The following is a 228,056-nucleotide window of genomic DNA, read 5'->3' on the forward strand; positions in this document are numbered from 1 at the left end:
CTTGCTAAATTTTTCTTTTATTTTTTGCGTCACTTTCCTGTTTTCAGCGAATTTTGCATTTTCATTTTCACTGCTAGCTGCCTGACTGACGGTCCTCTTGTCATGACATTGTCTGCCGCTCGCGTCCGATTTTCACCACACACTGCCAGTTGCCACCGAGTGTTACCTTAATTTTGCTGGCCGTTTTCCACACAACTCATCACTCAACTCTTCGTTGCCGTCGTCGTCGTCGTCGTTATGGCTATGCTTCTCGCCTGCCTGCTGCCTAACTGGCTGACCCAGTGTTGGTGTGTGTATGTGTGTTACCAGTTCAAAAGCTTCTACCACACTTTACTGTTATTTAACCTGCCGTGAAAATGCCATGACTCGCTGCTAAGCAATCTTTGCCATCAGCTGAACCCCAAAATCAATCTCAGCGCAATGTGCGTGTTAAGCGTTCAATGCTCTCTCACAGCCATTCACGCTCTGCCTGAGCACTAGCTTTAACTGTTGTTATTGTCATTATTGTTTTTTTTTTTTTTGGAATATGCCAGTAGCTTTGTTGTTAGTTTTTTGTTGAGCGTTCGCAACATCTTGGAGCGCTGGCGGCTGGCGCACACTCAGTTGAGTTCTGTGCGTTGCGCTCTCTGCCATTCACTTGTCTTGTTATGTCATATACGCGCAGGTGACAGTTGATTGTTTATGTTTTTGTTTGTTTACTTGTCAGCACGTCTTGGGATATTTATCGTTCGTTGGGATTTTCTCGAGACGATTTATGTGTTCGAAATGTTTATGGTAGTGTACGAATGGAAAAATTGTGAAAAAAATAGATTTATGCAAGAAAATATAATTTTTTATTAAAAAAGTATTTGTAATAACTGTTAATATAAGAATGAAAAATTAAAAAAGATAACGATGTTGCCTTAGAAATATATTTGTATCAGATTTATACATTATATATACATATGTATATGGATTTATGGAAAGCAGGACTTCGCGCCCAAAAGTAGACTACATGGTTGCAAAGGCCTTGAAAACAGCGGCTTATGTGTCAATTGGATAAAAAAATGATCAGTACAACAAACTAATTTAATAAGAAACCATATTTCGGGCTACTATAATTTCCTTTCTTGAATCGAAGAAGTATTTTATTAGTGAATTTAGATTTGATGGTCTCTACTACTCTTCTAGTTTATATTTTTTTATTTCTGAATTGCGACTAACTGTTACTCGAGGCGTAACTCTGCCGGTGATTAGCATATTTTGAGATTTAAATGCCTTTAGAAATATTATATTCATTATCCGCCTAAAATTATGCAATAAATTTGAAATTCTTAATATATTATTTATTTTTAAGTCCTTGTTATTGTCATGAGTAGGATTTATCATGCTGAAATTTTAATTATATAATAATTATAATCTGCTCTTGGCTCTTAAAAGTGCACTTAAATCAAAAGTACCGAGAAAATTAAAAATATAGAGTCTACTTTTAGGCTGTGTGAGTCAATAGAAGCTTGGAGAATGATTGCTAATAAGTATTTTTTTTTAATCCATTATACATTCAGCGTGCGTAAAAAACTGTTTTTGAAAACTTATATCGGTAGAGAAAGTACTTGGAAACCCTTTCGTTGATATTTCATGCTCTAAGGATTAAAAAATTGTTAAAAATTCGTAACGTCATAAAAATTAATTAAGAAAAAAATTAATTAATTGTGTTAATTTTCAAATATTTTGACAATAGGTCACATTAATGTTATTTGCTTCAACATAACCTCTTTTCAACTGAATATAACCTAACCTACCATTTCCTATTCTCACACAACTTACGTTTCGTTATGTGTTTTGAAAATAATTACGTATGTACATGTTCAGAAAAAACAAAAAAAAAATCATGGAATATGGTACGGCTTGAGAAGTACATCTCTTTAGGATTCCTGTAATTTCTTTATAAATCATAAGATTCTTCCTTTCTTTGATTTTTTTTTTATAAATTCTGGATTAAAATTTATATTAAGATTCAAAAATTGCCTTTATTAAGTATAATCGCAGTCTAGACATTGCCTAAAGAAATTCCCCCACTTTGACAGTATAACTGTACTAAAAATCATGCGCACACCGATACACACCCACACAAGAGAAGAGACATATGCACATAATTACTTAAGAATGAAAACAAAACGCACACGAATGAAATGCCCCAAAGCCAACTTGGTGGAAAACTGGCCAACGCAGTGGAAAAGAGCGCGCGCACGCTCTCCGCCACAGACAATTGGAGTGCAAACAACACACACACACGTGCAGTGTATTGAGCACAATAGCGCCGCAGGCAACAAACAAACACGCGCAACTCGCTGCAGCAGTGACAATAGCCAAAGGCAGAGCCAAGCGGGAGTGTGCTTAACCAAGAGCGCCATACAAAAAACAAATGCGCTCTCGCCGCTTGCCAACCGCTGCCGTTGGGGCATGTGCCGCCAAGAGCGCCGACGAGTACTGCATGTTGTTGTTTTGGGGTAACAACAACAGTTTCATTCATGAGTCGGTGGGCCATGCGAGAGCGCGGCACGACAGCGCAGCGAGTACTAAAAAATCGTGCTTGCAGCGATTGCGGGAGCAACCAATGACAGCGTTGGCAGCGACGCAGCAGCAGCAACAGCGCCTTTTTATGAGGGTAGCGTGCAGAGTGCGAACAGTCTTCATTTTCAACTCGTCGTTAGCGTGTCTGAGCGCGGAAAACAGTAAAAAGCGCGCTGGCAACGCAACGGAAAAGCGTAAAGCATTTTTTTCAGCAGCACACAAGTGTAGTGCAGTGAGGTGAGGTGTGTGCGTGTGTATCGCTTGAGTTTGGAGGACTATGTGCTGCATACATACATACATAACTGTTGTGTACATGCAGGGAAAACGTAAAACGCCTGCTTAAACAAATGTTTGCGTTGAATTATTTTATTTAATATCTTTTCGATTTGAAAGAGTTCGTTTTTCCTTGATTTTGTTGTACTTCGTGCACTTCTACTTGCTGCTAATTCGTTGTTAAAGCCTTGCTGTGTTCTCCCTGCATTTTTTGTTGTTGTTTTTTGTGCTTTAATTCGGTTTTGGTGCTTCATTTTGGGTGTTCAAGTCCACAGCGAGTGACGTAGCCGTGTGCATGCGTGTGTGTGCGCCTGTATGGGTGTGCCTGCAAAGGTGTCCACAAATGTGTTGTATGCTTCAGCGCGGCGCTTCGTGTGCATTTGAGACGCGCAACTTGCACGAAAAAACGTCAAAACTGGTGATAACAATTCATTTTGCAACTATGACGAATATACAGTTACAAAAGAGTTGTTAGCTTATTCAAATGCGCATTGTTTAACATTTTGTGTTGAAAAGTGTGAAATGTGAAGGTGTCAAACAGCAAAAAAGTACATATAACACTTATGTGTTTGTGTGTGGCACACAGTGAAGAGTAAAAAACGCGCATGAAAATCGAAGAAACACAAATAATCTTAAAGCTAAATTAAGAAACAAACGAAAAAATCAATAGCAACACAAATAAAAGGCCGCAAATAAGCAAAACAGCTTGAAGCATTGGGTGTAGTGAAATACGGTATTGAATTTATTTGATTTGAAGAACGCAGTGTCTCCAGCTGAGCAGCGTGGAAATTGTTAGATAATCGCGTATAAATTTTGTGGGTGGCGAGCAGCTTACAAACAAATGTGTTAAAAAATGCAAAGCAAACAATAAAACAGAATAAAAATAAAATAAAAATTCTATGTAAAAAATGTCATGTGTACGTGTGTATGTGAAAAACAGTGAGTGCAAAAACTAAAAAAAATATAAAACGAAAATGCTATTGGAATTGTGTGAAAAAAAAACCTGAGCTAAACGTGAAAAACGCTTACAGCAATATACATATAAAGCGCATACTACATACATATGTATGTATGTATATACTAAGCGCACATAAATAAATGTAAAACAAGAAAAAACGTTGACTTCGGTTGCGCTTCTGTAATACCCTTCACAAATCAAAAGAAATTTCTATGCAGGCTCTCGATTTTATACGACCGATTTGTGCTATATGCTATAGTGGTCCAATCTGAACAATTTTTTCTGAGGTTGCAATACCGTTGCCTTGGACAATAATCTATGGAAAGTTTCGTAAAAATATATTCTCAAATGAAAAAGCTTTCCATACAAGCACTTGATTCCGATAATTCTGTTTATATGACAGCTATATGCTTAGTGTTCCAATCTAACAATATATTCCGGGATTGCACCGTTGCCTTGGTCAACTATTCGTGCCAAATTTTTTGAAGATATATTTTCAAATAAAAGAGTTCTCCCTACAAGTGCTTGATTCCGATAATTCTGTTTATATGACAGCTATATGCTATAGTGGTCTTAAGAAATTTGACGTTAATTTCTTTTAAAAAAAAATTTTATTTGTTGTTCGTTTCATTACAGAGCTAAGACTAAACTTAAGAATTAATTTACTTAAAACCTAAGCTACGTTGCACCGGCCAACTGCTGACTTTGTTGCCGATTCTCCGAATTGGCTTATTTCGGTTGCGCGTGTTGGATTTCCGCTTCACGCCGAAAAATGAGCTTTTGTGCTGATGAAAGCGTCTGGCTTTTACTGTGGGAAATGTTGTGCAATTAAAGATGCATTTCCGCTGTGATTTGCTAATTATTGCTGATTATGTGTTATTAATTGTTAACATTTGCCATGTTAACACTTCCCCTCTTAAAAGCGATCGTCCCGAGAGCCTATCAAAAATAGGGGAGGTTGTTAAAATTGATGTAAGTATTTTGATCATTGGAAAGATCTTTGATCTCCTTAAGATCAATATTCGCTGGGGCATCTGGTTAAGGTCCAGGCGAGAATTATAGTTGCAACGGCTCCAAGTGAAAGGGAGCTATTGGATATCGTTGCTGTCTTCAGAAGATTTATTCTTCGTATGTTATCAATGTGAAACTCCTTTAAGGCCTGGAGAGAAAGTAATTCAACTCGATTTCTTTCGATTGGTGCTGGTTGCAGGGCTGCTGGGATTGCCGGCAGTGGAACCAAATCGTAATTAATGTAAAATTGATGATTTATTTTTAACGTTGAGTTATGAAAATTAATAAGGTGTGTCCCTGATAAATTTTTCTGCATTCCGTCAGCATCTATTACCCCTTGAAAGCCATTAAGTAATATGGTGCCGGGTTTTACTTCTTCGATTTGTTGGATATGTTGGCCGTTTGTTAAAGTGCAAGATGAATTCAGGCTATTTACTACTCTAGGTATACAACTACTATTACTTATATTTACTAGTTGAGTTTGCTTACAAATCTCAATTTTCTTATAATTATTACATACTTCTTTAATTCCATAGGTATCTTTTGTACTCTTTAATATTTTATCAAATTCGACATTAATTATAATTTTGTTTTGCTTAACAACTGGTCTTATAATCATTTTTTGAAAATTTTCCTTAATAGTTAATGGTATTTTTACCAAGTAAAATATTGTCATATTTTGACTAATTACATTTATATTTGATATTTCTAGTGCTTCTTCAGCATTTTTGAAAGGTATTTCGTCATTTTCTAAATTTTCTAACGCAATTTCGATTTCATTTTTATTTAACAATAATGTATTTAAAATGTCTTTCTTTGCCCACTGTATGGCGTATTTAATGTTAATCAACTCTTCTTTTATTAATCGTATTCTATTTTGCAAATTTATAATAGTTTCGTTTTCTATATAAGTATCTTTCCTTATGTTATTAAGAAGATTATTTACTATCATGCTAATGTTATTAATTTTTTCGTTAAAAATATTGTTAATTAGTACTTGTTTATTATTATTATTATTGATATCATTAAGATTTTTGGTTATTACATCCAGATCTTCGTGATCGGGGCTTCCGGCTATGAATTTCCAAGCCGTTCCTAAACTATCTATGGATCTTTTCTGTCTTCTTTCGACAGGTTTTATTGTATCTAAAATTTGAAGAGATTGGGTTAATTCGTGTTTTAGGATGGGATAAAGGATTGTGTCCTTAGGTATGTCCGAAGAGGTGAATCTGTACATGTCCGTCAAAAATTGTTCGTACTTGCTGAGGTCGATTATGTGTATTAGTCTGAAGTCTCCATTCTGGATTTTTACTAGTCCGTCATTTATCGTAACTATTTGTGCCGTGGAGTATTCATAAATGTCTATTGATGCGAATATTGGGTAAATAAGGAGAAGTCTGGAAACAAAAATTTTAGTTTTGATTTTTTATATTGCGTTTATGAACTACTTTTCCTGATTCTGTCAAAACGGTGGAATTTTTGTCTTCCTTCACTATTTCTTTTCTAAATTTTGGAGATATTTTGGTTCCTAGTCGTTTGTTTATCCTAACGTAAATTGTTTCTCCAGGGTCATATGTTTTAATTGGATGTCGGGATTTATTATGGTAGGAAAGATCTTTTAGTTGTCTATTTTTTAGTTCCGAGATAATTTCTTCCCTAGCTTTTTCAAATTGGCTTGGGTCTGTGGAGATTCTTCTCCCGAAAAATACCTCTATTGGTTTTTTCTTTGTGGAGGAGTGGACTGAAAAATTGTACTCGTAGACGGAGTTATCGAGGAGTTCGGCGAATGAGGTGAAACTTCGCTCTGCTTTTAAACAGCGCATTATTTCTGTGAGGGTCGAGTGAAATCGCTCTACTTGACCATTTACGGAACTAGCATAAGGTGGTGTTCTAAAAATTTGTATATTTAGGGTATCTTCCAATAAAAATCGAATGGAAGCTGAATTTAAAGACGTTTCATTGTCTATAACTACCGTTTCTGGTACGCCAAATTGAAACAGTAGTTCGCGGAGAGGTTCCTTAACGTGTTCTACGGCTCTGGAGCGAAGGATTTTGGTTTGGGCATACTTTGAAAATTTGTCTATGGCTGTAAGGACGAAATTTCGTTCAGTTATGTAAATATCAATATGTAAGATTTGTCCTGGAAATTGTGGAATAGGGGTTTCTCCTAGTTTTGGTTTGGTAGGGTGGCGGTCGTACTTATTTTCTTTGCAAACTGAGCATTGCTGAATAATTCTTTTTATTGTTTTGGTCATGGAGGGAAAATAGTAGTTTTCTAAAATTTGAAGTTTGTTTTCACGAGAATTCCTATGTGCTCTTTTATGGGTATTTATGATTATTTCTTCTTGTTGTTGTTCGTCTGTCACATCCTGGACTTGGAGTTGAGAAAACCTGGTTTTATAGTTACTAAAGTGGATCGGGTATATTTCTTGAATTTTACCCATAGTTCTTTCGTCGGTTTTGATGCAATTTATTATGGAGGGGTTTAGGTACCTTTTTAGGAGATTTATTAATGTTTCTGAGTTATATTCCGGTTCTTCAATGACGTGTCTATGGTATGTGGGGAATACTATCTTGAATTGATAGGTAGAAATTGGGCCTGAATTTAGGAAGATTTGGTTTTTGAAAACGTTAATTGGGGATTCTACATGCCAAATTAAGTTATCGGATGAGCTCTCGTCACTATGCTGGGTTACTGACAAGGAGTTAATTGGTTCGGGAGGCGTTCTTGATAGTGCGTCGGCGACAACATTAGTTGTACCTGGTTTGTAGTGGAGTTCATGATTATATTCCTCTAGAATGGATTTCCAGCGTTTCATCTTCGAGTTGTTATTTTTATTGCTGAGGGCCTGTGTAAGGGGTTGGTGGTCTGTATAAATTTTTACTTTGGCTGAACCGTATAGATAATTCCTGAAATTGTTTAGAGCCCAGATGATTGCTAAAAACTCTTTTTCGTTCGTAGCATAGGCTTCTTCTGTTTTGGTTAGTGTTCGGGAGATGAAGGCGATGGGGTGTTTGTCCTGCGAAAGGACTGCACCAATTGCAAAGTTTGACGCATCGGTCGTTAGATGGAATTCTTTATTGAAGTCAGGATAGGAAAGTATGACGTCGTCAGACATGAGTGAATTTTTAATTTTGTTGAAGGCATCTTTTGCGTCTTCATCCAATTCGATATTGATTTTGCTGGACTTGTTTTTAGATATACGTCCTTCTTCCCCTCTTAAGAGTATGGTTAGAGGTTTAGCCAGCATGGCGTAATCTTTAATAAAGCGACGATAGTAGCCGGAAAGGCCTAAAAATGAGCGAAGTTGCTTAATATTTTTGGGGTAAGGTATTTTAGCTATTGCTTCTACCTTTGAGGGATTCTTTGTTATTCCTTTTGAGGAAATAATAAATCCTAGAAACTCTACTGAGTCCCTGAAAAAATGGCATTTGTCTAATTGTATTTTCATGTTTGCGTCTTCAAGGGTTTTGAAAATTTGGTTTAAGTGGAGGGTGTGCTCTTCTTCAGAGTTGCTGAAAACGACTATATCATCGATATAGACATAGCAAATTTTCCCAATGTGATGACGAAGAATGTCATCTAAGGCTCGCTGGAAAATTGAAGGGGCATTCTTGAGTCCGAATGGCAGTCTTGTGAATTCGTATTTGCCATTGTTTATTGAGAAAGCTGTTTTCTCAATATCGGATTCTTTGAGAGGGATTTGATGGAATCCACTCTTTAAATCCAAAACGGAAAAGTATTTGTTTTTCCCAAGCTGGGATAGTACCTCATTAATTTGGGGTATTGGGTAGCGGTCTGCTACAGTAATCGAGTTAAGCTTCCTATAGTCAATAACGATTCGGTATTGCTTATTGCCTTGGGAATCGGGTTTTTTAGCTACAACCCAAACGGGTGAATTATAAGGTGATCTTGATGGTCGAATGATGCCATCGTCTAACATTTTGTTGATTTGGGTTTCGACTTCACCTTTTAATGACATTGGGTAAGGGTAATACCTTGTATAAACGGGAGTGTCCTTGTGCGTTCTGATTTCTCCTATGACTTTAGTGGTATAGGTAAGTTTATCGTTTGGTTCCGTAAAGAGATTAGAAAAATTTTCGACTAAATTATTAATTTCCTTCTGATGTTTTTGTGACAAGTTATCTTCCTTAATATGTATTTTGTTAACAGATCTTGAAGCTAGCTGCTTGATTTTTATTTTGGTATTGCCTTCTAACTCCATGAAGTTATTCTTTACGTGGATGACTGCGTCAAGCTCCTTAAGGCTATCATTCCCAATAATACCATGGAATGATGTCAGAGTTGGGAGGAGGTAGAATTTCAGTTTTTTGTCTGAGTTAAATAGGTTTAGAAAGGTATGCTGTTTGATTTCGATGTCTCCTGCTATGGATTTCGCAAAAAAAATGCTTTCGTTATTTATTGGATTGGGCACGATAGAGGATCGTATATAGTTTTTCGTAGATCCTGTATCTACTAAAATTTTCACAATATCTCCACTCTTCAGCCTGCATTCAACATAGGGCAGCGAAGAGTGACTCATTCTAAAAAATGTAAATCAGTCGTGTCTATGTAGCTATCGTCCTGACCTTCATCATTTCTGTCTCTGTAACATTCGTCATCGTAATGGCTAGAGTTGTCGTTCGTCTGCTTGTCAATTGTTGTGGTAGGATAGTAAGCTTGGGGTTGTTCGGAATCTATATGGAAATTCCTTTGGATTTTATTAGGGGGCACAGGAGCTGGAGGGTTGCCAGGAGGAGGTCTTTTGTTAATAGGGTCATTATTACGTGGCCTATTCATATAATTAATATTCCTAGTTCGCAGTGATGGGTCAATGTCCATTGGTTCTGGACGTGGCTGTGGCTTATGCAAAGGACGTGGTGGTGGATTGTAATGCTGTTGTGCATATTGGGGCGCCTGTTGCTGGCGTTGAACTTGATAGTTCATTTGCGGTGGTCCATGTGGAGTGGCTGCGTACAACCTTGGTTGGGGCAAGTATGCCAATTCGGGGTAAAACTCATTGTTTATCCTTCTGGGAGGTAGTGGTGGACGAAACTCTTGTGGTTTCCTGCTGATATTGTTATTATTGCTCAAGGCATAATGTGACCTGAAGGTTTGATTCTCTAGTTTGAGACACAAGTGGAGTGCCTGAGGGAGATCTGCTGGTTCCCTCATTCCAAGGAGTCTCGGTAGATCTCCTTTGAGTCCGCGAACGAACGTGTCTAGGGCTTTATCCCTATACGTACGAGTTAGAAGGTGCATGGCTTCTGCGCCGACTTCCATGCATCCCAGTTTGTTCAGAATTAGTGAGAGATGAGAATATACCTTTTGGTAAAATTCTTGAATTGTATTGCTACCCTGTACGAGAGAGGTCATTTGGTACTCAAGGGTACCAAGGTCGCGTTTATCCGCGTAATGCAATGTTAGGCAACTGGAGATCGCCTTCCAATCCAGTGGAGTGTTATAGGACTCCAAGGCAATGTCGGCATTGCCCACGATTTTGTTTCTAATGACATTGAGGATGCCATAATATTTTGGGGTACCTCTTTGAGGCTCATATATCTGGAGGATCCTGTCCACGCTTTTCCTCCAAGATGTGAATTCTCCCGGATTTCCGGAGAACTCCCGAAGACATCGTACCACATCTGGTATTTTGTCTAATTCAGAGATATTTCCGGGTAGTCTTGAGTCTATGGTAATGTCCGTGAAATTTGAAAAGTTGGAATTTGGGTTAAGGGCGGCTTGAACCATGTTTCGCCCTTCAGTCCTTAAGACATTGTTCACAATTCCTGTGATTACGGAAGTTAACTCATCCATCGAGAATGAATTAGAAGAGGCAAGAGGCTGACCACAAGGTGCTGGTGGCCCTTGGGGTGCATTAAGTATTGGTGGCCGAACGAGGTTGGCAGGATTAACTGGCATGATTGATATATTTCTATTATTCACTTTTTTATTTTAAAAATTTAATTTATCCCTAGCTTATTTTGTTTTGAGTTAAAAGTTTCCTTTTTAAATTTTTCACTTTTAGTTAGCTTTTCGTTATAATATTATCTCGTCTAGTTCAATTATTTTTTCTGAATTGCGCTCTCTTTCTTAAATTATGTCACTATTCTTAAATTGTGTTCATCTTTGCATTAAAGATTTCTTAAACATAGTTTGTTTCACATTAAACAGTTTCACTTTTTATATTTTAAAAATTCTTTTACATATGTGAATATATTAATATTTATTCTTAAAATTAATTCTTACTCTAGTTGCAGGAACATTCTCCTGGGCAGGCGGCTAACGTCTTGCGTTTCCCGTTTGCTATTGGCGACTAGGGGGCCTCTTTTCCTGCACTTCTGTTGAGTCCTAGCCCAAGCCTTCGCCGTCTATGGGGTGGTAAGTATTATCCTTGTCTTCTAATGGTAGCCGCTGAGAATCACGACAGCACAAACTTTTTAACCAAGACTTGTGGATACACCCGCGAATTGTATTGATACGAAACGCGACTAGCGAAGGCCCCACGTTGGGCGCCAGTTAAGAAATTTGATGTAATTTCTTTTTAAAAAAAAATTTTATTTATTGCTCGTTTCATTACAGAGCTAAGACTAAGACTAAACTTAAGAATTAATTTACTTAAAACCTAAGCTACGTTGCACCGGCCAACTGCTGACTTTGTTGCCGATTCTCCGAATTGGCTTATTTCGGTTGCGCGTGTTGGATTTCCGCTTCACGCCGAAAAATGAGCTTTTGTGCTGATGAAAGCGTCTGGCTTTTACTGTGGGAAATGTTGTGCAATTAAAGATGCATTTCCGCTATGATTTGCTAATTATTGCTGATTATGTGTTATTACTTATTTAGTAATTGTTAACATTTGCCATGTTAACATGTATATGTAGTGGTCCGATCGAACAAATTCTTCAAAGATTGTACCGTTGCTTTGAACAGTTAACCGTATCACATATCCTGAAGATAACTCGTCAAATGAAAAAGTTTCCCACACAAGAACTTGATTCCGATCTTTCAGTTTGTATGGCAGCTATGTATATATAGTAGGGTACAACTAGAAAGGCAACTTCTTGGGAGAATAGGCTTGTGAAAGATTTCAGTTCAATATCTCAAAAACTGAGGTTTTATTTCACATATGTATATACAAACAGACGGACATGGCTAAATGTACTCAGCTCGTCACGGTCATCTTGTATATACTTATATTTTTTTCTGGAACCACCGATGTTTTCTTCTGGGTATTACAAATTTTGTGTTTACCATGTGAAGGGTATAACAAGCTAAATGTGGTAAATAACTATTATAAAAACACTAAAGTAAAAATGTACAAAAATGCACCGCCACTCGCGTCTACAACAAAAGTTGCACTAAAATAAAAATGCGAACAGAAAACATAAAAACAAACATAAAACACATTAAACAAACTACAAGCGTACGCTCAAAAATTAATTAAGCCGCTTATGCAGCAATGAAACAACACAACAACAAAAACCCATAACAATAAAATAGCTTTTATTTTTATTTTGTTTATTTCTGTGCATGTGGAGTTCTTGGAATCAGCGTAATCAAAAAAAGAAACATTCTAACAAAGTCGGTTTTTAGTTTACAAAAACGTGTATCTGCAGCTTGGCGCTTACAAAGACCCCGTGTAAGTGCGATACGTTTATTGTTTGTGTGTGCTCGCTCAATGCTCGTACGTGGCCATCGACATTTAGAACATTCCTGTTGTGGGCTTCTTCTTATGTCCCCACACACACAGCCACACACACGTTACGCTTTGCTCTTGAAGAGTAACCGCGTTTGTTTGTTTGCGTCGAAGCTCGCTGGAGACACAGAAGCAGCAGACAAACAGATAAACGATCAAACAAACAGATAGTCCATTTAAAAAGGCAGGGGGACCGTTTGCGAACTTTCGTAATGCATAGGCAAACAGTGCGACGGAATGCGGTTGGGGTGCAGTGAATGCATAAAATTCATGTGCTTCTGGTAGCCTGTTGTCAGAAACCATATATGTATGTATATTTGTTATGATTTTTCTAAATGTTCTCTTAGTTGTTGTAATTTTAGCGGTAGAATTCTGCCGAGTTGACAGTTCTTGAACAGATAAAAAATCCGGGTCTGTTCCGGTTACGTAGACCCGACTGTCGTGGAAACACACATTTATATGAAAGTCCTTAAAACAATAATTTTGGTTGTTCAAGTCGTTGTTATTTTGAGTTCTACTACCGCCTCTAACATTTCCACTTTCAGAACTTTGAATTCCGTCCTTTGCCTGTATTTCTTATCGACTTTACATTGGTTTTTTTCTTATTTGACTACCATGGCCAAGTATTCTCTTTATCCCATCAATATTTGAGTATAACTCTATAAAACTAAAGATTTTAAACTTTATTGTGTTTTTTTCGAGATGTCTCGTTTTTAAAGCACTTGTTTTGACGTTATCCTAAATTTCGATATTTGTAAGCGTTATTAGTGATCTGAAATGTTTTCTGAGATGGGTATTCTCCACTTCAGAGTTTGAGGAGCTGCCAAATAGTATAGGGTTATACAACTATGTACAAAATCTTTTTCGAATATTCAGTATACATATATTAAGAAGTAATAGTAGACTTAGCCGATTTTCTTCTCCTATTCATACATTTCATACGACTAGAGGAATCTACAAGTCTTCACCTATCTCTGAAAGACTAATTGATTCCATTAGAAGCTTTCTCATGACAGAAATTTATTCAGATGTTTTGTAATTGTCTGCCGAGGAATAAACCCTATTAGAAAACCTCGTTTTGTGTTACACGAAAACTGAGTTCTAACCAAGGTCGTGACAAAAAAACAAAAATACCCAAATTTAGCCACTACACCATTGGGTTAAAGGGCATGCAATTTTAAATTATTTTCTTTGTAAAGTAATTCTTTTAGTGATTTGAAGAACATTGTTATTGAGGGCGCTAAGGATAGTTCCCTCACATAATAGAAGTGCAAATTTAGGAAGTTTTTGCTATTTTCGTCTTAAAATTCGTAAGTCTACCCAAGTTCACTTGATCTTTGTCTATATAGGAATGACCTAACCTTAAAAAGAACGATCGATTGTTTTGACAACTTTTGCTTATGTCAGAAGCACAGTGAGTGCATCCGATATTATTTCCCAAAAGTTAATTTTATTAATAGCAAAAAATTTAAGTCAATTGTTTTGAAATGGAAATTTAAAAACAAAACTGTTTTCCAAGAAAACGACTTTTGAATATAGTTTAATTTGCTTATAGGCATAAAGCATTTGAAAAAATAAGCCTAAAAACAGAAGCAGTAATAACAAAAGTGATCGGCTGAAAACGTAGTATTTGTCGAATGAGCGAGTGTCATAATATAAAAACGAAGTACCAAAAAATTCCTGAAGTATAATTTTCAACGCTGGTGTATAATTTTAAGGAATTATAATTTTTAGAAATTATAATTTTTAGAAATTATAATTTTTAGAAATCATGAATATACATTTTTTTGCGAAGAAAACTCATGCAATTGACCCACAGTGCAATTGCTGCTCCTCATAACCAAATGTTACTCATCAAGCGAACATCTTCAACGGATTGTCGTGCTATATATTCTCCATTTACTTCCTTTTACTGCTGCTTATTGCTTTTGTTGTCGACTTTGTTTTGTTGTCATTCACACAATCGTCTGTATATACATATGTATATACTTATGTATGTATGAGATTGCCTGGCTTCTGCAAAGTTTTATTACGACGGTACAAGCAACTTAACCACATACATACATACATATAAATCTACTTACTTTGTACCTTTTACACAAAAAAACTTATTGACAGACATACATACATACATACATTTGTACAAATGTACCACCCCACGTATGTGCTCGAAAATATTTATTTATACTCGTATTTGTACAAATGCTGGTTGGTACCTTAGCGCGCTGCCTTTCTTGCTTTTTTGTGCCTTTTTGGCTTTTCGATGTTGCGCATTTCACGTTTTCTGCACTTGTGTGTATTTGAACTGCTCCACCTTACCCCTTGGCACAGCTGTTGCCATGAAGTTTTTTGTTTTCTGTGTTTTTTTGGCCATCAGCGGTAGTCCATTAGTTGTTGTTGTTGTTGTTGTAGTTGTCGTTGTCCGCTCTAAACGATTCGCTGGCTGGCTATTTATGGCTGATTGTAAGCTTGTCGGACTCTTGGCATGTTCTTCTTTCCACTATCTGCCACTTTATATACATATATATATATACATACATATGTACATCCACTCAATTATGCTTTCCGCTCAGCGCCATTTCCGACCTTTTCGCTATTACGTGAAATTTTACGCATTCTCACGGTTCCTTCCAGCCAAGCGAATATTCACGATTCCAATTTGTGTGTGTTTGTCCAAAGAGAAAAGGCTTGGCTCATACGAAGTCGCTTTGGTGGGCCTCAACGTGCTTGATGGTCGCAAGATAATAATAATAATAACCACTAAGTGACGCTTAAGTTCTTCATGTGAGTTTAACCAGGTTTCGTCTACAAATTCGGTGTTTCGTGACAGCTGTTGGTCTCTAAAAGCTTCAAGGTGACTAAAATGTGTGGAAACAGACAATCAAAGCGCGGGTTTTATTTGAAAAATCATCTTCTTCTTTACTGGCGTAGACACCGCTTACGCGATTATAGCCGAGTTAACAATAGCGCGCCATTCGATTCTTATTTTCGCTACGTGGCGCCAATTGGATATTCCAAGCGAAGCCAGGTCCTTCTCCACTTGGTCCTTCCAACGGAGTGGAGGTCTTCCTCTTCTTCCCCCGGCGAGTACTGCGTCGTATACTTTCAGAGCTGGCGTGTTTTCGTCCATTCGGACAACATGACCTAACCAGCGTAGCCCCTGTCTTTTAATTCGCTGAACTATGGCAATGCCGTCGTAAATCTCAAACAGCTCATCGTTCCATCGAATGCGATATTCGCCGTGACCAACGCGCAATGGACCATAAATCTTTCGCAGAACCTCTCTGTCGAAAACTCGCAACGTCGACTCATCAGTTGTTGACATCGTCCAAGCCTCTGCACCATATAGCAGGACGGGAATTATGAGTGACTTATAGAGTTTGGTTTTTGTTTGTCGAGAGAGGACTTTGCTTCTCAATTGCCTACTTAGTCCGAAGTAGCTTGAAAAATCATGCTCTACAGTTTTTTTCTTTGCCTAGCAGGTGATATGAATCTAGATCCAGCATTTCACAACAGTCTTTTGTTGCCATAACCTTAAAGTTCCTTAAAAAGTTTGCTAAAATTTATACGAAAAAGTCTAGGACCAACCATTCATAGCAGAAACCTTAATGTCTGCGTGAATCTTATTCGAAAAATCAAGTTCCACAATTTCGAAATATTGCTGACCTCGAATACGAACCAAAAACCAAAGATTTAGCAGTCACGCACCCACCTTACATCCGTACCACGTGCACCTGCCGCTCATACCGCCGAAAACGTCAAACTAGCATACAATTTTGACAATTCTAAGCGATTGCCAGTTGAGCATTTGCCCGACTCCCAAAGGTTAACGCCAAGTTGAGGCAATTCCCATAAAGCACATGCCCCAAACTGGCTGCGATTCTATCGACAGCAACTCCATGCTTGTTTGGTTGATTTATATTTGTTGTTGTTTTTCGGATTTTTCATATAAATGTGCGGAATATCTGCTTTGCAGCTGAAGAAAAGCGACAGCAACAACAACTCGAGCGTCTGTAATCGGCTTCCCAGACATATGCTCGCTGCTACTCGCTGCATACTGCTTAGCGGCCACATAACATACATATTTACATATAAATTTACATTTACCGGTATCCCAGCGTATCTTTTAGATACATCGCTGATGACATTTTAACAATTTACTTATGCTTTATTTGATTACTTTTTATTCACAATTTCAAACGTACGTTGCACACACACACATAAGCATATGTATGCATGTATGTGCGTTTGTATGTGTAAAATATATGTATGTATGTACATATGTAAAGCACGAAGTCAATTCGTCTTTTGCAAGCTCAACATTTTGTGCATGGCATATGTCTGTCCGTCGCTAATGTCTGCACGTTGCAAATACACATATACTATACACACATATTTACATATATGTATATGTACATAATATATAGAGTATATACTATATGTGTCTATGTCTCCGTATTTGTTATGTGTCTGCCATCTTTGCAGCTTCTCACGTTTTGTTTTCCTGTCGACAAACACACAAACATCTTTCTCGTACTTCTTCTTCTTCTTTTCATTTTTCTTTCTCACTCACTTTACAGCTCCACAAACGACTCTGTTGAAAGTGCAATCGTAAAATACTAGTAATAATAAGGAGCTTCACTTCTAGCAAAATATAGAAAAATAACGAAAATCGTCGATTTGTGTAAAAAAAATAGTATATACCAACATACACACATATGTATATGTATTTGTGTTAATAAAAAGTGTAAAAAAGTTGAGTAAATAAATCACAACAAAAAGTCTATGTAAATGAGTGATGTGAAGTAAACAAAATTAAAATTTACAACAACATACAACAAAACGAAAACAACAACAACATTAAATAATCGCAACAACAACATAAAAAATTCCAATAACAACACAAAGTAATCACAACAACATTTGAGTGCTTGAGAAAATTGATACAGAATTGTTGTCTGATAGTCGCAGTGCACATACATACATACAAACATCACAGCCCGACTGCGAGTTGCACTCGTTGCGCTGCTTCGTCTGCTACAAATTGAATTTTGTCTCCTCGGCGACGCTGTTGCATAGATTTCCGGCAGCGTTTTGTGAAAGGTAAGTGATAAAATAATCATAAATCTTTGCAAGTTTTTAGTGTCTCAAGCACCAACTAGCATAAACAGATGGGTCTATATATAGTGCACATACATATGTATAAGTATGTGTGTGAAAAATAAAGTGAATAGTGACTGATTGTCGTGTCGTTATCAAAAAGCTGCGCACTTGAGAGAGATTATTTTTATTCATAATAATATCAGTATACAAATGTGAAGTGAATTATATATGATTTTGAACGGCAAATCATAAATTACACGCTGCCAAAAAGTGTGGTTATTGTGTAGGGGGTGAAATAATCAATTTCGTTTTATTGCTTGCTATAAAAGTTAAACTTCGAAATCGAGCAAAACAAGAAAAAATGGTTACTTGGACGGGAACTACGCAAATTAAAATAGACAATAACTTTATTTTGCTGGATCAATTTGCATGGCAGCTGTATGCTATAGTGGTCCAATATTGGCGATTCCGACAAATGACCATTGCATTAAACAATAATTCGAGTTCAATTTCGTGAAGATAATTCGACGAATAAAAAAGTTTTTCATACAATAACTTGATGCCGATCGTTCAGTTTGTATGGCAGCTACTGCCGAAATCGGCAGTTCCGACAAATGAGTAGCTTGCTGAAGAGAAAATGACGTTTGCAAAATTTCAAAACGATATCTTAAAACCTAAGGGACTAATTCGTATATATGCAGACAGATGGACAGACAGACAGACGGACATGGTTAAATCGACTCAGCTCAACATACTGTTCAGGGTGTAATAATGTTGGCTCCTTGTTCGAATCTCATTTTCGCACCGATAACACAAACATACTGACACTTAAACCGGAATAACTTCACTTCCAAACGATGACATGTCATGAAACCAGGCGGAGCTAGATTCAAAAAGTCCTGTTTACTGTTGGAACATGCCTTGTATGCTACAGTGATCCAATATCAGCGGTTCCGACAAATGAACAGCTTCTTGGTGAGAAAAAAAATTTGCAAAATTTAAGATCGATATCTCAAAAATTGAGGGACTAGTTAGCGTATTGCCTTTAACAACCGTTACCGTTAGTTCTGCTTTCTCCATAATGGGTAAGGAACCGAAGCAAATGGGTCTGGGAGTGAACGAGGGCAAGACGAAATATCTCCTGTCATCAAACAAGCAGTTGTCGCACTCGCGATTTGGCTCCCACAGTCATAACTTCGAAGTTGTAGATAATTTCGTCTATCTTTGAACCACTTTTAACAGCAACAACAATGTCAGCCTCGAAATCCAACGCAGAATAATTTTTGCCAACAGTGATAGCTTCGGACTAAGTGGACAAATGAGAAGCAAAGTCCTATCTCGACGAACAAAGACGAAACTCTATAGTCATTCATTATTCACGTCCTGTTATATGACGCAAAGATCCATGACTCGCCACCTGTGATTACGTACGTTATTCAAAAATTCGAGTCACTTTCACATACATATGTTCAAATTTTCAATTTCTGGTCAGCAGTGTGCACTTTTGGGACCGTTTTCGCACACACCTTGCGCATGTTTAAGTGCTCCGTCACAATGTCTTGAACCACAACTTTTGATAAAAGTAACATCTCGGCACTAAAACGAATACTTAGTCGACGGTCTGAGTTCAAACCTCTGGCCGCTGGGGCAGTCACTGTTGACAGTCATTACTTCGAAGTCGTAGATAATTTCGTCTAACTTGGTATTAACACCAACAACAACGTCAGCCTCGAAATCCAACGCAGAATCACTCTTACCAACAGGTGCTCATTCGGACTTCGTAGACAATTGAGAAGTAAAGTCCTCTTTCGACGAACATAGACTAAACTATAAGGCACTCATTATTCCTGTCTCGCTTTGTGGTGCAGAAGCATGAACGATGACCACATCTGATGAGTTGATGATTTTAAAGTCTTCGTTTGAAAACAGCGTAAAAAATTCAGCAAGTGTTACAGCTTATCTTGTATCTGAGTTTTGTGCAAGATAAGAACGATCTTTTTCACAAAATTCATAAAAATAATGTATTAGTTGGAGAGTTATTCACACTCGTGTCTATTTACTCTCACTTCTCGGTATTAACTTCGCTATAAATGCATTCGCCTTTCGTCACTGGTAATACCTACTTATAATGAAACTTAGTGCATGATTTGGAACATAACTTATTCTGTAGTAATAAAGCATGAAAGGAAGGAAGACTTATAGTGTTTTCCGAAAAATGTTGAATTTTACACATTCATTATTCTCTGCTTAATCCTGTCAAAGAACTGCAACTTGTTTTCACTTGTCAAAACGTGCCATTAATTTCCAAAGAAAACTTCCAATAGTTCCTGTTGCTTCAGCAGTAACTCAATTTGATCCACCAAATGAGACCATAAAAGCGCCCGTTTAGCACACATAAATGAATTTCGATATGACGCAACCTTACGCAAAACGCAGCGACCCAAAGCCAATGCGAAACAAGAGCTCAGCTGTGACAGCGTGACTGGGGTAAAGTAACCCCAATGTGAATTCGACAAAAACAGCTGCGACTTCGCGAAAGTTCGTAGTAAAACGTAGTAAGCGTAATAGGCAGTCAACCACTTGCAAATCGTATTTAGATTATTGTGCACTTTTTTGCACAAGTTTGAGCTTGAAGGGTAACCAAAAACATGTTGAAGCCACTATGTAAGGTTAGTGGTTAGAAAAGTTTAAAAGCAACAGGGTAATTTGCTCATTAAGGGTGCACAAGCGCTTACCCTTATTTTTCGTGTGACTGCGAATTAGTTTTATGCTTTTGTTAAAAAGGGCCTGAGCAGTTTGTTGGTCTTTTGAGCAACCCTCTGTAGTTATCAGCAATGAAGGGTTGTTATGGGCTTGAAAAAAGTTCGTAAAACCTTCGGAAAAATCGAACAATTGTGCTTTTTTCGTGAGACCGATAGAGTTTTGATTAGCGTTTAAAATGCTATTAATTTCGTCTGAGTCAAAATAGGGAACTCTCAATTAGATATTTTGTTGTAAACAGTTATTTATTAAATGCATATATCTGTTTCGTAAATAGTTAGATTAGGTCAGGCAACTTGAGGATAGCGCTACCCTGAATATGAACAGCATAGTTGGGATAATAGTTAAAGTGTTAACGAATCATTCTGTTCTCTTAAGCAAGTGCATTTCATTTTAGCTACATTGCCTTGTCTTCTCGATAATTTTTATATGTATATCTCACAACTGAATCTGAAGACCATTGACGAGCCCTGTTGCAAGTTAAAAAGTTGATTTATTAGACTAAGCTAAATGTTCCCACTTTAAGCAAAAATTTGCGAAAATATTTTTCGTGAAATGATATGAGCGGATTTAACGTCTTCGTTAATCTTGGAACTGGCACTCAAGGTTAAGTGTGGTAATCAGTAATATAACGGTTTACTAGTGAGTTTTTGTTTGTTATTGTTGATTGATCTAAGAGACCACAAGTATTTCTGTTCATATAGGATGCAGTTCCAAAACTCTAAGTCGGGGTTTCAGGGAAGGTTTTCAAAAACGGAAACGAAAGGAAAATACTTAAGATGTTACATGGGTTTCCACAGGTAAAAAACCGCCTTTTCTCAAAAATTTTTTTCTCATATAAAAATGTAATATTTTATTAGAATTTTTTATTGTTGCAAACATACACTATTAAGAAAAAAAATTTTGAAATTTTTGAAAAAAATATTTTAAACTCGGCCATTGCAACGCCATTTCTGGGACCTCTCGGAAATAAAATAAAATGCACACGCGTTGGCAGGATTACTCCTTACGGGATCATCTGTAATGAAAAATACGTGTTTTAGTTAAAATCTTAACTTAGAACCTGGAAGAAGGGAAGAAGCAGAAAATTAGATTTTTACAAAAAAATTAAAACTTCAGTGAAAATTTCGCGTAGTTTTTTTTTCAAATAGTTGTAATCGAAAAAAACACTCCTTCTTTCAAGTCTTTAAGAATTGTATCTCAAATACGTGTGTAAAATTTTATGAAGATCGGTTGAGTAGTTCTCGAGAAATCTTGCCAACCGACTTCAAAAACTCTGTTTCGAGTAAAACGTGTTTAAAGACGGCGCACTTAGCTCAGCTAACCTCGAGCGCACAAGTTCTCAAGACTGTAGCTCCGAAACTATTAATCGGATCAACTTGGAAATTTTAAAGAATATTCTAGAAGTGTTGTAGAATTTAATAAGACAATAAAAAAAATCGATTTTTTGAACCCGTAAACCCATGTAACCCCTTAAGGTCTTGCTCTGTTATTTTATTGATTATGTTTTATAATATCCTCACGAAATTTGGGCAATGTCACAATCTCTGAATAAATTGTTCAGATCGAACCACTGTAATATATACATATGTACATAGCTGCCAAACTGAACGATCAAAATCAATATAAAGGTATTCTTATACCCTTTTATATAAGTATATAAAATATATAAAAAATGCACATGTAAAGGGTATTATGCCCTCGGTAGTCAAGGTTGTTGTTCTTCTTTTTTACAAAAATTTTCCTCCTTGAAAATTACACAAATTTTGAATAGTATATACTTCAAAAGGAGGTCTGAGAGTATGCAAGTGTACTCCTATATATTTATATACACTTTTTTATGCAAAATGTTCTCTTATATAAATATACATACACACTTACATAGGTACATATGAAAGTACGTACTGTGTACACTTAGATACATATGTAAATACCTACCTAAACATATGTTGTACATACTATATTTTACTGCCTTTCCTTCCTCCATTGCAAAGTTATGTTCCTTCCTGCCAATAATGCAGATTGTTTTATTGTTTTTTCTGTCCAAAACATGAAGGACTGGTAAAAAGTGCGCTCTTCACTAATATTTAAAAGGCAGCGGAAGTAACTAAAACCACAGCCATTTTGCCAGCACAACAAAAACAACAACGAGTGCCTTAGCCTACGCCATTTAGTAGTTTGCTAGTGTACCGTTTTTCCACACAATGCATCCTTTATTGTTTATTCAGGCCACTGGCAAAGTTGCGAACTTGAAAAATCTTCTGCCTCGGCCATTACCGTTCGTTATCGGCAGGCGCAAAAATCGATAAAACAGCAACAGCAGCCGGCTGGCTGGGCCATTCGGGAAACTATGAGTGCCTATGTACATAGCTCAGTACATACATATGTATGTATTACTCTGTATAAAGCCCCATATGTGCTCATGAAATATGCACAAATAATCACTTAACTTGATCGTTCGAAATATGCCTTATTTTTTATTTTATTTATAGTATTATTTGTGCTTTTTGTCAAAAAATCGCTGATAATTATTCTGCGATAGAGTTTCGGTTATAAAATAAAGCGGCTTTGTTATATTCAATTTCCTATTCGGAATAGCAGGAGGTAATGCTGTGAAATATGGGTCCCCATTTGGTTTATGTAATCATGGAAGAATGTTGTGTACTTTATATACAAATGCATTAAGCTCAGTGTTTATTGCCCTCAAATGTGGAGTCATTGACAGACTTTTATATTTATAGAGACTTGAAATGCTTGGATTTTGTTTATCTGTTAATACTGTCACTCGAAATTTATTTTAAAATTCTTACTTGACAGTAGATTCATAGCAAAGGTTATACTTGTTTGACAGTATAACTTCCTTATTTGCTAGAACGTTTTCATAAACGTCTTGGCAGTTTTCAAATAATTACATTTTAGTGTCTGTTCGATATTTCAGATTCCACGTCAGGAGTTATCTGAAAACAAAACAAAATATTAAAAATATTCTCGAATGGCTTTTTAGGGATTTTATGGAGTTGTCTGTCATTTTAATTATTTTTCAGTCGATTTCATATGCCCAATCTTTACGCTTATGTGACTACAAAAGATCGCTTAGAGGAATAACTATTATGAAATTATTTAGAAATCTGAAGATAAAGCGGACTTTTAACCTTTTGCTCGACCTATGTAACTCGCCTGCGTTTACTCAAAATGTCAAAATTCTGTGGAAGAAGGTGAAGTGGAAATACACAGACACTTGTTCCTTCATTGTACAGCTTTTGGAAAACTGAGTTTGAAACATCTTAGCAGTCATACCTTTAGGAAACCAGAAAACATAATCAAAACTGACATTAGATACCTCTACAAATTTGTGATCGGCTCCAAGAGGTTTGTCGATTTATGAGGGTGTTTATTATCAGTTTTGTAGTACTTTTAAATACCATAACGGACCAGCGATAGAAGCGATACAAGTGATCCGTTCCACGACAGTCGGGTCTACGTAATCGGAATGGACCCGGATTTTTATCCGGCTAAGGTCAAGCCGACAGAACTGTGCCGCTACAACAACAACATTAAAGTGAGATCCCTTTCAGAATCGGCTATTTAATCTAACCTAACCTAACCTACTTATAACCAAAAAGTGTTATTTTCTGCAGAAATACAACCCTGATAGACTTGCCATACGATGAACGTCTACTTCTGCCGCCAACTGTTTCTGAATTTTAGATTTTTTAACAATAAACATATGTCTGTAATATTTCCTTCTTAGTAAATACATATTTATGTATATTATATATTGCATATATACATGTATTTATTAATGTACAGATGTACGTATGGTACATGGTATTCATCTTGAAATCCCTCGAAGCTTTTGAACTTCAAACACAAACGTTGCCACTACTAAATAAACATTGTAAACTTATTCTTGTATAAATAAGACAGCTGCTTTGTCTTGGCTTTATCTTTAGTCGACGTAATCGCTGCCACTGCTGCAGTCTCAAATGCTGCCACAGTGGCTCCCCAGCGTCCTTGTTTGTTTATGCCGCTCCAAAACACTGCAAAGCGATTTGCATGTAGTGGATCGATATGAATATTCTTATGTGTAGATATGTACATACATAGAATCATATACATACATATGTACATATATACTTGTGTTCCAATCATCCTATAAGGGTATAGTGTTTCGGTAGGGTTTAACTGTTCAACGTACACATTTAATGTTGACATGGTCATATGATGCATTACATCTAATGCCTGAGTATGAGAACTGAAAATTTTAAATTTGAGAATTATGTGCGTCACAGCAGTCTAACTGGAAGCACTTTTAACATTGAAAATAATAAAATATAAATTTTATGGAGATGAAAAATAGGTTTTATGCATGATTTCGCTTATCAAATACTGAAGTTTATTATTGATATTCCATATACAAATTTTATTCAAAATATTTCCCTAAACACCAAAGATTTCTTTAAAACCTTTCATTTGGTATCAATAATTGATTTACTATATTATCAGTTTAACTTGGCAACCCTGCTCAAAACTATACTGGACCGAGGTTTTTCTAGTTTGAAATAATTTGTGATTCATATTGTAAGAAAAATGTTATAATTTTAGAAAAAAAAATTTAAAAAGGTGGCAATACTCTCAAAAATATTTTTAAATTAATTTTTTATTCCAATTTAGTTTTCTGCCTATATTGTTATATTTCAGTTATCGCTTTATTTTAATTTAATTAAATTTTTAAACATATGGCAACCTTGTTTTAAAACTTTTTTACCATATTAGATATTCAAACTGTAATATTGCAATATTTCATGAAATCATGCCATGTAATGTCATGTCATTTTAATAATCAATGTAAATAATAGGCAACCCTTCACCAAAACATTGTCAACAACGAGATTTTACTAGTTTGAAATAATTTGTGATTCATATTGTAAGAAAAATGTTATAATTTTAGAAAAAAAAATTTAAACGGGTGGCAATACTCTCAAAAATATTTTTGAATTAATTTTTTAATCCCGTTTAAATATATGCCCATATTGTTATAACTCATTTATCTCTTTTTTTAATTTTAGAAAATTTTAAAACATAAGGCAACCTTGTTTTAAAACTTGTTTACCGTTTTAGATATTTAAACTGTAATATTGTGATATTTCATGTAATCAAGTCATATAATGTCATGTCATTTTAATTAAAAAATTAAATAGTTGGCAACCCTTCTGCAAAATCTTTTCAACAATGAAGTTTTAATAGTTTGAAAGCATTTGTTGTTCATTTAATCAAATTTGTAAGCATACGGCACCTTTGTTTAAAACTGTGTCTGGCAGAAATTCTTTTAAAACTTATTTAACATTTTAGATATTCAACATAACTGTTATAATTTAAAAAAAATTCAACGGGTGGCAGCACTCTCAAAAATATTTTTAAATTAATTTTTCTATTCTGTTTGTGCCCACATTGTTATACCTCATTCCTCGCATAATTTTAATTTAATGAAAATTTTAAACATACGGCAACCTTGTTTAAAAAATATTACAACAGGAATTCTTTTAAAACTTATTTAACATTTTAGATATGCAAACTATAACAGTTTGTACAATATTTCATGTGAGTGAAAAATCAATTTAAATAGTTGGCAACCCTTCTCCAAAATATTTTCAACTATAAACTTTCTTAAACGAGTTTTGTTGTATGTCCATAATGATTATCTCATGTTGAACTCATTTATCACAATATTTTAATTTAACGAAAATTTTCAAGTATATGGCAACCCTGATCGAATGTATAGTATATACGACAGAAATTATTCTAAAAATTGCTTATTTTCATATTTATATTGAAATTATTAGTTTATTTTAATACTTCTAGCGAATCAAAAACAGATGGCAACCCGCCAGAAAAATATTTCAAACTATAATGTTTGAATCTGTTCAGTTTTCAATTTTTGTTTTAACTATTTTTAAAACTATTAACAATTTTTTAGTTACTTTTTTTTAAGTTAAAAAATATGGCAACCTTCTAACTGAATTGTATGGAACAATATCAAGTTTTGAAACAATTCAGACCCACTAATGTCTCGCTAAGTACTTTTTATACTGAAAAAAATACGAAATTTCCTTGCAGTCGATCAATTTACTAACGTGATTTAAAAATTTTAACTTAAAAATTGGGTTTTGGACCAAAAAACTAGGTGTACACTCCTTTCTTTAATACTTACATGTTTGTACATATGTATAGTGTGTATGTATCGAAACAAGTGTATCTACAAGATGTGCAATATTGCCGGTAATCTCTTGAATCTCCCTTGACGCGAAACTTCACACAGTTGCCTTATTTGTTTTCGTAAACAAATTCCCCAGAATTACGCATAAATGCCACTTATTGTTTATATTCTCGCTTTATTTTGTTTACAACGCCGCAGTACATCTATATTCATGTACATAACATCTCACACACATATGTATGTATGCATATGTATACATACATTTGGATTTATGTAAATTAACCGCAACAGCAGAGCGAATGAAATAAGGCACATTAAAGTCACTCTGACAACCGTTCACTTCAGTTTGGACGTCATTAAAGGGTGGCTCCCACTGATCCGTTGCTGATTGAGATTTACTTCATGAACTGATTATTCACAAATTTCATTTTGTTGTTATTGGTAAACAAAGTTGTTGTTTGTATTTTAATTTTATATTATTCACTAAAGATTGCTTTATTCACATCACGCTGGTTGCTAGAAATCTGCTTAAGCATATTATGACATCACGGCTTTGTTATTATTAATGAAAATCTTCTTATCACGAAGCCATGTAGTCTAATTAAAGGCAAATATTTACTTTACAATAAGTTAATAATAATATAAAAATTCAAAAAGGTGAATATACCGCAATAAAAGTGTCTTTAATTGTGATTGCTCTGGCGCAGAGCCAGCTTGTCTCTTGATAAGATAAATGTTCTGCAAGTGATTGTATTTGAATTGTTTACAAAAATTTATTGTTTGTAGATAGAAATTTGCGGTTGCCACAGGTTGGAAATAAAAACCTGATTTAGTACATAGTAGGAAATGGTAGATAATTTATATACATATGTACATACATACATATGTATGTATAAATACACCAGGTAGGTTGAAAAGTGTTTAAGTTATTCAGTTGTAGTGAATCAAATTTTTAATATCTGTGCCTGACTATAAAGGAAATATGGCTTTTACATTTTACACCGTAGTCCAATCGACCAACATTTTAGTAAGTTCCAAGTATTGAACCAAATCTATAGCGTAGGACCAGTCGACTATTATAGTTAGATGGAAGTATAAAAACGGGAAATTTTTAAGAAGTGGAAGCAGCTTTATCAACAACAACTGATTCTACACGTTTGTGTATACACTGTATTCTTCGAATTTGTCCACCAGCGACTTTTTTATGTTGTAAGATCTCAAGAGAAAGCTTGGAAAAATTAGCAATACTGACAAGATAGTGGTCTAAAGGGGTTATATACAGTTTGAAGGACAAGAAAAACGAATTTTCCAGATTTTTTTCTGAGAAATCTTTTAAATGTATTGATCCAAAACTTTGGACACATATTATGGTATCTTTTAACTGTATTTTAACACTAAGTATAGAAATATAAAAAATAGTAGAAATATTTCTTTGGAAAGGAAAAAGGAACTACAGCTGATCTCCGAGAGCTCCATTCAAAAAAGACGTTTTGCGAACCACTATATGTACATATGTCAGAACTGGGTCCACTGAAATAAAAAAACCAAATAGATTTCGTTAAAGTAATGTTAAATCTAGTAATTGCTCGAAGGAATAAGAAAAATAAAATTTTTTGACAAAATGGCGGTTTCTAAAAAAATCGATTTTTGACCAAAATGTCGGCCTTAAATTGTTTACAAAAAATATTTACTGAGAAAAAAAATTTCGATTACTTACTAAAAGATATTTTTAAGAAGCTCGTGGTAAAATTTTAGACTAATCGGTTTAGCCTTTTTCGAGTAATGTTGGTCACAGACTTTGAAAACATCATTCTGAGAAAAAAGTTTAAGGTTTGGCCCTGTACTTCTAGCCGCTCTGAAACACCTTTTCAAATTTGTAGATTCGAAAATATTCACCGGAACGTTGTGAAATGTTCTGTGTGTATTCTTAAATATACAAGGTCTGTCGCAAAAGAAACAGAACTTTTTAAATATAACTGTTTCTGGTGGCGCCACCTATTGGTGGGTATATGAAATAAAAAGTTTGATCTCTTGTTGACATTTCGTAAAAATTTTAAGACAATTGGATAACTCCAATCGATATTATCGATCAAAAAGTGACAGCAGCTTTAGGTCATCGGTCGTAATATTTGAACAAAGAGTAAATATTAAATTTTGTTTTAAACTTGGGAAAACGTTTACTGAAACATTTCAAATAATGAAAAAAGTTTATGGTGATCAGTGCCTATCCCGTAGTAATGTGCATGAGTGGTTTAAGCGATTCCAAGAAGGTCGTGAGGACCTCTGTGACGATTAGAAGTCGGTCGTCTTCAGAAGTCAAAAATAAAGACAATGCTGATTTGTTTTTACGATTCCGATGGTATTGTACACCGAGAGTTCGTCCCACCTGGCCAAACGATTAATGCTGTGTTTTACTTTGGTGTTATGAAGCGTTTTTTTTCACGCATTCGTCGTGGTCGACCACAATACCGTGAGGCAGGGTCCTGGCGCCTGTTGCACGATAATGCGCCGTGTCATTGGTCGACGCTTGTCACTGATTATTTGACAAAAAACTCCATATTAACCATTAATCACTCACCGTACTCACCTGATCTGGCACCCTGTCATTTTTACCTATTTGGAAAACTTCATTTGCCCATGAAAGGACACTCGTTTCAGGACATTTCAGCTATCCAAAAGGCGACGACCGATATTCTCAAGAGCATTCCGAAAAATGACCTTAAACACTCATTTGAAATGCTAATTGACCGGGCTAAATGCTGTATCGAAGCACAAGGAAACTACTTTGAATAAAAAAATATAACTTTTGAAAAATATTAATTTCTTGTTGTTTTTTTAACAGTCCTGCTTCTTTTGCGACAGACCTTGTATGTTAAGAAAATAGAATAAAAAAATCGATTTTTTGAAAATTCTAACTGAATATAACTAAAACTTTTACAGAAATATTGGTAGCGCTATTAGGTAACTACCAGTGACTTAAACGATATTTGGCTTCCAGAGTAGATATGGAATAGTACTATTATACAGTTGTCAAAAATGTTACAATAAAGGCTTCTGCTTTTGTGAGAGTCACAGAATTACTAAATAACGGTATTCAAATACTATTTATATTATTTATTTAAAAGTCAGCTGTTTCCTAGTGTGAATTCTATACTTAATTTATTGATGTACGTACATACTTACATATATTAAGAGCCGAATAAGCGAAATAGAAGTCTTAGGCTTAATTAAGTTAATCAGAGATGGTTGCTAACCAGTCATTGAGAAAACAGCCCTAAAAAGCATTACGCCTCCACTTATTTTCCGAAAATTTCATTTAAATAGAAAAATATACATACTTACATACATACATACTGAACCACGTTGAGTGTAAATTAAAATCTTTTATTTTTTTTTTGTTTCACATAGCAAAATTTATTGGAATCCCCCTTTGAGATTCTCTTGAAATGAAGCATGAAAATCCATGTTTAAAAAGCACGAAAGAGAGAAATTATGACCTTACTCCAATAAATTATTCAAGTTAGACCTTTTTTTGAAGACTTTAGATTAAGTTTGTTACGAAATAAGTATGTATGTAGCACAATACATGCAATTGCCTCTCTTCTCCTCCAAATATGAGAAGATTTAATTTCAAATGAGCAATAATAGTATTAAGTACCTTGATGAATATAACGGACCATTTAATACAAAGTAGATTATGTATTTAAATATTACATAACTAATACTAAAAATCCCTCAGTAAAAAGTTGTCGTATCACTAATTAACAAAGAGGTACACATAAAAATAAAAAGAAATAAAAGTATAAAATACAAGAGACTTAGGGAACCGCAAATTACAAATTGTGCGATAATCTTAGGTTATGTGACTCAATTTAATTGCGCAAATTTAAACACAAAGAAGAAGGATGAATATGAACAAATTTAAATGTTAAACATATTTACATACATATGTACATATATATGTATTTTTGAATGTCTATTCAAGCATGTATTTGGTATTTTTTGGGTTAATACGGATACTCATCTTCCGCCGCCACAAGTTTGACAGCCATAATTTATGAGCTTTCCTTAGAGAATATGATATTTATATGTATTTATGTATGTTTGTATATAGCTACCCCTCATATATTACTTTAAATATCTATATGTATGTATGTATGTATATCTTGGCTGTATGTTGTGCTGCTGACGCAATTTTTTATGTTTTTCTTAATTTTTCTTTGGCTTTTGTTTTCATTGGATCTTTCTTAGCGTGTTGAATTGCGATTCGACGCTCAGATGACATAATTTTCATTAGTCAACATGAAATTTGCAATTCGACACATTAAAGCTATTGGGCACAAATCCTTTTACGCCTTTAGTGTTTAATTTTTATGCCTTCAATCCCGAAGATCTCATGTTGCTTTCATAATATTTTTTTGTTTGTCAGCTTCGTGATTCATTATAGAGGATATTAAACTTCTCAGCCACACATTTGTATATTTACATATAAATATTATACATATACTTTTGTACATATCTTTATATACATAAGTATAAAAAGTACTTGTCAAGTTGTTTGCCCGCGATAGACTCCCAAACTACTGAACCGATTTCAGTAAAATTTAGCACACTGTGTTCACTTCGAATCAACTTAGATGATAGGATGGTTAAAAAAAATTCTTAAATAAAAAATACAGCGAAAGCACTCTTAAATGGACGCCCTATTAAGCGGACATCTCCATTAACCATGAACATTGTTGAAGTTTATTAAGTACAACCTATTAAGAGGACAACTCTATTAACTGGACAGAAACGTTGGCAAACAGACATTGAGAAATCAGCCTTAAATTCGTTATTTTTTCCAATGAAATTTATTTGTATGAACATATTCAAAATTTAACCTCAAGTACAGTCGCTTGTATTTTTATATAAACCAGTAGCTAATTTCATTCATAAGTATATATTTTTATTTCTTTACAGGTAAAAATCATCTTCTAATATCAACCCGTAAAAGAACAGTTCCTATTAAATTATCAAAATTGTGATATACGGAAATTACTTTCAACATTTAAGATGTAAGGTAATTGCAACAAAGTATAAAAATCTAGAATTTTAGCAAAGAACTTGAATATAAATTATTTATGGAAACATGGACATACATACATACTTATGTATCTATACAGATATGTAAAGCACCAAAATCATTGCATCTATTTCATATTCCTACCACATTTTAAACCATCATTCAAATACGTGCGTAAAGGACATGCATAGCTCATGTATTATGCAACATTCGCGACGGCAATTGTCTCCCCAATACAATAATTCTTAAAAATTCATACAGAAATCTACATGTTTCTGCTTCAAAAAGAAAGGACGTAATATACAAGTATAAATGTATTGCATAAAATTCACGAAAGGTAGAGAATTGTTACGCAGACTACATAAAAAATAGCGATGTTCTTTTCTTAGCAGGATTCTAAGGATTTGCATACATTTAATATCATATAATATGCAAATGTGAAAGTGATAAATACATTTGTATAGGCAATTGACTAGGACAAAACCAATCACGTGCCTCACACATGGTTACTCACAACAATGTTTCTTAAAAAATGTCTAACCCGCCTCTGAGTTAAACATTTCTCATACAACCTCTCTACATAAGTTTGTTCTGAGATAAACTTCTATACATTTATCAGATTCTAAAGTGAAGGTTGTTGTAAGATTGTCTCAAACAAGAATAAGCGATCATAGTTTAAAAAAAGGATCACTCATATCGAGAATCCCTACTTGTTTAATGAAAGAATACAGGAACTTCAAATTTAATGGGGAAGGTTTAATATCATTTGAAAGATCATTTTTTAGCATTTGTTTTTTAAAGATTATCCCTTTCAAATGCTGGCAACGGCTACGTTTCAGATGGTCTATCCATTGAGTTCAATTTTCGATGACACGAGCATTTCGACAGGTAATTGGCGAATAACACGCCTGAATCAAAGCGGGAATGTCCGCATAGACTTTAGACTTTATATATCCCCACAGGAAAAGTCTAACGGTGTGAGATCTCATGTTCTTGATGGTCAATCGACCGATATAAAACAAGAAATTATCTGTTCATCGAAGCATTCGCTCAATAAAACCATTGATTGATGCGATTTGTGGTAAGTGACGCCGTCTTGTTAAAACCAAATGTCGCCGAGATCACGAGCTTCAATTTCGAGCATCAAATAGTGGGCTATCATGGCTATGGTTGTAATTGACGGTTACGTTCTCACCGGCATCATTTTTGAAGAAATATGGGCCGATGAATCCACCGGGCCACAAACCACAACAAACTGCTTTTTTCTGGATTAAATGGCAGCTCTTGAATCTGTTTAGGTTGCTCTTCGTCCCAAATGCAGCAATTTTGTTTATTTAAATACCCATTGAGCCAGTAATGGACCTCATCGCTGAACAAAATTTGAATAAAAAACGTCGGATCTTCATAGAAATTTACAGCAGTTCATAGAGCCAAGCGTTTTCGCTGGGAAAGGTCGAGCGGCTTCAGTTCACAAGCTCTATTTTGTAAGCTTACAATTTAAGATCTCGACGTAAAATGCACTAAGTCGGTCCATAAGTCAGTCCGAGCTGCTGTGAACGGCGCCGAATCGACTCTCCACGATCTTCGTGTACACTCTCAGCTACGGCTACTATATTTTCTTCACTGCGTAATGTACGTGGTCTATTCGGTCGAATATTATACAATAATGAATGCTGGGTCTCAAGATGGGTAGTATGCGCAGTAGGCCGATTATGTTGACCATAATTTGCGCGAACCGCCCAAAACACATTCTTTACAGAACTTGAACTTTCATAATAAAGTTGAATGATTTGTAAACGATGGACTGCCCAACGTACCTCTACTTGGATCACCCATTAATATAAGAACTTGTCGCACCAAAGCTCGGTGAAGATCGCGTGACCTCGCCGAAGCGGTCACTAACTTGACGAAACGTGTTCTTAATTTTGCTTTTCGATACCCGAAAACAAATGCGATATGTGGGGGAAAATTATTCTTCGATGTTTTCCAAAATCGCATACAATAGTTTGCAGTCATTTTGCGACTATGATGTTAGATGGTGGTCTTGCAGATTTTCGGTTGCTAAAACCGAAAGTGAAAATTTACTATAAAATAGAATTTTTTGTATTATTGACAAGGGGTGTAGGGGTCAAACCATCATCATTTACTAAAATGAATAAAGTGGCTATACGTGAGCCAGTTGGTACATCATTCACAATATTTTTCTTCAGATTTGTTGAGTACTGATACTTGTATTAGAGTTAAAAAATGTTGGTTTTCGAAATATTTATGACTCCTCTCATGGAGATAATATACTGTCATTGCCAAAATAAATTCTAAACATAAGTTTCTCTTAAAATAAATATACTTCTTAAGTAAAGAAAACATTTTTTCCGTCCTCAGAAGAGGGGCCTCTCAGCCTAGGCTGTTTTCTTCCTTTCATTGGAGCTGTTTTTTACGTGGCGGGTTCCCATCCCAGCGCACAACCCTGGAAATTGATGTTTCGCCTTCTTATATGTTTCAGGCCATTTCCAAGTGAATGGCACTCAGAAACTACCCTCGCTTGCGTTAATTTCTACACATGTCTCCATTTCTTGATATTTAGACCATTTGAATTCCGAAATGTGTGGTATATACATGATATATGGTATAGTGTTCAGTTTTCTTCTGTTGGCCAAGTACCATTAACAACACCGCATGGGCCACCCTTTACATACATACATTCAAACATCTATATGTGTATGTGTTTTACAAGCATACTTAAAATCTTAAAATTGCGATGAAGCATCATCGCGGCTGGGCAACATTTGTTGCAATTCCCGCTGTGGCTGAGCGAGCGCAAAAAGTGCTGCCAGTTCATTGAACCGCGCCGACCCGGGAATTGCGCAAAAAGCAAAGAATGTGTGCATATAAAAACAACACAACCGAAAGAACCACAACCGCACATGTGAGTTGTCTCATTCAGCGGTGGCTGCCACTAAAATTGCCTCCAGCATACAGCGCGCTGCTTCAGCCAGTCGTCGCTCTTACAATACTTGCTGTTGTTGTTGTGCCCCAATCGTCTTTCGTTTGGTGGAATTTTACCGGCAACAAAGTGCTTCTATTGCTGATGTTGTCATTGTTGCCTCCGCTGCTGCTGGTTGCTGATAGTGTTGACAACAGTAATGTTGCTGCCCTTTTCTCTTCTCTTTTTGTCGTCAACTGACGACAACAATATCGTCGATTGCGGTGCGCTCACCAAGTGCCCGCCAAGCAACAATCGACAATAATTATGATTCTAATAGATATGCAACGGCACAAAACTCTGCCGGTGCTGCTGCAATAAACGAGCTGGCGACAGGCAGTTGTGCGCCTGCAGCTCGTGGAAACTCTAGTCACTGCAAAAAAAAAGATGAAAAAAGGAATGTCTATTCTGCCTTTCACTCGCTAGTTCGATGCATGCCGTGGGTTTGGTGGCCTCCACGTCTGCAAGTGGCTGCTGCGAAGGAAAATGCTGACACCAGACACCGGCAATTGTTGCCATGTGAGTGGGCTGTTTGGCTGCAACGTCAAAGGAAATCATAAATCGATCTCTCAAGTGTTGTTGTTTGTGCGTGATTTTTATTTTCGGAAAAATTCAAGGAATTTTTTTAATATTTCCTGTTTTCAGTTTCATGATTGTTTCATTGTTCAACGCCCGCATTGGTGAATTTCATTCGTTTGTTGGTTCGATTCTACGTGTTGTGTTGCCTGTAACGCTGCAGCTTGCTTGATGTTTGTTGGTGGCTTATTTTTGCTATGGTTATACACAAAAAAAAACGATTATAAGTAGCGTCCTACTCGTGTTCTGCTTTGAGGTACTCTGGTTCATTCTTTTTTCTTTATTAGCGTAGACTCTGATTCATTATCTGCTGTAGATTAGAGGAATCCAGCTTATGGTAAGACAAATACTTTCAGGAATTATAAATACTTTTTGAAACTCAACCCTGTTTCATTCCAGGAGCCTGCTGGGCGCGACTGAGGTGATGTGATCCTTGTCCACGTAGATGGAATCTAGGTCCTTGAGCCTGCTTTTGCCGAGCAATACCAGAGTATTTTGGGGTTTCATATCGCAGAACCGACATTTTGTGCAAAAGACAATGCCCATGTTAACCAAGTGCTTCCTGAGCCTGCAGTGCCCTGTATAGAGCGCGGCAAGCGGACGGAATTTGTCTCGGGGGATGGTGATCATTTCCTTAAACCTTGTAAAGTTGTACCCTCTCAGAAGCAGCTTGGCATGAAGCATTCCTGGTGCCTCCTGTCAATGCTGTTCCTCACTCTCTCCTCCTTAAAACTGTGGGTCCCCACTGCTGTCTCAGAACGGGCTAGTTCGTCGGCCTCTTTATTCGTCGGCACCCAGATTAGCTGTACCCGATTGCACACTGATAGGCGGTTCAGCATTCCAATGTACTCCTCCACTAAAGGCGTTTATAACCTCATATGCTGAATGCGCCTTTAGTGTCGCTTGACTATCGGTAAGCATAGCGATACGCTGGTTGCGATAGTTGCGGTGGAGATTGAGTTCATTGAGTTTATAACAAAGACTTCTGCTTGAGAGTTGCTCGGAAAACGTCCCACTGATATAGATAGTTTGATATTCAATCCCGCAAAGTAGCTCGAAACACGTCCCATTGATATGCATAGTTTGGTATGCGTTCCCGCAAAGCCTCCTCCAATATCTTCCGGTGTGTCCGCGTTGTCCCTGAAGCGCTGTTACAGGCGAGCCTTTGCAGCTTCGATAGTTGAAGGCCTACCGAAGACTGCGTTGCCTTAGATGCTCAAGTGCCCTCGATAAGTGTCAATAGGCCTTACGATTATGGTATACAGCCATCTTATGATACCTGGCTTACAGCCCCAGGATCTGCCGGCTAGGCGTCTGCATATCAAGAGTGCCTTGGTGTCTTTGGACAGTGTTTAATCCGCATACCTACTCATCGTACGGTTGAGTCTAACGTCAGGCCAATGAATTTGACCTCTTTAGACGGCACCAACTCCCTGCCACCGAGTGTTAGGGGCCTTAAGCCCGGCAGAGATCTTTGCCTAGTAAAAGGGACAGCGCTTATTTTTGTTAGGTAAAGGAAAAGTATGCTAATAAAATCTTAAATGTTAAGCAAAATTATAGTGTATTGAACCGCAGACCCGTTTAAGACAAAATTTAATTTCTATGAGCGGCAGACCCTCGATAAGCAGTCTTGAAAAGTATTAAAATATTTAAACTTTTATTTTACACATAATAAGGGACAAGATATTTCATTATTGAGGTAGGAACAGCTGAGTCGTATGCAGTCATTAACAGCGCGATCACAGCTGCGAATCACTGTATCCCATTCAAACGCAGCTATTTGTCGATAACCTCGCATTTTCCAGCAGTTTTAGCAAATTTTCTTCACATACGAGCACTCACATTTGCCCGCACTTCACTCGACTATTCAACGGCTCATTTCAATTGGGTGTGACTACCCCACACGCATGCTGGATCCCCATTGCTGCTGGTCTAGCTCCATCTGCGTAACGCAACAGCGCGCCGCATTTGAATTGATGGTGTTGCAGATACTATTTACTGCTGACGCCACGATGAGTTGTGTGAGCTGTTACTGCTGCTGGTGCTGGCTGATAGTGTGTTGATGGCGCGCCTTCAGCTGCCATAATTAGCCCTTGAACTTTTGTGTTCATTTTAATTGTTACTATCGCTGCCATTGTTGTTGTTAATGTTGTTGTTTGCTATTCATTATTGCTGCTGTTGCGCTTTTCTGTATTGGCATGCAATATTGCTGTTGTTGTTGTTGTTGGTGCTATGTGCTTGGTTTTTATTATGCACTTTTCCTTTCCTACTCGGTTCAGTGGCGTTTTTCTTCCATTTTTCTGTTGCTGCAGCGCATTCCGTTTCCATTTCGATGAGCGTAATTGTGCAAATAAAATGCAACAACAATTTTCGCATTTATTACTCGCTGATAGAGTTCCTGATTGGATGCCTACAAACGAGTGTGTTTCTAAGTGCATATATATGTATGTACCTACATACATATATGGTATATGTATATACATACATATGTATGGGTGCGTGTGGTTCCACGTGGCCTCGTGGCTCGGCGCTTGAAGTGTGAATGAACTTCAGCTATTTGCGATTCATATTTCCAATTTTTATTTGTATTCGAATTGAAATGCGAAAATGTTTTGCAAATATTTCTGAACTAAAATGTGTTTGCTAAAAAAAAGTACTGAAATATTGAGATTACATTGAAATATTTAAAAATATCAGAAATAAAAGCTTTATTGGAAACGCCAAAATAATTCTCAGGTTATTAAGAGTCATTCTGTTAATTTGCTTAGTTATTTTCCTTATAAAGGTTGACCCATTTCGATGTTCCCTATTTTTTTTAAGTTTTTCAAGAAAAACACAGAAACTTCAAATTTAATGGGGAATGTTTATTATCAATCGAAAGACCATTATTTGGAGATTATCTTTATAACAAAGCTCAACCCTAAAAATACAACAAAAACATATTTTTCAATTTCCCTCACCAAAGTACATCATCAGTCGCCAAAGTGTCTAAGTTAATCCGCATACTTTAGGAAGTTCCTTCAAACGTCGACAAAACTCGCTGAATAAAACTATTTTTTGTGACGGTCTTAGAAAGATTGGGACATATGTAAGTATATACTCCGACCTGCTGTCTACTATGCTCCTCCTTGTCTACAATACCGTCTGGATGAGACACGATTCGCAATTCTAAAACTGTGCTGAAGATGGGTGATAGGGTAGTACAAAGACTGCAGCTCCTTCTTCTCATAAAACCGTTTTATGCTACATACTTTACTACTGATGGTATTATCTTTTCCTTAGACAGATTAATTATCCACTTGAACCCCGCTAGATTAAACCCTTCGAGTAAGAATTTCATCCGATCAGCAATTTGCAACCAAGATCCTCTCTTCTCTCCGGACTTCATCCGAACTTAATTTACAAAGGTTGCTGTTTCTGCAGAAAACCTACCTAAAGTAATTTGGCAAGCTGACAGTCTTTGACCATATTAAATCCAAGTCCATTCCACGTAGACCCAAGCGATTGTTACTACAAAAGTTCTTCTTATTATTTTATGTGTCTGCTTGCTCAAAAACCCTTATAAAAAAGTCCAACGCATCTTTCAATTTGTAAACCAAATCTTAGTTTCCAAAGCAGAAAGTAAGCTTCTTGAACACATAGTGCCTTTGTTTGGTTGTTGTTGTTGGTGCCACGGGTACCTAATCTCCGATTGGATGGTAAGGATTAGATAAGTTGTCATCGACGTCATCCAACGGTATACCCAGGAAACGTGCTGTTTCGACAGAGACGGACCAAAGGAAGAAGTGTGTCAGATGTGTAGGGTTAGCTGCGCACGCCAAGAGGGAGTTAGTGTCACGCGGGGACTCGGAGTCGGAATCTATTCTGAATAAGCAGTAGTTTAACCTGCTATAGCTACGCAAGGGTCACTCTCGATCTTCGTGGCAACTCGAGCTCGTCGTCTGCAATAGGTGGTGGTTTGAGTCCAAGTATGCCATTCATTGAGAGGGAGCCGGTGAAGGTGTTTATGGCTGCACTGTGAATGGCGGTCAGTGCATGTCTGAAATTAGTTGTGTCCGAAGTCTTGTAGACACATTGTCTTATGTCGTCGACGCAGTTGAGGAAGGACCTCTTGTTGCTCCAAGGAAGCAGTTCCGCTTCAAGAAGGTGACTGCAGAGATGATTTTTATGAAAACACCCCAGCAAGAACTGGGACTTGGAGAGGCGTTCATTAGGAACCTTAACTGTGCAGATGTTCGATAGAAGTTATCAAGAGGCATCGCGTTAAAGTCCGGAGTGCAGTGTTCTGACAAGTCTGAAGCTGCATTTCACTGCATCCAGGTGACCATAATGGTTTGGCGTAGTTAAGGATCGGCCAGCCGATTCCCTTCTACGTTGCCAACAACGTTTCTTTGTCCTTTCCCTATGTGCTGCTGGCTAGCGACTTCATGATTTGGTTTTTTATTTTGGAGGTAATCGTGGTGGTGTGAGGAGTGAAGGAGCACAGGCTGTCGAAAGTCACACCTAAAATCTTAGGATTATTGACAGTCGGCAATATTAAGGTCAAGTCTGTACTCCTTCGTCCACTTTGTAAACATGATAGCTGTGGATTCAGTGGGAGAAATATTAGATTCCATGCAATGAGAAAGCGAGAAAGGTCGAACATATAGCCGTTTACTTTTGTGCACATGCCATAGATTCCATTGCCCCCATCGATTCCATTTCCCTTTGACTGGTATACCATAGTGTTGTTTTATCCGGCAATTTTTTTCAAAGAGAATTCGCCTCATACCGTTTTGTATCCTAGAATTATGATGAACACTTTCTTCAGATCCGCCAAATTTGTAACGTCGTCTCTAAGAAACAATACTAATGGGCTATTTTCATTCCTAAAGTTGTTATTATCTTGGTTTTACCATACTTTTTCTCTAGTTTTTCTCTTTTTAATAAGAATTTGTTATCCTCCTAGTGCTTCTACAGTATTCCATTATCGGTTAGTAGTTCTATGAGCTCATCTCCGACTCTTATATCTAGTAGTATAGTACGTAGAATTCTCTAAATGTCAGCTAGCACTAATTTTGAAAACCGTTATTTGTTTCTTTCTATGAAAAAGTACTAACTCAGTTAAGGGGGTATTCTGGTCTAGAAGCATGAATTTCAGGTAATTTTTAAAGTGTCGTAAAAAAGGCAATTAATATTTTTACCATCCATTTTTTATGAGTTATTTGTTAATTTTAGAAGAGTACAGAAAAAAATTAAAAACTAAAATACGTAAAAAATTTCAAAAATTATGAGCTGACGAAGTGGGGGTCTCTAAAAATTTCCACGTGACCATACCATGATTTCAACCCTCCTAGTTATCTGAAACCAAAAAAAAAAGATTATTAGTCTAGAATAATGTCGCAATGGCCGGAACTACGGAAAAGTGGGGAAAAAGTTTTTTCACAAAATGGCGACTGCCTGAAAAAAAAAATTTTTTGGATCACTTTTTCTGACTATTTTGAATTTTTTAAAAATAATAAAAATAAAAATTTGGGGTTTGGGCTAGTTCCAACCATAGACAAGCCTATAAAGAGACTCTATAAAAATTTCAAGTAAATCGGTCCAGTAGAACCTGAGAAATCGTGGGTATCGTTCCGAAAAAGTCAGTTTTCACACGTCACAAAATCAGCTGTATCTCCGAAAATAAGTCGAATTTTGAAAAAATCCTTCCAAGGTCATATTTTTGAAAGTCTAAACTTTCAATATATGCAAAAACAATTTTCAAAATCCTAGACAAGAATACCCCTTTAAGGCTATAACCAAATACATATATATCCACTTAGTTGCTCTTACTACCGCACTATTGCCTTTACGTTCTTTAATATTTGAAAGCTGAGGCTCGATTAAATAATAAATTATTGCAAAATGTTGACCATGTCAACACATTGAACATGTGGGGAGACGTAGCAACAACGATTATTGATTAAGATAGCTCTCAAAGTGCGAAAAGGCAACTTTTTAATTTTTTAACTAAAAGCTTTATAAAGAACTTGCGACCATTTAAGGTTTTAAAAAAGAAATAATTTAACACATATTTAAAAGTGCTCATGTCGCAAGTCAGCAATTGACAATTGACATTATTAGAGGTGTGGTGAGTTATTTGACATTGATACACTCGTACCTATAATAGTCTAAAGTGCTGAAAAGGTGCGAGCGCTGAGCGAAAAACTTAAAAAATCTGAACTTAATGCAATAAAGCAATTAATTATGTTTAAATGCGCTTAATATGTCTAGCTTTTCAAAAAAAAAGTGAAAAAATAAAAACTAGACACCGTGGTGAATAAATTAAATTTTTATTATAGAGCGGATCATCCTCACAAATTAAAACTACAAAGTCATAGACACGTATCCCATTACAAATGGCATTTTTTGCACTTATGTCAGCAAACTAACTGCATATACATATCTATGTATGTATATTTACAGTATGTAGCAACAACACAACTGTCAATATTTGCATGAACGTCAATCAATCACACAGCCAACAACAACAAAGGCACAGCACAGCCGGCAGGTGACAAACGTGAGCATAGCAAAACTGACATTTATAAAGCAACCAAACAAAACAAAAGCATAGACAACAGTTAGCTGCAACTGCAGGTGTGCAATGGCGGGGCTGGTGGAGTGTGAAGCGAGGAGGGAGATCAGGCGCATGCAACGACGACGTGCCGCAATAACCAGCAACGACGACTGCAAATTGCAGCAAATTTTGTTGGCGTTTGCCGATAATCAAAGCTGAAGCAAAAGACAGCAAAAAATAATTAAAATAATACTTGATAATGGCGCGCACTAAGCACAAAGCCACAATGTCTACAATAGCGGGGGAAGAAGTGCGAACAAAAGTGAACTGGAAAAAAGTCACAAACAGCAAAACAATTACTGTCAGACAATGCTATTGCTTGCGCTGTTGCTGTTGTTGTTGCTGGTGTTAAGTTGGTTATGGTCGGTAGCTGGCGAAGGTGCGAGCTGCGAGCTGCGAGCGCACACCTTCACCTTCGCACAGCCACGGCTGTCACATAAATAACTAAAGTGTCATTGCGCATGCGCAACAGCTATTGCTCGCATGAGGCCTTTCAATGCAAGTGGCATAAGAAATGCACAAACGGTGCGTATAAATTAATTTTAATTTAATTGCGCACACGTCCACACATACACTCTGTGTGGTTGTTTCTACTTTATTTCTTGCGTTTCTTTGTTTTTGTTGTATGTACGACATACTTATGCTTGCATATATACATACATATATGTATATTATAGTTGATTATAAGTAGTTTTAGTAATTGAGTTGCGTGCTCGCATGCGATCTTTGGTTATAACTACAAAGAAATATTTTGGTGGGTTTGACGGTGAGCTTTAGCGAATCAAAACCCTTAAATAATGCTAACCGGCGTTTATACTCGTAGCAATTATGATTTCAGCGTAGCAGAAACGACTGTGATACAATGATTTTAATTAGTGTTAAGTAGGTCTATTGTAATATTGTAAGATGTAGATATGGACTTATAGACGATGCACGTGATAGTGGATAAAACATTTATTTCTGCTCAAAACCATCTCTACCAATAGTATATAAAGTTTTCATGGAGGCCTATTATTTAGGAGAGATTAAGCAAGGCATCGGTTGCCCTATATTACTTTAGAAGAACTATAGTGAAAAGGTAGTTTTTTTGGCTCTACGAAACCGTAGACAAGCGAGTAATGTTCTAAGTTGTAGTCGTCTGGTGAAGGACGCTGGAAAAGCCTTCGCTAAAAAACTTAAACGTGTGCCAAAAGCGGCTCTCATCGGCATCTCTACTGCAGACTACACCAACAATAGCTTAATAATAACTTAATGTCATATTACATATAGTACGCTTGGACTTTGTCGGTAGGTGCATTGCTGCAAAGTGCGCTTTAAGTCTCACGGAGCTGGGTATGTGAAGGGGTCGGAACAAGAATACACTATAATTCTATCCTCCTTCAACTACTTCTCTGAAGACTTGGATCACTGAATTGCAATACTCGTAGTGGCTTCTCTGCTCACTGAGGCAGAGACGCTAGAGACAAAGCACGGTGAATTTTAGCACAAATGCGTCGAAGCTAGGTGCGAATATTTGAGTGGACGTTTCTCTAACTCTCAGTCAATTTTAGTTTTAAGCCACTGTAGTGTTTTTCAAGCAATACTAGCACTGACATCGCTAACAGTCTAACTAAGAAAAGAAGTGTTCTCACTAGAAATAACATAATAGATCATCAAACTCGCTTTGGTGCCCGATCACAGCGAGGTAGCTTGTAACTATAAAGCCGACGAGCTAAGCAAAGAAGGTACACTTGCTCTGCTTACCGCGAAAAGAAAGCGAGTTGGGTCACCATTGGCATCCGGTGTTATAGCATTGGATCGATAGCGTGCGCTTAACAGGCGTTGATTTGCGATTCTCTCCTAAGTGATTGCGACTTCCTTCCGACCTAGGGTAGAGGGGGCGATAGCATTTAACTGAGAATTAAGGTTAGCTTCTTGTGTGAATGGTGTGTGCGTGTAATGGGCGTATGGCGTCCAACCCCTGGTCAGCAGTCCGGAGCAGTATGGAAGCTCAACTGGAAGTAGTTTCGGCTACAAGGACCGTAGAGCTAATTCTGGTACCACGGAGATCAGGCACCTTTGGAGTTCATTTCAACCTGCTCATGCGGACACTATGTCAGTTAAATATAGAGTTGCATTCCAACCTGGTGCCGGACCCAAAGTACGGCAGAGATTTTAGATGGGTCTCGAATACCACCAAGGTGGATAGTGTGTCCATTCCACACAGCCAATTGGTACTGAAAATGCCTGGCATTTGAGCACCGTGAGATAAGGCTGTCATCAGGAGCTACCCACGATAAACACACCAGTTGTTGGCATGGAATAGAACGTAGGAGATCTACTGAACTACTTGTCCCTAGCTGAGTTCATCTAGCACTAACAATAGTGGAGAATATTGGACATTGTCCAATAGGCATATACGCGGTGTAAGGTTAAAAATTGTGTCGGCCGCACGTTGTCAAAGTGTATGGCGGAAGGTGTGATAGAATCCTCCAAGCACTCTTTCCTGCATAGTCCAGTCTTTGCGAGACTGAGATTAAAACATCTTGGCAGTCTTACCTTCGACGAAACTCATCTTAAGATCATTTTGCACACATCCTTTCCACTTCAAGCAGCCGCTCCCGAGCCGCTATAGCATATAGCTGTCATACAAAATGAATGATCAAAATCACGTTCTTGTATAGAAAACTTTTATTCTTCTGCTTGTTTTTTTATTTTAAGTGTTTTTTTTTTTTTTTTGAAACTCTGTCCCACCTACTGTCTGCATATCTCAGGCCAAGTGTAGTCAGGGCAATGCACCACCGTATTACATATTAAGTCAGGAATAAATAAAATAGATTTCAAAGTTTGCACTAATTTTACAACAGATAAGTAAAGCATTAGCAAAAATATTGAAACTAATCTAGAAACATACATATATTGTCCCTAATATGTAGCACCACTCTTCCAAAAATTTCCTCACATCTCTGCATATTAGTGCGGATCCATTTTCTATAAAATCACGTATGCAGGAAATGTTCGACGGATCATTCTGAGTAGCTTAGCCTAGGAGACTATGTGTCTAAAACCGGTTTCGCGCCAGCGATTTTTAAGTTGAAAAACTCGCCGCCGATAAAGTTGATTTTTTTCCAAAAAGAGTACGATTGTGCCGGTATTTAGAGCCAAAATCGCAATGAATACCATACATCAACCAACGCTGAAAAAATGTTTATGAAAAATGTTTCGAGGATTAGAAAAATCGTTGGTAAATGTGTATTGCAGCTGGTGGGAATAACTTTGAAGGCGACAAATTATTATTGTTGAATAATTAAATATTTTTTTACAATTTCCGAGTACCTTTTTTTACAATGTATAATACGTCTTGAAATTTGTATTCTTATCATATCGCGATTTGGCACCAAAAATATATCAAGAACTTACTTATATTGATTTCAACTTGTTTTGTTGATTTTTAGATAAATATCTCAAACAATAATTTAGATAACATCTTATCTCAATTGTGCCTGGCCAAATCACGGGTCTCAAATTTTGACATAATCAGCAAATAAGTTCATGACTCATAATGTTTTATGTTTAATTAAGAGCTCTTATTTATTTAATTTTTATTGTGCTATAAACTAATTAATTGTTTATATGCTGGTTCATAATCATTTCTATGAAACAATGCCGATTTGTTCTCACTCAAATAGCATTTCCTTTATTTTGTTTCATATGATTTTATTTAGTTTGTTTTGCGTCATCTTTTATCGGCACATCAACGTTTTCACGCACGCGCTGCGCCATTTAGAAGTTGTTTGCATCCGCCGGTTGCCGCTCGCCGCTCGTCACGTGCTACGCGAATTGCCGCCGTGCTTATTGTCATAAAGGTGTTAATGCTCGATACAAACACTTCGTTTTTGCATTGCAGTGATTTGTATTTATTTTTAAATTTTTTGATTTTTTGTGTACTTTGTGTATTTATTTGCATTGCAATTTAATTGTTGACGTTTGTTTCAGTTTGATAAATTGTTGGCGATTGCGAATCACCGCAACGTAAATCACTCACATTTGCTACAATATAGTAAAAATACATATGTATGTGTACATATCGGCTACTAGTGGTTGCCAGATCGTGATGTGCGTGTTGCTTGCGTCAGCCGCTATCGCTTCATTACTTTGGAGCAAACTAATTGTCGTTTAAATTTTATAGTCTAATCACAGGTGTCACACACGCCACACATTCAAAAATGAAAAAATTAAAAAAAAAACTCAAATGAAGTTGCATAAAAATCTGTAATAAAATTACAAATTAAATGCATAATGATTACACATATTTCATCGATTTTAGTTTCGTGTCTGCGTGCTAACACGCAGCTCTGTACAAATTGTCAGGCTTAAACGGTAGCTGTGATGTAATTTGTTGTCGCTATTCACTGTGGAATTTTCACAAACTACAAAATACGTAAATGCACTGGGGAATATTTCGTCTAGCTGCGAGTATTACTACATAGTATGTACATACAGATAACGGGTGAACCATTTCAAGAATCCCTACTTTTTTAAAGAAAAAACACAGACACTTAAAATTGTATGGGAAATATTTATAATCATTCGAAGAAACATTCTTTGGCATTTATTTTTTGAAGATTATCTCTTCGGTGGCGCTGTCTTGTTGTAACCACAAGTCGCCGAGATCACGAGCTTCCATATCAGGCTTCAAGTAGTCCGTAATGATGGCGCGATAATGATGGCCATTGACGGTTACGTTCTCAACGGCGTAATTTTTACAGAAATATGAACCGATTATTCCACCAGCTCACAAACCCCATCAAACCGTTGTTTTTTCAAGATGTAATGCCAGCTCTTGAACTTGTTCAGATTGCTATTCGTCCCAAATGTGGCAATTTCTGGTTTACATAACCATTGAGCCAGAAATGTACCTCATCGCTGAACGAAATTTGGCTCGAAAACATCGTATCTTCTTGGAACTTACCAAGAAGCCATTGAGCGAAGCGATGTTGCTTTGGAAGGTCGAGCAGTTCTCTTACAAGCTGTAGTTTATATGCAGTCCGAGTTGTTGCGAAAGACGTCGAACCGACTCTCCACGGTCTTTGTGTACACTCTCAGCTAAGTCTGCTATATTTTCTTCACTGCGTGGTGGACGTGGTCGAATATTAATCAATAATAAATGCTGGTTCTCAAGATGGGTGATGATGATGGTAAAGTTAAACGATCTGCAAACTTTGTTCAGCCGAAAGTCTTTCGTTGATGAAAGGCCAAACAATACTGAACAAGAATGACAATGAGAACTTATGTAACACGACTCACGCATGATCGCATGATCAGTAAAAACAGGCGCTTGAAATAAAAACCTCCACAAGGCTTACCCATTATATACAAATGTGCATCAGCGATTGTGATTTGTTTTTAATCAAATAAATAAGTCTTCAAAAAATTGCTTAAGTAAATCACGTTAGTCCAGACTAACAAAAAACTCAACTAAATTTCGAAAACAGAAAAAATCACTGGGAACCAAGTTTGACAAATACCGTGGCTAAACGATGACGCTCGTTTCGTGTTAGGCCAAAAAGACAATCCCAACCAGGCTAAAATATGACGGCGTATTTAAGTCTTTTGGTACGAATCTGGCATTTACACATTTCATACACAAAACATTAATCAAAATGTGTCGAGAAGATCCATAAACGATGCTGAGATTCTCTGCTATCTCTTCTACGGCGAGACGACGATTTCCAAGCACTGTTTCTTTAACTTTTTCGATATGATCATTATTAACAGAGGTGAATCGACGACACGGATGGTGCAAGTTTTGGATGATTTGACGAGTTTCACTGAATACTGCTTTTCTTCATCGTAAAAATTGTTAGACAAACTTTCAAGTTATTTAACTATGGAGATCAAGTTTCACATGAACACAAAAACAGGTTGTAACAATCTTGAAAAATGTATTGATGCGGTTTGGGCGCGCATTTTAAGTAGATAAGTCTGAGTAAAAATTGATTGGAAAACAGGTTGGAAGGGGTTTCGAAGAAATACATATATATTTTTTTTGTTAAAATTCGGTATTTTGTTTGCCATCGATGGTGATGTTTGAAACAGTTTTGTAGCTTCAAAACAAACATCAGTTTGGGCTATCACTTCTTCGTTGTATCTAAACTGTATTGCAGAGATCATTCTCTTGAGAAGTAATATGCAGAAAAGAGTTACTGTGAGATAATTTCGGGCATAAGAATGTTTATCTTTTAATCGCTTTTCAAGGCAGTCGACAAAAATTATTCCATGCGATCTCAAACTATAGACGTCATTGCTTTTCCAACTGACTGTTCTGTCTTTCCTTGTTTTGGATTTGGATTAACACGTGCAGTCAACTCGGTTGATTGTCGATCGTGCTTCGTTCATTGACACATATCATCGCTAATAATAGGGTTTATTACGATTAAACAGTTCAAAACACTTGCTGAGAATTATGGTTTCGGTGGACAAAGCCTTCCGTGCCATAATATTTCTTTGATGATTTTAGAATATCAGCTATATTAAATTAGATAGATGGACGAGGAATCAATCACGAGTTTAGGTCTATTGTGCCCTCTCCTAAATCACAAAGACTCAGCTAATTCAATCATCTTCATTTTGCACTCATCCAAAACCATTTTGTGTATTTTTCAATGTCATTATCATCATATCACTTACGATTGGTTGCTTCATCTAAGGCAGTGCTTATAAAACACTCTTGGAGCTACTTTTTGGTAGGTAGGTAGGTAGGAGTGCAGCCCTATCGGGCTCAATTAGCACTTGATGTGCCATTTTGATACACTATTCGTATAACCTCCTGTATCTGCTATTACGTTTCACCTTCTCTCTCAAACCATTTTGAGGTTTCGATGAAACTACTTATGTCCGATATGCTTTTGGTGGAAATCCATTCAAGGTTTGGTGCTTGGTGGATTCCGAGTGTTTTGTGTCGGATCTGTGCTAGAGCTGGGCATTCGCAGAGAAAGTGGAAGATTGTTTCCTTGTTCCCTGCTACTCCGCAGCCACGGCAGATGTCGTTGTAGGGCAATCCCATTTTGGACGCATGTTCCCTAAATGGCCAGTGCACTGTTGTGGTAGCTGTTATTCTGTAAATACTTTTTCTTGACCTATTTAATAAGTCATTGGTTCTTTACCTGTCATATGCCGTCCATAATTGTTTAGTTATGACGCATTTTGTAATGTTTTTCCACCTTTTGTTTGCAATTTGCTGAAATTGTCTATTGATCTCTCCTTTTATCGATCCTAGCGGGCTTGGTATTAGCTCCGCCTTGGATTCATTGAGGAAAGCTCATGCCTTTGCCAACTCGTCTGCTTTTTCGTTACCGAAAATGTTCCTGTGGCCGGGAACCCAGATCAAGTTTAGCTGGAGCTTGTCTTTTATTGAGCTTAGTGCCCTCTTGCAGTTGTGAACTGTACTGGAATTTGTCATGGGACTTTTTGGTAACATCTATACTTTTTTCTTTCAAAAATTAATATGTAAAGCAAGTTCCTTTTTAAACATTTTTATCTAAATATCGAAACTTGCCCACTTAAAAGACTATATCTCATGAAGCAATTGCCTGAGAGCTGTTATATTTGTACACACTTCTTTTGGAGGTTAAATCCAACTATAGAAAGTTTTTATTAAACTCTCTTGTCACCCGCTAATAGCAAAGAAACGAACTTTTCCGCCTGCCTCCTACATACATACATATAACTACTCTTCAGGTCATGATGACACTGAGTAACCTTCGCTGGGTTAAACACTCATAGCGTAATGCATACACAGGCGTAGATAAATTTACTTTTAATTAATTAATTTTTTTTTTGTTCATTTTGTGCAACATTTCTAGTCTAGAAAGATGTGTTTTTTATATGCACAGCAATGTGACGCTTTTTATCATCACTCTCCTGTCTGCGCATGCATACCATACATATGTGTGAAAAGAACATGCACATATGCATATCGTAAATAGATAAACCAATGTAAATAAAAATGTGTGAACATAAACAATTTATATTATTATACTTACTCATCACGCTGCTGGAAGTTGAATGTCGAACGCCCACAAGAGCTGGCGGCGGCCTGCCTTTGATGCACCAATGCCTTATACGTTCACATTTTATATATACATACTTACATATTTATATGCACTATATATAGTCTAGCATATACATACTAGATCATTTTATGTGGGCTATTATAAAAAAATTCTGGAAAAAAGTGATATTTCTTTTAAAAGGCCTCACATTTTGTCGAGCAAATGAGCATTTATCATACTTCATTGGCGCCGCATTTTGCTTGACTGCGCAGCGCGCAACTGAGACACACGTTGCACATATGTACATGCAGACGTACATACTGCATACATACATACATGTGTGAGTTATTTATATCTAATATATGTATGTATGTACGTGTTTGTTGGCTTTGGTGTCGCGTGTGCGCGCGGCTTAAGCCATATCGGGCCATAGGTAAGTGGGCGTTAAAATCGATTTCGTTGTATTTGGGGTGCGCGCTGTGGAAACACCGTTAGTCAACCAAGCAGCCAAATGAGTACTTGACCCACAAAGTGCGAAAGGGAGATAATTTCGTTGAGATTGCGCCAAAAACAAAGGCAAAATACAAACAATAGCACGCCCACCAGCCAGTAGCCGGCAAACGCGGATGAAACTGAAAGTAAGATAAAATCAAAACAAAATGAAAAAACAATAACAAAAACTACATATACCAAATTAAATTAAATTAGCGCTTAAATCGTGAAGCAACAACAAATCGAAACAAATAAAACGCGATAAACGAATTGCACAAACAAACAATAGATGCTGCCAAACACTACATATGAACATATGTAAGTATATGTATGTATGTATGTACATAAATATGTTTATATGTATGTGTGTATGTGCTTGCGTGTGTATGGATATAAAAGTAAGTAATTAGCATTTTGGTGCAAATTTCTGGCCATTAATCTCTTACATACATACAAATATAACTACAAATGCGCGCTGGCGTTGCCATATGTGCATAAAAAATTCAAATATTTACAAAAAAGAAGAAAATAAGTTGCTCTATAAACAACTATAATAAAAAGGCAACTACAACAAGTAATTTGTTTGCACTTCTTTTCACCATAAATCCACCGCACCATAAGCTCGCTGTTGCAACAAAGTGAGTTACGCCCACATCACCGTCCATCCGTTTTATCACATAAACAAAAGATAATAATTAACTTTGCTTAAATTTAGATTTTATTTCTATTTTCCGTTTCCAAATATTTGCCTTTAAATTAGTCAGAGATTGCGTTATAATCTTCGAGAAATATTTACCGAAGGCTTTCTCGCCTTAAACGCTTGCCAGCTTGTCTTTAGACGTGAGTAAAAGTCGCCTCAAGATTGCCTAATATATTGCATGTTTGCACATAAATACAAGCATATGTAGTATATATGTATGTATGTATGTATGTACATAAACATGCAGATGACGCCACATGCGATCGTTAAGACTAATGTTTGGCACATAAATTCTTCGCAGGCAATAAAACGGCAACAATTCAAAGTACAGGCGTTAAACAGAAAATAGCATAAGTACAAATTGCATCATTTTACATATGTACAAACATACATAAGTATGTACATATACATACATACATATATGCAATTAGGTGTAGAAATAATAAAAAGAAAAGATATATTAAGACATACATACTTATGTACTTGGAAATATTGGCTAAGACGACGGTTCATGGTTTCATACTTTTTGAACCAAAAGTAGGAAATCTCTCAAGCAAGAATGTATTTTGAGTAACCGTTAAATAATAAAGGGTTTATAGGTTTAAGTATAAAACTCAAATAAAAGGATTATATGGGTATACGTCTTCATCAGTGGCGCATTTGCCCTAAGGCCCAGTAGGCCCGGGCTTAGGGCGGCCAGATACTAAGGGCGGCAAATCGTGCCAAAAAAATCTCTGATAACAACAAGATTAATTAATATTTGTAAATATCTCACGCACACGTAAAAACTTTGTGTTACAAAGTTAAATATGGACGGAAAGAAAAGGGTAAGGTTAAGGGGGAGTGCAGAGTATCGCAAGCGAGCTAAAGAAAAAGATAATAAACAAAAGGATACGATTAAAAAAACGCGGAAATTAGACGATTTCTTTGGAAAACCGTCTACAGATATTCAAGATCCTATTATTGACCCAACACTCGACGTTCTAAGGAGTAGTGGCGTTCCGTCAACTGATAATTCTGCAGTGTCTAAAGTGTCTTCAAGTGAAAATACTTTGATCAATGTGGCAAGTATATCAAAAGAACAAGCCGAAGATATCCCACTCGTACCAGGAGTGCAGCCCAATCCTCCGGGCCAGGAGCTCTATGAAATCAACGACGATCCAGCTAAATGGACAATCGACGAGTTCACGCGTGATTACATTTGTAAGAACGGAGCCAATCAAAACATCCAAAATGATTTTCCCCTATAGTGAGCGAATTTACAAAGATAAAGCGCGACAGTTGTCGAGACATTTATTCGAACGTCAGCTTCTAAATGGTGAAAAAGTTCCGCGAAAGTGGGTAATTTATTCCAAAAGTACTGGATGTGATTTTTGTGGTCCTTGTTTGCTTTTAAATGGCGGGGAGAGTCAGTTCGACAAAAAAGAAGGTTTCAATGACTGGAAAAATTCATATCATCTAAAGAAATAGATTACTGGAAAAACATTCTGAAAAGAGTAGTTGCATGCGTAAAAGCACTTTCATCACGTTGCCTTTCAGAGGACACGACGAAAAATTTGGATCAATCCACAATGGAAATTATTTAATGTGCTTAGAGCTTCTCGCCGAGTTCGATCCGTTCTTAGCTAAACACATTACACGTTATGGAAATCCAGGCTCAGGTTTTATGAGTTATATTTCTTCAACAACATGCGAAGAGTTCATTCGACTTATGGGAAACAAAGTTTTGGAAACAATTGAAATGGAAATATGAACAGGAAAATATTTTTCCCTGATCATTGACTCGACACCGGATATATCTCACGTAGACCAGCTCACTTATGTAATCAGATATGTCCTGCCTAATGGATCACCTGTAGAACGGTTTCTCAAGTTTATTCCAAACACAGGCCACAAATCACAACAAATGACAGATGCTGTGACTTCAACTTTAACAGAATTGGGAGTTGACATTTCAAACTGCCGCGGGCAATCATATGACAACGCAGCTAACATTTCAGGCAATTATAACGGCCTGCAAGCTAAAATAAAGGAAATTTCACCCTTGCCGACTATGTTCCCTGTTCAGCACACTTGCTGAATTTAGTTGGTGAATGTGCAGCTGAAAGCAGCCAAGAGGCTTGTTCGTTCTACTACTCCAAGAGTTAAACAATTTCTTTGCAGCGACAACTCAGCGTTGGGAACTCCTTCAAACCCATTTCACCGTCAAAAGTCTATCAACGACTCGTTGGTCAGCTCGTGCAGACGCATGCAAAAGTTTACGCGAATCCTGGAATGAAATCCATAAAGCGCTAGTCCCCATCGAAAATGACACACAACAGCAGAGAACCGTTATATGCGAAGCAAGAGGTATTCTTTTGAAACTGGAACGTTTTGAAACGGCCTTCATGGCTGTTTTTTGGAGATGTTTATTAGATCGCATTAACGCCACAAGTAAAAAACTTCAGAGTGTGGAAATTGACATTACCTTTGTCATAGAACTGTACGAGGCTTTAATACATTTTGTTGGCAAAACAAGAGAGAATTTCGATGATTTCGAAAAACAAAGCGAAAAAACTATCCTTCGTACAGGAATGCGAAAAAGATTTTCGACGCAATCGAAAGCGTAAGCTGCTTCCTGGCGAGACAAATACAGGTGAAGAGATGCAACAAAAAATTGGCCGTGAAAATTTTATAATAAATACTTTTTTACATAGTAGTAATTGATACATTGTCAGAAGAACTGAAAAGACGTCGGGATGCTTATAAATTACTCTACAATAAATTTTACTTTATTAACAACCTGACGAATCTAAACATCTTAGAAGTCGAAGATAATACCATGTTCAGACCGACACTTAATCACACGATTTCGGCTGTTGAATGGATTATCCCACTAATCTTAAAAATTTATCAAGACTTCGCCATACAAAAATGACAGTTCCAAATCACTTCATTGAAATGATTTCAAACTGATCCACGCTAAATCTCTCTGTGCGACTCCGATTTTGCGCACTCTACTTGTCAGCACTGGAAATCTGTTACATTATCACAGCTGATTTAGACATTACAAGGGGGGAAAATGTAAACAAACATTTTTTTTGTAAAGCAATGAATCTAATTTCACCTGAAAATCCACTTAACAAATGAAAAAATTCATACATTATTTCTATTATATGGAAAATATTAAAAAAAGACGGCTTTTATTTGAAAATACTATATGACAATCTTTCCTTATGATAAATATTAAGCGATGTGAATTCTTGAGTGACAATAACAGCTGTTTTTTGATCTTTCTAACGGCAGTGAGAACACTGTTGGGTTATGAAATGCTTAAATGTAATCTAATCTTTTAAATTTTCGGTCTGAACATGGTATAAGGCCAAGGCATTGCAAATGATTTATTCTGAATACTGACTTAGAAGACGATTTTACAGAGAATGTCTGCATTTTCGTTTTCACTGCAGCATAAAAAATGAGGAGCGAAAGAGTGTAGTCAGTTTGTTGAAATGGTTACGAACCGAAGGTCTTCAAACGATTTACCCAGACGTGGATATTGCTCTTCGTATGTGTATGTGTGTACACCTGCCAGTAACTGTACTGGAGAAAGATCGGTGAGTGAAAAACTATTTACGCAAAACAATGACGAAGCAGAGGTTAAACGAACTTGCTTTGCTTAACATAGAAGCTGATTTTTTAAGCAAATTGAATTGCGAAGATTTGATTAATGGTTTTGCTGCGCTTAAGTGCTGACATTGTACGAGTAAAACATTTATTTTATTAAAAACAAAACCTAAAACCATTTTTAAATGTTTTATTTAAATGTCCAATCATCCCTGAAATCTCGGAAAATAATATAACCTTATTTATCCGCTAGCTTTTAGTTAAACAATTTTCTGAATCAATTAAAAGTGGGAATAAAGTAAATTCATGAATTATGTCTTTAGTCTATAATGATGGGTGCTGAGAAAGGGTCGGCACATGGCTTGGGGCCTAGAGCGGCTAGGACTGCAAATCCGCCCCTGGTCTTCATAAAACAATTATTGTTTTATTCAATTCTACAACATCTCTGGACTATTTTCAGAATACTCAAGTTGTACCGGAATAGTTCTGGAGATACAGCAAAAAGATGCACGCTCGCGGACAGCTTTACATATAGGTACTTCAAATTTTAAACGCGTTTTTCTCGAAACTGTGTTTTCAAAGACCGTTGTAAAGATTTCTTGCGAACTATTCAACCATCGGGATCGGTTAGTGAACTTTTACATAGGTTTTTAAGATGGAAGTTACATACATATGTAATTTCTTTCTTGAAAGAATAATTCTCTGTTGTTCAATTAAAACCATTAAAGAGAAAATTGTAATATTTGCATTTATTTTTGTAAAAACGTCACAATTTTCACTTTTTTCCCTTCATCCAATACCTAATTTATGGTCTTAACTAAAACACGTATCTTGTTTTCTTTTTACTTTTGATGATCCTGTAAGAAATTCTGCTGTCAACCCAAAGGCACCTCTTTTTCGAAGGTCTGCGGACATAGCGTCGTGGCCGAGTTTTGAATATATTTTTTTTTTTATTTTACAGAATCTTTGCGAAATGTGTAGATTTTTTATATGAAAAATAAATATTGAAAATAAGCCGTTTTTTTATCCACAAAACCGATGTTATATTCAGTTGTGAATTTCAAACAATTAATTTTTGTTTTACATATAATACATCGAATCTACTTGTATATATCAGGTTTTCCAAAAGGGATGATACAATAAGTGTCGTTTTGGCCATATTTTTTATATGTCATGATCTGTCACTTCTTTTCCTTGCATTCAGTAATGTTTACAATTTCATCAAAGAAGATATAAGAACTGTTTGAGAAAGGATTTGGGCTTGCATCCACATAAAATTGTTTTCAACCTAAGCCTGAAACCATTTTAGCACCGTAAACGTCGTGAATTTACTGATTTTGTCTTGGAAAAACTTGAAAACGATAACGATTTTTTTTTAAAGAAAATCGTCTTTTTCGTTGAAGCTCACTTTCATCTGAGTGGTGCGGTCAATAAAGAAAGCTGTCGATTCTGGGGCGAAGAAAATCCACAAATTATTTATGAAAAACCATTACGTTCACCTAAATTGACAATTTGGCCTGGTGGATACATCGGTCCGTACTTTTTCGATGCAAAACTGTTAAAACCGTTACTGTCAATGGAGAGCGGTATAGATTGATGCTAACCAACTTTTTGTGACCGCAATTGGAAGAAGTTTATCTTGACAACATCTGGTTCCGATAAGACGGGGCTACGTGCCACACATCACGTACAACAACCGAAATATTGCGAGAAAAGTTTGGAGTTTCGAATATTTCAAGAAATTATGACATTGAATGGCCTCAGAAAAGTTGTTATTTAATACCATTTGACTACTTCTTGTGGGGTTATTTGTTATTTGAAGTCTTTAGCAATAAACGAGACTCTCTTCAAACTTGAGAAGTGATTATTGAACGGGTTATTCATGACATACGACTTGATTTACTGGAGAAAGTACTCGCGAATTGGGTTCATCGTATTCGTTCCCGCAAAGGAAGTCGTGGATGTCACTTGAATGATGTTATATTCAGAACTCTATTGTAATGATGATTGTACTTCACACCAAATAAAAAACATTTGAAATCATATTACTCTTATTGGAGAATCCTGTATATTTATATAAAAATATTATGAACCGTCAAATAGTCTCGGAGATTTGAGTATAAATTCTTTAACTAGTGGTGGCCTAGTGTAATCGGGCCCCAAAACTTTGAACGAGTTTCTCGAAGTGCTGTTTTTAGATCCGTTGAAAAAATATATCCGAAATGGTTGACCTACATATCTAATTGAAATTTTCACACGACCTTCTTAGATATAATTTTTTGGTAATCATCAAAGAAATAAATTGAACTACTTTTTTGGCGAATCCGCCTTCGACCTGTATTCATCGATAGTTATACAAAATTTGTTTTGGTTTTTGGATTTGAAATAATTTTGAGTAGAAAGATCATCCTAACTGCGAGACACCTTTTTTCGGAGGCCCTCCTGCAATGAGGCCACATTATCAAGGGGATCCAAATATTTAAAATTAATTGGCGATTATTAAGTGCTTTAAATTCTTTAAATAATGACGTTTTAAAGACAAAAATATCGCTATTTTTGTTTATAAAATACGGCTTTAGTAATGTCGTATCAAAGACAAGTGCAAATCCAGGGAGTGCTTTCATTATCATTTTGACCGGGGATACCTATTCAATATGAGTGCCAATTTCAATCTTAATTATTTTGTATATTTTCTGAATAATTTAATCCGCATTTGAGTACTCAAGTACTTAAAAAAGACCACAAGTACTTTGAATTCATACGGAATAGAAGTACTTAGAATAGACAGTGAGTACTTTGATTTTATACGAAATAAATACTTTAAGAGAAGGCAAAAACTTTTCTAGCACTACTTGATTACTTTGTATTGCTTTATATTGAACTAAATTTAAAGTTTGAAAAAATGTCACACGTTAATTTTAAGTATATCTTAGGTACTCTAAAACGTTGTTCAGTATTTGCAATCTGACTGAATATTAAAAAACAACTACACGAGTACCATGAACTGTCATTATGGAGCCTTAAATCATAGTAAAGGCTGATTCATCGAACTACCTACATAAATTTTTGAAGAAAAAACAAGGAAACTTGAAATTTAATAGGGAATGTTTATTATCATTCAAAAGAACATTTTTTAGCATTTATTTTTTGAATATTATCTCTTTCAAATGTTGGCCGCGGCTACGTCTCAGATGGTCCATCTTTTGAGTTCAATTTTCGATGACTCGTTCAAACATTTCTATTGGTAACTGGCGTGACACGCGTGATGTTTTGCTCCAAAGCCTGAATCGAAGCGGGATTGTTCGCATAGATATAAGACAGGAAAAAAATGTTAATAAAATATCACTCGATCTTGGTATCCAAACGACCGGTCCAAAACATGAAATTATCTGCTCATCGAAGTTTTCTTTCAATAAATACATTGATTGAAGCGTTATGTGGGAAGTAGCATCGTAATGTTGAAACCAAAAGTCGCCGAGATCACGAAATTCAATTTCAGGCATCAAATAGTCGGTTAGCATGGTGCGATAACATTGACGGTTACGCTCTCACCGGCATAATTTTTGAAGAAATATGGACCAATGATTCCACCGTCCTACAAACCACACTAAACCGTTGTTTTTTCTGGATGAAATGACAGCTCTTCCCCCTTATCGCTGAATAAAATAAAGCTATTGAAAAAAGTACCTCCACTTGTATCACCAGTTACAGCACGTTTTTCTGATCCGACAAATACAGCGCATTAGCTTGGAGTAATAGATATTTGGATTTGCCGTTCACTTGGCTAGTTGCTTAGATTTCACATATGATTTTTTGCGTTTAGAGTTGTAGTAATGGATCCATTTTTCGTTCTCTGTTATAATGCAAAAGCTTTTAAGTAAAATTTCTATTAAGCAAAAACGCCTTTCTACTTCACTTGGCTTGAATTTATATGACACCCAATTTCCTTCCTTTTGAATGTATCCGGGCTCTTATAAACGTTTTGAAACGCCTGCTTGTGTAGATTCAACGAGCTCTTCTTGCGGTTGGCGATAATCTTTATCGCGTCATGCTTCATCTTCAAACTTTTTTGGGCTCACAGGACATTCCTTGTCATAATTACCACTTTTAAATCGTGCAGCTACTTATATTAATGACTTATATCAATCTTATACTGAGCAAGGTGCATCTAATAATTTAGTACTTTTGAGAGTACTGTACTTGCTGCATTAATTATCGCCAGCGAGCAATGCCAATACTTTATGTGGCAATAAAACTGTTCAAATACTCACTAAGCAGGCATCAATCACGTGTCAAATCTAACAACATATGTAGTACATATGTATGTATATACTCATAGATATCGAACGTTTACATACATATGTATGTATAAAGTATTATACATATATACAAACAAATATACATAAATCTTGGTATTTAGTGAAATTTACTGCTGCAATTGCCTATCTATCAGCCCAGCTAAGTGGCTACCCAAACACATGTTGTTATTTTAGTTGTTGCCAAACTACTGACTGGTAGCTTTGGCTAACTAAAACCATAAAAAATTAATCAAACACACAAATACACATATTTAGGTGCCTGCATAGCCGATTGGAACTCGGTTTGTTTGCATGTAAATGCGCACAGCGCTGCAGCAAACCAATACGCACACACATAAACATACGTTGCATAGCGGCCAATGATGCGAGCAAGTACCAGAGTGACCCAAATTCGGCAACAAGCCTTTAATTGCTCGTTTGCTATCGCCATTGGAAATATTTCTCTGCAATTGTGGCTGGAATGTAAGCAAATGCTGGTGTTGTTGTTGTTCGTGTTGTTGCTATTGCACATTTGCAATGTGTGTGCGGACACATTTAGTGCCTTCGTTTGTAAAGCGGCGATAAAAATGCTCTGTAAAATGTGCAATAAATTTCTGTATTGTTGTTGTTATGGTGGTTGTTGTTGTTGTATTTTTGAAAGTAAACACTAACTACAAGAAAATAGGCAAATACTTTGTCGGAGATGACCGAAAGGCAGGAAAACATGATTTCAGTTGGCAGTGCAGCGGGCGAGAGGGGTGTGTGCGGGGGGTAGGCACATGAAAACGGAAAGTGCGCGGGAATGTCGAAAGCCATTTATGTTTATTGGTATTTTCTTTGACTAAGCACACATAACTGTACACATATGATATACTAGCGTGTGCTTAGCTTTTTTTATTTGCGCTGACGTGCAAGCAGACGGACATACTTACATATGTATGTAGAAATGTATGTTGTGTGTGTGAAATGTTGCGCGTGTCGTGATTTTTCTTTTAACCACTACATACACACACACAAATACATACTTGAAAGAAAACTATGCACATCCAGCTATTTTTACCTTTCATGTCGCGCAGTGTATTTTTAGACGGTGACATCCATTTATGCTGTCAGCGCATTTGTCGTCGGCTTTCAATTTTCTGGTTTCTCTCTTTATTAGCCTGTAATTGTGTGTTTAATTGTTGTCATAAGCGCAACTTTGTCATTCTTAATTTTCTGGAGATTTTTTCTGGCTGATTTACTGCCCATCACTAACAATATACATGCCATATTTATATGTATATACATATATGTAAGTATATACACACCCATACATGTACATATGTATGCACCCGCTCACTTCATTTAGAAAGCCACCTCTCAATGCTAGTGGGTATGCATAAAAGTCTAGTCATGTGATTTTCTAGCAATTCGTCCGTCTATTGCTTCCTCTTCTAAGATCTCTTCTATTTGCTTAACACTTTATCGCCATATCAATGCATAGCAATGTATAGCAGTTAGTTTCTTAAGTAGATACTTATAACTACTGCCTCTTGTACACATATGCTCATCAATTATATCTATAAATATATATCTACATATGTATGTCTGAAGTTTGCGGGCTTCCATTACACATGCGGTCATCAATTTGAATGACTTGACTTTTTATCATCTGGAATTAATTGGTTTCATTGCTCTTTGCGCTTTCTGCGTAATTAAGAAGCTCTAAGAATATTTGTTTTTTATCAGAAAAATATATAAATAATGCCGTATGTTTTTAATAGTGTCATCATTGTAAGTAACTACAGTGGTGAGCATAGAAATGTGGATGCAAGTTTCTTATTTTTTATGTTATAAGAAGAAGGAAAATAAAGTTCAAGTCTTACTAGATTTTTCACTTTTTCCCATGATTACTCCTCACTGTAGTATAACATCGAAAATAGGTTTCGCCATGCTTCTACTATAACCTCAAATAACCACATCTTCAACGAAATTGTTATATGATTGGCAATGTGTTAAAGTAGCCTTATAGCCTTGACAGACGGCAGCGTTAATCCGGATTAACTGCGCACTTAATCAGATCCAAATTTGTAGGTGACAGACGGCAGCTAAGCGAGTTTGAAACTCTCATAAACAGCTCATTGTCCTTTTTATAATATTTTCAATGAAAATTGGTAGAAGATAAACATTACGGTTGTTAGCCGACCAATTTTTACCAAACCATTTTTTATTACAAAAACATATCAACACATTATTTTTAAAACTGCATCATAACATAGAAGTTTTATTGATATTATATTGAGAATTTGATAAACAGCTGTCAGGGTTGCTTGTATTTCATTCACAATTGATGAAAATTGTCCATTTTTAACAATGTTGCCAACGAAAATCTCACAAACTCCCTAAAATTTTGAAAGTTATTTTTGGATTCAGCAACGGAGTTAGCTGTGGTAACTCCTGACTTAATCCCGAAAAATGCAATTAATCTGGTTTAACGCTGCCGTCTGACAATGCTATTAGTCGAATTAAGTTCAAGGTACATTCTAGACTAAAAGCATGCATTTCAGGTAAATTTTAAAGTGTCGTTTAAGAAAGGAAATTCACATTTTTACTATTATTTTTTTCTTCTTCTTCTTAATTGGCGTAGACACCGCTTACGCGATTATAGCCGAGTTAACAACCCCGCGCCAGTCGTTTCTTCTTTTCGCTACGTGGCGCCAATTGGATATTCCAAACGAAGCCAGGTCCTTCTCCACTTGGTCCTACCAACGGAGTGGAGGTCTTCCTCTTCCTCTGCTTCCACCGGCTTTTTTTTTACTGTTATTTATAATTAGATTAAACTTGATAAAAAATTGAGGCTTTTCACTGCGACCTATGGTTTATTGTGCCCTCTAACGTACCACATATTTGTGACCATAGATTCAGAATTCTGAACAATTTCAGCCCACTTCTACAAATTGCTGGGCAATTCAGAATTAGGTCTTCTGGAATTTCCTGTCCCATATCTCAAACCCGGCAATTTGCGCAAAAAACTATACCCATGTTGGACAAGTGCTTCCCGAGACTACAGTGCCCTGTATAGAGCGCGACAAGAAGTCGAAATTTGTCACGGGGGAGGTTGAAAATTTCCTTAAACCTAGCAAGGCCGTACACTCCCAGAAGTTGCTTGACATGGCGCATTCCTGCTGCCTGCTGGCAATGCCGTTCTCTTCCCACTTTCTCCTCCATTCGAAGCAACTCCTTTATAGTGTGATATCCCACCGCAATTCATGGTTCTGGCCCCATCATCCCGCCGCAGAGCGGGCTAGTTCGTTCACCAGCTTATTGCCGGCTACCCCTTTATGCCCCGATACCCAGATTAGAATCGTTTCACTCCGCCGTAAACCAAGTGTAACTTCGAATTTCTTTGTAGAGTAAACCTTTTTCTTAACCTCGTCCCTTAGAAGAAGAGCCAGTGGTGTGTCTTCCCCTTCGATTGAGTAAAAGAACATTGCCCTTGAAGCGCCAAGCCTTTGCAGCTTCGATAGATAAAGGCCTACCGGAGACTGGGTCGGCTTAGATGCCCAAGCTACTGCTCCATAAATGACAATGAACCCTGCGATCATGGTATACAGCCATCTTGTGATACCTGGCTTGGACAGTGTTAAGCCCACGCGCTTATTCCACCGTAAGGTTGAGTCTAAAGTAAGGTCAAGGAATTTTACCTTTTTAAACACTTCCAAATCCCAGCCGCCGAGTGTTAGGGACCTCAAGCCCGCTTTGTTTAATATGACTACCAAAACACAGCAAAATAAAAAAATTTGAAAATTCAAAAATTAGCACCTGATGATGAGGGAGATCTCAAAAAGTTGGCACGAAAAGTTGGAAAATATTTTTTCATGAAATGGTGACTGCCTAAAAAAAATTTATTCCACACTATTTTTCAAAAATAGTAAAAAATTTGAGGATATGGCTAGTTCAAGTCTATAAGGAAGACTGCCTAGTAATTTCAGGTAAATCGGCTCAGTGGCATCTGAGAAACCGTGTTTATCGTTTCTAAAAAGACAGTTTCAAGGAAAATTCGAATTTTTTTTATTTCTAGACTACCTAAGAGCTTTGGCATACCCTCAGAAATGGTTCGTACGTTATCATGCAGGGAATGCAAGTTAAGTCCAGATCAAGACATAATGAGACGGAGTTTAACCTTGAACTTTCAACGGGAACTCTACAATAATACTAAGATTTTACATGTAAATAAAGCTCTTGGTTAGCAAGAGATAGAAGTTTTTCCAAAGACATCCAGATAGATCATTTAATTTTTTTAGGTATTATTCCTAAAGCATTTTTGGCTCCAATTTAAAATGTACTTCTTGGGTTTCCAGTAGACTTTTCAATCACTTATCGGTAGATCTACATTTTTGTTGCACTGTTGCTGAATTCATCCACGACGAAGTTGCAAAAAAGTAATCATGGGATAATTTCATTTTTTGGCCCAGTTGAATATTGTAAGTTACTCTAAACAACACAAATAACGGTTGTATATCAAAAAGTTATGAGTATGTAGAACATCAGAAATGTCAAACTTTATGATAAAGTTGGGTGTTGCCAGTTTACAACGGTAGAGTTGCCAAATCGCCAAATATAAATGACAACCGACGAATTTTGGACTTTCTCTGAGATGTCGTGTAGAATAATTTTCCATACAAAAACGAAATATCTATAAAAAACAACTCTGTAAAAAAATTTTCATAAATAAAATTTTGTCAAAGTAAGTAGCCTAAATGTATGCTATGTATGAAACCGCAAAGTGTTAAAATATTGCTTACAATTAGGCGTATTACATAATAGTTATGCAAAATTCATATTTTTGTCTCAATTATGGGTGATAGCAAAGTCTAAGATTAACAATTCGTATCGAAATTTCAATTAATAACCGATAATAATCCGATATCTCTTTTGACCTCACTCAATTTCCGAACGCGACCCAACATCTTTCGATACGCGTTTTTATTGTTTATTTGCCCCATATTAAATTTCTATGCTAACGGTTAATTACAGTTAAATTAACGGCGCCCATTTCATGCCAATTAATACATATTTATTGACTTAACGGTTTCGTTGACCATTTCAATTAGCAGCAATTCAAGTGACTGACATATTTCCACATAAACACACACACACACCAGAAGACCTCATCCAACACACACAAACACAGTAGCAATTTTACTGCGTGTAACAGCATAAACATATACATTCATGTAATAAACTGTGTTAGTGTGTATATGTGTGTGTGCATTCTGACAAACCGATCATCATCAGTACATGATTGGGGGCAGTTGCAGTATCAAAGTGCCAGCGTTCAATAGTTCAATAGTCACTGATGATTCCTTGAGAGTGTGCTTTAATGAAAATGTATGTGTTCGTGTGTGTGTGTGTGTGTACACGCTGCTGCATATGTATTCATATAATTTTTATTGTCTCCACTGCACCCGCTGAGCATTAATATTTATTGTTAACGCTAGTTTGTTGCACACAACAGTAACAACAACCGCAGCAACAACAACATGCTTATATTTTGTTGTGTTTTCAGCTACTCTTTAACAGTTTAGAGCTCAAGTGGTTGTTGGCATGATTTTGGTTTGCCTCAACTTGATCTATGCACTGCCGTATGCACACACATGTATACAAACACATACTTAAACATTCAGACATCATTGGCACTTGTGCTGCTTTCGTATTGGGAACAACAGTGCACGCTAATGAAGTGCTGAAAGTTTTATATGTGTGTGTGTTGTGTGGTCTGTTCCTCACCCCACCCTTCGCAAGCAGCTGAAGCTGTTGCATACTATATGTTGCTGTTAGGTAGCTGTGTGCTTGTGCCATATACATAGTATGTGTGGGTGTGTTATGTTGTAATTTATAAGCGAGTGCATGAAGCGTGTTAATAATTTGTCGATTTATGAAGTCATCGCAGTTTTGACAAACACCATTCGTTTTTATACATAATAATACTTCTTATATCTATAGTAAGATAATTAATTTGCTGTTGCATAGGTCTGTATGACGAAATATAAGACTATTATTTTAATTGAATTAAATTTGATTTGCTTAAGATTACCTTCTATGCTGTAACTAAATTTGTGTTTATTAAATGATAGGCAATCTAGAGATGCATATCTACGACACTGTTTTTAGGTGAAGTTTCGAACATGCAATATATTCATTACTGATATTCAAAACTTGCGCACGCTCTCTCCCCAAAAAAACCAATATAGAAATGAAACTCTGAATCAATTGAATTGCTAAGCTTTTATTTTGCACTACAACTATTCAAGCTATAATTTTCGTTAAATTATGGATTAAATTTACCATCAAATTAATGTAAATCATATCCTTTGAATGACTTGCTTTTTCTGCTCCTTTCATTCGCTTACACAAAAGCTTCCGTGTAAACACTTCAGATGTACATAGATGACCTACATACATATGTGAACAATTTTCTCTAAGTTAGAGGTGGCAAGATAGGGTACAAGATTTGAACCAAAATTACTCGGGCCTTAAATAAGATGATCTCATGATGATTCTAGTTTGTCGAAATACCAATTATATCCCGGTCAATGTACTTGTACGAGTTATATGTATATCTCTATAAAATTGGACACAAAATGTCAACTTTAGTTTAATGCTATTGCAAATGAAATCAGTGATTATAAATATGATTTCATGGAAAAAATTTATAGAATTGTCTGACCGACAATAAATTGCTCCAAATAATATTGAATATGCATCAATTATGCCGAATTTTTATGCATATTATTTTTTATCCCCTGAACAGGGTATATTAAGTTTGCCACAATGTTTGTAACATCAAAAGGAAACGTCAGAGACCCTATAAAATATACATTGCGTCAAAACATCACCCGAAAATTGTAGCCAAATTACTCTGGTGAAGATATTTCAAAAAAATTTATCTTTCTAAGTTGGTAGAACTATCTTTAATTACAATGCAAATAAGTGCGCTATCTGTCAACCAGTTCATTTAGAGCAGCTGCTTAAGTCGGTACACCTCAGTAGTGCGATTTTTACATTGGAAAAAACTATCGAACAAAGAATTTGTCTAAAATTTTGTGTTTCTAACGTAATTTCGATTGCGGAATTAAGCCTACGAGATGTACAAAGTCTTCAAAGATGGTCGAGAGTTCGTTGAAGACATGCCGCGTTCTGGACGACCTTAGACTTCTTCAACTGATGAAAATATTAAAGAAGTGAAGGATATGATGCTTGAAAATCGTCAAGCAAGAGTTAGAGAGATGGCAAAAGAACTTGACGATCAATAAAGAGTTATATTTGGCCGTATTGAGGCGTTTAGGTGAGAACATCCGTAGAACCACGATTTTAACCGAACTTAAATTCAAAACCACAATGAATCATCAGCCACCGTATTCACCAGATTTGGCTCCGTGTGAATTTTTTCTGCTCCTCAAACTGAAATTGCTGCATCGTGGAACTCGTTTTCTGTCGATAAAAATTCGCTGAAAGAGCTGAAGACTATCCCAAAAAGTGCTTATGAAAAGTATTTTGAGAACTGGTAAAATCGTTGACGTAAGATTATTAAAACTGGTGCGAACTACTTTGAAGGCGAATAATGAAAAATTTGGCGTTTTACAATTTCCAAGTATATAATGTATATATAAATTGTCAACATGACGAGCTGAGTCGATTTAGCCAAGACCGTCTATCCATCCGCCCGTCTGTGTATATATAGGCCAAATAGCCCCAGAGTCATCGATATGAAGTTTTGCACACCTCATTTTCGTCTCAAGAAGCTGCTCATTTATCGGAACCGCTAATATCGGAGCATTACAAACAGAACGATAAGGAATCGACGGCTATAGAAAACGTTTTCATTTCACCAGAGAAATTTAGTACGTGTTATTTAGACCTGATCACTACATCACATAACTGCTATACAACATCCGATCAAAATCAAGTACTTCTAAGGAATATTTTGTATTTGTGAATTCTTGTAAGAAATATTGTGATTCTACATAGTTTCGGTGCAAACAAAGTTAATGTTTTTTCTTATTTTTGTAAAGATTTGACTATACTCGTATATGTATAACCTTTTCAAACTAGTATAGGACACGTATATTTTTGAGCTGGAAATTGTCATCTAGTAAACTTTATCTTAAAAGAAGTGTCATTATCCTTTTCAGTAAAAACATATAAAAAAAAAATTCAATTTGAGATTCCTACCTGTTGTAAAGTAAATAGCTAGAAAATAATTTGCAACTAATACATTTCACTTCAAGGTTATCTTAGTTACGGTGGCTTAATTGTAATTCTCATTACTCTGTCTTCTGCTTTGAGTTGTAAAGCTGCATGATAAGCTATATTTTGTAAAAAGATCTCATATTCCCACTTACTTACTGCTTATGATGATTTTGCATTAAATCCTACTACTTATAGTATATATGTATACAGGTTTATCAGAATATACATATGGTCCATTATAAAGCGGATATCCATCCTTAGTGTATATGTGTAGCTTGTGTAATCATTACTTTGTGTCACTTATCAAAAGTGGTTGGCGCTCAAAATATAAATTTATGGGTGCACTTCACTCTCCATAGAGATTTACATATACATATAAGCGCACCTAGAATAATATACGATGTACGCATATGTAAAGTTGGCTTGAAGTGCAATAAACTTCAGGTGTCTATTGTACTTGGGCCATTGTCATTGATTTTCACATCCGCACATAAGAGCTATGGGGACGCTTTGTATTTTGCAATATTCTTAAAGCATCAAGAGTAATTGTATGTATATATATATACTCATTTCTTTGAATACACTGCGGGTAGTTATTTTGATGAAACAACAAGATTTTGTTTTAGAAAACCAAATGAAAAATTACCTGTCTAAAAGCAATTGAGGAAAACATAATTTATAGTAAGACGTGTTTTCACATTAGGTCTACCTTACAATTTACTACATTCATATCTTGCCAAAATATTTCAAAACGAAAACCACAAACAAAATTACGGATATTTCTTTCAACTAAGATGGAAACATTATTTGAATTGTTTACTAGTTAATTATCAGTTAAAAAATATGGCTTTTGTCACTTCAGTCAGGCTTAGCCAAATTATATTTCTGAAAATAACTTCTGCATTTTCTAGCAGGGCACTTATCCCCATTCACACTTGCACATACAGTCAATAAGTCTGTGCATAGGTGCCTGTGAATGAAAAACAAAGCCTTAACTTCACATAAAATTTTTGCAATAAATTCATAACTTTTTTGTTTGGTGTCTCCTCGTCATGCATGCGCCGATTGATGATTGGGCACGTACTTGCAATTTTGTTTAATTTTTGTCGACAACAATAGCAACAACACCACTTGCATTTGTGAAGCAATGCACCTGCTCACAAAAGATCGTGAGTTCGCATAACAACAAAAAGTCAGTCGTTCCAGTGTGGTGAAGTGTCGAAGGAGCAGATTTTTTAAATCAGCTTGTATGTACATATGTATACAATATAGATTTGGAAGTGAAAATTTTGCTTCAATAATTTACTTAATTGCGTGTTAGAAAGTCTGGTATATTTATACACATATATTATATAAAAACAAAAATTTATAATTTAATATTTATAGGTTGCCACGTGTTTAAAAACTTGAAGACAAAAAAATATTTACTTATTATATTTAAAATAACTTAAGTATTGTAATAATTATTTATAGCAATAAAATAAAAAAAATTAATGAGACCTATGACTATAAAAATAGCAATATTTAATATATGTAGTTCATAGCTGACTTATTTAAAAAATTGTAATTAAAAAATCATCATAAAACAGACATATTATTAGACTATGAGCGTGCGAATGCTTAATTTATCAAATATTTCTTCATCACAGTTGCTATATATTTGAAAATTATGCTTAAAAAATATTATAAAAGAAACGAGCTGTTACAATATGAACACAAAAATGTTTGTAATTAAAAATATTTCTCAAAAAGAGTTGCCACCTATTTTTTCCAGTTTTAATTTTAATTTTTCTTCTTCTTTACTGGCGTAGACACCGCTTACGCGACTATAGCCGAAATAACAGCAGCGCGTCAGTCGTTCTTTCTTTTCGCAATGTGGCGACAATTGGAGACTCCAAGTGTAGGCAGGTCTTTCTCCACCTGATCCATCTAACGGAGAGGTGGTCTTCCTCTACTTCTGCTTCCCCGGGCAGGTACTGCGTCGAATACTCTCAGAGACAGGATCTAGGCAGCGTAGCCGCTGTCTCTTAATTCGTTGAACTTCGTCATATATCCCGTACAGCTCATCGTTCCATTGACTGCGGTATTCGCCGTTGCCAATGCGCAAAGGACCAGAAATCTTCGGCAGAACTTTTCTCGCGAAAACTCCTAACGCTGACGTATCACATGTTGTCATTGTCCATGCCTCTGCACCCCACATCGCCGCTTTGTTGTTTTTCAGATTGCTATTCGAACATCTTCATGGTCGAACAATGGAACGTCGTAAACATTATCTCCTGATGTTATGCTCTCACTGCCAATCAGCAGGCTGGCAGAGTGTTCCCTCAATAATTTCAGTATGCAGTCTGATCATTCACTAGATCACCTCTGGGAGTTCTACAAGAGTATGCTCCGGTGTTGAAATCTTGCTTTAGTCGCCGCATCTTTTCGTAGAATTTTAGAGCATTACTCTTGTCGGCCAGCATATTAAGCTCTTACTCACGCTTTTCGGCCTCTCTCTTTTTTTTTTGTTTGTCTGCAAATGCGCCTCGCTTCCCTCTTCAACTCGCGGTGTCTATCCCGTCTCGCACTTGATGAGGTCAATTGTAGCTCATAGAAGACAGCTTTGGTTACATCGCTTTGATGAGGAATGTGGCTAAACGTTCATCCATTGGAGTGAATGCCAGCACTCAGCGGCGGAATCTCTCTCCCACCACAAATCCCACACGTTTTCCAATCAAGGGACCGGACATTCCAGGTGCATGCCCTCATATCGTAATCCGTAATAAGTTTTGAAGTGGTCGTCATCAAAAGGATTTCTCCTCCGAGGCTGTTTTGGCTATTTTCTTCTTTTTACTGGGGCTGCTTTTTACGTGGCGAGTCACAAACCCAGCACAAACCTTCTCACTTCAGCTCGATGCAAATATGTCATAGAAATAATGTGTTTCTAGAATGTGAGTATAAGTTAGAAATGCTTACAATTGAAAATATTTATTGAGCATATGTATGTATGTATCCATATCGGTTAATCGACATTTGATGGAGACAAATATTTCCCTTTATTGAATTTGACATGGTGAGATTTGCATATTACAGTAAGTCAAGTAAGAGCGTGGTCGTGTTAATTTATAAAAAAAAATTATTTTATGAAACTTTCATATTTATACATACATTGTACACATTACAAACAATGATGCAACTTGGTCAATAATGTGTCCAGTCACCACCGGAGTCGATAAATGCCTGGCATCTCCGAGGTATGCTTTTTACTAATTTTACGGCGTATTCTAGTGGCAAGCATTTCCAGATCCGACGAATTTCGTAAGACAACTGCTTCAAAGTGTATGTGCGTCTTCCACGAAGCTTCTGTTTAACATATGCCCACACATTTTCAATAGGGTTTGCAACGGGCGATTGCGACGGCCAATCCAATGTAACGATGCCAGATCGAGTTTTCCACAGAGTACAGAGCTTGCTGCGGTGTTTAGGATCGTTGTTTTCCTGCAGAATCCAGTCTTCATTTTTTCTGATGAACCATCGTTTGGCAGATGGCAGCAAAGCCTTTTTGTAGATTTTTATCATTTATGTAGGTTGTCAGTAAAGAGGTACAAAGTGCGAATCCCTGCTTTGAGAAGCAGTCCCAAAGATGCACCTTTATTCCATATTTTACGGTCCGCTGAACAAGCCTATTGGTGGAAGTTGACCAGGCTCGCGTGAGAACAGAACGTGCCCATGTAGAACATTCATCAGTAAAAATGACATTTTCAAAATCTCTATCAATATTCTCATGCGCCCAAGCGAGTCGCTTTGTCACAAGTTTTTCAGTCAACAGAGGCTTCTTCATTGTGTTGCGCCATTTCAGATCATGAGCATGTGGAAGGGTTCGGATAGTTTCGTAGGATATATCTAAACCTTTTGCCATTAATTTTGCTTGTCCCTGCCGCAGTGTTAAAGCAGGATTCCGCGAAAACAGATTCACTATTCTTTTTTCATCTTTTTGTTCACTTTTTCTATCGAACCACGTTCTGGTAAATCATCGAGATTTTTAGCCACTTTATATCGCTGTATCCACTTCTTTACAAATGCCTTCGACTTTCTTATATACTTAGCAGCCGTTGATTGCGACATTTTGGAACCTTTCGGGTGGATGCACAGGAACACAGCTTCATAGCGCGACGCGTACTTAGCACTCATGGCGTTTAACGTGATTCTCTTTCAAAAGATCAACGACAACTGAACCTTTCTTGACAATGCATCACGGACAAAGCTTCCCTCTATCGGCTGGCGAAAGAATTAGAGCGAAATCTTTCATTAACTGTCGGTAAAGTCGACTACACTCTTACTTGACAGGCTGTAGCCTCTAAGTTGATCATTCCCATCTAACAAAAAAAACTTTCCAAATATTATAAACAAAGTTATTTTAATTTACCGCCCTTTATGTAAATGTGACATATCCTGGGACCGAAATTTTTATTCAATGTGATAATTATGTCAACATGTCAATTAAATTTGACAGTAAATAATATTATGAGAGCTCCACCTTTCGGGAAAAATACTTCATTTGTGAGACTTTTATGACGTACAAATAAGTCCAAACGCAAGTGGGAAATATGTAATTTGAAAATATTTCTAATCCAGTGCCATCCGCCGAGAATATTTTTTATTCGAAATTTTTTTCATATGCTATATTCCGTTAATTCTGTGTGTTTTTTTTTAAGTTTCCTTGAAACTTCACCCTTATGCCAGTTGTAGTAATTCCATTAAAACACTCTTCCAAATACTTTTCCTACATATGCCAACCGTTTTTTTTGTTGTGACGTTTTCTATCATATTTCATCGATTTATAAATTTCCCACCTAGCTATGTATGTAGGAATGCTTATATTCGTTAATGAGAGCAGTTGTGTCAATTTTTCAGCACTAATTACAGCGGACAGCTGATTTGCTTGAAAAACTCGACAATTTACTTTGGCAATCAGGCGTTTTAATGCAATTAAAAAGTGCAACAGAATTGCATATTTAAATTATCTCAACGCAGAGTAATTTTTCATGGTCACTTGGTGAAAATCGCTGCACGCGGCTCGCCGCCGCAATCAATTCATGTCAAATCGAACACTACAAGTGTGTGTGTGTGTGTGTGTGTATGTAGATGTGTATTGATAAAGCGTCAAAATAAATGATGCGCCGATAGAGCGAATGACTCTGTTGAGTGCTGATTGGCGAGGCGCTGCTCACTTGTGCTGCGGGTGGTTGAGGGGGGCGGTGTGTGGCGAGTGCAAATTGAACGCTAATTGCATTTACTTTCGTTCGCTTTTTCGGCGAGCAAATTTAATTAATCAATTTGTAGTGGCGGCATAGTGCCACACACACACCTACACACACTGATTCACACACACACATAAAGAATTTCGCAAGATCCGAAAGTAAATTAATAAAGAAAACACGAATAAATACGAAAAAAAGCCAGAAAAGCAAAGCAAACAACAACTCGAGTTAACTGATTAATTAAATTAGACAATTTCCAGTCAATAAGTGAGCACTGACTTCATTTGGCAGTAAATATTGAATTTGACTGAAATTCGTGCGCCTATCGTGTACTCCTCGCAATGCATCACATGCGTGTTGGCGTTAAGTTTATTGATAAATTATGCAATATTTACAAATATACTTACACCCGGGAGCCACACACACGCCGCCGTTAATTGAGCAATTGATTTGCTCGCTTTGGCTCGGGTATTTAATGAATGCGATACGCTATAAAGACATAATGACAGGGGAAGCTATACAACATTTGTTCTGACAACTAAAATAGAAATTAATTGCTTGAGTTATAGAAAGCGAATCTATTTAAGCATATGCCAGCGCGTACGTGTGTGTTTATGTGTAATATAAGCACCTCGTTAACGGCGCAGTATAACAAAAAAATTATTATAAATACTTTCTAGCCAAAATCGATATTTTTTTTTATTATAAGTAATTACAAGCGAAAATACCTAAACATTAAAAATATGCAAATCTCAATGCAAACCGGGGTCTACTAGATCATCTAAAATCAAGTCAACTTGCTGTCCAAGCCTTTAGTTCTGACTCAGCCATAGAATTTCAGAATTGAGTATCTTTCGTAAGGTGTCTAATTTGGGGTCCATCAAAAATTCCGGCTTTAATCTTTTCCATAGTGAGCTGAGGAAATTTTTGGCAAATGTAAGAAAAGCAGTTCCCATCTTTATCTAGTGATTTTACAAACTGTTTCATGATGCCCAGATTCATATGTAATGGTGGAAGGATAATTTTGTTACGAGCTACTAATGAATTGTGGACTATATCGTGCTTTCCAGGCTCCATTTTATCTCTCAAGGGCCAGTTTTTTCTTACCCAATGCTCTTGTTTAGCTCTACTGTCCCAAAGACATATAAAACAGGGAAACTTGGTATAACCACTTTGTTGACCGAGAAGAATGTTGACCATTTTTAAATCGACACATATTTACCACTCAAGGTCATTGTATTTTATTTTGTTCAAGACTAGCGAAATGTTACAATATTCATCCTTTATCTTTGTACTGTGGGCAATAGGTATCCCAGCGTATTTATTTCCATTATGTAATAGAATACATTTAAGGCTACGTTTTGAGCTGTCAATGAATAAACGCCAGTCGTTTAGTTCGTATCGCTTCAAGCCCATTTTTACCAACATGTTTTTGATATCTGAACAAAAGGGAATGTCGTTTTCTTCGGAAAAATAACGCCGTAATTCTGCATCTCTTTCACGATAAAAACTTATTTTAGTATCCGAGGATAGCAAGTTTTTTTCTTTTAGTATTGATGCTGACAATTCTGAAGCTTGTTTAGAAAGATTTAAATCTCTTACAACATACCTTCAAAATCAGCATCATTTTGTGATGAGCTTGGTCCTTCAATGTCTTGCTCTAATGGTTGAAATATATTTTTAGGCTCTGAAGAGTTAGGTAAACGCTGCACTGGACGTTGAACACAACTAGTACTTGGGTACTGCCATTTAGCTCGATTTTTAGTGTTTAAACCGTTTATGTTCACACTACAAAAATAACAGTTTACGAAATGATTTCGTGGTTCTCACCAAATAGTCGGTGTTCTAAATTTAAAGGCACTTCTTTTACCACTTTTCCATAATGTTAAATATTCCACACAATATTTACAAACACAATTGGGAGCCCAAGAATTCTAATTTTTATCCAAAAGCAACCCAAAATACTCAAAATAGGTATTTTTCACCAACTCTGATATAACTTTTCTACAATTTTTAAACACATATTCTCCGCATATTTAGCAAAAATGATCGGGTTATTTAAACAACGTCTTCCTGAACTACTCATGATGCAAAAACTTGAGAAACTAATCTTAACACAGTAAAATACGCCTGTTTTCGATTAATATATATGCTTAAATGATAAAAATCAAAAACAAAGTAATTCGAGCTGCTCAAAAATTTTTGAGGGTAGATTTGACAAAAACAAGTAATAAGTGAACAATATCAATCGCATAATTCGCGGCAACAGACAAAAAGTTCGATACTGTAAACTAGTGTTGTCTATGAAAAATTTAACGGACCAAAATAGCTTCTGCGATTCTTTGGTGAAACGAAATGACATCGAACCATTTCTGAAGCGTTTGGCAACAGGAGACGAAAAGTGGATCGAATACGACAATAATGTGAGGAAAAAATCATGGTCCAAGCGTGGTGAAGCTCGATAAATGGTCACAAAACCAGGCTTGACGCCTCGAAAGATTATGCTGAGTGTTTGGTAGGATTGGAAAGGAATCATCCACTGTGAGCTGCTCCAGCCGGGTCGAACGATTGATTCTACATTTTACTGTCAAGAATTGATGAGATTGAAGCAAACAATCGAAAAAACGGCCAAAATTGAGCAACAGAAAGGGCTTCGTCTGCCATCAGGACAACGCTAGACCACACACAACGCTCGGCAAAAACTGGGAGAGCGCTAACCTTGCACCATAGAAATACCATTTGTTTCGTTCAATGCAGAATTCCCTTAATGGAGTAAAGTCGGTTTCAACAGAAGCCTGTGAAAATCACTTGTTGCAGTTTTTCGCCGAGAAACCAGGAAAGTTTTAGACTAATAGAATAACGTCTCCAGCGGAAAAGTGGTCGACCGAAATGGCACATATTTGGTTCATTAAGGGGTCAGTAGGGTGATCTGGCCTGTTTTTAGACATTTTTTTTTCACAGAAATTTTTATTCTACAAAAGAATTTTTTTCAGATATCATGAGGTATATCGTGAGTGTATAACCAAATTTATTGATGACATCTGTCGGAGAAAAGGCTTGATGAATGAGATGTGTTTTTCACTGGTGGACACGATTTCTCATGTTTGCATCATCCGAAACACAAAAACCCAATTTATTCTTAGAAAATACGTGAATGGTTATCGTCCCTACTAGAATCATGAAAAAATGTTGATAAATAAAAAAGTAATAAACGTTTTTTTTTTAATTTTTCTCTAGTTCTTTTTTATATAAATTTTGTCATAACGTTGTCAATAAGTTAGAAAAAATTTTGAATTGAAATTATGAATTATGATAGCCAGGCGTTTTGTGAACATTAAAAAAAATAAAAATTAAGCAAATCGGTTGATTAGTACGACCGGAATCATGTCCGCCAGTTTAAGAAAGTGTGTTTTGAGAAAAACGCGTTTAATGTTTGAGGTACTGAAAAAGCATACAAAGATGGACATAAACGTTGAAAAATTGACATACCCCTAAATGCGATGCCTGCTTTTTCGAAACCATCCAATGGTTAAGTGGTTTCCACATTAATTCTAAGGGTATAAGGGAACAGAAAATGCAAAAAACAAAAAAAAAAAATTTTTGAAAAAAGATTACTCTACTGACCCCTTAAAGTTCATTATAAATATAAAAAATAAGTTGAAATTTGATTAGAAATACGAAAAGACTTTTTCGACTATCCAATATATTTGTTTTTATTTATTAAATAAAAATTCAATAAAACGAGTTTTTTCTGACTTGCAAGTGAACACAATCCCTAAGGGGATAATGAATTTTCTAATTAAGTATATTAAGATGAATTTTATATTCTTTCAGTAACAGCATCTGTTATACTTCGTTTCCACTTTCTATGTACATATATTTATGTAAATACCGATTTTTTACGCAGAAAAGCTTAAAATCCATTAAAATAATTAATTTTCATAATTTTCCATTTTTGTACCGTTTATTTATAAAAAGAAAATTGCAAAAAAAATTTGAGCTCATTGCAATCGCCATTTTCATGTGAAATATTTTGCAGTTTAATGGCTAGCCCACACATTTATCTTTATTAAATTTTGCACACATTCTTTTCTCTCCCAGAAGCTGCTTATTTTACAGAATTTTCGATACGGGACCACTATTTTTCCGTTTAAATAAATATAAAATAAATATTTCGTTTAAAAAATGCTAAATTCTAACTTTTCTTACCCTTACTACCTTATACTGACCTCTTGCTGGTTATGCTACTTATGCTGCGAAAGCTTTTAGATAACAAAATGTTAAATTTATCGATTTTTTTTTGCAATTTTAGAATTTAACCTTGTGTAATATATATAGCAAATTATAGCCTAATTGAATAAAATATTTTTCATAATTTCTGCACTTCAATATCATTATTATACCCTGAACAGGGTATATTAAGTTTGTCACGAAGCTTGTAACACCCATAAGGAAGCGTCGGAGACCCTATAAAGTATCCGGATATATATAAATGATCAGTATGTTGAGCTGAGTCGATTTAGCCATGTCCGTCCGTCCGTCCGTCTGTATATATACGAACTAGCCCCTCAGTTTTTAAGATATCGCTTTGAAATTTTGCAAACGTCATTTTCTCTTCAAGAAGCTGCTCATTTGTCGAAATTGCCGATATCGGATCACTATAACATATAGCTGTCATACAAACAAACAAATCAAGTTCTTGTATGGAAAACTTTTGCATTTGACAAGATATATTCAAGAAATTTGGTATAGATTATTTTCTAAGGCAACAATGTAATCTCCGAAAAAATTGTTCAGATCAGATTACTATAATATATAGTTGTCATACAAACCGAACGATCGGAATCAAGGACTTGTATGGAAAACTTTCGCATTTGACGTGATATCTCCACAAAATTTGGATTACCGCTTAAGGTAATAATATAATCTCCGAGAAAATTATTCAGATCGGATTCCTATAGCATATAGCTTTCATATAAACTGAACACATAGTTACTAAAAGAAATGCCCCTGTGAAGGGTATATTAGCTTCGGTGCAGCCGAAGTTAACATCTTTTCTTGTTTTCTTTCAATATTTAAACTTCGTTCAATATTGTTTTCATTTTTACTAACTCATTTAAAATTTCATCAGAAGAAATGACTGCATCAAAATTATTATACTCTGGAATATATTTTTATCATAATGTATATTTTCTCTTTTATTTGTTTATAAAATTGTTTATTACGCATATAAATTCGCATTTAATATTTTTTATCCAATTCTTAGTAAACCCATAAATGCCGAAATTTCATTATTTTTCTCTTGAATTAACTTAAAAAAACTGACTGTGCTTTTTATAGGTCTATACATAAATACATACATTTATATTTAATGAAACTTTTAGTTAATTAAAAAAGATCCATTTAGCGCCGTATATTTTGGCTTGCCATTTACCTAAACATATGTCTTCTAATTAATTGTTTCGCCATCTGTCTTTGGGTCCTTGAGCTAACTTGATTACGCCTATCACTAGGTGGATGTTATCTGCTCATCTACAACAAATTGCCCACTTTATTATTATATAATATATATTATTGTATGTGTTGTGTTTTTATTGTATAATATATAAATATTACTGCATATATATTCAATATTATACATATATATATATATTATTTGCAAGCTAAATTAACTGATAATTATTAGTAGCCAAGCGTGATAACACCACTTTACACATATGTATGCATATCGCGACAATGTTTAAGCAACTTGTTCACATGCTGATAAGTATATTAATTGCGGTAATCAACACATTACTAAAATGTATAGTAAATCTAAATAAAATTGAGTTAGATGTTAACATTTTGTTAGCAAGTGTTAATTGCTGAACCTGAAAAATAGGCTAAGAGAGATTTTTCATGTTTCGCTGCAACAAAAAAATATATTTTTTTGAAATATATACACAAATGTATAAATTTCATTAAAAAAATTTATTCATTCGCCCTACCGCTTTTTTCGTGTCGGACAGGTGGTATGAGTAATTTACGACGGCCTGCCTCATTACTATACTCACATATTACGTATACGCCCACACACACTTCCTGTCTCTTAACAAAATTTGTATGCAAATTAGCGGCATTTCACAAAAAATAAACAATAAAATGAATTGAAGAAAAAAATATCGCGGGGGGAACTGGCTTAAATTTATCAAATTATTGCATTTAAGCTGCCAGCAAAAAGTGTTAAAATGTGAACGGTTACACTTACTAAGCAAAAAGCTAAGTCACATAAATCAGTTTCTCACGTGAACAGCTGGGCCAAACTTGTCACACCGGCAAAAATACAAAAACCACAAATTATTTTGGCTTACCGGCGCTGCTGCTCATGTAATCTACCTTTCCCACTCACCTGCTCGCTGGTGTTGTGTCATCAACGCCCACGCCAATCTTTTAATAAAATGAGTAGTAAAAAATTTACAAATATACTTAAAAATAAAATTCAAGCCAATGGCATCTTTTGAAAGCCAGCGCGTTTCTTTAATATTCAGCACACCTTTTTCACATATTTTTGCTTCAAGTTCACCAAAATCATCGCATTTGACTAATACTGCGCTTGCTGCTATAGATATTTTAAGTACCGGTGCGAAAGTACACAAAACTATTAAAATTTTATATTCTCACCTCGCTAAATTTCATTTAAAATTTCACTGTTTAGTGTTGCAATAAAAATTGCAGATAAAAGTGTCAGTTTAATAACCTAACAAATACAAGGCTTTCGGTGAAATGAAAAATAAACTGGTACCGGGTGGTGCAAAAATAATTTTTGGTTTTGAATGAAATTATGTGCGAAATTTAAATCATCGATTTCAAAGATTTTTCACAAAATGACACGTTGTCGATTCGATTATCTATTTGAAGGTTCACATCCAGACATAGTCAAAGCCTCCATGTGAATTCCTTCCCTGAAAACGCTTCTAATATATTTATTGGACAATCGGAGATAGCTTAAAAAAAACAGTTTTTTTCGGATTAACTTATCTTGACCTATGTATTATTGTACATGTACATATCGTCACCTAAGCTGCAAAACAACATAGCCTAAAAAAAAATCTAAAATCGCTGTCAGATATAGTAACCAATACATAACCAGCTCATAACCAAAACTCAAAATTTGTTTCAATTAGATATAATAACCAATATATAACCACTTTATACCCAAAAAAATCATTTTTTTTTTTAAATTTGAGTGGTTTTCATTATCTCGTTTTTCCTTCGCCTGCAAACTTATGAAAAGTGATGTTACGTTATTCTGCATTTTAGGTTACGATATGTATATAAGTATACACTATTCTACAAAGAAAACAATTTTTATTTCAGAAATTTATTTTCTCGCATATCTATCCTTATAAAATATATAGTAAAAATAGCATGCAATAATCTAGTACCCTTGAAAAAATCTACTTAAATAGGTGATATATCTCTTCAGTTTCATCTTAAGAGATTCGTGCAGCAGACCTTGAAAATTATATAAAAAGAAAAAAATTCATAGTAGCTTCAAACCCATTTAAAATGACAAACGTTAAACCAAAAACCATTTACTAGTGGTCTGAGGTCGGAAAAAGGAAGGGAAGAAGCGAGCTTGAGTTTGTAATCGTTTGTCTCGTTTTCCGGCGAAACTGCAAGTCCTATGGAAAAAAGTTATATGGCAACATTATAAGTAATGAAAAGATCTATAACTCTTATATACAAACTTGTTTCGTATAACCTCAAAATTTAAGTGAAAATATCAAATAACCCATTTTTTATGGTTTTTATTTTTCTCTTGAACAAAATTTTAAACTTATCTTCTTATGTCCTAAACACACTGTATTGATATGATTTTTTGTTTGCAAAAATTAACTACTTTGATGTATAAACGAAGGTCATTTACTTTTACTTACTTTTGTAAGTGCTTCAGTGATGATACCAAAGTCTTGCCTACACTTAGGCTCATAATTTAGCAAAGTCACAAATCATATTTGAGAAAGAAGGCATAACTTAAAATTTTCATTATGAAATGGAAATAAATATTAATGTAAAAAAAAAGAAATGTTGATATTTATTTAAATACAATACGTATATGTTTCCATAAATGCTTCAGTGGTAGTACCAAGTCTGGCCTACACCTAGGCGCATAACTTAGTAAAGTCGTGAACCATATAGCAGAAGTTACATTTAAAATATAAATTACAAAATTTACACCTATTTAAGAGATATTTTCTTTGTAAATAAAAATTTTTTAGGTTATGTACGGTTGTTGTGCGCAACTCACTGTGTATTCAGAAAACCTCTGATTTTTTTTATTTGTTTAAACTATTTATATACTTCTTCTGTATATAGAATTTTATAGATTAGAGGCTAGCTTTGTGAAAGTACAACAAATTCAAGGAAATCGTATTATTTTTCCTAGCATATTCCACTATAGTATAGACATATAATCTGGAAATGTATCTAGCAATGACTTTTCTCTTTTCTTGCACATGAAAATTATTTTACATTGAGCTACATACATTTTCACTCAATCCGCTGCCGCCGCCTTCGTTTCTTAATGGATTTAAACACAATAGTTGCTCCGAATTATTGTATATGCTCTTTTCACAATAAAAAATCTATATTCTCCTTAAGTCAATTTATTATTTATTCACATAATTAACTTCCGCACGAGGAAGAACAAAATCCTTACATTACCCTAAATACAGTTCAACCCATGTTTACGCGACAATTAAATTCTCAACTGTCAACTCTTCGTTAAAGTCAATGAACTGTATGCCATGACATATGCCAACGCTTCTTCATGTAAATTTCTATGTAAACATATGTGGTGTGGTATATATGTTTGCTTCCTGGATTATGCCAAACCATCACTGCATAAATTATGATAATTACACCGGCACTTGTGACCTACCGTTTACACCGGCAGGAGTATCCCTAACGACAGGAGGCGAAGGTACAAAGTGTACAAATATATATTACATATGTCTATACACATTTATATACTTAGTATTTAGTAGTGGTTTCTAGAGTACTAGTAAACAAGCACATATTGACAGAAATACATACTAAACACTTGTGCAGACCCTCATCGACAAACAATTTAAAATTAAATATGCAACCTTAGACTAGTCAGCGCTTCCTTCAGCAGCTTAGCGGCGGATATTGAACCTTCATTGGCCAATTACGGCACTTAGCCCAACCATTTGTCTCATATCCGTCCAAGAACTAGCTAAGCGCAGATGTATTACATAATATACCATATAATATATATGTATATATATATACATATGTACAGTATGTACTAGTGTTAAGGCCACTGTTTAAATGTTCATCTATGTGTGTGTGCGCTGGTAGGTGGTTGGCTTGTTTTCAGCCAAATTGGATAAACGCAAAATCTTGTTAAACGCAAACAAATCACAGACCATTCAATTACGAGTAACGAATACCTGCGCTTATGTCTTTGTTTATTTACTTATATATTTATTTATTTAAGATTTATTTAAAGTTTATGGAAGGTCTAAAATTAGCACGGGCATATGTCTTATTTCACTCGATTTATTTTTAAAGCTAATAAAATGACTGAGCTCTAGACTTATTCATGTATGTATGTTCATATAAATTTTCCTTTACATATTGCTCTTTAGAAACACAGAAATATGCACACATATACAATAAGTCAATGTAATGTTATTTATATAGACATATTTCTGTATGTTAGATGTGTTGAAGAGGAGAAAATAAATCAAGTTGTTAAATATAATTGCAATATGCGGCCACAAATAGCAAAATCAATTAATTTTTAACGCCATAAGACAGCCACATCTGTGCCAATGAATTTCTATTTATTTTTAAAAGCATACAAACTTATAATAGATATATACACAAATTCTTAATAAACATATATGTAGTTCCGATTTTATTGAAACTTAAATATCGTGTTTTGAAAAATGTAAGAAATTTGTGGTCTTCACTCGAATTGAGATAACACCACAAAATATTATAGCTTCAAGTACTTAAACAAGTAATTTTGAAAAGAAAAAAAATGTAAAGCAAAAAAAAAACATTTTTAAACAGACAAAATTTATATTCTTAAATTCAAAATATTGAAATCAAATATAATAATAATAATTTGTGTGAGTAAACAACCCATAACAGAGGTGAAATGTTTCTGAGAGTGCCTGAAACAGTAGTAAAGATCAGTAGTAAAGATCAGCAGTAAAAAAATAATGATCTAGAAATAATAGGTTTGTTTTGAGATCACCAAAGTGCCATACTAAACTTGAACTGCTGATGCTTTTGAAAAAAATTCAATTGGCAATAAATGTACATATTTTATTTTTATCAATTCTTTTTTCTTTTATTTTATACTAGCTTTGTAGTACCGAATTTATTTTAATAATAATTTTTTGAAACAGCTGGCAACTTTTATAAAAAGAATCTTTTTTCTTTTATTTTATATCAGCTTTGTTGTACCAAATTTGTTCTAACAATAATTTTTATGTGAAAACTTTCAAACAGGTGGCAACTTTTATGAAAACTTTTATTGAAAAATATCTTCTTCTTTTTCAGCTTTGTAGTACCGAATTTATTTTAACAATAATTTTTAATATGAAAATTTTCAAAAAGGTGGCAACTGTTATCTAAAAAATATTTTTACCGAATTTATTTTAACAAAAAATTTGTATATAAAAATTTTCAAACAGGTGGCAACTTTCAACAAAAATATAGTTTACTTTAAACCAGCTCTGAAGTACCGAATTTATTTTAACAATAAGTTTTTATATGAAAATTTTCAAACAGGTGGCAACTGTTATCTAGAAAATATTTTTACCGAATTTATTTTAACAAAAAATTTGTATATAAAAATTTTCAAACAGGTGGCAACTTTCAACAAAAATATCTTTTACTTTAAACCAGCTCTGAAGTACCGAATTTATTTTAACAATAATTTTTTATATGAAATTCTCAAACAGGTGGCAACTGTTATCTAAAAAATATTTTTACCGAATTTATTTTAACAATATTTTTTTGATATGAAAAATTTTAAACAGGTGGCAACTTTTATTACAAATATCTTCTCCACCATTTTTCTGCTACTTTATCAATATATGTGATTATTTTTTAAGTTTATTTATAATTATTAACATCTGCCAACATTTTACAAAAATTATTCCTACTATAAAATAAATAATAATAAAATAATTTCTCCACAATTTTTCTTCTATTTTATCAATATGATTATCAAAAAATATTTCATTTATTTTTTTTTAATATTAATTATATTTCTGAACAGATGGCAATTTTTTGCTAAAATAATTCCCACTTTACTTTAATACATATCCATCGTGTAAGAAATCATTTCTCTTGTGATTTTTAATGGTTTATAATATTTAAAAAGGGGCAACCTTTAACAAAAATCGTTTAATACCTTTAAAGCTTTTTTATTACCGGTCTTGTAGTCTCATATAATATATTATAACTGATTATGAATTTAAATATTTAAAAGTGGTATTATTTCTTATATTATTACTATTTTTTAAATATATTTTTTTGGCGAAAACAACCAAAACTTTCCTGAATATCTTTCATATACAACACAAGTACATGTTATAAAAATTTATTAATTTTCTAAATTTTGTAAAAATGTGTTTAAATATTTTTAATTGGGTGGCAACCCTTCTAAAAAATTTTCCATTGCTAAATGAAATCTTATTTCGGCTATAATCGCGTAAGCGGTGTCTACGCCAATTAAGAAGAAATGAAATCCTATTATATGTATATTTAATTAGGTGGCAACCCTTTTCACAAGCTTTTCGATTGCTATATGTAACCCTATTAAATATACATACTATGTTGTTTGCTCTTTTCCGTTTTATTTTTTTTTCAGCACATAAAAAGCTGGCAGCCCTTAGGAAAAATACTTTCAACTTCCTGCCCAAAACGCATGAAATTTTCGAAAATTTAATAAAATTAATAACCATGCCCTGAGTTTTGACTATAGACCCACCCTAATAAGCGATAGTGCTCAAAGTGTTCCTCTTCATTTATTTGTATTATTATTTTTGCTCCTACCGATGGAATGTGTGTGAAAATGTGCATTCACCTTGTATTTCACCAACTGAGGTACTCAAAATTGTTAATATTAAAATAGAAAAGAAAAATGAATAGATTTTTAGCACTTTCGTATGGAAATATTAGTCTTATGCATTAACCACGAAGTCAGCATTGATCCAGTATTAATATTTCAAATTATTTTGTTTAATATTCGGTGATTCCAAAATAAACGCCTTGATTTTTTGAAATCCCGAGCTCTGTAAAATCAAGAACTCGATAAATACTCGGAATAAGTCTAAGAAGTTTAGAGCCTTCTTTGTACACTAAATAGAAGACTAATATTATAATAATACAATGACTTTTTTACTAACCATACAGTCATGATACTGTACTATACCTAGGTTGGGTTAATCTGGTAAGCCAATAAGCCACGCATAGACCAGTTGGGCCCTTTACTTAAGTACAAAGAACTTTTAACATTATTTAGTTATAATTCTTTGAATTACCAGGTATGCAGACAGAAACTTGACTCAATTAGGCATTTAGACATACTAATTTGCATATTCACTTATACGGATGTTTTGAAAAACAAAATGCAGCAACTACTTATTCATATATTATACGTATGTATGTGTGTATGCTTCTGTCATTCAGTAATAAAGAGAAAACAACAGAATAGTGCACACACGTTGCCAGATCTAGCTGAAACGTGACTTATTTCGTATGACAGCAGGTCATCAACGTGCTAATAGATACCACTTGCCACCCACTCACACGCACACATATGAGTGATACATTCGTTCACCTGTTTTTACACATATACATATATACATAGATGGATATATATTTGCATTAGGGTAGACTTCCTTAGTTCTGCTTTCTCCAGACTGGATAAGGAAGAGAAGCGTATGAGTCTGGTTGTGAACTGAAACGACATTATGAAGACGAACGAATCAATCAAGTAGTCGTCGCACTCGCGACTAGGCTTCCACTTCACTGTTGACAGTCATAACTTCTAAGTCGTAGATAGTTTGGTATATTTTGGAACCAACATGAACACCAACAATAACGTCAGCGTCGAAATTCAACGCCAAATAAGTCTTGCCAATAAAAACGAAGAAGCCTCCCAGAAAGGGTATACGTGGAAGCTCTTTTTAAAACAGAAAAAATTATCACTCATTTTCCTGATCGAATTTATTGTTCTCCTTTGCACTCCTCAATTGAAAAATCGTTAAAATTCACTAGACTTTAAATCAAAAAAGCTTAGTTATCGAAAACTCACCTGCCTTCCATCCGTATGCTTCCGTATACTTACAGCGTCATATCGGTTTTGTAGAGAGTTTTCAGGACTCTGACAACAGAGCTTATAACAGTTTAAACGTTGACTAACTCAATTTAGCTCGATAATAATTATGATTTGAAGACTTTTATTGGATTTTATAAACTTAGAATTGTTTCTCAAAGAATCATTCTCAGAAATGTTAAAACCAAAAATTTTCAAAAATTATGCACACCCCTCATAAATTAAAAAAATATATATTTTTAAATATTTATATGTATTTTGAAAGCACTACCAGCATAGTCGAAAAGCGTTTGAGCACACTGTTAACAGCCAATGGCAGCTGTCGTTACCTCAACAGCCTGAGCTATAGCTAACGTCAATGTTGTGTCTGCTGTTTCGTGTACTATTTACCGTTTTTTCGTTTTTGTTTTTACTGTGCTTCCCGCAATGAAATGGGAGCATTGTAGTCGCAGTAAAATTATTTCATGAGGCATTTTTATTAGAGCCCGTTGAGTTTGCGAGCTGGATGCTACTTATCTACTGCCCAGAGCATTGCTGCATCTGTAAAGCTTCAGTAAGTTTTAACATAAGCTCCCAGAAAATTAGAAGTAGAACTAGAAGCTACACTTTTTAAAATTTGTCAATGTGGTTGCAGTAAAAAAAATGGAAAAATTCTGAATTAGTTTTTGATATATTTCTTTAAGTCCTTACCAAAGTTGGCATTCTCAAGTTAAACTGTTTTTCAAATAACTTTCTTATTTTTGTAACTAAAAAATTTTAAAAATAATTTTAAAAAAATTTATAAATATTTGAAACATTTTTAAAAATTATTTTTATACAACTTCTTCGTTGTGACGCCGAATTTCTGAACTTCAAAAATGAAGTGAAGTGGCAACTGACTTAATTTCCTTTCAATTTTAAATATGATATCTCAGCATTCATAACGTTCTTCTAGAATGATTTTGGTTGCCATCTTCGAAACATTTACAACTGTCTTCAAAACTATGCTCACAGAATGGAATCTTTCATTATTTAATATAATAATGAGGATGGTATACAAGGTAGAAATCAACCTGGCAGGCTTCTGAACAAAAATTCGCTTTTTTACTTCTTGGCGATATCATAAATTTACTTTGGCTCAAAACTCAGAACTAATTTACAGCAATTTCACCAATTTTTGTTTCTAAAAAAAAATATGCTTAAAAACACTTTGTGAAGTTTTAACAAGAAACTACTATTTGTAGACTGACGAATGCAACCCTGTCTATTTATTTTATTTTTGTTATAACCATATACATATGTATAGTTATAGAAGCAATATGTGCGGTATCTAGAGACAAATCAGGCCTTAAGGGGTTTTATACAGTGAGAAAAAAGTGAATTTTACAGATATTTTTTTTGAGAAAATTTTTAAATTTGTTGATCCAAAAATTTGTACACACATAACGCATCTTTTAATATATTTTAAGACTTAGTATTCGACAAAATATTTATTTGGAAAGGGACTACAGCTGGTCTCCGGGAGCTCCTCCAAAAGAGACGTTTTGCGGTGACCACAGTATCTCTGAACTGGATCCTCTGAAATTAAAACTAAAAATCAAACAGATTTCATTAAAGCAATGTTATCCGCTTATAATTAATCGAAGGAATAAGCAAAAGAAAATTTTATAACAAAATGGTGGTTTCTCAAAAAAAGTTGATTTTTGACAAAAATTTCGGTCTTAAATTTTTTATAAAAAAATGTTTCCCGGTGAAAAAAGGTTTAATTACCAACTAATATATTTATTAAAATTTTAGGGTTTTTATCGGCTTAGCCGTTTTCGAGTAATGTTGGGCACCGACTTTGAAAACAAATCGAAATTTCGAAATTTCCGCACCATTTGTGCACAACAAATAGGCGAACTGATACGGCATCGTCTCCGTAAACTTCACAAATTTCATTGATAGCTTTAATGACATTCTTCTATTTTTTGTACAAACATTTCAAAATATAGCGAATTTCTACATTATTTTCACTCATTGTTGTACAGCTGTAACTTTTTTTCAACGAATTTTTTTTTTTTTAATAAATGAAGCTTAAAATCTCACCTTTCCAACACTATTAGGTATGACACAATGTGATTGGTAGCACTGGAGATATACGACTGCAATGACAACTATCGACAAAATACGAAAAGACTTTTTCGACTACCCAATATACGTACATTATGAAAATAAAATAAAAAAAATGGTATTTGAAAAACTCTAACTGTATACAACCCCTTAAGGGCTGTTCCAGGGCATTTCTAAAGTTATTTCTGAAGAAATAAATTTTTAATATCTAAATTTTATATATTAATTTTATCAAGTCACAAAAAAATAATTTACTAGAACAATTTCAGGAGTCACTGTACTGCTGTAAATTACACCTGCTTATAAGCAACAATTTCACGATGTCATTTGCATAACATGCTGCCACCAATATACAGCTATAACAGCTAAATTCATGTTTGTGTAGAGCATATGCTTGCACGTGCAATTTTTCTATGCAAACGACACAATTTCCCACACACGCACACACAAACATACCCATAGATATATCCTTTCTATGACTGCCATATTCATTTATTGTAGCCGTTCTGCTCTTCCTGCTGCGCTTTGTGTGCTTTATCTACTCGCTGTACTCGCAAATGCCTCTATAAGTGTTAGTGTATGTGCTAGTGTGCGTGTGTGTGGCAATTGCCAGCACTTGTGTGGCTCGTGCGGGGCGCTTAGGCGCAGCGCAGGTGCAAATAGACTTGCGTGTGAAATGTTTTCATAGAATAGGCCCACAACAACAACATGTGCGCGCTGATTATAGCGCAGAAATAGTTATCAACACACACACACACATATGCGCTAATACTACCACATCATAAATACATTGCCATTTCTTCCAGTTCATCAACCTCAACACCCGGTTATTTCTATTATTTATTTGTTGCATTTGTTGTTGCAACACTTGTCGCCTTCTTTCCATTTCCTTGTCGTAATGAAAGCACAATTGCTGTTAGATCTCGCTGCAACTTTTGTTCTGCACTTTTCCCTTCTTCTTTTCAATGCAATGTGGCAACTCTAATGCACATTCACTGAGCCTTGACTGGCTTTGTATCTACTTCATTTTGGATTTAATTGCAATTATTTTGTAATTACAATAAATATATGGAAACCTAGTATGACATATACCTATACATACAAACATACATGCATATCTTTTAAAATTTAATTTCATTAACTATATTTAATTACTTGAAACTTATTTTGTGTAATTATTGTTTTTTTAATTATTATCAAATTTATTATTATTAATTTCGTTTAATATAATTATAGCCCAAGCTGGCTTATCGATAATTGCATAATAATTATATGTTTATGTTTTATATTTACAAAAACAAACATGAATGTTAATTAAATTTTTTTTCATACCATTAACTAAGTTATTATCCTGAGTAAATTAATTATCAATTTTATTTTTCTATTTTCAGGTAATTTATGAATAACTTGTTTGTTGCTGTTAGTTATAACTGTTCGTGCATGTGAAAAGTAAGTACCGCACGAATGCATATTACATAATGCAAGTATTAGATATGATAAAATATTGCAAAATTATTATCGATAACTAAAATAATCGAAAATTGCTGTAAAGTATCGATATTATCGATAGCTAATATTCGATTAATTGTTGTTTGAGATTTCGAAAATTTCTCGCAGTCATCAAAGCAGTCTTTTCGCTAGTAAATATTCAACAAAGTGCTGCCGATAACGGTAAAGACACTTTTGGATCACCCAAAAGTTTAGTCGATACATTTTTTATCGAACCTTGTCATTTGTAACTTCCATTTATTCACTGATTTATACTGATTTTTCAATTGCTTCATTTCGTAGCCTTTAATGAATAGTTTACTAACAAGACAATACTATGCTATTGAAATAAAAAAAAACATATGATCAAAACTGACCCGGACTGATAAAAAAAAATCCATTTTCAAGTATTTCTTTGCTAATCTTTATTAACGGCTTTCAAATCCAAAAAAAAATAAATAAATCATATAAATCTAAATCATGAAAATTCTAAGCATACATAATACCATATGATCAAATTTGACCCGGACTGATAAACGATGATACGAATCTTTACTAACGCTTTCCAAATAGCTTCTCAGCCGTTACAAGTATGCCAACGTGTAATCCAAATTTCCAAACACCTGTCACAAGCCTCGGCTGAGATAGCTGAGATGACAGCTTTGCTGGCTGGGCTTTAGTGCTTTCAGCGAGTTTTGGTTCATACGATTTCCGGTAATTTTTGGAGGGTCATTCGCCAGATTGTTGAACAGTTTCGACGTCATATTCATAAGCTATATCCCGTTATGACCAATGATGAGTTTAATGATCGCTTCCTGAGCTACGCTGTCATTTAAAATTAACTCGAGTGAATTACTTTTTTTAGTAGTCGAGTAGTTGCTTACCTAGACTACTATATCTAGTAATAACAATAAACAAAATAGGTAGCTAAGTGAATTCTCGGAGACATATGTATGTATTTTGGTGAATTTTTTGTTAATTTTAAAACGTGTTCGATTCGTCACTTTGCAATTCAATATATTTGAGCTCTGCTAACTTATGAAAATTTTTAATAGAATGACAACAAAATGTTTACTTATTGAATATAAAAAAATACAATTTGAAAAATTTGGTATAAAGTGGTATAACAACTTTTTTCTAATCTCTGATTATGCCAGTTTGTGTATTATATGATATAAATACAGTTATTCGATTATTTTCTCTCCAAAACTTTGACGAATGGAAGAGATCTTTCTTTAAAGTAGTATAGGTGCTAATCATACAGATTACTCGATTTTGTTTATACCAATTTGTACGATTTATGCCATTTTTTATTTCTTTCTTTATTTTCCACAGCTTTGGCAAATCGAAAATAGTTTCCATTAAAACGATGTATAATAATCGCTTGTCATTCTAGTTCTTTATACCAGTTATACCAGTTTATACCATTTTCTTCGATACGTCACTCACAAAGTGTTTGCAAGTCGAAAGCAATTTTGAAATATATAATATTTTACGAACATACAGATGTGTAAGGATCTCATATACAGAAATTTTATCCTCGTTAATCGGCAACTAAAGTGAATCGCTGCTAAGAGACAAGCAGGCAATAAATAAAGTACCGATAGCGAAAATATAAATATTTTCCTACATTTTCTGCATCCAAACTCTTTGTGTTTTGTTAATTTGTTGATAAAAAATTGGAAATAATGAGAAGTTGGCTGCAGTTTGCATATAAGTTGTACTTCTTCTGTATACAATATTTTCCAAAAGTTTATTTGCTTAAAAAAAAAATAAAAATCTCAAAAATGTTTAGCAATCATGCAACTTTCTTCACTTTACGCTAATTCAATTTTGCATCAAACAGCTTTGAAAAAAACTTTCGGAATTTCAACAATGCCAACTTCATTCTCAGTTAATAATTTTACCAGTGCATCGATGCAAATCCTTTTCCATACAACTTTTTCCGCATACTTTAGCGATGGATAGCAAAGTTAGTTGCAACAAACACACTGGAAACGTTTGTCATGCGAGTACCAACCTTTACTGATTATCTCAGCACACTCACACACACACACGCGGGCATGTGAGTGCTGTGACTCCGAAGCATGCCAAAAGCGGCGCTTGACTTCAGCCAGATCTGTGGGCGCATTGCTTATTGGAGCGGCAGAATGTTCTTACTCAGCGTTGAACGCAAAGCACTTTTTAACGGTACTCTTTCTAGCATTTTGTTTCTTTTTGTATTTGAAACTCCCTGGCTTTGAGCTGTACAAACGCTGCATCGCTTTTAAATGTCATGCACAAAGTCTAGCATACAAAGTCACATGCAGCCACCAAAACAAGGATGTACATGTGCATATATATATTATATATACAATATACAGTTATGCGCATATGTGTGCATTGCGTATAAAGTGAACGATATAACCGGCAGCATTGAAATCAAAGCGTGCACTGATAAAACAGTTAGACGAAAGTGGGTCAGGTGGATTCGAATCATTTGCCTTTATTCAAAGGAAGCTGATTGTCTATTTAAATATACGCACTGCTAAACACCGGCTAGTAGCAGGACGTTATTAAGTCGAAGCTACTAGTTCGAAAATGACTTAACTTTGCAGCAAGCAGTTGAAATAGTTGTACTTAGTTTTGGATTAAGGGTTATATGGGTTTCCTCGGGTAAAAAACAGCACTTTTTGAAAAAATTTTTTCTCATATAAAAAGTGAAACATTATATTTTATTAGAATTTTTTTTTGTTACAAACATACACTATTAACAAAGAAATTCTGAAATTTTTGGAAAAAAATATTTTAAACTCGGCCATTGCGACGCCATTTCCGGTGACCCCTCTGAAAAAATATGCGCCCCCGTTGGCAGGATAACTTCTTACAGGATCATCTAGAGTGAAAAAAACGCGTGTTTTAGTTAAAACCTTAACTTAGAATTTGGACGACGGAAAAAAACTGAAAATTGGATTTCTGGCAAATCAAAAACCATGCAAATTTCAGTGAAAATTTCGCGACATTTTTTTCATATTATTGTATTCGAAAAATATCCATTCGTCCAAGTCTTTAAGAATTGTATCTCAAAGACCTGTATAAAATTTCATGAAGATCGGTTGAGTAATTCTCGAAAAATCTTGCCAACCGACTTCAAAAACACAGTTTCGAGAAAAACGTGTTTAAAGACGGTTTAAACGGCACATTTTGCCTAGCTAACCTCGAACGTACTGGTTTTCAAGGCTTTTTCTCGGAAACTAAGTACATATTACTCGGACCAACTTGAAAATTTATGAAAATATTCAAGAGTTGTTGTAGAATTTAATAAATCATTAAAAAATTCGATTTTTTGAAACCTGTAGACCCATGTAACCCCTTAAAGACGATCGGTCCATTTTTAATCCGCGATATGTGGCAACTCTCTTACAAACATTGCGGAAATTTTACTATATCTTCGTCTAGCGTATTCACAATAACATTTTTTCCTCCTCCATTTCACTTTACTTTTGAAACCACTCCATCCAATTTAATTTTCCTCTTGACACCATTATTTTTATACAACCGAATTCTTGCTACAACATTAGCCCATAATATCGCCTTGAAAATCAAATAGTATATCAAATTTTATTGACAACATTGAACTTGAAGGTCACAAGCAATGCCAATAACACAGTTTATGGACAGATCTTGCATTTTTAGTATTATTTATTTTCCAAAATTTCGAAAATTCCAAATTCCTCAAATATTTCCCACATTTCGCATTCATCATACGCCCTGTCCAACAGCGCGCACATATGCAGCACTTCATTCATTATGCAAACACTGTCGTGCCGGTGTTGGTGAGTTGCCACACAAACCGTTGATTGACATTCGAATTTGTCATTTATTGCTTGTTCGCATAAGTTCGGTCGTAATTGTTGTTTTTATAGTTGGTCGACGGTCGGTAGTAATGTTCAGTGTGCCATGTGTGCCAGTAAATTGCTATTTGCATTTGGCAAGAAGACAAGCTTACTCAGCGAACTTCCGACCGCCTCATCCGTACGTGACCGAAGTGCCTGCTAAAGACGCGATTAATAATATTTCGGTTATTGCCGATCATATTTACAACGAAAGCAACAACAAATCGCTAATATCGAGCGGACACATACTTCCATGCAAATATCATAGAATGTGGACAAGTAGTGTTATTTGTTTACAAATGATATTGTGGTCACATATTCATGCTATTAACATATGTTAGCACAACAATAACAACAAAATTTACATTTTCTGTGGTTTCAGATATTAAACTTGGTATACATACATATGTATATATGTATGTGACTTAATAAACGTGCCAATGCAAATCAATTTTATGGGTTTCTAGGAAAATTAAAGCATTTCTTACGTCAAACTAGCCGTCTCTTCTCTACGTATTTCTAATTTCAGAAAATTTGCTTTATAAATTTCAAGTTTCTTTACAAATTTCATTGATGGCTTGCATGACATTCTTCCCTTTTTCATACAAAAATTTCAAAATATAGCGAACTATTTCATTAGTTTCACACATTTTTGAAGGGCTGTAACTTTTTTCAACTTTCCCGAAATTATTGTTTTTTTTTTTGTTTAAATGAATCTCACCATACCAACACCATACCAACACCATATGGTATGACACAATGTGATTGGTAGCACTAGAGATATACGACTGCAACGACATCTATTGACAAAATACGAAAATACTTTTTCGACTACCTACTATATTCGATTGCGCTCGAAATGTTGAGCTTCTTCTGCCATTTGTGTTGAGGGTCTTGTTGTAATACCGCAAATGGGTAATCTTATGAGTTTAAAGCTATCTTGAAATATTTAAAAAAAAATAAATCAAACTTTTTTGTTTGGCTTTGTGGTCTCCTGAGATGCAAAAGTTATTGGAAAAATATTTTCAAAAATAACTCGTTTCAAATATTTCTAAAAAATATAGTAATAAATGTTATCATCAATACCAATGTCGACCAACTAACTATTTAAAAAAATGTAATGGAATTTATTTTTATGGAAATATGACCGAAATTGTTTATATTATATATTTAGAGTTGATTATGAAGGTTCGTCCAAATTCAGATTTAAATTAAATGTATATCTTTTATCTTCAGAACTTTACGACCATTGATTAGTAGAACTTTCATAAGAGCTTTCGGTAAAACGTTTTTCAACGGAATTTCTTTTATTTTATTTCATTGTATTAAATTTTGTAGTTAGTTCTTCACTTGTAAGTTATCGGCCCAAACTTACCCATTTGGAAATAATATATGTTGAAAGCCATTGACTAGAAAAGAAGTTGAATACATGATCATTGATTGAATAGAGCTTTCACTAGAGCTTTCAGTCAGACGTTTTTAAACAAAATTTATTCGCAACAGTTTGTGCGGAAGGTTTCATTCAAATAGTTTTCAAATTTCTAAATTAGTAGTCAGTTCCTCACTTATCTAAGCAGGAAGAGAGATACTGACTAGAAATGAAATGCCATCAAACATTTGGTTATTGATTGAGTACAGCTGTGATCAGAGCTTTCATTCAGAAGCTTTCAACAAAATTTATTTCCCTGAGTTGGTGAGGAAGATTTGTTTCAAATAGTTACCAAATATCTTAATTGATTAAAGCTTTAACGAAAGTTTTTAGTCCAATGTTTCTGAATAGAGAAATATTGCTCTCAAATTTAATAGTTAGTATATAACTTGCTTCATTAAGAATAGAACACAGTTTAAATCAAAGAAATATAAATGTTTCTCTATTGACTAAAGCTTTCATTCAAACGAAAGCTAAATCGAATATGCATATGATTTCAACAATGAATCATATAAGCAATATTTTGATGTATTGCCTTCTGTAAGTATTCTCAAAAAACTTTGTTAAGAGACATATCTACTCACAAATAGTTTTTCTCTTTCTAAAGCGTATATTTTTTGATAGCGATAGTTTGCTTAAGCCTATTGTGAGTAAAGGCAGAAATATGTTAAGTAAAATCTAAATACTGAGAAAAATTAATTAGCGCTATTTTCCGTAGAGAAATTTATCGTGCCAAGTAAATAAAATTTGACAAAGAAATTATAGTCTATTTCGTTTTACAATCGACTTTTGCCATAACCGATATTAACTCACTGCTAATAATTTTTTACGACCATATGTACACATATCTCTCAGGCATTTATAGACTCATCTTTTACAAAAATGTGCTAATGAATGTCTGACAAGTACTACTAACCAATTTATTTATAAGCTTCGTGTGTTTATAAATTCAAATTCTAAATTGTATCATAAATTTCTGGGAATAAGGTCGAAAGTTATCTTTTAATTTATGCGTCTGAAGTCACTCGGGCGGTTGTGCAACTTTTCAATTATGCTTGCAAGTGCAATACAGTAGCAACTCACTGCAATATTTGACTAAACACATGTATATATATTTCTATATACTATGTATAAACGTTAAATAAGTCCATAACAAAAAGTTGAAAATAAATGTCAGGCACACAGGACACCAGAAAGCACCAAGTGCCACATTTACTTATATTTTATGCACAGAGGAGTAATAAAAATGGCGAAGCACATATATTTTGTGGATGTATGTTTTTCTAGTGAATTTAATTTTCTATTAAAAAAGCAAAAAATTTTCTACTAAAGAAACAAATCATACACAAATGTATGTAATAAAATTTTGCAGTTTTAGCTGATGAATGTAGATAAACCAACAGAAGTTATTTGCTTTGCAGAAAGCTATTCAACTAAGGTATATATATACTTGTATTAATAATCTATAATAAAACGAATTGTTTAATACACTTGTGATTTTAGTCAAATTGGCAAAATATTGAATAGTTTGCAAGAGTCTACGTATTCCTAAAGCACTGAAATCGACCTCATGATACTTTGAAGTATATATGTAGTATATGTGAATATAATATAGTAAGAAAAAAAAGCTTCCAAAAAATATATCAGATATTAATTGCTGGAAAAACAGAAAGCAAATTGGATGAAATAAGAGTTAATTTATACTGAGTTAAGTAATGAAAATATCATCAGCCATTGCTCAATCAAAGCGCTAATTTAGATCGATTTACCAAATTTTACAAACTAAAAATCTTATTTTACTATAATAATTCTATATCGTATACAAATCGAGTTAAAACTTAAATGCAACTCTGCGAGTTGTTATCCACATGTTGCAAATTTGGCTATGTTTAATCTGTGGGTTGTTGTCGCGGCTATAAATTTGGTTGTGAAAATTGATAAAATAACAAACAGCTGATGACTTTTAGTCATGAGAAAAAATACAAAATGAAGAACACAATCAAGTTCACCGATGAACTTACATATCTTTAAACGATTAGCCGGCTGCGCGAAAGCAAAAACTAGAGTCTCAATTATAATCTTAATGCACTAAATTAATTTGGCTGTGCGAAAAAGATATATCCTTCAAGAGTACCCATTCAATTAGTTAATTGCCTAATTAGTATTTAATTTGCAACAAACAGTTATTAATTTAAGTCCACATACAACCCTGTCAAGAATATACATTTCGGGGAAAACACGTTATTTTAATGATAAAGTAAAATGTCTTGAAAAAGTTCTGTTAAAATGTTCTAAATTCAAAGAATAATTCCTAATTTAACCGTCCTCTTGGTATATAAAGCCCAATTACAATCCAAATTGGCTTGCAAAATAAAAAATTAATTTATAATTAGTAATAAACTATGAGAGCATGATAAGTGACTTGTAGAGTTTGGTTTTTGTTCGCCGAAAAAGGACTTTACTTCTCAATTGCCCACACAGTCCGAAGCAGCACCTGTTGGCGAGAGTTATTCTGCGTTGGATTTCGAGGCTGACATTGTTTTTGGTGTTAAAAAATTGGATTATAATACAATTAGGTCAAGTGTCACTTGCTCATCTACAAGCATTAAACTAAACTGAGTCCATTTGAACATTCAGAGTCATAGAGACAATTTACAAATTAATTGACTCAGCTAATCGACTATTTTGCACATAATAACACCAATTAAATTATATTTTAAAAAGTTTGTATTAATTTTCGACTTATTTTATACTAATTTCATTAATTTCCAACAAAATTTGTCTCTCACTGGATTTTTTATTCTTGTAACGCAATTGCTATTACTAAAAAACGCAGAAGAATATGTGAAAATGGCAGTAAACAAGAAAACACAAATAACTACAATAAAATGACTGCATAAGTTCATTACCGTTAGGTGGCTGGTACCTACCGCGAAACCTTCAAATAATTAAATTTGACATACGCGTTTCGTTTCACCTTATTCCATAGGGGTGTACATTAGATTGGATCACCAGTACTCGTATAAGAAACGAGCGATATATCGGCTATGGCATATCGATAATTATCTGGAGTGCTGGGCAGTATTTTTGTACAAATTTCGAGTAAACATTGCGAGCAGCAAAATTTGTCGACTATTTTATATTTTTCTGCAATATTTCACAGGAATATAACTTAAATTTTTTGAGGATTGAGTCAGTAACGTTAAATTTACAATTATATTCTTAATAAATGTTCGCGAGAACTTCCGATATTTCAACTTTTTCTCATTCAGAGCTCACACTTTCCGCAAAACTACTCTAATTTCCTCGATACCTTTTATAAGAAGATGGTTTCAATATTTTTTTAGATCATTGTTCTATTGGCTACTAATAAATAAACTAAAATTATTCCATTCTTCTTTGGGAATTTCAAGCTAGATAGACGGCTCTCCCGGCTGTATAATCGCAGCAGCTAAAATTTCTCGGAAATCACTACATATGCCATCGAGGCCGCTTTCACATTAACTTCGAGCATGCGGAGCTCGTTAGTTAGGTAAGGAGATGAGGAGAGGATAAAGAGTCATCACGTCGCAAAAATTCAAAAATATTTACAGCAACAGTGATATTTAACTCGGCTATAACCGTGTAAGGGGTGCCTATGCCAGTAAAGAAGAAGAATCAGTGATATTATTATGAACTTAAGAGTTTATTGAGCTTCTAGCTGACTTCATAACCGTTTTCTATTTCCTTAATTTTTTGTTATAAAGAATCTGTGCTTGGAGAAACTGACCCATTCTAACTCACTTACACACATTGTTTTACAGAATTTTTTTCGTATTTTTTTCTTGGCTACATACATTTTTGTTGTTGGTTTTCATTACGTTTTTGTCGCCACCACAAAACTAATTAAATTTTATTTAATGCATTTTGAACTCAAACACTGCAAGTCGTGTTGTTTTGTGCAAAGAAGTTCGTGGCTGCTAACCGAGTAGGAGAGAGGAAGAAGCTTACAATTACATTTACATGTATGCAGCCATGTATGTAAGTCGAAAAATGAAAGAAATATGTAAATAGTAAATATGTATATAATTGTTTTAGTACACACTGGAGTGAGAGTTTTTATTAGGAAATGAACAGATTAGGCATGCAGCTTTTTATAAAATATTATTTTATGAAAAAAAAAAAATTTTTTAAATGTTAAAAATGTTTAGTAAATTTTTCCCACCAAAACATCTTAAAATTTTACTAACATTATTTTTATACCAAAAATCTTTCCTGTTTTTCCTTAAAAAAAATTTTCATAAACATGTTAATGACTCTGTTAATATTTATATTACAATATTCTTCAAAAATTAAAGTTAAAAAAATGACTTGTGGCCCATGAGGGGATCGAACCCGCGACCTTCGCGTTATTAGCACGACGCTCTAACCAACTGAGCTAATGGGCCGTACGCTACTTGTTGATTCTAAGAAGACTAGTTAAGTGATTTCTTAGGTAAACATAATATGTATACACTCGTCTAAATATGTATGTGTAAAGATTTCTATAATACTTTAAATAAATTAAAAACTATATGAATCTCAGCTGCCCAATTATGCGATTGGAGGCTAATGAATTATATAAACAAATCAACAGCTTATCAACAAGTAGCTGCGATAAATAGTTAAGACAACATAAACACACATTATTTTCTATATAAAAAGTATTTGTGTACGCGCGTATATTTATTTATAATAATTTATGTATGTATAATTATATATGTACTTAAGTACTTCGAGTCTCAAAATAGTTTCATAAACTTCAATGAAATAATTTCTAGTTAAGTCACACATGTTTTCTAGCCTCCGTTTAATTTATTGTCACTGTACGCCCTGGGAAGTTGCAATTGAATTATTTTCGAAAGTTTCTTTGAGCATTCGCACACTGGTACTTAAGATAGTTACACTGCAAGCTCATATCCAATAATATGTACATAATATCCCAGTGTTGAATAGAACATAGCTTTCTGTTAGCGATTACTCATAATTATTACAACACAAACTCAACGAATTTTCAAATTTTTTTCAAAGCTTTTTTGAAGATAGCTTTGGATATACATGGAAATTATTTTAATAGCTTTCATCCAATGGCAGGCAATACCGAATCTCATCATCAAAATTCTAATACACATTCGAGGTTGGTCCACTCATTAGCAGACGGGGAATGTACAAGTACAAGCTTAGTCTATTACACCAAGCAGTCAGATAATGGTCGGCTAAGAAGGTTATTCTTAATCGTTGGAGAAAACCGCTTTCTCGGTCGAGTTTATGCTGCCGAAAGAAGTAACGATTTCGATCTTTGATGGGAAAAATTTGGTCGTAGTTGTCCAGGTGTTATTCGAAGGTCATAAGAAGGTTCCCAGTTGCACGGGGGGTAAATTTTAGGAAGTATTTAAATGTCAGGCTCTCAAGTATACATAACTTCGGCATAACGTGATGACTATATCTGGATAGTTGAACTCGCTTCGCTGGGATTAACTTGTTCATTCTTACTGAGTTTGCTTATATCCACAATTAATAAGCTATATACATACATATGTATAAATGTGTCGTGGCCGCTGTCTCCTAATTCGCTGAACTATATCGATATCGTCGTATTTCTCGTACAGCTCTTCGTTCCGTCGACTGCGGTCTTTGCCGTTGCCAAAATGCAAAGGACCATAAATCTTCAGCAGTACCTTTATCTTGAAAACTCATAACGCCGACTCATCAGATATTGTCTTCGTCCATGCCTCGGCGCCATATAGCAGGATGGAAATAATGAGTGACTTATAGAGTTTGATCTATGTTCCTCGAAAGAGGACTTTACTTCTCAGTTGCCTACTAAATCCGAAGTAGCTCCTGTTGGCAAGAGTTATTCTGCGTTGGATTTCGAGGCTGACGTCGTTGTTGATGTAAATGCTGGTTCCAAGATAGACGAAATTATCTATGACTTCGAAGTTATGACTTACAATAGTGACGTGGGAGCCAAGTCGCGAGTGCGACGACTATTTGTTTGAAAACAGGAGATATTTCGTTTTGTCCTCGTGCATAACCAGACCCATACGCTTCGCTTCCTTATCCACTCGGAAGAAAGCAGAACCATCGGCGTACGCCAGCAGCAATACAGTTTTATAGAAGATTGTACCTTCTTTATTTAGACCTCCAACTCTCATTATTTTCTCCAAGAGTAGATTGCAGAAGTCACACGATGTCTGAAACCACGCTTGGTATCGAACGTCTCTGAGAGGACTTTTCCTATGTTGACGAAGCTTTTGGTGTTGCTCTACGTCAGCATGTGCCTATATTAGGGTGTGTCACTTTGAGGCAATTTTTTTTCAATTAAAAAACAAGCAAAGTTTATTTTTACAAAGCTGATGCAAAACAAGAAAAAACGTTAACTTAATATAATATACCAATATACCCTTCACAGCTGCATTTCTTTTAGTAACTATGTGTTCAGTTTGTATGGAAGCTATATGCTATAGTAATCTGATCTGAACAATTTTTTCAGAGATTACCTTGTTGCCTTAGAAAATAATCTATACCAAATTTCGTTAATATATCTTGTCAAATGTGAAAGTTTTCCATACAAGCCCTTGATTCTGATCGTTTGGTTTATATGGCAGCTATATGTTATAGTGGTCCAATATCGGCATTTCCGACAAATTAGCACTTCTTGAAGAGAAAATAACGTTTGCGAAATTTCAAAACGATATCTTAAAAGCTGAGGAACTAGTTCGTATATATACAGACGGATGGACGGACGGATGGACAGACAGACAGACGGTCATGGTTAAACTCGACTCAGCTCAACATACTTATAATTTATATATATACTTTATAGGGTCTCCGACGCTTCTTTCTGGGTGCTACAAACATCGTGACAAACTTAATATACCCTGTTCAGGGTATAAATATTGTTTCCCACGGCATTTCAATTTTTAAAATGCTACATTTTACCCTTAAGAAATATTAGCTATAAATGGCACATCCTCGTCTTTATATGCATGTATGTGGACATGTCAATTATTACATCTGCGGCTTTCACTTAATGCAAACTAAATAAAATCTCTGGCTATGCCAAATATAATGAGCCAAAAACTAAAAGTATACCCAAACGCACTTATCTAGACAATCATAAATGGGTCACATGTTCATAGGCCAGCGCGTAGACACCCTCGCATCACTTGCACGATTTTTGTTGTAATTTTCTCATTTCTTGGAAAGAGTCAGTCAGCGCCGTCGAGTCGCCAATGCCAGATACACTCACAATCCATATAACTCAAAATATTTATATGGCGGCAATATGTTCAACACATACACTCACACAAGCACGCGTTACACTAGTTTACTTGCACGCTTTTGTCAAAGCATCTAGATGCCTAAGTAAGGAAAACAATTACCAAAGCATTTTGGCGAACATTGGCACAAAATTGAAAAGCAAAAGCAAAAATAGCAAAAAAAAATTTGCTGGCGCCCACCGAGCGCGCGCAATGTGAGGCTACGCGACTGTGAGACTACGCGACAGTTCGCTTGGGGGTCAAGTGACACAAAGCGTTTCAGTACGCGCCCAGGAAAAGGGGCGTAGCGCGGGGTGCGACAACAGTTTATGGCTTTTGTCCGCAAACGATTGGGGTACGCAGATAAATGTATGGCTGCTTAATTGCTTTTTAAGAGAGTATGAGTAATACAGTTTTCATCATGGATCTGGGTATTGCCACACATATGTCAATGAGTGACAGAGTGACTGGTAACAATTTGACACAAGACAAAATGGACAAAAATTTTTCTGAAATGCACTTTTTTAAATTATAATTTGCGGTTTTTGAGGTTACTTTGGATTATTATTAGTTTAGACCTACCAGTGTATACGTTAAGGAGCAATTGTATATTACCGGTAGGGAAGTAATCGTTAGGGTTCTTTATCTCTAACAATTTTTTGACTTTTTAAGAATCATTTTAAGAATATTTGGTAGTCGAAAAAGTATTTTCGTATTTCTAATCAAATTTCAATTTATTTTTTTTTTATTTGTAATGAACGTTAATATTTGGTTGAATAAAGTACCATTTTGTCCGACCACTTTTTCCATTTCCCCGCTAAAGAGACATTCCATCAATATAAAACTTTTCTGAGGCAAGTAATTTTCACAGGCTTCTCTTGAAGCCAACTTTACTCCATTATGGGAGTTCATTGACCTAAACAAATGGTAGTCCGATGGTGCAAGGTCATGACTATATGGTGGATGCATTTTCAAGCCAAGATCTCCCAGCTTTTTCCGAGTCATCAAAGATGTGTGTGATCTAGCGTTGTCCTGATAGAAGACGATGTTGATCAGTTGTCGACAGTAAAATGTAGAATAAATCGTTCGACCACGCTGGAGCAGCTCATAGTGGATGTTTCCAACACTTTCTAACATTATACGGTATGACACAATGTGATTGGCAGCACTGGAGATATACGATTGAAACGACATCTATTGACAAAATACGAAAAGACTTTTTCGACTAACCAATATTTCAAGTTAAAATTCCTTCATTTTAATTCTTCATTGCATATTAGCGAGATTTTGAATTACTTACCTCAAATACACTTTTTAGCAGGGAAAACAAGTTAACGGTGTTTTACTGTCTCAAGTTTTTTCACAAGTGTGACATACTGAACTTCATTAATAGTTTTGTAACTCATTTTACTAGAGCTTGTTGCTGTCAAATAAAGTTGATTATATAACACTGAGTTTACACAATACAACTTCTTATTTCAACTAGTTTTACAGCTGCTTTTTGCCTAAAACTGTATCTTACAAGCATCTTTTATCACATTCAAACTCTACTTCGCTTTTCAAGAAATCGCTGAAACAACTGACAGACCTCAAATAAGGGAAAAGGGAAATTTCAAGTCTTGCGGAGTCTTAAACATTATTATGAATCAATACTTATATCACCTGTGAGTTGGAATCTCGCCTATAAAAAAATTACAGAACAAGTTATTACTGCAGAAAATAACCTTAAAAATATTTCTAACGCAAAAAATCTAGCAATAAGCTAGTTTGGAAGTATTAAGGGGTTAGATGGATTTCGTCGAGAAAATGTTGCCCATTTTCAATAGTTTTTATTTTTTCATATAAAAACTAAATATTTTATTCCATATTTTTATCTTTCCATAACACATATTTTTTTAAGATTTTGTGAAATTATCGAAGAAATATATTCAAAATTTGACCATTATGTCGTGATATCCGGCCATCCCTCGGAAAAAAAGTGTATCCGCGTTGGCAGCAGAACTACCTGTAGATCATCAAAAATAAAAAGAAATTACTAAGTATTTAGCTAACCTCTAGCGGCACTTTTTTCACAGCTGTAGCTCCAAAACTATAACTCGGATTGACCTCAGAATTTAAGCCAATTTTTTAGAAATGTTATAAAATTAAATAATTAGTATTATATAAAATGATATTTTTTTTGAAGCGGTGAAACTCCTGTAACAACTTAAGTATCGAATAATGGTCGAAAAATGTATATACAACCTCCTTATAACTCACTTTACCAGCCTCCTCACAAACCCCTGGTACTTAATTAGTATATAATAGTTCAACTCGACATAATACGTTTCTGTCTCGTATGGTTTAACAAGAAGCATTTAAACTTCAGACTGCATACAACTTGCTCCTCTCAACAAAATGTTGCTTAGTGTAACTCCGATGTAAGTTTTTGCACTATTACGCACTACTTACACATACACGTATATGTGTTCGTTCGAGTTCGCATACAATTAATTACACCAAAGTTTTTCTTCTTTATTTTCGCAACTTTGGTCGCCCTTTTGTAAATATCCCTACCCTCTATGCATAATAAAAGTCATTTGCAGATGTCAGTTGGCACATACATATGTACATACTTATGTATATGTATATGTAGATGCTCGTATGTGTTATATTTGCTGCTCTAGGTTCAACAATTAATCAAACTGGACCGCAGGGAAATAATACGAGCGCATCGCAAATGGCTTCGTATCACTTAACTATGCTTTTGCTATTAAAATGTAGCAGAAATAATTAAAGTACAAAGTGGCTTCCTTATTCATGGGGGGGGGTGAGGTGGATAACTATAGCTTTAGTTGCTAAAAATGATAAACAGCATGCATACCGGCACCAATTGGTTTGGTATTAATTATCGGCAATATAAATTACAGTACAATGTGCTTTCCAAAGTAAACAGGACTTAAAAAAAAAACAGGACAAATGGTTTTTTCGGCAAAATCAATTTTATTTATTCAAAATAGTCTCTTTCTGCTTCAATACAGCGTTTTGCATGGTCCAAAAGCATGTCGAATGAGTGTTTTAGCTCGTTGGCCGGTATGGCCGCCAGTATGCTGTTACAAACCTTTTGAATGGCCTCTACGTCGGCATAACGTTTTTCTTTCATGGGCAAATGCATTTTTCCGAAAAGAAAGAAGTCGCACGGTGCCATATCAGGTGAGGGAGTGGTTAAAATGTAAATTTTTGTCAAATAATCGGTCACAAGCGTCGATCGAATGTTGGATTCTGAGCAATTTTTGGTCGTCAATCAATTTGTGCAGAACAATCCGTGCACACTCCTTTCGTAAGCCCAAATGTTCAGTCAAAATGCGATACATCGATGTTATGGAGATGCTCAATTCCATTTTCATGAATTTCAATGATGATTTCTTCTGATTTTTGATGAGTTCACGAATTTTGATTGGTCCACATGTTGATCGTCATTTATGGGCTCACGACCACTTTGAAAACGTTGAAACCACTCGTGCACTCTGCTACGGGATAGGCAATCATCGCCGTAAACTTGTTTCATCAATTGAAATGTTTCGTTTTACCAATTTTAAAACAAAACTTAATGTTGACTCTTTGTTCGAAGCTCATTTTCGCACAGATAACATAAACATACTGACACTTAAAACGCAATAACTTCACTCCTAATCAATGAAATGTCATGAAATTCTCACTGGACAATCGATAAAGATAGCAGATTCTAACGCAGCAGCACCATTAACCACCATTCCTGTTTACTTTGGAACACACCTTGTATAATAGTTGTTTGTTGAAAAAAGTGGCACGAGACTATGATTACCTAGTATTTATGAGTTCTTAGAATTGTTATCATTCAATGTAAGTATGTATATATGTAGACTTGAATCTGGTAAACAAAAAAGATATTTTCAAACAGCTATTATTCTGTTGAGAAACAACAATGGGTATAAAGTAGATAGCCTCAATTATAATACAATTATTCCAATCCTAAAAACGGTATGCTACATATCCCTGAAACCCTAAAAAGCAGCCAATCCTGATCCATTCGTAGAACTCTTCAGTTTTAATAAGCAGACTTAGTTGTAGTAGTGATTATTTTGACTTTGGCTTCCCCTAAAATTGAAAAAATTGTATGCTGGGATTCCATTAAAATTGTCCCATCAATTCTATTATAAGCTCATTTGAGTATATGTATCTATTCATTGCAATTAAGTTAGTTGTTTGTTCTTTTCATCGGTCCCCAAATTTGTTTGAATCATCACCATTTTTAGTGTAAACGCTTTCCAAAAAGTATTATCATTTTGTGTTAGCAGAAACAACCCATCAATAAATGAAATTTTCCCTACTAATTTCACAAACAATAAAATGCCTTTCAGATCCCTTCTTTCACCAAATTTTGCTTTTTGTAGCCTCAATCGATCAGGACTGCATTGCTCGAATAGTGTTTCGTGTTGATGTCCCTTTTTAAAGGTCGACTCCATATTCTTTTTACAAAAATATTTAAAATTATGGAACGAGTCTAGCGACAGCGCGCTTCATTTTCGTTATCCAAAACATGTCTATTGAACCGGTTTCTACGAGTTGCTTCGAGTCGCAGGTGTCTTTCTAATACTACACCTACTTCTACTCCATTTCGAGGTTCTCTCCTTTTTTAAAGATGCAAAGTGTGGAAATTGATGTCGTCTTGTTGAAGTCAAATGTCGCCGAGATCACGAACTTCAATTTCAATCATCAAATAGTCGGTTATCATGGTGCGATAACGGTCGCCATTGATAGTTATGTTCTCACCGGCATCACTTTTGAAGAAATATGGTCCGATGATTCCACCAGCCCAAACCACATCAGACCGTTGTTTTTTCTTGATGAAATGCCAGCTCTTGAATATCTTCAGGAATGGGCATCATCGCTGAACAAAATTTGGATCGAAAATGTCGGATCTTTTCAAGAGTTTATTAAGCAAAACGATGTGGCTTGGGAAGGTTCAGCGGCTTCAGTTCTTGCACATTTCCTTGTATCTTGTACACTTTCAATTAAAGATGTCGTTCAAGCCGTTCTATACGTCAGCTCGAGTTGCTGCGAACGACGCCGAATGGACTCTCCACAGTCTTCGTGTACACTCTCAGCTACGGCTGCTATATTTTCATCACTTCGTGCTGGACGTGCTCTATTCGGACGAATGTTTTTCAATAGTGAATGCTGGGTCTTAAGATAGTACGCTCAGTAGGCCGATTATGTTGACCATAAGTTGAGCGGAGCTCGCGAAACACATTCTTTACAAAACGTGAATTTTCCTAATAACGATGAACGATTTGTAAACGTTGTTCAGGGGTAAGTCTTTCCATGATGAAATGCCAAACAATACTGAACAAAAGTAACATGTCAGCATGACACGACTTCTGTCAAAAAAGGCTATTGAAAAAAGTGCCTCTAATTAGATCACCCGTTATATTATCATGATAAGAAATGAGAACTACAAATAATACCACAACAGTTTGGATTACACTTTAGTTGTAAAAATATTTAGTATAAAATCATAACCGCTAAAAGTAGATAGTGAAAAAAAAACAAAAAAATCATCCCAACATTCGTGAATTCTTAAATGAAAGAACAAACAATATTTCAAAGCTTTCTTGTGGCGTTTGGCTTTCAGGCTTTCACTCACTCAGTAAATTATCTCAATTCTCCGCGGCAAAGCAAAGAGAAACCTTAAAAATATGAAAAGTAAGCAAGACACCGGTTGAGCATTTCTTTGCGCCTGGTAGAACCCGCTTGATATGAGATACGCGCCACCACTTTAACTTGAACTTGCTGCCTCCGCTGCCCTTACTGTGACTTGCTACAAGTCATGCATGGGTACATGTAGTATCTATGTATGTAGATATGTATGGATTTTATGTTTTATGCTCAAATGTGTGTTTAATCGAATGCGCGACTAATTATGCGCTTGTGGTCGACGTGATCTTGCGGCGAAGCTCAAGTTCACCAGTTATACCTGTCGAATGGCTACGCTGAAATACAAGATGAGACGAGCATTTTTACTGTTGTTGTTGTTGTTATTGCTGCTGTTGTGTCGCTTGAATAAAGTGATTGGGTTCAAGTTGACAACAGTCAGGTTAACAACAACAAGCATTCTGCGGTTATAGGCAGTAACGTGTGATGCTGTGGCAAGCATGCTTTCGGTTAGTAAAACCTTTTTTTCTTCTCTTCAATTTGACTCAATAATTATTTATTTTTAGTTGTTTTGGTATTTTTCCTTCCGCTAACCACAATTTCTTGCATTGCAATTTCTGTGTGGTCGTTTGCGGTTGACTCGCCTGACCGCAAACACTTTTTGCGGATATTTGTGGCGCATTCCGATCGGCGGCAGTCGCTGCGATTGCTCCTGTTACAAGCATGCAGGCGCGGCACAGCTCAAACTACTCTCGTTGTGTTGCACTAAATTAGTTTTTGTTTGCATTTCAACTGGCCAAGCGCTTTCTCGTCCATCCGTCCGTCCATGATACGGGTATCTCGCCACTCGATCTGTCACCGCGGCAGGCCGGTTTCTGCTTGCGTCTCTTTGTACGCCCGAATAGTTTGTCACTTATGTTCCTTTCATGTTTAGTCTTTCACATGCTTTGGTGTTGCTGTTGTTGTTGTTGTTTTTTCATGTTCTTGTCTACACTTTTGTTTTTAGTGCGCTTTTGATGCGTTTTTAATTGGCGGAGAGAATGTGCGGCGCAAACTGCCAGCAGCCGACAACAAGCGACAACAAATGATGAGCGGCGACAATTGAGCCCAAGCGCATCGCTGCAACGCGCGCCCTTCTCGCGCCGCGCCTGGCTGACTATTCCCCGGCTGACCACAATGGCTGCCAGCGCCGCGATACCGCCGCCTTTGTGGTTGCCGCGTTGCGCGCGTCGCTGTGACGCTGCGCTTTCGTCTCTCTGTCTGTCAGCTTGCTTGCCAGCCTGCCTGCATGTCCACTGCCAATGCAATGTTTCATTTCGTGAAATTGCGCTTGACTTGGCGCGCCGTACGCGGCAGCTGTCAGCTGTTGAGCCGCTGATTGTTCGCGCGCCTTCACCTTCACCTCCGCCGATGAGCCCAAGCCACTACTGTCTAACTGGCAGAACAAGTGTTTTTATGTGTAGTTTGCTCGTGTTGACTTCTTGGTTGTTGTTGTCTCTTTTGTTTTCCATTTTTTGTATATTTTTAGTGTTATTATTGTTTTGCGGCCGCCGTTGTTTTGGGGCTTCCTAGGCGCTTGCGAGCAAGTCGCGCGCCCAGCGCACCAAGTGTGTGCGTGTGTATGTATACCAGGCGTGTGTGAAGGTATGACGGCAGGCTGCCTGTTAAGCGTCACATTTACCCCACCTTCAGCGCCGCATGCTGATGGTCCGTGGCACTTGTATGATTTTTAGTATGATGTGTGTGGCTGCTGCTGTTGTTGTTGCTGCCATTTTGCGCTTGCCTTTAGTTACTATGGTTTCTGGAGTTGTTGTTGCTGTTATTGCTGCATTTACAGCTACTGCGATTGACGACCGGGCAGGCAGTTAGTTACTCAGCCGGCAGCTGATATGCGCGAGTCTCATTACACAGCGCGCTGTCGCCTGCCACCACGTGCTGCACTAATGTATGGTCTTTGTTGTGGCAGTCGCCGCCGTCGCTGCTGTTGTTTGCTGTTCGCCTGGTATGCAACATGAATTATCATAATCATTTTACTGCGGTAGTAACAACCAGTCATCTGGTGGGTCTGGTGGTGGGGCGCATGCCTTCTGTATGTGCATCCACTTGTTGTTGCTCTGCTTCTCTCACATTGCATACATTTTGTTATTGTTTTCGGTGCGATTTGAAGCGTTTATTTGTGTACGACTTTTTGTGTTTTGCTCTTCTGCCGGGAATTTCAAGCTCACTTTTGATAATGAAACAAGCCGGAAGTAAAAGTTTCTTCAAAGTAGCTGCTTGAGGAAAGCACACTTCGTTGGCTACACTTTTCAGATGTAAGATTGAATATAGTATGTAGTATTAAGCTTTCCAGACGCTGAACCAATTTTTCGATGGTTTTGAAGCAAAAATCGGCCGTACGAAATTCATCAATCGTCGTTGGCTTGTTGGCTATATTGTCCATAGACTTGACTTAGCCCCACAGGAAATAGTCTAACGGCGTCAAATCGCACGATCGAGACGGTCAATTGACCGAGCCATTTCGTGAGATAATACGTTCACCAAACTTGGTTTTCAATAAATCGGTTATGACATTCGCTGTGTGGCTCATTGCGCCGTCCTGTTAAAACCACATATTGTCCAAGTCCATATCATCCAATTCGGGCAAGAAATATTCGATTATCATTGAGCGGTAGCGATTCGCATTCACAGTAACGTGCAGATCTTGATCATCACGGATCAATGACGCCGCCAGCCCATAAACTGCACCAAACCGTAATTTTTTCGGGATGCAATGCTGACTTATGGATACGTGTGAATTGCTGCTTGACCAAAAACACATATTTTACTTATTGACGAAGCCATTCAGCCAGAAATGAGACCCAACGCTGAAGATGATTTTTCGATGAAAATCCGTATCATTTTCAAGTTGTTGCTCAGCCCAATTCACGAACATACGACAATTCTGGTGGTCAAGCGACTTCAGTTCTTGCGTTAGTTTGGTCTTGTAAGGGTGTAGGTCAATTTCGCAAATTTCGCCACAACGACGTCACAGAGATGTCCAACGCTTGAGATGGACGTGTGAAAGACTGATTTGGGTCTTCCCCAATTGATACGCTAACGGCAGCAATGTTCTCGACACTACAGCACTTCTTTGCCTCACAGACACGGGAACATTTTGTACTGTTCCTGTGTATTAAAACTTTTCCACTAGACGCTCAATTATTAATCTGACGGCATGATTATGACGACTATAAATTAGACGAAGCGCTCTTAAAGTTGAGGCCACTGACTCCGAATTTCGTTAGAAAATATTAATAATTTCGACTCGTGGTTGGGTTGTATATCCTTCCACGATGAAATGACAAACCTTACTGAAGTGAAATGTCAAAAGAGCAAGAAAAAATATTTCGTCGTTTGCTGTCCTTTACTTGCTTGAACAAGGTTTCGGTCACTTTCTTATGAATCGTTTCTCAAACTCAAAAGCCGGTATGACCAAGTATCATCGATGAAACGGCTTGCTGTAAGCTTTATAAATAACAAAAAAGTTCTTCTTTTCTATGGCTATAGCAGTCCATGTGCGATCTCTCTAGATAAGCCATCAAACCTCACCTAAGCTTAATAAATAAGATGTGCCATGCTAAAACCAAAAAGAAAGCAAAGCTTGCTCATGTTTCAGTTCAAAATCATGTTTTTTGTATGGTTCTCGGTTGACTAAAATGACGTATCTAACTAGTTATTTTAAAGGAAACTGAGCTACTGACGTCACGGCTCTTAAATAGACACTTAACGGCCTTTAGATTTATAATGGTTGCTTGTTCGATTCACTACTTTATTACTCTCCGAAGTTAAGCGAATCGTAAACTACTTTTATATGGACCACTTTCGTAGCGGCTCGGTTAAATATGGATTCCAATTTCTCATTAACTTTCTTTTAGCGAATTACTGCACTCAACTTCAACTTGAAAGCCTATTTTAGAGCTTTAGAAAGACATTAGACAAAAAAAAGACAAAAGTCTACAACAACTTACGGGATTTTTATATTATTGCAATTATTTAGCCTAAACATCCAAACAATACCCCAATATAATAATAAAAATACATGTTTACACAGCAAATATTAAGCAAAAAGCACACAAAACATAATTAATGATACGCCTGTCAGAGGATTAAGCAATATCAGCCGCTCAGTTGAGGCAATTAAATTATTACCGCTTGAGCAAGAATTGTGTAATTGAGTTGCTCGACTAATATATTTTACTATAAGCTGTGTGTTATTGTAATTTAGCATTTAATCATTAAATAGCGTGACGATTATCGGCTTAAATCAGTTACTAATTGACAGATTTATCAAACGAATATAATCGACATCTATTAAATGAATCAAAAGAAAACAAAACGTAAATAAATCAAACAGCATAAGCAGGCAAATTCACCGTTAAGAACGGTTAAGCGATATTTCTTTGGTTTTTGCTTACAGCCACTGTCAATACAACTTGAAAGGGTGCTTCGAAATGGGCAGTGTAAACTAAATTCTATACAAAAAAAAAATTTAAATTGACATAACATAATTTTATATTTTGGTTGGTGCTACTTCTATCCTATTGAGCTCCGGATTTTCAGTGAACAGAATTTATCAAAGCACAGATTTTGGGTGGAATCTCGAAATTCTAGAAGCTAACGAGATCAAGTTTTAACGGTAACCAGCTTCGGATCGGCAACGATTGAAGCTCACAATATTGGCTGTTATCTAATTCGATCAGCATTTTCGATAAATATGTATGAAAATATTATCGAAAAAATTATGAAGACCACATTTATGTTCGACCTCATTCCATTTTATATAAAATTGTTAGGGATAAAAGTTGCCAAACTTTAAAAAAAAATTATAATAACAACGAGAAAAGTTTATTGCGGCTTCACCGAAGTTCTTCTTGATTGTAATCGGGGAGTTTGGATAACAGTTGCTGCGAACGGATCTTCTTGGACCAAGCTGTATTATATACGCTTTCAGTCCAAGTTGCTGCCAGTAAACTCTCACCTATGGCTGCCATATTTTCTTCACTGCGTGTTAAATACTTTATATGTTCTTGGACGCTTCCTTTTTGGGTGTTACAGACATCATGGTAAACTTAATATACCCTGTTTAGGGTATAATAATATTATACTAATAAATTGAAAATATGTAATATTTATATTGAAAATTATTATCGGCATTTATTTTTTTAAATAATTCTATTTATTATTAATTTTTATAGAGACTATTAATTTTAATCGAAAAAAATCGATAACTTATGACACCGTTGAAAAAATTTCGAAATAAAATATTTTTGTAAATATAAGATTCGTGTTCGATACTGTAAATCCGATTAATTTTTGACATTTATTTTCAGCGCTAAAAAATATTTAATGCTAAAATATCGAAAATCGTTCATTTATTGTTTGGTAACAGCATGTCCGTTTTTGAAACACCCTTTATTTAGCACTATTCTTAATTAAATGAACCAAATGCAATGTGCGGCAAGAGACGTGCGGCCAATAAGCTTGCATTTTTAAATTGTTGTTCTATTTTCAACTCGTTTACACTTTTCGTTCTCTGATTTTCATATACCCTATACTCAAAAGCCAACGTCGGAGTCCAAGTGCAGTACTTATATAAATTTAAAGCGATCAACGTGATCAAAGGTCTATTCATACCCTTTTATTATAGAACTTCTAGCTTGTATGCCGCCCATTGACATACAGGGAGACGAATTCGCGCGATTGAACCAGCTCTCAGAGCCGTCTGTAGGTGTAAAAAAGAGGAGAGCAACGGTGGCAAACCTCAACCAAAGAACGGTGCTCCCACATACTAATCCCGGATATCCATTCGCAAATAGAAAGACAACATGGGGACCATCTAACCCAAATACTAAGTGGACATGGATACTTTAGAAGCTATCTGTTTTGATTCCATCACGACCTAAGTCCGTACTGTCCGCCGTGTACATAGAGCATAGAAGGCTCTCATTTTTTCAAGTCATTTTCAAGTCAGTCCGTATAATAGATGAGACTTAAAGTCTTTCTCGCTCCCATGAAGTTATACTTAATCCAGTGCTTCCGTGGGAGAGCTAAGAGTTGGGAGTAGGTAAGGTTTAGCGGATTAAAGTTATGCACTCCGGCTTTCGATGCTTCCACTTACCTTAAAAAAAAAACCTTTTATGCTATAAGAAAGACACCTCTGAAGGGTATTTTAGCTTCGTTGCAGCCGAAGTTAAGGTTTCTTTTAATTTTCATTTTATTTAATATTTATTTTTTTTTGTATTTATTTTTATTTCTACTCACTGGCCATATTTTACAACGAATCATTTGACATTTGTTGCTGCAATGCATTTGCATATTTAGTGGTGCCACCGCACCAGCGGTCACCCACCAGCGCCAACAGTGCGAATTCCCGGCATTACTCAGCTCGGGCGCTGTTGCTGGACGCAGCGACAAGTCGCGGTTAGCAACGGAATCGCATGCAAGAAACTATTTATTACTTAGATTTACTTGAATTCGAGTTCGCGCACACTCGTATGCTCTCGCTGCTATGCGGTCATATGCATTTGGCCGATACACATACATATGCAAGTCGGCTTGTAAGCGAGTGTAAGTGTGTGTGTTGGTACGTGATTTCGTTGCATGATTTGACACCAATTTGTTGTTCGAACAACTGATTTGAATTGCTCGAACGCTGCGGCATGCCCGTGACGTGCGGTCATTTGTGGCATTCGAATGTGGCTGCCGGTATGTGTGTATGTATATATTCAATTATGTAATTGTAAGTGAGTTTTCATATGCAAGGCAGTCAGTGGCTGCTTATCGGCAATCGCTGCTGCCCGATTTTAATTAATTATGCGCCATCAATTAATGCACAATTACCGTTGGCATTTTGCATTTTACCGTTAGTTTGAATTTACTTAAGTTTTCACTTTCTAAAAATGCATTTGCCTCTCGCATGCCACCTCATAATCTTGTAAATATCTTAAACTAAGCGCATAAAGCCGTCACATTTAAGCACATAATTAATTTTCATTGCCTGCCTGTAATTAGTAATTCGCAAATTAGTGCAATGTCAGCGTTTCGCTCGCTTGTGTACATTTCGTATAAGTTTTTAATTGCTATAATTTTTGGCAATTCCTACCAGCGAAGAACAAGCCAATTTTCTTGCTCATTGTTTTGGCAATTAATCACTCACTGGCGTTTGGCTATATTAAGAATATTATTTGTTTATTTGGTATAGTGAAGTGTTGCCAGACTGCCATAATGAACTGCGAATGGTGCTTGTTTAGATTAGCTCACACAAATTTTGGGGGGGTAATTTTGATTTATATGTATAGCCTAAAATAAACACTGAAGATGTTGGTAGAGGGTGAGTGGATACTGAGAGCATAGCACCTGGGCTACTTCTATAAACTGATTGATTATGAGAAGAGCAGTTCAAGATGATTGAGTCTAAACCTTATAACCACTTATCGTTATTTCTAAAAGTATCACAAATTTAATGAGAGAATTTCCTTGAGAACTCACAATATTGAAGAAAGTATACTTTGGTTATGATCATACGTAAATTTGCTGAGATTTCCGTCGAGGAATCGATATTAAGTGGTCGTTTGCAGCAGATTGCTTATTAATAACTTTATTTTGCTGGAGGAAGTATTCTAATCCAGAAATAAAAAAACAATTTGAATTTATTTTTTATATTTTCAACGTTTAACTAAGAAATATATGTATCAGAGGATTTACAAACAGACTTGTCTATGTCCGGAACCAGCCATATTCCCAGATTTCAATTTTTACTATATTTTAAAACTCGAAACAGTCTAAACAAGTAGAAAAAATGTTTTTTTATTTTTTATTTTATATTAAATGGCGGCTTACCAAATAATATATTCTTTCGATCATTAATTGACAAATCAATGTTGATCCATTTCGACTTTCGCTACTTTTATAAAGAAAAAAAACAGAAACTTCAAATTTAATGGGGAATATTTCTTATTTTTTGGCATATATTTTTTTTAAATATTATCTCGTTCAAATATTGGCCGCAGCTAAGTCTCAGATGGTCTATGAGTCAAATTTTCGATGACTCATTCGAGCATTTTGACTAGTAACTAGCGAACGACACGCGTGATGTTTTGCTCCAAGGCAGGAATCAAAGCGGGATTGCCCGCATAGACTTTAGACTTTATATATCCCTACAGGAAAAAGTCTAACGGTGTGATACCACACGATCTTGATGGGCAATCGACCGGCCGAAACCTTAAATTATCTGCCCACCGAAGTGTTCTTTCAATAAACCCATTGATTGATGCGATGTGTTGGAAGTGGTGCCGTCTTATTGAAACCAAATGTCATTAATTTCAGGCATCAAAAATAATCGGTTATGACAGCGCGATAACGGTCGCCATTGACGATTACGTTCTCACCGGCATCGTTTTTGAAGACCGGTCCTCAAACCGCACCAAACCGTTGTGTTTTTTCGATGAAATGGCAACTCTTGAATCCCTTCAGGTTGCTCTTCGTCACAAATGCGACAATTTTGCTTGTTTACATACCCATTGAGCCAGAAATGATATCTCATCGCTGAACCAAATTTGGCTCGAAGACGTCGAATCCTCTTGGAACTTTTCAAGAGCCCATAGAGCGAAGCGATGTCGCTTGGGAAGGTCGAGCGGCTTCAATTTTTGCACAAGCTGTATTTTGTATGAGATCTTAAATTGATTTCGACGTAAAATGCGACAAGTCGTTCCATACGTGAGTCCGAGTTCCTGCCAATAGCGCCAAATCAACTCTCCACGGTCTTGGTGTACACTCTCAGCTACGGCTGCCATTATTTCTTCACTGCGTCCTGGACATGGTCTATTCGGTCGAGTATTATACAATACTGAATGTTGGGTCTCAAGATTGGTGATAGGGTTTGCTAATAGTATACTCATTAGACCGATTATATTAGCCGAAAGTTGAGCGAATCGTAAATTTTTTTAGTAAAGTTGAACGATTTGTAAACGTTGTTCTGGCGTAAGACTCTCCTTGATGAAATGCCAAACAATACTGAACAAAAATAACATGACATCTTGAACGACTTTCAAAATCTCAAGAATCTTCGGAATTGATCTAATGGGGTATACAGATATAACTACTATATTTTTTTCACTGTGTTTTTTAGATACAAAAACGAGCATACAGTAATAGTAAACTTTGAATAACGACATCTATTAAATATTAATATTTAATTTTATTATCCTAAAGTGGTACTCCTTTCAGCTCCTTAGTATATAAATTAGGTTAAAAATCATAAAGAAAACATTCTTAGAGCAAATTTCTGATTATAGATGTTTATTATTTCTATCAAAGAACTGCACTTTAACCCAACGAGTGGCCACGCTGTTCGCCATTCACTTATTTGTTTCTATATTTAAATAAGCTTTAAGTTTTTTAAGCTAAAATTTCCTCTAAAAGAAAGACATTGTACAAATCGTAAGAGATCATTCATAGAATACTTCTCACTTTTATGCAAGAGGAATTTCCAAAAAAAACGTCAAATAATATATGTATACATATGTATATATATATTATATTCCGTTTGTTTCTAGCCGAGCCTGCAAATATCTGTACAAATGCGGGAAAATTCCGTGTTCTCAACAAAATAAGACACTTATAACATCTGTACAAACAATAAATTGACATTCGAAAGGTAGGGCAACTCTGAGTATGAGTATGTATGTACTATATATACTATGTATGGTACATATGTACATAAGCAGAAAGTGAAAAACAGCGCGCGATGAATTTACGTGTTTTTCAGATTTTCAAATTAAGTTTTCAGAAAGTCAGTAATTTGTTTGGCACATCCCATAGATACACCAATCTGTGTAAACATTTAAACACACACATATACACAGCCTCCCATTCACATTCACAAGTGCTGTGTTTATTCGAGTCCAATATATATTTGCATGTGTATTTGTGTGTATGTACCTGTCCAACGTTCTGCCACATTCAACTGTCACACGTCATTTGCGCTTGTCAGCCTACAGTAGCACAGGTGTGTATGTGTGTGTGTCTGTTTGCATGTTAAGTGAGTACATTTGTGCACACTCCCGCCTCATTAGGATTGGTGACAACTTTTAAGCAGCAAATCGTCGCGTATTTTGTCGTGAGAAAAATTAAATTCAGTTGTGTCAATTTTCGTAAGCAAATGCATACAATCGCACGCAAATACACTTACGTATACATACATACACATATGGACTTATATTTATGCAAATACGAGTATGCCATTAGGTAATGTCTGAACTTCTGTGCCAGATTTAATTTTTGAGCAAAAATATTTTCAAAATATAATTTTTTATAATTAGAAAATAAAGAATAAAGAAAAAAACTATCAAACATAATATGTGGTCACATAAATGCAACATTTTTGTCCCGCAAAGTTATAGCTCCGAACAGCAGATCTCTTCCAGACATTTTCGTTTATATACTCTCGATATACTTTCTGATCAAATTTGAACCGGACTGACAAAAAAAACATATTTTGTCCCAACGTTATAACTCCGAACAGCAGATGTTTTCAAGACATCCTAGTCTATATACTCTCGATCCACTGATCAAATTTGAACCGGACTGACAAAAAAATACATATTTTCTTAATTGAAGACGAATCTGGAAAATTGTTAAGAAAATAGCGGCAAATCTCACAGCTCGAGCATAGTGCACATAAATGCAACATTTTTGTGCCGCAAAGTTATAGCTCCGAACAGCAGATCTTTTCCAGACATTTTCGTTCATATACTCTCGAACGACTTTCTGATCAAATTTGAACCGGACTGACAAAAAACCAAATTTTGTCGAAAAATTATATGTCCGCACTGTAGATGTTTTCAAGTTATTCTAGTCTATATACTTTCGATTCACTTTCTGATTAAATTTGACCCGGACTGACAAAAAATTTTGTCGAAAAATTATATGTCCGCACTGTAGATATTTTCAAGACATTCTAGTCTATATACTTTCGATCCACTTTCTGATCAATTTTGACCCGGACTTACATAAAACCACATTTTCTTGTAATCTAATAAATATCTTAATCATGAATTATGCTTTAAAAAAAGACCCTGAACAATACACGCTTGCTAACGCCTCACACAATTTTCTATACACTTGTTATAAGTCTCGACTGGGATAGCCTTTAATGCCTTTAGCGATTTTTGAGTTTTTCAGTTTCGGTTCATTTTCGAAACGCCAGAACGCTGATTGGTGGATAGCTTCGACATTATATTCATAAACCTATGACTCATAATCATTAATAATGCATTTGATGAAGGTAGGGTAGGTAGCTAAAGAGCTACGTTATCAAACAACTTTGCTACCTCTCCTCGACATGGTTTTTGCAAAACATTCAGGTCTATTAGTACGAGTCTAGCACCTTTTATACCTAAAACATTAACCAAATAGTTGGATCGACCCTTAAGTGATGCTAAACTCATCTACTATCTCTCTGACATGACGATTTTTAAGTACCTCTTTCTTAATTTTTTCGGTGCTATCGTCATTAACAGATGTGGTTAGGATCAAACTTCATCAGATGGTATATGGGAATAAGATCTACACTTCAGTGACATACTCTCGAAAATTTTTTTTTAAACGCTGCAACATCTAAAGAAATACCTACAATTGGCCAAAACTGTTTTGAGAAAAGTAACTTGTAACCAATTGACCACCCCAAACGAGTTCTTCGAATTGGCTTATCCACACAAGTCTGATCTATGTAACCAAAGGTTCCTGGGTTGCTATCCGTTCACGTACTGCCACATCAATAGAATTCAGAAATTATTTTTGGTGTATTTTATGCCGCTAAAACAACAATGGCAAATTTATCTTTTTCAGCTTCAAGAAGATGAATGGTTTTTTCATTCTCTGCTTTCCTAAATTGAGATATTTATGCGGCATATGAAACTAAGTTTGAATTATCAATCGAGGAGATCAACTATTAATGATGCTAAAAAAGAGTGTAGAGAGTTAATTAAGGTAATTCCTCATGCTTAAGTTCCACCCTAACCTACATACACTCATAAGTATTTATGTCCATTAATTTACCTGCGACAATTTTCTACAAGCAACCAAAATTTACATATGTTGAAATGGCTACTTATTTATATATTTGCATACATATTTATCGACATATATTTACATGTAATTGTTATTTGTTTAATTTTACTATAAATGTTTTACATTTCTCAGTTTTAATCTTAATTTAAATACTTGATTTGTGTTTATGATTTTGACAGCGTAAATTGTTGGCCTTCAATTCAAATGTTGCAACATAAACAATTTATTTTTGTTCATTTTATTTTAAAAACAAACAATTTTGAATTAAAAATAAAATATTGCAATTTATACAATGTTGCAGTTATCCTTATATTTCTTAGATGTTTGTGCTTAAATAAACATAAATATTGTGAACAAAAATTTGACAGTTTTCATGGCCATTAATACACTTTTTATATATATTTAATATTATTATAAAAACTCATTTATTTAATTTTTTCATATTTGTGATTTATAGAATTTTATCAAAAGAGAATGAGTATTTTTTCGAACAAAATACAAAGTTTCGATGATATTTTGTCCTTTTTCTAATGTATTGAATATACTTATTAATGGTGTTATCAGTGAATTGGGCTAACTAAATAATTTTTTAACCAATATAGATGATAAATTTTGTGGTAGTATTTTATATAACGAAAGTTCGAGAATTATACCAAATTCAATTTTTTGATGTATTTCAACTTTTAGCATATACAACGGGGCGTATGAGCAACTTTTGTAATGCAGTTTATTTGGTATTGAAGTTCCGAAGTTCCGAGTTCTTAACTAATTTTTTTATGAAATTTTTTTTACATAATAGCAAAAAATAGTAAGACTTTGTTAACATTTTCATAATATTTCATTTTTCAAGTATTTCAGTGCTGACAATACGTAGTCTTATTTGATGTTGAAACTGTCCAAAAATCTAGAGAATGACGTTACAAAAAAAGCCGAAACCGAAAGAATCAAAACTCGCTGAAGGCACTGAAGGCCATTCCAGCCGAGACTTATAACAATTGTGTGCCTATTTTAAAGAGTCAGTAGGGTAATCTGGGCTGTTTTGTTTTACTTTTTTTTCATAGAAAATGAGGTATATAGTGGAGTGTAAAAACAAATTTTTTCAAAATTTTTTGATGATATCGGATGTTTGGATGGATCATCTGAAACACAAAAACTCAATTTATTCTTCAAAAGTACTTGATTGGTTATCGTTCGTACTAGAATCATGAAAAAATATTGATGAATCAAAAGTAATTAACTTTTTTTTTTAATTTTTCCCCATGTTTTTTTACATAAATTTTGTCATAACATTGTCAATAAGTTATAAAATATTATGAATTGAAATTATGAATTATGATAGCCAGGCGTTTTGTGAACATTAAAAAAAATTAAGCAAATCAGTTGAGTAGTTCGACCGGAATCATCTCCGCCAGTTTAAAAAAGTGAGTTTCGAGAAAAACGCGTTTAAAGTTTGAGTTGTGCGCTCCATGCGTACCGAACGTCGAGCGGTAATATTATTTTTGGGCCTTTTCCAATGGTAAAGTAGGTTTCCACATTCATTCTGAAGGTATAAGGGAACAGAAAATGCAAAAAAAAAAAACAAAAAAAAATTTTAAAAAATATTTCCCTACTGACCCCTTAAAGACAATGATGAAGATTGAGAGTTCTCTTGTCAATATGGTTCAAATTTGAACAGAAGGTGTAGCAATTTTTTAGTTTCCTCAAAGAAAATATCTCTATTTAGGTATTTTGCTTATCTCTTCAAGAAACTTCTTAATCAATTTCAAGTTTACTTCTAAGTTCTCAGATGAACTGGAAGATATTCTAAAACATCTTTTCTGAGTTTCGAGGCAAGTCGTTTAGTACTTCTTTATGAACTGCTTTTTACATAGAGTGATCCATTTTAAGGTTACCTATTATTTTAAAGAGAAAACACAAAAACTTCAAATTTAATGGGGAATATTATTATCATTCGAAAGAACATTCTTTGGCATTCATTTTTTGAAGATGATCTCTTTCAAATGTTGGCCACGGCTACGTCTTAGGTGGCCCATCCCTTGATTCCAAATTTTCTGTGATTCTTCCGAGCATTTCGACTGGTAACTGGAGAATGACACGCGAGATGTTTTGCTGTAAGGGCTGAGTCGAAGTGGGACTGTCCTCATAGACTTTAGACTTTACATATCCATACAGAAAAAAGTCTAACGTTGTGATATCAAACGATCTTGGTGGCCAATCAACCCGTCAAAAATGTGAAATTATATGCTCACCGAAGTGTGCTCTCCATAAATCCATTGATTGATGTGATGTGTGGGAAGTGGTGTCGTCTTTTTGAAACCAAATGGCGCCGAGATCAGGAGTTTCAATTTCAGGCATCAAGTAGTCGGTTATCATGGAGCGATAATGGTCGCCATTGACGGTTACGTTCTCATCGGCGTAATTTTTGAAGAAATTTGGACCAATAATTCCACTGGTTCACAAACCACATCAAGATGTTGTTTTTCTGGATGAAATGGCAGCTCTTGAATTTTTTCAGTTGACTCTTTGTCCCAAATGCGGCAATTTTGCTGGTTTACATCGCAAATTTAGTCAGAAATGGGTTTCATCGCTGAACAAAATTTAACTCGAAAACGTCAGATCTACTTGGAACTTTTCAAGAGCACATAGAACGAAACGATGTCGCTTAGGAATGTCGAGCAACTTCAGTTCTTGCACAAGCTGTATTTTGCAGGCTTCCAATTTAATATCTCGACGTAAAATGCGCCAAGTCGTTCCATACGCCAGTCCGAGTTGCTAGAAACGGTGCCTAATCGCCTTTCCACGGTCTTCGTATACACTTTCAGCTACGGCTGCTATATTTTTTAACATCACTCGCTTTTATGAGGCGATAACTGTTTCTTAGCAAAAAAATATTGAATAGCTTTAGGCGCGATGGCACAACAGCTCCATAGAAAAACTGGAGTGCTTATAAAATGAAAATCTTGTATAAAAAAATTGAATCTCTGTCGCATTTATATCCACTTTTAAAAATACAATTTCACACCACACCATAAAAAATCCATAAAATCATAAAATCCAGTATGCATGTGCATAAGCAGCCTTTATTAACAGATCGCTTACCTACCACAATAAGTGGTATGCAACAGTTACGAGCGACAGTGAGGAGCTTCAAAACACATAAGCAGCGCGGCTGATATGAGAGAGTGGCAGCGTGAGGAGAATACACAAAAATGATTATCTGTTGCTGCGGCAATTCGGTTAAAAATAACGAAAATCCCTCAAAGCTAGGACGTCCCATACTTAAACGCTGCGGCTAGCAAAGGCGCCAGCGTGTGCCCAATGAAGCGTTAAACGATTCCAACACATTGCTTTGCAACAACAAGAACTACTAGAGCGAATACTTGCACAAACGTTGTTATGAAATTTTTCAAACGAAATTATTTTTAGTTATAAAATTGTGCCAACACTGGGTAAATATAAGGAGAGAGTTGTGCAGGAGAAGTGGGAAGTAGAATGCTTGCAGAAGCACAATATTAATATTATCGCTTAAATATGCGAGCTTAGTATTAAAGTATATGGTAACGTATACATGCGCAGATCTGTCAAGCAACGGGACGGCCAAAGGATAGTGACACTTTCCTACACATATACCGTTAAAAACGCATAACGGCATGACATTTACGAGGGCATGGCTATATCCGTGAAGCTTACATGCCAGAAGCGCAACGTGCCACGTGCTGTGAACAGCTCTGCGCCCGACCCAAGCCAGCTGAGCTTAAGGTTGTCGGCGCTCGAGGTCAGCGCTGACAGTTTTCACTTGAATTGATAACGATTCAATGCTTTTACAATAACACTTACTTATGTCTACACATATGTGTATACATAGTTCAAGGGTCATAACTGTAAATTCCTGTATACAAATATATTCATAATAAATTTAAGTTTCACTCATAACTCCTAGAAATGAAATTGAAATTGAAGTGGTTGCTTGGAAATGCTTCTGAGATGTAACATTTTACACACTCAGCGTCTGCTTTTGCGTCTTTCAAGATTTACTCGTTCTCAGCTTTAAATCCACTAGCGTTGAAAGGCTTTTGCTTTTCTTCTTTCTCTTCTCCTGCTTACTCAAGCCAAATGTGTTTGACAGAACAAGAAGACTGCTGCTGCTGACATATCCAAAACTTCGTATTCTAAAACTTGACAATGAATTTCTGCTGCTCCAACTTCGCGAGCTTCAGCTCTCAGCCATCAGAAACAGTTATTTTTTGGTGGAGTTTGCTTTGCAAAAAATTTATCATGAGTTTATACAGCCGTTAGCACTTGCAAATTTTCAATTTTCTATAACATTGTTTACACAAGATTTGCATATTTATGATGTACAAGTATATACAGTAGTGTGCTGAAAAATAAAATACTACGAAACATGTATTACAAATTTCAGAATTGTTGAAAATAAGTTTTAGTCTAAAAAATATTTGTAAAATGTATAAGGAAACTTACTCTAGGATTGAGGTCAGGTTAGGTCATAGGGTTGATTCGAAATCGATGGATCTCACTTGGACAAGTATTTGTCTTTGGTGGTGCCCAAGAACTACTTAAAGTGCGTCACCTCTTAGATCGGAGAAGCTTTTCAGTTGGATGACTACTCTTCATGAACCTAGTAACTGAACTCCATTTGATAACGCGAAGGACCAAAATTAGTATATGCGTGGCTCGTTGGCACACTAGACTAACCAAAGATATTAAATCAATCCCCGGCACTCCGCTAAGTTCTTCAAAAGTATGTCTACCGAGATATTTATATCTCAGTCTAACAAAAGCCGGGAAAAAGAGGAGTAAGTGGCGAAATGATTCAACCTCGCCTTCCTCCATACAACTTTGGCAAATAGCCCTCAATATTTAAACGTTCCATGTGTCTACCTGTTGGATATTATCTAGACAGAATGGCTGCGAAATTGACTTTGCTTAATGTAAGTAATTTGGAGGGCCACTTACTGTTCACTTAGGACCAGAAGCATCTCGCAGTCCAGTGATAGTGCGTAAGAGGATATCGGACAATCGGCTCGCTTCCAATGGGAGGAAATTGCGTTAAGGGTGCCCTCCTTAGTAAGCTTGTCGACTTTACAGTCGGCCGATTCCGTAATCCGAGCGATTTCACTGTGATCGGGCACCTATACAAGTCTAATATGGAAAAAACTTGTAGCTGTTGCTAATTAGCTCATGCAAAGTGTAGGGGTGTGACATCACATGATCTTAGTGATCGATCGACCGGCCCAAAACGTGAATTTATCTGTTCATCGAATTGTTCTGTCAATAAATCGATTCTTTGATGTGATGTGTATGAAGTGGCGTCGTCTTGTTGAAACCAAATGTAGCCGAGGTCACGAACTTCATTTTTAAGCATCACATAGTCGGTTATCATGGCGGTACGATCGCAATTGGCGGTTACGTTCTCACCGGCATCATTTTTGAAGAAATATCAACCGATGATTCCATCGTCTCACAAACCACACCAAACCGTTGCTTTTTTCTGTATGAAATGGCAGCTCTTGAATCTTTTCAGGTTGCTATTGGTCCCAAATGCGGCAATTTTGTTTGTTTACAAAACCATTCAGCCAGAAATGGGCCTCATCGCTCAAGAAAATTTTCCTGAAAAACGTCCATCTTCTTGGAACTTTTAGTTTAAGATCTCAACGTAATGCGCCAAGTGTTTCCATACGTCAGTCCGAGCTGCTGCAAACGGCGTCGAATTTTCTCTCCACGGACTTCGTGTACATTCTCAGTTATGGCCGCTATATTTTTTCCACTGCCTGCTGGACGTGGTCTATTCGGTCGAATATTATCCAATCTCAAGATGAGTGATGGTGTTGCGAATAGTACCCTCCGGAGGCCGATCATGTTGACTATAAGTTGAGCGAAGCGCACGAAATATATTCTTTACTGAACGTGAATTTTCGTAATAAAGTCAAACGATTTGTAAACGTTTTTCAGATGAAATGCCAAACAATACTGAACAAAAATAACATGGCAGCTTGACACGACTCACGCGTGATCTGTCAAAAGAAGGCAATTGAAAAAAATACCTCTACTTGGATCACCCATTATAATGGTGTATTATTTTTACCCTTTGCTGGGTATCATCCTAAAAGTATGCTACACATTTCCACTTAACTGTAAATGCAAATGCATTTCGGTTTTCGCTTCTGTAGCAACTCCGGAAGCGGAAATGACAGAGAACTTGCCGCATACAATTGCTGCTGGTTTTTCGTGTCGCTTAAGCTAGCAAAAGAATGGAAAGAAAAAATTAAAAATGACAGACAATGGAGAATAGTATGAAAAATATGAAAATGCTTGTAGTTGAATATATTTTAAGCTTGCGTAGAAATATACACTTAGTCAGTTATATAAACTGCCATAAGTTAGTCACACAAGTCGCAGAGCTGGCTTTTTATTTTATGAATGTCTGCAATATTTAAGAAAATGTAAGAGAAAGCAGCTTTTAAAGGCTGCCAATCTCAGCTTATAACATTTATTTTAAAGGAATATATCAGAAGGATTCACTGAAAATTCAAATTGAAAGGAAATTAGATAACCGATATCTAAGTAAACAACCGGTTCAATGCATTGGTACTTCTGCTAATGTTGAAATTATTTTTTAGTAGTTTTCCAGTTTTACATAGTTTGCCAGGTGTTGCACAAAATTTCCAATTTGCTTAAATATATTCCCGCTAATAATTCAGCGCAAATGAAGCGCGCTAAAAGGCATTGAAGAACATAAAATAATAAAAAAAATGATGAATAGAAGGAAAATTCTATAAAATAAGTATATATATATATTTATACAGCAAAATGACTGTGATTTTACTCATTGAGTCAATGAGCCATAAGCTGCCATATATACACATACAAACACACATGTGAATATAGACATGTATACGAATGTATTAAAACGTCCAAATTGTTTATTTTACTTATTTCAAATCTGTGTTTTCATTTCTTGAATAATATGCGCGTATAAATACCATTTGGGTACAAGTCCATTCATCCATTTTAAAAACTAATAAGAATCTCCGCAAAAATTCGCATAAATCGAAAACAAAAAAGATTTCAGTCGAGCGTCAGAAACACGCCTCGCTGCTGTGATAGATCGATGCTGCCAAAAACATACTCGCACTTACACACACACTCGCATATGTTTCATAACAAAACGAGCGCGCTGAAAATCGCCAAAAGACATGAACATGGAAAATATTGTACAAAATCGCAGCTAAAACTGATTGATATGTATAAACAAAGACACGGCCCACAAAAATAACACGCATATAAGTATGTATATATATATCGGTTCATACATTCATATGTCTGCAAATAATTTTATTAGAATTACAAACAAATTTTCATGCAACATTAAATCGTTAAATGGCAAAGGAAATCAAGGTGCATATCAGCCAAAAATAGTTATGTGTTTATCTACTATAATATATGAAATGCAAATATTAAAGTATTAAAGTCAAAATGTTTATACAACTGTGGCAAATTTTTATATAAATATTTTTGCATCAAATAAAAACAAAAAAGAATTTTATTCAAAAAGTGGTGGATTGACAAGCTATTTCAATAGTTTAAAAATAATTAAATAAACAAAAGTTTTTTTTTCAGTAGATCAGTAGAAATTTTAATAGGTTTTGATATGGCAGAAAAACGAGAGACTTGGACACGTCCGTTGTATCCATGTAGAAACAAGTAAGGAAGGGCTATGTTCGGGTGTCACCGAACATTTTATACTCTCGCACGATAAAGTGATAATCGAGATTTCATTATCCGTCATTTACATATTTTTTTATTTTGCTGTAAAATTAATAAGAATAGTAGTTCCTGAGATATGGTTTTGGGTCCATAAGTGGGCGACGCCACCCCATATACAACTTTTAAAAAAAGCCTGGGTGCAGCTTCCTTCTGCCATTTCTTCCGTAAAATTTAGTGTTTCTGACGTTTTTTGTTAGTCGATTAACGCACTTTTAGTGATTTTCAACATAACCTTTGTATGGGGGGTGGGCGTGGTTGTTATCCGATTTCGTCCATTTTTGAACTGTATATGGAAATGCCTGAAGAAAACGACTCTATAGAGTTTGGTTGACATAGCTATAGTAGTTTCCGAGATACGTACAAAAAAACTTGGTAGGGGCGGGGCCACGCCCACTTGCTTCCAAAAATTACGTCCAAATATGCTCCCTCCCTAATGCGATCCTTTGTGCCAAATTTCACTTTAATATCTTTATTTATGGCTTAGTTAAGACACTTTATAGGTTTTCGGTTTCCGCCATTTTGTGGGCGTGGTAGTAGGCCGATTTTGCCCAGCTTCGAACTTAACCTTCTTATGGAGCCAAGGAATACGTGTACCAAGTTTCATCATGATATCTCAATTTTTACTCAAGTTACAGCTTGCACGGACGGACGGGCGGACAGACAGACATCCGGATTTCGACTCTACTCGTCACCCTGATCACTTTGGTATATATCTATATCTGTTTTTTTTAGTTTTAGGACTTACAAACAACCGTTATGTGAACAATACTATAATACTCTCCTTAGCAACATTGTTGCGAGAGTATAAAAAATGTCTGAAGCAATAAAATTGGAAGAAAAAAATTTTAGTGGGCAAAATGTAGTAAAACTTTTTAATTTCAATTTCGGGCGAAAACTCCTTCGTCAAAATACTTTTTTCTGAGTTGGTAGGACTGTCAGTGCTATCTGTATCAAATGTCACATCAAGATAAACATTAGTGTTTAGTATACTCTTGGATTATCGAGGCACATAAAGTGCATTCGGCGACTTTTACGATGAGTGAAATTATTTACCAAGGAAGTTACATTAAATTTTGTAGGCGGAATCAAATTTCTGGTGCATAAATATTCAGAATGTTGGAAAAGACCTTCGGTGATAATTGTTTGTCACGAGTAAGTATTTTTGATTGGTATAAATTTTTCAAAGAGTTTTTTCACGAAAACGTGACGACGAATCACGTTCCGAACGGCTATCAATTATCAACTTATGATCAAAACTACAATATAATAAAGGAATTGATGCTTGAGAATCGACAATAAGCAGTCTTTGACATTACGGGCATCGTTGGAATATAGGAAGGATCAGTAGAAATCATTTTGAAAGATCTGATGAGCTTAAAAAGAGTGAAAAGCATTATTGGTTCCAAAATCACTTAATTTTTTCGAAAAACAGCGTCGCGTTAACGTCTGTGAAGCAATGGTTGCCGACTACCAGGAAGTCATGAAACGTATTACTACTGGCCATGAGCTTGGGATCTATACTTTCGACACTGAAATAGACGATCAGTCCGCCGAATATGGTGGCAAAGGTCTGCCGAAGCCGAAAAAACACGTTAAAGCAGATCAAACATCAAGGTTATGTTGACAGTTTTCTTCGATTATCAGGTGTGGTGCACTCCGGATTCCTTCCTACCTGCCAAACTGTCAACAAGGAATACTACCGCGAAGCTATTCGTAAAAATGCCGGAAACTTGGTTTCTGCACCATGATAATGCACCGTCGTATACTGCATTGATTCTTCGAGAGTTTTCACCAAATTGAGCTCCGTGTGACTTCTGGCTATTCAGTAAACTCAAACGACCGATCCTGAGTTTTGAGGCTTTTCCGAAAACTGACTTTAACAACTACTTCGAGGATTGGAAAAAACGTTGGCACAAGAGAATTGGAGGCAAGAGGGACTACTTTGAATGGAACGACATAGATTTTGAAGAATAAAATAAGAATTTTAAAATTATGAACAAAGTATTACTATTTTTTGCTCATAGTCAACAATCAGATATTTTTTAGAATACCCAACTGTAGTTCGTTTGTTGCTTACAAATACCAACATTAAGATCGGACCGATTGCCAATGCTGGCAGAAGTAAAGTGAGGTGGAAACATCCTGTTATTATTTCTTCATCTTTCGAACTTTTACTACACTGAGATTGAAACGTCTTGGCTGTAACAGCTCCCGTAACCTGACAAATTGACCGGACACCATTCTAACCTTTTCTACAAATTCATCAAAACATGACCATCTCTTGATCCGTACCTAGAAACTTTGACGTCAAAGAAAAGCGATGTTGATGTGCCATGGGAGGTACGCGTGAGTACCCTCATGAGATTAGCTCGAAACCTAACCAAACCTAAACCAAATTGATAGTGAAATTAGTTTTCTGTTTTTTACGCCTTAAATTTTTTTCATTGACTCCTTTAATTATGACTGCTCATTTCAAGTGCAAAAGTTTCAAAATTGAAACTAAAAGTCCCCCAAGGCTAAGACATTAGTTTAAGGCTTTGAGACCTCTGTGCGTCTACTTTATTCGCACACTTTCTTCATTAAACTTTTTTGTATAATTTGTCTCCTGTGACTTGCAGTCAGGCACTCGTCGTTAGCATGCTTCATTTAGACAGATATGTACATATATAATTGAGTGTATGTATGTGTGTAGACAACGCTGAAGGTCACATCAGTCTATTGCAAATTATAAATTTAATGAGATTATGCAAATGTAGGATAATGTGCAAGAATTGCGATGAAAAAACGCTGAGCAGGGATTGGTTGGACAGCTTGTCAGTAATTTATGGTCAGTTGTGGCCAAGAGTGACATTTGAAGGATAAAAAAATATATATTAAATGTATAGAAATTTGTATTTTTAGTTTCTTTCTTTAAAGAAATTAGTAATATGAAAAGAAAAAATATTTAAATATTTATATATGTATGAACATATACATATGTATGTTTGTAATTATTTACGTGAAATTTAAATTTGAAAAAAAAATTTTAATTTCAATTTTTTTTAATTTGATTTTTTTTTTATTTGGAAAACAAAAAAATTTTAATTGAAATTATACATTTTTTAAAATTTGAAAAAAAAATTTAATTTGAAATTTTTTAAAAAAATTTGAATTTTTTTTTTGAAATTGAAATTTGAAAATTTTTCAAAAAATAAAATTAATGTAAAAATCTGGTATATCTAGTTTTTCAAAAAAATTATTATCACAGTTATAGATTATCAGCCTGAAATCTTTATCAGCAAAGCACAATACAAATATTTATTATTAACTATTCTCCCAACACGTGACTAACACACCTTTGCAATTAAGCACCTTCATTAACTCTACTAATTTATTTTTGTTCTCTTTACTTGCAGTTGTCACAGAAAAAAAACGTAATTGCACAAAAGAGGAGAGGTGTTGGCAGCTCCAAGTGGCGCTTTAGGCGCACTAAACAAACCGCTCAGCAGCAACGCTACCTAAGATTACGCAACAGTTCGGTGTGTTTGCACAGCTTTTCAGCAACAACTTCAGCACATTTGCTGGCGTCACCGGTAGCACCACTCCCAACGCCCCCGCCGCTGCCGCGTGCTACCAGCTAAGCGGCTGGGCAATGCAAACATGGATCATGCGGTGAAAGCGACACGTGGCCGACCATGGAATACGCTGCGCTTCGAGAACGACGAACTGGAATGCCTCTATCAACGGTACACGCTCAAATTGCAGCGCTTCTCGGTGCTGGGCGTGGTCGCGTTGGTGGTGGTGTTGTGCGGTGTCATGGCGGCGCTGTCATTGGCCTACAATAATGCGCCCACCTTTCATGTGAGTCAATAGAATTGCATTTTTCCACAAATAGTGCTTGATATGTACTATAGCAAAGATTGAATGTGAATTGCTGATTTATTAGGTGCTGCATTTCTGACGTTCTTATCCACAGTGGCAGATGAAAATAGTGGTACACATGTTCTGAAATTCGTTTATTAGCAAAAAATTATACTTTTACTACAATGGAATGACCTCGGGCAGTTTAAATCGGGCATAATAATATTTTCAAAAGTTAAGATCCTCCATATAACTCCATATTTCTCCCTATACCAGCTTAGCATATAGATTTAGAAATGAGCGCAATTTGTGTTCTGCACTTCAGATTTGAAATTAAGACCTAAAAATATGTTTCACATATAGTTAATAGTCGTAGACTTTTTTATTATTGTTATCACGCCTCATCTTCTCGTTCAAACCATTTTGTCCGATATGCTTTTTATAGATATTGATGGATTGCAAGTGTTCTGTGTCGGATCTCCAATAGGGCTGGGTATTCACAGAGAAAGTGGAAAATTTTTTCCCTTATAGTTCGCAGAGTCGACAGATGTTGAACGCATGTTCTCCTAATGGCCAATGCCATTGAAATTTTAAATCTAAAGGAATGGAAATGTACAAAGATTAGGTTAGATTAGATGGCTGTTCCCTCAACATTGCGAGGAGGATCACACTTAGAATATTATGTACAGTCCTTTGCGATGCCCAAAAGAAAGACCGCTTGAAGTTGAAAATCAGGTCTCGCCAAAACGTCCAGAACCCATCAAAAAATATGCTTAGATGTTTTAATACTACTTTCGCTATTTCACCTGGACGTCTAGAAAAGTGATATCCAACATTTTTTCCCAGAACTAGAAAAAGCAGGACGTTAAAGGAGGAAGTGTCAAGATGACTGTGTCTCATCTTCTTTCAAACAGCTGATGCTGGCATCAGATAAGATATTCAATCTTACTACAAGAATCCCAATTGAACAATTTCCAGTTAGAACTTCCACAACCATTGAGAGATAAACCTTTCTGAGAGCGAAGAGTTTTCCAAACCTCTTACGATTTACCCTGGGCCATAAGGACCTTGCGACTGCACTGCTGCTGGCGCACTCGCTGATTCGGTCTGAGACACAACAGTCTAGTAATTGACCAGAATATGACAACGGAACTCCTACACGTTCTCATGAAATATTAAAAAAAAAATAATAAAAAACTCACACCAGGTGGCATTTAAAAACATAAATTTTGAGCTTTAAATGGTCCATCGAACAAAATCTAGTGATGTACGAATATTGTCGATTGCCACTGTAAATTGATTAACGAATATTTTCTTATTTACTCATACCTATCTTACACCTACCATCCGCAGAACATTTTCAATTCCATTGTGTGCCTGCTTTTTGCAATTATCCTAATTCTACTGCAATGCCGTGTCATCAAGGATCATCACCTGCCAATTCTCTGCTATGGCATACTGCTCTTTGCCGCCGCTATTTGCTTCGTTTCGATGCCGACACTGGGCAGTGTCTTTCCTGTGGACACAAAAGAGGTGAGCAAATCTACTAATTAAACTGTAAAAGCAAAAAGCAATAACAAAAGTAAAAAAAGGAAAAATCTGAAAAAATCCTAAAAAAGTAAAGAAAAATTTAAGACAAGCAATTTATACAATTGAAATCTACTTTTAAGTTACTGTTATACCCAAATATATGCGAAGAATTCTTTTTTATTATTTTTTATTTTGTATTACATTTCAGAAAGAGTCTGAGGTAATAATTGATGTCCTATTGAATAAAAAGCTTCCGAAACTTATGTACATAATTGCTTTCTAAATACATATATACTATATATTATACGCATTGATGCCGTAGCGAGCTTAGTTTGTTATTTACGTTTGCCTTCATCGAAATTTTGAGTAAATAATCAAATGCTAAAGTCTGTTTCATATGAATTGTTGCAAGAATTACTCATTTACTATGTAGTGCCGACATTTTGTGCATCGAATTGGAGTGCTCGTTGCGATTTTAACTCGTCTTTCTTTATGCGTTAACTCTTTTAGATTTTAGTGATGTATGTTTGTGTGCGTATATAGATATAGTTAACATGCTCATCAATTAAATTTGAACTAGAGACATTTTCGAGCAGCATTTTTCGCTTTTTTTGTTGTCCGTCGTTAGCTTCATTGATAAGTACTATTAAAGTATGAACTCCAGTAAGTTCTCTCTGAACAATCATGTTATTTTAACAGGTTGGGTATATACAAAATCTATGCAAAAAGTCCCGGAAGTGAACTGCACTTTCTTACCCTGATATCTAATATAATGAATGCTGCCAAAAATGTTTCGGCGTGTCTCGATTGTTTGTTCTTCTTCTTCCAAGTCTTTAAGGATTGTATGTGCAATATTTCATGAAGATCGGTTGAGTGGTCCTCGGGAAATCTTGCCAACCGACTTCAAAGACACAGTTTCGAGAAAAATACGTTTAAAGACGGCGCACTTAGCCTAGCTAACCTCGAGCACACAAGTTCTCAAGGCTGTATCTCCGAGACTATTACTCGGATCAACTTGAAAATGTAGGACAATATTCTAGAGGTGTTGTAGAATTTAAAAAGATTATAAAAAAAACGATTTTTGAAACCCGTAAACCCATGTAACCACTTAAAGGAAAAGTCTAAAAATCCTAGATCATTTTTTATGAAGAGAGATTCGCCTTAGTGATAGATTCTTCCTAAGGGTATAATATATTAATTCCAAATGTTCAGTATTTCTGGAAAAATCTTGATCCGATTTCTTTTCACAAAGCTTTCCTACAACATTCTTCTCGAACTCAAACAAGAACTAACCATTGTTCCAAAAAAGGTTTTTTTTGCCTTTTAAACAGCTAACCGTTCGAACACAATTCTAACTTCAGACAATTTGCTCTAACAATAAGGATTACAAACAATCCACATCAATGTATAGAAAACAAAGAGAGTCTGTCTGAGCACTTAGCTTGATCTACCGCCCAGTATTCCACAGTTTCATAATGATCCAAAAAGCGATTCGAAAATTCCTGTCAATTCAACTTTCAGAAACCGTCTAATGGCTCTGTTTGATTGAAACTAAAATTCGATACTATTTTTTGCCATCATTTCCTAATGTCCTTCGTAGATTACATACTCGTGGCAGCGTTCTACGAGCTAGTGCGCCTGACTCAGTAAGAACCATCTTTTGCTCACCTAAAAGCTCTCATAAAAGTACTCTTCGTTCAACCACTCTGTCCATTATTCGGTCATTAGTAATCATTACTAGCTGCAGTTAATGTGAACATATTTATATGCACAGCTACTTATAACACTTTCACACCTTTATTTCAGGTCATGGCCGAGGGTGTGTGGCAAATTGTTTTCGTCGTCTTTTTGGCTTATGCCATGATGCCGCTACAAATATGGGAAGCAGTGTGTTTTGGTATTATTTTGCCATCGGTGCATATTAGTTTAACGGTGTACAAAATTATAACGGATTCATTCCGCTATTTGGAATATAATCAGGTGAGTTGCGATATGATTTCAATAAATACTTACTTTCGAGTATTCTATAAATTATTTACTTGGAAGAAAATTATATTTGTATTACATAATTTTAAATACCAAAGTGACATTATTATATTTTCAACACAAATGACTTATATATTTTTTTAAATTATTTATAAATTTTTGTTTATTTTTATTCCTATTTACATTTTGAAGTTGGCTTAAATTGCTCTCATATCATCCACAGCTTATCGCCAACATTGTAATGTTTATTGGCGTTAATGTTGCCGGCTTGGTCGTAAACATTATGATGGAACGTGCCCAACGACGTGCATTCCTAGATACACGCAACTGTATTGCCGCCCGCCTGGAAATTCAGGATGAAAATGAGAAATTGGAAAGACTTTTGTTGTCGGTTCTACCTCAGCATGTTGCAATGCAAATGAAAAACGATATACTCTCACCGGTTGCGGGACAATTTCATCGCATTTACATACAAAAACATGAGAATGTGAGGTTAGTATGCCTTTATCCTAATACCCTAATTGAAATGAAACTCATACAAAGCAGGAAGCTTGCAGGAATATAAAGTGTCTAAAGAGTTACGGAATAAATTTCACTTTAATGGTTTTCAAATTAGGGTTAGAAGTTTGATTCGAATTTTTAACGCGAAAAATTCAAAAAATTCGAAAAATCGAAGTTCACACATTAAAAAAAGTATTATTTCACAGTTCTCCATAATGTCCACAGTGGATAAACCACGTCCAAAAATGGTAAAAGATTCAAATGTCGACACTTTCATCCCATTACTATTTTGTAGTGAATTTGACAGCAAAAAATGCTTTTGTGACGTCATGAATGTAATGATTAGACTAATTTTTTTACAATTGCTATGACAGTTGACAGTTCATTTCGTTTCTGACTTTGCTTGGCGCAATCTTTACTATAATATCCTCATCATCATCTCATTCATGATTACTATTCTGAACTCAAAAAACAAAAAAAAAACTGTTTAGGTTTATTTTTCTTTGCAAAAAAGGCCAAAAATATACACCAAAATAAATTCAAAATTTAAATTGAGATTTCTTTATGTTCCCATTAATATCTTTCTGTGTTACAAATCGTCATAATCATGACATTAATGCAATCTAAATTAAATTGAAGGTGAAGGCGAAGGCGAAGGCAAAAAGATCGAAGGCTAGCAAATTACACGGAAATTGATTAGTACACCTACCTATCTTTCACCAATGAATTTTTGCATTAATAAATTGCATTTTCAATGCTTTTACGTCAGTCAAATTCGTTGGCATTTACCCAAACGAATATGGTATTGACACGAGCAAATATAGAAATCACCAAAAATCGACATTTTGCATTATGAATTTTATATTTTCACAAAAATTTATTTGACAAGCAAAAAAAAAATTTACTTATCCGCAAAAATTAATGGCATTAGGTTCGTTCTGATGGACTTATGTCAATGTTATGTTTGTCATTTGACGTGCAACAGCTGTTCCATTTGTTCGCATAACAAATGTATTGAATTATGCAGACGTTTTTCCACAAAGTGCTGACATCTTGAGAACGTCCTATTGGAGATTTCACTTTAAACTGACCTTAATTTTTTTAAATGTCATATGTCAAAACTATATAGTAAAACATGTTCTATATATAGGCACTTTATTTTGACCTAAATCTTGTTTACCTGTCTACAGTGCAGTACAGACATTATGTGAAGAATGTCTATCAAAACGAACCAGTACATTAATGCTCTGATATCGAGTATATATTAAAGTATGGAATACATAGTAAGTACGCCTTATGATTCTACAATTTCTTTATGGGAGATTCTGTCTGATTTTGGTTTCGTCTATTACGTAGCTAGCTTCTTGATATCTGAACTGAAAGCCCTCGTTCACTACCAAACCCATTTCGGAAACTGTCCCAGGAAAATCAAACATCAAGAATTGGACACAAAAAAAGGTGGCTACCGAAGAAAACATAAATAAATCCACAAAATATTTTTGGATGATCGTGAAGTGAAGCTGTTCGTGATAGCAGGTACTCTGAAGATATCAACTGATCGTGTACATCATATCCTTCACGAGTATTTGGGTATGAGATACATAGCTCAATACAAAGTGGATACCGCGTGAGCTCAATTCGGAGATCGTTTGAAGTTGTTCAAGCGTAATAAGCCCGATTTTTTGCGTTTATATGTGACACTGGATGACAAATAGCTCCATATTTTCCCTCCAAAATCCAATCGGCGGTCATCCGAGTGGACTGCACACGATGAACCCGCTCCAAAGCATGGAAAAACGCAACAGTCGGCTGGCAATGTTATGACGTCTGTACATGATGCTTTCCAAAGTGAACAGGACTTTTTGGATCTAGCGCCCCCTGGTGGCGCCATCTTTATTTCGAATCTACTATCTTTATCGATTGTCCAGTGAGAATTTCATGACATTTCATTGATTGGAAGTGAAGTTATTACGTTTTAAGTGTCAGTATGTTTATGTTATCTGTGCGAAAATGAACTTCGAACAAAGAGCCAACATTAAATTTTGTTTAAAATTTAGTAAAACTTTTTTCGAATTGCTTCAATTGATTAAACAAGTTTATGACGATGATTGCCTATCCCGTAGCAGAGTGAACGAGCGGTTTCAACGTTTTCAAAGTGGTCGTGAGGACATAAATGACGATCAACATTTGGGCCAATCAAAATTCGGGATCACCGGAAATTGAATCGAAACTGTGAGTGAACTCATCAAAAATCAGAAAAAATCATCATTGAAATTCATGTAAATGGAATTGAACATCTCCAAAACATCGATTTATCGCATTTTGACCGAACATTTGGGCTTACGAAAGGTGTGTGCACGGCGTGTTCCGCACAAATTGACTGACGACCAAAAATTGCTCAGAATCTAACATACGAAGAACATTATTAAAGAGGTCAAAAAGGACAAAAACGTCCTTTACAATATTGTGACTGGTGACGAAACGTGGTGTTTCTAATATGATCCCGAAAAGAAACGCCAGAGTGCTGAATGGAAGGCACCGGATGAGCCGAAACCCAAAAAATCGCGCATGGAGAAGTCAAAAGTGAACACAATGCTGATTTGTTTTTATAATTCCAAGGGTATTGTCCACAAAGAATTTGTATCAACCGGCTGAAACGTTAATGCGGTACTCTACCTTGGAGTTTTGAAGCGTTTGGTGCGCCGTATTCGACGTGTTCGGCCCGAATATCGCGAAGATGAAAGTTGGCGTTTGTTGCACGATAATGCGCCGTCTCATTGAACGACGCTTGCGATTATTTGACCAAAAATCACATTTTAACCATTAACCACTCCCCGTATACACCTGATATGGCACCGTGCGACTTCCTTTTCGGAAAAATGCATTTGCCCATGAAAGGAAAGCGTTATGCAGACGTAGAGGCCATGCAAAAGGCTTGTACCGGCATATTACCCTACCGGCCAACGAGCTAAAACACTCGTTCGACATGCTTTTGAACCTTGAAAAAAGCTATATTGAAGCAGAAGGAGACTATTTTGAATGAAATAAATTGATTTTGCCGAAAAAATTTGTTCTGTTTTTTTTAAGTCCTGTTTACTTTGAAACAGAGACGCATGGGATGCGCATGAAATATTTTTATTTGGCAAAAAAAAATGTGTTTTACCATCGTATGCCGGAGACTTTTCAATTGACCTCTTTCGATTGAGCTGCTAATGAAGTTTGTACAAATGTGGTGTAAGATACTTCAACAACAATTTCACGCAGTGTTATATATCTCTGAAAAAATAACTTTTTAAGAGCAATAGACCTAACTTCAACTTCCTGATAAGGGATCGTAGCATTATCACCCCACTTCTACGTTTTACTAATTCTTTAAAGACTCAGTAAAACTGAAAGCTAACATTTAATAACCCTTGAAAGGAGTAAATTAATTAGTAAATTCTATTTTTCAGTATTCTCTTTGCTGACATTGTCGGTTTTACGGTGTTATCCTCGCAATGCAGTGCGCAGGAGTTGGTGAGACTGTTGAATGAGCTCTTCGGACGATTCGATCAGCTAGCGCATGTAAGTGAAAAATGAATTATAGTATTCTTTAAATCGAATTTAATAATAAATATTATTCTTCAAAATATGAATATTCTTTAAATATTTTTTATTAATAAAACTCCTACTTTAAAATAATATTATTCTTCAAATATTATTTAATAATAAATACCCTGCTCGTATATAAATACTCATCTCCTCTTTTGCATATATTAAAAACTCTCCTTTCTTCTCAAGGACAACCATTGCTTGCGCATTAAAATTCTCGGCGATTGCTATTATTGTGTGTCGGGTTTGCCCGAACCGCGCAAGGATCACGCCAAATGCACCGTGGAAATGGGTCTGGATATGATCGACGCCATTGCGTAAGTTGCTAACTCGAAGCCTTTAACATATAATTTTCTCATATATGTATTTCTTTTTTGCCAACACACACAGCACCGTGGTGGAGGCCACCGATGTGATATTGAATATGCGTGTGGGCATACACACGGGCCGCGTGCTTTGCGGTGTGCTGGGTCTGCGCAAATGGCAGTTCGATGTGTGGTCCAATGATGTGACATTGGCCAATCATATGGAATCTGGCGGCGAACCTGGACGTGTGCATGTCACACGCGCCACACTCGACGCTCTCTCGGGTGAATATGAAGTCGAAGCTGGGCATGGCGATCAGCGTTCTTCATATTTGCGTGATCACGGCGTGGACACATACTTCATAGTGCCACCGCCGCACCGACGAAAGGTGAGTACCTCTGTACTTTTTGTTATTTTCAGTTCGTTTTCAATATTTGCACACATGTACATACTTTTATGCGGATTCGTGGCTCACTTACTCACATGTTTCGTTTTTTTTTCGTTTTCGTTTCACTTTTGTTGCAGCCATTAATGCTAAACACGCTTGGTGTACGCTCGGCCATTGGTAGTCGTCGTAAATTGTCATTTCGTAATGTCTCAAATGTTGTCATGCAGTTATTGCATACGATCAAATTCTCGGAGCCGGTACCGTTCTCCAACATCGCCACCGGGTCGTTTCCCTCGTCGGGCGGCAGTGGCACAGGAGCGCGCGGCAGCACGGCCGAAGGCGCCGGCGGTGATAAGAGCACGCGAAAGGTAAGTGAGAGTTTTGATTACACTCGAAATTTTAATTTCAAAAACTTTATTTTGAATCCCGCTGTAAAATATTGATTTATTGTATATAAGCTTATTATTTAAAAGAAAGCTATAAAACCGTTATTATTATTATTTAAAATGTAAATTTATAAAGCAATTAATTATAGAGAACTTTTTTTTGTGAAAATATATATTTTCATTAAATATTACGAATGTTAAATGATTTCAACAATTTGAACTAGTATTAATTGAGTTAAGTGCCCCCACTCGTTTAGCTAAAAGTGTAAAGTTACTTTTTGCATGAAGTGCTGACTCCTAACCGCTTAGCTTTTTACTGTTGATTTAACTGTACTCAAAGAAATTGGCTAACAATTGCAGACAGTGTTGAAAGTACTCGATTATTAACGTAACTGTTTTAGTTTTTCGTTTGTATTTTTACCTATATCTTTGCTCCGATCTCACACGATCCCGAATACATTAGACCACACTTAAATTGCGTTCCACAAGTTCAATAGTTTACATGGTGAAGCATATAAGGCGAGCGCATTTTTTTTTTTAATATTTAGTGGAACTTAATTACAAATTAGATTATTTTGGAAATTGAGAGACTAATTCTTCTAAATTTAATGATTTAATATAATTAAACTACTAATAGCTCAATTCGTCTTGAATTGACAATACTTGATGTGAAACTCGCCATGCTAATCTGCAAAACATTTTTTATGAGGGATAGAGAGCTTCGATTTAGTGTAAAAGTGGTTAGATAACGTTGGATATCCGTATATGTACATTATTATTTTCGAAAATGTGTCTTCGTGTGGATAACCAGCTGTTTCGCTGATATGGAAGATGCAAGTTTAGACTCTAAATATTCAAATGCTGAATATACTGAGCAGAAATTCACCATGCGCAAATCTTGGAAAAGACGCGTGAAAAGAGAATCGACACGCACCACCTCTTCGCGGATTTCAAAGCTTCTTTTGACAGCGCAAAAAAGAGCCACTTTTATGCCACGATAGCTGAGTTCGGTATCCCCGCAAAACTAATACGACTGTGTAAACCGACGTTGAGCAATACCAAAAGCTCCGTCAGGATCGGGAGCCGTTCGATACCAAACGCGGTTTCAGACAAGGCGACTCCCTATCGTGCGACTTCTTCAATCTACTCCTGAAGAAAATAATTCGAGCTGCAGAACTAAATAGTTAGTTCTGCTTTCTCCAGACTGTATAAGGGAGTAAAGCAAATGGGTCTGGCAGTGAAATATCTCCTGTCATCAAACAAACAGTCGTCGCACTCGCGATTTGGCTCCCACGTCCTCAAAACGAAGATAATTTCCAACGCCAGTCTTGAAAGTCAACTCTTGCCAACAGGTGCTACTTCGGACTGAGCAGGCAATTAAGAAGTAAAGTCCTCTTTCGACGAATAAAGACCAAATTGTACAAGTCACTCATCATCCCCGTCCTGTTATATGGTGCTAAGACATGGACGATGACAGCAGCTGATGAGTCGGCGGTGCGAGTTTTCTAGAGAAAGGTTCTGCAGAAGATTTATGGTCCCTTACGCATTAACGGTAAATACCTCAATCGATGGAACGATGAGCTGTACGTGATATATGACAACATTGACATAAATGGATGAAAACCCTTCAGTATTCGGCGCAGTACCTGCGGGAGGAAGCAGAAGAAGATGAAGATCTCCATTCCGTTGTAAAGACCGGGGGGAGAAGTACCTGTCTACACTTGGAATCTCCAATTAGCGCCAAGCAGCGAAAACACAGAATAACTGGCGCGCTGTTGTAAACTTACGCGGTATCTACACCCATAAAAAAGAAGAAGCATGTACGATAGGAGTAAAACACGAGCTTTTGAGAGATATAAGTGTTTCTATGATGATCGTGAAGACGTTGTAGGTGACGACGGCCTCGGACGTCCCAGCTTATCAACAACCAATGAAAACGTGGAAAAAATTAAAGCAATGTTTATGTCTGATCACCGAATCAGAATCAGAGAAGTTGCTGATGCTGCTGGTTCATATACATAGATTGGGTCATGCCATGAAATTTCTTAGAATTTTTTGAGTATGACAGGCATGGCAGCAAAGTATGTTCCAAATATTTAACAGCAACAAAGGTGCATGGATGTTGCTCAGGCCTCACTAAATGGAGCCAACGGCGACACAAAGTTACTGAAACGAATTATAACTGCTGACAAAACATAGGTTTACGGATATGACGTTAACTGAGGCTAAATTTAACAAACAAAATTTGCCGAGCTCACAAAACCACGTCTAACCTTAGCGGTTGCTACAGAAAAAGAGGCAATGAATACAGCTGAAAATTGTAGCTTCAGAGGTGTTACTTTAGAAATTATTATGTTGGCTCGAAACATTTAGAAAGCCAAGTTATTTTCTGTCAATTTTCATATTTTTGAGTTCGAATTAAAAACTGATAGAGCAACGTCAAGAAAACAGCTGATTTTACTACACCTTTCGGCAGATTATTAGCAAGCCGATTCGACATGAGCTCTGTGTTCCGGCTTCTATTAGTTGTCCATGAATAGATTCTCCTACTAAAATTTCCCTTTTTAATCAACAAATTCCCCTCGAGCAGCAAAAAATAAATTTGCAAATATTTTGTCCATTAACAAATGCGCTTACCTAGTATGCCACACCCTGTATTAACTTAGTGAAATTGTGCTAATGTGTCACACTAAAATTTTTGTTATTAAAAACTGCGTATTGCTTTCTGTTTATCGTTTTTTGTGTGTATTTTAGTTTTAATTTTTTTCATTTTTATTTTCAGGATGCGGTAAGTGTGTTGCTCCTAGTCGTAGCTCTCTTAGATTGTAGCTAACTTACAATAGTTTATCTAATGCATTACATGTAATCAATATTGTAATGTAATTTATATGTATTTTGTAACTGTGTGTGTAGTAGTAAAACAAAAACAAAGTGTTATAACAACAAAGTGTCTAACAAATTCAATTGAGTGGGTGCCAATCTGGTTTATTAATACGAAATTCGAAATTCAAAAAAATTAAAAAAAAATCGGTGTTGCTTAATCTCTCTCTTCACTTTACTTGCATACAACTCATTGGTCTCATTATTGTCGAAATTACTAGTTTGTTAAGTTAAATAATATGAATGTATTAAAAAATATATATGGAAGTGTGTTGTTGTTGTAATAAAATTACTAAAATCAAGTTACTTACAATATTATAACAGGAAGTATTTAGAATTTTAACTTAAGAGTAATTTTTTGAGAAATATATTGTATGTATTCGAAGCAAAGGTTAAGTTAGGTTAGTCTGAGCCACGCATAGACCAGTTTTGGTCCTTTGCGATACCAGATGGAGTAACTGAGAAGTAGTCATCCATTAGGATGCCTGCGCTTGACGCGAATTTTAACAGACTCTTTGGCCTCACTATCGATACCTCCTTCAGTGTATCATACCTTAGCAACACCAGATGGTTACAGCGTTGTCTTGCCAGTGTGAGACAAGTGCACAAGACATGCTCCATTGTTTCCTTGGTGCTTTGCTCTAGACATTTCCTGCGGTCTACTCGATCTGTCAGCCCCATTCTGCGAACGTGTGTCGCCACCAAACAGTGACTAGTTAGTATTCCGAACGTGTTCCTACAGTCTCTTCTGTCGAGTGCCAATAAGAATTTTGTGTACTTCTGATCTAAAGCCTGGCACCCAGTAGAAGTGAAGTTGCTTGCTTCTGGCAAAATTTTCCTATGCTGCCCTGCTTCCCAAGACACTTCTGGCCGATATGCGATTCGAGGTTACTGTCTTAATTGCTGCTTGGTTGGCTACGTAGATGTTGACTCTGGAATTGCCAGCAAGAATTGCCCAGAACTTCAAGCTGAGATTGCTGGCATTAAGGTAGCACTAGATTTACTACTCCGGAGCCTCTTTCAGAGAAGTGACTTTCCACCCCTGATAACAGGGCGGCGATACTCGCCCTGACCTTACTAACCGTACATTTAGGGATGTTTAAGGAATACACAACCTCGTTATTAATAGCATCGAGTTACTTTATGATAATGCTTGTGCGGAATCGCAAGCATCTGTAAAGCTGATGAACTGAAAAGTAAGGGTATCCTAACTCCGTTATCAGTAGAATTGCAACTATTCAGTGTTCCACTCTCCTTGTGAGTTCTACCCATGGGCTACAATCCGCTCACGCACTGTTGCAAGATCTTTTTGGACCAACATTGATTGCTAAAGACCTAGTGTACCCTTTCCATTTACAAAGCTAACGTCTTCCGAGTTGTGGATGTTCTAACTAACAGTACATTGCCTTATCGATTTCCATGCTGTAAGGTTGAGTATATTACCCGACGCCATCTCATCATTTCCTTCTTGATTGTCCCGGGATTTCAAGATTAAGTTGCAAACACTTCGAAACTCATTCCCGCCGAATTGGTGGGAGTAGAAATTAATCGCCTAATCAAATTTTTTATTGACTACAAGGCGTTTTGCTAATTTATACAGGGTTGAAACGTCCATGATTTGCGACCGAAATGCTTGTTTGCTCACGGCTTCAAAGCAGCCTCCAGAACACTTTCCCGAAAATATGTCGCATTTACTTTGGCGCCAGACTCGATGAAAACAATTGGAGAGCGCATATCTGCTTTGACAGCGGCCCAAACCATGATTTGTGGCGGGTGCTGCCTCCTGGTGGCCAACCGATGACTTAGATTCTGGTATGAATGGTCGGTCAAGTAAACCCTATCGTTTTGAGAGTTTACAAATTACTCAATTGGAAAAATTTTTTCGTTAGAAAACACAATGTTCGGAATTTGACCGCTTTCGGCCAAGCAAAGCAACTGCTTCGCTCTCTCAAGTCTTACTCGTTGCTGCTTCGGTGTGAGATCATGGGCCTTTTGGAACTTGTGAGGCTTGACCTTGAGCTCATTTTTCAATATGCGCCGGTTATTTTCAGTTCTTTAGACATTTAATTGGCACTTCGTCGTGGATTTCGCTCAAGTCACTTCTTCACTTTCCGAACCATCTCACGTGACGTTACAGTCTTTTGATGACCACCTCCATGGCGTTTTGCGATGCTACCAATATCATTGTAACGAGTGATGGTGCGATAACCAAAAACTTTATTCACATTAAGGTGTTGGAGCTCACGAACTATTGCTGGCTGTGATTTTCAAGCTAAATATAAAGCAATCGCACTATTACGTTTGAATTCCATCGCTGATCACTTTTTTTTGCGTTCACTTTTGGCAAAACGCTTGTGTACACTTGTGAACAATACTCCGAACTGTCATTCAGCAAATTTATAAACAGCTGATTCCAGTGCGACAGCTACGCGAACGGTCTGAAGTTGGTTACACAGTGCCGGAGTGTAAGTTAGAAAACAGGAGTTGTTCCTTCCTATTGCTTCACGAAGGACTACATATAGTAGTCCAAGTGCGATCCAAGTGCGATCTTTATATCAGCCATCTAACCTAACCCAAGGCGATTTGCAGACTCTATTTTTTATGGCTTCACAAAGAACTACATATAGTAGTCCAAGTGCAATATCTGAAATAGTCATCAAACCTAACCTAATACCCTAGAACGCCTGCCTATGGAAGCGTTAGACGATACCTAGCAGCACTAGAAGTGTTGAAAGCAAAAAATAAAAATCTTAACCATTGTGCTAATTAAAAAGTTTCGAAAACTTAACAAAGATCTATAAATATTTGACAACTGACAGCGCACAAAAACTGCTTTCAAATCAGTGTCAATATGCTTTAGTGCTAAAAAATAGAACGTAGAAGCTACAGGAGTTTTGTTAAGCATTTTTGGAATATGTGTTGGGAACCCCCAAGTTGAGTTTATTTTCATGAATCGTTTCCAAAGTGAAGCTTGTCTAATTCGAATCAGATGCAACAACAGCGATAACTCCGATTTTAGTAGTGAAGTCATGAACTAAGCAGTTAGCATTTATAGTAATAATTAGAATAAATATTAGGAAATACCAGTAGAATATAGTTCAACGTTTATTTGGTAGAAATTATCATTAGAAAAAAATACAATATATTATTTGCTATCATAAAACTAGTAAAAAATAATTAGACATAAGTATCATGCAATAGCAAACTTAGTCATAAGTAATTATTTTACTTACTAGTATGATCATCCTCCAAAAAATTATGTATATTATATGTAATATATGTATATTTTGTTATATTTTTCTCCCTTCTTTTACCTTAAATATTTTCGATCACTTTCCGTTTGAAACTCGTATATGTATGTATTATCTTTATGTTCTTTTATATTGCATTTCTTTATTTTCCTCTAGGTTATACGACTACAAAAAATTTTACACGCCCCCACACCACCCGGTGGCGGTGTGACTATCTCAGTAGGAACTACTCCTAACTCCACATCGAATACGATTAGTCGCATTCACAGACTCAATCAAAATAAGAATAAAGTGAGAATGATAAACCTACATTTGTATGCAATATTTGCACACTGACGTTCGCTCATGTGTTACCATTAATTATTACGTTACGTCAAACTACACGTATTTTCCTATGAACACATAATCGTACCATTTTAGAAAGCATAAAAGTAAACTTACATAACGAGCTGTTACCATTCCGTTACATACCGTTTAATTTATCATTGCGTTACGTTCCGTTTTCTTGATCCTACGCTATATTTTACATTGCGTTGCGTTACATTGCGTTCCGTTGCATACGAATGGGTTAAGCATCGTTATAATTATAATTAAGTTACGTTTAACTAAATTTCGTTCAATTTACTTTGTTCACTAATTTCTGTGGTTTTATTTTTCGAATATTTTCTTGAATGTTTTAAATTTGATTAAATTTTATATATTTTTTAATTATAGCTAATTAGCAGTTATTTAGTTAGCTTTCCACTTACATTTAGTCACTAGTGTTTATTGAAGAAATTCGGCCAAAGATTTGTAAACTGACCCTGTAAATAAACTAATATCGTTTACTAAAATGAATTGTTTTGAAATTCGGCGCCAAAATTGTTTCGCCTCTTTATCGATGTTACCTCTCAGCGACTGCTTTTTCCATGCATGACATTTTCGGCTTACATTTTCAAATGTCCAGTCTTACTGCTAAGTGTGGGTTAACCAATTGTCTTCAGCGTTATTTGCATACGTACATACATACATAAGTGTTTTTCAATTTCGTTATTTTCGTATTCTTACTGTTCATATTTTCTTATAGCATTTCAGGGACCGAAAATAATTAAAATTTAATAATTAACATGTATATACATATTTATAAGTTCCATTGCTTTGATTTATGGCTTAAATCATTATAATATCTGCTAATGTAGAAGAATTTCATTACTACCATCATTTTATGCCACTATTGTACAATTTCTCCGAACAGGATATATTAACTTTGTCACGAAGTTTATAACACACTGATGGAAAGGTTGGAGACCTATAAAATATATATATAAATGATCAGGTTTTGAGAAATCGAACTGAAATTTTGCACACGTCTTTTCTGCCCAAGGATTAGCTCATTTCTCAGAACCGTCGATATCGAAACACTATAGTATATAGCTGCCAAACAAGCTGAACAATCGGAATCAAGTGCTGGTATCGAAAATTTTCTCATTTGAGAAGACATCTTCACAACATTTCGCCTAGATTACTGTCTAACATAATAGTGTAATCTCTGAAGATTACAGATCAGATCATCAGAGCATATGTCTGGCATACAAACTGAACGATCAATCAAGTTCAAGGGCGAAAAACCTGTCCCCATTATTTTCTAAGTTTAGCTGGTACCAAGATAGACAAAATAACTCCAAAGTTATTGGTAGGAGGGCGACTTATGACCCAGGCCTTGAAAATGCTGAAAATTTATTTGTTTAAGACTAACCTTGCTTCTTTACTCAATAAAAATCTCAAATTTTTTTGGTATTACCATATTGAGTTCTTAAACAGAATCGTCTTTTGTGTTTATAATGGCTGAACCATTTCGAGATTCCTTACTTTTTTAAAGAAAAACCACAGAAACTTCAAATTTAATGACGAATGTTTATTATCATTCGAAAAACCATTCTTTGTCATTTGTTTTTTAAAGATTATCTCTTTCAATTGTTGGCCGTGGCTATGTTTCAGATGATTCATCCGTTGAGACACATTTTCGATGACTCGTTCGAGCATTTCAACTAGTAACTGGCGAATGACACGCTTGATGTTTTGCTTCAAGGTCTGCATCGAAGCGGAATTGTCCGTAAAGACTTTAGACTCTACATATCACACAATCTTGGAGGCCAATTGACCGGCTAAAAATTAGAAATTATCTGCTCACCGAAGTTTTCTCTAAATAAATCCATTGATTGATGCGATGTGTGGCGCCGACTTGTTGAAACCAAGTGTCCCCGAGATCACAGCTTCAGTTTCAGGCATCAAATAGTCGGTTATCATAGTGCGATAACGATCGCCATTGTTGGTTGCGTTCTCACTGGAATAATTTTTGAAGAAATATGAACCGATGATTCTGCCGGCTCACAAACCACATCAAACCGTTGTTTCTTCTGGATAAAAAGGGCAACTATTGAACCTCTTCAGGTTGCTCTTCGTCTCAAATGCGGCAATTTTGCTTGTTTACATGCCCATTGAGCCAGAAATGGGCCTCATTGCTAAACAAAATTTGGCTCGAAATGGGATGGCGCTTGGGAAGGTCGAGCGACTTCAGTTCTTACACAAGCTATATTTTGTACGATTTATATTTAAGATCTCGACGTAACATCCGCCAAGTCGTTCCATATGTCAGTCCGAGCTGCTGCGAACGGCGCCGAATCGACTTTCCACGGTCTGCATGTACACTCTCAGCTACGGTTGCTATATTTTCTTCACTGTGTGCTGGACTTGGTCGAATATTTTCCAATATCGAATGCCGGGTCTCAAGATGAGTGATGTTGTTGCGAATAGTACGCTCAGTGGACCAATTATGTTGACCATAAGTTGAGTGAAAACATTTTTTACAGAATGTGAATTTTCGTAATAAAGTTGATCGATTTTTAAACGTTGTTCAGGCGTAAGTCTCTCTAAGATGAAATGCCAAACAATACTGAACAAAAATAAAGTGACAGCTTGACACGACGCACGCGTGATCTGTTAAAAAAAAGGCTATTGAAAAAAATACCTCTTCTTGGATCCCTCGTTATAAACTTCTTATCGGTTGAGTCGATTGCGAACAGCATCCTTTGTCATATGCAGTTCGATTCCTTAGAGCTCTGACACAATCATACTATAAAGCAAAGCATAAAATGATGGTAATAACTAACATTTCGACACTTCTCCAAATTTCGGTCCCTTCATGCTGGCATGTAATTTTTAAATTCTTCATTATCGAATTATACATATATACATATGTGCGCATATGTTCATGTTAGATCGAAATTAAAAGAACTGTAGTAACTTTTATATATTTCATAGACATTACATTGTAAACTATATGGTTCCACACATACCCACTAACTATTATTCAAAAAATCTTACTTTACATAACCATTCATATACTTATGTATGTATGTATTATATTTATGAATTTATATATGCATATATACATTGCATATGGTTTTCATGTTGGGTTTTAAGCTTCTTTGGGTGCAAGCTCTTTAAAAGTTCAATGACTTATCCTTATTTCTTAATATACATGTATGTAACACTGACAATTCTTTCAGCTTTTAAGGAACTTCACCCGTTATCCAATTGACTTACTCTAAGCCTAACCGTTCATATTTACATATACACGTCTATATTTATATTTAATAACTGTATTAATGTATTTTGTACTGCAAAACTGCAACTAATTTTACTTGTTTTTCTTCCATGTGTCTTGCCATGTGTGGTACTCTCTTTTTCTCTTTTTTATCTCTTTTTCGCTCTCTCGCACCAAATACATACACAAAACCCCTCGTTGACATACCCATTGTGTACCGTTCCGTTCCGTGCGTGCAAACCCACAAACTGTTATGTAATCGTACCAACACATCAAAAAAAAATTTAATGAAAATCTTACAACCAAAAAAAATCAAAAACATTTTTGCATCAAAACACTACACATAACCTCGAAAACATCAACCGTCCGTTTATAAAACAAAACAAAAAAACCAAAGCAGTCCAAAGTGACGGACAAATTTAAGCGTCCCTTCCGCAAGCGGCACTCCTCCATGCACTATCAACCGACCAATCGCGTCAATCGCTTCCTCTCACAGGCGATAAATGCACGTTCCGTCGATTGCGATAAGTCCGAGCATGTGGATCGCATTACTCTGCGTTTTCGTGAGAGTGACAAAGAGCGCGAGTACCGTAAAGATTTCGATCTGGGTTTCACCACCGCCATGGGTTGCTCGCTATTGCTACTGATTCTCGGTGCAGCACTGCAGGTGTCGGCCTTACCACGTACACTCATCCTCTTGCTACTCTTCCTGACCGCTTTTGTGTGGATCAGCGCCATACTGATGCTGCTCTTAGCGGTGCGCCTCAAGTGGATTGTCTGGGACTTGGCGCGTAGTTTCACCCTACGCTTGGCTATTACAATATTCACTATAGTGCTGATCTATTCGGTGGGTCAGGTGAATGTGGTAAGTGTGAGCAGAAAGCCCAATCGTCTCAATTTTTCTTAAAATATTAATAATATTTTTCATTTATTTCTCTGTCCGCTTCTATCTTTCCTTAATAATTTATGTTTATGATTAGTTCACTTGCGTCATGGATCATCCCTGTGCTAGTAACGTTACAACACATGCACCAACCTTTGAGGAGGACCTGCTCATGTTTGCTCACCATAATGAGGCGCATCGAAAATGCTCGCTGCCACAGTATGTTTCACTTTCGGCGACTTTTGCATTTTTGTCAGTTTCAGTATTTTTGCGGTGAGTCTAAAGACCTGTACTAAGTTTTCTAATATCTACTTGTAGTATATGGATTTAGTCTATTTGCCACAACAATTAATTATTCTCAAAATACATATGTTAACTATTATCTCATTCACAGCTTGCCAATAATTTTCAAATCCTTCCTAATACTACTTATGGGCACAATTTATGGACTTTTCATCGAAATGTCGCATATAAATATTTTCGATTGCTATGACAGTAGAGTCAAGTAAGTATATTAGTATTTCCTTTGTGGGATCATTTTGTGGACTAATATATAGCCTTTTTTGAACGGTTTTCTTACTTCAGAAATAGACTTAATCAAATTCACCACCCCACTATATTGAACCATTTGCAATTTCACCATGATTTGTTTAGAAATTATTTTTAGAGAACTTGACATAAAAGATTCATATTGAACCAGTTATAAAATCACACAACAAGATATGATTCCGTCCACCTTTAGATGAAACTCCATGACTCCCAAAGCACCCAATTTTTTGACAAAGGATTTCATTGATTAAGAATTTCAATAAAACCTTTTAGCACCATTTGAATAAAGGCAAACTCGAATCAAAATCCGCCCAATTTAAGACCATGTGAAAACCTTTCAATTTACAATACTAAAGGCATGTAGTACCCATTACATTTGGTAACTTTCTTTCAAAACCTATTGATATTGGTCCGTATCTTGTTTGTGAATGCCCAGCTCTATCATAAACCCAACATAGAATACTCGGAATCCATCATCCATAATTGATAGGCTGTCTACAAAAAGCATAACGGATATAAGTAGTTTAATTGAGAGAACCAAATGGTTTAAAAGCAACGATGAAACGAGATAACAATATCAAAAAGGTCTTACGGTAGTGCATCCAGGTATTTGGTTATTAAGTAAGATATGTACCTCTACAAATCTTCTTCTTCTTTACTGCTTACGCGGTTATAGCCGAGTTAACAACAGCGCGCCAGTCGTTTCTCCTCTTCACTGTTTGGCGTCAAGTGGAGTATCCAAGTATAGCCAGTTTCTTCTTCACCTGGTCTTTCCAGTGGAGTGGAGGTCTTCCTCTTGCTCTGCTTCCCCCGGCGGGCACTGCGTTGAAAACTTTCAGAGCTATAGTGTTTTGGTCCGTTCGTATGACATGACCTAGCCAGCGTAGCCGCTGTCTCTTAATTCGCTGACCTATATCAATTTTGTTCGAATATCTCGTCAACAGCTCATCGTTCCATCGACTGCGATATTCGCCGTTTCCAATGCGTGAAGAACCATAAATCTTCCGCAGAACCGTTTTCTCAAAAACTCGTAAAGCCGCCACATCGGATGTTGTTATCGTACATGCCTCTGCAGCATCTAGCAGAACTGGGAATATGAATGACTTGTAGAATTTGATCTTTGTTCAGCGAGAGAGGAACTTACTTCTCAATTGTCTACTCAGTCTGAGGTAGCACCTGTTGGCAAGAGTTATACTGCGTTGGATTCGAGGCTGACGAGCTTTTGGTGTTGCTTACACAGCCTAATTAGTTTATTTAGTCATAAAGGTACTTTCTTTTCGTGCTGTCAAAAGCAGTTTTAAATTCGAAACCTCTTTTCGACTCTTTTCCAAAATTTGACACAATGTGAACATCTGGTCAGTTGTTGATTTTCCAGGCCTAAAGCCACACTGATGAGGTCCAATCAGTTTGTTGACCTTATATGCTATGTTGAGGAGGCTTATCCTACGGTATTTGGCGCAGATTGTAGGGTCTCCCTTTTGTGGATTAAATTCCAATCCTTGGGCATGCTTTCATCCGACCATATTCTACAAAGAAGCTGATGCATGCTCCTTATCAGTTCTTCGCCGCCGTGTTTGAATAGCTCGGCCGCCAACCCATCGGAGTTCTCTGAACGCCATTCACTTGGGAATGGCCAGAAACGATTCTCTCATATATAGCTCAAGTAGCTCACGATTTCCAGTCTTAGATCAAGTATCCACTGGGTAGCCAGAAAACATCCGTTTGATGGCGAGCTAAAGTGAGAAGGCGAATCATTTCTCCGAGGGATAAGCGCTGGATTTGGGACCCGCCACGTAAAACATCAGCCCCAATGACAAGGTCGAAGATCCTACAAGTATATATACAATATAATATCAGCGTGACGAGCTGAGTCGATTAAGCCATGTCCATCCGTCTGTATATATATGTAGGAACTAGCCCCTCAGTGTTTGAGATATCGGCCAGAATTTTTACATACGTTCTTTTCTCGCCAAGATGCTGCTCATTTGTCGGAACCACCGATATGGTTGTCAAATCATGCATAACCGGAATCAAGTTGGTGTATGGGTGGTAAAAATTCCGAAGAAATTGTTCAGCTCGGACTACTATAGCATATACATAGCTGCCATATAAATTTACCGATCAAAATCAAGTTAAAGATCTTTGTATACTGCTTAATGCTATAAAAAATGCATCATAACTAACTTCGATGCAACCGAAGTTAACGTTTTTATACCGTGAACAGGGTATATTAAGTTTGTCACGAAGTTTGTAACACCCAGAAAGAAGCGTCGGAGACCCTATAAAGTATATATATAAATGATCAGTATGTCGAGCTGAGTCGATTTAGCCATGTCCGTCTGTCTGTCCGTCTGTCTGTATATATACGAACTAGTCCCTTAGTTTTTAAGATATCGTTTTGAAATTAAGTTTTTAAATTTTCTCTTCAAGATGCTGCTCATTTGTCGGAACGGCCTATATCGGACCACTATAACATATAGCTGCCATATAAACTGAACGATCGGAATCAAGGTATTGTATGGAAAACTTTCACATTTGACAATGTATCTTTACGAAATTTAGAATAGATTATTTTCTAAGGCAACAATGTACTCTCCGAAGAAATTGTTCAAATTGGTTAAATATAGCATATAGCTACCATACAAACTGAACGATCGGAATCAAGTTCTTGTATGGAAAACTTTCACATTTGACAATGTATCTTCACCAAATTTGGTACAAATTATTTTCAAAGGCAACAATGTTATCTCCGAAGAAATTGGTCAGATCGGTTAACTATAGCATATAGCTACCATACAAACTGAACGATCGGAATCAAGTTCTTGTATGGACAACTTTCACATTTGACAAGATATATTAACGAAATTTGGTATATATTATTTTCTAAAGCAACAATGTAATCTCCGAAGAAATTGATCAGATCGGTTAACTACAGCATATAGCTTCCATACAAACTGAACACATAGTTACTAACAGAAATGCACCTGTGAAGGGTATTTAGCTTCGGTGCAACCGAAGTTAACGTTTTTTCTTGTTTTTGTTTCAGTTTATCTTTTTCTCTTTATTTACAGTAGTATATAGATTTCGATACTTCACTGTTAATATGAATGTCCTTCGCTGTGATTACAAATTTCATTTATTTTTTTTTACCTTCACAGCTCATCCATTCCGCTTCATTTAATCTCACTGGCGCGCATAATAATTTTCATGATTGCCATATTGGTGCATGGACGTTTGGTTGAGTGGACGGCACGTTTAGATTTCCTCTGGCAGTTGCAGGCGTCACAGGAGAAAAAGGAAATGGATGTTTTACAGGAATCAAATAAACGGATCTTACACAATTTGCTGCCAGCTCATGTGGCTGCACATTTTCTCGATAATCAATTTCGCAGTAATATGGTAAATAGTAATCCATATGTTGATTGTTGCTTTATACATACTCGCACTCTCATACATACACATTGTACGTTTATCTATATAAGTACTCTGTGCATGCCTCACCTGTGTCACCACTTTTCATTTTGGAGAAACCGAGACAATTTCTTTTCAGTACCCACTTTTTGAAACGAGCAAAATTCCGAGCGTCTTCAATGTCGCCAGGAGCCAAAGGGCAACTTTGCACACAGACACGAGCACACACACACACTTGCAAACACCATAGCTCAGCAGAATTGAGCTTTGATACTTAAACTTCACTTTCTGTGGTCCTTATGCACCCGGAAGTGGAGCGAAGGCACTCTTGCAGAGTAAATTTATGCACACACACGTGCACTTTTCACGCGTGGCGCATCTACAGCTGATATACAAACATATTTCTTGCCTTAAAACACACATACTTTCAATTAAATCCACTTTTGTTTTACATTAATATATACACATACATATATATATATATATATATAAACATATATGTATATATTCACATGTACTTACGTATTTTTAACAACTTTTTGCAATCCGTTATTTTTTTTTGTAATATGCCTCCAGACACCGTCGTTATTTGTACTCGTAATTTTTGTCGTTTTTTGGCATATTTCTTTCGTTTTTCCTTTTCGGTGGCCAGTAATGTTTCGCCGATTTTCGGAAGTTTGTGTTGTTGTGTCGTTCTGCCCGCTTGTCGAAATTGTTGCGACAGAGAGAGCAATGAAAAAACTCTTGTGTGTTGCCAACCCTCTTAACCCCTGATATTTTTAATCATTCATTGTCTTTGCCGATTGTTGTTGGTTTCTTTCGTGGCTTAACACTATAGGTCAATCCCTCACAGGAACTCTATCATCAAAGTTATGCCAAAGTGGGTGTCATATTTGCATCGGTGCCGAACTTTCACGAGTTCTACACAGAGATGGACGGTTCAGATCAGGGTTTGGAATGCTTGCGCTTGCTGAATGAAATAATTGCGGATTTCGATGAGGTGAGTAAAAATAATATGAGTGTACTTGGTAACTGGTTCCTAATGTATTTCTTATAAAAATAATATTAATGGCTTTAATTCGTATTATTACATCCGGTTGTGTTATCCTACAAAATAAAATATAATTTAATTATACCAGCTGATGAAATTTGACCCAAACTGACTATAAATAACATTTTCACATTTTTTAATACAAACGGCTATCGCTCCCACCTTTCTCGATTCCTCGTTGCACGGAACCTATAACTCTCCCCCACTAAATCGACAGCGACTATATTCACTAACTGGACGAAGAAGTATAGACATGACCTTAATATTGCAACCGCTGACGTTAAAATTCCGACTCTCAATAGCCCTAAGATTTTGGGTGTGACATTCGACCGAGCAGACTTCGGTTGCAACAAACTTCGGACATACATTGTCCGCCATATACAGTGGAGCCATCAACACCTTTACCGACTCCCTCTCAGTGAATGGTGTACTTGGAGTCAAACCACCACCCATTGCAAACGAAGGGCCCGAGATTCTAGTGTGATCATTGCGCGGCTTCGTTATGGATACTGTAGCAACTTATCCAAAAACGGCCCTGACATATCAAACATATGTCCAGTGTGCAATGAGTCCTGCATGACACTAATGACCTCTTTGCATGCCCTCCTAACCCTACACATCGGACAACCCTCTCAATATGTTCCGACCCCGTCGAAGCAGCACATTTCCTGGGATGACCTCGATGACAACTCATCTAATGCTAACCATCTTAATGGGGACTAGGTTATCCGTAGGAAGAAGCAACGAAATCATTTCGTACTGTCTTTTTTCGTTGCCTTAGAGCATAGAAACCCAACATATGTAAGTAGATTTCGCTTTCCTCTGTCATTGAGCTTTCTAACATAGGATTTTCTTCGAAGTATTCTTCAAGAAAAATGTAAGCGAAGTTCCGCATAGCTTACTTTTATGCGATTATCTGGTATCGAAGAATTCTACATAGAATTTTCTTCGAAGTATTCTTCAAGAAAAATGTAAGCTAAGTTCCGCATAGCATTACTTTTATGCATTACCTGGTATCGAAGAATTCTACATTATAATTTTCTTCGTGGGAATTTTCAAAGTTCAAATAAGGAAGAAGCAACGAAATCATTTCGTACTGTCTTTTTTCGTTGCCTTAGAGCATAGAAACCCAACATATGTAAGTAGATTTCGCTTTCCTCTGTCATTGAGCTTTCTAACAGCGGAACCATGTAGTAAGAAACATACTCATATGTACACCGCAGTCCAACTTGGACCTCTCTTAAAAGATGAGGATATTACCAGGTCCCAGGTTTATAGTTTAACCAATCCTCAACTATTCCAAGAACAGCAAAGATCATAGATTAATTACAAGTTTTTTTACTGAAGAGTTTAAAGACATATCTTTGACTCTACTCAATAAAGAGTAAATAAAAAATACTGTCAAAATATATGTATTTGTAATAAAATGTTCCTTTTCGTCTCCTTATTATCTGCTTGCAGCTTCTGAAAGAAGATCGCTTTCATGGCATCGATAAAATAAAAACGGTCGGTAGTACCTACATGGCAGTTGTGGGACTTATACCAGGTGAGCATTGAAGCACGCTCATTTTTACCGTCATATTAATAAACTTCAATTCTACTTTTTTCACAGAATACCGCATCAACGCCAATGATCCGAACTCAGTCCGTCGCCACATGACCGCTTTGGTCGAGTATGTGAAGGCTATGAGGCTCTCCTTGCAAGAAATCAACAGTCATTCGTACAACAACTTTATGTTGCGAGTTGGTGAGTGGAAACACAATTATTTTAATAAAAGTCGTTAAAGATTATTTTCACTTTTTTTCTTGCTTTAACCGTTAGGCATTAATATTGGCCCTGTTGTTGCCGGTGTGATTGGGGCGCGCAAGCCACAATATGATATTTGGGGTAATACCGTCAACGTCGCCAGCCGCATGGACTCCACCGGCATACCAGGCTATACGCAGGTGACGCAGGAGGTCGTGGATAGCCTGCAGGGTTCACATTTCGAATTTCGGTAAGTTAAATATTCCCACACTCTCACATATTTTAACAATCACCACTCTCCCATCCACCATACAGCTGCCGCGGTACGATCAAAGTGAAGGGTAAAGGCGACATGGTCACCTACTTCCTGAGTGACTCCTCGAATAACGGTCTCAATGGTGAGGTGCGCAATGCAATGATCGCCAATCGGGCCATCACACAAAATGGCAACGGTTACGCAGCACAACAACAACAACAGCAGCAGCAACAAACCCAATCAAATGGTTTGCATGCACATCCACCGGAATACTACCAGAAACAGTCACAATTCCAGGATAACAGTTATCAGCTGAACATGAACAGCGAGACGTACAACATAAAGAAAGATAATTATGGCTACAACAACATAGATACCAGTCAAGTATTAATGAAGACCTCACCGAATGCGTTGCATGAGGAACAACAACAGCTGCTCATGCACCAGCAACAGCAAGTCGCACAACAACAACCGCAACCGTATCAGCATCACTTAGCGCAACAACAGCAGCAGCGCTTGAATAGTAAATTACAAAAACAACCGAATTTCATCGCCAACGGCGGACTGCCGAATATACGGGAAAATGGACATAACGGCGAACACAACGGCAGCATCGGCAGCGGTAGCAATGGTGTTGGCGGCTACGCCTACAATGGCTACCAACAAGCACAACAGCAGCAACAACAACAACAACAGCAGCAGCAATACAACAATAATTATGCGCATCATCAGCGTTCGCATTCATCCAGCTCGATGGGTGGCGTCGGTGTTATGGGCGTACTCACAATGGCAGCATCATCTTCCCCCGCCCTACCCACACAACAGCAAGTGCAAATGCCAGTACCAGTACCAGTTCCAGTGCCAGTACCAGCACAAGCCAATCCCTCAATGGTAATGTTGCGCGAACAATTTAATATCATTGAAAATCCCGGTGGTAATCGGCTTGAGTACATTAACCATGACCCCTACGCACAAGTGGAGAACTATAACAATTTATTTGCTAATGGTGTTGGTGTTGGTGGCGGTGGTGGTGGTGTAAGCGTTGGTGGTAGGCGTGAAACGCATGCCGCACGCAACTACCATCATTTGCATCACAATCAACAGCATTCATCGTCGTACAGCACGAATAGTAATTGTAATAATTATAATAATTGCCGTGAGAGTGAACCATTGTTGCATGCCGCACCAGTTGCCAAGGTGAGTGAATATGAGTATACATGGAATGAGGAGATACTCTTATGATCATCACTGCAATCCCTCTCATCCACCGATGTTTGATATCACTAAATACATTTGGTGGTTTGGTGGGATTCGCTTTATAGCCCCAAGCATGTGCGTGTGTGTTGAACCCAAAACTAATTAAAGTCGCAATTTAAATATGTGGCAAGGGAATAAAATACTTTTTTTTTGGTTGAAATACATTTTAGGTTAAGTTTCAACTGATAGTATCTAACTTTATATACTTCCACCGAGAGTTAGGTTAGTTCTGAGCTCGAAAAGGTCGCCATTGTTTCATTTCTCAATTGTAGTATTTATTTTTTGCAAACCTATTAAAAAATATTGTTTTTCAAAATATTTAGAATCGATCTCATAATACAAGTAAGTTATAGTACCGTTTCTTCAGCGGGTACTGCGTCGAATATTCTGCATAAAAAATCTCTTGGTGAATATTCTATGTTATTGCAATAAAAGTATTTATTATTGTTGTAAATCATATTCCAACTATTCTTCCGTATAACCAACTATTCTTTCGAAATCAAAATTCCAAAAATTCTATACAACAATAAATTTGAACTTAGGGAACTCCACAGCGTCTTCTTGGATATAAACCGACCATTTTTCCGAAAACAATAATTTTCCAAATTCCTTTTATTAAGGTTGTCTATTTTCTTGTACTATATTTTACTAAAAGTCATAATTCTGTTTCAAGTTTAATTGTAATATAAACATTATTGAGCCCAGTATCCGTACAGAAGTGGAAAAAAATTGGGATGTTATCCGCATACACCAAATGTTGAGATTGTTGGGTCAATGACTATTTTGTTTACATTTTGCCGAGGTCAATAGCCCTTTATTTTACATTTTGAAGGTCAAGGACTACTTTGTCTACATTTAGGCAAGTCCACAACCGTTCCTTACATTTAGCCAAGACAACAACCTTTCTTTACAATCGAGGTCAATGATTTTTTTTACATTTTACATGGTCCATAACCATGCATTTTAGAGTTCAATGACCATTTCACTTATGCTTAGCCAAGTCCACAATATTTATTTGCAATTACCGAAGCCAACAACCTTTGTTTAGATTTGAAGTCAGTGACCTTTTTGTTTTCATTTTGCGTGGTCAATGACCCCTTTGTTTGCATTATGAGGTCAATGGACCTTTTGTTCACATTTTGCCTAGCCCAATAACCTTTATTTTAAATTTTAAAGGTCAAGAACTATTTGTTCTACAAGACCACAACCTTTGTTTACATTTAGCCAAGCCAAAAACCTTTGTTTACATTTAGGCAAGTCAAAAACCGTTGTTTACATTTGAGGTCAGTGACCTTTTCGTTTGCATTATACGTTGTCAATACCACTTTGTTTGCATTTTAGAGATCAATGAACAGTTACTTGCACATAGCCAAGCCCACAACCTTTTTTTTTACAAATTTGAGGTCAGTCAGCCTTTTGTTTACATTAAAGTATTTGTTATACGTGATTAGCACCCCAGTCTTAAGTCATAATAATGCTTTCTAAACCGAAATCCAGATGCTTAGTAGGCTCTGCAAAATATGGTTAATTAAATTTTAATTCAAGTTATTACATTTTCTAATCAAAAACTAGAATTTCAATTAATTCTGAAATATTTCGGGATGCCAGAGTTATCATTTTCAAGTACCGAAATCTGGATAATCACAAATTTAACAACAAATTTTGATCTTAAGGTCGGAAGAATAATTTACTGACATGGTTAACCCTTTCAGAGCTTGAGTGTTTCTGAAACCCAAAATTCCGATAGTCAACCTCTATTCCTATTTTAATTCTAGCTTTGTAAGAGTAATTTAGGAAAATTGAAAGACATCTCGCTAATCGAACAAGAGTATTTTTAAGCATACTGTTTTCAGAAATGAGAAGTGCTCAAGTCATATTCGCCACATTCCAAAAACTATTGCGACTTTTCGTATATACCCACACCCTTGCCTCCTTACACACATGAATGTACATATTTTTTATATCTATGTGGGTGATTTTTGGACCAGTTTATGTTGCCTTTAAACTAACATTTGAGACTAACAAAAATCAGCTGTGTTTTTTCCTATTGAAGAGTACCTTATATATGTATTTGTGTATATCCTGCGAGCTTTTTACTCATTCATTTCTAATGTGAACCATTTAATTGTGTTATCTCTTTGCATGTATTCGTAAACGACATTGTACACGCACACACATGATTCCAAAACCAAAAAAAAAAAATAAACATACTTTCGCAAAACAATAAAATACCCGCCGTGTTCCAACTCGCTCACCATAAATGTGCCATCCAAACGACCGACCGACCGGCCGATCGCCCGCCCGCCTGCTTGTCGTGCATTCATTTCACCAAAAATTCAACATTTTTTCCAAACACACACACACAACACAAAACGCATTAAATCACACATTCACGGTTAATGGGTAACAACATGTTGTTGCTGAATTCATGGTTGCTGGGCTTACGCGTTGCGGTGACGTGAACTAACATGAAATACAGATAATGCCAATGCAACAGCATCCACAAGCATATCCACCTAAATATGAGCCACCACGGTACATGTGTCCTAATACCATAATGCTACAGCAGCAACAACATTTACAGCAACAGCTGCAATTGCAACATCACCATCATCATCAGCAGCAATTGCATCAACAATATCCACTATACTCGCAACACCCACAACCGCCATTACCAATTCCGCCACCCAAACCCTCAAATCTAACTGCATCCTCATTAGCCACAGCCTCAGTGTCAGCCTCAGCCTCAGCCTTAGGCTCAGCATCATCATTGAAACAGAATACACCTCTCATACGCACTACCTATATGAAGCCCCTGCCGAAGTTGCCGACCGAGATCGATGAGAGCCGTGAGATGTCTTCCACCGATGATCTCAGTTCCCGCCCACATTCGCCATCGATGAGCTCCTCAGACGAAAGCTACTCGAAGACGACCGAAGGCGAAGCCGACGAAGATTCACCACGCATCACGGCTTTGAACAAACACAATCATCTTCACCAGCAACAGCAACAGCAACAACGTAATGGCGCCAATCCGCTACAATGGTTATACCCGTGCGACATACAAGTAGATCCCACGTCACCGGTGGTGGATATGTCGAATCTAAAAGATTTCGAAGTGAGCTCCACAACAGAGAGTCAAGGTCAACAGACGAATACCACACACAACAAAGGCGACTCCTGCAATAGTTTTGAGTATCAAGACCGTGTATTGCTCGCGGCCAATAAGAAAGCGACCAGCAATGGTGGCAGCAGTAACGGCTGTGGTGGCGGCAATGGTGGCGGTGGCAATGGCGGTGGTTCGACATCGGCCAGCAATTCGGCGAAATCGCCATTCGAGAGGGAACTGCAAAGACTTTTGAATGAATCAACACGTGCACGCGCACTGGCCGCCGCCACCTCATCGTCGGGCGGCAATATAACATCCGCCTCGAACTCCAACAGCAATCCAGAGGGCAATACGACAAGCAATAGCAGTAGTCGCAACAATATCGAATTAAGCTATTCGGCGAGCAACAGTAAATTGAGCTCCACTAACGGTTTGGCAATCGGTGGTAGCGGCAGTAATGGCAATCTCAGCGGCAGCAATTCAATGAGCGGCAACAATAACCAAAAATCGTTGAACACAACGATCTTGGATGAGCTGATTTCGCCAACAACGGGACGTCAGCCGTCGAAGATACCGATCAGCACGAGTTTCATGATTGCCAAGCACCCTGTCGGACTGGAGGCCATCAAGGAGATTACGCGTAACAAAAATCCATCAGAATCTAGCCAAATGTACGTGCCCAAATATAATAGTACTCTATATTCTAAATGCCTTTATTTTCTTATTATTTTCCAGGCAAACTTCCGATACAGAATCCTGTGAGATTTTGCACGACAACTGCAATCAGCTGAATTTGAATATTTTGGACGCAGTCAACAACCAGTCGTCCACATCAACGGGCACCAATTGTCGCGATTCGATGCCACCGCAGCAGCAGTCCAAAGATCACAATCATCGACATCGTCAGCGTCCACGCTCCAAAGATTTCGATCAGAGTCGTGAGAGTCTCGATCAGCTGGCAGACGGTGGTGAACCTCAGCAGCAGCAACAACAGCGGCATGTGCGTCATCATCATCATCACCACCACCATCACCATCAGCGACCACGTGTTAATCACCAGACAGCGTTGAGTAACGACACCGAACGCGACGATACCGAAGATAATTTAGCCGATGAGGAGTTCGAGGATGATGAGGTGGGACTTGATGTGCGAAAGAAACGTTTGGCCCCAGTGCCAATGGAACAGCAGCATGTCAATAATATTGGCGGCGTTGTCAATTGTTACGAAGATGATGAGAACGAACATGTACATGACGGTCACGATGACTATGGTGACGATATGGATGAGGAGCGGCATATGGAAATGAATGTGATAAACGATGAACTGAAATATGGTGCGGGGCATCATAATCACCAGTCGATGGACTCAAATCCTTTGGAAAGTCAATCGGAGTGGTCAGATGACGATTGCCGCGAAGAGGCTACAGGTAAGAAATATGGTAGAATTGTGAAATACTATACGTTAGTTAAACTTGTAAATATAAAAGCTTTCGGATTGATGTACTGTGTTCTCCCTCTGAAGCTTAAAAGTTTTAAACATCTTAGCATCCATTTAAAGTTTGACATAAACCGCTCGAGACTGCCTGTCACTGTTGATTGTGAAACAATTTTAGAGACACCAAAAAGCTTTTAAATTTAATCCACACCGTTATTGGAAAAGAAAATTAATATCGTTCCCTCGATCAATTACCATTTCTCTCTTTTTTCCCTCACGCTCTCTCTCTCTCTCTCTCTCTCTCTCTCGTTTGGCTCTATAAAAATAAAACAAACTGTGTGGCCACTTTTTTTTGATATTTTATTAAAGGTTAAAAATTCTTACTTACAACCTTCCTTTCAAGTATTATACATATATAAAGTCTGGTTTCTACCCAGTTGTCGAATGCGAGTGTTTCAAATTTGTATCGATATGGTTTTGTTTTTTATCTAGCTCGACACTCTATCTAAAATCACTTGAAAATATAACTCTTCATACATTCTCCAACGTTCTTCTTTCCCCACAGGTGGCGCCGAGTCAACGGGCTACATAACCGATGAACCGGGCCTAGAAAATATATCATTACTTAACGAAGCCGGTCTTACAGACGCCGAAGGCGCACTATCCGATGTCAATTCACTTTACAATGCGCCCGATGTGGACGACACTTCGGTGTCGAGTCGTGCCAGCTCACGACTACTCAGCTTAGATTCGTTAAGTGGGCTTTACGATTGCGATTTGGACTCCAAGCATGAAATGGCTATCGTTAATGTGTCGCACAAAATCACAAGTAAATTTGGGCCACAACAACAAAGTTAATCGCAAAAACACGAATGATGAGTGCTTAGCTGTGGTGAAAATGTGAGAACGGAAACAAACTCCAATTAAATACATACATACGTACATACAAACTGCGACATACATACATACATACATGCCTACAAACGAGCATATAAGATAAGAGATAAAAGAGAGCTAGAAATGGTGTCTATTATTTTTCGGTGAATATACTGTAGCCCTTTCCCCCCAATATGTATGTATGTATGTGAGTAACTAAATAAGTATTTAATGGTTGTAGGCATATACACAGTGGACTTAGAAAACATAAGATTTCTTAAGGATGATATCATACAATGCATACAAGTAAAATGTACAGTTAAGATATTGATAGATTGAATGAAGAATTGGTGCCTCCGACACTGTTATTATAGCGATATACATACATACAAACCACAACTCAGCTGGTATGTAGGAATGACCATAGCACAACACACAAAAAATGTTGAATTTAAACATTGATGATAGCAGCTCATGCATAAGACAGGATAGAGATACTTACACAAACGTAGAGAGATCGGTATGTGGAAGCTCTATAGAGTTTCTTTGTTAATCTACAAATAGCATGTAAGCGTAAATTAAGTTAATAACTGTATGTATATTTATTTAGAGATATATGTATGTATATGTAAAATAAAATCATTGCGTAAACGCACTTAAGAAATAATGCTTTAAGAGAAAAGAAGAAGAAGCGGAAAAATAAGAAGAAGAAGAAGCGGAAAACGTAAATCCAGTGCTAGTTTTGGGGATACAGTGTTGAGCCAGGCTTAAAATCGTTTAGACAGCATGTATTCCTTCACTCGTAAGTAAAATACGAAGGCATTGTAGCAATCTTCTTTGGTGGACGTCTTATACAGTCATCTGCCATTAAGATGATTCGAATATATATATTTATATGTATTTCTGTGAAGCAAACATAAGTTTCGAAAATCAATTATTACCTTAAATGCCGGTGGGCATGTGTAAAGTACCCTTGTCTCTCTCTCTCTGTGTTAGCCACACACACAGATGAGTTTGAATTGCTGAACTAAATACTTAAACTATAATGTGTATACTTACTTACATAAATAAGCTAAATTTATGAATATGCACACTTTAAAATGCATGCATATGTAATTATATACAATTTACTATATGTATTAGCTGTGTCTTTGAAAGTGATCAAGGTGAAGATATGCTGTTTTTAGTTTTTTTTATTGAATTTTCTTGTCTAACCTTTTATTTTTTTATATTCCCTTTTTTAAATTTTTTGCTATTTTTTTAATTTTTTCGTATTATTTTAATCTTAAACTAATTTTTAATATTTTTATTTTTTTTAATTTCATAATTTTTTTAATTTTATATTAATTTTTTTAATATATTGTTTGTAGAGTTTTCTTTTAACTCTATACCTATTAGTTTTTAATATGTTATTTTTAAATATTTTTTGTTAATTGTTTTTTAATTTTTTTGTGTATTTTTTATATTTTTATTTCTTTTTTAATAATTGTTTGTTGATTTTTCTCTTATTTTACTTTTATTTTATATTAATTTTTAATATTTTATTTTTTATAGTAATATTTTTTGTTAATTATTTAACGTTTTTTATTTCTGAATATTTTTATTTATATTCCTTTTTTCTATATGTTAGTTTTTAATATTTGTGTTAAATTTTCTTTTATGTTTTTAATTATTTGTATTTTTTTAAACTCTTATATAATATTATTTTTATTCTTTTAATTTTATATTAATTTTTAATATTTTTTATTTTTTGATTAATCATTTAATGCTTTATTTTTAATTTTTATTTTTGTTTGTATTTTTTATCTTTTTTTATTTGTTTTTGTAATTATACATTAATTTTTAATATTCTTATTATTTTAATATTTTTTTTAATTATTTTGAGCTTTTATTAAATCTTTTATTATTTTTTTTTACTTTTAAATATATATTTTGTTAACATTTTCTTTTAATTTTTTTTAATATTAAATTTTTCATAATTTTTTTTTTTTTAATTTTTTATTTTTATATTTTCTTTATTTTGTGTTTTTTATTTTTTTATTTATTTATTTTTTTCTCTGTTTTTCTCTTTGTGAACGTTTCAGTGGTAAAATAATTTGTTATTTTGTTAAATTATTTTTTCAAATCTTTTCCAATTTGTTAAAACTCACCAGAGAATTCATCGTACTTTGCAAACTACTGTCGGTAATAACTGTAAAAAGTATCCAGCAAACATCAATGTAACAGACTCTGAATGAAAAATTAACAAACCGACAGCATATTTAATAAATTTAAGCCGGACAGAAGCGGAAATAGGTGTCAGTAGTAATACTCGTAGTATTTTTTTGAGGTTAGGTCTTTTGAAATTTTGGACACTAGTCGTTTTCGAGCGATATATTACGATTGTCGATAGTCCGTTCCCACGATAGTCGGGTCTACGTAACTGGATTTTTATTCGGCCCAGGACTGTCAAGAATTGTGCCGCTACAACAACAACAACATTACCGATTAAACTGAAAATTAATATTGAGGTGTTTTATAATACGAGATATCCGAATTTAAGATTATTTTCGTGGCAACCTGTCAGTGGTGATATTTATTTTTTAGGTTAGAGTTTTTTTCTTATATTTTTGAACAGTAACCTCTTTATATTTGTATATTCGTAATTTGTCAAATAGTTAATATTGTTTTAAAAGAAAAAGTAAATAAAAGTATATGAAAACGATTCAAGCTTTGATTATTCCAATGGAATTTTCGATAATGTCTTAAAAATACAAAACAAAAATAAAATTTTTTCGATTTTTATAATACCGTCTTAAAACTGCGTTTTCAAAATTAAATAATACCTAAAATTTCTGTTTCCCTTAATTTGATTCATTGTATTCTATAATTCGCTGCATCGTGTATTTTTTATTATTTTTATTTTTTTTTTATTTTTTTTAATTATTTATCTCTTTATGAAAAATAATAACTTTTATCGTCCTTAACCAACGAGCATACTTTCACCTCGATCACTTTTAAATTGCGTTCGGTTCGATTCTGTTTTTTAAGTATGTCTTTATATGTATGTCACGTTGTAAAATGCGAAACGCCAAGCGTTTTAGTTAGTTCTAATAATTGTTTGCAAATTTCTAAGTACATTAATATATATATTTAAATATGTAAGTAGTGGAGTTGCCAACATAACCAAAATGCGCGATTAATTAAGTCGAGTTAGCGACAGTTCGTTGAATTAAAACATTAACACACACAAACATACAAGAATAATTTGCATAAGTTCTGCTTCGATAAGTTTTTTGAACGCATTTTATTTTCCAAAACAATTTTATTTAAATTTATTTTCGATTTCTATTTTTTATTAATTTATTTCGTAGTATATACAAATGTATGTAGGTTAATTTAGTTTTTTACAATATTTTATACGCTTATTTAAGGTATTTAAATATACTATTTGCGTAGGCAGCCCGAGTAATGAATATTTATGTAATTAAACAGGCGTTGTGCACATGTTATTTACTTAAAGTCTATCCATGAAGTATGTACATACATACATACTCGTACATAACTTCGGAGATATGTATTAAGCAAAGGAAGCTTCTCATGCACAACTAACTATGTACTTTAATTTTATATTGTATCAATTATTATCTACAATGTGAGCAAAATTAGTAAACAATTTCACAAATTATACGCTGTATATACAATACATACATAAATAAATGAAGTGAATAAAAAACTATTATATTAAAAATAAAAAAAATATGTATACATATATATGTATATTAGTCTTTCTTCTTATAAACGGTTTGGTGGGTTATAATAAAAAATTAGTTGAGAGTTGGTAGAAAAAAATACAAATTTAGTGAAGTAATACTAGCTGATAAAATTTGAGCCGAACTGATCCGTGACGTCGAAAAAATCTAACGAATGACGATCCATCCCGGCCTAGGCTTATAACAAGTATATGGAAATTTGGATTAAGCCTTGGCTCATGAGTCTATTTTGAAACCAATAATAAAGATGTGCACGTAAGTTCCCCAAAAAACGAATTTTAATCAACGAAAATAGTCTTATTATTTTTTTAAATATTCTTTACTAAGATCTAAACGCGAAACCATTGGTTTTCGTAAAGGTCGAAAGAACAGCTGGTACGATGAGGACTGTCGTGGCGCAGTGGAGAGAAAACAGACAGTGTAGTGTGGATCGACCACAACACGAGAGTTGAAGAGGGAAGCGGGACGCATATGCAGACAAAAAAGAAAGGGGGCGAAATGTGTGAGAATGAAGAGCTTGGTAAGCTAACCAATAGAGGAATGCCCAGACCGGAGCATAGTCTTGTAGGGCCAAAAGTGGTGATCTAGTGGCTGAGCATACTGAAGTTATGGAGGGAACACTTCTCCAGCCTGCTGAACGGCATTAAAAGTGTGAAATCTGGAGGTGGCGAACCAGATTTCCCAAACGATGACGATAGAATAGATGTTTCACTGCCCGATTATGATGAAGTTCGAATAGCAATTACCCGCCTGAAGAGCAACAAAGCGAAAGGTGCAGACGTATTACCGGCCGAGCTATATAAATACGGTGGCGAAGAACTGACAATGTGCATGCATCAGCTTCTTTGCAAGCTATGGTCGGATGAAAGCATGCCCAACGATTGGAATTTAAGTGTGCTCTGCCCGTGGGATAAACCTCATTAATATCGCATATAAGGTTCTATCGAGCGTAGTATGTGAAAGACTGAAGCCCACCGTCAACAAACTGTTTGGACCTTATCAGTGTGGGAAAATCTAGACCTGGAAAAACTAATATCGACCAGACTTTCACCATGCGCCAAATCTTGGAAAAGGCCCGTGAACGGAAGATCGACATACATCACCTCTTTGTCGATTTTAAAGCCGCCTTCGACAGCACGAAAAGAAACCGCCGTTATGCCGCTATGTCTGAACTTGGTATCCTCATAAAGCTAATACGGCTCTGTAAGCTGACGTTGAGCATCACCAAAAGTTCCGTCAGGATCGAGAAGAACCTCTCCGAGCCGTTCCATACCAAGCGAGCTTTCAGACAATGCGACTCCCTTTCGTGTGACTTCTTTAACCTACTTCTGGAGAAAATTATACGAGTTGTAGTGCTGAATAGAGAAGGTACAATCCTTATTAATAGTGTACAACTGCTGACGTACGCTAATGATATTGTTATCATTGATCTCAACAACCACGCCGTTAGTTTAGCTTACTCCAGACTTCGCCAAATAGCGAAAAAAACGACAGGCGCTCTTGTTAACTCGGCTATAAACGTGTAAGCGATGTCTATGCCAATGAAGAAGAAGATCTAAACACTTTTGTTTGTTTGAACCAATTGTCGAAGTACTTTTGTCACTCTCATTGAGGTATCTCCAAAACATGCCTTTTGAACGCGTCAAATGTCATCAGGTGTCGGGAATAAGTCATTAGGTGCCAAGAGAGGACTATATGGTGGATGACGTATGAAAGTGATGTTTTGAGCTCGCATTATCGCGGTGAAGAGTGATCCGTCCTCGGCAGATGGTTTTCCTAATTTCTTGAAAGACAACTGGCAAAAAAATGGTTATATACCATTCAGAATTTACTGTTCTGGGAATGTTAATATTTAATATTTCTAGTTCCACTAATGCCCATAGTTGCTCCAATCTCCCGATAGGTCACAAGACGATCTTGCAATATTAGTTTGCGCATAGAAGCAGTAGTTTCCGTCACTGATTTTGGACGACGGTTTAATGTGGTTTGTGGACCGGTGGAATCATCGATACATGTTTGTACAAAAATAATGGCGATGAGAACGTAACCGACGTAATGACGATCTTTATCACGCCATGATAACCGACTAGTGCAGACCTGAAGTTGAAGCTCGTGATCTCGGCGACATTTGGTTTCAACAATATGGCACCACTTCCCACACATCGCATCAACCAATGGATTTATTGAGAGAACTCTTCGGCGAACAGATAATTTCACGTTTTGTGCCGGACGATTGGCTACCAAGATCATGTGATATGACACCGTTAGACTTTTTCCTGTGAGAATATGTTAAGTCTAAAGCCTTTGCAGACAATACCGCTTTGATTTAGGCCTTAAAGCAACTGTCTGTATTCTCTATTTTCATTATTCTTGGACATTTCCAATCCATCTCATTCAACTAATGAAAGCTGGTCTGATATATTTTATATTATTCAAAGTATGAAGAACAAATATTTAGAAAACACACACTAGTAGAAATGTCACGTTAATTGGTTCTACTAACCCATGGAAAATTAAGATATGCTTTAACTAAGTTTAACGGTATTTGTGGTTTATCTGCACGGAAGTGCTGATCGGAAAGAAATTGGCGTGAAATACTCAATTCCAAGGTATTAAATCCCAGCACAAAGAGGATTCAGCTTGCTAAACGATCGTTTATACGGTAATCGGCATTACGAGGGATAAGGTTGAAAAACTTCGTTCAACTTTTACAAAACGAAAATATGAAAATATTTTTTGCAAGTGTATTAACAACGTTTTTAGCATTAAGCACCGCACTGGAAGACTATTGTGATCCGGAATTATGTAGAAATACGGGAGGAAACAAACATATTGCATGCAACAACAACGGCGTATGTGTTGATACGGATTTATTTGATAATTTAAGGAATAAGTAAAAAAAAATAGTTATGGTAGGATTGCTTAAAATGGCATATCGGACACTTGTTAGAAATATTCGAATATTCGAGACGCAACGCACATATAATCCGAATTCAGTGGAAACAGTAGAAGAAAAAATTATTTTTTTTTTTCTAATCACGACATATTTGCAATAACGGTAACAATAAAATACAAAATTTATACACCAACAGAACTTCCATGAAAGATGTTCTCCTGATGCAAGATTGGTAGATTTGAACTTCTATATACCGTTAATTTTAAACGAGCACAATGAAAGACGAAACAAAGTGGCTGCCGGCAATGTAACGGGTTATGCGAGCGCTAAGCGTATGTCCGTAATGCAGTGGGACGATGAATTGGCTGATGTGGCTACCTTCAATGTGAAAAAATGCGATTGCGAATATGATGGCTGTCGAAATGTCAGGCGCTTCAAATATACCGGTCAAAATATTGTCAGTCAAGGTTACACCGGCAAGGAGAATGCTTTCAGTAATAAAGAAATCATTCAAGATGCTATCCAAAGTTGGTTTGAAGAATATATCGGTGGTTCAATGACTTACATGAATAACTATCCAGATGATTTTGATATTTAGTAAGCTGTAGTACAGACATTTGTATATAAAAATATTTTGTTGAAGTTTGTGTTAACACATTTAATCCTTTTTTTAGTAAAGAATTTTCACACTTTGCACTCATGGTTACCGAAGCAAGTAATTATGTGGGATGTGCCGCGTCACGCTACAAGGAGGAGCAATACAATACCGTTTTATTAACATGCAATTATGCTTCGGCTGCTCTGCAGAATCGTCCAATCTATGTAGAGGGTCCAGCTGCGTCGGGTTGCAAAAGTGGCAAAAATGACACATATCCGGCATTATGCTCCATCGCTGAGGTATATGAATAATTTGATGACAATGTAAAAGAAATTTATGTATATTCATTATTTTTAAATATACTGAGTGTGATGGTTACAATTAAATTTATTATACTTAATACATTATCATATTATATTTTTTATTCACAAATAACAATAATATAAATAAGAGATGCATTTGGCACCTATATTTTTATATACGCATCTATAACGCCTCTATACTTATTGTAACTGATTTCTTGCACAGTCTTCTGCTGTTTGCATAATTTTAGGCTTAATATGTATGTATATGAATTGGCGTTAAAAGAGTTTAATTGATGGCCAGTATTAGAAAAAGTTAATGAAATATTGATTTAAATTTAAATACGAATTTAAACTTCAAACTATTTTTTTCAAAGATGGAAAATTAAGGGATTCCTCAAATTGGCTATTTCAACCGAGAAATCTGTCTAGAAAAGAAACGGAGCCATTTCCTAATTGACAGCATACGAACAGCTGTGACAACTGGCGTTGAGTCTCGCAACCAACTTCATCACAAATATTGGCGCGCTTTTTGTTTTCATTCGCGCACGATTTGACATTTTAAAGCCGTGTTTGTGAAAATTTTATAATTAATTTCAGTGTTTTCATAAATTCTAGTATTTTAACCAAATATTAAGGTATGCAAAATCCGGCAGTCAAAACGCCTGCTACAAGCAAACGTGAGGGCGCGGCTGCGAGAAAATCAAGCGGAAAAAAGCTTGTACAGGCGCGGCTGCCGTTTAAAATAATTCCAACTGGAACTCCCACTGCCGCTGCAAGTTCAATTTCAGCCAAGGATACAGACGAGACCGCAAAAGATGGCAGAAAACGCAAGTTATCATTTGAAGCCGACAAAAGTGAAAAGGCAGAGGGTGCGGCAACTGATGAATTACGTGGACGATCTGCTAGCAAAGAGAACTTGACTGTAAGAACAAAAAAGTTGAAAACTGATGAGCAAGATGATGTTATACTATTGGATGATGATGATATCTTGGAAGATGAGGATGGTAATGTTAAGGATGCGGAAAGAACAGAGGATGAAAACAATGCAAGTAGTAATGAAAAGGTAGAAAAGCAAGTCAAGAAAACTCCTGTCGCAACTAAAACTCAAAAAGCAATCAAGCAAGCTAAAAACAAAGTAAGCAACGCTGTTAGTTCACCACGCACGCCAAAACCGAGTGTAGCCACAGAGAAAGATGCTAATACGCCAAAGAGTGCAAAAGCTAAAAACTCGAACACTCCCGGAAGTGCGAAAAATAAATCGGCCAACAGTAAAGGAGGTGGTAGTGCAACAAAAGTTCAAATAAAATTGCCACTTGGAAGTGCCAAGACAAACAAGCGAAGAAAATCTATGATCACAGCAGACTCGAAAGATGGGGAAGTGGTTATATCTAGTGATGAAAATGAAGATATTCCCGTAAAGCGGCAAAAAGTTGGGGGTTCACCAAATGAACAGAAAAAGGTAAAGAGTTTTTGTACTCATTTTTGTTTATAAATTAAAAATTGTGCTGGTATATTTTTAATAGCCTAAATATAGAAAGGTATATAAAAAATATACGGCATATAAAAATATATGATATTTGATGAAATTTTGAATATGAGTTTTGCAAGATTGCTAAACCTATTAAACTCACCATTTCATATGTACATAGGTAGACGATACTGACAAGGTATCCAGTACAATGATCAAAGATTGCAGTATCACAGAGTCGGAGGAAAATTCAAATGTGCTGGTCTTGGAACTCGGCGGAAATGCTACCGACCTGCCAGATTCAGAGTTGGACAGCAGAAGTAGCTCTGAGACTCTTAAATCAATAAATACTACATCGGAACATTCTTCAAAAATTCTAAAATCAACTGCTATTGTTAATAAAAATAATGATTCCGCAAAATTAAAACCAGTATCTGCAAGTTCCAAGGAAACGGTTAAAAAACAGTGTAAACCAGTTTCTTTAACAAAGGCTGATGATGTTAAACCTATTTCAAGTGAAAGTGAATCCATTTCAACTGAAAATAAACCAATTGAGATAACAGAATCACAAACGGATGACAATGAAACACATGGAAAAAGTTCTAGTGAACCACAAATTACAGAGAGAAACAACTCACCACAAGCAGAGAAGATGAAAGTAGGTAATGACAAAAAGGCTAAAAAAACACCTCAGCAAAAGCCTAAAACCCCAACCAGAGCAACTAAAGCAAATAAGGATAAAAAGTCTGTAGACACCCCAACCACATCGGAAAAAACACCTCAGCAAAAGCCTAAAACACCAACCAGAGCAACTAAAGCGAATAAGGATAAAAAGTCTGTAGACACCCCAACCACATCAGAAAAAGGAAACGTTAGCACAAATAAGAAATCTCCAATTAAAGAAGATAAGATTGAAAATAATGAAAAAGTTGCAGAAGTTTCATTGATTATAAATAGTACTTCGGATTCCGAAAGTGCAACTTCCAACAATGATGAAAGTAAGTCTTTTGCTGAGGAAAGCACACCTAGAGTTGCGGCTACCCCAAAAATTGCCAGAGACGAAGCACTTGCATCGAAGAAAAATCTTACACCGAAGCAAATGCAGTTAATGGAACAAAGGCGTAAAGCACGTGAAGAGAAGGAACGTCGTTTGCAGGAGGAAAAATTGCAAAAGCAGAGGGAGAAGGAGGCTAAGGAATTGTCAAAGAAGCGCGAACGAGAAGAGCGCGAAGAGCAACGCCGTAAAGAGCGAGAGGAGAAGGACGAACAGAAACGCAAAGAACGTGAGGAGCGTGACGAGCTGAAACGTAAAGAACGCGAGGAAAAAGAACGGAAGCGGCTGGCCGAACAGGAAGTGAAGAATGAAGAAAAGCGAAAGCGCAATGAAGCAAAAGAGGAGGAATTACGTAAAAAAGAAGAGGAGCGAAAGCGTAAAGAAGGTGCAGATTTAAAAGCTAAGAAAGAAGCAGAAGCTTTTCAAAAGTTCTTCAAAGCCAAACGCGCAGTAAATGCAGATGGCGAAGCTGGACAACAACAAGCGCAACAGAATGACAGCAAAGATCCTGAAATTCTAGCTTTCCGCCCATTTGAGATCAAGGGTGACATGAAATTGGCTCCTATCCGAAGGAAACTGCTTAGCGCCCCCTCTAGAAAACAGCTCGATACTTTCATGGCAGATGTGCCAGCAGAATCTACTCATTTATACCTGGATGAACTTAAGAGCGGCAAAATAGTACCAGGCATATGGAGACGCATATCAGTAGATACGAAAGTATCCGAAGACGAAGTTCAAGTCATAGGTTCTGATTTTCTTTATATACACCTCTTTGTTTACTAACCCTAATGTTATAATTATTCGCTTCAGATGATGAGCTGGATCGCGCAGGTCAAGCAATTGTGGAAGAGACTCACGCACCAATTGAACATTTCCGAGCTAAATTTTATAAATTCCATGAAAATCGTAGACCTCCATATTATGGCACATGGAGAAAACGTACAAATGTGATAAAGCCAAGGCGGCCTTTTGTGCAAGATGCGGTAAGTGTCATTTGCTAACGGAATTTCGATTTGATTGATTTAGAGGCTATTTACAATGTACTTATTTACACAGAAATTTTTCGACTACGAAGTCGATTCTGATCTCGAGTGGGAAGAAGAGGAGCCTGGCGAGTCGCTGGACGGCAGTGATGACGAGAAAGAAAAAGAGTCGGAAGACGATGACTACGAGGTCGACAACGAATGGTTTGTGCCACATGGTCATCTCAGTGAAGAAGAGCTGCAAAATGAGGATGATGTGCTCGACGCCAACACACGCGAGGCCCAAAAAGCAAAACTACAAGTACTGCAGCAGGAGTTTGCACAAGAGATGAAAAAGAAAACCGAGAAAATCAAACCACGGCTCATCGGCTGCATTTGGGCAGATGAAAATGGCAATCAACCGGCGTTATGTCCGAAAATCATCTGGGATACTTTAAATTTGCGTGCAATGTTATTCGAAGCTCCACCGCTACTGGAGGACCCTGAAGTTGCGGAAAAGAGTGAACTTGGTTCGCCAACAAACAATGAGAAGACAGTTGAGAAAGTGAAGCCGATTAAAATAACCGAACGTATGCTGAATGACTTGGTACGCTTGGTACATGGAAATCAGCATTCTAAAAACTTTTTAATAAAAGAATTCATCGCTTACTTGGAAGCCAGCGAAGAATCTATTAAAAACGGCGAAGTACGTGGTCCCATCAAGTCAATCGTACGAGAGAAAATCGACGATTTCGCCGAATGGACAATAATCGAATCAACTAAAGTTTTACAAAAGAATAAAAAGAAAAATAAAAAGCGTCTCTGCTGGGTGGTATCCGCTGACGTATTAAAGAAAATGGGTCTGGAAGATTTGGGTTTACATAATACGTGGAAATATACACTGCAACCGAAATCCAGTAAAGACGAAACGACAAAAGCCGAAGTTGAAGTTCCCACTGAAAATGAGACAAAGGAAACAACGGAAATTGCTTGTGATACAGAAAACCCAAGTGAAACCGAGTCAAAGGCCACCGACAAGAAACAAACTAAAAAAGAAAAAGCAAAAGAAAAGAAGCTTAAAACAAAATCAGAAATAACAAAATTCACAAAAGTGCTGCCGCCGAAGACAGGTGATCCCAAATCGCCAAAAGCTGCAGTGACACCAGCAACAAAAGAAGATGCAAATGCGTCTTCCGTTGAATGTAATGAATCGCCGACAACCGTAGTGACGTCACCAGCCTCCACTAAGCCGACGGCAAATGTTAAAAAGCGTGTACCACTGCTAATGTCCGTCGCGCGTGGGCAGAACATACCGCAACCCGCAAAAAATGCGCTTATCAGCGAGTTTTTAAAGAAGTCCACGGCTGAGAAAGCAGCGTCTGCCAGCGAAACAACAAATGCTGCCGCCACTTCCACTGCCAAAGAAGACAGCAAAGTAGTGGAACTCGACTAAGCCGTTCATAGTGTATAATGTAGTTATATATATATATATTTTTATATCATAGTACTCTCTTATGTACCGTTTGCTACCAGCTGTCCCTTATCTACCTACCTACCTACATATATATTGTATTGAATCACACGAATAGTTAGTGTAAAATAATATTTTTGTTAAGTATTTAAAGTCCATATTATCCAGCATACATGTTAAGTTCATTGGCCAAGTTAGTAACTTAAAGCCTAAAAACGAAATTAATTGTTAAATAACATTTATGAAGATACTAAAAAATATTTTTAGTTTCATGTAGACATTTACATATAGACATGGTCAATTAAGGTCAAATATTGTATTTTTCCTAATGCTGTTAGAATAAAATACATGCATAATCAGTGGGTTTACCAATTAATTCGAAAGAAAATTTCAGACAGCGTATTATTAGTGCGTCTACTTAAGAAGAATTTGTTGACCGGGTTAATGTTTAAAAAAGTTGATAAAAATTGGCATTCCGCATATAGTTAGCACCCTAATGTGTGTTTTTACAAAATTATTACTAATTCGAGTCGCTACTGCCTTTGTATTGCTTTGTAAACAAACGGCTTCATACTAGTCTGTCGGACGCATTCTGCCATCAAAGCGACGAAACCATTTTAGCTTGAGCAAACGATTGTGAATTTTCATACCGCCAAGATATAGAAGCAATTTTTTTTTCTCCTCACCCTCTGCTTTCGCGACTGCTGTCTCTGAGATGAGCATATCGCCCGCAAGAACGGCATGCAATAAGTACACAACTGAAGTGACTATGGCCAATATGGCCTGCGTCTTTGAGTAGCCGAAAAATTGATGTCCCATTTCATCTTCAATAATTTCCAAATCCGATAGATACATTAAATATAAATCCTTTTCGGCATGATACATTGTGGTGATGCCGGTAATTATATAACCAAGGCTAGCAAAACTGCTCCAAATTATTTCGCGCAGCAATACCGGATCGTTTTCCATGCAAATATTCAGACAACCAAAGAAGCTCGTGCATGTGAACACCGAGAACACGGTGATGTACAAATATAGATCCTGTGACACAGCCACATTTAGAAATCCCTCGATTTGTATGCCCATGCAGAGGCAGCCCAAACAGCCTTCAGATAATTTAAAGGCGAACCAGATGCTGCGCATGGTCTTCTATGCTCCAACGTCTTATGTAAAACAAATTTAAGCTATGAAATCTATAAATCTTTTTTATAGTTCTACAAGGTTTTTTCTTTGTTTACATATTTTTATTTCTTTTGATGAATTGAATGACTTCGAAGATTTGATTGCTCAATGCAACAGTAACGAACAGTAAATCTGTTTAATGTAAACAAAAAGTTATTTAGCGAGCGAGTCAAGGTCAGACCCAGTAGTTAGTCTCAATGCTACAGATACGTTGCTGTTATTGTTGTATCGGCAGAATTCGTTGAGTCCAGTCCTTGACCGGATAAAAATGTTCCGTTCCGGTTTCGTTGACCCAACTGTAATGAGTACGGTTATGGATACGTTGGTTGGTCACGGCGATGAGCTCTTCACCGAACCGCGTAGATGGCCACATATTCTATTGCTCCTCCTGCCTAAAAGTTGGAGTTTTTATTCGAGTATGTGTCGGTGTATATTATGTATCCAATACCCAATCAACAATATGTGAGCTTGTTTCCATTCGAAAGTATTTCAGTTTTCATTCGCGGTTATGTTAGTCACTTTACATGTCCGATACCAAGTTAGCTGCAGTTGAGTTCACTTCTGAAGTCCTTATAAAATCCAGTATTATTACCTGCAGGGGGACGATGCACATAAAAAACGATACCGATCCCGACAAGAAATCGAGAGGCTTTATAAAGTGATGTGCATCAGTTAAGCGAGATTTATATACTTGTATGTTGAAATGAGATTGAGACGGGAAAAACCGAAACAAAGGCAGTATTGTTAGCAATCGCATACAGTTTAAGTTAGTAGGTCTTGTAAGTCAGCAAAGCGCCCAATTTTCTAATGCGGTTAATCTGTCTCTCCCTAGTTCAGTGGAATATTCATAAGTCTTAGCTCCCAAGTGTTTAAGGCTTGACCTCGCAAACGCCGGAGAATCAAGAGGAAAGTGTTTAGATGTTTCTACCTCGTAGTCTTCCATACATACACTGCCGCTGGCATCCAGTAAGATTCTCAACCTTTCAGCATGTACGTCGATAGGGCATTGACCTGCTTCAATAGGTATAGGCTACCCTTAGTAAGAGCAAAGCTCTTGCTAGATCTCTTGATCGACCTTGGGCCAAAGGGATCTTGCAAGAGCAGAGTACCGACTCGTTCTCGCTATACTGCTCCTCTGCAGCAGTAAACAATTTCATATAACAACATAACAAGAACAAGATGCATCTGTGAGGCCGCATGATGTCCGCTAAGAATCATTGTAAACTTTTCACAAAGCAGTTTCTGCGGCCTTCTATTGAGTCATATACTAAACATGCAGTCAAGAAAATATTAGTATAGTAACCGCAGGGTTCTAGATAACCCTTGCGCAGCTTTGTTCTGGATACTGTAGCAGGTTGAACTATTACTTATCCAGAATCGACTCTGAATTATAATACATATGACATTAGCCATCTCTTTGCATGCCCTGCTAACCCCACACATCCTATTTCCCTGTAGCCCGACCTCGCCGAAACAGCATGCTTCCTGGGCCTACCGTTGGATGACCTCGATGACAACTTATCTAAACCTTATCATCCCCATGGGGATTATGTACCCGTTACAACAACAACAACAGATAACCGCTGGAACAAAAACTGACTGCTATCGACCTCATTGAGGCGCCTTCCTTTATGATTTTCAAAAGAATATATAAAGGTTAGATTGCTACAAGAAAGGTTAGTTTAAGTTGAACGAGACTTTAAGGAAAGGATCTTATTTTGTGAAGCCAACACTCTATGCTCTCCTACTTTTCCAGTATGTACAAGGAAATATGAGTTTGAGAGTTTTTAAGCCAGTGGCCATGATATCGAAGATTTCAGCATCAGTATCGTAGTCGTTAGTTGAATAGAAAAAACTAACGATGACAGTTTACAGGAGACCCAGAGGTTATGCAAACTTTCTTGAAATATTTTCCAGAATTTTGGATGGGTGGCAAGCAGTTTTTGGACCGAAGGTGTTAATATAACTACAACAAAGTTGAGTTAAATGCTTAAGTACCGTTAATTCAGCGGGCGAATGCAATTTTAATGAAGTTCACGTAATGCCAGTGTGCATACTTACATGTTTATTTGGAAGGGAATAATACAGTCGTTTTATTGATGATTGTTAAGCCGAGTAGATTTAAGAATAATTAATTTTTTTCCTTTAAATTAAAAAAAAAAACTATGAAAATACCCAAAGATGTAAGTTAGAACCATGTTTCCTTTTCTTTATAGTAAGATACTAAAAAAACTGCATTTTCAAGGTTATTTGTGGAGTATGCAAGAAAGTCTTTTGTTGCGCCGAGTGCCGTTACAAGCACGAGGTAAAAACACATGCGATCGTTGTACAAAAGCCCAAAATCTCCAATCAATCGAATGAAGATGTGAAATCAGCCAAGCTGGAAGATCAATCGAAGAAAGGCGAGACTAGCCATATTTATCTCTTCTGTCCGCTGTGTGAACGAAAGCCAATGCCGCTACAACGTGAAATGTACGCCGAGATGTTGGCGCATGTCGAGCAAAATCATCTGCCGCTGCGCTGCCGTAAATGTGCCAAGGTAACTGCGTAAAAAAACCCTCGTCTGAAATTCATAACTCAAACGCACATTTACTTCAAAGGTCTATAATCGTTTGGACGACTTGCAAAACTTCTCAAAGTGCACGCAGATCGCCGCTCCGACATGTTGTTGTCCTGACAAGGGTTGTTGCAATCAACTTGATCATACCTGTGACACCGTCACCTTGCAGAAGGAGTTTGCCAGAGTTACGATTTCGACGCAAACGTCACCGCAGCGCCGCCAATCCGATGAGTTCCACGAGACGCCAATGTCACTAATCAACCTGCGTTGGAAAGCCAAAAGCAAGCTGACACATGAGGAGCTTGTGTGTGACAGTGTTTCCTCATTGCGAAATATTTCGTCGATTAGCAACAGTTCACTGCGCCGCAGTTTGGATGCCATTATCAAACCGAAGGGCCAGATAGTGCGCACCACATCAACGCCAGTGCACGCAGAATTGCTGTGCACAAAGCACACCGAGCGCACATTTAATGCCTCTGGTGCCCAGGTGTCCAGTATTTACCATAGCGGCGGTGAAACGGACAATCACAGTCCCGCAATCGCTGCAGGCGCCGTGGTAACCTCTAATCCAGTCGCTCAATCACCAACCAAACAGCAATTAGAGAATATCAACCGCTATCTGAAGGTTCCGCGTGGCAAAATGAGCGCGGTGACTCCACTGCGGCAGGTGATGTCGAAGAGTATACAGAAGGCTTTCGCCGAACATGGTGGATTGCCATCGGCGCGTATTAGTGGCGCCGATTTGCCACCTTTGCGTAAGAATATGTTTGATTCTCACGCAACTGATATAAGCAGCAGTTCGGCGGGCTCGCCACTTGATCTGCGTTTGTCACCGGTAGTTCGACGCACGCATACCGAAATTCAAATGAGTCAACTGCAAGGTAACAGTGCTTCAGCCGAGCGGAAATCTTCTGTTTCACAAAATATGCGCCACGAAGTGTTCCGTTCGTCACAAAAGCTCACTACTACCGAATCTATTGTGATAACGCGCACAAAGCACTTGGCCGGTCTAGAATCTGCGGCAAGTAGTATGAGCAGTACGGGTGGTTCTGTAGCTTTCAAGACCGCGGACAAATTAGCAACGTCAGCAAGCTCGGCCAGGGACAACTGCAGTGGAGTATCGAGCTCCAATGGCAGTTCGGTATACAAATCATGCGAGAGTATTGAGATCATCACGGCCACCACTGCGCTGAGTGAGATCCAACAGGGTTATTACGCCGTCACCGACAAGCTTGCTAATGCAAAGGAGCAAATTATACCGACCATGGAAAATGTGGCGCAGGTGGTTAGCTATAATTTACCGCCAATCACGCCCATTACGCGCATTCCAGGCGCACTTATCAATAAGAAGTTTATACGATTCGACTCACCTTGCGAAGAAGAGGACGAATTAGAAATTCCGGACCAAATTAAGAATCCTGAAGACAAGACAAATTCAGCTACACCAATGAAACCAACTATGCCGTCGCAAAGCGCAAATGTTTATGCCTCGCCGCAGCGCGCCAATAACAGCATAGCTAATGCAGGTTCAAAAGCTCTTATGAAAGTCACCGAAACCCCACGTAGCTGTGACTCTTCCACAACTGAAGCATTCTTTACGCCGACCGCCACGCCAGTACGCAGGAGTAAAATGCCGCTAATCCAAGAAAAGCCGCACAACTCAAATGACTTTAGGAAACCTGCCTCCAGGCGTCCGCCTACTCTTAGCAAACACGGTAGAAGTGCTGCATTTGATCATTCCGAAAATATTACAGATAATGAAAATGAAAATGATGCAAAAGAACACAGTGTTATGAATAAACACCAAACTAGCCAAAATACTTCAGCTGCTTTGGGGCGATCATGGTCTTTCAGCGCCCTACTGGGCTCCGTGATGCGCTTGAATTCCACAGGCAAAGGAGCTACACCTGAGAAAATTGAAACGCCGTCACGCACAGATGTTAACTCCAATTCGATAATCAAACGTTGCGCTTCGATAGCAGGTAATACCCGATTATACTATTAAAGAAACTCTTTAGAATTGTTTAGATATTATATTTGGTAATACAGTCGGCCATCCTCTGAAGTGGCTTTGGGAACCTAGACCTTTTCTCCTCCTTCAAAGAAACTGTTGTTGTTGTAGCGGTTTTGGTCGAAAAAAGAGCACTTCCGCGGATAAAATCCGGGTCAATTTTGGCATCACAGCACTGGCTGTTGTATAAATTGGATTAATAAAGGAACTAACCCACTAACCATGATATCAGAAATTCTAATTCCACATATCCGGAGTGGACCCAGTTTTTTTATCTCTCAAAATAATGTCAACTCCGCAGAGTTCCTGATATAATCTTGAAGTTATCAGGTTGCCGGATATGTCAAATATGTATGTATGTTTTTGACAGGGAATGGCAATCAACGAAAACGCTGACGAAGTCTCATTAGGCACAATCATTGCCGTTCATACGGCAGTCGAGTCTAAGTAACCGGAACGGTCCCGGAATTTTATCCGGTCAAGGACTGTCAACTCGGTACCATGCTTCGAATATACTAAAGGAATATTTTCTGCAGCTACAACAACAACAACGCAAGCTCATTTCACATCTTTATACTCAGAAAAGTTTATAACCAGTTTGTAACCCCCAGTAGGAAACATAGGAGACGTCTGCAGCTGCTCATTTGTCAAAATCAAGTTCAAACTCGAATTATTATTTAAGGCAACGCTAAAATCTCCGAGTATAAGGTGCAGTTCGAACAAACTGACCGATCAAATCCGATCCCACGACAGTCGTCTAAGTAACTGGAACGAACCCAGATTTTTACCCGGCCAGGGACTATCAACTCGGTACCAAGCCCCAAAAAGACTTCAGGAATCTTTTCTGTCGCTACAACATCCGATCAAAATCAAGTTTTCGTATTTTTTTAATTGTTAACGAAGTTACCATTGTTTCTTGTTTTAGTTTATTTAATTGCCCATTTTATGTAAAAACTTTTCCACTTCCATCTTCCAGGTTCTCTTATGCGCACACAGTCTCTAATTGATGAAGATGAACAAGGACGCAACCAAAAACGAAAGCGGTCTTATACGACAGACGCGAAATCGATAACAAGCGTCGACTATCAACGACAATTTCGCGACCCTGTGTCACCGAGTCCCGAGAAGGCTTTGCGTACGAAACGCTTTCGCATACATGGACGTAAGCCAATTGAGCGAATGCGAAGGGAGTTATGAGCCGAACTTATTCGTTCACCTAGCGCTTTCGGGGAAGCTGCAAGCATGAGTAACCCTCAAAACTTAGTTAGAGAGACGAAATTAATGCATTTTTTATCCGATTTTTTTTTAATTATATACATACATACATACTAACTTAAAGCAAAGCTTGTAATTTATGTGCACAATACCCGATAATTGTTGTTTATATAGTGTTTTTATTATGTAAGAAAATAAATGTTCAACTTTTTCACATTTTACATTTCGTCCTTAACTATAACAGTAATATTACACAAATTGGTATGTAACTCCAGCGCATCAAACATTCGCACACACACTTAATACTGCTCCATTGTCAAACTAAATACCACGACGTACCGGTTTCGGTGCGAAGAGTATCTTCGCTGGCTTGCACAGCTCCAATTCAGTGCCCGGCCGCACGGACAGACACAGTGTAATGTCCACCGACGAAGCCTCCGTCCAGACGCTGTGCGACAGCAAAATCGTAGTGCGCAAGCGCATGCTGGTCTCGTGCTCACCCTGCTCGGTCATGATCTTCTTGAAGTCCGCCAGCTTTGGCACCACTGTGTGCACATGCTGGTCGGGATACTTAATCTTGATGCGCATCTCTTGTTTCTGTGTTTCCTGCAGGTTATCGAACTCTGCCACAAATGGCAAGGCAGCTATCAAACCAGCTGTCACTTTAATGACATTGTCCTGCGCCATTTGCGCACAAGGTTCCACAATGCGTGCCACACACATGCGTATATTAATGTTGGCCGGCGGCATGCGCACGGGCGAAGCGTTCTCCACTAACGGCAATATTTCACGAAATACCCGACCCGGCTTTGGATCGGGTATATTGCCCAACAGCGAGAGCAGCGACGTGGTAAACGAATCCGGTTGAAACGCTTCCTTCTCATCGAGGAAATTGCTAATATCTGCAGCTGTTTGCAAAAGCATCTGACATGGACCGAGTGCACTTTGTGAGCGATCGCGCACAATTAGCACCAGATGGAGCGCACTAGCACGCAAGCAAATTTGCTTGACAAGCAACATATCACCGTAGGTGAGTCCCGAGAAGATGTGCTGCAATTTCAGGCAATTGCGTATGAGTTGCGCCAGTGACTCCTTTAGGGGAGCGCGACTGCGTTGAGTAGTTGTGCAACTTTGCAACTGATCCAATTGTATTTGGGCGGCCAGAAAGGTTTCCAAGAAGTTTGCGGTACCATACATTTCCGGGTCGATTTCTCCTAAACGTTGCAAGTTACTCTGAGCCGTCTTCAGCAGCGGCACTCTTTCGCGAACTATGCTGAAAGTTTCGTGTATATGCTGGAGTATGGTATTCAAATATTCGCGAGAGCTCTCGGCGCCTTTAAGCGGATTTATAGGCTTGGTGGTGGAGGCGCCTTCAATCGGTAATTGGGGGACGATCTGCGGCATGGCATCACGCAGGTAGGCGTAATGCTTAAGCGTGACGTCTGGGAATAAACTAATCAATGGTACCAGATGTTCGGCGGCGTTAAAAAGTAAAATGAGTATGCATAGATATGCGGGATCTTCGACATCACGTTCGGCGCTGTCGAAAAACGGATGATCCTGCAGAAGATGGGAAGTGACGGCCATGCAGAGATTAGGATGCTTTTGACCGATTTTGCGCATACAACCGAAGGTGGAGTTTTTATCTTGTGGGTACTTGGAGAGCACATCCAGTAATTTCTGCACAACCATGAGCAGGCAGGCCTGAAAGGGAGAAAATTATTTGATATTAAATGTATGAAAAATATGAATATGAATATACGCTTACCTGTGTCGAGACGCGGCATGCACCCAACATCAAGTGTAGTCCCTCACGTACGTCAACCGAGTAGTCTTCCAACGAGCTAAGCATGGTTTCTAGTTGGTCCTCGCGCAGGACGATATGACGTGCAATCGCTGTCAAGCTATAAATTGCTTTCAAGCGTACATCTTCGATTTCATCATTGAACATGTCAACGAGAAAATCCAGAGATGTCACGGCGAATTCAGGATTACTCAACGCCAATTTACACATAGAGTCTACAGCGGCTGTACGTACTTCGAGGAATTCATCCTCCAAGCCGTGCACTAACGCACCACAAGCGCCACTTGCAACCAACGATATCGATTTAGAATCCAGACGCTCCTGCGGCGCATCATCGGCCCAGCGTTTGCCAGTCGACCATTCGCCACTTGCCACCAGTTGTGCACCACGCTCGTGCGCAGTTTTCTTGCGTCGCAAGTTACTCATTAGCTTCTTGTCAAGTGTTTGATGCAGAAACTCCGAAGTGACTTGTGTCATAAGCCCCAAGTGTTCAGCAGCCTGTAAATAGATTTAAAAATATTTATAAATACTTTTATCGATCAAACACATTAAATTTACTGCACACATACTTGAGTACGTATCTGTATGGAAAGATCGCATAGTGCGCCACAAACTTTTCCAAAAGCAGCGTCAATTAAACGCATTTCTTCATCGTCTTCTCCACCAGTTATAATATGGTCCGGATGACTTATGCCAAGTTGAAAAACCAATTGAAGCGCTTCCTTTCGTACACACTCATAATCATCCTTCATCGCTTCAACGGCGCGTTGATATAAAGTTGGCGACAGAGTAGCACCACGTTCTCCGAGACACAATATGGATCGTAGCGCTTGGGCACGTACACCTGAATCTTGAGAATCAGCATAATGGCCTATTAGCTCCATTACACCTTTCCGGGCATCATTTAGTGTAACAAATGCGGATAACACCATCAAGGCATATTTATGTGTATGATGTGAATCGGAAGTGAGCTGTTGCTGCGCGAAGTGTGCAATTTTAGTAACATGAGTTGATGGTAATAATTTTACATTTTTTGTGCCAATTTTATGTAAACTGTACAAGCCCTGCGCAATAACTTTTTGAGAACGTTCTTGTTTCAAGACTCCAATAATACCATCAACCAGCGCATTAATCACTTCCGGCACACGTACTTCAGAGAAATCGGCAAGCAAGCCAAGAATTTTAACGCGAACTGTGGTGTCACCATCACGTTCCTGTCGGTATATTTCCATCAGCCGATGTATGACGTCTTGTGTTTCACCAATTTGTGCATCATCTAATACGAGCTCATCTGCTATTTTAACTAACACTTCCAACAATTCCTTGCTGCCCTGCGGACCATGTCCGGCCGGTACTCCATCCAATGAAACAAGTACTTGCAGTAGCTTGCTGCCCGCATTATTTTTAATAGTGGTTTGAATTCGTATCTTTTTCGAAGGTTTTTGCGAAACTTCAATAGTTTCGGTTGTAGAATGTGGTCGTTTCATCGCGGTAGCCATTTCACAAGTAAAATTATATCTAAACTTTAGCAATTAACTCATCAAAACAAAAATACTAAATTTGTGGACGACTCTTCATCTTTACAAAATGAGCATTTACAATGAACATAAGGATGAAACACTCGATAAACAATGTATGTGACTTATCGGTAATTGAAATATTTAATATCGATAAAAAAAAAATTGTTATAGAAATGTTGCCTGAAGTTTGTCAATGACAAAGTATGTTGTCGTTCTGCTGTGCAAGAACTATTAAATTTTTTGAATGTTGCAGTATCAGAAAGCATTTTCAAAACCATTCTGACGGTTCACTGCAGAATTGACAATACTTTCCCGATAATATTTCAGGCACTTTGCGGTTAAGTAGATCCCGACTGTCGTTGTAGCTATCAATATTTCGAAACAAAAATGATTTCAATGAAATGTTTTTAAATTCATTTATTATTTTCTTTAATTACAGTTTACATAATTTTAGTTTAATATGAATTCATGCGCTAACGGCACAAATTAGAAAAAAATTTTACAACTTTGTTTTACATTCAGTTTTCTCTAAGTATTTACATGACTAATGCCATAGGTATTGGCAAATTTGTGTCAAGTTACTTCAAAATGTCACAAATCACGTCTTAGTGTTGCTCAAATGTCAAATAAACCGAAATATTTGACGTTAAACTTATTTAACTATTAAAGATGCGTAATCAAAAAGTATTAAACTTCTTAGTCTTTTCTACGTTTTTTGTCCGAGTTACCACGATCACCCTTGTCTTCAGAACGTTTTGGTGCTTTTTTGGCCATGTTTAAGAACTGATCCAAACCGAACGGATCCTCCTCCTTTTCAAATTGTACTGGTCCAGAACGTTGAGCGGCACCACCAGCTCCACGTGAAGTGCCCGAAAACTCCTTATCAGGCACGAAACGCTGCGTATTTACAATACGATCTAAGTCCGCGCCATACGCATCATTATCGAGTTGTTTGCTTGGGCGATACAGGTGAGAGGCCAACGAATTAGAATCGCGCCAAGGTTTGTCATATACATTATATGCCTCGTCATCTCCATAACCGGAGTCCATACCCTTTGTTGTGTTGAATAGACGTTGATCAAACATGGTTTCGCCGTTACCAGCTGATTTTGCGGGCATGCCCAGAGCGATTTGCTCGGAAATATCACGTTCACGTTCACGCTGTAGTTTTGAACGTTTTTCTGGTGCAGCACGTGCCAAATTTCTATCTCGTTGACGCTCACGATGACGTTCCGCTCTTAATTCGTTACGTTCGCGTGTTTCCGGATTCATAGTCGCTTGGTCTTCGGGCTGACGAAGGCCAGCACGCTCCTCTCGAGCACGTTGCGCCATCATTCTGAGCATGTCCTCCTTCTTTTCCTTTTCTTTTTGCGCCAATTTCTTTTCAAGTGTGGCGCGCGCCTCTACCGCCTCGCGAGCTTTACGATCAGCTATGTACAAAGCTTCAGCCATTTTGGCGAATTTTTCACTGATGTGCACTTGTTGCAAGCCGCGTCCATCAGCTGCCAATCTTTTATCCAATGGAATTGTGTATCCTTTTGCGTTTTTCCAATTGGAAATACATGGTGGTATTTTCCACTCTTTCTGTTCTTTGACAGTGACCTTACGCGAGGGAGAATGCAGCACCGGTGCTGGGGGTGAAGGTGGCCCACGAGGTATTTTTTTATTAATTCGGAACTTTGGTGGCTCCATTGGGTCTTGTTGCGCCTCAACCATACGTATAACTCTTTGCTTCGCTCCAGAATTGAATGCATCGCCTTGTTGTGATGGTGTATAGCGTATATATTGGGCTGGCGCTGTTTTCTCCGCATGACGTACGGGCATAGCAGCAGCGATTTTGGCATTTGTCAGCTTTTCCAAAGCACGTCTCGTTTCTTCTGTCGTATCAGCAACGGTTTCTGCATCTGGACGTTGTAACTCGTCAGCGTCTTCGGCAAGGACCTCTGCTGGAAGTAACTGCGATATGGAAGAATACACGATCTTATCTTTACCATGACCTTGACGTGCAATGGCATCGTATTTGATTTTGCCCTTTTCATCTAAGCGCACGGCCAAGGCGTTTGACTTTTTATTTAGATTGGATGGACTACCCATACCTAAAAAAAAAATGGTAAATTGAACATTTCTTTTGTCGATTTTTTCTATTTTCTATTTGAGCTTACCCAAGGGATATTGTGCCACATGAATTTCAGGGAATGCTCCACCATCTCCAAAATCTGCTTCGGTGCGGGGTATCCAATCTTTGCGTTGACCATAAGGTGGCGCAGCAATTTTCGCTGACACCAATGCACCCATAGGTGCACCGATAATTTTTGACTTTTGAGCCACGCGACGTTCATCTTCTCTGTCCCAAACAGGGTTCGAAGGTGAAGGTAATATACTTGATAACGACATTACAAAAGCTTAAATATTCAGCTATTTAATGCTTTAGTTTTATTTTTTTGGAAAAATTACTGAATGAGTTTCTACACAAAAACAATTTGCTTTATATAGTTTTCTGCACGTCTCTATTATTCTTACCTTTAAATCACTTTTAATCCACAAACTACAGAGTTGCTATATTTGCAAACAGAGAAAAAAACAATCCACAAACAGAGTTGCATTTCGATAGTTGAATATTTTAAAGGCAAATAAATTGAACTTTTCGGTATTTGGTAGTTATATTTACATTATTGATATCAAGAGATTTATTTTATTAGTATTTTTATTATATATTATATATTTATATGGATTTTATTATGTAAACATTTCAATTAATCGCGATTAAGAAAATTTAAGATATAATTTATTTGCCAGGTACAATGCATTGTAAACATTTTTTTTTGGTTTTACATTGAACACAATTCATCTAAAAATGATAAATTTATAAAAATACCAAAAAATGTTTTTAAATATAAAAAAAAAATTAATTAGTATATTAATGATTTTCTTCAACTTCACTCAGAAGATAGAGGTTATGAAAAGAGCTCATAAAATTCCCATACTCTTTTCCTTTTGATACTAAATGTTGTCGCTAATAGAACTTATTATGAAGTGAATACGTACATATATGTGTGTATGTTACTATAAAATTTACACGTTTGTATAAAAAATATCATTTCTTTACTCAATTGTTAGAGAAAATTTAAAACATACTATTTAGATAAAAACATGAAAAAAATTTACTCAATTTCTCGGGTGGAAATGTGTGCAGAGGTAAAAAAATACGGCAGTCGCAGCATGTGCGCAATTTGAATGAAAATAGTTGTTTGTGTTTGTGCACGATATTATGTGTGTATTTTGCCAACCGCCACACAACTGCCCCTTTAGCTCAGTGGTAGAGCACTGGTCTCGTAAACCAGGGGTCGTGAGTTCAAACCTCACAGGGGGCAACTATCTTCGTAGTTTAAGAAATCACTTTTTTTGTTTAATTAAAAAATTTTAATTTCCAAAAGCAATTAATTTTTTTTTATAAATTAATGACTATTTATAGAACAAAAATGGGTAATTCCCTTACTGAGTCTTAAAAAATGAAATGAAATGCAAAAATAAAAACCGTTGTTTATTTAACGGCTAATTATTAAATATTAATTTTAATGCAATTTTTTACAAAGTTTATAAACAAAATATAAAAATTAGCTTTTGCCGTCGCAATAAACTTAACTGCAGAGAATTATTGTTGCTTTTGTATATGTTTTGTCTCTTCTCTGTTATATTTATTTCCAACACTTTGAATAGTAAACCAAAAGCGAATGAAATAAGTTACAGGGAAGCATATTAACGAACGAATAAAGCAATAAAAACAGTGTTGCTAGTTTGATAACTATAATATAGTTTTTTGTGTTGGTTATCTTTTAATCAATCTCAATTCTGATGAAGATTAGATAATTCATATATTTTACAAACAAATTATAGTATTTTGATATTTACCAAATAAAAATATACATATGCATCATAAAAGATATTTGATTTTGTCCAAAAATTAGGTTAGCATATTTTTTGCTAATCTATTATTAAACAATAGTTTAACTTCAACGAGTTTTAAATCAATATTACGTAAATGACATTTACATTTTTTTTATTCAAAATGAAATTTGTAAATTTATGCAAGTACGAGACACTCTTCGGAGCAACCATGCAGCTCTTCTCTTCTATTTTACTACGTCCATTTATATTTTTACTCGTTCGTTGCATTTTGACAATTAAGCATCAAATAGTGAGTGGAGATTGAATTGATTTTTAAAAGTTATTTACCTTTGTGTTGAAAATAATACATAAAACTTCCTTTGAGATAAAAGAGAAACATTGATATTTTAATAGATAAAATAGGAAAAACTGAAGTAAAACAGCAGACGCCTAACAGCAAAATCAGTTGCAGCACAAAGAGGAAAGAAAACTTACAATAACAACGAGTTAGACGAAAGCAAAATAAAGAAATTTTTTGGTGTTTTGTGTATTTTACATATGTGTTGCGTAGTGAATCAGCTAGAATATTTCTCCTCTGTGCTGCTTTTTAGATAATTTCACAAGACACAAAATTATTAAATGACGAGATGAATATATATATGAAAGCAAAATAAAACACATAGAACTTTTGAACATTGCATATTATTGAGCCGTAACGGGAAGCAGTTAGGAAGCACCCTGTGTAAGCATAAAATAGCAATAAAAACATATGAATATAGCAGAATAAGCAATCGCAGAAAACGGAAAACATGGTTCGGTTTTGCTTGACTGTTGTGTGAAGTAAGCTGATTCAAATAATACTAGCAGCAGCAAACGAAGAAGACGACTGCAGGCAGTAGAATATATTCATCATCAAGTTATATTTCACGCGCAGCGAAACTGACAATAGACGGTAACAGCAGCAAGCACTAGCAACAAGAGCAGTCAGTGTAAGAGGAACTTTGTGGAAAATTGCAAATGAACAAAATTGTGTAATTTTCAATGTGTGTTTGTTTTAAATTTATTTTAGTTTCTAACTAAAGTCGTCAGTGCTAAAGGCATAATATACACGTATATTTGTCAACTTTTATACCTACTGCCGCTATATTAAAATTTAGTGTTTAAGATAACAAAAAAAAAGGGCAGAAATACACGGAATAAAACCTAAACTTTTAGTGTGTAGATAGAGCTGAAAAAATGCAACAAGATTGCAGTGAAGAAAGTTGGCTGGAAGAGCAATGTCATCGGGAGATCAACGCCCAACACGACGAGCACGAACGCGACTACGTAAGGAATCGTGATAGCGCCTTAAGTAATGTATGGGGTGCATTTCAGGATTCAGCCACAGCAGTGGCACATCTTTACAGAGGTGGGTTGTAGCACTTACTCCTTTGCATAACATGCTAGTTCTTAGATATAATTTAATTAAACGATATTGATATATACCATTTGGAGTATAGTTATTGAGCAGAAATTTCAACAACTAATCCTTACTAGTTCACATTACTCATAAGAAGCATACTTATGTATATATGTATACGCATGTATGTATGTCTATATTAAAATTGTATGAAGAAAACCTACATATTGGTATGTATGTACGTGGAGTTCAAAGAAGCCGCTGGCAATGCTAAAGTTATATGACAAGCTAAGTTTTTAAAATGTATGATTCTCAAATCTACATATATAAGGTTAAGTCTTAAACATTTCCATACTTGTCAATCATATTCACATTATCTCTTATGATGTGCGTTTTTATTAGACAAATTGTGAGTATAAATATATTAACCATCAAAAACTTTTTAGTATAGGTATTTTTATAAATTTAAGTTAAAAGTAAAGATTGGTTAAGAAACCCACAAAGAACGTGGTATAGCATTGTTGCTTTAATTAATTTTATTTAATCTAAAGAATTTTCGAAAAATGACGAGTTGTTGCATTTGTTTTTATTTTTCTACTTCTGTATGATATCTCTATTCCCTCAATAGATCATTAACTACCACGCCATTTATATGCTTGCCTATGTAAGTTCATCAAATATCAAACTGCAAGAATCACATGGATTCATCTGTTTATAAATGTGTTAGTATATTCTACATATTTGTGCATATAATTTGTATTGGAAACTACGATCTCTTCAAGAACAGCTGTTTGAAGGGTCGTCGAACGCTTCAACACCATTCCTCAATGTACTTAATAGGGTTGTTTTCATATGTTTAATGTTCACTTGTAGGTACATATCTGGAAATTTTGGCTTCAAGAGTCGGTGTGTTTGGGTATGCGTGATTTCCTTCGATTCTGCTTTCACTACCTTCATCATACATCTCTCATGTGTAGTAAATGTGTACATACATATGTATATACTTGTATGCATATACGAAGTGTTGCTATAATGACGTGACAGGACAACTCTTAAGGTCGATATTTTGGTAGAGGGCATCAAAGTGCAATTTTCGTTACCACCTTACGTACCTACTTTTAATTATGTATATTGAAGTTTATATGTGAGGTTCCCTAGCATTGTGAGCATTGTGATTAATGGTGAATATCATCAGTTTTCTTTGTTCACTAAACACGTTTATTTGTATGCACTTGTATATATGTTGAGGTTAATTATTCAGGTAAAATCCATGTTTTCTAAAGTCAAGAAATATTGCGCTTTAATATTAATTAATTAATTATACTATTATTGCAAAAGACATTCATAGAAGCCAATAAAATTATTTAATGTCATATATGTATGTTTATATGTATACAGCCATTTTAACAAATGTACACTAGCATATTATCAATAATATAATATTTATAATCAATATGTATTGATTTATAAAATTGTAGAACGTTCTTCAAACACGTATCCTGATACAGGCGCATTATGGCTTCCATTTCAAACAGCTGCAGGCACTGTAACCACACTATACAAAGGTAAACACTCATCTGCACGTCATGTTTTGTTGCAACTCTTTCTAATTTAAGAATTTTTCTAATTTTTCATGTGCACCCAAACACAGAAGCATGTGATGGTGTGAAGCGAACCAGTGACTCAGCTGTACAGTGCGGCTATCAGCGGCGTACACGTGAATTGGCCGATTGGGCCAGGAGTAAAAAACGTCGTATGATACGTCGCGAGGATCTTTTAGCCTATTTGGCTGGCAAGCCGTTAACAAATCCTAATCGTCGGTGAGTCGCTACTGAAGTGGCGAAATTAACAAAACTCTAAATATAATTAAAACACCAAACACCTACACACAGAATAACAATAACAAACATTTTCAACATAACCTTTACACTACATAAATGTATTTTTTTATTTCTTTTCTTTAGTTCACCAAAGCCAGAACATTCGCACAATCACTCAAACACCGGTGCTGTGTTCAATACAAACGCTTCACACCATACACCGCCTCATATGTACAGCTCACATCACCATCACGCTCAGCATCAGAATCATCATCATCAAGCAGCCGGCGGTGGTGCAACTAATGAGCCAACAAATGATTTGCACACATTCAAAGAAGCGCTTGTCTTACGGCCACGGTAAGTGCTGCATAAACCAACGCAATATTTACTTTTTTTTAATAATAATTTCCTTACTCACTTTTAGTGGGCCCGAACTATTTGCATTTGTTGCCAACGAAATCGCCCGTCACTGCAAACGTCCAGCCAGTCCCATCGATGATAAAATGGACATCTGCCATTATAGCAGTAAACGACAGCGTTTCATGTAGAAATTTTTAATTTAACTCAACAATGGTAGTGTTAAAGCAATTTACGCATAATTAACCATTTAAATGGCAGTCACAGGCAGTAGAAAGGATATATAGTTGCTAGAGTAAAGTTCATAAAAAAAACTGGAAAAATAATTTATAACATCTCAAGGAAATACGAAAACTATTCAATACACACAATATTATAATCATATTCGGAAATTAGTAGCGAAAAGATTTGGGAATACAAAAATATTGAATTTGGTACTAAAAAAACACAAAAACAAAGTGCGCGATATGCCCGTTTATTACATGAACGCTTAACGTTACTTCTACACGATATATCCTAAAGAAATATACATATATAACAAAAATACAACTGCTAGTGCGCGAATTTACAAAGAAAATTTTTATTATTTCCTTTTACTCTGATAATAACACTTTCGTAGATACCAGTAGAGTAACTTAAAAATGTTAATATATACTTTTTCACTGTATAGAAAAGAAAGCTTAATCAATATCAAAATTATTGAATAATATTATATTATATTTTATAAGTATTATTTGAAAAGGTACAGTTCTTGTGGTCGAAAACTAAAGTGATACGCGCGTCAAAATTAAATTTGAATTGAATTTTGTTAAAAAAAATTATTTTACTACGATTATTCACAATAAATTATATAATCACAATAGCACGTGATTCGTTTAAGCATAGTCACTGATATTTAAATAACGTTATTTAAATAATCGCATGCAGTTTGAGTAAATGTACTCGCCGTTCTATTCATATACGTGTAAGTTTAAATATTGGAGTTTTTAAATGAGTACATTGAAAATAAGTGAAGGTGATTTAAACTATGCACAGAAGTATTTAGGATTTAGTTTGTGGTTTGTTAAAATTTGACTACGATTTAGTTATCTACTTGTACTAAGTGCTATTATTTAAGCGTTGGGATATATTATATATATATAATATCAAAAAGCTCTCATATTCACATGCTAATTAAGTGCGTTGTAAGCGTATATAATTGTATCATTTATATGATAAACACAATACGTGAATATAAGTATAAAATAAACATTTTGTGAAGAGAAATAATAATCTAAAGGAAACTAATAATCGTGTGTTCTTTTCATTTACATAATGAGGTTTTCCTTAGAGATGGTGATTTTTTTAAAAATCTTCGGCGACTAGCAATTTTGAATGAGAAGCTTCTTGAGGAGAAAAGAATGCGTGCAATTTATCTTAAGAACTGAGGCACTAGTTCTCGAATATACGGATGGACATGGCTAAATCGACTCATAATGTTAGGCTGATCATCAATCACTTAGTATATACTTTATAGGGTCTCAAACCTGTCCTTCTGGGTGTTACAAACTTCGAAGCAAACGCTGTTCAGGGTATAAAAACGATAAAATACTATAATATAATTATGAAATACACCATTGTTTTGTCGGTTATGCAAGTTTTGTGTTTGATTAAAAGTCATCGACTTGAAAGATCTCACCAGGAGAAGGTTAGCAAGTTCACTTTTTTAGGTTAATTTTCGAATTACAATGAACTTACTTATTATTATTATTTTTTGTTTTATATTTCTGGATTGTTTCATTAATCTTCAAACCAAAGTCTTCATTTTTCATCCTTTATTTTGCAAATGTCTTGCAATTCCGAACTTACAGTGTTTGTCCGGAAAGTAATAAGACCGATTTTCTTCCGCCGTGACTGTACTTCAAAGCGTGCGCGTAACTACTGGATTCGGTAAGGGGCGTTCCTAGCTAACCAACGATATTATTCCGACAACTATCAGATTCGTCAGTTGTCTCCGAGCACCTGGTGAGTCAGGACAAACATATTTCTGTGAGTGGTGCAAGCCGAAAATACAGCGTTCGTTTGGAGAGCCGGGAAGAGGTCGCTAATGAAGATTGTGCTGGGAGACCTGTGACTTCGATAAACACCGACAATGTAATTCGTATGCGCAAACTTTTGAACTCAGAACGTCGACCAAGTGTTCGTTCCTTAAATTTATAAAAATCTGTGGTTCAAAAAACTCAAACGAATAGTCAATGGGGTCCGAAAAGATATCGACAACGCCCCGGCTCACACCGCTTTTCTTGTGAACAGCTACATACCTAACCAAGGCCGGCATCCCAACGCTTCCGCAGCGGCACTATCGACTCAGTCCTACTACTTTCCGGACAAACCCTGTATGCCGTCTTACTTCTGAAACGTTGTGATGAAGAAATGAGTCGAAATTCTTCGATCAAGTAGATCTTGCAATTTAGGAAGAAAGTTAATATCCGAGCTTACCTATTTAACTTGTTGCCAAAAAAAGGCACCATGCAATTTTAAATATATGTACACTCAAACATATATGCATACATACATACATATACATTTAAAATATTTATTTTCTATTTTTTAAGTTTTTTTTTTGCTTTCACAAAGTTTTACATATTGAGTTGTATATACTTATTTTTATCTAACTGTAAGTACAGTGGTTCATTTTCAGTTAAACTATATTTTGAACACTAACAATTTCTATGTAGATGAGTAATTTAAAGTTCATTTCTCCTTGAGAATAAGCGGAAGAACGCATTGCGGCTCAGTCTTGCTCGGATTGTCTGAGTATAAGGCAACTGTTTTTTCATTTAAATCGAAAACGCCCACAGCGATAGTTTTGACCAGCTCATCCAGTGTGTTGTTTTCATTGAAGACGCAATACTCGCCGCCACTGCAATCACCTAACATTTTCACAACATCTTCCTTGCAACTCGGTGGCGGATATTCGCCGAAGGTGTTCATGCGCGATTTGCTCGAAGCCAACAACCATGGATTGGCCTCCTCGGTGCAGAGGCGTTCATACCTGCAAAACAGTACAGTTAGTAGTGAATTATATCGTTGAAAGTAATTTTTGATAAGCCTACCTGTTGGCGTGGCAATTGTGACCGCCGCAGCTAATTTCTTTAATGTCAAGACGGGATTCCGTGCCGTCTTCTAATACTGGTGCCATTTCGATGTTGTAGAATTTGTGGGGCTCTTCGCTGAAAAGGAGGAAGTGAATACTTGCAGTGTTTGCCGGTGGAAAAATTAAGTGTGTGTACAAGTGTGTGTGTGCTTACTTGATGAAAGACAAATTGATGGAGCAGCCATCGCCAGCGCCGACGCCCTCATCCTTGAGCACAGTGAGCGCTTGTTCGTAGTTTTCGGCGCTCAAGAGTGCGCGTGTGATGAAATGGCGAGCTGTGAAAGTGAATTTAGTTTAAGTAATGTTTTAAAACATAGGTCCACTACCATAATGTATTAAATATTAATTATTGCAAATATTTGCCTACGTGTTTTGCCACTTCTCAAATGCAGCGCCGACAAAGTGTTGATGGTGAACACCAGTCCATGATGGTTGTAGTTCATCGTATAGCCCGGCAGGTGGCCGGCATAGCAGAGCGACATGAAACGCTCCTCCTTCACCTTGTGTTTGCCCTGTGGCGTGTCGCTGATGATATGTGCCACCACAAAGTAATAATGGTTGAGTGTCGCCGCCAAGGCATCTTCGGTATGCGCGAGTACACGCTGGTCAGTTATAAGATTTTAATATTCTTTTTAATTGTCTCTGCAATTATGTATTTTTATAAACATACCGAGTTCTCGTTGTTCACGATTATGCTTGAGCAGCCAATTGGTGCAACTGCTTCATTACCGTTCGCACAAATTGCAGTGATCTCATCCATATGCAACAGGAACAACTGTGGTGAAGAATAGAAGGTTCTTATTAATGTAATGCTTAAACTAGAATATATTTTTTTAAACTTTAGATGTGAAGGATGTACGATATACATTGTGGGTACAAAAAAGTACATGGAAGTTGCAAATAAAACGCAAAATATTTAATGATTCATCAATATTTATTTTGTGATCTTCAAATCAATCCACACCAGTATATAATACAGTTATGCAAATGATTTTTCCAGTCCTTGAAACACTTTTCATAAGTACTTTTTGGGATGGCCTTCAGCTTCTTCAGCGAATTTTGTTTTTTCTCTTCGATCGTCTGAAAACGGGTTCCACGGAGGGGCAATTTCAGTTTGGAGAACAAGAAAAAATTACACGAAGCTAAATCTGGTGAATATGGTGGTTGAACGATGCTATTCATTACATTTTTTTGGCTTTAAATTCGGTCACAATCATCCTCTTTTTGAAACTCAGCTTTATCGAAACGAGTCGAGCAAGAACGAGTTTCATACCCAAAATATCCACCAACATCATTCGAACGGACTCGCGAAATAAGAGCACGATATTCAAACTCACAAAACGCACTTCGCATTCTTTACAATAACAAGTGATCTAAGTTGATGGACTTTTGACTTACGACTGAACCATTTTACAAATCCTTAAACTTTATTACGAAAATTAATGTTCTGTAAAGAAAGTGTTTCGTCAACATAATCGGCCTACGGAGCGTACTATTCGCATTATTGGATAATTTTCGACCGAATAGACCACGTCCAGCACGCAGTGAAGAAAATATAGCAGCATAGCTATGGCGCAATTTACGTTCAGATCTTAAATAGAAAGCGTATAAAATACAGGGTGGGTTCCAAAGTAGACAGGACTTTTTGAATCTAGCGCCACTGGCGACGCCTTCTATATGTCGACTTGTGCGTTAGAATCTGCTATCTTTAACGATTATCCAGTGAGAACTTCATGACATTCCATGGATTGGAAGTGAAGTTATTGCATTTTAAGTGTCGGTATGTTTGTATTATCGGTGCGAAAATGAGCTTCGAACAAAGAGCCAACATTAAATTCTGTTTTAAAATTGGTAAAACTTTTACCGAAACGTTTCAATTGATGAAACAAGTTTATGGCGATGATTTCCCCTCTCGTAGCAGAGTGCACAAGTGGTTTCAACATTTTTAAAGTGGTCGTGAGGACATAAATGACGATCAACATGTGGGCCAATCAAAATCCGTGATCACCGGAAATTCCATCGAAACTGTGCGTGAATTCATCAAAAATCAGCCGAAATCATTATTGAAATTCATGGAAATGTAATTGAACATCTCCAAAACATCGATTTATCGCATTTTGACCGAACATTTGGGCTTACGAAAGCTGTGTGCACGGTTTGTTCCGCACAAATTGACTGACGACCACAAATTGCTCAGAATCCAACATTCAAGTTTTTTTGAACAAAATCACATTTTACCCATTAACCACTCCCCGTATTCACCTGGTATAGTACCCTGCGACTTCTTCCTTTTCGGAAAAATGCATTTGGCCATGAAAGGAAAGCGTTACGCAGACGTAGAGGCTATTCAAAAGGCTTGCACCGGCATACCGGCGGCCAAACTGGCCAACGAGCTAAAACAATCGTTCGACATGCTTTTGGACCGTGGAGAAAGCTGTATTGAAGCAAAAAGAGACTATTTTGAATAAAATAAATTGATTTTGCCGAAAAAACCATTTGTTCGGTTTTTTTTCTTCCTAAGCGACATCGCTTCGCTCTATGGTCTTTTGAAAGTTCCAAGCAGATCCGACGTTTTCGAGCCAAATTTTGTTTAGCGATGAGACCCATTTCTGGCTCAATGAGTATGCTAACAAGCCAAATTGCCACATTTTTGACGAAGAGCAACTTAAAGAGATTCAAGAGCGGACATTTTATCCGGAAAAAACAACGGTTTGGTGAGGTTTTCGGGCCGGTGGAATCATCGGTCCATTTTTCTTCATTTTTTCTTATCCTTTTGATGCCGGTGAGAACCTAACCGAAAAATGGCTACCGTTTTTGCCATGATAACCGACGATTTGATGCCTGATATTGAAGCAAGTGATCTCAGCGACATTTGGTGTCAACAAGATGGCGCCACATCCCACACATCGCATCAATCAATGGATTTAGTGAGAGAACTCTTGGGTGAGCAGTTTATTTCACGTTTTGGGCCGGTCGATTAGCAACCAAGATCGTGTGATATCACACCGTTAGGCTTTTACCTGTGGGATATGTAAAGTCTAAAGTCTATGCAGAAAATTCCGCTTCAATTCAGGCCTTGGAGCGCGTTTCAATCGCCAACTAAAAGTCAAAATGCTCTAACTATTCTTCGAAAATTGGACTCAACGGATGGACCATCTGAGATATGAAAGACATCATCTTCAAAAAATAAATTAAATTCGAAGTTTCTGTGTTTTTTCCTTAAACAAGTAGGGAACCTTGAAATGGATCCCCCTTTATGAGGAAGCATTCATTGACGTTACGGGGAGTGCAGTTTCGACTGAATGGATTTGAATAAAATACTTTAGCTTGGTGTGAAGAAGTTGAGGGTTAATGTATCCACAATTCTGAATCATTGGCGCTATTTGAGTATTGATTTCTTATTCATAGAAACATGTTTATTGCTACCTAGTCGCATAATAAAAACAAGCATTTAATTCAAAACTTATGCCAAACAAATACTTTTGTCTATGTTGCACAAATATTTTTCTTATAGTGTTTGGATTCTAAGTTGTTTTTGAGCAAATATCTAAATCAAAATTTGATAGCCAAACGATTGTGCAACTTCCATTCAGATAATGCTGGTGGCAAATTAACCAGCAGCTGTATAACGGTAACTAAGGAATTGTAGCATTTGTGTGGCTACCGCTCGGCGTGCATTCGTAGAAAAGGAATGTCTGTCTGCATCTACGATTTGACAGCATTTTAATTATAAGCTTTACCAAAAGCAATAAATTTTATTTATAATTAGCTACTTAGTCGACTAAGTAACTGAGTTTTGTAGTTTTGCGTGGCGTCACTTTTCAATGTTAAACCAAAAAGTTCGCACTCGAAACAGTATCAAGGCTGTAATATTGACCACTAGGGGGACAGCTGAATGCAGTAATTTATCTACTCGCATGCGCGCGTTCGATATTTGCCGAAAATAGTAATTTGTACTCCTTTTTCATGGTTGAGCTTTTTCTTGGTCAGGCCAACACAACTTGTTTCTTCTTGTTGACTTAAAAATAGTAGTAGTAGTAAAATTGAAAATATTAGTCAGGGACTATGTAGAAGTTTTTAACAATGATAAAAAAAAAACAAGAAAAAACGTTAACTTCGGCTGCACCGAAGCTAAAATACCCTTCACAGGTGCATTTCTTTTAGTAACTATGTGTTCAGTTTGTATGGAAGCTATATGCTATAGTTAACCGATCTGAACAATTTCTTCGGAGATTACATTGTTGCCTTAGAAAATAATCTTTACCAAATTTGGTGAAAATACATTGTCAAATGTGAAAGTGTTCCATACACGAACTTGATTCCGATCGTTCAGTTTGTATGGCAGCTATAAGTTATAGTGATCCGATATCGGCCGTTCCGACAAATGAGCAGCTTCTTGAAGAGAAAATGACGTTTGCAAAATTTCGAAACGATATCTTAAAAACTGAGGGACTAGTTCGTATATATACAGATGGACGGACGGACAGACAGACAGACGGACATGGTTAAATCGACTCAGCTAAACATACTGATCATTTATATATATATTTTATAGGGTCTCCGACGCTTCTTTCTGGGTGTTACAAACATCGTGACAAACTTAATATACCCTGTTCAGGGTATAAAGATGAAATTTATAGTAGATTGAAACCCAACGGAGACGAAAGCTGAAATAACAAACATTAAGGGAAAAATATTTTCCGGGCGATCTAAAGTAAGGGGGGGACCTGGTAGCATTTTTAAGGGTTAGGACTGGTTTATCTAAATTTCCAGCGAAATTACAAGTCCTATAGAAAAAAGTTATATGGAAAAGTTGTAGTAATAAAAAGATCTATAACTTCTGTTTAAATACTTTTTTCACATAACCTCAGAATTTATGTGAAAAATGCACATAACCAAATTTTTGAGTACAAAATAAAAATAAAAATTTCGTCCGGGAAACTTGGTGGAAACTTACATTCTTATGACTCAAACACACTGTATTTTTTTTTTTTAATATTTATTAAATCTACTTATATTGAACTAATATCGAAAAAAGTAGTAATTTTCAATAAAAAAATCTCAAGTCAGAATATCAATTTTTTTTTTTTAAACTCAGTAGACTTTATGTGTGTGGAAGTCCATACTTTCTGGTATAACAAAAAATACACATTTTCTCAGAAAATGCAAAAAATGCTCCAAAATCTTAATCTTCAGTTCTAGAGTATAAATTTTAATTCCCAAAGCTGCATTTGACGTTAATCTTAAACAGTTTTCAACAAAATAACCTTACAAATTTATCAGTAAGTATTCTATTCTGATAAAATATCCGATTTAAAAGATCTTATTTGTTAATAAAATATTATAATAAATGTTACCAAAAAGAATTCTTCCAAGTCAAGTTAGTTGTTTCGAAAAAAGTTGACTTATTCCCTGTTCTTAGACCACAGTCGTTAGAAAATTAAGCGGTAATATCCTAGTTTAATACCTACCTTGAAATCGCATTGGAAGAATCGAATGAAAGAATCTCACTTGGCGGAGTGGAGTGATTCCATTCTCGACCTACTACTGAGGGGCATCACTATATAGCGGAACCGCATATCAAACTATCCATACCAATGGGATCTTTTCCGAGCATATTTCAAGCAGAAGTCTTTGCTATAAGTCAGTGTGCAAAAATCAATCTTCAACGCAACTTTCGCAACCAGCAAATCGCTATACTTAGGCACTAAAAGTAATCTCAGCTTATGGGGTCAAATCGTTATTACTGGAGGAGTGTATAGGAAGGCTGAACCGTCTATCAGTTTGCAACCGTGTACACCTGATCTGGTAGTCGATAATGAGCTGGCTGGCTGACGAACTAGCCCGCTCTGCGGCGGCTTCCAGGATGATGGAGCCAAAACCATGCATTGCAGTGGGATCCCACACCATAAAGGAGTTGCTCCGCACGGAGGAGAGAGTGGAGAAAGCACGGCACTGGCACTAGGCAACAGAAATGCGCCACACCAAGCTACTCCTGGGAGGTTCCAATCTGGCAATGTTTAGAGATATGATCAACCCCCGAACAAATTCCGTCGCCTTGTCGCATTCTATACAGTATTGCAGGCTCAGGAAGCACTTGTCCAACATGGGCATAGTAGATTGCGCAAACCTCCGGTTTTGCGACGTGGAATAGGAAACTCCAGAACACGTGATCTTGATCGCAGGGCAAAACCTCAAATATTTTCTATCTATCTATCTATGCATTCGCCTACAACAATCTCTTTACAATGAAGTTTTAATGAGTGTGTGAGATTTGTTGATTTCATGGCTAAATAACCGCACCATTTTCGGGCAAGCGGTCCTTACCATTCTTAAAGTAACGTCGTAAGTCTAAGTCTATATTATAAAATGAACCGCAAAGTTTTTCACCATAGTTTTAGAATTTGACAAAATTTAAGTTTTTGAGAGCTGGTATATGACAATCTCAAGGTTAGGAAGGACAACAGCCGCAAAGGTAGAACCTTTTTAAGTTAAGATACGGCTTTTCGGCTAGACTCCACTTTAAATTCAAAATTTAGAAATTTTGATTTGCTTAGTTCTAACTCCTCTGTTGCTTGTAGAGAGCAGCCCCTTCATAACGTTTTTCTTTCTGTAGAATTTTTAATCTTTTAATCGATTTAATCGCTAAATACCCACTTAATTATCTTGAAGATTTTTCAGAGCGGAACTAGTACCTATTTCGTCTCTACTTAAATATGAAAAACATTTGAAACCTTTGTGCACATATTTGCAGATTATAATTTAGCAACAATGTATCTAATTGCAGAGATGAATTTTTAATCGATTAATTGATTGGTAACACGAGCCGCTAATAATGACATTTAAGCGGCGGCCGCATAATGATTACGATTATGGTATTTATGTACATTACATACGTATTTATTTGTTAAATTGCATTGGCGTGATTCTAAATTGTTGCACACGCTTTTTTATTTAACGATGCCAACAGCGGCACGTGATTGCATTTATGGATGAAATGAGATACACTTGTGTGGAAGCCGCTTACATTACAGCACTACATCATTATACATACATATGTACATATGAATATATTTATGTGGGTATGTGAAGGTAAGTGCTTATATGCACTTCGCCTTCGATAGACCAATTTTCATTCGGTTAACTCTTAAGTTCCTAAGCTTTGTGGAAATATCTAAATTTAGTAACTGCAATGAGCATGTCGCGAAAACAATTGCGTTTCAATGTTAATGATATTGATCGGTGCATGTTTAATAAGCAAAAAATATGAGAAAACAACAACCTTACACTGATATTACAGAAAACTTGAATAATATTTAGCATAAAATTAGAAAAATAAGAAAAATTCGGTTCTGAGAAAAAAATTATTGAAAACTCATTATTGGTATTATTTAAAATTTTTTTTCCATAAGGTTATATTTTTAAGTTATTTTGATTTTGAAAAAGTCTAAACCTACCAACAAGGAACCAATCTCTCCCGTCAGTGTCAAGTTTGTATCTATTAAGCGCATACAAACGACTGCCTCCTTAGCCCTAAGTCATTATTTTGGTTAATTGAATGAGTAAGCAAAAAGTTAGCCAAAATTAGACAACTGCAATTCACAAAAAAAAAATGTTTGCTATGTTCCAGTTAATAGGGACTCCTCAATAAAAACATTATCCTTACATTTTCTTAACAAAATCGGGTTCTTTTATAAAATATTGTTTGGTAATGTTTTTTTCGACAAAATTAAAGTGCTCTTCTCTTAAATATCATTGGCATAAATATGTGCAGCTAAAATATAATATTAGTTTTTGGTCAGTTATTTTAGGATTTGTGTCTGATGCCCAACTGTAAGATCATTTAGTTGCAAACCAGTCGCCTAGAGCAGAAACCCTTGAATATTGACAGAACTTCTTTGCATCCATCACAAATCTGTGAATGCTGTTCGACCGAGGTGACTAAAGTAACGAGTGCCAAGGTGTCTTAAAGTCAATCAGGCAGAATCAATCAAAGAGGAGGAGCAGTAAAGATATGACCTTTTTTCGTTTTCAAATAATTTAGCTGAATGTCCTCGCTTTGATAGGGGCTTTAGAGACCAATATTTTTCTAACAAGCACTTGGGCTCGAATGTAAAGCCGGTTATTATAGGAAAACTTTTTTCGAGATTAATGCATATGTTGAGCAGGTGAAATATTTAAAAATATGTGAGCATCTTCGCTTAACGTAATGAGGGTTGCTATGGAGTATTATCGAAATTGATCGTAGGTATACTCAGTGAAAAAAATCAGCAGTTTTACACTCTAGTGGAAGATTGTACCTTCACTATTCAGATCGCCGCTCGAATTATTTTCTCCAGGAGTAGATTAAAAATACCGAAAGATCCGTCAGGATCGTGAAGTATCTCTCCAGCCGTACGATACCACACGAAGCTTCAGACAAGCCGCGACTCCCTAAAGTGCGACTTCTTGAATCTACTGCTGGAGAAAATAATTCGATCTGCAGAGCTGAATCGAGAAGGCACAATCTTTCATAAGAGTGTACAGAGACGTACACCAGCTGTCGATGATATTGATGTCATTGGCCTTAACATCCTCTCCGTTACTTCTGCTTTCTCCAGACTAGATAAAGAAGCGAAGCAAATGGATCTGGTTGTGAACGAAGACAAGACGAAATATCTCCTGTCATCAAACAAACAGTAGTCGCACTCGCTACTTGGTTCCCAGGTTACGTCATAACTTTGAAGTCGTAGATAATTTTGTCTATCTTGGAACCAGCATTAATAGCAACAACAACTCTTGGCAACAGGCGCTACTTCGGAGTGAGTAGGCAATTGAGAAGTAAAGTCCTCTCTTGGCGATGAAAGACCAAATTCTATAAATTACTCATATCCCCGTCCTGCTATATGGTGGAGAGGCATGAGTCGGCGCTAATAGTTTTCGAGAAAAAGTTTCTATAAAGTATATACTGGTACATAAATGATCAGCGTAACGAGCTGAGTCGATTTAGTCATGTCCGTCTGTATATATGCGAACTAGTCCCTCACTTTTCAAAATATCGACTAGAAATATTGCGTCCGTCCTTTTCTCATCAAGAAGTTACTTATTTATCGGGAACTGCCGCCAACTCGAGACCTTGTACTTAGAAAACATTGTTTTTGTCGTCACGAAATTTGGATAAGATTATAATCTCAGATTGTAGCGTTCGTCGAAAATCTTGTTTAGATCGGACGACTTTAGCATCAAGCTGTCATTCAAACTAACCGATCAAGTTGGAGAAAACGATTTTTTATACACTTTTATGCCCTAAAAGCAGCTTATAGAAGAGGAAGTAATTTAGCTTCGGCGCAGCCAAAGTTAACATATTTTCTTGTTTATTGTCAGATAAAGACCGCCTGGGAATGAAAAGAATGCATAAATTTTGCGTTGGTAATAACTTTTTCTAAAAAAGCAGCGGCATTGAAGTTATAATATGATTTATATACACAGTATAAAATTTCCTACAGGGTAGGCAAAAATTGTGAATTACCGGTGGGTTTCAATTACATATGTGTGTGTATAAATATATTTCATATCTATAAAGCAACATTCAAATGCATACAAAATATCACATTTAGTAATTACTAACCGCTCTTCTATGCAGTTAATTACCCTAATGCGTGCGGTAATTGTTTTCAATTAGATTACGCGCAAATTGAAAACTAAGAACCGTTAAATATGAGTGTTAACTGCGTGCTTTGTAGTATGTTATTTTTATTGCCTTCTTAATGATACTCATTTTAACACATCGTTACGATTATCGTGCAACAAATGTGGGACAGACATTGTTACTACCACAATTAGAGTTAAATACTAAATATTACAAAAAATTGTTATTGAATTGCAGATTACAAGAGTGCAGAAAGAACTTGTGCAATATATCACGCTGATAATCGCAATGTAATTGTAATGACATTATGCTTTAATTGCTATATCAAAGTGCGCATTTATGTATATTAGAAATAAATATCTTCATTATTTCTTTGATTTTTCGACCTTGCCAGCTTTTCCGATTCAGATCGGCGTCCGTATGTTGGCGTTCAAACTAAGTATGATTTTGTTGTATATATGTTTAATGTATTTAAAATTTAATTATACACACACACACACGCCAATGTATGCGTAATCGTGTAAATCCTTGTCCTTTGCCAACAACCGAGGCAATGCCGGCAGCATTTTTTTTCGGACTTTACTTTTGTGGCGTGCTGTATGGTCATAACACAAGCGGTGTGGAACATTCCAATTTAGGTTTTTACAGTTACATATGTATATAATGGGCAACAATGTGTACCCACCTATTGTACATACAACGGCGCATGTCTCTATAAGCCCGTGTTTAAACAGTTACATATTAGGCGTGCTGCGTGTTGCATGCATGTAAATTTGTGCCACTGATTCTTAATTAGATTTGGTTAGCTTTTGGTCGCGGTGCAAACCGTTAACAACAGCAACAACCAACTCGCACTGAACTCATTAGATACGACAAAGCAATGCTACAGTTTTCCCTTGACTTATGTAATTGCATTTCGATTTGTGCATTTTAGCTGATTAAGAACATGTGCAATGACGATCGTGGCGGTTATGTGGCAAATGCCTGTAAATATGTAGGTTTGTGAGTGTATCAATGAATGGGTGTACTTATGTCCGGCAAATGAGTGCGACTATATCTATATTAAAATACATATTTTGCCTTCTAAATATGTATGTATGTAAGTATGTATGTATACGGAATGCGCGTAAAACTATTTACGTTTGAATTCAAGTAGGTATGTTGTTCTCATTATAATCACAATGTTTTTAGAAAATCATAATGGAATTTTAATGACTTATGCATTGGAATTTTTCGAATTGTCTAATTATGAATATTCAGAAGCACATATTCCGATTTACTTGCAGCCGAGCTCTTGAAAGTAAATAAAAATTTTCACATCTTAAAAAACCTTCCCTTTCAGTTTAATTGGCCTCACCTTGATTTAAGTAAAATTAATTTCATTTTACTTCGATATCATTGCTTTTGTCAACATAATTAGTTATTGTCAGTTTAATAATGAAACAGATTCTAAATAAAATTGTATACTAAACCCAAACCCACACAAAAAGTTTAACTATTCTATGACAAAATATGCATAAAGCAGCAATTTTAATAATTTTTGTTATTTTTTCAACAAATGCGAACGCTATAGTGATATATTTCCTTGTCTTAATTGTTAGTAAAAATCATAAATAAATTACTTCGCATACTCTATTTTGATTTTAATTAACATCGGTCAGTTTGTATATAAGCTTAATGTAATATTGGTTCGATCTGAACAATTTGTTCGAAGATTTTAGCGTTGCCTTGGACAGTAATATCATAATTCGGGTATATACAGACACATAGACACACGGACATGGCCAAATGGACTCAATTATTATTGATCATTTATATATATAGTCGCGATGTTTCCTTCTGGGTTGTAGGGTATAAAAATGCAAGTATCGCAAAAAATTACTCATACCACCTGTATTCCATAGCAAATTTCATTACATTGCTGTAGTAGTGAGATCGGATTTTGAAAAATACTTTATATGTTATCACTCGATTTCTCAATTAGATTGTTGACTTGTTTTCAAAGCATTTATCATTATCTGTAAGGTCTTCGAGTTTACTTGTGTACTACGGGTGCCTCAGTTGACAAAACTTTTAGCTGTCAGGCTCGCTTCTAGTCTTCCCAAAGTTTTATACTTATATTGTACGAAGTGTAATATTTTAGACACAAAAAAGCGCTTTGTAAATCAGTCGATATGACTGACTACCGAACTTCCCACATAAAATTACGAAATGTACAGAAAAAAATTCAAACTTAGTTATCTAAATGGTTTTCTACATATCAAAGAGAGTTTAAAAAATAAAAAAACAAAACCATACATATGCAAAAAAGTACACGGAAATTGTAAAAAAACGCAAAATATCTAATTATTCATCAATATTTATTTTGTCGTCTTCAAAGTAATCGCCACACTTATGCCAACGATTTTCCAGTCCTTGAAACACTTTTCATAAGCACTCTTTGAGATGACCTTTAGCTGAAGGAGTTCAGCGAATTTTGTTTTATCTTTTCGATCGACTGAAAACGGGTAACGGGTTCCACGGAGCAGCAATTTCAGTTTTAGGAACAAAAAGAATTACACAGAGCCAAATGTGGTGAATACGGTGGTTCATCCATGAAATTCATTGCGTTTTTGGCTTTAAATTCGGTCACAATCGTACTCTTTTTAAAAAAAAAACAATTTAGCAAAATACATTCATTCGTCATATCATTTACCCGGCGAATTTAAAGTACAATTTCCGGATACTTTTTGTCACAATGTATATTCTTCTTGTACTTAATAGTATTAAAAATTTAACATTTTTGTCTTCGTTTTTTTGCTTAATACAATAATAATAACAAAAATAAATATTTTGTGATTATTAAATATTTTTATAAAATAAAAATTGAAAAAAAATCCTTGCATTTGCGTATTTGAATTTCTAGTCATTTGTCTGTAATTAAACTAGGGCGAAGATTTCTTTTTTCAAAAACACATCAATTAAGTTATTGCCTTATACTTGTAATATCGAATATTGTTAAAAATAATAAATGAAATGCATTTCTAAGCTGATAGCCAATTAAGGCAACTAGATTAATTGATGTCATCTGTTGCTTTTATGAAGAGTTTGCGAATAAATATGTTTTAGAGACTGCATGTTAAATTTCAGAATTTATTATACCCTGAACAGGGTATATTAAGTTTGCCACGAAGTTTGTAACACCCAGAAGGAAGTGTCAGAGACCCAATAAAATATATACATATATAAATGATCAGTATGTTGAGCTGAGTCGATTTAGCCATGTCCGTCTGTCTGTATAAGTATATACGAACTAGTCCCTCAGTTTTTAAGATATCATTTTGAAATTTTGCAATCGCAATTTTCTCTTCAAGAAGCTGCTCATTAGGAACTGTCGATATCGGAACACTATAACATATAGCTGCCATACAAACTGAACGATCGGAATCAAGGGCTTGTATGGAAAACTTTCACATTTAACAATGTATCTTCACAAAAGTTGGCACATGTTATTTTCTAAGATAATAATGTAATATATGAAGAAATTGTTCAGATCGGCTTACTCGTAGTATAGGAATCTAGTGCTGGTATGGAAAACTTTCGAATTTGGTATAGATTCATTTCTAAGGCAACAATGTAATATCCATACAAATTACATACAAACTGAACACATAGTAACTAAAAGAAATGCTCCTGTGAAGGGTGTATTAGCTACGGTGCAGCCGAAGTTAACGTTTTTTCCTGTTTTTTTTATTAAAATTTTACTGTTTGGTTTGATTTTTAGACCGTTCGTATTTATTTAAGTTTGTTTGGGCAAATCAGACACATTCGTATTAGCCAAAAGCAAATTTTAAAAGAATAAAATGAAAAAAAGCAAACTTCAAGAGACAAAAACAAAAAATGCATTGTTTTTTAATGTCTAGAATCAATATTTGAGTATGAAAATAGAAACCAAAAACTTTTTTGTTCACCGGTGTAAACTACGCGAATGAATAGTTTAAACCCGTTTGTTATCTTTTTGTCAAACGTGACAATATTCATGTTAAACGTCAACAAAACGTCAGTAGATTGATTTTGAATGCTGAAAATTTTATCGACAACTTTTTATGAGAATGTGCCAATGCGTACAAATAAGTGAACATTTTTCGTCACCTAAAATGCAAAACAACGTATGAGCAAAAAATTCGAAATTAAGTATTTCATTAATTACGATTCATTACTTTAAATTACATATGTACATATAAGTACATATGTCCAACAGTTTAAGGTTCTGCTATCAGATATAACCTAGTTTTAATCAATATTTAAATTTTGTTTCACTCATGTTCCATTTTATATCGTGTTTTATTCATTCACCTGTAAATTTCCGAAAATGTTTTTACGTTATTTTGCATTTTAGGTGACGATATGTCTTTCTTCAATATATGCCAAGAGATTTGAATAGAAAAGTGAAGTTAAGGGAAAGTTAAGGAATTAAAAAAAAATTACTCAGGCGTTCTTCGTGAATATTATATTTCCTATTAAAATTTTTATATAAGAATTAGAAAAAAAATACAAATAAAACCTTGCTGTTCCTTACACATAAATTTTTGTGTAAATCTCAAAAAGTTAGTTTCGGTATAATTTCTTATGTCATAGATTTCCCTCAACGCCGTTCTTCACTAACCTTGTGAAACTCCACTTGCGCACCATCAGCTATGCCCTCCAGTTCTCTGATGTATTGTGGAAAAGACTTCTTAACACTCTCCAATGTTTCGTTGTAAACTTTTCCTGAAATATTTTTGCAAAATTATTAGAATTTTGACTTAAATTTTTAAAATATGTAAACAATTAATTAAAATTTAATTATTTTAAAAAATTACCAAAAGTTATTAATTTTTTTCGAAACAATTTTTATAACTAATATTTGTTTGTGTAAGTAATCTAATTGTTTTACTCTCTAAAGTATTTTTCTAAATAAAAACCCGAACGAAATATATATTTAAAACATATTTACATAAATACTTACTGCCTTCATCCTTATTGTAAAGTGGTAAATATGACTCATTTAATGGATTGCAAAGTTGTAAAAAGCTCTTAATAATCGAGGCGAAGGTTCTACCCTGTAAAAATAAAAGGTAGGTAAATATTTTTTATATGATTTTTTAAAAATAAAAAGAAAATATTTTTGTATATAATTAATATTATTTATATAAGTGAAGATAGGAATAATATCTATATGCATAAAAACGTTTTATTTAAAGCTTATATTCTGGTACAAAGAAAAAAACTTTAAAAATCTTTTAAAATTAAATTCTTATCCTTATAAGTACTTTAATTTTAGTTAAGAGAAAAATTGTAATCAAATAAATATCCACATTCCAACTTCCGCCAGACTAAGTTTGACGCATTTTGATTGTCATACCTTCTACAAATCAAGCGAATTGGTTACCTCAATAAATTTATGAGCTCAAGACGTATTTTTGATCTACTCTTAAGACTTCTTGGTATCACAACGTACAGACGGCTCTAGCTGTACAAGTGAGGTATTCCTGGCCTGCCTGTTTACCTAACCTAACCATCTTCACTATGTAGGTAGGAGTGCAGCCCTATCGGGCTCAATTAGCACTTGATGTGCCATGTAGTACAGATATATTTTGGATATCGTGGTATGCTAAATGCAGAAATATTTTTAAGGGAGGCATATTAACAAAAATGAAAGTAATAACTTATATTTTGAGTAATTTTAACGCTCACACGTCTTTGCAATTTCTATCAAATAAACAAACGCAATCACCGAATACCGCAGTTTTAGATTTCTAAAATTATTTGAAATTAATAGAAATTAGAATTTTTTATTTTTTTCCAAAACTTAAGCTGTATAAATATAACTAAAAAGTTTTAAGGCGCTTTATATTTGTTTGAGAGCCAGTGGAGATACTGCTCATATGCAGGCATTACTCATACGCCCTGGTGGACATCAGTGCGATGGCGTAGACATAATAAAACACTTGCGCAAAAATTATTACAGCATACATAGTTTATTTCTAAGAATAAACAATATAATAAAAAAATTGAGAATATCTTGATTATATTATTTTATATATAAAATCTAAATAATCATAGTTATTATTAGAGAAAGAAAATTACTATTAAAATTAATATACAAGTATTTTAATAAAATTTTGTAAATTTTACTATTCAAGAATCAAGATAGTCAAAATTATTTTATTTCAGTAATTAATACAAAATTGAAATTCCCATGTTCAAATATTCATATATATGCACACATATAGATAATTGCAAATACAAGGCGTAGCCTCTCTCTTATGATTGCGCGATAAATGTTAAATATTCTTATTCGTTTTTCCTTCAAACATTTCTTTGCTTCTATAATATATATGTATTATGATATATTTACGTACAGACATTTCACTGATTTATTTGAGTGACTAAGATCAAATAACACTTCCAGTTGGCTCACGACAAAGTTGCACATTCGCAAGCACTTACATATACATGTATGTACGTACGTTGGCATTTTTTGGGTTTGGTTCAACTGCAACCGGTAGACTGTCGGCTGTATTCAATTAAAATATTTACATATTTAATTGCTTTGCCATTTACTTTACTTATTTTTATAGTTTATTAAAATATTTCTTCGGTTTGTCGTGACAAATTCATTGTTAAAGGTTTAAACGCTTAACATTTGGTCGTTTACAAATGTTTGTTGCTGCAATAAGTCCTTAATAAATTGATTAAATTAGTGCAAAAGTGTTTGTGTGTGTCTGTATAGAGCGGTGCACTGTTGTTTGCGAACATGGCATGCTATAATTCACGTTTTCCGACAAGAACAACAACAAATAATTTATATATTTTGAGCCCCCCGGACATTTGAATTGATTTACTTTAAAATCATGATAGTCTTGATGCCGTTCGTGTTCCATGGAAAAGCGATTGCTACCGAACTGTCAGCACTAACAGTAAATAGACAGCTGGAGCTAATAGTTTTGACTTTCTTGGAAGTTGCTAGAATATTCTTTAAGCACAAACCTTTAAAATTAAAAAAAGTCATATGCACGTTTATTGGATAGATAATATAAGTAGTTTAGGGTGGTTAAAAATCTAAATCGAAAAAAATTGAACTGATTTAGGGATTTCTCAATATAATTGTATTGCAAGCAAAACTCTATTACGTGATCAACACGATCGATTTTGTTAAGCCACTTAACTTTTCAATTCATTAAGAGCTCCTCATATTCAAGTAACTATAATTTAAACAATAAAACCACAAATTAATTTGGATTTGAGTTAAAGTTGCTCCAATCAAGCTGAGTCTCGCGTAATCAATAATTACTTAGATTCCGTTTAACGAAAAGTTATAAAAATTTTAATTTTTCAATATTTTATCTTTATAAAAAAAACCTGAGAAGAGAATTTTTAAATTATTTTTTAATTAAAGGCAATAAATTATCTGTAAATGTAAAAAAAAAATCTTACAGATAATAAAAGTCTAATAAAAAAATAAGATGGAAAACAGAAATTTCTAGTGAAAAATTTTTCTGATCCCAAAAAACCAAACGGTTCTCTTCGGAATCCGTAGTTTTTATAAATGAAAAAATAATATATTATTAATTAAGGGGGTACTATCATGTGAACGTATACGTTTTACCACTTTTTAGGAAATTTTAACAAAATTCAATAATTTTAATTTTTTAATATATTTTGATTTGTATTTTGAAATGTACAAAAAACAAAATTTCAATTTCAGGCATCCTATAGTCGGTTATCATGGTGCGATAACGATCGCCATTGATGGTGATCTTCTCACCGGCATCATTTTTGAAGAAATATGGACCGATGATTCCACAGACCCACAAACCGTACCAAAACTTTGTTTTTCTGAATGAAATGGTTGCTCCTCGTGTGGCAAGTTTGTTTTTTTACATACCTATTGAGCCAGAAATGGGTCTCATCGCTAAACAACGAAATTTGGCTCGAAAGCATCCGGTCTTCTTCGAACTTTTCAAGAGCATATAGAGCGAAGCGATGTCGCTAGGGAAGGTCGAGCGGCTTCGGTTCTTGCACAAACTGTATTTTGTATCCTTTCAATTTAAGATCTCGTCGTAAAATGCGCCAAGTCGTTCCATTCGTCAGCCCGAGTTGCTGCGAACGGCGCCGAATCGACTCTCAACCGTCTTCGAGTACAGTCTCAGCTACGACTGCTATATTTTTTCATTTAAATTTTCGGTGACGTGGTCTATTCGGTCGAATATTATCCAACAATGAATGCTGGGTCTCAAGTTGGGTGATGGTGTTGCGAATAGTACTCTCAGTAGACCAATTATGTTGACCATAAGTTGAGCCGCGATCGCGAAACCCATTATTTACAGAAAATGAATTTTCGTAATAATGTTGAACGATTTGTAAACGTTGAACAGGCGTCAGTCTCTACACGATGAAGTGCCAAACAATACTGACTAAAAATAATATGACACTTGACACGACTTACGCGTGATCTGTCAAAAAAAGGCTATAGAAAAAAATACCTCTACTTAGATCACCCGTTATAATTCTTAATTCTCATATAAATAATATAACAATACAACTATCAACCCTAATGCGCTTTGGTATTCATTTTTATTTTTTTTTTTTAATAAGGGATTGTTAACAGTTGAAGTGACATAAGTTAACGGCCAGCAACTATGTAAATAATAGCTATGAGATAATACATATGTACACTTAAGTGAACAGGTGTTTAGTTTCCGCTTTAATGGAAAGACTTTTGTCTAGGAAAATATCAATTAGTATTATAACTGAAACAAATTCAAGCCCAGAGTAGGTGTGACACCTGTTAATTTTATGCACATCATTTATATATATATAAATACATATATATAGTATATTATATGTATATTAATAAATAGGTATAACAATTTATATATTATAAATCACGCTTTGTTCGGTTTAGTCGGTTCTTTAGCTTTTATTGCATAACCAGAGTATAAATTGTTAAACTTATGGTAAAAGGCTGTTAAGTAAAAGTAATTATATATATAAATAGGGTTGCAAAGATAGTTATTAATATTTATTTATTACAATAATATTAATTTGCAGAGACATTTTAAAACTGAAAGCGGTTAGAATAATTTTCATGGGTGCAGTGATTAGAAAAACTGGTCATGGATAAAATTATTTTTAAATATTTTTTTTCACCATTGGGATTGGGTACATTTTAAAACAAAGAATATGCAAATCATGTGGTTATAGGTGGCCAAGGTCCGTGTTAATTTTAATTAAATGAAGGAATTATAAGAAAGAAAGGCGAATTAACATTTTTGATACTTTTGAACACAAAACAGTTAAGTTACAATTTGTAATAAGATAATATAAGTGAATCCATTCCTAAACAAAAGCCATAAAAGTCTTACACCCGAGACCTCTCAGGATCTATTTGACCAATTTCAATCAAATTCGATACATAGCATCATTAGTATGTTTCTATGTTTCAGTGTGAAAATGACGAATTTTATAGATACTCATTATACTAATAATTTCGAACTCGTCTCCGATAATACAGCATAATTCGTGTTAAATAAATCAGTCTACTAATTAGACAATTAACAACTTGTGCCAGAATAATGCGCATTTTTTCATGTCATGCCAGGTAATAACTAATTGATGCAACGGAATATTTATAAAGTAAAATTAAATTAAGTCGATTAACATATTTATATAATTTTTTGTTGTAAACTTAGAGGGGATTTTTTTACTTTGTCACTAAATTATTCACACAATTTTGATTGTTTTTCAAATTACCTCACTCACGGTTGAGTTGCATGATATTTATTTATAGTTTTTTTTAGCTTAAATCACATTTACTTTGCACTATAAGCTCAGAACAATAAAGTGCTTTTGCTCACACTTAGCCCTTAACGAATGAGAAAAAAGTGATTGCTATCACGTTTCAAATATTTGCATTCCCTCTAATCTACGGAGGTAGTAAATAAAGCTTTTTATTTTTTAGATGAAATTATAATAAAAGCTGTTTTATGGCAAAACTAAAACCGGTTGAAAGTTTATTGATTTACTAACTGTACTATTTGTATAACTGCTGGCATGTGATAGTCTTCTTCGCATATTCGGCGTAGTTTTTGAAAACAGGAACGTAAATACATATGCTTAATTTTATTTTTTTTTTTTGCAGATTTGCATTAGTTAGCCAGTTTATGCCGCGTAAACCAAAAGTAGTTAAAATTCACTGAAGTTCATTGAATTGAATGACTCAAAATAGAATCTTATGGATTGTGGGCTAAATTATTTCTAATATAGCAATGAAGAGAAAATTTCATCTATAAAACACATTCAGGGTACTTTACTTGCATATTTTCAAATAATCTAATATTTATGTGTTCTATAATTGGGTTAATTAATTTTTGGTGAAACTCGAATTAGTGGCGCCACCTGTTGACAATATTAAAATTGGTCGATTGATCTATTACATATTTTTAAGTTAACTCGACCTAGAGAACCACTCATTGTAAGTACAAAAGAAAAAAGAAAAAAACAAACTCATTACACTTAAATCTTTAATAATCTACGCTCTCTTTGTTAGAACTAAAAATAGCATTATTATTATTTAAATTATTGTATTTTTATGAAATTGTTTTAACTTTTTAATTAATTCTTTCAAAATTCTTTATTTTTTTAAATTGCAAAAAATGTATAATTTATTTTATTTTAAAGATTTTTATAAAGTTTGCTGTAATAATTTATTTCAATAAACGTATTTTTTTTGAATTTTTAAGAATCGCTATAATTTCCTAAATTAATAATTTTTCAATAATTGCAGCTTTTTACTATTTAAAAAATAGTAACTTTCAAAATTTCATTTTTTTTAAGGTGCAAAAAATGTATCACCATTTTTAATGATTTTTATACAAGTTTCTGTAATAATTTATTTCAGAAAATGTAATACTATAATAATACTAAAATTTCAGGGCCACTTTTGAAGATTTTATAGAATTTTACTAAATTTAAAATTTGGAAAAATTAACCTTTTTCAAACATCTTCCAATAATTGTTTAATTAAGTTGTTACTTCCCACTTAATTTTATTTTAATTTTCGAAAAATGGTACTTTTCAATTTCGAAATTTCCGAAAAAAAATTACTTTCAAAAATTAAACTTTTTCAGGTACCAAAATTTTATGATCATTATTTTGTATACAATTTTCCTCAAGTTCTTTCAAAATTTAAGTTTTTTTAATGTTTCTAAAATAATAACTTTCAAACAATTGAATTTTTTAGGATTTTTGAAAATAATTAACTTTCAAAATTAAGTTTTATAGTGGACCAAAATTTTGTGATAAATTTTATTAATTTTTATACAATTTTAATGAACTTGAAACTTTCCAAAATTTAATTTTTTATGTACTAAAATCAGTGATCACTTTTATTGAATTTTATGCAATTTTTCTAAAATTATAAGTTTCAAATATTTTTTTCAATATTTTTGTAAATTAATAACTTTTAAAACTATTTTTTTTGGCATTTTCTAAAAAAGTAACATGTAACAATTTTGTTTTTTGAAGTTCAAAAAACTTACAAATTTTATTGATTTTTATAAAATTTTAATGAAATTAAGGATATAAAAATTTTATTAATTTTCGAAAATATATAACTTTTGAGACTTTGCATTTCTAAGGTGTTAAATTTCATTTTTTTAATTTCAAAAAATATGTATTCGTCTTTGAAGACTTTTTTAATTTTTTTAGAAATAATAATGTTGAAGATTTTGTTTTTTAAAGTGTCCCAAAAAATTTAATTTTTAATTAAGTCAAATTTAGTAAACACTTCTAAAAATTCTTTTTTATAAAATTTTCCTAACATAAGGACTTTTAAAATTTTAATCTACTAAAATTTTATGTACTAAAATAGTAAAATAATAACTTTCAAAACTATATACATATATTTTTTTTATTCCGTTTATTGAATTTCAAAAAATTTGTGATCATCTTTAAAAAATTGTATAATTTTTTTGGAATTAATAACTTTAAAGAATTTTTTTTGGAAATATTAACTTTGAAGAATTATTTTGAAAAAAACTTACTTTCCAAAAATTTAATTTTTAATTTAGTAAAATTAAGTAATCACTTCTAACTTTTTTTTATAAAATTTTGGTAACATAAGCACTTTCAAAATTTTAATTTTCAATTTACTAGAATTTTAAAATTTCTAAATAAAAATGAAAATATTTAAAATTTTTAAAAAGAAGCCAGGAAGCACTTCGCTGAATTTCTCCAAAAAAATTTTCCACAGAAATATTTAAAATGCAAACACACTTTTGTTTTATTGTATATATGTATAAATGCAACATCTTGACGTTATCTCTCTATTTCTATATTTTTACTATGATATGATAATAACAGTTTTACAAGCTCACCATATCAAAACCGACATCGTAGTGTGTGCCTCTGGTGTAAAGCACGGGGATTGCTTGGCGCCTTGGTATATTTTTAGCTGTCATCTTTATCAACAACGTTTATCAACAACAATTATTTAGCTAGCACTAGTTGCTATTAATTGCGCGCTTAACAGACTGATTAGTAATTACTAAGAATATCTACCGACAAATCAGAAATATGAAAATGTTAAATATCCAATTGAGAAGACAACCAAAAATATTATCGACGCTAAAACGTAGGCGTACACGCTAACCTTAACCGCCGGAAATATTAGCATGCGTTTACGTGTTGCTTTTTATTTATTTTATTATTATTATTTTTTTTTTTTGGTTAGAAAAACGCCACCAATTTTAAGTGGCAAATTAAATGTCAGCGTTGCTAATCGTTGATAGTTAACACGAGCGCGACGTCGCCAATTAATTGACACGAGTATTGAATTATATTATGGAGTATTTATATTTAAAAAATGGGATTTATTTTTTTGTACTGAGTTCCTGTCTCCAGTTGGGTTCCGGGCAGCTGCAGACCGTTTGGCGGCAATTCACAAACTGAATGAATTGCAAATGCTCAGCAGCGAAGAGACTTCGCCGTTTACCGGCTGTTTTCCAATTGCTGTTGTTGTTTTATTTTCAGCCGATTGGTTCGTTGGCTTTTTGGTGTCCGTCTGGTGTCGTGCGGCGTCAAGCGGCTATGTTCTACTGCTTGAAAGTATTCTACAAAATAAAAAGATAACGAAAATCGTTTCAGCGATAGCACACATAGACACACACATACATATGTATGGGAATATATGTGTGCGTGTGCACTTACCTTAGCGAAATAGTCGCCGATTTGGGGCTGTTCAAGTGCTTACGAAGATAGCTGTGTTTGCTTTGCTGTTGTGACTACGGGTGTGTTTGTGGGTGTGTATGTGCTGTGTTTGGGGCTGGCTCAAGCTGTTACCGCTGCCAACTCTAGGAGAAGCCAACAATGTTTATTTGCGCTTGTGGTTGTGCTCAATATTTAGTTGCGTTACCGTTAAGCGGTTTTTAACTATTGAAATTTACGCAAAGCTGCTGACACACACAAAACCACACATAAGTAGTTATGTATGCATAACTGTTTGCCTTTTGCATTGACATAGGCACGTGACCATAACATATAACAGTTCAAATGTTGACATGACAACCCGCTGTGGGGGTGCATGCGCACGGATATTCATGCAAAGACACGCACACGCACATATTATAAGCCTAAGCGTTACATGTGAATGCCATTGAGTCATATTTAATATATGTATGTATATATTAATTTATATACATATGTATATATGTAAGTATGTGTTTTTGTATGCTCTGAGAACTTGCAGCGCCCCCAATGCGCTCTAAGCTGTAGAATTAACGCAACAAGCGCCGACAAAGCATTTCTAAGCGCCCCAAACGATCATATTTCAAAGGCGCTCGATTTGATTTTGAACTTCCAATAGGCTGGCGAGTGAAGGAAACAATGCAATAGTTCAAAATCAATTAAATGTCGCTCAGTAAACAATTCGTTTATTTCATTTATTTGGAATTTGTAGAAGTGGTTGCGTGCATTTCGAGCTGGTGCAATACTTTTAGATCCATTTTTTAGGTTAACAGGGTTGCAATTTTTCTTTTGGTTTTGAACCGTAATTAATATTTATATTCTTAGAAAGAAGTCATTTCTTTCTTGTGCAAAAGTACTAGAAAGAGCAGTAGTAGGATTTCAATAGCGCGACAAAGAACCAAGTTCCTTGGTACACTTTTTCCATATACCGCTTACGCATTTATAGCCGAGTTAACAACAGCACGCCAGTCGTTCAAGATTCCAAGTGCCGCCAGGTCCTGCTCTACCTAGTATCACCAACGGAGTAGAGGCCCTTCTTCAACCGGACAACATGACCTAGCCAGCCGCTGTCTCTTGATTCGCTGAATATCAATGTCGTCGTATATCTCGTAGAGCTCAACGTTCCATCGACTGCGGTATTCGGTGTTGCCAATGCGCAAAGGACCTTAATCTTCCGAAAAATCTTTCTCTCGAAACGTTCCCAAGGCCGACTCATCAGATGATATCATTGTCAATGCCTCGGGACCATGTAGCAGGACGGAAATAATGAGGGACTTATAGAGTTCGGTCTTTCTTCGTCGATGGAGGATTTGGCTTTTCAATTGACTACTCAGTCCGAAGTAGCACCAAATGGAAAGTGTTATTCTGCGTTGGATTTCAAGGCTGATATTGTTATTGGTTTGGATGCTGGTTCCAAGATAAACGAAAATGTCTGTCAACAGCAAAATGTGAGCCAATTCACGAATGTGGTGACTGTTTATTTGAGGACATGATTTGTATATTCGTCTTGTCCTCTTTCACAATCTGACCCATACTTTTCGCACAACCGTGGCTTATCCCACTTTAATTGGTGCAAATTACTATTACGAACCGGCAGTAGGATCTACTAATTCCACAAAATTGTTTAGGGAATATTTACTGGCCTTTAACATCACCCTCAATTCAGAACAACTAATGGATTTTAATTACAGAAATGGCTTGCTGAGTGGCGACAGACTCACAAATATATAATCTATAGACTCAATTTAGGTTATAAAAGAAATGCATTGTTTGATTCCAACAACAAAAGTGTAAACACTGTAAAATTTTAACTGAATTACAAGGCTTGTAATTTTGCTGCAATGGATTGCAATAAAGTTCCTTACAAAAAATTTGAATAATCTTTACTATATCATATATGTATCTATGTATGAATGTTTGGAAATTTATATTATCACCATAAAGATGAAATACTCTTACCCTTTGAAAAGTCTAGCGTTCAAACAAATTATTTACAGAGACAAGAGACTAATTCTAATTTACTGATTACACACGACATTTATAAAGATGCATTGCAAGCACTCGTTGGAATTTATAAAAACATATGTACATATATCATATGTATATACATATGTATTTATATGCGTATAATGATAAGCAACGGAGTGCGCTATAAAACAAAAGTAAGGAAATAGTTGCTTCTACAATATTAGGTGACAAAAAGATGAGTGTTTTTAGCGTCTGTTAAACTTCAGATATTCATACATACATATATCTAGGTATATATTGTTCATGTACCTAAAATCATACATGCATATATAAGTGAGTGAATTTGCATTTTAAAAGTGTCTACTTCATGTAATTAATATAATTTTGTGAATTAATGTCACAGCGATAAAATTTATTGAGACAATATTGCTTTCTAAGTGTAAATATGAGTTAGAGCTTTTAATTTTTTTGGGAAAAATGAGGCTATTGTTTAATAACGTTTCCCACTGATATAATATATTATAAAGAGTAATCCATTTTGAGGTCCAATACTTTTTTAGAGAAAAAACAGAAACTTCTAATTTAATGAGGAATGTTTTTTATCATTATAAAGAACATCCTTTGGAATTAATTTTTTTGCTAATTATCTCTTTCAAATGTTGGCCGCGGCTACGTCTCAGATGATCCATGCGTTGAGTTCAATTTTCGATGACTCGTTCGAGCATTTTGACTGGTAACTGGCGAATGACACGCGTGATGTTTTGCTCCAACACCTGAATCGAAGCGGGATTGTCCGGATATTCTCTAGACTTTACATATTCATACAGAAAAAAGTCTAATGGTGTGATATCACACGATCTTGGTGGGCAATCAACCGGCAAAAAAAGTGAAATTTTCTGGTCACCGAAGTATTCTCTCAATAAATTCATTGATGGATGCGATGTGTGGGAAGTGGTGCCGTTTTGTCGAAACCAAATATCGCCGAGATCACAAGTTTCAATTTCAGGTATCAAATAGTCGATTATCATGATGCGATAAAGGTCGCCATTGACGGTTACGTTATCGACGGCATAATTTTTGAAGAAATATGGACCGATAATTCCCATGGTCCACAAATCACCCTAAGCCGCTGTTTTTCTGGATGAAATGGCAGTTCTTGACTTTCTTCAGGTTGCTCTTCCTCCCAAATGCGGCAATTTTGTTTATTTACTTACCCAATGAGCCATAAATGGAACAAAATTTGGCTCGAAATCATCGGATCCTCCAGAAACTTTTCAAAAACGATGTCGCTTGGGAAGCGGCTCCAGTTCTTGTACAAGCTGTATTTTGTATGCTTACAATTTAAGATCTCGACGTAAAAAGCGCTGGCGTCGAATTAACTCTCCAAGGTCTTCGTGTACCCGCTCAGCTACGTTGCCATATTTTCTTCACTGCGTGCTGGACGTGGTCTATTCGGTCGAATATTATTCAATAATAAATACTGGTTCTCAAGATGGCTGTTGCGAATAGTATGCTCAGTAGGCCGATTATGTTGACCAAAAGTTGATCGAAGCACGCGAAACACATTCTTTACAGAACGTGAATTTTCGAAATAAAGTTGAACGATTTGTAAACGTTGTTCTCCGGTAAGTCTTTCAATGATGAAATGCCAAACAATACTGAACAAAAATAACATGACAGCTTCACACGATTCACGCGTAATATGTCAATAAAAACTATTGAAAAAAGTGCCTCTACTTGGATCCTCCGTTAGTATTCCCAAGGTTGCCTTTTAGAGTTATATAACTTTTACTTGAAATAAAGCTCAGCAATTTTTATGAAATTGCTAATATTTTGGGTTTTACATTTTGTACAATAAAACCGGCCTCATCTACCAAAGAGCCCGTCGAAAGCTGATTTCTCATTGGTCAGTCACAGCTGATCTGCATAGGGCATTGGCTAGACATCACCCACAAAACAAAGTCGAATGAAGTCAAACTTTCACATAGGTATCTCATACTGTCCAAAAGTTCCTGTCAAAAAACCAAAGGTTGCATGGGTTCATCCAGTGCTTGAAATTAACTATTTCTAGATACAAGAGAATTTCTAACCGAGTAAAAAAGACAAATGTCTAAACTGTCTGCTTGTTTGACAGTTATCACTCTTGGAAATTCCATTGTTCCAAATATACACCCGTTATGCTCACAAAAAGAATTGTGCTATTCCATGGTGTATATTATCTGTTCGATTGAATAATATATTGTGGGTGAATGACTCAAAACAAAGAATTCTTAATTTCCATTTTTACATATCAGCCTTTTATATACTAATATATGACTGTGTTATCCCTTAAAATGTTTTTAATTATTTCCCTAAGTGTAACAATATATGTTTTTGGTTCGAACGAACGAAATTGTTAAAACGTGACATAAATGATATTTTGGGCAAAATAACACCCACCTTTATTGATACCATTTTGTTTTTTCATAAATACAAATTTACATGCGGTAAAAACATTCATGTTTTCTAGTAACTTACTCAAAAAGTAGTAACATACATATTTGAAAACTTAATTATTAGTTTAACAAGAGGCTCAGTTTCAAAGCACGCAGCTTTTGGTGGAAGGTAAAATTCGGGGGAACCGTACATTTAATCATGCAAATACCCGTACTTCACTGAACTTGTCAGAGTGTTAAGGAGCATTTTGAGGTGTTACAAGCAACCGTTAACTGAACATAAGTTTGTTATACCTGTTGTGGGGGAAAAAATAGTATGATCCTTTAATTTAAATTTCGCGTCTTTCTGAAGTAAATTGCATTCGGTTTTTAGGATATATTCAGAAATTTGAAAATTCCTTCGGTGAAAATTGTTTGTGGCGAACAAGTGTTTTCGATTGGTACAAATTATTCAAAGAGGGTCGAAAACGGTTTGGCGACATACCAGGTTCAGGACGACCATCAACATCAACTGACGATCAACACGTCAATAAAATAAAAGAATTGGTACTTGAGAATAGATGATTAACATTCAGGCGGCATCGTTGAAATATCGGAAAGATCAGTGAAAACCATTTTGAAAGATCATTTGAGCCTTTGAAAAGTGAAAGATTTATCCGAAATCACTTAATTTTACTGTGTTAACGTCTGTCAAACGATGTTTTCCGACTACCAGGATGTTATTATTGGCGATGAGTCTTAGATCTATGTTTACAAACAGACGATCAATCAGCTGAATATCATGGCAAAGGTGAGTCGAAGCCGAAAAACTACGGCCAAAAATCAAGGTTAAGTCGATATGTAGTGCACTCTGAATTATCCGGCCAAAATGTCAACAAGAAATACTATTTGAGCATTATGCGCAGTTTGCGCGAAGCTATTCGTAAAAAAAGATCGAAATTATGGGCCGAAAACTAGTTTTTGCTCCACAATAATACACCAACGCACACTACATTGATTCTTCGTGAGTTTTTCACTAACGTAGTTTCTACTACAATGTAGTACTTTTAGATCAAAATAAAATTTATAGATCAAAATACACATATCTATAAAATATGGAAGTGTAAACTGCCATATCGTGGAATCAGAACCATTGAGATGGTAGGAGAAGGGAAAAAATCATGGTACATCTTGAAAACCGCATATAAAACCTCACGACCTCTTGTAGGCTCGAAAAATTCGCCGATCTGACAACGCTGCTGACGAAACCAATTCATAAAATAACTTAATGATTACTATGTCTGAATTACGTGATCATTGACGATGCATTAATTGACAAACAACCAATAAGTAGCCTTACAAATCTGTTTACTCGAACAAATCACGTGCAAAAATATCACTAAATAGACTCACGTAAGAGCAAACTTCACCTCACTGACATCTCTACAACATTTTTAGAATGACGTTTGCAATGATTTGAAATTGTCAATTCATTCATTGAAATATCGTATATACATACATATATACATATACACTACTTTATGGATTTAGCTATTCACATGTCGATACTAGCAAACGGTATTCGTTGTATAGTAGCATACTTTTACAGTTATTGCCTTGCTAAGTCTATTAAGTCATTCTTAGAAATCGGTTAGCACTCAATCACAGTCAATGATTTAATGATCATAAGATTATTTGTCAGAGTATTTTTCAAAATCATCGTCGTTCCAGGGTGAAAAAACTTTAAAATGTCGAGTTACGATTTAACTACGATCAACTTCAAATATTATATTTGATTAGTTTTCTCGCCACTTATTATGGCTACATAGCGTATTAGGTACATATTGAGTAATTTGTTGTATTTAAGACAAATGGTAATAAATACGTTTCGTTTAAGAGACATTTAGAGTTTAAGAGGTATAAATGTTGATATTTTTTAGATTCAGATCCAGTTTTGTATTAACAGTTTTTGCATAAAATGTAAAATATATTATCTTTCGTTGATTACCGCCGGCATTAATCCCTAACTGATTCCTCAGATACTAGTTTGGGGATGGTGAATTTGCTATTAACGGATGATTCCAGAAAAGGTACTTTTATCAATAGCTTTTTTTGACAGATCACGCGTAAGTCGTATCAAGCTGTTATGTTATGTTTGTTCAGTATTGTTTGGCGTTTCAACATGGAAATTCTTACGCTTTAACAACCTTTACACATCGTTAAACTTTCGTTCGAAAATATAATCGGTCTACTGAGCGTGCTTTTCGGAACACTATTACCTATCTTGAGACCCAGCATTCATTGTTGGATTGTACATATATGACCGAATAGACAATGTCCAGCACGCGGTGAAGAAAATATAGCAGCCGTAGCTTAGAGTGTACATTAAGACCGTAGAGAGTCGATTCGGCGCCATTCGCAGCAACTCGGACTGACGTATGGAACGACTTCGCCCATTTTACATCGAGATCTTAAATTAAAAGCGCACAAAATACAGCTTGTGCAAGAATTGAAGCCGCTCGACAAATCCTTGAAAAGTTCCAAGTAGATCCAACATTCCGAGTTCAGCGATGAAGCCCGTTTGTGGCTCAATGGGTTGGTAAATGCAACATGAAGAAATTCAAGATCTGCTATTTTGTCCATAAAAAAACAACGACGTGGTTTGTGGGCCGGTGGAATCATTGGTTCATTTTTCTTCAAAAATAATATCGGTGAGAACATAAACGTCAATGGCGACCGTTAACGCTCCGTTTCCGACTATTTGATGTCTGACATTGAAGCTCACGATCTCGGCGACATTTGGTTTCAACAAAACGGCGCCACATCCCGCATATCGCATCAATTAATGTATTTATTGAGAAAACACTTCGGTGGGCAGATAATTTCACATTTTGGACAAAAAAGTGGAGGGATATGTATAGTCTAAAGTTTATGCGGGTAATCCCGTTTCGAGTGAGCCAACGAAAATTTGACTCAACGGATGGACCACTGAGACGTAGCCGCGGTCAACATTTGAAAGAGATAATCTTAAAAAAATAATGCCAAAGAATGTTCTTTCGAATGATAA

At 35.9% G+C, this 228,056-nt stretch overlaps 9 protein-coding genes and 2 non-coding genes across 13 annotated transcripts; 6 read left to right on the forward strand and 5 right to left on the reverse strand.

Annotated features, from left to right (window-relative positions):
- Positions 1-17,249: 17,249 nt before the first annotated feature.
- On the forward strand, positions 17,250-164,887 carry LOC120774041 (Ca(2+)/calmodulin-responsive adenylate cyclase). Its single transcript, XM_040103341.1, has 24 exons — positions 17,250-17,595; positions 130,892-131,336; positions 132,690-132,869; positions 133,075-133,086; positions 134,673-134,846; positions 135,076-135,344; positions 138,806-138,917; positions 139,134-139,261; positions 139,335-139,638; positions 139,776-140,006; positions 142,807-142,812; positions 146,312-146,446; positions 150,142-150,606; positions 150,722-150,897; positions 151,019-151,129; positions 154,332-154,572; positions 155,438-155,584; positions 157,097-157,181; positions 157,248-157,382; positions 157,458-157,632; positions 157,698-158,835; positions 161,375-162,675; positions 162,740-163,431; positions 164,005-164,887. Exons 2-24 carry the CDS (start codon positions 131,136-131,138, stop codon positions 164,295-164,297), a joined length of 6,711 nt encoding a protein of 2,236 aa, XP_039959275.1. The 5' UTR covers positions 17,250-17,595; positions 130,892-131,135; the 3' UTR covers positions 164,298-164,887.
- Trnai-aau lies at positions 99,004-99,077 on the reverse strand. The gene has a single exon. It is a non-coding gene; the product is annotated as a tRNA-Ile (tRNA).
- A 5,831-nt stretch (positions 164,888-170,718) lies between the features above and the next one.
- Positions 170,719-171,872, forward strand: LOC120773630 (antigen 5 like allergen Cul n 1). The gene is made up of 3 exons (XM_040102636.1): positions 170,719-170,919; positions 171,160-171,560; positions 171,638-171,872. The coding sequence occupies exons 1-3, from the start codon at positions 170,791-170,793 to the stop codon at positions 171,870-171,872; spliced, it is 765 nt and encodes a 254-aa protein (XP_039958570.1). The 5' UTR covers positions 170,719-170,790.
- Positions 171,873-172,432: 560 nt separating this feature from the next.
- LOC120774783 (chromatin assembly factor 1 subunit A) lies at positions 172,433-177,180 on the forward strand. 2 transcript variants are annotated; one of them, XM_040104560.1, is made up of 5 exons: positions 172,433-173,325; positions 173,516-174,099; positions 174,190-175,133; positions 175,199-175,371; positions 175,445-177,180. In XM_040104560.1, exons 1-5 carry the CDS (start codon positions 172,504-172,506, stop codon positions 176,801-176,803), a joined length of 3,882 nt encoding a protein of 1,293 aa, XP_039960494.1. In that variant the 5' UTR covers positions 172,433-172,503; the 3' UTR covers positions 176,804-177,180. The 2 variants fall into 2 exon arrangements, with proteins under 2 accessions (XP_039960494.1, XP_039960493.1); XM_040104559.1 differs by having other exon boundaries at positions 173,516-175,133.
- Positions 177,181-177,267: 87 nt separating this feature from the next.
- Positions 177,268-177,964, reverse strand: LOC120774784. Its single transcript, XM_040104562.1, has one exon. The coding sequence runs from the start codon at positions 177,962-177,964 to the stop codon at positions 177,395-177,397; it is 570 nt and encodes a 189-aa protein (XP_039960496.1). The 3' UTR covers positions 177,268-177,394.
- Positions 177,965-180,046: 2,082 nt separating this feature from the next.
- On the forward strand, positions 180,047-183,892 carry LOC120774229 (mitosis initiation protein fs(1)Ya). The gene is made up of 4 exons (XM_040103688.1): positions 180,047-180,186; positions 180,249-180,542; positions 180,604-182,545; positions 183,551-183,892. Exons 1-4 carry the CDS (start codon positions 180,169-180,171, stop codon positions 183,769-183,771), a joined length of 2,475 nt encoding a protein of 824 aa, XP_039959622.1. The 5' UTR covers positions 180,047-180,168; the 3' UTR covers positions 183,772-183,892.
- Positions 183,893-183,948: 56 nt separating this feature from the next.
- Positions 183,949-187,168, reverse strand: LOC120774228 (integrator complex subunit 4). The gene is made up of 3 exons (XM_040103686.1): positions 186,163-187,168; positions 185,558-186,091; positions 183,949-185,493 (listed from the first exon to the last, which is right to left on the reverse strand). Exons 1-3 carry the CDS (start codon positions 187,090-187,092, stop codon positions 184,111-184,113), a joined length of 2,847 nt encoding a protein of 948 aa, XP_039959620.1. The 5' UTR covers positions 187,093-187,168; the 3' UTR covers positions 183,949-184,110.
- Positions 187,169-187,525: 357 nt separating this feature from the next.
- On the reverse strand, positions 187,526-189,629 carry LOC120775452 (puff-specific protein Bx42). Its single transcript, XM_040105638.1, has 2 exons — positions 189,276-189,629; positions 187,526-189,209 (listed from the first exon to the last, which is right to left on the reverse strand). Exons 1-2 carry the CDS (start codon positions 189,505-189,507, stop codon positions 187,810-187,812), a joined length of 1,632 nt encoding a protein of 543 aa, XP_039961572.1. The 5' UTR covers positions 189,508-189,629; the 3' UTR covers positions 187,526-187,809.
- A 783-nt stretch (positions 189,630-190,412) lies between these two features.
- On the forward strand, positions 190,413-190,484 carry Trnat-cgu. The gene has a single exon. It is a non-coding gene; the product is annotated as a tRNA-Thr (tRNA).
- A 799-nt stretch (positions 190,485-191,283) lies between these two features.
- LOC120774931 (UPF0472 protein C16orf72 homolog) lies at positions 191,284-195,864 on the forward strand. The gene is made up of 6 exons (XM_040104808.1): positions 191,284-191,987; positions 192,068-192,406; positions 193,876-193,962; positions 194,049-194,217; positions 194,362-194,574; positions 194,642-195,864. Exons 2-6 carry the CDS (start codon positions 192,235-192,237, stop codon positions 194,763-194,765), a joined length of 765 nt encoding a protein of 254 aa, XP_039960742.1. The 5' UTR covers positions 191,284-191,987; positions 192,068-192,234; the 3' UTR covers positions 194,766-195,864.
- A 1,289-nt stretch (positions 195,865-197,153) lies between these two features.
- On the reverse strand, positions 197,154-220,452 carry LOC120774944. 2 transcript variants are annotated; one of them, XM_040104824.1, is made up of 9 exons: positions 220,015-220,452; positions 219,740-219,919; positions 212,326-212,419; positions 211,984-212,087; positions 198,381-198,485; positions 198,078-198,312; positions 197,865-197,985; positions 197,670-197,786; positions 197,154-197,608 (listed from the first exon to the last, which is right to left on the reverse strand). In XM_040104824.1, exons 2-9 carry the CDS (start codon positions 219,821-219,823, stop codon positions 197,308-197,310), a joined length of 1,161 nt encoding a protein of 386 aa, XP_039960758.1. In that variant the 5' UTR covers positions 219,824-219,919; positions 220,015-220,452; the 3' UTR covers positions 197,154-197,307. The 2 variants fall into 2 exon arrangements, with proteins under 2 accessions (XP_039960758.1, XP_039960757.1); XM_040104823.1 differs by having other exon boundaries at positions 219,740-220,452.
- Between the last annotated feature and the right edge of the window lie 7,604 nt (positions 220,453-228,056).

This window comes from Bactrocera tryoni, chromosome 4 (genome assembly GCF_016617805.1).
Source record: "Bactrocera tryoni isolate S06 chromosome 4, CSIRO_BtryS06_freeze2, whole genome shotgun sequence".
In the NCBI taxonomy this organism is placed as follows: Eukaryota; Metazoa; Arthropoda; class Insecta; order Diptera; family Tephritidae; genus Bactrocera; species Bactrocera tryoni.

What these genes read in the sequence shown, in the direction of transcription:
- LOC120774931 (XM_040104808.1), top strand. Translation starts at nt 192,235, where the DNA reads ATGCAACAAGATTGCAGTGAAGAAAGTTGGCTGGAAGAGCAATGTCAT. An exon ending in TGTAACCACACTATACAAAG is followed by an intron (nt 193,963 to 194,048) that starts GTAAACACTCAT and finishes ACCCAAACACAG; the next exon opens with AAGCATGTGATGGTGTGAAG. An exon ending in GCGCTTGTCTTACGGCCACG is followed by an intron (nt 194,575 to 194,641) that starts GTAAGTGCTGCA and finishes ACTCACTTTTAG; the next exon opens with TGGGCCCGAACTATTTGCAT.
- LOC120774228 (XM_040103686.1), bottom strand. Translation starts at nt 187,092, where the DNA reads ATGGCTACCGCGATGAAACGACCACATTCTACAACCGAAACTATTGAA. An exon ending in CCATACAGATACGTACTCAA is followed by an intron (nt 186,092 to 186,162) that starts GTATGTGTGCAG and finishes ATCTATTTACAG; the next exon opens with GCTGCTGAACACTTGGGGCT. An exon ending in CATGCCGCGTCTCGACACAG is followed by an intron (nt 185,494 to 185,557) that starts GTAAGCGTATAT and finishes TCTCCCTTTCAG; the next exon opens with GCCTGCCTGCTCATGGTTGT.
- LOC120774784 (XM_040104562.1), bottom strand. Translation starts at nt 177,964, where the DNA reads ATGCGCAGCATCTGGTTCGCCTTTAAATTATCTGAAGGCTGTTTGGGC.
- LOC120773630 (XM_040102636.1), top strand. Translation starts at nt 170,791, where the DNA reads ATGAAAATATTTTTTGCAAGTGTATTAACAACGTTTTTAGCATTAAGC. An exon ending in TTGCATGCAACAACAACGGC is followed by an intron (nt 170,920 to 171,159) that starts GTATGTGTTGAT and finishes ATACACCAACAG; the next exon opens with AACTTCCATGAAAGATGTTC. An exon ending in CCAGATGATTTTGATATTTA is followed by an intron (nt 171,561 to 171,637) that starts GTAAGCTGTAGT and finishes TCCTTTTTTTAG; the next exon opens with TAAAGAATTTTCACACTTTG.
- LOC120774041 (XM_040103341.1), top strand. Translation starts at nt 131,136, where the DNA reads ATGGATCATGCGGTGAAAGCGACACGTGGCCGACCATGGAATACGCTG. An exon ending in TGCTATGACAGTAGAGTCAA is followed by an intron (nt 151,130 to 154,331) that starts GTAAGTATATTA and finishes TTACCTTCACAG; the next exon opens with CTCATCCATTCCGCTTCATT. An exon ending in CCATCAGAATCTAGCCAAAT is followed by an intron (nt 162,676 to 162,739) that starts GTACGTGCCCAA and finishes ATTATTTTCCAG; the next exon opens with GCAAACTTCCGATACAGAAT.
- LOC120774944 (XM_040104824.1), bottom strand. Translation starts at nt 219,823, where the DNA reads ATGACAGCTAAAAATATACCAAGGCGCCAAGCAATCCCCGTGCTTTAC. An exon ending in ACGATGTCGGTTTTGATATG is followed by an intron (nt 212,420 to 219,739) that starts GTGAGCTTGTAA and finishes TTATTTTTACAG; the next exon opens with GGTAGAACCTTCGCCTCGAT. An exon ending in TTTGAGAAGTGGCAAAACAC is followed by an intron (nt 197,986 to 198,077) that starts GTAGGCAAATAT and finishes TCACTTTCACAG; the next exon opens with CTCGCCATTTCATCACACGC.
- LOC120774783 (XM_040104559.1), top strand. Translation starts at nt 172,504, where the DNA reads ATGCAAAATCCGGCAGTCAAAACGCCTGCTACAAGCAAACGTGAGGGC. An exon ending in CACCAAATGAACAGAAAAAG is followed by an intron (nt 173,326 to 173,515) that starts GTAAAGAGTTTT and finishes ATATGTACATAG; the next exon opens with GTAGACGATACTGACAAGGT. An exon ending in AGACGAAGTTCAAGTCATAG is followed by an intron (nt 175,134 to 175,198) that starts GTTCTGATTTTC and finishes TATTCGCTTCAG; the next exon opens with ATGATGAGCTGGATCGCGCA.
- LOC120774229 (XM_040103688.1), top strand. An exon ending in GCTGCCGTAAATGTGCCAAG is followed by an intron (nt 180,543 to 180,603) that starts GTAACTGCGTAA and finishes TTTACTTCAAAG; the next exon opens with GTCTATAATCGTTTGGACGA. An exon ending in ACGTTGCGCTTCGATAGCAG is followed by an intron (nt 182,546 to 183,550) that starts GTAATACCCGAT and finishes TCCATCTTCCAG; the next exon opens with GTTCTCTTATGCGCACACAG.
- LOC120775452 (XM_040105638.1), bottom strand. Translation starts at nt 189,507, where the DNA reads ATGTCGTTATCAAGTATATTACCTTCACCTTCGAACCCTGTTTGGGAC. An exon ending in TGTGGCACAATATCCCTTGG is followed by an intron (nt 189,210 to 189,275) that starts GTAAGCTCAAAT and finishes TTTTTTTTTTAG; the next exon opens with GTATGGGTAGTCCATCCAAT.